Below are 288358 nucleotides of genomic sequence, written 5' to 3'. Positions count from 1 at the left end.
TGAAATAAAAACATCAAAAGGGTTAGAGGTGATTCAATTTAAAGCTTCAACCATCATCAACCTTAGATGTGTATTCATATATATATATATATATATATATATATATATATATATATGGACTTAAGTAAACATCTTGTAAAAATGCTGAAGTATAAATGCCTTTTAACTACATTTAATCACTAGTAATGGTTGTAAAGCGAAGGAATATGCAGGAATCAGTTGCTTTAGTATCATACATGTTCTATGTTAAACAGACGACTATAATGCCCAGATCCATTAAGGAGTTTCCATTCTGAGTTATGATTTGTTAAAATGTGGTTGTCATCTCGACTGTGCAATTAAGTGCAAGTGATTGGCTAGCTGCTGGAGATGAGAGTGTCTTGTTTAATCTATTTTCTTTTATCTTTATCTCATCTTGTTCTAAGAAAAGTTTCTTGAGCAAATGTTTCACAATATTACTGCTTTTGATCACATAAGTGCCGCTTTAGTAAAAAATAAAAGACAATATGTAAGGAAACTTATTGATTATGTCAACTAATAGACTTTTATCATGCTTCCTATACCCAGTAAGTGAAGCAGAGTGTCATCACTTCCGGTCTCAGTGCAATGCAATCAAAATTAATGGATGATTCCTCACTTTCTCCCTTTCCCGTGTTACTGTGGCAAACCCACTGCCATAGTTTTTACAATTTACTGACACAACAAAAATTAAGGAAAGCATGGATTAAACTGTTGTTGTGGGATGAAGGTCCTACTAAAGTATCATGCAGGAACACGTCCGTATTTAGTATGCATTTCAAAACTGAGGATGTTTAGGCCTACACTGCCCTACAATGGCAAAAGACCTTAACTAGCTAAAGTTTTTTACTTGTCCAGTGAAATTAATTATAGGTAGGACACTGGAAATTTAACAATTAGTTGTTTTAGTAATTTTTTACCCCTATTTTGAAGTTAAGGTACTCTGCATTGTCTGCAAAACGTGAGGCAGTTACTTCCACATTATCAGTATTTGGTTGCTGATCACTGTTTACAAAATTGTTATAGTAACACCTGTATAAAATCTAGTCATAATGGGCTGTCTCATGTCTATTGTATATAGTAATGAGTATATTATACTGTATTATTATTATTTATTTTTTTAACGGTAAAAAGCAGACTAGTTAACCATGAGTGGATATCATGGATAGGCTACCAATTTATTTGCTATTCTCTGTAACATAAAAAATGCTAGAAAATAGCATAATTGCTTTTATATTGAATTGTATGAAATAGCCTACCCTAAAATAACAACTTGTGGATTGATGTGAATGCCAAAAAGTGGGAATAATGCCCAGAATGCTTGAGGATTAAATATCTGTGATGACGTTCATCACCATGGATTGATTTTATCAGGTTACAAGAAAACGAAGGATATGGATTTAATTGCAAACTGTTAGGCTACTGATTTTATTATTGATCATGCTAGCTATGGCATTCAAGTCCACACACGTCCAACTAGAAGTGACAGCCTGGTAAATAGTCTGCATTACAACAAAAATACAAATCTTTTAAGTTTATTTACAATTACATATTGCTGCCAAGGTATCTAGTCTTAACAGTGCTTTGTAATATGAAGCTGTTTGGTAGATTGCAATCTATCTTCATTTAAATGTGGCAGGGGTCATACAATGCCCATTTTCCACAAGTTGATATGATTCTTTAGGGTCTTAATGAAAAGTCTGTAACATAGTTTGTTTACAATTTCTCAAGTGTAGTGTAAAAACAAATTTTTTACCCTGTCATAAACCGCTCTTTTCAAAACACGCTGGTTTGTAGAATTCTCCTTTAATGCTAATGAGCTATGCTGACCCCGCCCCTCTCTTCTGATCTGCTCTCTGAGAGACTGTTTACTTTAGCCACATTCATAGTGAAACTTGCTAATTAGCACATTATTAGAAAAGGTGATTTGCAATAATTCATAATAAAACCTTATACTCACTCCTTATGTAGGTGAGGCTGGATCATGAATGGTTTGCGCGAGCATAAAGGTATTTAGGTAGATCAAGGGCGCATTTCCTTCAGATCCAAACTTAAGTTTATCCTCTGCGATTTCAGTCGCTCTGATGTCGGGAGTAAATGACTACTGCTATGTTATTACATCCAACAACAAAACATCTCAATTACTAAGGAGTCATGCTTGTCTGCATCTCGGACTGATGACGGCTCACTCAATCAAACAGTCGTGGGAGGGGTCTCCGACCTTGTGACATCACATGGCACCGTGACTTCATACTGACATGCGGCTAAACAAAGAATGCCATAACTCAATTTGAGCATTCCAAACAAAATGAAGGAGCAGTAATTGGTGCTATACGTTGTTCTGCCTTGGTTTCTCCTGGGCTTTTCGAAGATACAGTTGAGACGACCCATTATTTTCTCGGAAAAACAACTAAATTGACTCAAGATATTTATGCACATGATAAATGATGTCTTTAATGTCCCAAAATAGCAGTAACAAATTTTCGACAAAAATCGAAGTTACGGTCTTTTGCCTTTGTACGGCAATACATCTCATATCACCTGCTGAAATGTTGCTATGAATATGTGCTTTCAAATGTGCATTCTGAATAATGCATTTCCCAACTAACCTGCTGCAATCAAGTTTGTCCTCTCATTAACAACGTTTTTTTTTTTTTTTTCTGATCCTAATTCACACCATTTTACAGTTTTTAAATGGATTTGACTGAAAACACCCTTACAAAATGTAACTATGGTTTTATTATAGTAAATATGTGCAACAAGGAGGCTGAGGCAGTATTAGAATCCATTTGCAGAAGTTTATTAGGGAAAGATCTTACAAACAGAGTCGTTAAACCAAGCAGGGAGTCAGTACTGTAATGGCAGTCTGATCTTTCAACATGCACAAGGGGAATCCAAAAGGCAGAGACAAGTAGGCAGTCGAAAAGGTCAAACACAAACATCAGTCCAATCAGGCAGTAAATCCAATGGGGCAATCCAAGAATCAAGAACGTGAAAACAGGCAGAATCATACACAAACAGGCAGTCAGAATAATCAATGGGAAAATGCTTGGGAAGGCAGGTAAACTGGCAGTTCTTCACAAAGTGGGAACACGCTGACTTGTGTTAAATAGTGTCAAACAGGAAGTGACTGTAGAAGCAGAGCGTGCTGGCGTGGCATTACAAAATCCCCCTCCTGATGAGTGCCTCCTTGTCACGTTCGGTTTTACAGGAACGAGGAGAGAGAACCAAGTGCAGGTATGAATCTTTTATTAAGGGATAATCCAAAAGGGTAAACAGTCCAGGCAGGGTCAAAACCAGAGAATCCAAATCCAACATAAACATGAAAGCAAGACAAGAAGACAAGGCAAGGCAAGGCAAGGCAAGAATGACGGACAATGAATGACACTCGACATTAAACAAGGACTCCGTGACACAGACTGAGGCAAACCGGGTATAAATACACAGAAGGATAATGAGGGAAGTGGAGACAGGTGGGGAACAATAAATTAACACAAAAAAGGAGGAAAGTGACCAAATAAGAGAAAGTGAGACCTCTAGTGGACACCCAGGGATACACAAACCAGACATTGTGACATTACCCCCCCCCCCTCAAAGGACCAGCTTCCAGATGCTCCTCAGACACAAAAAACAAACCAAAAAGACCAGGAGGGCGGCGGACAGGTGGAGGCTCAGGGGGAAGGACGGAGGGCCGGAAAAGAAAACTTGGGGAACAGACACCAGAAGTGTAAACACAAAACAGGGAGACCAGGAGGGAGGAGGACTGGAGGAGGTTCAGGGGGAGGGATGGAGGGTCAGACTTACTGAGGGGAACAGACAGAAACATAACAGAAACCAAAACACCAAACAGAAGTCCATGAAGGGCATGTTGAGGCGCCCACCAGGGCAGAGCAGAGGACCACCACAGCCGTGTGGTCAGGGCGGAAGCCCCCCAGCACAGAGCAGAAGACCCCCACAGCCATGTGGTCAAAGCCAGAGCCCTCCAGGGCGGAGCGGAAGACCACCACAACTGTGTGGTCAGGGCGGAAGCCCCCCAGGGCAGAGCAGAAGACCACCACGTTCTCGCTGCCCGAGTCCCCCATGGCTGAGCGGATGACCACCACGTCCTCGTGGTCGCCGCCAGAGTCCCCCAGGGCGGAGCCGATGACCACCACATCCTCGCGGTAGACGTCGGAGTCCCGCAGGGCAGAGCAGATGACCACCACACCTCGACTTGGCTCTGGAGGGTCATCGGTGACTGGCCCTGGCTCTGGGGGGTCCACTGGCACCTGACTCGACTCTGGAGTGTCCACTGGCACCTGACTCGACTCTGGAGTGTCCACTGGCACCTGACTCGACTCCGGAGGGTCCGCTGGAACCTGATTCGACTCTGGAGAGTCCACCGGAACCTGACTCGACTCCAGAGAGTCCACCGGAACCTGACTCGACTCCGGAGAGTCCACGGGAATCTGACTCGACTCCGGAGAGTCCACTGGTACCTGACTCGACTCCGGAGAGTCCACGTGAATCTGCCTTGACTCGGGAGAGTTCACAGGAACATGACTCGACTCTGAACTGTCTGTGGAGACCTGAGGCGCCTCGGCTTCGGGCACTGCATCGGGCACCACCTCGGCCTTCGGAACAGCATCGGGCATCACCTCAGCCTCTGAAACAGCATCGGGCATCGCCTCGACTTCCGGTTAAAGCATCGGGCACCGCATCGTGAATGACCTCGGGCACCACCTCGGCCATGGCATCGGGCACTGCCTCGGCATCGGCCACCACCTCGGCCTCTGGATCAGCATCGGGCACCGCCTCGACCTCCGGAACAGCATCGGGAACGGCCTCGGGCACCGCCTCGGGGATGGCAGCGGCCCGCTCAGGAACATCCCCCTGGATGGCAGCGGACCACTCTGGAATGTTCTCCAGGCTTTGAGGAATGATAGAAGCCTGTCTCCTCTTCCTCCGCCCTCTACGAGGGCGAGTCGGTGGCACCTTGACTGGCGACTCAGACGTTGAGTCGGCCCTCCTGTGCTGTAGCACTGGGCTGACAGTTATCTTGTGCGGTGGTGCTGGATTGGCGGCCAACTTGGTTTGTGACGCTGGCACAGCAGCTTTGACGTGAACAGTCTTGGGAACTTCTAGGATCTGTGATAGCATGGAAAAATACTCTAAGAATGAGTCAGCGGCCCTCTTGAACGTCGGCGCTGAGCTGGTGGCCATCTGGTACTGTGGTGTGAGGCTGGTTTCCATCTCGCCTCGTGGTGCGGGGTTGGTGGCCATGCACCGCAGCGGCACTGGGTTGGCGGCCATCTTGTGCTGTGGCGCAGGGCTGGCGGCCATCTTGTGTTGTGGTACTGGGCTGGCGACCACTTGGTTCTGTGGCGCTGGGCTGGCGGCCATCTTGTGCTGTGGCGCTGGGCTGGCGGCCACTTTGCTTCGTGGTGCTGGGTTGGTGGTCATGCACCGCAGCGGCGCTGGGTTGGTGGCCATCTTGGGCTTCTTCTCACCTCTCCGTCCGCCATGGTCAGACGGTGGCTCTGACCCATTCCACAGGAGCCCTGGGTCAAGGGGAGGCCATGGTTGAGAGCGATGCTGAATCTCCTCTCGACCACTCCCTCCTCGGCGAACTCCCCTGGTCCCCCGGAAAATCACCAGGGGAGTTCCCTCAAAACCGCCTCTCTCCCGTGACACTCCTGGCACTTGGCGCGGACATCCCCGTGGTCGTGGCACTGGTTGATCTGGTCTGGCACAGTGAAATTCCACTGTGAGAGAAGGATCCAGAATGTTGCTGGCAGGTACCCATGATAAAATAGTTAGCAAGAAGCTCTAGTTGGTATGTGACCTAATTTATTCTTCTTATAATTTTGATAGGACCAATATACCTTGGGCTGAGCTTCCTGCTTGGTAGCCATAATTTGAGATCCCCTGTGGAGAGCCAGACCCACTGTCCTGGTTGATAGGGAGTGTGTGACCGACGTTGCTTGTTGGCCTGGAGTTCCTGTCTTCATACAGCTCGGCATACATGTGCACTGTCCCACACCCTCTCACCATGTCAAATTCAGTCGTCCACTGCAGGGACCGATGAGAGTTCGCAAGACCATGGGAACATAGGGGTTGGTAGCCAAGGACACACTGGAAGGTAGTCAGACCTGTTGATGAGCGAGTCAGTGAGTTTTGCGCATATTCTGCCCATGGTAGGAATTCCAACCATCGATGCTTTTCTCGGCTGCAGTAGGATCTGAGATATTTGCCCAGTTCTTAGTTTAGCAATTCCACCTGTCCGTTTGCTTGTGGGTTGTAACCAGATGTTAGACGTTAATATCAAGGTGCTTGCAAAATGCCCTCCAAACTTGTGATGTAAACTGAGTACCTCTGTCACTGAAGATATCTTCTGGGATACCATAATTCCAGAACACATGATGAAACATAGCCTGTGCTTTTTCTATGGCTGTAGGGGGTCCTTTTAAGGGGACCAAACGACATGATTTCAGAAACCGGTCTAAAATTACTAATATGGCAGTGAAAACGGTTGGACATAAGTCTTTGACAAGTCAATGGAGAGATGGGACCAGGGAGGTTGTGAAATGGGCAGTGGTTGGAGGAGTCTTGAGGGCAATTCCTTGGGCATCTTGGATTGGGCATAGACTTGACAGCCTTTGAAAAAGTAGTGACATCTTTAGTCATTGAAGACCACCAGAATGTGTTGCGTAGCAGATGTAATGTTCGGGATATTTCAGGTTGGCCAGAGCTGACAGATGTGTGGACCCATTGCATTACCCGGTGCCGTTTTTTGTAGAACGTAGAGTTTATTAGGTGGGCAGTTAGCAGGGGCTGGTTCTTTGAGCTGTTCTCGCTATATCTCCTCCATGAAATCCTAGGTAATCGGGGCAATGATTACAGACGAGGGGAGTATACTTCCAGGGGTATGGCTGTTGAAGGAAAGGCCATACTGTCTAGAAAGGGCATCTGTTTTGCAGTTCTTACTGCCAGGACGATAGGAGAGGTCACTGTGAACTGGAATTGGCTGAAAAAGAGAGACCAGCGAGCTTGGCGTGGGTCGAGTCTTTTGGCACTTTTGATATTCTAGATTCTTGTGGTCAGTAATCACCTGGAAGGGATGGACTGCTCCCTCGAACCAGTGTCTCCATTGTTCTATGGCTGCTTTCATGGACAGGAGTTCTTTGTTTCTGACATCATTGTTTCTCAATGATGCTGTTAATTTTCTAGTAAAGAATGCCCAGCGATACAATTTACAGGGGTTGGCCATGGCAGTGTGAGAGCACGGCCCAGATTCCAGAGTCAGAAGCATCCACCTCCACTCTGAATGGAAGATCGGGGTGCAGATGTTTGAGGATGGGGCGGTGATAAACCTGGCCTTCAGAGTATTGAATGCTTCAGTGGCCTCCTCATTCCACTGAAGTTTTGAAGGTTTGCCTTTTAAAAGAGATTTCAAGGGTGAAGCAATCATACTGTAATTTCTGATAAATTGCCTGTAGAAATTGTAGCAAACCCCAGAAATCCTCGAAGGTCTTTGACAGTAGACGGCTGTGGCCATTCTGTTACTGCCTTGACCTTGGTTTTGACCATCCTGACACCTTCATGACTAATATTATAACCAAGAAATGAAGTCTGTCTGATGTGAAACTCACACTTCTCTGCCTTAACATAAAACTGATTCTTTAGTAGTCGAGTGAGAACAGTCCTGACATATGGTTAATATGTTCCTCTTCAAACTTCGAGTAGATCAAGATGTCATCAATGTAGGCTATGACATACTGGTTTAGGAGGTCTCAGAAAATCTCATTGATGAATGATTGGAAGACTGGAGCATTGGCAAGTCCATACAGCATGACCTGATATTCATAGTGCCCCCTAGTGTTGAGGAAGGCAGTTTTTGGATCAGGTTATATGCACTCCGTAAGTCGAGTTTGGTGTATGTAGGGCCTCTTGGAGTTGTTCGTGGGCTGAAGGAACCAGTGGCGGATGGTATCTTAATTTTGCGGTGACGTTATTAAGTCCTCTATAGTCAATACATGGCCTCAGTCCTCCATCCTATTTCTCCACAAAGACGAATCCTGCTGCAGCTGGTGACGTAGAGGGCCAAATGAATTCTGAACTCAAGGCTTCCTCAATATACTCCTCCATGGCTCGGGTCTCAGTTCGGTATAATTTTTAAATTCTACTTTTGGAAGCAATAGCATTGGAGAGTAACTCAATATAACAGTCCCAGGAGCATTAAGGTGCTAATTGTGTAGCCTTGGTTTTACTGAAGACTTCTGCCAAGTTGTCATAATATGGAGGAATATTAACTTGGTCTTGGTACTTGTGGGACTTTCTATACTAGTTGTATAACATGGTTGGGGAACTGTGGAAAAACAGTGATTCTCACAGAAAGCAGACCACTTGGTCAACTCACCCTGATGCCAGGAAATGATGGGGTCGTGAACTGACGGCCATGGAAATCCTAAGATGAATTCATGCTTGGGAGAGTTGATAACATAGAGAGATATGGATTCCTGGTGAAACAAACCAACTTGAAGGGTTAATGACTTGGTCTGTAGAACTATTCCATTACCAATTGAAGTGTCGTTGATGGATTTAATATTTATAGGTGGACTGCATGGTTGAGTGGGTATGTTATATTTCTTGATATATTTATGGACAAGATTTAATGTGGCTCCAGAGTCAATCATAGCTGTTAATGACAACAGTCTTTCCAGACAACAGTGACATCATGACGGCACATTTCTTATCGTCAGAAATAAACTTGTCTTCTTGGTTATAAAAATGTATTTTTACTTGTCGAACAGGCCTCTACATACGATCTTTCAACATGCACAAATGGAATACAAAAGACAGAGACGAGTTGGCAGGCACAAAGGTCAAACACAAACATCAGTCCAGTCAGGCAGTAAATCCAATGGGGCAATCCAAGAACCAAGAGCATGAAAACCGGCAGAATCACATGCAAAAGGCAGTCAGAATAATCAATGGAAAAACGCTTGGTAAGGCAAACTCGTGTTAAATAGTGTCAAACAGGAAGTGACTGTAGAAGCAGAGGGAGCAGTGAACAGTCAGTACTCAGGTGAGGGCTTCCTCTGCTGGTGTGGTGTTACAATATATAGTAACTATGTTTGTTTGTTTTTTTTCTTCGCAGACTTCTTTCCATTTGTATAACCACACCTTGGTATTTTTTGCACGCTATTTTTTGTACTTAATATACTAAAATGTATTATTTTGTACTTAAGATAAACTTAAGATCACTTGAACCCATCATTCATACACTAGTAAACGCAAGGGTACTTCTAGTGGTGACAAAGTCATATACACCTAGGACACCTTGAGGCATTATGGGATTATTATGCTGGATTAAAACTAAATTCCATTGAGTTTGCTAAATTCTGTACAAAATTATTATCAGAATATCTCTTCACATGTCTGATGCTTATTTTAACAGGTTTTTATTCAACTAGGTGACTACAGCACATAGAAAAATAAACATAACCAGAAGAATCAATATACTGCCTCGAAGGGGTCTTCCTGTAATTATTTCCGCTGTGATAAAGTCTATTGCCAGTGCATGAAAGTATTTGACAAAATGATTTTATATAAGATTTACAAATAGTGATTTTAAGCTTTGCCTCCAAATTCATGTTATTTATTTATTTATGTATTTATTTATTTTCAACCACTGTAATTTCCGATACCTTAAAGGGTTAAAGTATAATAATTTATTAACTTATAAACTAACTAATTAGCTGATCTATCTATCTATCTATCTATCTATCTATCTATCTATCTATCTATCTATCTATCTATCTATCTATCTATCTATCTATACATCCATCCATCCATCTATCATTCATTTATAATAAAAGCTGCAGTCAGTAACTTTTGACGCTCTAGCAGTTAATAAACAGAACTGCTTGAGTCTTGCGGAAGAACATTGTAGCGGGAACTAATTATCTCTGTTTATGTCTATGAATAATCAAAAGGTACTGGGTTACTCCGCCGCGGTACCCCCGAAGCAATCTAAAATAGTCAGAATATAAACACTTATTATAGGTGCACCCTAGTGATTCAGGACAAGCTAAAAACACAGTTTGGAAAATGGATTCATGGTGTACTCGCATTTTGGACACAAACAAAGTTACGGACCGCAGCTCTGATTGGTTGTTTCTTAACCGGGAGCGATGTATTTTCTGCAAATGGCAATAGGACCACTGGGAGGAGCCAGAGGAGCTTGATTATTTCACAGATTATCTGTCTCATATTCTACTGTCAGGACATAATGACAGGTTTAACAAATATGTAAAAAAATATATTTTTACAAAAGTTACCTACTGCAGCTTTAATTGCTGAATTTCTGGAACATACCTGAAAGATAAAGATCACCAGTGATGCAACAATGACAAATACATCTAAAATTACATTTTGTATTACGAGTAATTTGCAGTGTGCCATTTTCTTTCCTGGCAGGTGTTTAAATTAAAATGTCAAAACATCTTTTTGTAAGTAAAAGTATTGCTAGAGTTCAGGAAGAGGAAACAGATGATCAGACTAATGCAGTGGCACAGGTCGACAAGCAAAAAGCCGCTTCACAAGAGCTCTCAACAGGAAGCAGCATAACACGAGGCACCACAATAATTGGACTGAGACTATAAACCAGCACACACCTTCAATATCACTGTCATAAGAATATAAGACAACTTCTCTAGCCAGGTATTAAGAGCTAGTTACCTGCTGGGAAATACTGTTTTGATGTGCTCACTTGGGCTTATTTTCAAGGACAAGGTGAGGGAAAGACTTAATTTGGTGTGAGATTTTGTGGTCAGCAGAGTTTGCATAAAAGATGAAGAGCCAGGAACAGTAGCATTAAGTTAGTGCTATACACACAAACAAACAAGCACATTTACATCACACACTGATGGCTATATTGTTAATCTCTTTAATAGTCATTCCTTTCTCTTTCTCTTATCCAGGCCAAAACCAACACACTTTCATAATCTCTAGATCAATGCAGGAAATGTAGGCAATATTGAAAAGTGTCTTTAATTCATGCCACTTTGCCTCACTCTGCTTATACTGCAAGACAGCAGTTTCTGTATTCGGAGTGTGAACTCATGTGAACTCAGTATGTCCTTAATCTGCCTCTGTTTATGCAAGTTTATCAAGCTTTATATTGCCTCCCCTTTTATAGAAGTCTATCATAAAATTGTGCCATTTCTTGTTTCTGGTCATGTGGGTGAGGCATGTGGTAATGCAGTGAACATTCCACATGCTGATATTCTTACAAACCCCTTACAAACAAAAGGTCTCAGGCAATGCAAAGTGCAGATGACTGGGCATCTAATTGGACTGAGGATTTTCTCAAGTTTCTAAATCCTTGTCTCAGTACTTATTGTATAGTAGGTGTAAAGCAATCTAATGACTAAGTGTTGCACTGCCACTTGGAGCAATTCATTAAAATGGTCTGGTCTCACAGGACTCATTAAGGTTTTTATTTTTTATTTTTTATTTTTTTAACTACTGTACCTCCTTATATTCCTTGAAAATATGCAGCTCTTCCAGTCCAGTAGGTGATGTAAATGTTCTTCTCTGTATTCTGGTGTTAATACACACCAATATATATATATATATATATATATATATATATATATATATATATATATATATATATATATATATATATATATATATATATATATATATATATATATATATATATATATATATATATATACAGATGTGTCCACCTGGAGTATGATGCACCATGACAGAAGAGCAATGGTGTCAACAAATGATTGTAAAATATCTTTGATTTCGAGATGTTTGCATGGAAAATGATTCTAGCCACTTGGGTTCATTATTAAGCATTTCAATCAGTCAGAATGCACTGCAATTTTATTGAACCAAATTTCCATTAAATTATGTATTTTTGTGTTTCACAGGGGGAAGTAATTTGGATTATTTATTTTATTTTTTTTTGGGGGGGGGGGGGATTATCCATTCATTATTCATTCATAAATGAATAGTGAAGTAAAAATGCTGATCATAACAGCAGGCCTACCTATTTAAATAATAATAATAATAATAATAATACAATCAAAATAATTTGCAGGAGGACTGAAGAGCTGAGCCACATAAAATAGACAATGTAGTATGTTGAAACATATACATGTTTCTCTCTGCACAAAATTTTAATAGACGATACAACCCATCCAAGTGGGACTTATCAAGGACATGCAAAAATAGAGGCACTTAGTTGGTTTGGTGACTTCATAGCTCTAAGTACTAGAACTCAATGTTTTGGAAGGAAGACCTTTCTTCAGGAAGAAAACCTTGGAACACTTTTTTTTTTGTCTTAATGCCAAAAGAACCAAGATTAATGAAACCACACACACACACACCTACTGTACACATGCTGAGTTTTCACTTTAACCGTCTTGACAGTCCTTTCCAAAACTTCAAAGCTTCCCTGCCCTTTGCATGAAACTCATTTTAAAATGACATTCAGCAAGTATTTATTTATTTATTTATTTTGATGTTTTTATGAATCTCCGGAATCTCTTCTACCAGATCTATGGTGGGGACTTGCGACACTGGGCACTAACATAAATGTGGCAAAAATGATTTACTGTGCTGAATATTAAGCATTAGGCTTTGCTTCTGAACATGTAGCTCAGCAGTTTAGGAGGAGATTTATGCTGAAAGTAATGTAGATTGCTGAGAGTGAGGGAAGATCAGTATTTCAGCACTGACTCCTTTCCAATGAGCTCCAAGCCACCCACACTATATTTACAGCACTGGGCTCAGAAAACCGCACAACACACACACACAAACAGAGAGAGAGACAGAGAGAGAGAGAGAGATCCTGGTCTTCATATGGGCTTTAGTGTGAGAGGGTCACTGGCATTAGTCTCTCTTACAACACAAACCTTCTGCTATTGTTCTGATTTATGTAGTTTCTTATTTATCCCTAAAGTAGTCCATAAAATTCTGGGTAACACCTTGTTTCTGACAGTATACACACCCAAAAGCCCTCCATAAATGTCCAAATGGTTTCCAATTCTGTCAGGAACATTCATTTGGGGAGCAATTTTGACAGTAATTTTTTATTTAGCAGTACACTCAGCTTTACGCTTCTAACTATATATATATATATATATATATATATATTTTTTTTTTTTATTGACTTTTTTATTTATGTTGTGCCTCTAAACAATTTTAAAATTCAACACACTTAGCACAGATAAAGTCTAACCAACCTTATAAATCTCCATCTTTGTAACTTGCTTTTTCCCTAAGCCGTGTTTCTCCCCACCCCCCCAGCAAGCTTCAGTGCAACTAGAAGGTCAGTTGTAGGTGAAATGCCCGCCATTAATTAAATTCCTATCTGCATTACTATGCACCAAATACAGTAACTGCTGCGTATCTATTTACCAAACAACTCTATATTCTGTACCCCCGTGTAGGTCATATTTTAAAGATGCTATTAATCTTCTTTTTAATTATGAATATAATGTTGTAGTATAAATCCAGATTAGATGGAAAGATTGATCATCCTTCCTCAGCGCCCTGGCAAAGTGCTTGCCTGTATAATTAAAAGGAGAATATGAGAGAGTAGAATAGGAGGGGACAGGAAAACTGGCATCTCCCTCTGTCTCTGACCCACTCATTCTTTTTCTGTCTTTAAGGCAGCTGTCTTGCTCAATCTAATCAAATTTGACAGCCTACATAGGTTGTGCTGTCTATGTACAATTGTCCAGTGCTGAACTGAACCTATATATATATATATATATATATATATGAAAAGTGGGGACATCCCATAGGGGTAATGGTTTTTATACTGTACAAAATGTATAGCCTATGGGCCTAAACCAACTCTACACCTAACCCTAACCCTCACAGGAAACTTTGTGCATTTTTACTTTCTCAGAAAAAAAAAAACCTCATTCTGTATGGTTTATAAGCGTTTTGAAAAATGGTGACACGGGTTATGGATTAAAATCAGAAGACAAACAAATGCATACTTTGAAAATGTAAAAGAGCTGGGGTCAGTTACTGATGGCCCCATAGAACAAAATATCCTGAGCAGCAGGATCGCTTATGTTTGGAGATATAAACATTTAATAGACACTTCGGTTGCAGAGACTTTGCCTTAGAAATTGGTTCGGCCTGTGAAAAAGGACACAATGGCTGTTACCAGGGAAACAGAGAATCGTAGTACAACCATCTAACTTTTTGATTTAATTTTTTCATTGGCTGAGATGTATTATGTTCTCTAAACCATTTACCTTGTCCTGCTATATTGTAATCTATAGCTATATTCTCTCTCTCTTTTCTCTCTTTCTCCATATGCATAAGTAATATGTGACATACAGTATATTGCCCTATATCAACAGTTATATTGCCATATATGTCATGTGATGTATAGGCGATATATAATTTACACATTCATACATTCTCTGTTCAGATAAATATATAAGTGTATAACATATATAAAATCCCCACAGTAAAATGTGTATGTGTGCATATGTTGATAATATGTACACGTTTATTAAAACAACATACATTAAAAAAGTTTTTTTTTTTTTCAAACTTTAACTTGCTTGCCATGACACTTACTTAACAGCAGTAGCATTATCAATATGATCAGTGTTGTGCAAGTCATTACATCATATATATATATATATATATATATATATATATATATATATATATATATATATATATATATATATATATATATATACCTCAGGCTTGTCACCTGCCTCCTTGTACACCTAAGCTCTTGATTATTATTACACAGCACACATATATTTTGATCAAACAACCTAATCAAAAAGACAAATTACTGTAAATTACAGTAGCTGTTATATATTCCATTCCCCAACCCAAACACAATAAAACCCTGGATCTATTTAAAAGGTTTATGTTGTCATGTTCAGGTTGAACTACTGTGTGATTTGTGTGTATGTTTAGCAGTCTTACCCTTTACCTGTAACCTTTGTTTTTTATTTTTTTTTATTTTTTTATTTTATTTTTTTATACTATATATAGCAGAGCATCTGTTTTCCTCTGCAAAATTGCTTTTGTTTTTCTTTGCTATTCAATTTGTTTTTATAGATGGTTTATTCCTAGGGCAAAAACTGCTGCTTGCAAAACATGGAGCAGTTGTTGTTGAGAGTATAAAACCAGTGTTAGTAATTATGCCTGCATTCTGCCAGAACTAAACCTACACATTGTTGTTAGATTGTCTTCAGCTACCTTCCACCATAAATATTTGCATTACAGAGTGTAAAGCTTAATTTTCAGTTTCATAAAACTAAAAAAAATCTAAATCAAACAAATTAGTCAAATTATTCTGCGCTTCATTAAAAAGGAAGATAGTAATTGTCTTAGGATCATCACTTACTTGACATGCCGCTGTACTGTGTAATACACATTAATATGGATCTGTTTTTAAAGTTGTTTTGTCAAGTGATGCTAATCTGCAACTTTCACACGTTTCCATTTGAGGATTCCAATAAGCAAAAGCAATAAAAAATGAATGGAATAGGTCAATTTAACATTTAACAAATTCAGGCCGTGTAAGATGCAAATTTATTAGAAAACTAAATCATTTGAAAGCAGAAATGAACTTAATTTGAATGAAGAACAACACTTAATCCAGCATCATCAATAGCCGGAGGGAAATGAATGGCCGCTGGGACCTTGCGGTGCCCCCCACAATCAGCGAGTCTGCCGTGCATTATGTATGGGATCTCCGGAATGGAGCCATTATGGCAATCAGAGGATCAGAGTATCAATCTCAGGTGAGCCACAGGGAGTAAATGAACTGTAAAGAGGAGGAGGAAGAGAGCAATAGAGCGAGAGAAAACCTGAGGGAGAAAGTGAACCTCAGTTTATCATTTCAACTTTGAGTAGTCGCGCAGAGATCTCTCTGTATAATTACCCCCAAAGAGATAATCTATTTATCAGCAACTCTATCTGTCTATTACTCACTCCCTTTCTATCTTTTGTCTTCATCAAGATATTCATCGCTAAATCCCTTGGGGTGCACAGATCTGGGACCTGAATCAAACCAGAAAACGTGTTTGTTATTTATCAAAGCCACCATGTAATTTTCTGGAGCAATTTTCTGTTCCGAGCCTGGTGTCACTTTTGACCTAATACAGCACATAGTAATTGAGAAAAGATTCAGCCGGTAAATATTATGATTGACCGAGTTAGGGGGCCTTGTATCTTCTCCATTACTCCACTTTATCCAAAGGGGATGCACTGAAGAGAGCCCTCCCACGATGGATGACACTAATTAATCTCACAATTGCATGCTTGCTCATCAGGCCACGGTTTTAGCCCTACCTTAATCTCATCCATCAAGATGCTCAGCAGCCAGGCCAGTGGAGACAAATAGAATTTCACTCCCTCACGCGTTTTGGACAGCAAAGATCTGTATAAGCGTGTTTCAGCAACGGATAAATCTGCGGGATGAGGTGTTGAGTCACCAAATAATCTGGGCTGCTTTACATGGTGCTAGTTGTGAAATGTATGTTATGCAGAGGGATAGAATCAGTCAGCAAAAGAGAGAGGTTACTGGTATGAATATGCTGTAAGCAAGACCTCAGGCATTGTGAGAAACGTTAGATGGGGATTTTGGGGAACATGTTTTCTTCATGTAAAGTTCTACACTGCATTTATTACATTTACAGGCAAAAAAAAGAAGAAGTTGCAACTGTGTAAATAAAAGTTAATTAATTAAAAGTAACATCTGAACGTAAGTTCATAAATAACTATCAAATGTAAAATGCATTACTCATTTCAAACTGATTTTTACTTTCAAATGTAAAACTACCTAAATGAGAATCATACATGGCTTTAATAAATAGAATATTGATTACATTATTAATGTAAAACAATATTTATTTATTTGTTTATTTATTTATTTATTTATTTTTGGTGATAGTATCAGTGTCAGTCAAAATGTGACTGGGACATGAATTCACATTTGATAAAAGTAAAATACAATAATAATAATAATAATAATAATAATAATAATAATAATAATAACTATTATTATTATTATTATTATTATTATAAATAATGTATCTTATTACTATTATATATATATATATATATATATATATATATATATATATATATATATATATATATATGTATATATATATATATATGTATATATATATATATATATATATATATATATATATATATATATATATATATATATATATATGATCTAAAAACTGTATTTGTCCCTCTAACTATAGCACTCTCTGTTCTAATTTCTAATTCTATTCTTAAAAAAAAAAAAAAAAAAAAAAAAACCCTTGTCCCTTTTAGATTTGCACTCTATTAATTTGTTGCTTGTTTTCTTAAAAAAAAAAAAAAAAAAAAAAAAAAAAAAAAAAAACTATCTTTCTAATCGTTTTGTTTTCTTTCTGTTTTATTTTAATTTATTATACAATTAACAAAAGCAAAAAAGACCTCTAATGGGTGGTGGTGTAATGGTGTGGGTTATATTTTCTTGGCACAATTTTGGCCCCATTGAGCATCATTTAAATGTCACGGCCTAACTGAGTATAGTTGCTGACCATATCCATCCCCTTATGACTACAGTGTACCCATCTTCTGATGGCCTCTGCCAACAGGATAATGCACCATGTCAAAAAGCTCAAATCATCTCTGACTGGTTTCTTGAATATGACAATGAGTTCACTTTATTCAAATAGCCTCCACAGTCACCAGATCTCAATCCAATAGAGCAGCTTTAGAATATATATATAGAGAATATATATATATATATATATATATATATATATATATATATATATATATATATATATATATATATATATATATATATATATATATATATTGCATATAAAAAACAGTTGTTTTAAATTCTAATAATATTTCACAAAATTTATTTTACAGTATTTTTATTCAAAGCATAATAGCATAAGATACTTCTTTCAGAAACAAACATAATAATAATAATAATAATAATAATAATAATAATAATAATAATAATAATATGACCAATGGAAAACTTATTGTATTACAATGTTTAAAGCAACTATTTATAAATAAAGCAGTTCATATGCCATAAATATCAGTGGTTATTTAGGGACAAAAGGTAATAATGACACTCTTCATAAGAGACAATCTTCATAAACAACAGCAGAGCACAAGTAAAATAATGTCAGTGTATTGTCAGTAAATCTCATGGGTTTAGAATAATACACAGACTTTCTTTTTTCGTCTGCAAATCATCTGAGACCATGTTGCAATGCATTGTAACCATGCAAAACAAAACATCAAAGTAATACATTCTTGTGCTATGTTCAGAATGGGTGACTAAAAGCCTTTATTAGATTTCTACTAGAAATCTAATAAAATAATGCTCCCTTTAAGATGCCATGCAAGTGGAAGCTTCCATTTGAAGATTCCACTCCCCCAAACTTCACTTAGCAGAGGGGTCTGGAAACTTACAGTTTATGGTACATCAGAAGACGCTTCAATGGGAATAGTTGGGGCCTTAAGGGACAATGTGTAGTGTAGAGGCTGCTGGCTGAGAGGAAAGCGTGGGTGGAGGGGATGCTGGAACAGAAGCAGCATCACTGGGCCTCTTAACCTCCCAGAGGCCCAGAGGGTTTGAGCTTATTAAGAGCCTCCTTCAGACAGTTTCATAGGGAGGGGCAGACAAAAACACGTGTCCTTATTTGACCACTAAGCTTGCTGGGCTTCTTAAAAAGTTTATACACCTTTGAGGGTTTGACACATTTCCGAGTTTGAATATTGCTATTATATCTGCAGATTAATCCAAAAAATTTTTATTTTATTTTCTTTTTTTTTTCTTTTTTTTTTTTTTTTTTTTGCATTTGGACTTGGGTTCATGACTAAACGGTGCAGATTTTATGAATACAAACAGTTTGTTTAATGATTTATTGCATTAGAATTTATATTATCATTTTATAGTGTAAGAAGCTTGCCAATTTATTTGTGGCAGTGGCTATTTAGTGTAAATAGTCTAAATAACAATAGAGGCTATTTACACTAAGTACAAATAGCATGTTTTCTTAGTGATATATGCTATTTAGACTATGCGTGAAAAGAAGCTCAGATAGTTCAAATAGCTATAGATTCTATTTACACTGTTAAAATTTTACTACTGCAAATAGTGGCAATTATCTGTATTTTAGTACATTGTTAAACAGTATGCAATATTAATTTAGTGACTGTAAACACCACCCTATGGGGACAATAAAGTCCTCCCTATACCCATCCCAACCTTATCCAAAACTTTTTTTTAACATTTTGATTATATTATTCATTTTTCAAATCACTGATGTGATTTGAAATTTGAAAAGGGAGAAAAATGGTCGCTAAAAGGCAGATTCAAAGCCAGGTCCATTGCGTCATAATGGTGGCTGTCATTTAAAGTATTAACTAGCCAAATCACACGTTGGTGGACGGGGTTTGTGTAAATAGCTATATATATATATATATATATATATATATATATATATATATATATATATATATATATATACAGTACAGACCAAAAGTTTGGACACACCTTCTCATTCAAAGAGTTTTCTTTATTTTCATGACTATGAAAATTGTAGATTCACACTGAAGGCATCAAAACTATGAATTAACACATGTGGAATTATATATGGAATTATATACATAACAAAAAAGTGTGAAACAACTGAAAATATGTCATATTCTAGGTTCTTCAAAGTAGCCACCTTTTGCTTTGATTACTGCTTTGCACACTCTTGGCATTCTCTTGATGAGCTTCAAGAGGTAGTCACCTGAAATTGTCTTCCAGGAGTTCCTGGAGAAATGCTTAGCACTTGTTGGCCCTTTTGCCTTCTGTTTGCGCTCCAGCTCACCCCTAAACCATCTCGATTGGGTTCAGGTCCGGTGACTGGAGGCCAGGTCATCTGGCGCAGCTCCCCATCACTCTCCTTCTTGGTCAAATAGCCCTTGATGCCTTCAGTGTGACTCGACACTTTTTATAGTCATGAAAATAAAGAAAACTCTTTGAATGAGAAGGTGTGTCCAAACTTTTGGTCTGTATATATATGTACTGCATTTAGCAAGTCTTTCACAGCCATTCTGATATATATATATAGCCAATTGCTACCGTTACATTTTTGGTTACCTACATTCTTCAAAATATCTTCTTTTGTGGAAACTCATGTTTGGAATACTATTAGGGTGAGTAAATGATGAGAATGTAATTTTATTTTAGGTGAACTAGCCCTCTAAGTTTCCTTCTCTCATTTAAAGAGTAGATTCAAAGGCAATCTGGTCAAAGGCATATTTATGACATAAATCTCAAGCGCAATGAAATACCAACAGTATTTCAGAACGGGGGGCCATTTTCAGCACCTTACCAATGATGGCAACCATTTGCAACTGTAAGCTTAACTGCGTTTTTTGCGGTCGATCCACCTGTACTGCACTCAGCAAGTCTTTCACAGCCATTCTGAAGTCATCACTCAGATAATAAATCCATGCTTCCCACATCAAATGACCCTACAGCACAATGATTTTTTTTTTCTTTTTCATCAATCATAGCAAACTGCTTTTCATTCCTGTTACATGCAAATCTGTTTTTATTTATCAGGCTAATTTGCATGCCAAATCTGTGATTATACATCATCAGCAGTTATGAAAGGACAATAATTAGCAAATGCTAAGAAGTGGGTAATTACCACGGCAGTCACAGGATTGTTCTAAATTAACTCTTGTCTGCAGAGGTTCATATGCTGAATTAAGCATTTTATAAAATTCTTGTGGGATGACAAGATTGCTTACCTTGACAAATAGATGTTTGGGAATTGTGCACTGTGTTCTCTCTCAGCGTGCAATTATGGCAAATTCACAAAAATGACTATAATACAAAGCGGTAGAAACGTGAATTACCCTTCACTGCGCCTGTTGCGACAAAAACAAAATGTGGGAATCTGGATCAAAATGTGGTTAGATTTTGTTTTGTATAATTCTGCCTTTGTATTGGATTGTGGCTGAAAGCTGTACAACAATACTATATTTGTTTTTATAATATATTCCAATTACTGCTTCATGTTTTGTCTATAAAGCGAGAGAGAGAGAGAGATAGGAACAGAAAGAAGCAGAAGTTACTCTTTTATTGAATTAGGTCGTATCATCAAATAGCAGGACCAACAGAAATAGAAAGCAAACATGTACAATTAAAGCACTGTGCCCAGAAACTCAATGGAAGACTAATTTAGCACCCTGTGCTACGTGAATGTATCCACATGGCACTCATGTTTGGTCCCCTCCGATAAGTCCTTATTCCAAAAGCTTGTCTCGATACAACTGAATAGCAAAGGCATGTACAAATGTTGCATAAATAAGCCTAATCTTGAAGCCTGTGGGTAAACCAAATAGGTCACTTTTTGTTTTATTGTGTATTTGCTTATTTATGCATGATGCCTGTTGGTTTTCTCAACCTTTGGAGTCACAAACTATATTGGCAGGGGGAATTGTGCCCGCTTTTTGCAAAGTGATATGGGGACATTTGTGATATTTAGTAGGACCTTTTGGTCACAGTGATGCTCCAGTAAATTTCCATTCCTTGAAAACACTACTGTCCTTGAGGAAACGCAGAACTTGCTTGTCAATCTGTTGTGTTATGACCAAACTCCAGTGTCTTTAACAGAACAACCAGACTATCTGTCTCCTTACATAGAAAATTTAATAAAGATTTCATCCACTTTGTCTCTGCCTTGAGGGACAGAAAATGTAATTCCAGAAAAGCTATTCCGGATTATGATTCCGAAGTCATTACAAGGATATTTTCCAAATGGCAGTGAATAATAATGTGAAGGAATCCTGTATATGAAATGCTTCAGTCAATTATGAGAAATATCAACATGAAAGTGACCATCCCGCTCGATATACATGAACAGAAGGAAACATTCTGATTCAGTGGCATCTATTTTCTGCCTTTCTAGCATCCATTTGGGTTAAGTGTAAGTACAATACAATTGTACGTGCAGTACCGAGTATAATCAGCTTACACTGACCCTATTTTGAGGATTAAATTTCATTTCCCAGCTCAAGATGACTGTTTGTTGTGGAATTTTGCACAAAACTCAAAGCTTTCTGAGCATGTGGCAATGTTTCATCCAGAAACTTTAATGAGACCCGGCCATGGAACAGGGAAGAGTCTAACTTTAATAAAGTAATTAAATAAACTCAATGAAAAAAAAAAAAAAAAAACATCTTTTAAAGTTCAAAATCAAATATCATTCCAAAATGTCAGGTGATGTTTATCTCTAGTGAAAGAATGATCAAGAAACACATTACATTAATAATGCATCCCGACCTGTACAGAACACAATGCGGTCTTAGTTATTTTCTGTAGCTGGTATTTAATGTCCTGAATAGGCTGTGTTTGTGACATTTCACAAATGCTAAATGTATGGTGATTACTTGGATTTCTAATTCACACGTACTATTAATGTAATGACAAATAGAGGTGGTTATTGAGGACTTTATTGTACATTAAACTTCACATATGTCATAGTCACAAAGGCTTGAGCAACAGCAGCCCCTGGAGGCTAACTGCTTGAAAAAAGTCTCAAGCTCCCACTTCCGCTCCGTCTGTCTCCTTTGTCTTTCTCATTATACCCCATTCAACCACGAAAAAAAAGCAGAACGGATCAGTTGATGCGTAGTTAAGCACTGCTCTGACGATCTTTTAACAACGTAACGATAACTACTACATTTAACTCTAAGCTTCAAGACATGAGATGAGAAAAGGAGAGTACAATGAGACTAAGCTGTTGCCATGGAGTTTATCCCATCCCTCTTATATACTTGTACAATAGCTTCCCATTAACTTTCAGAAAAAGTTCCAACATGCATAATTGCTGGTCTCAGATAACACACATTCCACGCTAGGCTTAATTTGATTGAAAAGCCCACGTAGGATGAAACAGCATCATTTCTTCACAGTTCTAGTACAATGTAGGTGTGAAAGATTCGGATCTAATCAGTCTTTTGTTGTCAAGTAGCGGCTTGGAGTCAATTGCCGTCCCCCAGTGGTTCCTTCGCTCGCTGTGGAGCGCCTGTGAGGTTGTAGTGGTTAGTTGTTATTTAAAGTGACTACCCTACACAGTGACTTGTCTCTTCCACTCATCCGATATCTTTGCCGCGTTCATCTTTTCATTGTCCCCGTGGGGGGTAGGGGGAGATACTCCGTCCTCTGTCACTCTCACTTTTCCTCTACGTTTCCCACCATCCGTTACAGGAGATGCAACAATCTCCTGTTACTGTTGCACATACACACACACTCACACACTTGCAGTTTGCAACAAGTTGACAGGGTGTGAGCTCATTGAGATGCACATTGTGACAAGGGCAACCCAGTAACTCTCTAGAGTAAGCATGTCTCCAAAGACACCTCAAACAGCTAAGGGTCCTGGCACAGTCTCTCTATGCAGCAGCCGAGGAGAGCAGATGAAAATATTGACTGTCATATTTTTCGAAGACTTAGTCATTTAACTTTTTTACAGATTTTCTCACTGACTCAATGTTAAAGACCCAGGGGATATAGATGGAGGAGGTAGATGTGATTTGAAAGGACTCATTAGACCAATGAGAAAGACAGGGTTTGATGTTTTTTCTTTTTTTTTTTTCTTTGATGACAAAGTCCTCCTGAAGTCCAACAGAAGCCTCTGGACACCTCTAGAAATCTCTCTACCTAACTATACATCTCGAGCAAAAACATGTCAGCCATCAAATTGGTTGGCAGTAATGTGAACTCTAGGGTGGTTTTTATTGCCCATGATTTTCACATTTCCCGTTAGATTCTCTGATCTCACAATCGCTAGCTGTCCATCTGAGCACCAGGGTGAGTGACAATCCGTGCTCATTTTGGGATTCAGACTGCCCGTTGGAGCATGAAATGAGCTCATTTCGGTCAGAGAGTAACCAAATGACGAGAGCTGAAATAATGTCACACCCCATCGTTATCATTTATTCTTTCTGCAAAAAGGAAAATGCGTCCTTCTTCCAGTGCAGTGACTGTCAGCTGAGGAACTGTGCCTATCTCTTCCTGCTAAACAATCTGACGTGTTATTCCTGCTGTGATCAGAAGAATGGAAGGGATAAAGAGAGAAGGAAAAGACAGAAGGCTTCTATATTGGAAGTAGATTGTGGAAACGACGTTCAGGCTCACCATCAGCAATGTACTTTAAAAAATAGATTGCTTCCTTCATATTTAAAGATTAGAGAGTTTTTCCTACATGCTCTCCAGCTTTGAGCCAATTTGAAAATCTCTGCATTCAGGGCTGGATTTTGGATTCAGCCAGGGGGGCCAGTGGCCTGGGACCTCAAGCTATAAAGGTTCTCCTAAGCCGTTCTGGCAGAGAGTGGAAAAGAAACCTCCCCTAGACCCTTTTGTGCATAGTGTGTGCTGATCACTGGAACATCTACAGTAGTCTATAGCACAAGATGACCACTTGTGCAGACAGGTTCCCTAATGCACACACTGCCTATATTCTTACAAAAAAGGCAACATTTTTCTTACTGGGGTAGTATCTTTTCAAAAGGTAGTAAAATGTACCATGTAGGTACTAACAGTAATGCACATTTGTGACCATGGACCACAAAACCAGTCATAAGGGTAAATTTATTGAAACTGAGATTTATACATCATCTGAAAGCTGAATAAATAAGCTTTCCTTAGGTTTGTTAGGATGGGACAATATTTGGCCGAAATACATTGGAATATCTGGAATCTGAGGGTGCAAAAAAAATCTGAATATTGAGAAAATCACCTATAAGTTGTCCAAAATAAGTTCTTAGCAATACATTTTACTAATCAAAAATTAAGTTTTGGTATATTTATGGTAGGAAATGTAAAAATTATCTTAATAGAACATGATATTTACTTAATATCCTAATGATTTGTAGCATAAAAGAAAAAAATGATAATTTTGACCGCTACAATGTTTTTTTTTTTTTTTTTTTTTTTTTTTTTTGGCTTTTGGCTTTTGCTAAAAGTATACTCAAGATACTTAAGACTGGTCTTGTGGTCCAGGGTCAAATTTAAGGCACTAATATGGCCTTTTTTGGGACAGTTCACCCATAAAAATGAAAATGTTGTCATCATTTACTCATCCTTATGTCGTTCAATTCAATTCAATTAGATGATGTTTTTTTTTTTTTTTCTTTCTTTTTTTTTTTTCTTATGCTTAACATAAAAGAAGATACTTTGAAGAATGTTGGTAATCAATCAGTTGATGGTCCACACTGACTTCCACAGTATTTATTTTCCTACTATAGAATTCAATGGGCACCAACAGCTGTTTGATTATTCAAAAGTATTCAAAATATATTATTTTGTATTCAACATAAGAAAGAAACTCATACAGGTTTGGAATGACATGAGGTCAGTGAATGATGATAAAATGAAATATTGCTTTAAGGTACTAATATGCACTCTTTAGGGGTAAAAACAAAAACAAAAATTTGATTACAAAAAATTGTATAATACAATATAATTACTGCTAATTAAACAATATTTTGCCAAATGTGTTTTTGTGCTGGCACCTGTTTTCGTTTAATGACTGTCATGGATAAATAAAGATGACAAAATAAATAAATAAATAAAAAGTAAATTAATAATAATAATAATTTAATAATAATAATAATAATTAATAAAATAAATTTGCAAAGTCTGTGACATGCTCATCAGCTCTCCTATCATCTCTCATTCCCTCACATTCTGTACAGCACAATGACATTATGTCACGGGAATTTATTTAAATTCTAATTAAGGGAAAATCATACATTCTGTCTATATTAAAAGAACTTCAAAAGATCGCTTGAACCATTTTGTAGAAAAAAATGACAGAAACTTGCTTCAGCTTGTGGCACCTTGTTACAAAACTGAGTTCTGATTTGCCAATTGCCGTTTATTAGTTCGTGAATTATCATGAGTAGAGAATTTTTAATTTGCACAATTAATTCTACATGATACACAATGTTATTAATCTAAAAGGCATGGTTAGGGGGGATGGTTGCTTCACAGGTGGGATGCTTTTTTTTTCCACCAGGGAGATGCCATTCCCTATATTCCCCCTCAATTCGAGCTCTGACACCATTTTACCAAGATTAAAGGAGACAGGTTTGTTTGTTCACCCTGAGAGTCCCTGTCCACTAGTTTAATTTTAATTTAAGTTTAATTTTTAGTGTCTGTTGAGTTGATATTATAGAACATTCCAGGGTGTCATAGAGGGGAACAAGAAACCATAAGGGGACATATGAAGCCGACAAAGGAGAGTGAGGCACTGCTCTAAGGGATCCCTTTATATATTTTGTGGTTAAAAAAAAATATAATTAATTTTAATGAGAGGAGAGTATTACTTAGTTTCACTTAATTTAGACAGAAGTTGTTTTGACAAGATTGTCACTTAGAGTATATCTTGACAAGAATGCCTTATCTTAACTCGTCAATGAATTCTGAAAGCATTAATAATATTGAAAAATGAATTCATAATGGCTCTCACTTGTTATGACAGCCTTTCAAGCTCCAGTGTCATAAGATAATTACATACTTAGTCATAGGCTCTTGTTCATTTTTCATTTATAAGTTATCTTATGGCACTTCCCCAGCAATAGATCTCAATAAGTATTGCATTAGAAAACGAAATTTGAATTGGACATCAGGTGGCGACCCAGGACAGTGAAGAAAAAAAAAAAAAAGAAAAGAAAATCCTCAATACAATTGCAGTTCATGTGAATAATTGCATTTAATTTTCCAGTTGTTTTTGTGCTGACATGGCATACTTTACTTTTGTTAAACATGTGTTGCTTTTTCTGCTTCTTTGCTTTTGACAGATGCAGGTGCACTATTCATATTTGGTGTGAAACAGTCTTAAATTTTTCCACTTGGTCAATACTGTACCATGTCCACCTCAGAATTTGTTCAGCATGGACCAGACCTCATAGCATTCATGCATCATAAATCTACTAATAAATGCTGCATATTGCCATAACACCCTTGGGGGAACTATTCATATCCATAGAGTAACTCACCTGACAGAAGAAAAGACAAATGATGCTATATTGATTCAATGCCCATATAGATTTCAGGCCATGATTTGTTTTTGAGGGCCTGATATGTGCTGTAAATACACTCAATGAGGTCACATACAATTGGCTGAAAGGGCTGAATGACAGATTAAATCACTCTCAAAATTATGAGGGTATTAACTCTTTTTCATTTGAAAGGTTTTGGTAGTGAAAGGTTTGCAAAACTTGCTTTTTTTTTTTTTTTTTTTCTCTCTTCTACTGAACTGAAGCCTTTTTCAATAATGCAGTGTAACTGCATGGCCATTGGTTTGTGCAGTACACTTAAAATAATTAACCAATGGCTAAGCAGCAGTGCTGAATGAACCTATGGCCATGAATCATCTGGATCTATAAGTGGCCACTTCATCATAGGATTCAGATTTCTCGTCCTTCAGCAATGACAACGTTCTTCACTGATCTCCGCTGACTGAAGAGGCGGCTCACCATTGACACGACTCGCAAGGGAACAGCAACTTTTCTGCTCGGCTGATTCACCATTATTTCGGTACGTGCAGGACTCCCATGCATGCCGATGATGGTTCATGACTCATGTTCTCACAATGGAAACAATATTCCCCTAGGTGCCGAGGCTGTGCAAGTCTTCTGGAATGATCACCCAGGTTTGGCATGATCGCTGTGAGCTTAGCTAGTTTACCCGGGGAAGTGTTTGCTATTATTGTCCCCTTGAGCCCCGAGGTCCTAGAGAAAGGTTACACATGTAGTTGTTACTCTGCCATAGCATGGAGTGGTTTCACTGGTTCCTCAGCCCATTCTGGCAAGCTTTGGTGGGCTTCGTGGTCATAGGTTCTTTGAAACCAATGCTCATGCATTTACGCTGCAATATAAAAAAGGCTTCATTTCAGGAGAAAAACAGTTTTTTCCCCCTTAGAGTCTTATCAGACCCAGTACTCATTCCCGTATCTCAGGTAACCGAGGTTACAATTGTAACTGACTACATTTTACAGATATACTTTGCCCAAACCTGCCCAGTCTAGGTTTTATTTTATTTTTTTATTGTTTTCACACAACTTCTGTTAAAATTCTACGGCAAAATATCCATAAACTCTGTGGTCATCTGAGGAATCTAATCCTCTCTTAATATGAATATCTGGGTTTGCTTATGTTTTATATATTGTCCCAATGGTTTTCCTCATGTTTTTTAGCTGAGCTACTCCTGTATGAGTCCTGTATTTTTTGCATGCATCCCCTTATGGATAGCATCCAATTAAAAGCTAAATCATAAACTTTAAGACTCTCCATTTTAATATTTGCATCAGGTAAGATAGTATCACATGTTGCAAAAATTATTAGGCTGTTTTCAACACTGCTAAATCATCAAACTAGAATGGAGGATCAAGTTACACTGTAGACTGGAGTAGTAATGTTGAAAATTCACAATTGCATCACAGACATAAATTATATTGAATATTTTACTTATATTAAAATTGAAAAATCATTATTTTAAATTGTAAAAATATTTTTTCAGTGTTGTTTTATCTTTTTTTTTATCAGTTTCTTGATGAGCATAAGATATTTCTTCAGAAAAAAAAAAAAGAAGAAAAAAAAACTTGTATGAATGGCAGTGTTCCTAATATAAGGTTTATTATAAGCTAAAAATATTAACTTGTGTAAAGTTTGTGGTCACACTTTATTTTAAGGTCCGGTTCTTGTGATTAACAAACCATTAACCATGATTTTTGCCTTAATTAACTCATAGTTTGCTCACTTTGCTGTTTATTAATAGTAAGGTAGTTGTTAAGTTTGGGTATTAGGTATGTGGACATGCAGAATATGTGCTTTATAAGTACTATCTAAACAGCCACATTTTTAATAATAGGCATGCCAATAAGTAACTAGTTTATAATTCCAATTATTCTCTATAATAAAGTGTTACATAGTTTGTATAAAAGGACCTAATAAATCCAAATGAAGCCCATCTTTAGAAAACTAACCTCTATAATAAGCATGGTATTTTAGTCCTGTCTAAATGATTACATGAAATCATATACTTTGTGTGAAAAGAACCGTAACATTTGTTTTAGAAAATTAGTCCTAAAAGACAGAAGGAGGTAAAACAGTCATCCTAAACAGAAAAGCTTATCCTACCAGTTACATGATCAGCAAACAGCAGCTAACCTCAAACCTGTCAAAAATCCTTCATCATTTAAAATGTATTGTCTGTCTTTAATTATATTTAGAAGAACAGCATTCCCATACTCAGACCCAACCATTGTTGTCAAGCAAGCAAAACATGCTGACCCTGAAAGATTTACAAGAATTCAAATAATTTAATTAAAAAAATTAAATATTAAAGGGGGAGTGAAATGCTATTTCATGCATACTGAGTTTTTTACACTATTAAAGAGTTGGATTCCCATGCTAAACATGGACAAAGTTTCAAAAATTAATTTGTACGTTTGAAGGAGTATTTTCGTTCCAAAAATACTCCTTCCGGTTTGTCACAAGTTTCGGAAAGTTTTTTTCAAGTATGGCTCTGTCTGACGTTAGATGGAGCGGAATTTCCTTATATGGGTCTTAAGGACACTTCGTATAGCAGCACAGTGAGAGGCTGAGCACAGACTCACTGATCAGAGCGAGAGTGTCGCGAAATGTCACAGAAGTGTGTTTTTGGTTGCCAGGACAAGACAACCCTGCAAAGATTACCAAAAGAAAACAGCATTAAGGGACCAGTGGATGGAGTTTATTTTTACAGAGCATCAACAGAGTTGTGCAAGTGTTTGTGTTTGTTCCCTGCATTTCGAAGATGCTTGTTTTACAAACAAGGCCCAGTTTGATGACGGATTTGCACATCGTTTATTTCTTAAGGATAATGCAGTCCCAACGAAAAAGGGTCACGATCGTGTGTTGGAACCGCAGGCGGTGAGTAAAACTGCTTCAAATATCTCTGTGTTGTTAACTTAGCTATTGGCGCGTAAGCACATCAAGTAAACAACATGCGATGTTGTCATCAAACTGCACTTTCCACATGTACAGCTTAAAAAAAAAAAAAAAAAAAAAAAAGACGACATAAAGTGGAATTTAGTCATTTTCCAAAAACGCTAAGCAAATGTATACAGTTTTGGTACATACCACATAGAGACGTCGTTGCTGATGCTGCTCTTGTTAAATTTCAGCCTCTGGATCTGTGTCACAGCTTCCAGACGCTCTCAACGCAAAAGCCTACTCGCACTCGTGATTCTTTAGCTTTCTTTAGATATTGAGTGAAAACGAGCATTTCACCTCCCCTTTAAAGACAGAAAGAAAGAAAGATATGTGGACTTTTACAAAAGGCCTTTTTAACTCCCCAACAGTCTGCTGATATACTTTTTCTTAATGTATTTACAGATGCCACAAGAGACCTGGAGATGATGATCAAATATTTCACATTTCACTACGTATCTCATATTACAGTTATGACAAATTTTCTGGAATGTTGGAATATTTTGTGATTTGCCTTTATTTTCATATATCTCTATTTTTTTAATGTCCGTCCAGGAATGACTTTTTAGGTCATTTTCCCAAAAATAAAACATACTTATTTTGAATAATTTACCTGTTAAGTACATTTATGTTTTTGGGAACAGTTTCATTCATGTAACTTATTATGCAGTTCTCAAATCATCAGCCCAGCCTTATGGAAAAACAAATAATAATAATTGAAAAAAAATGTTTTTTTGAAAATCATATTTCATACCTATGCAGTATTGGTCTGATTAGAAAGCTGCAAACGAATTTGCATTTGAGGCAGTGTTTATTATAAACTGTTCTGGAATAAAGCTCTGTATGTACCTCAATGAGCAAGTAAAGCATGGCAAAAGGAATTCACCCATAAGATGCAAAAAAAAAAAAAAAAAAAAAAAAAAAAAATATATATATATATATATATATATATATATATATATATATATATATATACGCATAACAGTTTGGACACACCTTCTCATTCAGAGTTTTCTTTATTTTCATGACTATGAAAATTGTAGATTCACACTGAAGGCATCAAAACTATGAATTAACACAAGTGGAATTATTTATGGAATTATATAGATAACAAAAAAGTGTGAAACGACTGAAAATATGTCATATTCTAGGTTCTTCAAAGTAGCCACCTTTTGCTTTGATTACTGCTTTGCACACTCTTGGTATTCTCTTGATGAGCTTCAAGAGGTAGTCACCTGAAATGGTCTTCCAACAGTCTTGAAGGAGTTCCCCGAGAGATGCTTAGCACTTGTTGGCCCTTTTGCCTTCTGTCTGCGGTCCAGCTCACCCCTAAACCATCTCGATTGGGTTCAGGTCCGGTGACTGTGGAGGTCAGGTCATCTGGCGCAGCTCCCCATCACTCTCCTTCTTGGTCAAATAGCCCTTGATGCCTTCAGTGTGACTCGACACTTTTTATAGTCATGAAAATAAAGAAAACTCTTTGAATGAGAAGTTGTGTCTATATATATATATATATATATATATATATATATATATATATATATATATATATATATGACCATATGTGTGTTGTGTGATGGTAAAAAATAAAAATTGTCCAAAAATTTTCATATGTGTTTCATGTTTTCTATAATATTTAATACATCAGAAATTTTGAGCCATATTGTATAATATAGTAAGAATATTCAGCACCAGATTCGACCCGTCACCCGTGATAATATAAAAATTAAATCCGCACCCACCTAGACCCTTTAATATTTGGCCCATTACCCGATCCGCACCCGCAATAAATCACACACGCTAAAATAATTTCTATTAAAGTGCTTTATTTTTTTATCTCGCACCTCTCTCAACATCACGACAGTGTCATTAATTCGCTAATGAAACAAAAGTACGCTTTGTTTTGCGCCATTCAAGCAGCCTACAATCGGCACTTAAATAGGAACCTGACAAATAGACAAATTAATTAAAAAGAAAAAAAGAACAAGAACAAGAAAAGATACAACCTGAGCATGTCACTCACAAACTATGCATTTACTTTCCCTTAAGGTTAATGTGCAGGAAAAGGATATTGTCCACAGTCCCAGGTTTAAGTTGCGTTCTCCATTCTTGAATTACAAATCCAGCTGTGGAAACGTGTCTCTCGCATCGCTGTTGCACTGTCACAGTGGTGGTGATGTGATGGGTCAAAGGTCATATCGATGTTGTGTATGTGAAATGGCAATTTAGACATACAAATATTGCACATATTTTTCATCCGCGCTACTACCCACCCACAAGGAGTTAATTATCCGCCCGCATCCTCGCCCGTGAATTTTAGGAATGTCAAAATCCACCCGTTTCACCCTCGGGTGCCCAACCCATTGCAGGACTCTAGCTCAGAATAGAGGAATGAAAAACACCCCAGGCCCAAACTGTGCCAAATTGGAACTGAAAAAAAGCAATTTGGTGCAGTTGCTGAAATTTAAATGGCAAAAAAAAAAAAAAAAAAAGCTGAAATTCTTATATTTTCTCATATGCAGTGTTAAACAAAATTCACATGCACTGCAATATTTTTTGTTTTGTTTTGTTTTTCTTTTTATGTTTGGTTAAAAAAAAAAAAAAAAAAAAAAAACAGCAGCTGTGGTTGCCAGAATTTTACCATAAAAAAAATACAGTAGCAATGTATTAGTTTTTTTTTTTTTTTTTTTTTTTTTTTTTTTTACTTACATTTACATTTAAGTAAAAAAACGAGCTGTTGTTACTACTGTAATGTATATTCAGACAATTTAGGCTCCAATGCTGGTGGAAAAAACAAGAAAAGTGCTGAAATAAAGAGAGGTGATTAATTTGTAAAAGGAAGAAAATAAAAAAGAAAGAAAGGAAGTGACACGGGAATAGACCTTGTGAGAGAAATGCCAAGGGACAAAAGAGAGACCAGACATGCTGGGGTTTGGCTGGAGGACATGATGTCCTCTATGATGTAAGTGAGGTGCAGTTGTAAGGGATCTGGCGTCGCTAGCAGGCTCAGTTCCCTGGCGTAGCCTCACCAATGGCCAGCCGTTCAGGATGAGGAAATGCTTTGCCGCTAGATGAGCAGTAAATTGACAATCTCGGTGCTCTCAGAAATGTCAGAGAGAAGTTATTAGCCTGGCAGGCCGCCATCTTCTATAAATAGAAGCTGGCACATTTTCATAGGAGCATTATCATTTGCCAGCAGATGAGCTGGGGAGAGAGAGAAAAAGAAAGAGAGCGAATGAAACAGTCGATTTACTGCAAGAAATAAAACTATTTGTTTTTATCATTAAAGGAAGAGGGGTGGAAATTGAAATGAAAAACGAGCAGAGATAGATATAGCCCCAAATTACTCATTTCCGGTGAGATGCCTTTGTAAATCAGAAAGTCACGAAAAGGGCATCCATGAGAGATGTATGGCAACAAAAATAAGGCAATTCTGCATAGTCATTAAAAGCCTATGATGTGTGTATTTCTTTTATTATGCCTCATGCTGTAGTTAAGCAGGACTGAGACAGAAATGGAAGCCAATAGATAATGTCTGTGCGTGATAATGCGCAAGTCCTATCATGTAAAATTCAGCTTTCGCTCACAATCAGAATGATTTTCTAGCCATAAAATCTAAAGGACAACAGAGAACACAGATGTCATCTCTAATAGTTTTCTATCCAGATTAATGGTCTGTGAAATTTCCCACCGTGCAATACGAAGCGTATATTCAAGTCGGGATATCAAATATGTTTGGTACATTTGTATGGTGCTTCCAAAAGCACTTCAGCACAAACACCCATAGGTATTTTTATTTTTTACTGACTTCACATTCCTTCCTCTTACTCAGTTCAGTCAGCTTTTCACTCAATTGGTGTTATGTGATTTGGCCATTATCATGCACCTTCCAGAGCGTGACAGTGAAAGTGACTTCGAAAGAAATGCTACAGGAAATGCTGAGGGGCTACAGAACATTTCCTTCACTCAGACCTTAGGAGACACTTTAATGGTCTGAATGGCAAAAAATAGATATCTCATGAAATTGTGTACCCACTGACAGCATTCGCGCTAAAGCTGTACATAAGTTCCCCATGACCCCAAGAGAGTGATTCACAACATATATCTAAAGAATATTGCTGAATTGGCAGAGTTTTGTAAAGAGGAAGTTCCTCCTGACATTGTGCTGGACTGATATGCAATCACAGCATATGTTTGGTAGATGTTATACTGTACTACCAATGGAGGATCAACTTGTTATATTGTTATATTGGGGAAATTTCTGACTAATGTAATATATTCTTGGAATTTGTGTAAACCAATTTTGTGTGACTGTTGTTCTAAATATTAGAACAAAAGTTATGACAAATTTTCTAAGCAATCTAGCAAATCATTGCTTGCTACCTTACCTATATATTCACTGTCGCTGTCCATCCTACTGTATGTTTAGCGTAAGACCAGATTACATTATTACATTATACATGGCATTATTAATTTAATCTCTGCAAACACAGTTGTTATACTGCTTTATTCTATTGCAAACTGGTATTTGTTGCCATATAATTTTAATATATTATCATAATAATAATCACAGATTTTTATTTACCACATTGTTATTCTTATTTATGTATCTATGTTGCATAATAACTTGCATCACACATTCAAAGAAAATAGCATGCTTGTGATATTTTATATGCCATGAAATAGATGAAATTTTCAAGAAAGAAAGAAAGAAAGAAAGCATGTATAACAGTAAGCCTAAGATGCTTCAATCCAATAAATGTTTATGACAATATATAAATTATCTTCTATCGAAACCTGAATGTGAACATTTTTACTGTTATTCTAAAAGACAGACTTACAAAAAAAAGCATAAGATATCACTCAGACGACAGAAGGCATGTATGCATTGTGTATAATAGTTTTTTTTCAACATATAGCACTAACTGAGGACTGAAAGGTGACCTTTAGTTTAGAGAACATAGTTGTCTCTTGGGCCATGTTTGCTTTTGCCGCAACTCTAAATGCCCTGCTGTGAGTCTAGCCTATAACGCTTTAAGCATGTGATCAGCCATTACGACTTAAAAAACCCTGAACCCCTGGGAAATATATCCACGTTTGAGAAATGTCTTAAAGACCACATATCCAATACATATACAGACAACGTACCTTTTCTCAGTGTTGTTACCTTGACACTCAAGTATTTGCTATGGAGTTTTACATCCAACACGTGAGATTGTTTAACATGAAGAATAGGTTTGAACATAGACAGCTGATTCATATATACAAGAAAACACAAGGGCAAATATATTTTAATGCACACATTTGCAGACAGTTAAACATGTTAGATCACAGACTCTTGTTGGATTATATCACAGACAGCAGGCTACTGCTGTAATGAGCCCAGAGGGAACATGCTTACATTGAGGAGGCTGTTGATCGTCTTTGAGTTTCCGTTTCAGCATGGATATCTTCTGTTGCAGTGAGCGCATGAGTCACCACTTAATTTCCATCCGTCGGCGCGACGGACAGCTAAGCATCAATCTGTATGCAGTTTCCCTGACCAAACCCCTTCCAAAATGACAGCTATTATCCAGATTTACATTTTATCCCTGGGACGAATAATGACAATGAATCATTGCTGTGTCACTGGTGTCGATAATTACAGTATGAGTGGCCGGTGAGGAGTTTGTCTCGGAGAGCTTGTATGATGGTAACAGCCAAGTAAGGGAAAAAGTACGACAGTGAAGGATGGGTTTGATTCAAATACAAGGATGACCAGATATAAGATGCAGAGTATGAAAATTGTTTTCTTCTATCACTCGAACCTCTTGTCACCTTTTAGATGTCCTTCACTCCCATATCAACTTCCTCAGAAAAAATGTATCCTCAAAACCCAGTGCCAGAGTTGAATAAAAATGACAAAATTCAAATTCTGTAAGCATTTACTCACCCCATGCCATTCCAAAGTGGTATGATTGTCCTTATTCTTTAGAGCAAAAAAAAAAAAAAAAAAAAAACTATATATATATATATATATATATATATATATATATATATATATATATATATATATATATATATATATATATATATATATATATATATATATATATATATATATATTATATCTCAGGTGCTCTTATTTTTTTTAACTAATGTTAGAAATTGTAGCAAAAAAAAATTACAGTGCTCTAATGTTCTTGGTTTTACTGAAACTATAGTGATTGTGGTAATAAAGCTGTTTAGAATGGGAGCTATACCATTTCAGAAGCATCAAAAGACCACTTCATGTACATGATAATTATCTAATTTTCCAACTTTCACTTTATTAAGGCATTATCAGTGACTACCAATATAATCCACTTCAGTCAAGTGAGCTAGATTCAGTATGTTTTCTTTAATCTGAAATGAGTGGCACATGAAAACCTTGTCTTTAATCTTGTAGCGTGCGCATTGTGTCACTGAGGCATGTAATCAGATATCCTCTGTAATTTTTATCAGTTGTATCTTGTAATGACTACATATCACTCTGAGGGAGAAAAAAGTCTAATACAAGCATTTCACTGTTCTGGAGAAGTCCAAGGAAATCATTTTCGTCTCATGCTATATCAAATCAAATATGCATTGCCTGTGTTTTTCCTTCAAAAATATTCAGGATTCTATCCAATGTCATATCTGCAAATTCCTGGTGCAGAGAACTCTATTATTAGTCAAGCTACAGATCAGGTGCTTTAGTGTACTCTGAATTCACAAGGTTAATGAGAGGTTACTTCTAACCAGCAGAATTAAAACTGTGTTTTGTAAGTACATTATCTCTCAGTGCAATGGGGAAAGTCGTTAATGCGCGCCAGCAGTATGCAGTGATAAGTAAGCTGTCGGTAAAGATAGATTATGGATATAAGCAAAAATGTGTTTCGATGCGAATATAAAATGAGCTGGTAATGAGAAATAAATGTCCAAGTAATATGTGTTTGAATCTGTCATTTTTACCATCATTGCGAGGGGCAAAAACCTATTATTTTTATACAAACTGCCCTATTGCTATACTCTGAGTTTGCTCATTCCAGAAATGGCATGTTGGTTGCTGCTGATAGCTTTTGTGGGAGTGGGTTCACAAGTCGAATGTTGTAACCATGACATTCTTTCAGTTCCTTGAATTGTCCTGTTCTGAATACTTAATTCTCTGCCGGTGAGTTTTATGCTGAACAAAACAGCAACAGGCAAGGTTTTATAACCAGGCATTTCCCTTTAGCGTGATTGTGGCTGCCCTGTTAACATTTCCCTGTTTAATGGACTCATGCTTATGCAACCTGCATCTAACATCGTCTGTAAAGGAATATGCCTTTTTGTAATTAATGTAAATAGCAAAAGCAGATCTACAGAGAAGAGACTTTAGATGAGGAAAGAGTTTGGCAGAAAGGTCAGTTTGTGCTTTGTAAATACGTGCAAGTCATTAATAACAATGTCAGTGTTTATCGATATGCAGTAAGATGATTGTGAACACTACTTCCATAAACAGTTCAAAGAAACTGATGCAAGCTCAGCCAACAAACCATTGTACTTCATAACATATTGATTAGACTATAAATTCATTCATAATTCATAAAGTACAGTTCTGCTGTTATGCTGACATATCTGCAAGAGGCATTTCCTCCAAGAAAACAAGAGAGGTTTTCTTTGTTGGAGAACTTTCTACATTGGCAATAAAATAAAGTCGATATACAATAAAACATATTTGGGTATTCTGTGATAATTTACTATCATTATATTATGGTAGATGTTTCACCATTGATCATATTTGGAGGGCTCTTAACAGCAGAAAATAGACTCGAAATACACCAGCTGAACAACTGTCATTAAGATCAATGGGAATGCTAATAGTTAGCGCTCTTCAGATATAATAGAGCCCTTTAAAAAAAGTGTGTGTGTGTGTGTGTGTCGCATATATGTTCAAGGTTTTTCTTTTATGTAAAAGTGCAGTTAAAGTGCAATAAAAAGTAACTTAAAGTAATTTTACAGTGTCCTTTTCTCACATGTTGCACACGGCATATTCACATGCAAATAACTGTAATCATAACCCTTACTCTACTAAGTGTATGTTGTAAATTATAATATTGCATGCTCAGTATGTAAATGCGTAAGTGTAACAGAGACACCTTAAAATAAAAGACAACCAACCATTCAGTCAATAAATCAATCAATACAATTTTATTTATATCCCACTTACAAGCAAATGACACAAATGTTCAAATGAACAAATGAGACAAAAAGATTAAAAAATAACAAACTGAATGAGAAAAAAAAAAATATATATATATATATATATATATATATATATATATATATATATATATATATATATATATATATATATATATATATATATATAATAAAACATGGAATGGAGTGATGATGGGTAAAAAAAACTATTATATAATGATGTGGGGGAAAAAAATTACTAAAGTGCAATAACATAAAACATAAAATTTTATGTCAAATTGGCCCAGCTGAATCTTACAGTTAAAGGGTACATAACACACACAGTTTCACCTAATCTCATGTTAATCTTGAGTACCTATAGAGTAGTACTGCATCCTTCATTTATCCAAAAAGTCTTTAGTTTTATAATATTTATAAAAGAAAAATACAGCAGAGCTCCTGGAGGCATGCCATGGGCGGAGCTATAATACAGATTTTTCCTGTTGTTTTCGTTCACTTATGTGCTGATTTCCAAAAAATGACAGAAATCTGATTTAATTGTACTTACATGAATGGGGTCTTTTATCACAGGGACGGCTCCATGTTTTATGTTCATGTAACACTGGGTTCTTTGGGAAGCCGAACACGGTAAACTTTCCCTCACATCCAAAAGTGCACTTATTTGGAGACATTCTTTAACAAATCCTGTGCAGCGCTGCTGATGATTTCCAGATGAAGTGCGTTGATGTGCACGGTCTCGCTCTCCTCAGGTAAACGTGTGTTCTGGCGCGCTTTTCCGAGAGAAACGCTCATATAAGGAGTTCCACCATTGTCTACTGTAAAATAAAAAAAAAAAAAAAAATAGCAGAAACTTGTACCTACCCAGAAGTAAGATTTTTGCACAGAAATTATTTTTCTAAATTATTTTTTAAAACTTGCCATGTTTAGCATGAGAATCCATCTCTTCAACACTGTGAACAACTCTGAATACACGAAACATCATTGTACCATTGTAACTACTAGCCAACGATAGCACATGATTACATGATAAAGGTTTGCAACCTCATGATTTAATTTGCTGGCAAAAGGTGAAAACTGGAAGAGACTGACACTGTTATTTGCACACTAAATGTTCTGTGATTAAAATTACTTAAAATAGCACTACATTTAATCATTTAAATTAAAAAATGTGTAAAAATTATAGAAAATAAAATGGACTGCATATTGTACAATATGTAACAGAATGTTCTGGAATTGGCATTGGCTCATTTTGGGGAGTGAAAAGGCTCAGTGTGTTGGGTCAGCAGTGAGGGTCTTCCCCCTGGTGGACTGAGTCTTAAATGGGCTTCAGGTGGCATAGCAGAGATATTAGCAAACAGACAGAATAACACTCTCTGTATCTTTATACTGGTGCAAAAAAAAAAAAAAAAAAATGTGCTAAATACAAAAGGAAAATGATGCACATTTATGATTGACGTTCTGATTGTGTAATATGTCATGATATTGAAATATGCTGAAACTATAAGCTCGATGAGAATAAATCTCTGCGGATGCACACAGACACAAAATGAGAGGATATACAGAAAGAGAACAAGAGAGAAAGAGAGAGAGAGAGAGAGAGTGAGAGAGAGAGAGAGTGAGAGAGAGAGAGAGAGCGCAAAAATGCGCAAGGACAAATGGCTTTGAACCTCACTTGTTGCTAAGTGATGACGAACAGCAGCCCTGAACAGACCCATCATCCTCTGAATGTGCTGTTGTTTTTTTCTGAAGTGGCATCAACTCAAATACAAAGAGCAATTACAAAGGCTGGAATCTGTAAGATGTTTTTGTTGTTGTTGTTGTTGTTGTTGTTTTTTCTTGCATTCCTTCTTAGTAAATTAGCAGTCAGTCCTCAAATAAGCCCTTATTTAGTAGTTAATTGACAGGAAGAAAAACAAAGCTTTTCTTTATAGGTACTTGGAAATCCACATAGCTGCATAGGTTGTTATTTACTGTGGCTCAATCAAGCTGTTTAAAGAAAGGACACGGAGATTCTGACAGCTTGAAAAAAAATGCACATATCTCAAGGAGGAATTTCTTCTTTTTATTTTTATTTTATTTGTTAGTGTGATGATGTGCGAGCAGGACATTTAAAACAACATTACAATGATTTAAGCTTTAATTAAAGTCTTTTGTTATTTACTCGTTTCGTGAAGCTCAGTTTTCTGCGGTCACCGCTGCAAAAGAAAAGTGAGAAGAAAAGAAAATGCATTATTGATTTGGAAGAAATGACTTACTAAGACAGGTCCTGCTGCCCAGAAACAACAGCATCTGTCCAGTCAAATAGTACCGAAAAAGTATTTATGAGAGTTTTTAGATACAAGAAAATTTAGATACAAGCGGGACTTCCAAAGCCATAATACAGGTTTACAATTTTTAAATCTCAGTTTTAACATTTTCTGGACAATTTATCTTTTCAAAAACTAGATAGACTCACCAGGAAACAGAATTATTAACTAAAATACTGTCTGCAAACTCAGCAGCAGCGAGAGGTACTGTATTGATGTGCTGTATTAGGTATAAACATGAACTCTGCTGAAGCATCATATTAGTGATTTAATCAGAGATCTCTCTCGTTCCCTTTGTATTTTATTTTTCCCTGCCGCCAATTTATCTTACATTATTTTCATTTCCTACTACTACATGCCAGATCATTTTAGCCTTTTTTAAAAGCATACAAAGCGTCAAAACCTTATAAATGCTAAAATATGTCAAAGGCAAGTCAAGCATTTCCCTGAAATTATTAGAAGTATGCTGCCCAAACCTCACTGCTGCCTTTTGAATAAATGCAATTCACATCAAATGTTTTCTTTTTGCTGTCATTGAGCAAAGTGGAAATAATTATTATTTAAAAAAATATATATTCTCCTTAATAAGTGATATTAAAAAATAACCCAATAATGAATTAGTACCTGAAAGTTAATTAACTACAAGTCATATAAAACGGATTCACTTTTTTAGATCTCTGTGAAAACCCTAAGGGCACTATACTTTACCACTACCTCAGCTGCAATCCACTAACCACACTTTATAGCCAAAATAAAGAAATTTCAAACATAGTAACAATTTATGCATGTGTAAATTTAGCATATAATGTGAAGTGCATTTAATACTATCCCATTTGTAAACACTTTCCTTTATAACAGTAATAAACGTCACCGGTGATGCATCAACCCAGTCTCCACACTCTCGAGCAAATGCATGTGTGAATGTGTGTCAATGACTAAGCCCCTTTCCCAGCCTGTCAGGGTCACCTTTTTTTTCTTCCCATCACATCTTGAGTGTGGCCCGAAGCTGATGTCTCATGGTTAGGCAACTGTTAGGATCTAGTGTCTCATAAAGCAGTGTTATATAAACCCAGCTTCTGTGGGAGACATTGAGCCTTGGCTGTGAAAAAGAGCTTGACTAGATGCACAGGTTACCATTCAAAAAAGGCACAATAAGACAGAAGTTTCATTGGCAGATACTGCAGCTGTATAGTTCATGCTCTCACTTTTTCATGCCAGAGCGGCCAGAGTTGACGTGAAAAATTATGGAACTGTGGGACTCATTTGACAGAATTTGTACACAAAGAATACAGTTTACAAATCAATAAAAATTAAAAGGATAGTTAACCCAAAATGGACAGAAACAGTTAAAAAGATAGATTAGATGTATGCATCGGCTTACATTAATGCACTTTGTTCGCAAGTTGTTTCATACCGTTGTGTCCTCAGTGCTTTTCCATAATTCATTAGCACACTGAATTTGCATAGAAGCCAGTCACTGTATTGCTGTGATGCAATGGTTCAGTAGAGGATCCGTCATTGCTCTAGACAATTTAAGTCTGTGACAAAAAGATTTTCCTCAGTCTTCCGAAAATACTGTATCTCGAATCTGTGTGGGCTTATATCTATTCCTATCAAATAAATCCCTGAGGTTCTCCTGAGTGCATGAATTACATGTAAATTTATGTCGGTTTAGGAAAAAAAAGTACAAAAAAGCCCTTTAGCTGGCATTTTGACAGCAGCCATCTTTCTTATCTTAATTCTTTGAGGGTTATCTGTCAGTCATATTTGCTCAGGTGCTGAGGGTGGGACTAGTTCTCTTGTATTGGTTAAATGTCATTTTCATGTCCCAGTACTGCCTGAAGACAGACTTAACCTCTATACTTTCTGTTACTTAAATTGCAAGATTCCCCCTGTGATTCTACAGCAAAAAAAAAGGACTATTTTTGGATGCATACTAGCTTGCATGTCAAACACAAATCGGTGCCTTTTGATGGCCATTTATTTGATTTAGAATAAAACTGAATAGACTTATAGTATCACCGTGTACAACAGTTTCAAATCTATTTGATTTGGTTGGCAAAGAAGATTTTGCAATGAAGATTGCATATTTAATATAAGTTTGGCAAGTATATATTTGGATATTTCAATTAAAGCTGACTGAAGATATCTGCCAGAGTGTGTTTCCAGGATGACCCACAGAAAGAACTCTTCTTGGATTGTGTGGTGGAGTGTTTTTATATTGGATTTATTATTATTATTATTATTATTATTATTATTATTATTATTATTATTATTATTATTATTATTGTTGTTGTTGTTGTTGTTGTTGTTGTTGTTTTTGTTGTTGTTGTTGTTGTTGTTGTAATTTCTTTATTATATAAATATGACACAGTTTTACATGATTCAGCTATGACTTAACTCTCCAAATGTATCCCCTGCTCAGGAACACCATAGTTCATGAACCATTCCCGTAATAAAACCTATTGTCTGCTTTTTGATCACGGCTAGAATAGATTTAGTGAAGCACACTTTTGATCACTGAGATATTTTCCCACCCCTCTGCTGGAGCCTCTAGCAGCATAAAATCTATAACTACCACCTCAAAAGGCCTAGTTGCGAAAAATGATTCCATATGTGGAAGTATTCATCTTTGTGATCATCCCACATGCCCACCTGAAAACATTACTGTTTCAAAAACAAAAAATATGCTCAATATTTTGGATTCCCATGTCACGTGAATTCTTTAATTTCTGATTCTTAAATTATGCAACAAAACTGAATGCATTCTTGTCTCTCATCCTCAGTCACACAGTAAAATAATCTACAGTTCTCCTGTCCATATTTCCATTTCTTCATTACCCTAATAAAAATTTATACATTTATTTCATAATAAGTATAGTTCAAGTTAATTAAAATATTTCTGACATTTCGCTTGAGACAAACTAATATACAAATTGTACGTAATCTTTATTTGGAGTACTACTTGTGCACAATGCACATTTTTATCTCTATTGATGAGAATTATTTGATCTTTGAATAATACCATTTTCTTTATATAATAAATATTTGAAGGGATACTCCACCCCAAAATGAAAATTTTGACATTAATCACTTACCCACATGACGTTCCAAGCCTTGCTCCTTACGCTATTATGTGTCAGCCGTGCCACAAGGATGCTCTGTTTTGTTCCAGATCAATGTGTAAATACATGTAGAAAATGTATCCTTGTGATGCAGCTGACACAGAAGAGCATACGCAGCCTGCATCAGCTCATATTCTCCAAAATGGCACTATGGTGATGTGGGCAGAGACAGAGAAGATGCATTGTTGAATGAAGTCACTTAATTAAGTATGGTGCTTTTCATACTTTTCTGGACCTTGAAAGTGTACTTGGCAGTCTATGGACAGTCACAAGCCTCCCGGTTTTCATCCTAAATATTTTTAATTGTGTTCCGAAGATGAGCAAATCTTTTATGTGTTTGGAACGGCATGAAGTTAAGTGATTAATGTCAAAATGTTCATTTTGGGGTGGAGTATCCCTTTAAAGTGTACCTAAGTATACTTGCAATAAGTCCACTTCAGCACATTCAAAATACTTAAATTAAATTTTAATTAAATTTATGCATTTAGCAGATGCTTTTATTATCCCAAGTGATTTACAGTGCATTCAGGATACATTTTTTTACCCTTCATACTTAAGTATATCTTTAGTTGGACCAGTACTACTTCCCCACAGTTAAAGTGCATTAATCATAAAATTAGTTGTTCCAGTTTAGCAGACTTTAAGCATATATGTTTATTATACCAAAAGTACAAATGCAGTTTTATTTTTTTTGTTTGTTTGTTTGTTTGTTTGTTTGTTTGTTTTGCTGTTTTGTTGTTTTTTAGGCACATCGTATTAGGCAAGTGTATATTATATTATATTATATTATATTATATTATATTATATTATATTATATTATATTATATTATATTATATTATTATGCATTTATTCACGTATTTTTTTTTAATTAATATTTTATTTATTTATTTATTTTTACCAGGGTAGTGACAGTATAGGTTTAGTCTAACCTTAGTCAAACCTTTGCAAAATAAATAAATAAATAAACACATATCATTGTCATCATCATCATCATCTCTGAAATAACTTGAGAGAGTTCAGTGTTTGTTTGTTTTTGTTTATTTATTTATTTATTTATTTATTTATTTATTTATTTATTTATTTATTTATTTATTTATATATTTATTTATTTATTTTGACCAGGGTAGTGACGGTATAGGTTTAGTCTAACCTTAGTCAAACCTTTGGAAAATAAATAAATAAATAAACACATATCATTGTCATCATCATCATCATCTCTGAAATAACTTGAGAGAGTTCAGTGTTTTTTTTTTTGTTTTTTTTTTTACTTTTTATTTAATATATGAAATATTTATTTAGTTATTTGTTTGTTCGAGCTATTGAAGTTAATGGGGGACCATCAACTATATATTTTTTTATTATTATTTATTTATTTATATATATTTTTTTTTGTACCTTATTTTGGGTTCAACAAAATAAAATACTCATACCAGTTTGGAACAACTTTAAGGTGAGTAAATAATGACAGATTCTTGATTTTTGTGTGAACCATCCCTTTAAGTTCAAAATCAAGAAACATTCCTTTCCTTGACACCATTGCAAACAGCAACACCATCATTAAACTTCTTCTGAGCCTTCTGCAGACTCCCCTTATGATGGGTGCCAGGAGACAATAAATGCCGCTGTATTTCACCATACTGAACAACAGTGAACTTCAAAGCTAAACACAGCTTACTAGCTATACTGCCCACCTCTGTTCAATAGCTTCCAATTTTGCTGAATTAAGATGACACAATGCATCATTATCATTTACTGTTCAGAACTTTGAAGCCAATTTGTATCCCCCAAACTTTCCAAACACTAGAACGTCTAGATTCATACTACTATAATTATTTTCTTTAGTCATGTTGTCATACACAAACATTCACTTAACACATACTCATATCAACATTGCATCAGTTTCAAAAGGCAAGTAAAATCTGTAAAGCCAAGAATAGGAGCACTAGTCTGCCATTTAACTCAGTTTGACACAACAATGTGTTGCACATTTTACTGAGCTTGAATGAGCTTCCTGTAATATTAAAAGGATCGCAGCATAGAGTTTAGGCCACTGTTGGGCTGTTTTTACATTACATGTAATATCTCTCTTTTGGAATAAAACTTTCCCACAGATTATTATTCCAGGAGCAGATTATTGATTAATAAAGCCATTTTTCACATGGTTCCATGCTCAAAGCAAAGCTGCAGTAGGACCTTAGAACAATGTTACCATAATGTCGGATTTGTAAACTAATATATCACATAACCAGCTTTATATACTGTATTGTTTTTTTTTCTCATAGTATACTTGCTTAGTAGCTCACCTGGTTGCATTTGAAATGCACAGCACTAAATCCTGTGAATCTGTCCCATTCATCTATGACCTTTTGATAAACACAGTGTAAATTGATAGTAAAGTAAGAAAAACATGTGTCCATGCAAAACATCAACACTCTTGAACCCCTTGCCAGGTAGAGAAAAATAATAAAATTTGTCTTTTGATTTAGTCTACACAGTCCAGGCCTCATCTGTCTGTTTGACCAACACCACAGGTGAAGCATCGGAGCTTTTATTTTCTGAAATTATGCCTTTTCCCAACAGATTTGATCTGTGTTCTTCACTTCTCTATATTGGGTGGGGGCAATGGCTGAGTTTCAGGCACATCGTCTACTTTGACTGACTTTGTATAACCTTGGTCATCAAAGCACTGACTCCTGCATATTTAAGGTGAAAAATGCAGTCTTTCTTCTCGGTTTTCTTCTCATCAGAGCCAAAACTGTCCACTTTAAGACAGACTGATTGGAAAATGGGAGTATTTAGGTATTTGACTTCAGCTGTCTTCTGTTGGATGCTTGCTGAAATTTGTTGAGAAACTTAGAACAGTATTGCAAGTTAAGTTGACTATGACTAAACCACACATCCAGGTGTAATATGATGCAGGAATGTCAAAATCTAAATGTCACAATAATTTTATTTAAATTTTATTTAATTTCATGCAAACTACAAGCAAGTGTTCGCATTTCTCTGAAAATAATGGAACTATCAGACTTGCTTTGCAATTCATATTGCAATTCTTGGCAATATGACCTTGTAGATGATCATCAGTACTTAGCTCTAGACAAATTCTTATCAACATCTGTGGTACTCGTTGTCTGAATGAACATATCCTTCATTTTGATGTGTCAGTTCACTAATAGCTTTGCTTTGATCCACAAATAATATTTATACATCATCAAGAGTGACCAGTGTCTGCTCTCCAAACATAACAACAATATACTGGGTCTTTTCGGTACAATATTCAGTCAGTTTTCTTTTATAGACCATATACACCGTATACTTCTTAAGTAAAATGATTCTACACAGACATAATTGGTAAAAATTTGTAAAGGAAAATATAATTCATCATCGCTGAAGGCTTACTTAATCAACAAAACACAGGCCTCCCACTGAAAGCTACTGTACATAATAAAAAAAAATTTACTCCACCAAAACCTCTACACTGTGAGAAATGTAGTTAATCAAAAGGCTTTACAATTCGTAGTGATGCTAGCTGTCTAACGCTACCTAGTTGGATGCAGTCATTACCCTGTGATTTATCTTCAATGAATTACAAATATTGATGTAAAATGTACAGTGTCCCCGCTGCCCTTTTCCTTACAAACAGGCTCTTCAGGTTTCCATTTGTAGGTTCCCAATTCAGGTAGTGACCAGTCTTAACCCTGCTTAGCTTTAGTGGGCAACCAGGCAAGTGATGAGGGTTGATAGCAGGTAAATTCAGTTAATTACCAGCATGACTGTATTTAAAATGTTGTTCTTGGCCTTCAGCTGCTCATCACAGTAATTATGTGCAAAATGGACATCCTGCATTGAATGGACTGAACGATGACCTTATTTAATTGAAGTCAGTTAGGTTAATTTACTTGTCTTAAGTAGGATTAGTAATTACATTTTACAAGGAAACTGCACATGCTTTCTTATATGGAATATACCATATATACATACTTAACCAGTGCAGGCTATCGAGTTTTGGATGGATGGCAGCTCTGACAGAATGATCACTGAAGTTAATTAAGGAAAACCAGAGAACTGCTCCGTTTTCTTGTAAAGTGCATATTCATGTATATAAATGCTTAAATTGTGGTCTCTGCTTTTTAATTAAATTTTGTCTGTGGTTTCAATCATTTTAGAAAGAGCCTTTTTGTGTTGGTTGTACCCCGTCATTGAATCAGAGTCTGTATCAACCACTGCTTCAGATCTATAGACAAGTCAAGCCGCCTTTGTTTATATAGCGCTTTTAACAATATTGATTGTAACAAAGCAACTGAACAACCTAGGAAAATAGTGTGTAAATAAAGCAAAAAAGGCAGTTCATCATTGGATCCAATGATGCCATCATCCATCCCAGTTCAGTTTAAATTGTTTCTGTGCAATTAAGTCAACGAAAATGCTGGTAATTAAGTGTCCCCAACTAAGCAAGCCAAAGGCGAGACCAGCTAAGAACCAAAACTTATTTTACATAGATATTTGGATATGGATAGAACATCCTATGGCATGAAACCTAAGCCCTATCACATTGCAAAGATGTGTTACTTCTTTTATATGGTCAAATAACGCCTTTGCCAACACTGTCTTTTTTGGCAACTGTCATATTTATAATCCACAACTCAGTACAACCAACTCACATGCACTGCCTTATGCATTTTCTCTCCAAAGCTCACACCACAATAACCTGCATAATAAACACACACCATACCTTTAATTCATGTGACTTAAACACTTGTGTGGGCACATCACGTCACTGCACTGCAGCAGTCTCTGTAATTTCCCTGTCCACCTTCATATCCAATCCCCTCCACCCCCTTTTTTTTGAGAAAGGACCTGACAAAACCTCCATTACTATAAGTTGTCTATAATTATGATAAGTTTAAGTAACCATCAACTACATTTACTTTAGATAGATGGAAAAGGGAATCCAAATTGCCATTATTTTCTGGAAGCTGAACTCTGGTATATCCTTAATGGGTCAATATTAGCAGAAGATTGAACTCCAACCTCAGTTGACAGATTAAAAAATGTATTTAGAAGTTTTTTTGTTTCAAACTTTTAAAAAGCGGTGTAGGCATCTAAATCCCACAACTTCTAAAACACAAGAATATGAATACAACATCTAACAATATAAATTAACTTTAGATCAAAGTACGTCTAAAACCAGTGTGAGATATGACATAATGGACAAAAACATAAAAGTAGCAGGATCTGTATTAATAAATTGCATGCATTTTTTAGTATTAAAGTATTACACAAAGAGCATTGTTATATGTATTTAGAAGTTTTTGTTTCAAACTTTTAAAAAGTGGTGTAGGCATCTACATTCCACAACTTCTAAAACACAGGAATATGAAGAAAATAACAATATCAGTGTACTCAAGATGAAAAGTATTTCTAAAACCTGTGCGAGATATTACATAATGGACAATAAAAGTATACCATAAAAGTAGTAGGTTCTATATTAATAAATAATCATGTTATATGAGCACTGGAGTGAGTTATACACTTAAGAACAATGTTTAATACAATGCAATTACATTTCACTTGATTTCAATATTTATTTTACTATGCTTCACTCGTTGTGTCTTGAATACCATATCATGACTGCTCAATGCAAATGAAACTCACAATACACAGGGGGTCACCCTGTGAAGGTGATGCCTAATTGGGACTATTTATCAACATTGCTCTGGCCAGTCCTGACAAGTACATGCTTTTTTACCTGACTCTCATTAGCACTATCTGTAATGAGGGACACTCTGGAATCTGTTCATTTGCATACAGTACACCAAGCGAATAAAGAGTAGGTGCCTCTGGAGGTTTTGTGTAGCTTACATTGTACACATATCTGGAGCGAATCATTCACAATGATTTAAAGATGGTGAAAAATGCAGTGATATGGTCTTTAGACTCTCATTCAGAGTGAATATGACAGTGGACACACAAACTGCTCACTGTAGAAGAGGCTTTTAGGTGTTTTGATGAAAAAAAAAAAACTTAAAAGCCTACAAGTACTTTGAACATGAACTGTTTCTGAAAAGAAGACTTGGAAAAGCTATGGTGCACTTAAAGGCACCATTACTTTCAAGCGAACATGAATGCAGATCTCTAATGAAAAGCTATTGAGGCATCAAGGCCCAGAAAGCTTTTAATGTCAGTCATTCCACCTATTACCAGGCATTTAATGCAGACTGACTAGGGCTGCATGTTAGCATGACGAAGAGAGCGCAGGTTCAATAACAAGGTCAGTTTACACAGCACACTCCAGCTCTGATAATCCTGAGATATGCTGACGCTCTGTGTACGCTGTAAATTGTTTGGCCAATAAGCAGACATTTGCTCAGTGGGACTGTAAAAGAGTCAAAGGACAAATCTTTGAACCATTAAGGAGAACAAATATAGTACAGCTTTAATGATTTGCATTGCTATAGTCTATTGCCTTATCATGGACAACATTTTTTTTTCCCTGCAATATTCATTTGAACCCTCTGATCTGATTAAAAGGATGTATATATGAACACAAGTGAACATTCAAGTAAAGTTGTAAAGCTCTAATACAATTGCTTCCTTGAAAGCTCACCCTGAGCTGCAAGGATCTTAACCACCACTTTGCTTTCCTTAAAATCACTTTTGATAAGCAGAGAAATCTATAATGGCGGTGTATTTTATTTTATTTTTTTTACTTTATTTATTTTTTTTTACTCATGAGTCAATCATTAACTAATAAGATTGGTTGTTGTTGTTGTTTTCAGGGCTTTAGATTTGTATGCGTAAATAGCAGCACAGACAAAAGACCAGAAGGATTCACACATTGTTACAAAATGAAGTTAAGTATATAAAAGGAATAAAAGGAAGTAAATAACCGCATAAAATATATTTATCTTAAATAATGAACAGATTTAAAAAAAAATTCATCAAGTATAGGCTGCACTCATTTTATGACATAATGCTTTTTATTTGTTTTCTTTATGTCTTTATTTTCTCACGCGCACACACATCATATTAGTTCTAGTGCAGTCTCAAACTGCATTGGTTGAGTAAAGGGCTGTCACGTGATGAACGAACGACTCAAAAAACCTGAAGACTCAATAGATCAACTAATCAATTATCTTTGTGTTCTGTCGATTTGTCGATACCTCCCATTAAAACAGTTGGTAGTACAACTCGGCAATGAAAAATGCTACCTGTAAACTTATATGTCAACCAATAAACCAATGTCAACACTTACCACAACCCTAAACCAGTACTGCAAATACAGTAATTATGTGTTATATTCGCGGTTGTAACTTGAAGGGAAACAGCTACTGGAAACCAACAATAAATATTTTGTTATACCTGTTAAGTTCATTTAGGAATTGAGTGAGATGTATTCCTCATTAAGTAAGGAAGAGTCCATCTGATTAAATTAACCTTGATTAAAAGCAGTAAATCTATTGGTTGTGAACCCGCAGTATAACCTGGAGGAGTTCCGGAAGCTGATTGGCCATCACAACTTCACATGTTAAATAGAACCAGGTGTGCTTTGGTGATTAGTAGTGAGCAGAGGGATCTCTGTAGGCAAGGTTAATGTGCTTCTCCTACCCAAGTTGGTGGTGCTACTGATACTGGAGAAAGATTGCTAAAGCATGTTTGGAGTAAACCAAATGCTGAGACGGCGGTGAAAAGCCACAATGTGTTCATCAACTTTATAGAAGCTACTGGTAGGATAAAGACTCTTTTATTGACTGTTAAAGAGATCAATTGTGAATGTCTTGCAAGTTGTTTATTAATTCTAGCAGCTTTAGCATTTAAAATGCTATCTGGTCATGTGCAGTAAATGCATTTGATTTAGTGTTGTTAAACCAGTTTGCAATGTATTTCTGATTTGTGTGTATTCTAGTAACATTGGTTGTAATTTTAAATAAGTTAAAACCTCTTTAAATGACTGTATTACTGTGTGTAGTGACTCATATCTATATATTCTCTGTATAGGTTATTAAGCTAAGCATCTGAGCTAAGCATTTGAATTGAACTCTGAAAATAAGCAGAAGAAGACCAAGTTGCTGTTGAAAGATTTTAATAAAGTGCTTCAATGAAGAATCCGAATCCGATGTTTTGAGTTATTCCATGCATCCTATGAAGTTGATTGTTCAAGTAGCCTTGTTCAAGTTGGGGCAGACATTGAGGCTGAGAATCTCTAGATAACTTGACAATACCTATTAGATTGTGTTTATTAAAGTCTACAGCTACCCCAACCCTAAACCTACCCTTAAAGACACATTCAATGTTGTTCAGCGTGAGAAAAAGGACAAATATTGGGGTATGCATCCGCAGTAAACCCTGGTAGGAAAATATGATGGGTAGGATAAAATGTCAGGACATCATTAGCATTCCAGTATTTTAGTGGAAGCGAGCTATGCTCTGATTTTAAATCATAATTTTGTCAGCTCCTAAAATGGGTCATACCATTGATATTATAAATAATATATGAATAATCCAGTGCTAATTGACATAACATTTAATGCAGTATAGAAATATTCTGCCCTATTATGTGATTTTTATAAACCATTCCTTAAACTGTCATTAGAAAAATTATATATATATATATTTTTTTTTTTTTTGCAATAAGAGTTAGATTAACTGTCAATGATATCTAAGATTTTTCTTTCTTTCTTTCTTTCTGTATTTATTTATTTATTATCTTGTACCTTCCCTTACTATCAAAATTAGGAATTGACAAGAATCGTAATCACAACAATTCAAACGATACGCCGCCATTTTTTTTTTTTTACTGGCTTTAAACCCTTTCTTTTGTCTTTTAAACCCTTGCTTACCCTTCTTTGTCAACCACATAATCTTATATGTGAATGTACTTTTCAAAAGTAGTTATATAACAGTTGCTCCTGGCTACAAGCATAGGTAGTATGTTTACATAACAGTGTCAAACATGACAATTTATGGGACTAATATTAATGTTTTGCTCCAAAATCACTATAAAACAACAGTCGGGTTTCAAACAGTTAGCTTCTGTGGTTCTAAGTTGCTTCTTATCACAGTGAGACAGAAAATATTATTTATAATAAATTTTACTGTGATACAAGCCAATTAGCATTGTATTGCAATTGGGTGTTTATTGTCTTCCATGATTCATCAGTCAAAGCATCTCTATCTGCATGTGATAAGTGTGCAGTGATATCTGACATATTTGCCCATATAAGGAGTCTCACTTGTGAAACAGACATTACAGTACATAAGTGTTAGGGTTAGGGTTAACCCTGCTCCATAACTACTTTTTTACTCTTACTTGAGTCAAAGTATTTTTCAGTACTTGTACATGTACTCAAAGACACATTAAATATTGTTGTTCAGTGTGAGAAAGTAGCAATACGTTTACTTAAGTACAATTTCTTAGTACTCTTTCGACCAGCAGCTCTGAGTAACCATTAAATTTAAAGAGGTCATATGATGTGATTACATTTTTCCTTTCTCTTTGGAGTGTTACAAGCTCTTGGTGCATGAAGATGATCTGTAAAGTTGCAAAGACTAAAGTCTCAAATCCAAAGAGATGTTCTTTATAAAAGTAAAAACTCGTCCACATCCTCCTAAAACGGTTCGTTTAAACACGCCCCCACATGTTTACATCACTGTGTGGGAAGATTTGTAGATTTGTGATGTATATCAACACTTTCATCGTGGATGTAGCAGAGTCCAGGCCTGGGTCATCACATGGTTGCCACAAGCCCAATGGCCGGTCCTTTGTTGAATCTTCACTCAAACCTGCCAGCCGTTTCTCACTCAAGCCTGCTGTGTGTGATGCTGTGTGTTTTGTTGTGAAAGCGAAACTACATTGTTTTGCCTTCCAAAAGAGGACACAAGTCAGTTGTATTGACAATGCACACATTAAAGAATAAAGATAATTTCAATAATAACCAATGAAATCTACTACGCGCAGCACAAATTACTGCCTGCTTGAAGACATGCTTTTTGGGGGTGTTAAGTAATGGTGCAAATACTAATGACGCAAACGTAAGTAAAAGTTAGTAAATCCTGTTTTGTGATTCATTTTAATTATCTCCTCCCATAAATTTTGCATCTGAAAAGGAAACTACCAATGCATATTTAGTAAGGTCAGATTCAAAAATAACAGTCCATCCCTTTTCACCACTAATTCGTCACCGCGTGTCTTTAGTAGTTCATGAATTAAACTATTAGTAAGTTTGGCCCTAAATAGGCTATCAACCTTATTTTTAACATGGAAGCAAGCCTGTGGGTGAGACTGGTTTAAGTCAGTAATGTGTTGTCATCACCAATTGAGGTAAGTACTGTATGACATGGTGTGAATGCAGCTTTATCTCAATAAAGTTCAATAAAGTTTTCTTACATTATATTTTAAGTTAAAATAACGATTTACAATAATCATTTTCAATTCCCTGTATCCTTTTAAATGAACAGTTCAATCTTAAATTGAAAGGATATATTTTGAAATGTATTTATCAAATTTTTTCATTGCAATGGCACATTATAATGCCACATCTGTCAAGCTCCTAAAAAAAGCCTTCATGAAAATTACACATCATAGTCATAAAACTCATGCACTATATTTTAAGTCTTCTAAACATATTATTTCACTGTATGATCTTAGATTCAGGGTTCACCTAAAAAGTTAGAGGCTTAAACAACATTGTGAACCTTTAAATATCCTAAGATTTCAAGAATATATTACATTTTTATTGCAAAATACTGTTTTGGTTAAGGAATTATTAAGGTGATTTTTTTTTTTTTTGTTTGACCAAATAAAGAATATTGATCCAAAGATATGTGAAAATTCTCAAGATTACATTGTATAATTACAGTTCTCTGTACTTGTGAGACTGCTAAACACAGTTGTAAAAATAAGACTACATGAGAACCGTGCTAATAAAGACAAACAGATTGTGAAAGAAGGATTTCATTTTATTCTCAAGACTTCCCTCAAGTTGTTCTTCACCCCAAACTCATTGTAATAAAAAGCAGTTACTAATTTACACCTTTATAATAGACCAAGAGACACTGGTAAGTGTGAAGTTTCTATTAGCAGTCTAATGCCCAAGAAACTGATGTTTTTGCAGTTTAAAAACATTGTACACAATTCATTTTTCGGGCTTAATGCCAATATGTAGGCTTCCAAATTAGTGTTTGTATTTATCTGGTTACTTTAGGTCATTAATTTCACAGGATAATGAATGATGAGCTATTTGTCAACTAAATGAATTTATTGTTATTTGACGTATCATTCAAAGAAATACATACATACACTACAATGACTTTTTTATTATTGTTGTTGTTATTAATATTATCATTTATTACCTATGTCAACCCATCTTTTAAAGGCTTATGGAACTATAAAATACAGTTTGTTAAAGGTCAGTTTCACACATTTTACATTTTGGAAAGCAATAATATTAGACGTTATTGTAAACATTGCCTATAGGTGCCTATAGCATTTGATGTTTATGATTATCATATCTATCTTGCTTATCCTCAGATGATGTGGCAATTCTTAGTCTTCATGAAAAGTTTATTCTTTGTATGATTTTTTTATAAGGCCCTGTCAGTTTAAACTTCTGATATACAGATTTCCAAGTACATTGAGACAAAGCACATGCACAGAAAGCCAACTCTTTCACGTCAACTGTCAAACACGAATAAGGTTATGTCAAAACCCCACAGAGTTCAAATAAACACGGTCGGTTGTGTCTGCGAAAAGGAGCTGCATGTGTGTCAGTATAGTAGATCTGTAAAACAGCATCGGTCACGCTTTATTTTAAGGTCTAATTCTCACTATTAACAAACCATTAACTGTGACTTTTGCTTCAGTACAACTCTTAATTTGCTGCTTATTAATAATTAATACTTGTTAAGTTTAGGTTTTGGGTAGGTTTAGGGATGTAGAATATGGTCATGCAGAATATGTGCTTTATAAGTACTAATAAACATCCATTAACGTATTAATAGGCATGCAATAAACAACTAGTTAATAGAGAGAATTGGTCCCTATACTAAAGTGTTACCACAGCATCTTAGACAAGACAACAACACATTAATGCTACTCAACAAGGCCTCATTTCCTCTATTTTTTGTTTTATTATTATTATTATTTTATTTCATTTTTTATGGGGGGGGGAGTAATTATTTAAATGTGGGCACATTTGTTATTATAACCCTGTCTCTATTTAAATTTCCACAGTGAGAATCACAGTCAATAAAGGGCCAGTCCTCCAATGTATTCAGCACTGTTTTTTGAATCAATGATCAGCATTATCTGAGCTAATTACAGTTGCCGAGAGCTTGTCGCTGTGAGACCTTGGAATAGAATTACCTTGAGAAGTTATTTGTCCTGCAGCATTGGTATGCTGGTCGGAGTCATGTGGCTTCACTGCGTCTGACAAGCTCTTATCTCTCCCTCTTGTCCACAGGTGCTCCCTGTCACCACAGTGTGATCAAAATGCGGCGCAGAACCTGCGAACACCAAGCTCTGTTTACTCAGATAAATTACAGAGACGTGCAGGTTGCTCAAAGTAAAGTGCAACTTGTAACTTGCACTCACTTTTTTAAGCGTATGGACAGTGATGGTTGTTGGTGCTTGTGAAGCATGTGCATGGAGGCTTCAGTGCAAAGGAGCAGAACTGAGATGAGAACGTAACTTCCTTTCAAGTTATACCTCCTGGAAAACATAACCACAGGCATCTCAGTGCATCAAGTTCTGGATCTCATCATTAACACCAGTTAATCAACTCATTAGTAGCTGTATGACGTGAAAAATGAGTTTGAGGGCCTTGAGGAACAGCACTGAGAGACACTGCTTTGAAGGATAAAAAAAAATAAAAAATAAAAATAAAATTCCCCACAGACCACAACAAAATCTTCTTGTGGGTGACTTCAGACTCCTCAATCTTCCTAAAATTTTGTGTACAATCATTGTACGATCACTACAAACTCCAATTCATCTTAAATTAATTAGTGGAAGGACATGAGTGAAGGGTAATTGTAAGAAGATGTTCACCCCAAAAACTGTTTTGCAATGTGTGGGATGATACAGCATCCAAAATATTATAAGGAGATAAAAGTCAAATTTGGTCATTCATTTGGCTATAGCACAAAGTTTACATTAATTTAAAGTGGCAGTATTTCCACTACTAAGGCAGGATGAACCAGATTTTTGAAAATTTTAAACACTTATTACTACTTTCTATGTAATTCTGAAGTTATGCCTCCTTGAGAAAAAATAAATAAATAAATAATAGTGAATACTGAATATATAGGCTGAAGCATAGGAAGTATTTTCATAATATTAGTAATAAAAAAAAAACGACTCTACTCTGCTTTTGCCGATTTGTTATAGCAAATTTGGACAGTCAGATTTAACAGATATCAAAGAAATGTGTTGCATGATGGACAAATACTAAAATTAGTAGCTTCATGCTTTGATTATTGAGGACATCACACGTATATTTTAGAAGACATAATTTTCACTGTTGTGTGATCCTCAGTCGTTTAGTGTAAGATTCCCAGTTTTTCTTTGGAACCATTTTACAAATTCAGCAAGATGAGGACTAGTGTTTTGAAATAAATTCAGATTTGTAAAAAATGTGCAGTTCCAGTCTTAAATTGAAGAGGTCAGCAGCAAAAGCCTAAATGCCTTTATTAGAAAATAACCTATTCATTAGTGAAATTACTGAAGCTACTGTACCTGATAAAATGCATCTGAACTCTTCAATTATACTATTTAATTACATGAATTACCTACTGTATGCATATCTTTATTTTTAATTGAATAGATGTCAAAACAGCAAAAGATTATGAATTCAGATTGAATAATTTTAAGTTTTCAAGGAAAGCATTGACTGATTAACTGATTAATTGTTTCTTCTATTGTTTTAGCATCTGCAGTGATCCATTAATTTTACCAACTGGCAAAAAGTTATTTAAAGCGGTACTTGTTCTGCCATACTACATGTAGCACTTTCTCCCTTTTATAGTAATGTGAGTGAACCATTTTGGTATTTTGATAATATTCAGTTTGAAATATGAATCATTATTAAAACTAACTTTAAGAATTACAATTCTTGTTAATTCTTGTTAAAAAAAGCTAACACTAGATTTAGATTAAGGAACACATATTCACTACTAACAAGTTGTCTCTCAATAATCTCCTAATTTGCTACTTTAGGTATTGTGTAGGGTCAAGAGACCTGAATATGGTCATGCAGAATAAGGCATTAAGAAGTGCTTTATAAGTACCAATAAACAGCCAGTATGCTAGTTAAATGCATTCTAATTATAAGCAACTAGTTAATAATGAATAGTGTTCCCTAATCTTTAGTACTTTAAGGTACTTTAGGTTTAAGTAATTAAGTTTTGTTTTATTACCCAGACCACATCACTATCTACCTATGTTAATGAGCTAAAGGCCTGGCTAAATTCTAATTTTCTCAGTTTGAATTTGAAGAAAACAGAAATTTTAATAACTGGCCCTCCTTCGCTGACAAAACCTAAATGCTCCCAATTTCACCCTTGATGTCACAACAATTTTTCCATCTGCTACTGTCAGAAATGTAGGCAGTACTCTTGATCCTTCACTGACTCTGGATGTTTACATTAGGAAACTGTCCAAAGCTGGATTTTTCTAGCTTCGCCGTTTAGCCCAACGTTGATCTTATGCTTCCCAGAAAGATGCTGAATCATTAGGGCATGCTTTCATAACATCACGCCTTGACTACTCTTATGCTCTTTCTGCCAGATTACCAATGAACTATATATATATATATATATATATATATACAATATACAATATATTAAAAATTCTGCTGCAAGAATATTAACCCATATTAAACTATCTGCTCATGTTACCCCTATCTTATTTAAACTCCATTGGTTCACTGTACCATCACGCATTACTTACAAAATGCTTCTGCTTATTTTTTAATCACTCAGTTGCCTTGCTCCTCCTTTTCCCTCTGATCCTCTGTCTCCTTGCATTCCACCTTGACCACTTCAATCTGCAGTATGTGAACTTTTTACTGTACCTAGATTTTGTCTATCTTCGATGGGTGGCAGGTCATTTTCCATAATAAAAAAGGACAATAACCTCACTATCTGTATTTAAATCACAACTCAAACCCTACTGGTTTACCCAATACTATTAGTTATAACATGTTGTTTAGACACTCTCCTCATCCTACACTACAACCTGTATAATTATCTCTGGTTATTTCTGTTCTGTGTATTTTTGTTGCTTTTATTAATTTATCAATACTATCCTTTGACCGTTGTTACTATGTTGTGTATCTCTGTTTCCAGTAAAAAATTATCCCATGATATGCAACTGCAACCATGTCTATCCCTGGACTTGGCAAATGTCTACTGTCCACTTATTTTGATTGATTGATTGATTGTGAAATTACTGTTTATTATTATGTGAATTGACTGTCTATTGTGTTACTGTTTTTGTACAGTGTCCTTGAGCTATTATTATTATTATTATTATTATTATTATTATTATTATTATTATTATTATTATTATTATTATTAATCTAGTGTTACCAATTGAAATAATAAAAACATCTGCAGCAACATGTCTTTGGGCATGTCTTCCGCCCCATTTCAGATCTTATGCTTAAACTTTATACTTAAAACAATATTTTGTTACCATACAAATCCAAAAGAAATACTATCTTCCACATATTGACAAATATACATTTAAAGAGCTACTCCAGCTTACCCCATTAGAAGTAAGCTATTTAAGTGTTATGACTGTATGATCACATCATTATTTTGGGATGTGTGTATCTACCACGGTTCAGCCTATTTAGGTTTCATATAGAAATGTCCATAGCAATGTTCAAGGCATATGGATACTGTGAGCAGTTTTTAACTGAGGCCACAGGCCTTGCTGAAAAGGAATGGTGCCTTTGAATATATATATATATATATATATATATATATATATATATATATATATATATATATATATATATATATAGATGAAAGATGATCTATAGGGCAGTGTCTAATTATTCCCAGTCATTTCTTCTAGGCATTTCCACCAAGGCTGTGTCTTACTGTGAAGCATTTCCTGTATTGTTTATGAGATTAATGAGACATTAATGAAGAAATATTTTGCATATGGCACACTGAGGCCCTGTGAGTATTTAAGTTGCTGAATTGGTTTGATGTTAATAGTTTCCTCTAGCTTAGGGATGACACCTTGCCTTTCTGGGACCACAAACTACGTATGATTGAGGTATTTTTCTAACTCTGCAATTCTCTCAAGATCTCCTTGATTTATATCATGCGAGTGGCTGATGACTCCTTTGGGGCCACAAGCTGTATTATTCCTGATGCTATAATCTTCAAGAACTAACAGTTGTGTGGCTCAGTCATGCTAATTTATGGAAATGATCCTGAAAGGTTTGTGTTTACAAAGGTGTTGCACTGTTTAGTAATAAAATACTTTTGGGCCATAAGGTAATTTTCAAAGGATTTGTAAACAGCCTTGGTACAATGACACACTATTAGAAGTGTTTTTGTATTACTTTCATAGAAGCTCAAACCTGCTGATTACATTATTATAAAATCAATATCAGCTGCCACATGAGATCCTCGGGGCAGTATTAATTCAGTTTAAAACTATTTTTACCAATTTTCCTCACTCTCAGAACATTTGTTATCAGGAAGCACCAGAGAAGAACTTCATTCACTTCTGAAGAAATGAACATTTGAGTTTTCTTGTTAAGTCATTTGATGACATATCCAGCTAGGTGTTATCTGCCTTGTGTAGTTTAAATGATGAAAACAATTTAGTTTAAAACAATGTGTTCTGACGACAGTCAGATATTCTTCAGAATATTTTGCTATTTCTCAGTAAGGCAATAATTGATGCTTCAGCTTTTATGTGCCAAATTGGTTCATTTACTGAAGAAAAATGACTTGTGAGAAAGAGTGTTTCGGTGCATATTAGAGTGGTCTAGGTTGTCGCTGAAGGGGACATTTAAGAGCACTGTGACATTTTAGCTGTGTAACCTGAACGTGAAAGGTAAACAGAGCGGAGTAAACAAGGTTTGAGGAAGGGTATAAATATCGCTCACACTTCAATGATCACAAGCTCTATTCTAAGCAAACCTGAACTCTCTTCAGTCTGAAATTGTAATTCCAGAAATCTGCTAGACTGAAACACACCAATAATTTCACAATATAAAACCAGTCTTTATTTATACCTAATTTCATACATAACACTAGAAGACTGATTCAGCATTTACATATGATTTGAGAACAACACTCATTTTACGTCAAAGAATATTATTTTCACAGCTGAAAAAACTCAATTTGTTGTTATAAATCTACATTTTTATTTGTTTCAGTACTTTGACAGTAACAAGTGATAACATGCATTTCATAGGTGGCCCAAGGTGACACATTTAAACACTTTCAGTTGCTCCTCTTTATTGTAGCCAGTATCACTGCAGAGTGATTCTAAGTCTGCAGAGATAGACAGTCTGTATGTGAAATGGCTGAAATAGAGGTGTGAGTTCAAAACCATATGTGGTTGTGTGTTATATAGACGTGTGTATCTTCACATTTGTGTGATTGTTCCTGTAAAAGTATTGGTACATGTGAAGGTCAACAGCTGAGGGAGCTTTCTGAGTCACACAGATATGAACAATAGACATGATTTAGTGTGTCTCTAAAACAGACACACACACCACTCTTTTTTTTTTTTTGGTGCTGGGGATGATAGAAGGTCTCCTCAGATTCAGAAGTATTTATAAAGATCAGTAATCATTAGCGTTTTTATGTTGTTTTTTGGCCTTCAGATATATATATATATTCCATGCAACCAAAATGATTCCTAAAGCAATCAATAAATCAATAAATGTGATCAGTTTAATCCAAATCTTCTAAAAAGGCATACCCAAGCACTTTGAGTGTCCATTTACCATATCCAATGTGCTATTTTTTGTGTTGACTTTTACATGTGAATTTAAAAACTGAATTAAATCTGTCCATCATATAAAGTAATCATGTCTCTTCAGAAGATTCATATTTATTACTTTAACACTCAACTTTTCGATGCATCAAGGTTTCAGCTCTATAGACTTTAAATGGAGGAACAGAAATCTCTCAGGTTTCATTAAAAATGTAAATTTGTGTTTTGAAGATGAAAGAAAGTCTTATCGGTTTGGAACTTTTTGTGGTTAACAAACCCTCCCTTAATACAAGAAAAACCTTCTTTTTTTCTTTCTTTTGTTTCTATTAAAACAGTTTTAGGTTATAGATAATGCATTAATTTAGTAAGACCAAGAAAAGATTCAGTAAAATGCCTCAAGGTTACGTATGCAACCCTAGTTTCCTAGGGGAACGAGATGCTGTGTCAAAACACTATAGGAACGCCTCCAGTTTGTTAAGGAAGCAGACAGACAACCAGGTAAACAATTGTGAAGGTGGTTTATTATGGACAGCAGAGGAGCAGAATGAATGGACGTGCAGGAATGGGTGAGTATCAGAGTTCTGGTGTGAGGAATCCTTGAGTTCGATCCTTGAATGGATGACAGTACTTCCCTTAGTAGGAATAGCGGAAGGAGCTTTCCAGGATGGATTTAAACTTCGGTTGTGGTGGATGACAGAACGATGGCACACACACACGCACCACTGACAGAACTGAATGGATTAAGGCTTGCACACTCCTGGAGAGAGGATCTTGACAGACTGGGATCGTCAGCGAATACTGGCAAGTAAACACAAGAAGATTTGATTAGTGACATTCGCAGAGAGAAGCACTATGAGTCCGCTTCAAACAAACAAGCCCGGACAATGAGACGTGCGTGGTGTGTGCCTATGAAGCAGAGTGGCTGATGGAGTGCAGGTGTGTATCATCAGAACTCAGGTGACTGTGATCGCTGGGTGATCGTGGTGGAGTAACCGGGCCAATCCGTGACACAGTGTAACCACACTCTGAATCACGTGTGTTATCAGTCCAATGGATGGGCGAGACATCACCGACAGGGTGACGTAGCAACCAATGTAGCTACAAAAACACATGTGGTGGAAACAGCGGCAGCTTCTGGTAGATTGAGGGAATTGCTCACAGGATTGCCGGAAGTATGGCAGGAGATGCAGAGTTACATATATAACCTTGAGGTGTTTCACTACAGGAATTTGAGATGCATCAAAATGCTTTGGGAATGAAAAATGCCCACACCGCCAGATTTTCAAGTACTTGCAGAGTGTGTATGTACTTAGCACAACTATGGCAAGAGGACTGAGGAACCAGGAGCAGTACAAACATCGAAGTCATAGAACTGGACAAAGGTTTTTTGGTCTAATGGCATAGATTAACCTGCAGCATTACAAATATCCCGCATAGGCACCAGGGCATAGCAGAGGGCTCATAATATCTACCGATGGCATCAACGATCCACCTATTGGGGGTCTTCTTAGTAGCAGTTAGACCACTTTTGGAAGGACCATAACAAACAAGCAATTGGTCAGACTTCCTCCAAGACCAAAGAGGCCATAATGTGTTAGTGCTCACCAACAACACAGTGGTGGTCTCTTAAATCAACCACCAGGGTGGTCTTGCGTTCACACCCCCTTTGCACCAGATCCTTGCTGTTAGTAGCCCCAATCTGGTCAGGTCGAGTATGGTTCTCAGACCAGATTTCCCTTCTCAACAGCTCTCCATGGGAGAATCCTGTCAGGAGGGATCTCCTCTCACAGGCGGAGGGTATGATATTTCCACCATTTCACCATCATAGCTTCTGGTCTCTCAACTGAGTCTGTTGAGACAATAGCTGTGTTTCCACTATCGAGCTAAGACCGGGCGTGCTAGTGCGTGCCAGGGCCAGTCGCATTTCCACTGTCACTTCCAGGGCTTAATCGTGCCTCGCCGGGGCTTCCTTGGGGCCAACGGCCAGGTTTTTTCGGCCCGACAAAATCCTTGGGCCAAAGCGGGCCAGCTGGGGCTAGAGGAGGGGTTACGAACAAAGGCGGAGTTTCTCCGTGTCTAGAGAGCGTCAGCGCGGATCATTTCAGAAAGATAACAACTTTAACACCAGATTTAAATACTTTTTAAAATCAGTTGAGCTCAAAACTCACTCTTAGTCAGCAGCGAGTGTTTGAAATAACTTGATCCGATGTGGATTATAATCACTAAACAAGGCAGAAATATTTATAAGTAATGTAAAAGACTATGCACGATAAACATTAACATTACCATGGTAAATATGACCGCTTGGAGAAATCAGACATCAGCTTCTTATTCTCTATCACAATCGTGTATTTATTTAGTAACTTATATTATCTATCACAAGCCTCGTCTCGAGAGTTTAGCTCATGTTGCCTATTATAAAAATATAATAATGTTTTTGTTCGGGATCCTTTTTAAAAATAAAGATATAATTCATTCTTAATGTGATGTATAGGCCACTGTGACTACAAATAAACAGAAACAGACTCACTGAATAAGCAGGCTATTTTCATAAGCGTTAAAAATAAATAAATAAAATAGAAAGTGTATTTATGTGTGATTAATTTTGAGTCTTGATAAATTAAATCAATATGATCACTGTATCACTTATTCTATAGTTAAAACATCCATGCTTTTGAATTTGAATATATAACAAAGCATGCAAACAAACGGCCGCTTTTATCATGTTCATTTTGTGATCGCGCATGTTCCAGTGACTTATTTCTTCGTTTTCTGATAACTTCTCTAGTGAAATAATGAGGTTGCATGACGTTGTTCTGAGAGGCGTGTAAAGGGCGTGTTTTAGTGACGAGCAGCGGAGCTTCAAGCTCCCCTGTTGAAACCCTGCGCTACTCTGGCCTCGCTGCTACTGGCCCGAGGCTATGAGCCCCACCCAGCCCGCTTTAAGCCCTGGCTCGCACTGGCCCGACAGTGGAAATGCGCTATTCCTCCAATCCAGAGCTCCTTCAACAAGGAAACTGTATGGCCTGTGGAGACTCCTCACTTCTTGGTGTGGAGATCGCCAGCTTAACCCAGTCAACTGATCAGTTGGTTCAGTCCTGGAGTTCCTGCAGGCTCGTTTCTCCCACGTTTGACCCACTCCACCTTGAAGATGTACGTGGCAGCCATAGCTGCTTACCACATCCCTCTTATTTCATCCTAAAAGTGTACGTAGGCACAAAAAGCACAAAAGATTTCAGATTTATAAAATCATGCCAGATGCCAGAACCTGCGCAAAAATCCCTTTATAAATCCCAATCAGGGAAAGATTGTGTGTACGTGTACATCTGTGCATTTTATATATTTTTTTTACTAGGCATAACCTCATCTGCATAGAATCTCCATATTCCCATGCACAGGACACCATGTTTAACACTGAAACATTAAGGAAATATGAGATAGGGACTATAATGCCATTTGTGCCATACAAATTAATTTTTATTGTTAAGTATCTTTATGTTTTATGATAAATATATGGGAATATCCATTAAAACTAAATGGTTTAACATTTTAGAATAGAGTCGTTCTCATTCTTTTACATTGGCCAAATAGTATTTCCATTATTTTAAACAATTCAAATTGTATGTAGTCTTGCTGATGAACATCTTTTAGCAATTTTTAGTGTAAACTGATAGGCCCATATTTTTTGCAGTGTAAATACAATTGTCTGATTCAACACATCACTGAAAAAGTATTTTAAAAAGAAAACATGCAAATTTTACCATTTTCTCCTAGTTATATCCTTCATATATAGTGTTATGTACAGCTGCGGTTGTACAGTAAGATATTATCATTGGTCCTATGCCGTACAATGGACCGTTCCACCGAATCCAGCAGTGTCCACCACAATATCAAAGTAAGTTTGCATCATTAATTACTTTGCTCACTCGAATATTTCTCATAACGGGATCTGTTGTTTAGTTAAAAAGATTAATTATTGTGCACCAATAGCACTCCTCACTGTCATTAAAACATAGCATACCACGCCAAAATTATGTACTGTTAATAAAATTATGTAATTATGTTGTTTGTAAATGATGTAATTTCAGTGTTTATCACCTTTAATGAGTGTGGAGTATTTAATGTAAATGTATATATCAACATGAAAACTTTACTTTTCTCACTCCAGGTAAAAGAGTTTGTATGCATGGTCTGGAATGTATGTACGGTGCATACATAATTAAGCCTAGTTTATTTTTTTATTAATCACAACAAATGTGTGGAAAATTGCATATGCAACATTTATAAAAGACCCCTGGCCATTTTTATGCTTTATTTTACAGTGTAAGCTGTGTTTGCCAAGGAAGACCAAACTAGCAGCTTATAAAATCAACCATCCGCAAGCATGTAAAGGTAAGCTTAACACTTGCATAATTGCATTGTTGGTTAAAATTAAGCTTTAATAGTTTAGTAAAAGGTTGTACAGAAATTTGCCTAAAAGATAGTGGTGCAGGTTGTGTGATATATATCATATAATATCGTAACTGTTATTTTAACAATGTGCGATTTGACATTATTCAGATTAGAATAGTGTCCACACACATTTAAAAGGTGTTCTTTCACTGCGTGATTCAGGCTTTTAAAATGCATTTAGAATGAAAAAAAAAAAAAAAAAGATATAGGGGCAAAAAAATAATTTTGTATACTAAATAAATATCATATTGTATACCATATATATCATATCAAATGAGTGCCATTTTTTTCCTCCAAAGATTATTACATATAGATTTTTTACAACAGTTCAACAAACAAGAAGTTAATTAAGAGTCTTGTGTTGTAGACACCATATTGCCTGTTTTTGCTGTATTTCATCAACAAAAATTATTCCAAACACAACCACCAAAGCACAGTTTTGCACACAGTTTTGTTTTTTATTTCTGATGATTTGGTTCAATCGCAACAACTCACTTATAAATAGTGACTTGCTGCGACCTGTAACTTAAATTCACTTTTGATTATATAACCAAAAGATTAAAGGGAAAAAATCTGTATTTTCTGCAAGCTGTTTTCAAGATAAATTTTGATGCCTTTTTAAAAAAAGGACACTTACGAACTCCAAAAGGACACCAAAGGAGCCCATTTAAGCACATATGAAAGAAAGAAAAATCTGAAATGTATAGTATGTGTGTACTTTTAATTGTGTTGATTGTTAGACTGGTACTTTTACTTGTACTTAAGTAAAATTAAATTAATGTAATTGTACTTGAGTAGAATATTTTTGTACTCTTTCCACCTCTGGCCATCTCATCGCTGAAGAGAGACAGAGATTTGCAGGCCCTGTCAGTGGCCCCCTCCTTCCTAGTCTTTGAACCTGGTTTAGACAAAGCTTTTCTTTACCCCAGATAAACATCCCTAAAGTGCCCTCCTCTTGGCTATGGCCCGTTGTATTGTACGCCTTCTGTCTTTCTCCCTTCCCGGGATCCAGACCAGCAGAAATTTAACTGTATGTGTCCAGTACAAGCAGAGAAAACCCCTTGGTCAGCCACCACTGTAGGGGTCTCATGTACAGCAGGCTTAAAGGTATCACATTGGATGCAGCTGCAATCATTCCCAACAGTTTCTGAAACTGCTTGACAGTGAGTGAGCGGCCTTCTCTGACTCTCATGACTGCAGTGAAGATTGACTTGATCCGAGCAATGACAGCTGTGCCTGCATCATGGACGAATCCCACACCATGGCCAGATAATTGGTCCTCTTTAATAGAGAAAGCACACTTTTTTTGGAGTCCAGCCTCAACCCCAGCTTCTTCACGTGGACGAGAATGACATCTCGACTCAAACCACCGTCTGCTCCAATTGAGCTAAAAATCAACCAATCGTCAATAAAACTGAGTATGCTGAAGCCTTGGAATTGCATTGGTAGGCTTCGCCCCCAAAAGCAAACCTCATGAACTTCCTGTGTTGGGGAAGGAGGGAGACATAGAAGTATGCATCTTTCAGATTGTTTATGACAAACCAGTCCTCCCCTTGTTTGAGTAAGCATCCTGAAGATGGAGCTGCCCTCCATCCTTCTTTGGACCTAAAGTGCCTGCTGTAGAACCCGGACTCTGTGGAGGAGGGACCACCTCATTTGCCTCCTTCCTCAACAGAGTGTTTACTTCTTGTTCTAATACTGGAGCCAGCTCGGGACACACCAGGGTGGGAACGATCCAGTTGAAAAAAGGCTGGACAAAAAAAGGACAACCGAACTGAATTCTGCAACCTCTTTCTACAGTCTGCACAACCCAGTGTGATATATTTGACTGAAATTTCCATACTGCCAGAAAATCTATTATGGAAGTCTCTCAAGATTGACCTTTGGTGAAATAGAAGTGGCCCATTCAGTGCCCTGAAATGGAGGACAGGCAGGAGATGACCTAACTAGCCACTCTGGAGTCCTCCTCAGAGGCAGCGAGCCCCCCAGAGACACTATATTTCCGGGCGGACACTGAGATGTGTGCTCTTAGGGTTAACATCACGGCCTCCTGGGAGGAGTGACTGGCACCTTATTTAGAGGTGTACACCACTTTGCCCCAGCTGGGGCTGCCCTGGAGCATGACCATCAGGGCTTCTTGGCCGAAGAATTCTTAGCCAGAAGAACGGTCCTCTAGAGATCTGTGAGGGAGGAACTGCTGAAATGCTGCTGCTTGTTTACGGGCCTCCTGAAACATGTCGACGACGGAATAGATGGCGTCACCGAACAGACAAGAAGACGCAAGCAGTGCGTTTTAGGAGGAAAACCCTGTCTTTCTCATCAATCTAAGACAGGGTCAACCAAAGCTTTTTAATATCATTGGCTTTCACTTCCCTTTTCAGCAGGTCTTGGTAGGCCTAGTACTGCTATACTGTGATGTACCCTTTGTACCCTTTGTTCACCAGTGCCACTTTTGAACAAAGCGGTTTTGTGGGCAGTGCCAGGGCTTTAAAGGATGATTCTGATTCCTGGGAGGGGGCACTGGATCTGGAGGTTAAGAAAGAAGAAAGGGACTCGCCTGTCTCCAGATCCATTCGTGATCTCCACGACGGCCACAGCCATTCTGCCTTGGCAGAAGCAGGGCCTGAGCCACAAGGAACGCTAGCGAGGACTCCCTCCTCGAAAAGAGCCCTCTGAGAGTGAAGCGTTCACAGCAAGAAGCATTCACAGTGCGGAAAGTCTGCCCCCCTTGAAAGTTGACTCACATGCTTTATTCCCAACCAAACAACACAAAGGCTGTGTGTATCCCCACCTGTGACTTAATGAGGGCAGGGAGGAACACACAGCCTAGACTGAAGTTAGCTTTTTTTCATCACCCTTATTCTTAGTCTTATCTTTTGATTTTGGCATGTTTAGGCCAAAGGAGATCATGACAGACAATGGTAAATAAGACATACATGTACACACACAGAGTGTTTCATTGAATGACAAAAGCTGCTGTTGTTTCCACCGCACATGCATTTATAGCTTCCTGGTCGCTACATCACACCTTCTGTGATGTATTGCCCATTCACTGGACTGTTTACACAAGTGATTCAGAGCGTGGTTACACTGGATTCATTCCTAAAGCATTTTTACACAGCTCAAGTTCCTGATGGGGAACTAACAACAGTGATTTTTTTTTCTTTTTTTTTTCTTTTTTTTTATCTTCAAGGAGGTCAGGGACTGCAGATCCTTTGATAGCTTCTACTGGTCAAAAGGTTCTAAAGGTCAGCAGCTTAAACCTGGCTTAGATCGTCTCAGTCCACAGGCAGTGCTTTTCTCATTAATGACTTTTGACAGTTTGTCTAAAAAAACAAAACAAAATAAATAAATAAAAAACATTTAAAATGACATGTGGGTAAATAAATAATAGAACTTTGAGCAGTGTACTTCTTGTATCAAATGTAAAGGTTATGAATTATTTTAAGCTTGTACTCAAAGAAAACGCCATATATATATATATATATATATATATATATATATATATATATATATATATATATATTCTGAATGAACTGCTGGACCATAGAAGATGGGAATGGTGTTTTACATCCACCAATGAAAGTTTACACTGAAGATATAATGAGATTCGGTTACTGTGACAACCTTGGCCAAGAGGTGCACAAAGCGTTCTTGGCGTTTCAAGCCTTGAGTGTCCAGATTCACTATCAAAGTGTAGGTCCAAAGTCCCTGAAGTCATTAGCAGCCTGCCAGCACTCTGTGTGTATACACACTCTCCTCTAACACCAAGCTGGGAGTGGCAGTATGTCCATACAAGCGGTAACAACTGGAGAGAGTCCTCCACTTCTGAATTTAAAAGACGGATAGGTTGTGGCCTGGAGGGCAAACTAAGTGATCATTATTTGAATGACTGAGTGTTCGATGTTAGTTGTTCTTTCGGGTTTTACTGTTAAATCTATCTGTTTGGGGCTGAAAATTGCTTCAAATATACTTCAATTCCCACACAGCTATGTCCACACAAGTATGTTCTTTCCTGAAGACATACGCAGTACCACCTAGTGGACTATTCTGTCTCTCAACATTTACTTTCACACAGGTGAGTGGACGAAAAAAAATAAAAAAAATGACTGCACATGGATCCTTTACGTCAAAATTATAACACATGACTAGTTGTGGAACACAGATGGCGGAAGTGTTCATGTAGCAACTCCAAGGTTATGTGTTTGATTTCAAAGCTGTGCATAAAGTGATTAAATGGGTAACTCTAGATGGTGAGTAGAGTTTAAAATAGAATGTTCTACATATTTAAGCATGATGTTTATGATAAGGGTTGTTATTCTCAGTACGGATGGGAACGGAGCAGTAGTTTGATGCTAGGGAGAAAATAAATGGTTATTTAAAGCTAACATTGGAGGGTGGTTGAGGTTAAGATGGGATAGCTGTAGGTAAGCGGAAAGTAAAAGGAGTTGAGGCTACGATTTAAAAGATTTAGAATGAACTTGAAAGGGAGTGTGAGAATGTTTCCCCCTAAATCCTCTGACACTGTTAGTGTCTTGAAATACACAAAGGTTCATCCAAGGGAAAATGTCAAAATGCAGATTTAAGTTTGCTTGCTGTTTAGGAACTGAAAACTGACAAATGTGCATAAGTAGTATTCTAGGTAATTTTGGGTGCTATTGTTAAAGATTTGACGCATGCATATTGTTGAAGGTTGAATGCCTTTGTTTGTCAGGTAAAATAGGCTGCCACATAGAGATGACAACATGTGATGTGAATTTCGCTGGAAACTATTTGCTGTCTTCTGTATGCCATCATGCACAGTCTCTCACACACTAACAAGTTTATAACCAGAACAATAACAAAGCCATGGAAAGATTCTTAACAAAACACACAATTTCCATAAATAGCTCAAAAAATACCCTACATCTGTAGAGGAAACCCAGCATATACAATCTGTCATAGTTTTCACCATTGTTTAGCTTACGCTGTTTTCAAAAGTGTCACATTCGAAAAGAAAGGCAAAAACACATTACAGTGTCCATGTGACATGCATTAGAGATTGCTTTTACTGCAATAACCAATTAAGTAATTCCAAGTTCTTTTACAATAATCACTTTTAAAATATATGTTGTTCATACTCATTACTTAGTCATGTAATTAAACGTTAGCACAACCACTGCAATACAAAGCGTGGCCTACTAATCTATTAACCACTTCTTACCCACATCTTATCTAAAGGTTGCTTCCTCATCTTCACCCTCCCGTCTCTATCAGCTTCTGCCTATTTTTCAAGATCTCAAATCAGTGCATTAGGATCCGGAGGGAATCATCTGCATAGATTTCTCTCTCTGCTCCGGCTCCCTGTGGAGAGTTGTGCCACAGGCAGCCCTCTTCTTCTGTAGTCGACAAATCATCAAAAATATGCAGCATTACTCTGTCTCACCATCCCTCAAACACTCTCAACATCCTGTGATTCTGTTAGTGTGCTGGTTTATGTTGTATTGCATTTAATATTTTATTTTATTTATTTATTTTACTTTATTTTTTTATGCAGGAACTGTACATTTGACAAGTCCCATTTTCAGCATGATACCATGCACACATTGAGGTATGGTTTACACAAAAATGACAACTATGCCATTATTTACCCAGCCTGATGTTCCATATGCTGTTCCAACCCTGACTTTCAGTGTGCATTTACTACTAAATAGTAAGATTGTTGTATATATACAGTACAGACCAAAGTTTGGACACACCTTCTCATTCAAAGAGTTTTCTTAATTTTCATGACTATTAAAATTGTACATCAAAAATATGAATTAATACATGTGCAATTATATATGGAATTATATACATAACAAAAAAGTGTGAAACAACTGAAAATATGTCATATTCTAGGTTCTTCAAAGCAGCCACCTTTTGCTTTGATTACTGCTTTGCACACTCTTGGCATTCTCTTGATGAGCTTCAAGAGGTAGTCACCTGAAATGGTCTTCCAACAGTCTTGAAGGAGTTCCCCGAGAGATGCTTAGCACTTGTTGTCCCTTTTGCCTTCTGTTTGCGCCTTCAGTGTGACTCTACACTTTTTATAGTCATGAAAATAAAGAAAACTTTTTTGAATGAGAAGGTGTGTCCAAACTTTTGGTCTGTACTGTATATATATATATATATATATATATATATATATATATATATATATATATATATATATATATATATATATATATATAGACATACATGGGTATTACAAGGAGAGGGTGACTTATGAGGACATAACCATGTTAACCATGCTAACCATGAGGACATACAGAATTAGTTCTATTTGTTTTTTTTTTTTTTTTTTTTTTTTTTTTAAGAAAGTAAAAATGCACAAAGTTTCCTGTGAGGGTTAGGGTTAGGTCTAGGGTTGGTGTAGGGCCATAGAATATACAGTTTGTAAACTATAAAAACCATTACGCCTATGGGATGAACTCACTTTTCACAAAAACAAACGCGCGCGCGCGTGTGTGTGTGAGAGTGTGTATAGAATGTGTAACATGTAAAATTAAAAAAAAAATAATAATTTTAAAATTAATTTATTTTCTTCTTTAATTTATTTCTGCAAAAAACAAAATCAAATATGACTTTTATCAATGAAAACAGTATTCTTTCGTTCAAAGGGAAAAGTCTTCAGAGGGCATCTTATCCCTCATTCCTCAAAATTTCTTCTTTTGTTCCACAGAAAATAGAAAGTCATGCAGGTTTGGAAAAACATACTGGTGACTGAATGACTGGATTTTCATTTTTACATGGTATTTACTTACATTCAAATATGCATTTTATGAGTTCACATTTTCTGGAACTTTTATCTAAAGCAACTTAGATTGCATTCAAAATGCACACACTACTATTTAAAAGGGATAGTTTACCCCAAAAATGAAAATTCTGTCATAAATTACTCACCTTCATGTCGTTGCAAACCTGTAAAACCTTCGTTCATCTTCAGAACACAAAGATCATTTTGATTAAATCTGAGAGCTTTCTTACTCTGCATAGACAGAGATATTTTGATATTTGTGTTTTCTTTGCACACAAAAAGTATATTCATAGCTTCATAAAATTACGGTTTAACCACTGATGTCACATGGACTATTTTAACTATGTCCCTTATTATCCTTCTGGGCCTTGAACATGGTAGTTTGATTCCTGTCAGTGCAAAAATATGAAAAATATTTAAGTTTGTGTTCTGAAGATTAATGAAGGTCTTTTAAACAACATGAGGGTGAGTAATTCTGGGGTGAACTATCACTTAAATCTACAGGAATGCTAAAGTACCAAAAGAAAAGGTATGTGTTCTAGATTAACTACTACTTCTTTAAAGATGATAAACTGTAATGAACATTCATAAAGGAATGATTTACTAACTTGTTCATACAAATATTTACATTTATCACATTTAGTGTAGTTGCTAAAAAAAACTGCCTTTCCATACACAAAAAACTGTTTAATCAAAAAAACATACCAACACACACACAGCTACCTCAACACAAACATGCAGCCATCTAATAATTGTATTGGATGTGCTGCAGTTGGTCAAAAGTGTGTAAAAGTAGAAACTAGAGGAATTCACCATGTTTTCAGCATGTTCTCCCTTCCAAAATCTCAAAACAAAACCAACCAACCAAAAGGCAAACAAGGACTTTCCATGACACATTAACTATTCATACCCATTTGCATGGCAGTGCTGTCCATGGATGCCAGGATGCAGTCTCTGTTCAATGCTAATGAATGCCTGCAACATGGGGATAAGAGAACAGGGTGTTGTTCTCTTTGAGAAAGGGCCAACACTAATATGGATGACTCATTTGTAATGTAGAACAAGATCAATTAGAAATCTGGCATGGGAAAGTCTGCATATAAAACCTGTGCAATGTAAACCCAGGCCCCCCTCTAAAGAATCATAGAAAAGCAAGTCCTCATTTATGAGAATAGGAGTGTTTTGTCAGTAATGGGATTACAGGAGGCTGATATAATGTATGTTGGCAGCTGGTTTCAGCACTCCGCGTTCATTCTTGCCAGCACCAGCTTATTTTGTATGGTTTTAAAACAATAAATTTCAAAATTGTTTATGTTTTCATGCAGCTATCTTATGGAGGCAAGCTGTTAGTTGGCAATTCGTGCTGAGAATATGCAGCTACGTCAGATCTAGCCCCATCATACTACAAGGCTACAGACACGGCGGTTGGTTGATAATGTATTTTTGTGAAATGCCTAACCTAGTTTTTCACAGAATGTTTGTATACATTTGCAGAGATGCCATGAAATAAAAATAAGTGCTGTGAAGGTTCTTATTGTCAAATGTAATGAGCGCTGCTTATGGGAAAAGATGAGTTGTACTCTGCGGTAAGATCTAGCTTCACACAACCCTTTTTTCCCTTTGTAAGCAATAATCCCAGGCTGTCGCACTTTGTTTGCAGGTCTACTTCAGCACTAACTCTGTTTACTTTTGAGGTTCTGTGAGTGTTTTTGCCAGCATCATCTGTGACTGGTGCGAAATTGAACTTGTGTCAGACAGCAACAATGACAGCTGTAAGCTTCATTCCTGCTTGCCTGCTCACTGTGGCAGAGCTGCAGAATCGGCACTTGTGTTATACAGTATTTACAGCCCGCTCTAAGCCTGGGCTTTATTCTGAACGCCAATATGATAAATAAGCTGACTGCACTAGGTTTCTTACTGGTGCTCGCTGAAATCACCTTGTGCCGACTAAAACTGACCTTTAGTATGACTAATTCTATCTCATTTTAGTATCTAAGATTTACTTAAAAATGATCTTTATCTCTTAAACACACACTGAAAAGCCAAAGCATTATGACCACCTGCTAATATGACTGTTGGTCCTCTGTGTGCTGCCAAAAGGGGACACCTACATTGAACTGGAAGTGTACTTTAGCACTGGTGATTAAATGGGCAGGGTCTATTTTTAATAGCATTGAAATAAAAAATAAAAATGAATTTACATTGAAAACTTATTTTCTGATTAGTTTATTAATTTGGGACTTCAGAGGGTTTTGAAATGACAGCATTTCAATTCACAAAAAAAAAAAAAAAAAAATGTAATTAACTACTCATACTCATCCCGTTCCCAGCCCGTAGAACCTTTGTTCATCTTCAGAACACACATCAAGATATTTTTGATGAAATTCGAGAGCTTTCTGACCCTGCATGTTCAAGGGCAAGAAAAGGTAGTAAGGACACAAATAACTCTTTGAGTGATACGGTCCCACATATGGGATTTTTATCTCTGTCCCCCTTGCAGTATGGTCCCACATATAGGATTTAGAACGTTCAGTGACGTCACATAACTGCCAAATTCAAAGCTTTAGAGGGCGCTGAGCAAGAGAGAGACATGCACTACTCTTGTCATATAATCACAACTATGCAATGTTCTTAACCACATAATGCATATTTTAGGATTCAGACATTTAAATACACATAATACATTTAGAGTTTGAAAAATACACACATGTGTCAATGGAAGCAACAATAATAATCCATTCAAATTTAATTTGCCAATGTGTTTTATTCATATCGGAGACACACCGTGTAAGTAACTATAAAGTTCACTCTATTCTTCATCCAGTTCACCGGCAACTTATTACTTGTATTTCGAAAGAAACTGATGAATTATCTGAACTGCAGCACGAACAAGCATGGCGGCGCCCATCTCACATTACATATCACATTACGTTACATTTAGAAATATTTTTTAAATTAGAAAACACACTCATTTACACATATTTGTGAATTGGAATATCAGATTGTTCATGAAACGGTATGCAAGTTTGTGAATATTTTAAATAAAAAAACAGTGATACAGTCATACAGTGTTATTGTAGACGCGGTGTGTCACTTGACAAGCCTGATGCGTCGCCGTTGGAAACGGTAAGGGAAAACGTTCTAAAATATCTGTCACTATTTGCTGAAGAATTGATATAGGACTACATTTCTTGTCAAATAAAATACTTTATTTTAATTCATTTAGTTTTGACCAGCTCTCCTCACAACCCTCACTCTTTTCTAAGCTCTGTGAAAGAAGAGGAAGCCTTGAGCCTAGGAAGCACTGGAAGGACGATAAGGATATCTGGAGTAAAGTGGATTATTCTGTAAATCTTGCCCTCTGAGGACTGCACAGAGAAATGCTGACAACTTTATTTGGACAGCAAAAGAGAGAAGCCACATAAGAACTGATTTTTATATTTGCAGAGCACACAAGATTATTTTTATTCTCCAAATACAACTGGACAAGTATAATGTATAGTACTGACTGATCATGGCATTGCACAAACACATATTGGCTGATATCAATTGTGAATTGAATATATACTGAATTTATATTTTTACAGTGTCACTATATCAATACTTTTCCATATCAGGGAACCAGTATTTTTAATATGGTTTTAATATGTGAACATTATTCACATAATAGTAATTATTCATAGTAGCTCAAGCATGTGAAGTACGTCAGAAATGAAGCGTGTATATTATATCCAGAGTACAAAACATCAGTGATTACGAGGGGTTCTGTTTGCTTTTGATGGAATGCAACATGGCACTTGTGTCTGGTGTAAACTAATGTCAGCCACTAAGAGACTAAGCCACTGTTGTCAACTATTTTCATTTGAAAGTAGCTTAAGCCCCAGGGCCAGTTGAACCAGCTGGGCATACACCCAGTTGTTAGACTAGACTGCACGTAAAATATATTTTTAATTTGTGAATAGAATTAATACCTGTTGCACCATCTATGCATAGTTCTGTGTCTGAGATTAAATTGTATGCCTAGGCAAAGGTAGGTATAAAGTGAATTATTTGCTTTTTCTTTTTTTTTTCTTTTTTTTGATTAGTTATTATGATTCATGTCTGTTAATTATTACTGCAGACGTGAATTGTACTAATGTTTGCTATAAATGTTTGGTCATGAAAATCTTTAAATCCATTCATTAAGCTATTTAGCACGCTTTTAATCAGAAATGCAGTATCAGTTTTCAAATTCTGTTAATTTTATTACAAAATACTAACCATAAATATGTTTTTTTTTTTTTTTTTTGTTCAGCCACAAAAATATGTGAACAATGTCAAGGAAAGTATTTACGTCAGAAAAGACATTAATTTTACATAAATTCCATAGTCAGCTAAAAAAAAAAAAAAAAAAAAAAAATTCTTGGTGCAACAGGTGTAAATATTTATGATAAAACTAGAGCCCAGCATAGGACTTTCTAATCCCCGGATTTAGAAATTGCGATAGAAATTGCAAAAACACGTTTGTGGCCTGCAAACGTTAGACCCCTCCCCGACCCATGCATCGGGCCCTTGGAATCATCCTAACCTACACTTTGTAATTGTAACGGTATAACTTCATAATAATGGGAAGAAGGAGGCGGGAACCGGCAAACATTCAAATCAAACTTTAACAATAAAATAAACACAAAACAGTGTGACAGCCCGTCACGGACAACTACCGCGCACAAACAAAACCAAAACACAAAATAAAAGCCCAGGCCTGGTCCTCTCTCATCATTCACTGTCGTATCTCCTCTTTTGTATCCTTCTGATCTCCTCTGCGGGACTCGAGACCAGTGAGTGGCACAGGTGTCGCTCATTTCCAAATCACTCCACCGGCCTCGCACCGTTCCCACAGCTCGTCACATTAATGAATCTACATTTAGTTTGGGATTAGTTAGGTGTGTCAGTCTATTTCCTAAAATCATAACACTTTTTATACCCTTTCCATTCCAGAAGTAAAGGAATCACTTCTGAGATTATGTCTCTGGTCAATTGAATTAAGGAAGTCAAAGAAGGTGAGAGACAATTTCAGAGGGAGGAAGAGGGCAAAGGATTAAACAATAGTATTTGGTGCTTGAAGCATGAGAGGTAAATCAAACTTCTCTAACACTCTCATAACACATCAACGGTTAGAGGGTTCAAGAGTGCACAGCGGCAAGCCAATGAGGCATAGTGAGAATGTGATGGGTTTGTAATGTTCTGTGACGGTTTTTGTCATCACCTGCCACACACTACACTAGTATATGCTTCAGGACATTCACTGTGGGTTTAGACTTGCCATGAACACAATAATAAGCCAAAGCTTTGCCAGTGGGGGCAGGAGGTGCATTGTAGTGTGCACTTTGTGCTCTACTAGGCTTTGTTAAATGCTACCAGGGACACATAATCTTTAGTGGGTTAAAGTTTAATGAAATCCATTTTGTGACAGGTTATTAAATTCTCTAATCTTGCCATTTTTCTACCTTACTGGAATGTTTTTTTATTGTTGTTGTTTAGTTTTTTTTTTTTTTACAGTGCTACATAATGTTTGTGACTGCGAAAAGAGAAGATAAAGAAACATAATAGCAGGGTTAGTAGTTATTGATAATAATACATACGCTGATTTGGTTTTCAGTTATTATTCTGCTAGATTCATCTGCCACCTTAGATACTGTAAACCATCACTGGTAATCACGGGGATTCCACTTCGCTGGTTTGAATCCTATCTCACTGGTAGGTCTTTCAGGGTGGCCTGGGGTAGGGGAAGTATCCAAAGCACATCAGCTGGTCTCTGGGGTTCCTCTGGGATCAGTTCTTGGACCCCTCCTCTTCTCCATATACACTCTTGGAGGGCTTTGTCCTACAGAGTTTAGCTCCAACTTGTCTCAAAACACCTGCCTGGAAGTTTCAGATATACCTATTAAGACCTTGGTTAGCTGGTCCAGGTGTGTTTAATTAGGGTCGGAGCTAAACTCTGCAAGATACCAGCCCTCCAGGACCAAAAAAGTATTTTCTAACATTATAAATTCCTTTTTATCAATTTTTGCATCTTTGCTGAATAAAAAAATATAGTTTTAACATTGCATAGTGTATATTACTGAAAAAAGAAAACAATTCCCACACACTGTCGATTACTGCAAAATTATCAAAAAGGTTTAATGACAATGTTTAGGTCGCATGACCTTCAGGTGTGCAGAGATTGATTGTTCATAGTGTATATTATTAAAAGTGTATACTAAATGGTAAATAAATAAAATAAAATAAATTTGCACTGAAAAATGTATTGTTAAATATTTTCTTTTATAGTTGTTTTTCCTTTTATACAATTATTCAGGAAAGAACTGAGAGTAGACACCATGCTGTGCATATACAGCTGCTTATCAAGTGAACAATGCTGAAGCATTAAACCACTAAACATGGAAATGCTGTGACTGGGATGTCCTCAGCAATTTAACATTCCCATTGTATATCACTAGACCAACACCTTTAACTCTGTGTAAATATTTTAATGTCAAAAGAAAAAACAGTGTGCAGCAAGAAAACAACAACTATTATCATGTCTTAAAAAAAGGCATATTAAAGTTTTCTTATTTCTTAGCTGTGGAATTCAGCTGAAAAGTTAAAAGTACTGCTTAATGGTAGCTGAAAGCATAATCAAATTTTCCAAAATATTTAATAAACGAGCAAGCAAAGTGTAATTTTATGGAAATCTGCAGATCCTTCCGTAGAGTTCTGTGGGCACAGATTCAGAGTAAGCCTATTCAATACCCACAACATAGCGATGGGCACTCCAGGAGGTATGGAAAAACTAGTTGTCACACTAGACTATATTCTCTGTCTCATGGCAGCATGCCTACAACACTGGCATGTCCAGACAACACAAGCAGCCAAATAGCTAGGTTACAATCGGCACCATTAGTTGAGACCAAATGTGGGACAGAACAAATTGGACGTAATACTGGACATGTGTCAGTCCCTTTAGTGATTAGGTTTATCTCCTCTCTTTTATTTGTCCTCACTGATTAGGTCCCCCATTACTCTTCAGGCTTATAGCTTGTGCAGCCTCATCTATAATTCACAGTGTGGGCACTTCACGTCTTCTAAGACAAGATGGCAATTAATTAGTCTTTTTGTTCTTTAAAGGGACTTGCTTTTAAAAGACCATCATGTTTTATTTTTGCTTTAATCACCACGCTTTCTGGTAAGCCTTGATATTTTGACATATCAAGACAGAATACTTCCTTTATTCTGCATTTAATTTAAAGTGTACACTTTTTCAGATAAATAAAATTCACTGTCCTATTCCAGCCTAATGTGCAGAGACAGCAATAAAGAAGCCATTTGTAGGCTGATTCACCTAAAAAAAAGTCTAAATATTGAGGCTCTGTGGTGCCAAAAACATTATGTGTTAGACGTGACGTCTGTGTAGATGATACTGTAACATTTAAAAATAATTATCAGATTTGTACCTATAAAGATATAATTGGTACTTAATGTGAGAGATTAAATGTAATTAATGTTTAATACTAATGTGTGTGTGTGTGTGTGTGTGTGTGTGTGTGTGTGTGTGTGTGTGTGTGTGTGTGTGTGTGTGTGTGTGTGTGTGTGTGTGTTGATGTCATGTATTCATATGCATGCAGATTTTAGGCTATACTTTTTTCTGTTCAAATGTAATAAATTTTGTTGTATTACCTATGCATGTATTTTAATAGCTTTTCTTATATTTATGTCTATTTTTTATTTATTTATTTTTTTACTGTCCAGGTCTCTCTGGAAATCAAAGAGAATCACAGAAGAAAGCAAGCACATTTCTCCTCTGAATGTACATAAGCCTCAAAGTCAGTTTTGCCAAGAAGTGATGTGTAGTTAGGGCAAGATTTAGTATTCCCTACAAGGCAGAACAGAACCCATTTATCACAACTTATAAAAGCAAGGTCATATTTTGATGGAACAAGAGTTTGTTGATTTTTGAGTGCTTTGCAGTTTGCTCACTTTAACACGAAACAGGATTTGCCTCTCTCATTGTATTAACTTTGGTGTCCAGCTCGATGCCTGCACTATGACTACACTCAAATAGTGCTGAGAAACAGATCAAAGGCCCAGCAATCGCTCGTTTGAAGCTGGAAGAGAAGAAAGCAATTAAAAACACCAGTTGTCTTTAATTTTATTCATGTTAATGCTTTCATTTGAATAACTCATGCACTTTCACTTTATTTTTATTTGGTGCTTCTTTTTGTTGTGTAAAAGAGAATGACTGTGAGATCTGACATCACTTCCTATGCTATGACAAAGATGAAAGTTGTGACAACGACTGATCAACTGTTTCTATTCAAGGAATGTTTTATTAATTAATTTTTTAATCAAATAACTTTTTTAATAATCTCTTTCTGGACTGCTACACTCATGGGCACAGTTAGGAATAAAAGTGTCTTGGTGAAAATTTGTATTTTATTTTTATTTTTTTTAGCTTGTGGTATTTCTCCTGCATCTTATCCACAAAGTAATCCAACAAAATTAGTATAAAATGAAGCAGTCACTGCGTTCTTTCTTAAAGGGATAGTTCCCCTAAAAAAAATAATAATAATTTGTCATCATTTACTCATCCTCATGTTGTTCCAAAACCCAAACCCAAGACATTGGTTCATCTTCAAAACACAAAGGCATATATTTAATCAGGTAAGCACATTGCTTTATGTATGTGCATTGATCAATGTTTGTATGTGAAATTTCCAAGCAAAATCAGAAAATAACACTTTTGATTACACTTTGTAATTCTACATCTAAAATATGTGTCTATAAAGCGATGAGCAAGAAAATATTATACTTTCATCATTAAAGTGCATGCTGCCACTGTACACACCACACAACTCGAAATATCAGGCAGAATTGTAAAATGGATTGTCGGGAAAATGTACCCTTTAGCAGGCAGTTATTAGTGTGTGTCAGCAGTGTCAGCACCTTTATCACGAAGTGTACGTGGAATGAAGTGGAACTCATTCTGCGCCAACCCGCCAATTCTATGACCCACCTTTGGTGACCTCATCTGAGAGGGTCTTGCACGGTCATTTGGCCATAGACCTACGGCCACCATAAAGAATTGTCATGACAGAGACTTTGCACTTTCGTACACGTGTACCACAATCCCAGACAAATGACTTTCAGGAAGTTAGAGCAGAAAGTGGTGACAGAGAATGTTGACAAAAACCTGCTGAAGCAAAGTTTTCGGCACTTTGCTAGTTGAAAATTCCAAGCTCGGTAAGGGGAGTTCAATAGTCACTTAAACGGACCTTTACCTAGCTTCAGTGTTCATTGTGGTTAATCAATCTGCTTTGTCTTCACCATATTTTGGCACCCCGTAGGTAAGAAAGTTTATTTCTAATTTGGACGAGACAGGATGAACAAATTATGGTCAGCTTGAAGACAATGCTCCAGAACGTAAGCTTTGATTGCCTCCTGACCATCCTTTATTAAGGAGCAATAGCCTTTCGCTTCACCTGTGACAGGCAATAGAATTCTGTTTAGCAACAGGCTTTGTGAGAGAAGGCAGCACTGAAAGAGAAGAGTGACCCTTGGTTTTGCTGTGTGTACACGCATTTATGTTGCCATTAGACCATAAAGCAGCTGTGAGACTTTTTCAGATTTAAGTAGTACATTAAGCAGCTCTCGTAGCTTTGATTTATTAAAATAATTAAAAACTGTATTTTAAAAATGCATGCTCTGCAATATCTGCAAAAGGGTTCCCCCGCTTTATTACCTGCTGATCTTTCCAGTGTAATTCCCAGGTAGCCCATTTTATTCCAAGATACTCTTCAGGAAATTAACCTTTAAATGTGGGTGATGGACTCTCACTCCATTACACACTGTGTAATGGGAGCTTTGTTGCAGTGCAACTTTTGAGATATGTCTTAATGCGTTGGTGCAATTTTAGGATGTAGCCAAGAAGGTAATGATGAGATACCTGGAGATTTTGGGGTGAGCGAATCTGTGGCTTGTTTGAATTACCTTTCCATCTACAACAGTGAATACACATGGAAATGTGCAGCTAAACATAAAGGTGATAATTACCACGATTTGTCATATTTGTTTACTAGAATAACTGTTGGTTGATTTTCCCAGTAGGCAGTGGGGGGATTATGCTTCACAACTGGAAGATACAAATCCTTGATAAGAAGAAAATGATAATTTATTCTAGAAAGCTTGCCCGGCTTCTTAAATTGTTGAAAGTCCTTGTTCTTTGCTCACACATACTTTATTCCCAAGTATGTTTTGTTCCCTTCCGCTCATCTTATCTGTGCCAAAGTTTCAGGAACTTTTATTACAGAAACTGGGGCAGGTAAACTTACATTGTCCTGCCACTTAGCTCTCTTTATATAGCATCAGCCTGGCTGAGAATATAGATCATGTTGCAGTGAAGTGTTCGCAGTGGCCTTCTGTCCTTGAGAGACTGTTACAGAAATATCCTTAACAAAATTATTCGAAATTTACATACAGCAGAAAAGCTTTAAGACCTATTGTTCACTTCTGCATGTTTACTACTAAACTAATAAATCTCCACAGCAAAGAATAAAACATATACCCTTCAGTGAACAATGTGAATTATTTATGAATTATTATTGATGGGGGATTCAGAATTTTTCTTTCCATAAGTAATGAGTATTTCCAAAAACACTCAAATGATTATAGTCTTGTTAGTCCTTTCACGCCAAAAGTGAATAATGACATGCAAACTCTAGAAAGGGGGACGATTTATAATGTTTAATTCAATAATATTAGTTAATGAATCAGGTATGACTTATGTCATTTTAAATCTAATCTTAATTTATGGATATAATTCAGTTTGTTGGGACTGTGTTTGTTTGTTAATTTAAAAATACATGCAGTATATTGTCAACTGTTATTTTGCCAGCTATACTGCATTAACTGCTTTTGTTTTATTATTATAAAAAAAAAATATGCATTTTCTACATGTATAACCCCCATTAGCCAAAATAATAATAATAATTATAATAGGAAAATTAACATTAGAAAAGATTTAATAAAAAAACAAATTCATTTAAATTTGTACTGTTTAGCTACTGAGAAAAATTGAATATAATGGCCATGATGGTTTTACCTTCCATGTAGTCAAAAAACATTAACTAATGATAAGATTCAAAGAGGACCATATCTTGCAACTCAGGAATCTGGCTGTAAGGATTTTTTGGTAAGAAAAAAAAAAAATCTGCCTACATTATACATGTAAATTTTACATAAATGACCAAGACTCCAACTCTCAGTTTAGATCATTGCTAATTTACTTTCTCTGCCACATCCTCTGTTTCATATTTACGGAATATGCATTAACCTTGTGGAAGAAAAACATATATGGATGAGGGAAATGTAATCTGTTCATGCTGGAGTTTGTTTCCGAAGAGAGTTACGGATCTGCTCTAATTCACCTCTGCATAATATCATGATCTGTTGATTAACACTCGCCTCGTCCCTTGAGCCTGAGCTAACTCCACAAATAGAGAATGAAGCTTATGTTGCAGCCTGGCACAAGGTCATTCCACCCCTGGTTACTGAAAATGTAAGAGGGCCCCCTTGCGCAACACTGAGGTCTCATTTGCTGGCTGCATTATCTCTGTGTTAAAATCCCTTGCCTAGTTAGCATTTGCGATGATGGATGGCATTGCACTAACTGAAGCCTACATCGTTCTCACCGAACATCCAAGAGCCTCGGAGTCTGATGATAGATTACTATTGCTTTATCTTGTACTGATTATTCTTGGCCGCGACATGAAGAGAGGGTGAGATCGGTAAGTGGTCTAGAGTCATATTACGAGTACAAATGGCTTTATTATGCAAGGCTAGTTGTTTGTCATTGTTTGTATTGTTGGCTGCGTTCAGCTGTATGTGTTTAGGTTTTACACACTTTAAAATGAAATGTATTGTACATCATTGCTCTTGATAAAGAATGAGAGACGTATTCTCATTGTGCTTCCTAATGAGCATCGACTTTTTCTTCTTTTCAGGACAAAATGGCAAAGTGTTGAAAATGTTTACTATAATATGTGTCAAAGCTGCACAGACAGAGTGGGCATTTGATTACTCTATCAATAATTTATTTTTAAAAACCTTCATTCTTGGTGCACTGCCTGAAGCCTGATAGTCTTATTGATTAAAAAATGTACGCATGCCACAGATAATGTTGCACTTTTTTTTTTTTTTTTTTTTTTTTGTGGCCAGTATATGCATTCATAATTTAAACAAGTGTCACAATGAATATAATAATAATAATAATAATAATAATAATAATAATTTAAAAAATCAACTAAAAATGTAGAGTAACTAATTTTGTTTGATCAATCTATTTTCTATCTATCTTTTTTTAATGAAGTCTCTTATTCTCACAAAGGCTGCATTTATTTGATTAAAAATCAATAATATTGTGAAAAATTATGATTTTAAATAATATTTTTATGTATTGCAATGTATTTTACAATTAATAATCAATCAATTATTAAATAATAGCGTATCTTTCTTACCTCAAACCTTCGAACAGTTTCAACAAAATATGAAACAGCACCACTCTTTCCATCATTGATAATAATGAGACATGTTTCTTAAGCAGAAAATCATCATATTATCATTATTAAGGATCATGTGACACTGAAGACTGGAGTAATGGTTGCAGGATCAAAGGAGTACATACATTTCACAATATTACTGTAAATTTGCTGTATTTGTAATTAAATAGATGCAGGATATTTGTTCAAATATATACTGTAAAACGGTCTAAAACCATCTTCATGTTGGTCACCTTATATGCCATAAAAGGTCCTTGACTAAAATATAGCTAACAGAGGTTTGCAAGCTTTTTCCTTCTTTTTTATTATATTTTTATTATATTATAATCCAAGGCTCTTGTTATTTTAAAGTGTTTCTAGTGCTAGGGTTTTTTACACACAACTTTGTTAACAATTTCTCTGGGAAACATGCTATAGAGATTAATTACAATGTATGTGCCACTTAAGTTCCACTCGCTGCTTCTGCATCCCCGACACAGCGACACAGGGCCTCTGTTCCAGGACATGATTTTATGAAGCAACATAGGTGGGCTATGTGTTTACTGTGTGATAATTAACAGAATGGATCTAAAAAGTTGTCAAAAAACCATTGCATTTCACTCAAGTAAGCAAAAAAAAAAAAATGGTTAGCAAGTCCACAGACTATGAGACATTTGAATACACAGGTAAACAAATCTACTTGTGATTAATGCTAAAGCAAGATTTAAATTCTCTTTCAAACAGGCTTTTTATGCACACATTAGATTTAATGTTTACGTACATCAGACTATTGGAACCATCTGGTTTTATGATTGCAGTGTCACTAACATCATGCTTTCAATTTTTAGAGGGACGGTCGAGGTAAATGCAGCTGTGACTGTAATATTTGTTCTAGCATTCACAATGATAGCACACCATTCATATCTCTCTCTCTGGAGTCATTTTAAAAGAGTACATTGTGTCAGAAAGTATTTTCAATGCAAATGTGGCCTCAGTGAGATGAATAGCACAGATGCATGTATCAGACGCGCCGCTGTGATTGTCACATAGCTAAAGATTACTGTCTGCGTCATAAAAAAAATATCCACGGCCTTACAATCCGGCAAAACTTTATCTGTTGAAAACCCAAGACTGCTGATGTCTACTTCCTTTTTTCACCCACTGCCAGACCTTTATGCATAGCCATTGTTAACATCCCAGTACATGATGCAAATTCACAGTGGAGCTGCTAGCATGCATTTCATCTTTGCAATTGTAGGTTTTCACTCTGTCGCTGGAAATTCTAGCGTTTCAAACACTGGAAGGAGAGGAGGAAGAAAGAGAGGGAGGAAAGGGAATTCGGTGTGTGTTTGAATGTGAGTTATGATTGTTTTGTTGTAGTAGCTAAGAGGAATCCCCAGCAACCAAGCTTCTTGTTTCTCTAATCTACCAAAAGACATCAAGACTAGCATCTCTGATTCTGATAAGACCAGGTTTTTCAAGTATGTCAACCTGACCTGATAAGAATTCATAGGTTTTTGATGTAAAGTGTGGTTCTAGAATATGCATTTTAATTTGTATGCAGAGACATTGAAACATGCATTATTAGCACAGTGGCAGCATCTGAACTACACAGATATACAAATGATTAAAACCCATTTTAGATAATGAATATTGAAATAGACTTCATAGTATTTAAATAATATGATTTTAGTTTGTTTGTTTGTTTGTTAAAATGAATCCCATTTATTTAGCATTAATATATAATAGATAAAGTTCTTTATCAATTTAATATGCCCTTGTTGACATTAAGTTCTTAAAGAAAGAAAGAAAGAAAGAAAGAAAGAAGTCTTACCTAAAATGTTTGAATGGTAATGAATACAATTGTAAAATGCATCATAGAAATTAATTTATATTACATTCATGCTGCATATGCAGATATGACAGTGCTGCTATTCTGAAGCAGAACTGCTAAGCATTTAGTACTCTAGCAAATATCTGCCCAACCACAAGTTAAATACATTCAAGTTAAAATGGCTAAATTAATGTCTAAAATAAGCTCATTTGTTAATAATAGACAGCTGGTGCATTATTAAAGTTTCAGAATTGACTGTGCATATTAGTGTTGATCTAATATTAACATCCTGCCTTATTGTCAAGGGCAATATTTCTGTAATTACAGTAGAGTTGCAGCAAATATCTAGTTCGAAGTCACTGGCTGTTCTAAAGCAAATTGTTCAGTGCGCAAGGTATCAGCAGGGAAAAAAAACACAAAGATGTGACATTGGAACGGAACCCTAAGAGATCTACATCTCCTCATGTATTGCACAGCTAATGCAACTAAATTAGCTCATCTCATAGCAAATACATAAAAGGGGTGTTAATTACCGCTGAAATTAGATTGGTTCAGAAGAGGTGGGGGCTGAGGTCTCTTATTGGACGTGAAGGATGTTGGGTTTCCTTATTAGTGATCATGGTGGCAGTGGAAGCCATGCATCATCCTCCGAAGGATTTTATTTTTCACATTCATCCTGTCTGGAGAAATGACAGAGCTGCTGGGAGTCAGTGTGTATGTGTGTGTGCGTGAGTGTGTTGAAGGGGGATAGGTGCGCTTTGAGCGGTGTGATATAAAAACAATGGCTTCATTATTCTGTTATTATCTTAGGCCATGGAAATGTATGCGTATGTATGTGTGAGTGAAGAGATACTGTAATGGTGTCTACTTCCAAAGCCTAGCCTGACATTTCGATATCCGAGGCAGAGAGGGAAGCTGATAACTAGGCATTATGATGCGTGTGTTAGGCTTGAGCTGAAATCCTCCTGTAACAACACCTTATGAGAGACACAGGCGCTATGACAACAAGCCTGATAGAGCAGCCACTAAACCTTTTTTTTTCTTTTTATGGTGAATTTTATTGCAATGAATACAAATCACAGTGGGCCCTGAGTACAGCAGAGACAAGAATACAAATCTAACATGAACAAAAGGTACGTAAGTCTGCAAAGTGTGTAAAAAATGAAAGTCATTTTAGAGATTCAACTATGAACCCACACTACTTTTAATCTGAAGCTTAATGTCACCTATAGCTGCTACAAGAATGTCTTTGAGCATGTTGTAAATGTGTAGCTATAACCTTCAAAAATTATCTGTCCTGAAATTTAGAATGGAAGCAAAAATCTGTAAAATAGCGTCTATTTTTCTCTCTAGTAAGAACATTTTGTACAGTGAGAACCTTCTCAATAAAACACTGCAGTACACTTGGGAGAAAGTGGGTTGAGAGGGTAATTTAAAAATAGTAACATTTAAATTAACTGGATTTATTCAGGTCAAAAATACTATGTAATATCGCCCAAACAACCAAAACATATTTTATTCCAGCAAAACTACTTTTATAAGGGTTAAATTAGGTAGAATTATCTTTAAATTAGATTAAATTATAATGTGCAAGAAAAGACATTTCACAAAGCTCCTTTAATGAAAGTGCAAGGAGACCAGGGATTTCTCATGCGATGTAACTCACTGCTAAACTACTATTTCATTATGCATTATTGGAAAAACTGGCTGATCATTGACTATTTAGCAAAAACGCAGGAAATTTATCACATACATTGTTTGAACCATATTGAGTAGAACTGTTGTTTATAAAACATGTGGTGGAGTGATAACTTTTGCAAATTAGTCAGTATGATATCAAATGATTATAATTGCTGTAGGTATTTGAGCACTTCATTCTTTTGTTTTCTGCTATTTTGCCGGTATCCTTATATCGTTATCAATGTGAGGTTCCATTGTGGTTACAGAGCACATACAGTAAACACATTTGTTTGTTTGCTTGTTTGTTTTTTGGTGCTGTCAGATCAAACAAAGTTTCAGAAGGAAACTACCACAAATTCTTCTTCTTCAAAAAATAAAAAAATAAATAAGATAGATTTGTAAGTTTAGAATCATCATTTAACATTTTATGGGTCGGGGGCGAGATGATGTTTGGGTCGAGGTTGATCTAGAAGAGAAAAAGAATGGGATGATGTATTTATATTCAGTTATTTTACTCTTCACAATCTTTGGGTTTTACACCTGCGGCAACAATCAGTTTCAAACTGATTCACTTTGTTTTCTTTTTCTCTCAACTCCATATTCACATTAGTTAATTTTTGTGAATCACAACCCTATTTACTCAGAGGTGACTCTTGAAATATCCTGGCCGTAAAACTGTTCAAAATAGTAAAATGATTGAAAGCAAGCCTTTTTCATTTCTTACAGCAACTGTAAATAACACACAACCCACAGTCACAGTTATGAAACTGAAAATCAGAAATGACAACTTCCATGCCACCGGAACATTATATTTTCTCTTTGTATCTGCATTAGAAGTTTCTTCATATCATGGTGTTTAAGATGTATCAGTCTTGCTATAGTTTCTGTAACTGGTTAAGAATGTCTTGAAATCATTATCCATTATTGTGTGTCCATGTGTGTGTGTGTGTGTGTGTGTGTGTGTGTGTGTGTTTAATGGATCTAGGAAATCATTTTGTTCTCACAGAAGAAAATCAGTAGAAAAGAAAAAATGATTTTGTCCTATCTTCCCCTTCATTACCACAGTTATAACATCATCTTTCCTTTAGACTCATTTGATGACAGGTCAAACTGTGCAAGAAGACTAGTGTTTCAGATTAAAGAAATAATTCACTCAAAAAGAAAATTCTCGCCATTTGCTCTCCCTCATGTCATTTCAAACCAGCAAACATTTTTTTTTTTGAAGAACAAATTGGCTACACTTTACTATACAATGACAACAATGACAAGACAAAAAGCACAATTTAAAAGCATCGAGTGGCCTATAACAATATTATATCAAGAGTGTCCGTATGTACTTTTACTTAAAGTGTCATAAAATGTACATATAATGTACTTACATTCGCATAGAAACATAAGATTTTGACATATTTAAATAACCAAAAATGTCTCTAGGTTACGTATGTAACCTTAGTTCCTCAAGGGAATGAGGTGTTGTGTTGAATGCTTTGGGAATGCCTTCAACATGACCATGCTCTGAATTACGTGTGGAATCAGTCCAATGGATGGGCGAGACATCATGGGCGGGACTACAGTTTCCTCTTGGATGGAGCTCTGGACTTGAAAATGGTCTCAACAACCTAGGCTAAGAGACCAGAACATATAAGCTTTGTTGACTCAGAAGCCACATCCACAGAGATGGATAGATGGAGAGCTGTTGAAAAGGTAAATCATGTCTGTGGCGAGTGGGGCGAGGCCGAGAGGCGTGGGAACGAGGAGTGAGGCCAGGTGTAGTGATTGGAGATGAGCTGCACCTGCGCCCCACCGTCGGTATCGAGTCCCACGTAGGAGATGGAAGGATATAAAACTGGAGCGACTATAGTGAAGGACGAGAAAGGACCAGGCCTGGGACATTATTTTATGTTTGCTTTTTATTTTGTGCGCACCAGTCGTCCGTGAGGGGCTGGTGCGCTGTTTTGTGTTTGTTTTTCAATTACTAAAGTTTAATTGATTGTGCGCCGGTTCCCGCCTCCTTCTTCCCGACTACTATGGAGTTTTTATCATTACAATGTCCAAGAGGCATACTCAGCCCACCCAGACCGGGGCTGCCTGTCCGGCGCAGTCTCTCTAGAACTTACGGGAGTTGAGTTCCGTTCGGGGGAGGTGCACAGACAAATCCTCGGCCAAGTCTGCTTCTAGATTAGCTTTGGGGTAGAGCCGCCACCCCCCAGGGGCTCTGGCGAGCCAAGCCGAGACGAGACGAGGCCTAACTACATTCAACCAAGGAGGTTCACCTAGGGCCTACTACTCACAGATACTGTCCTAGTGGAGCTCTGGTGAGCAAAGACCTCAATAACTCTCTGTAGCAAAAGGGGATCTGACAACACTCACAGAAATGGTCAAGCTCTTGGAGCGGAGGCCTCAGCATGACAACTCCCCAACGAGGCCTCATAAACTCCATAGCGAGAGGAGACCTAACAATGCTTGCAGTGACTATAAGGAGGGCCCACACAAACCACACAGAGCCACTAATGACCCCACCCAACCGGTGAGGGAGGCATCCGTCGTTAGCATACACCACAACAAGGAGTCCCCAACACTCGACCCTGAGACAAGAACCAAGATTTTCTTCACATGTCTAAGAGTCTTAACCTCAGCTCTTTCATATTCGACATCTCGATGCCGAACCACTGTCTGCTCCAACTGAGCCAATACCAACAAATCGTTGATGCTAAGTATGCAGATGCTCTGAAGTTGCAGTCAAGCCAGAGCAGCATCCACATTCTAGGGGAAAGTGCAGGGTGAGGGTGCAATATATGGCTGTGAAAGGAAGAACCCGGTATTGGTTACAAATTATTTTTAGACAATAATCGCACAGCTTTTTCAATATTATATATTTAAATCAGCTAATCGAACATTCGAACATTCCTTAGAGGTAGTGAGCCTCCCATAGCTGGTACTGTACATTTCTGAGCAGATGCTGAGAGATATGCTCACTGGAGACCACTGTACCCTGAAACAGTGAATGTGGCTGGATTAACAATCTGGTCTCCTGAGGACACTGAGGAGAGACGGGCACGGTATGATGAGGTGTATACCATTCTTCCCCACAGGGGAATGGTACAGACCGTATCATAGTACTGAGGCTGCTCTCCTTAAGAGTTAAAAATGATCTTCTCTTATCATCTGATCGTGGTTGTATCTCTCTATTAGTTTTATTGGATCTTAGTGCTGCGTTTGACACAATTGACCACAACATTCTTTTGCATAGACTTGAACACTTTGTTGACATTAACGGGAGTGCATTAGCATGGTTTAAATCGTACTTATATGACAGCCATCAGTTCGTAGCAGTGACTGAAAATGTATCATATCGATCACAAGTGCAGAATGGAGTACCTCAAGGCTCAGTACTAGGGCCGCTACTCTTCACGCTTTATATGTTACCCTTGGGAGATATCATCAGGAAACATGGTGTTAGTTTTCACTGTTATGCTGATGATACTCAGCTCTATATTTCTTTGCGGCCCGGTGAAACACACCAATTTGAAAAACTAATGGAATGCATAGTCGATATAAAAAACTGGATGACGAGTAATTTCTTACTGCTAAATTCTGAAAATTTTAGGACATAAAAACTTGCATGTAATAACCTAGAACATTGTCTAAGACTTGGTGGTTGCTCTGTCAATTCTTTGTCATCTGTTAGGAACCTAGGTGTGCTATTTGATCGCAATCTTTCCTTAGAAAGCCACATTTCTAGCATTTGTAAAACTGCATTTTTTCCATCTCAAAAATATATCTAAATTACATCCTATGTTTTCAATGTCAAATGCAGAAATGCTTATCCATGCATTTATGACCTCAAGGTTAGATTATTGTAATGCTTTATTGGGTGGTTGTTCTGCACGCATAGTAAACAAGCTACAGCTAGTCAAAAATGCAGCAGCAAGAGTTCTTACTAAAACCAGGAAGTATGACCATATTAGCCCGGTCCTGTCAACACTGCACTGGCTCCCTATCAAATATCGTATGGATTTAAAAAAATATTGCTTATTACTTATAAAGCCCTGAATGGTTTAGCACCTCAATATTTGAATGAGCTCCTTTTACATTATAATCCTCTACGTCCACTACGTTCTCAAAACTCAAGCCATTTAATGATACCTAGAATATCAAAATCAACTGTGGGCGGCAGATCCTTTTCCTATTTGGTGACTAAACTCTGGCATAACCTACCTAACATTGTTCGGGAGGCAGACACACTCTTGCAGTTTAAATCTAGATTAAAGACCCATCTCTTTAACCTGGCTTACACATACCATACTAATATGCTTTTAATATCCAAATCCTTTAAAGGATTTTTAGACTGCATTAATTAGGCATACCGGAACCGGGAACACTTCCCATAACACGCAATATACTTGCTGCATCATTAGAAGAATGGCATCTACGCTAATATTAGTCTATTTCTCTCTTATTCCGAGGTCACCGTAGCCACCAGATCCAGTCTGTATCCAGATCAGAGGGTCACTGCAGTCACCCGGATCCAGTACGTATAAAGACCAGATGGTGGATCAGCAACTAGAAAAGACCTCTACAGCCCTAAAAGACAGCGGAGACCAGGACAACTAGAGCCCCAGATACAGATCCTCTGTAAAGACCTTGTCTCAGAGGACCACCAGGACAAGACCACAAGAAACAGATGATTCTTCTGCACAATCTGACTTTGCTGCAGCCTGGAATTGAACTACTGGTTTCGTCTGGTCAGAGGAGAACTGGCCCCCCAACTTTGCCTGGTTTCTCCCAAGGTTTTTTCTCCATTCTGTCACCGATGGAGTTTCGGTTCCTTGCCGTTGTCGCCTCTGGCTTGCTTAGTTGTGGTCACTTCATCTACAGCGATATCATGATTGCAAATAAATGCACAGACACTATTTAAACTGAACAGAGATGACATCACTGAATGCAATGATGAACTGCCTTTAACTATCATTTTGCATTATTGACACACTGTTTTCCTAATGAATGTTGTTCAGTTGCTTTGGCGCAATGTATTTTTTTTAAAGTGTTATATAAATAAAGGTGACTTGACTTGACTTGACAGGGGCCCGCTCTCAAAAGTCCTAGGCCATAGGCATGAGGAAATTTTAGTCAAAGACTATCCAGCAAGAATAACAGTCCGCAAATCCGCCTTGTGTTTAGAAGCCTTCGTTTTTGGGGTGCCATTCTGACACCCAATATTCTGAGGGAGTACAAGAAGTGACGCTCCACAAAAGAGGACCTGGACCATGGGTGGGGCTGCTCCCTGATCTCTAAGTCACCCCGTCCGTGACATCTCGCCCATCCTTTAAACTGATTACACTAGTGATTCAGAGCATGAAAACGCTGAAGGCGTTCCCAAACCTTTAGACGCAGCTCGAGTTCCTGAAGGGGAACAGAACAACTTTAAAGATGTGCAAAATTGTAATATTGAAATTGCATCATTAATAGTTTGATTAGATTATATTCAAATCCATTATCAGTGACACTGTTTTCAATCAAATGTATGAAACAGTTTGATATCTACTGTTATAGCAAAGTCACCAAAGTGTATGACCCTGATAGTTTAAGTGTCTTTGAGTCGCTCCACCTAAAGCTGTACGAAAATAAATCATTTTATCTTATAAGGTTCCTCACCCTGTTCCAAATCCAGCATTTAATCAATGAGATCTGTCAATAAGTGTTCTGTTACACCATGCAGTATTACAGCATTACTGTTCAGGTCAAATAATGAAGGTAGTCTCTCCAGCACAGGAATTTTTAGCTCTCCAGAAGGATGTTAATCTCTTATTCTCAAGTTCCCTTTATGATATGTTCTTGGTGTCACTGAAATCGATCAAGGCAATAGAGGAAATTCTGAAAATTATGTTTTCATCAAATAAACATTTTCTTCCCAGTATCATTAAGTTTCATGGCCCTTCATCATCAAATGATACAGTTATGAGAAAGCAAAGAAAAAGTCACTCTGAATATGATTCTGTGGTGCCAAAACTGGAGATGTGAGATGTTTAATTTTGCTTAATGTAGTCCAACCCTACACAGGCAATTCATCAGAAGGGCAGGCCATTGACCCCTTTCTTTGAAACAACATCAGTTCCTGCTTTTTTAGTGATGTGGCTCTTATCAATCATTTAGAGATGTAGAGAGCAGCATGCATGCCGCGGGCCAAAGACACCAAGGATTTGACCTTCTCTTCTTTGGGATGTAACTGAACTTTTCCGCAGTGTTCAGCTCTGATGTTAAGTTTGTGTGTCAGAGAGAGAGAAAGTGTGAACGAAAGGGAATCACAGTGTTTGAGAGAGGAAATAAGAAAGAACTGGAGGTGCGGGACCACTGCTGTGACAGAACCTGTAGAACACCTGTGCTAATTTCACCTTCGGTGTGAAGAAGTAGCTTCCGGCTTCCTGAGAAAAGAATATTCTATATGCAGATGACAGAGGCAACATTCCAGTCCTAAGTTTCCCAAAGCACTAACATTAATCATGAATAGCACTTAATCTCTACAGCATGCTTCCTAAAAGCACAGTATTCTAAGTAGCATGTAAAAATTTATTTAAATTAACTTGAGCCCCAGGTCACTCGTAAGTCCATTACATTTCTTGGAGCTTTCACATTTACTGTAATTATTTACTCCCCATCATATTGTCTCAAACTGTGTAACTTAATTTTTTTTAGTGAAACACAAAAAGTTAACCTTTGAAGAATACCATAGTTACTTGACAACCTCAAAAAACTAAGGCTTAAAATTGAAAAGTACTGTACCATACAATATACCACATATTTTAAAATCAGTCCACACAATTGTATTCTAAGTTTTCTGAAATCATATGATAGCTATGTGTGAGGAACATACTAAATTTGTAAGAATGAAGTGATAAAGAGCTATTTCTCATTTGAATCTTTTCATTGAATCAGTTAATGTAGTTCATAAAACCCATTCTGACTGTTCTTATTAAAAAAGAGTTAACAGCCGTCTGGACTGAAGTGAGGGGCTGCTGTTATGGTATTTTTTATGATACTTTTATGTTTGATTTTTTTTTTTTTTTTGTTGTGAATTCATGTAAAGGATCTACGGACATTATTCAGCCAGTCCATATCAAGTGGATGGATGGATGGATTTTATGATCAAGCACCCATTTTTACCACATGAAACAGTTGAGATAGATTGACCCTATATTCAAACTGATCATTTTAAATTCTATTGAGGAAAGGTTATAATGACTAGGAATTATGATGGGGTGAGTTAATAAATACACAATTGTCTATTTTGGCTGAACTACTGAGCATCACTTGTAACATTATTATGAAACTTCATGCTGAAGGGCATTTCCAATGCATCACTGAAACACTGGATTACACTGTTTTTAAGTCAGAAGAAGAATGATGGCAAACAATGCTGGTGGTGGTGAAAATGATTAAGATCAAATACTTGGCTTGGTTAAAATCTAATAGGATGTTACTGCACCCAACATTCTCCATAATAATATTAAATGCTGGAATTATGTCTCCATATATTAATGATAATAAGGATTGTCTCACTATATTTGTATCTAAATAGAATAGAGAACCAAAAATTACCAATATCACTGGGTAAGCTTCACCTATATTCATCCAAAACAATAAAACTTCATGAGCACAAACGTAAACACAATGAATACTAAAATTTTTTAGGTCTGATCTAAAAATCAAACTAATGCATATACAGTGAGCTAATAATAGCAAGTTTCCAATTCAATTCTCAGTAATAAATGGAGAGTGTACAATGTCTGGGTTACAAATAAAAACCTTGGTTCCCTGTGAAAGAAATGAAATGCTGCGTAATTTTTTATGATTTGATGGCGAGCTTCTGCATTATTTCACCAGAAGCATGTGTTGAATCACTTCAATTTCATTTTTGCAACATCTAAGAAGGCATGACAAAAACCATGCAGAACTACACAACATGCTATCTTCTAAGCCACACAACTTGGTCTAGGTTGAAGAATTGCAAATTCAAGGCAGGAGGAGGCAACAGACCCCTTAAGAGAGGTAATAGGGCACAATAAATCTGTCTTGATAGTCAGGAACTTCACTAATACTAATTTCATAGACTCAAGTGGTACCAAGGACAACTTAGAACGACTGCCAAAACCCAGGCCTGAACTAACATGAACAGCAGGCCTTAGCCTTATTGCACCACAAAGGAAGCTAGATACCAAAGTGTATCTCCCTAAAGATCCATCATCAAAAGGTCCAGGTATGGAGTAGTGGTGGTCACATAAACCTTTAGCATGGAGGGGGTCAATACAGCAGAAAAAATGAATATGAGGGAACTCCAGCACTGAACCAAATGAGCTGTTGACTGGGTCCAACTAGCACTCTCTGCACCATAAATTTACAGCTCTAAATTTTAGGGCATACTGGTTCTTTATCGAGGGAGCTCAAGAGATTAAAATGGTCTCAACAATCTCAGTTGAGAGACTATAGTTCAGGAGTGCCAAAACCCATTCTGGCGATTGGGGAAATGTATACACTTGGGCTGTCCTCGACTAAGGATTTTTCTGGTCGACTAGTATTCATACATTATAAGCATTAGTCAACTAATCACATGTGAGCCTTTATTTCCTACATAGCCTAATAAGTGATCAAGCACACGTATAAAACTTGACACAGCACACCGGAAGAAGTAATGATTATGAATGTGTCAGAGAAAAACAGTAAGGAGACTGCATTAACCTTTTAATGTTTTGACAAACTAGTGCTTTCTTGGTTCTCTGTTGAGAAATCAAAGAGATGAAGTCAGTGACACTGACTCATCTCCGCAGTAGTGATGCGCCTGTATGCCTGTTTCATACGGATTGCATAATCTGAGAATATATCTGTTTTACATTTGGATGATAAACCAATGAATGATCGGCGAGCGTTTGGATGTCCTGCCCAGTGTATATGGTAACAATCATATCATTCATATCAATGGGTTCAACTTGCATGTATGTTTGTCACATTGTTTTAACTGCTTGAGGTACTACTACTGTTAGTATCCTCTTAGTATGACTGCAAACATATTGCTGTTCTTTCTCTACTAATGTAGCATCTAGTTAACAAATTAAGTACTTTATTATGATATCAAAATATGGCAGTACATTATTTTGTAACACAGATCGTAGAATGGGAAGAAGGATGCAGGAACCGGCGAAAATTTAAACCATTTAATTACAGAATAAACAAACACACACAAAACAAAAAATAAAGTCCAGGCCTGATCCTCTCTTGTCTTCTTCTGTCATTGCTTCCTTCCGTAGCTCCTCTGTGGGACTTGAGATGGGTGAGTGGTGCAGGTGTCGCTCATTATCATTAAACTCCACTGGCCTCCACTCTCGGCCCCATCCCACTTGTCACACACATATAAATAAAATATATATAAACAAACTCAGTGATTTGGCTTCAAGAGGCCACTTTCATACTGCATAATGACAACAGACCTTTCTGAGCTGCTCCATCAAGAGATGCAAAAGTTAATAATAATTGTGTGTATTTTTAAATTATAAATGAATTTCCAGCAATTGGTTATTGGTGCTGATTAATTGGCAGAACAGGTCAATTGTCGACCTCTAATATGGGTGTCTATTAGTGAAAACACTGACCCAGTTTACACTCCTAGATAGGTGTTAACAGCATTTTTCAAAACACTCAAACTGAAGCATGTAATACCACAAGCACTTAAGTGAAGAATGTCAAGGCAAAACTGAAAAGGAGCTTCGCAGTCATCCATACCATGCAACAATGACATTTTTTTGGATGAGCAAATTATGTTTAATGATGTATTTTTATGAAAGACAGTATGCAGTAGATATTTGCAGACTTTTCCCTAAGACCACACAAGACATAAAAGCCCAAAGCTCAAATGTATTGCTTAAATCATCAGGATTGCAAGAGTATTGTCAAGTCTGTCACTACTGATAAAACTACAAACATCAAAGCATTGCAACTGAATGACTGGGCAAGGTTACAGGACATATATCTGTTTACTATTTATATAAACAGAGAGGTGTGTAAAATTGCCCCTAGTGAACTGTGCAGCTGGTGTCTGTATAAGTGGCGAGTGCCTTCTTCAATACTTAAGACAAAGTGTGAATTACTCATCAGCTCATGACTGAGACCCCAACTACATGAGGCCCTCAACAACAATTTGTTGAAAGGGCCACAGAGCAGTAGATATTTTTAAAAAGTCCTTCAAGCTGAAAGAAAATGACCAGACATACGGCTCCACAATTGATTTTCATTCTTAAAGGGTTAATTTTCCTCAATGACCAGTTTCTTAAGCAGCAATATGATGACCCCCAGCTTATCAAGGACACAAAAGTGAGTATTCTTGATCACCTGAGTAGAATATATGCTTACAAATCCACCCATGCTGCTTGATATAACTTCTCTTTCTGTTCCGCGCTTTAAAAATACATAGTTACCCACATGGAAAGAACCTATATGTGGATATATGCGCATATATGAAACCCATAGACAGTGTATATGCACATATATGCTGACATATATGCACTCTGGGACCCGGTTTCAAAACATCGGTTTCACTCTTCCAAAACGCCAGATCCGTCTGGACAAAAATGCCTATCCGTTAAAAAACGTGCAGGTTTTTTGTCTTATTTTTGTTCTTGTACTATATTTTTTGTTTTGTACTATTTGATTGATCTTGAGTAAATAAATAATGTACAGTTCTATTTTTTTGGACTTTTATTTATGTTGCCTAGCAGCTATGGATTTTAATTTTACTATTATAGGTGAACATATAGGTGCATATATTCGTGCAGATGTCACAAGGTGACGATCTTTAGGGGCGGAACCAAAATTCGGGAAGTTTGGTTCCGCCCGGAAGTGTTTCCGCCCGGAAAAACAGAACACCGGAACTTCCGGTAGCGCCGTAAGAGGGAAAATCAGGGAATTCGATGCACCTGTGCCTAGTTAGGGACAGCGGTTGGTGATTGGAGGATACGCTGGACAAGGCAGTACTTAAGGCCAAGTTATTTCACAGTCTGGTAGCTCTTTCTGGTGTGTGTGAAGCACTGTGTTGTGCCCGTCTTGGTGCGCTGCTGGTGGCTGTCTAACTCTCTCTCTCCCTCCCTCAGGCTGGAATTGTATGATTGTGAAGACATCGCGAACCTTAAAGGTTGAGAAGTGAACGGATTATACGGCGAATTGAGACGACGTGAAAAAGGGGATTGGAAGCGGCATTGATGTGAGTACTAAGAGCAAGCCGAAAGTGCCCTGTATATTGACCTGGCGTTGTGTAGATCTCTCCAGGAGGAGGAGGGCGGCCCTACCCCTAATATAGCGTGGTGGGAGAGCCGAAGGAATACTTATTGAAGTAGTCACAACGATGACATCACTAGCTAGGCCGCATATTCCATCGCCAGATCCGAACCAAGTGAAGGAAGACGGGTGTCCTTTTCGTACACTGAGTGTGGTGGGTGAGTCTTCGTGCTGTGAAAACTTATAATTTTGACGTGGTGCTGTATATTGCTGTGGGTTGCTGTGTATTGCCGTGTGTCCTGTCAGATAAACCCCCGCCTTCACGCACTTCGTCGCGGGAGGACAAGGAGACTGCTGGTCCTAGCCTAGTTCAGTACAGTATATGTTGTGAGCGTGCTTCAGATCTCCGGAGATAGCACGGTACGCTGTGTCCAGCCCAGAGGTGAGAGCCATCCAATGCAGAGTAACTGTGCTTTGTGTCCAAGTTGATACCTGTGGAGAGGAAAGGAAAGAGAGAGTGAGTAACACAAGGAGAAACAGAGGAAACCTGTACTTACAGTACGCTGTGTTCAGCCCATAGGTGAGAGTCATTCAAAGCAAACTAACTGTGCTATTGTGCCCAAGTTGATACCTGTGGAGAGAAAAGGAGAGAGAGTGAATAACACGAGGAGGAATAGAGCGAACCCTGTACTTACAGTACGTTGTGTCCAGCCCAGAGGTGAAAGCCATCCAAAGCAGAGTAACTGTGTTTTGTGTCCAAGTTGATACCTGTAGAGAGGAGGAGAGAGAGTGGATAACGCGAGGAGAAATAGAGCGAAACCTGTACTTACAGTACGCTGTGTCCAGCCCAGAGGTGAGAGCCATTCAAAGCAAACTAACTGTGCTATTGTGCCCAAGTTGATACCTGTGGAGAGAAAAGGAGAGCGAGTGGGTAACACGAGGAGAGACCGAGGAAACCTTTACTTACGCCGCTGCCTGTGGAGAAAGAGAAAGCGAGTGAGCACCCAAGGAACGAACCGTGTGAACCAGTACTTACCGTGAGTTGTATTCAACGAAGAGGAAGAAGGAGGGCGCTACGGATACCTAAGACTCTGGCCGGGCCCCGAGTCCCACGCCCCGGATCCCCGTGGCCCCCTTGCTCCCTGACCTCTTCCCGGCCATAGCCCATCTGGAGGGCCGAGTCAGAGTTTAGTTTTAATTGCCCTTTCCCTATTCCCCAAGCTATTTTTAAATATTTAAATAAAGATTGTTTTATCACTTACTTGTTCTCGTGTTGTTTGGCCATTGGGTTGGCTTTGGGGACCTCCTCGAGGTGGAAGTTGAGAAGGGGTGTGGCTTAGTCAAAGCATAGCCCGCCCCTGGGTGTGACACATATATGTACCCTTTATAGGTATGTGTGCATATATGTACATGTGTATATGTGTGTGTGCATATATGTACATATAATATAGGAAACCGGCCAATTTTATATATGTCACATATATTAATAACCTATATCAAAACCTATATTGAAACATATATGTTATATAGGTTTATTCCATGTGGGATAAAGCAGAGAGAGTGGATAATGTGAAGAGATGGAGAGTCTAATGGCATCACATCAACACCAAACTGAGTCTACAGAAAGGGAGCTTTCTATCAAAGGACAAGCTGAGGTTGATGAGACCAGCCCACTGCTGGATGTATTTTCTTTTCAACACAAATGTAAACATCCTGCAGATCAGCAATATATCCATAGAGAGTTCACCAGCTCCAGTTCCTTGCTCTTAATTTGTAGTTATTTTGACTGAAAGGCATTTCAATATGGTCTACCTTAATTTTATTTTAGAAATATTGATTCAAACACAGACGTTAATTTTTTGTTTGTCTGTTTGTTTGTTTGTTTTTTAAATGATTACCAAAAATCTTTACTTATCACACAATTTCTTAAACCTGACACTCAAACACCAGAAAGAACCACACACCAAATCCGTAAAACCATACACTAATTATTGGCCATACACTATGTATTTCATAAAATACTTTTGCAAAACATAAGACATGTAACAGGAATTAATATTATGGCAAAGGTGTTTGCAAATGTGGTCGTGGTTGTAGAAAAGGCACACTAAGGAGTAGAAGTAAATGAGTTTTTATTAAACATCAGCACACGTAGACCATTAAAATAAACATTAATTCAGCACCAAGGAATAAACAGAAAGTGAAGGCTTAAATGCATGGAAACAAAGGAGAAAACAAGATGATTAATCCACAGAGAACAGGAACTGAACCAAATAAGAGAAGAACAGAACTAAACAGAAAAAAACACGTGACAATGTCTTTGTGGTATTCTGAATTCAGTGTTTCATTTTGCAAGAGATGTGAGGCATTTGTGCAGTTCTTGGTTTTGTGTGTAAAGCTTTAAAAAAAAAAACCGTTTATTTAATTGACATACCAATTAAAAAAAAAAACATGATTAACTGATATAAAAATACTCCCATCAAAACAGACATTCCTTCACACACACACACACACACACACATATCTTCCAAAAAGTGCTACTAAACCCACCACAGAAATAGGACTTGATCATGTTTGCAAAGTTCTTTATTTTCATACAAACAGCTGCAGGGAAAATGAGAGGAGAAGCTCCATCCCACAAAGTTCAATGGACTACTTGCACAACTTCCACATTCTACTTATTATGGCTCAGGGATTTTGGGAAACAACATTCAGCACACTCACCTAGTTATTCATATGAATGTGCTAAATCTTATTCAGTTATTCAGACATAATATTCATAATATTCAGACATAATATTCATGCAGACATATATATATATATATATATATATATATATATATATATATATATATATATATATATATATATATATATATAAAGACAAAAAAAAAACATAACTAAATTAGCTGACAGCAAGTCTATTTTAGTGAGTCCGAATGAAATTAGTTTCAGGCGTACCTTCTTGCACAAACACTGGCGCTTGATAAGACAGCAAGAAATCAAATCAGCTGCCTAAAGTTTCATACACAGCCTTTATGATTGGGTCACTAAATAATTGGCTCAATCTATTCATTTAAAAACCTGCATTGCTTGGAGAAAAACTAAAGTTCTGCTGTGGATTTGCAAAATTGAGCAAAAACATTTTGACAAAAACATTAAATAACTTCTTGTTTACTGAACTCTAGTACAACTCCACTTACAACTGAGCTGAAATTCAGGAAATAAACATGTCAAGCCAGTCACATCGAAGTATGCCATAAAGTGAAATGATTCTGAACATTTAGTTGACTCGAGTGTCTCACATTCCTCACAAGCTATACACAATAACTGACCAGCTCAGGCACAACAGCCCAAGGTCTTCTTAAGTCTTTCTGCTGAGGTCAGTGTGTAGGCTAAGTAAACCTGTGCAGTGACCTGTATAGCAGCCTCTGTGATTCCTTGTCCTCTGAAAACAGGGACATTAGCTCCTCAATACACTTCAAGTCAAGTCTTATATGGCTAAGGCCAGTTGCCCTCCTAAAGCTATTAACCTGTTTGAAGTGGGTCTTGTCCAAGCAAGGCTGCCAAAATAACATCTCTCTCTCATTCTCTCACCCTCCTTCTCCATGTAGGCTGTTCAGTTTGCTGTCAGTTAAGTGCTTAACTCCAATTGACCAGTGAGCATTCAACTCTGTCCCGTGAGGACAGACTAGGTTCCCCAGTGTGGAACATTAGCATGGTGTGCAATCCCTAAAGACAAGACAATTCTAGGTAGATCTTCTCCGATACCACAGGGAAGAAAGTTAATTTTCCACTGTCAAAGTCAGCACAGGAGAGTTTTACAGCCCGAAATAGAGCTAGGCCAGAATTAAACAGCTACTGGAAAGAATCCAATGCAAGTGTGGAGGACGCGATCGAGGCTCAAAGTTTACATTTAATAGCTCTAAAAATGTGTGTAACAAAATAAAATCATTATTTTAAAAAAAACATTTTAAAAACATAAATTGTGATTTATTAATTCATAAATACTATGTGTTGGGGGGAGTTGTACCACATGACATTACAACATGAACTACAGTAATGCTGCTTTATCGAAAAAAAGATCTAATTGTATGATATTTTTAGGGATTGACCCAATTAATTCCTAGGTTAATTTCCTTTTTTTTTTTTTTTTTTTGGTTGCACCAAATGACATGTATAAGTTCATCAAATACAGGAAGCAGTGACGCATATTTGTTAACAGAGATGGAAATAAATAAATAAATAAATAAAAGATTATGCCGTATAAAACTACAAATTACTAGAAGATTATACTGTAGGTGTTCTGCTCTCCTTTTCTTTTTCTTTCTTTCTTTCTTTCTTTCTTTCTTTCACTCTGTCTTTCTTGCTTGCTTTCAGCAGAACAAAGCATCTACAGATCAACTGAAAGAGAAGGGAGAAGGAAATGAAGGGAGAGGAAAGAGAAGGAAATAGAAATAGATTAATGCCTCCTCCTGATTGCACCATATTTGGCACTAGTGAGCACACTAATTTGTTTTCGGTGGGTTGTGAGCATTGGCCCAACATCAGGTTGATGAAGTGGAGCCAAGCAATTAATCTCTGTTATGCCGGACGGGCTCTGATAAGGACTGATGGGTTCACCGTTTACGAACATCAAACTTTATGGAGTGGAGACGAAATCAAGAATCAGAGTTCACTGGAGCAAAGAGAGAGATATTAGGCACATTTTCACTCTAGGTCTCTATAAGGCTACCATCATCAAGAAAAACTAGCTGCATAAATCGCTTTGTTTGATATATACTCTCATTGGGTCACATTTAAACTTGCAAGTTTTTATGATTATATTTGTAAGTAAATCGTGTGCAAATGCTTTGACAGAAAAATGAATGATTCATCAAAAAGTCACACTCATGCAACACCGATAGTAAAAACATAAATATGCTGTCTGTTAAACAATTTTGCTCAAGTAAAATTCTTTCTAAAGTTGAGACAGGTGGATTTTATGAGCTTTGATGTATTAAAGGTGATGCATATAATTGTGAAGCATTCAGATGGAGAAAGACAGTGGAGCATATACATTGTTGACTGGCATAAACAAATCCAAATAAGAGGCAACCTTTTTCTCCTTCAGCATTGTGGTTTTCCTCAGGTAATGTTACTTAGTTATTTTAACAGCATATGCTGGTCAGGTATGTTTTGACACTGGGATGCTGGTTTATGCTCATCCTTTGCTGGTTTATGCTGGTCCTGCATAACCAGCATAAACCAGCATCCCAGAGTCAAAAAAAAAAAAAAAAAAATCGCCAGCAAACACAGACATCTAGAAACAACTAGAAATCAGTGGTTAAGGTGTATTTACAACACAGTTCCAGAACAGTTCAACCCAAATATTCACATGTGTGCTGCGCATTTTATGGAGGATGAGGACAGTTTCCTGAACCAGTAGCCTACAATGCATCTGTGGCACAAAGATTTATATTTCTATAAAGTTGGGCACAGTTACAACTTTGCAAGGACTGTCTGGTGCTTCTGACTTAGTAAATTACTAAGTTACTAGTTACTAAGTAATGTTACTTTTTATATTTAAATAATTAGGCAATGATGATTCAATTGCGAGTTTTGAGCAGTGTAGAGTAAGCTTGTTGTTTCTCTGATCACTAATGCAGGCATGGTTTTATGTTTACACAGCATGATATGCAACCCAACGGGTAAAAAGACAGTATAAGTCATTATAATCAGTAATCATGTCCCCACTGGATGCAACAAATGCCTCATTTGTAATGGGTTTTATTGGTTTTGTCTCATCTAGTGATGTCTGGATCATGAATGAATCATTCTATGTAACCAGATCTTCTTCGTGAACCAGTCAAACCAGTTCACCAAATCGAACTGAATAGTTTGAAATGATTCACATATTCAGTATGCACTTGTAGTGTATCAGACACAAACCAGACAAATTAAAGATTTGATCGAGAGCATGGTTGAAACACAAGGAGCCAAACTCCACAGAAAGGCAAATCAACAATTATGTTGTAAATCAATTCCTAGCTCCACAAGTCAGAAGTAAATCCACTAACTAACAGCTTGAACAGCTTTCAGCATTATGACAAAATAAAAATTGACAATTCCAATTCATAAAAGAGATTGTCAAATTTGAGGCAAGTAATCAAGATTGTTGGTCAAAGAGATGCACAGCATGACCATCAAATGTAAATCCATGATAGTAATCATAATCACAAGATCTTTGGATTGACCCCCCCCCCCCCCCCTCAAATTTATATTTAATATGTGTGTGTAAAAATGTGTGTGTAAAAATGTAAAAATGTTTTTGACCATCAATTATTTGTCAAATGTATCATATTCTTGTTAAAGGAATCATGTCAAAAATTATACCTTGCAAGAACTGGAAAATTTCGACCACGTGATTGATAAGATAACATATGATTTATGACACCCTGAGCAAAGACAATATCTAATTGGCCAAGACAACATTTGAGGTGTGGCCGAAAGGCCATTTTAAATACTCACGACACCATAAAATTTTTCTCTTAGGCCTGGTTCACACGGGACGATTTTAAAATTGTTGGCCGATTTTCCAAACCTGAGAGACCCCACACACAGCGATAAAAAATCATGGGTCTAACAGTTTTGGTCGTTCAGTGTGTGGTGTGCAGCCACACGGAAATATCAACACATCACACGAACCGATTTGACTCCCGAGCATTCCCAGGTCAGACGGGAAATCTCGCAAAATCCCTCGAGATCAAAATTGACTTTTGAGTAAACAATCATGGCGGACGAAGAAGATGCAGTGGCCATAGTTTGTGCTTTGTTTTTAACGGAAAAAAAAAACATAAGAAAAACAAGAAAATGCAATGGTCAAAGAGGTGGAGACAACGCGAGCATGGACTTTACTTGCTATATCATAATATGGAGATAAGTTGTTGTTTTATCTCATAGAAATGTTGTTACGTACTACACAGATTAATAACCGTTGAAATAAACGTTCATATATTCGTTTCCATGTACTCTGGTGGACTGCAGTTGTGGATGTAGTAATGCCCATCGACTTTATTTGTATTTGTTATATTTGTTATATTATATACGCCGGCTGTTTTGATTTTGTTTCCCGGTAACGTTACTTCCTCACCGCCTCGTCACCTCGCTTTCTGATTGGCTGCACGCCACAGTCCACAGGCTGCGTGATTGCTTGTCCTCGGGGGACACCACACACGAGAAGAAATCGTGCCAAATAAATCCAACATGTTGGATATCCCCGATTTGAGATCGGAGCGGTCCCGACATTCTTCAGAGCAGAGGAGAACAGTCTTAACACACCACACACGGCAGGAATATTTGATCAGATTATTTTACGATAATCGGAGCATCCTAAGATTGTCGGAAGGGGTGAATCGGGGCTAAAATCGGAGTAATTATCCTGCCGTGTGAACCAGCCTTTAGCTGCTGCTTTTAGTCATCACTTTTAGCCATGCTTTTAGTCATCACTTTTTGTGTTCTTTGAGCGCGGTTCCAGCGTGCTTCAACCTGCACAACTGCTGCTACTTAGCCACGATGAGAAGAAACACCACCAAGTCTCGTCAAACTTTACTTGTATTTTCTTTCTTTTCCATTTGAGAGTTTCGTGCTCTGAGTTAAGTTTTGTAATACTGTGTCTCCGAGTCTGACCTCAAGTGCTCGAGTGCCCCTGAAACTTTAACCAGCCCACAGCTCCACGTCTTCAACCAATGCCCAACCACGGGCTTCCCAAGACGTCACTTCATCGTCTACTGAACTTCCAGCCAATCAGCAACCTCGGGAAACCCCCTTTTCTACGACAACACAAGTAATGTACCTCCAGACTGAGCTAAATTGGTGTATCTAATATAATTTTAACCTCACTGAGGATCTCAATGAGAGAGTTAATTAAGTGATTGATGGTTGTTCATGTCTATGAGATTTCACATATTGCGGTACAGTAAACTTTGGATTTCACATTTTCATTCTCTTAAACTCATTCTTATGTGCTTATGTGTTAGATTAGTTTATATGTTTATTTGATTTATCTTATAAAGCCTGAAAAGGGAAGTATCTTGTGTTTCGTCCTTACAAGTTAATGTCTTAAACTGCTGATCTTGTTACTTGTTACTGATTAATAGTGTTTTCATTATCCTTTGGATATGAATATCCATTGCAGAGTTGGTGTTATACGGCTCGTTCAATGAATCACTGGCTGTCTAAGTGATCAGCCGTAAAACAGTGATTCTGTCCAAATTCCTGCTAAAAGAGAACCGATGATGGGATGGGATCAGAACAGCTGAGTCTTGTACTGTTGGGAGACGGTATTACAGTTTGTTAAGGGGTGTAACATTTTTGTTACAAACTTGAGTCATTCAGCCAATCACAATGCACTGGATAGCTGGCCAATCAGCATAAACCTCACTTTTTTAGAATGATAAGATTTGTAAAATCTACGTGTTTAAGAAATGCAGGGCACAGAGGAGAAAAAATAATGTTTTTTTATTTATTTTATTTTATTTATTTTTTACCTTTAACCACATAAACACATTGATTTACACCAAATACACAAAATAATGTTATTTTTAGCAATGTGTTGCATTCACCCGAAAAATTTCAAAATTTCTTCAGTGAACACATCTGTGGTGGGGTGTGTGTGTGTGTGTGTGTGTGTATGCAAAAGTACTCAGCCAGTCAGAAACTTCTCTGTATAGCAAGCGAAAAAAAAAAAACAATGTCAAAGTGTCAATTAAAATCTAATGTGGTGAGAAGACTGTGTGTCAATTAAAATCTAATGTGGTGAGAAGACTGTTTTTCAAGAAGATTTATTTGTTGTCTGTCTGGGAGAGGAGCATGCACATGTAGTCCTCGAGGGGGCTGCCTGCCATGACTGTGAGCTTTTCCCGTTTCGTGTGCTCCACTCCCGCCTGGCCGTCTTCCATGATAGCGGCCAGGTTTGTGATCCTGCAAGGTCCGGCCCTGCTGTTGCTGCCCTGCTTGGGCTGGATGCCATTGTACAGATGTGGCCGAGGCTTCGTCAAGTCACCTTTATTTATATAGCGCTTTAAATAAAACAGATTGACAAAATGACAGTTAAAGGCAGTTCATCATTGATGTCATCATCCAGCTCAGTTCAGTTTAAATAGTATCTATGCAATAATTTGCAATAAAGTCAACAATATCACTGTAAATGAAGTGTCCCCAACTAAACAAGTGAGAGGCAACAGCGGCAAGGAACCAAAACTCCATCGGTGACAGAATGGAGAAAAAACCTTGGGAGAAACCAGGCTCAGTCTGGGGACCAGATTTCCTCTGGCCAGACGAAACCAGCAGTTCAATTTCAGGCTGCAGCAAAGTCAGATTGTGCAGAAGAATCATCTGTTTCCTGTGGTCTAGTCCAGATGGTTATCTGAGGTCTTTACAGGAGATCTGTATCTTCTTCTGTATGCATTTCCCCCAATTGCTCTGCTTCCGGGAGTTCTGGAGAGAATACACCCGTGATAGGGTCCATCTGCTGCTAGTAAGCCCAAGTATGGTTCTCGGACCTTGTGTCCCTTCTCAACGACTCTCCGCGGGAGATTCTCAATTGCCCAGTTGATTAAGTTCTGGAGTTTCTACAGGAGCAATTCTCTGCAGGATTACCTCCCTCCACTCTGAAGGTTTACGTGGTGGCCATAGCTGCTTACCATGCCCTAAAGGTGGTCAGTCAGTGAGGAGACACCCGTTAGATTCCAGTTTGGAGATATATGGTGTTCTGTCTTTGTTTTACTGTCCATTAAAGTCAGCCGCATTTTTATTACAGTGTACACAAACGAAATAGGCTGCATTTACACATGGCATTAACATGTGACCTGTATACACATGTTGTCCGCAAACACATTGAATAGACAAGTGTAAACGTGCGTCTGATCGAAATGTTATCCGATCAGAGTGTCCTGGTTCTGTCAGGGTTGGGGTAGAGGGATGAGGCAAGGGCTCAATGATGCAGAGAGAAGGACTCTTTAATAGTAATAAAAAAAAAAACAACCCTGTGGGGGAAAACAGACAAACTTGACTGGCAAGGCAAGGCAAGGCACAATATACACAGACAAATATTCGACGACGAACTAGCAACCAGACTGGAAACACAAGGGCAATAAATAGGGAGCTAATGAGGAGGGTAACGAGGGAACACATGTGGGGAAAATTACATCAATAAACAGGTAACAGGATGGGTGGGGTCAAGACAATTGACGAGAGCACATGGCACAGAGGAACGAAGACAAAAGCCATGTGCTCACACAAAACAGAAACACAAGCACATGGCCAGCAAACCAATCGAAACCATGTGCTTGAATTGGACACAAACACGCAGCAAATGAGCAAGCTCATAAACCGCGTGTTCACACAAGACAGCACGCAGCCAGTAAAAACTAAGCTGCGTGCGACAGCACAAGACAAAATAGAACAAGAAAGCACACAGCTGATAATTCGAGCTGTGTGCAACAATACAAGACAACACATTGAGACCGCACGATACCACAACAAAACAGAACATGGAGCGTGAGTGTCCGGTCCCCGACACGAAACCGAAACTCAGCAAAACATGAGTGCCGGGATCCGAACACCACGCTCCAATAAGAAACAGGACACGCAGACAAGAGTGCATGGCTCGAGCAGTCTCGAAGCCGAGCGCTCACATGAAAACAATGACATGAGGAGAGTATCAGGGCTCAGTCACAAAACCTGAATAACCCTAGACTGAAGTGACAAAATCCCTGACAGGTTCAAAGGTAGTCGAGGACGCATTGTAATCGGATCTCAGTGTAATATAAATGCAATCCAGCCATCGTGTGGCATTCGCAGGTCAACATCACACAAAACGCCACCCCCTCTTTCACAAACTGTCAGAAGAACAGAGCGCTAGCGAGACTCGTACATTTATTTTGATTTGTTAAATGTCACATGACTGAAAATTGTTTACAAAATAAAACTCACCACTTCAGGCCGACTTTGCACCGGGCCATTCTCTGCAGACGTATTTAAATATTGTGCGGGGAATACATTGCATATAAACCAATTGTTTATCCAGATTGAGAAGTGAGCTGATGTTGTCAAGCATAAACGTGCCATGTCCTGATTGATCGATCATCCCATCTGCTTGATCAGGTCATGGTAATCGCATGTTGATGCCAAGTGTAAACGTAGCCTTAGATAGATCACGATCTACCAAACAGCTCCATATAACAAAGCACTATATAGACTACCTTGGCATCAATACGTAATCGTAAATAATATTTAAATATATATATTTTTTTTTTTCTTTTTGTAATGTAGATTATTCACCAGGCTGTCATTTATAGTTGGATATGTGTGGACAGTTTTATTGTTTACCTTTTATTGTAACCCAATATCATCAATCCATGGTGATGAACGTCATCAGAGATGTTTAATCCTCAAGCATTGTGAGCATTATTTCTGCTTGCTGGCATTCACGTCAATCCACAAATCAATCTTTTAATTCAACCTGTCCTCCAACCAATACACTCGTATAGGTCGTTTGTCCAAATCCCTGAAATACAACCCATCAGAGCGTATACTACAATTGCGCCCCTATCGGCAAAAGGTTGTTTTCATATTAATGTTTTGTACTCTTTTATTTGCACTCTGATATGCGTTTTGTGTAGCTCAGTTGGTAGATTATTGCGTTATACCTTGATATGTGATCATGCTATCATGGGTTCGATCCCAGACAATGCAAAGGCAGAGATTGTTTTGTAATTATTTTCTCAGGATCATGGAGCCGTTTTGTTTTGTTGTGTTGTCTGCTTATATGTTTCCACTAAAAGTATGTACTCTTTTTGTGAAGGAAAAGCACAAGAATGGGCAACAGTAGAGTGTGGCTTTTGACTGCACTGACAGGAAGTCAAACATGTTCATCCCAAGTTCTCCCTCCCAAACAACTGGTGGTTCCACTGGCTGTTCCACCAAGCCCCACTCCAGCACATCATAAAGTTGCTTCCTGGCAACATTCTTCTTTCCAGGATGCACCTTCCCAAAGCACTGATGATTGCAGTGTTGGTTCCTCCAATCATCACAATAACACCTGATTTTTTATTATTATTACTGTTGTTGTTTTTTTGTTGTTGTTGTTTTTTCTAGTGAAAATCTTCATCCCAAGTTCACCGTCTTTACTTTTTATTGGCTGTTTTTCCAAACCCCACTGTAGCACCCAATTAAGTTTTTCTCTGCAATGATTGTAATCCAAACTTCATCCTCTTACAGCTCTTCAAGGTCATAAAAGGCCAGAGAAGGGTAAAGAGCCAGTTGTTCTGTTCATCATTTCAGGGAATTTTTTAGAAAAGAAAACTAATCAAAGGATGAGAAACTGAAACATTTCCCTACTAATGCTTGGTGCTTGATAGCATACCTAATTTGTCCTGTGATGTTCACTGCATTGAAGGTCTTCATAAAGCCTCCAAGCTCCTCCACTTATGCTCTCTGCAAATTTATGTATGCAAATTAAAATAAATGTTTGAACAAAAAGCTGAAAGACTATATTAGTCTGTTATGTTTTTATTTGTGTTTGTTTTCGAAGCTTTGAAACTCATTTGAGTGAAGGGTAAGTTCCAGATATGTTTACAATTAAGTTCAGGTTACTGTCTCTGATGTGTAACTATTGGCTCTAAAGACTGTCTTGGGTCAAGCAGAGTTCACAGGAGGCTGTTGCCTGCCAGATGTCCTTCTTGATCCAACATGTCTCTTGTCGTATTCTTGTTTTTCACATGTATTACCCTACAGGTGCCTGTTATTGTAGAGTATTCACCAATTTTATGAAATCCTCTTAATTAATTGTGTGAACAGCTTGACAAATTGGTAAAACTCTTGCTAAGTGTAAAGCTGTTATTTCTTCATGAGCATTAAAATCTTAATTAAATGCACTGTTCATGATCTTAAGCCTACCTGATTAAAAAAAAAGAAGAAGAAGAAGAAGAAGAAGACAAAAAAAAGAATGGTGATGTATCAGCCAATATGTTTTTACAGGGATGGTACCCAAAATAAAAGTTGTCAAGTAATCAATATTTTTCTTCCTGATATACTTTTTTATTTTTTTTTATTTTTTTATCTACAGCGTGTTTGTGTAACCATTTATTCTGCTTTGACTCCTTTTCTGTTTTTTTTTTTTTTTTTTTTGGAAACTATTTCAACCATGTTGTGTTTTAAATGCAAGTTTCTACTGAATCACTGCCTGATACGCAGCACAACAGTTAGTGTGTGATATTGCTTAATTATAATAGCATGCTATTAGAAAGTACTGTAATTTCATGGTGTTTTACAATCTATTAAAATATTGCAGAGAAGAGTTAAGATTATTTAAGCTCAAAGAATAGTTTCTAATAGATTTTATTTTAGCAGATTATTGTCTATAAGTATGCAGTGTTTGTGTGTGTGTGTGTGTGTGTGTGTGTGTGTGTGTGTGTGTGTGTTTGTGTGTGTGTGTGTGTGTGTGTGTGTGTGTGTGTGTGTGTGTGTGTGTGTTTGCGCGCACTTCCGAAAAAAGCCACTTTAATTTATTTTTCTATTCTTAACACTCTTCATCACTGGCTCTCTCATTCTATATTTTAATCTCTCTTGTCTCTCATAATGATTACAACCAGAACAGCTATGATAATTGTTTAATAGGCCCAGTCTGCATGACTTCAAAGTGGAAATTTTTGCATAATTTTCCCCCATAAGTTCAAAGCTTTATTGTCATGCTTAACAAATGGCCTTGACTGTGGAGGCTGGCTTAAATACACTGTAAATGAGAGAGAAGGGGTCCCATAAGGTTATATTATTATACATTAATTAATTTGTTCTTAAGCATTGCATTTTCATCCATATGAAGATATTGCCTATAATATGATGGGCTCAGAATGCAAATCTTTCTTTGATAAGTTTGTAATAAAGTCTTCATATGTTCCGCATTACACCTCAGTGTAATTTTACACAAGAGTGGGTTGACAACTAAATACATCCTGTATATATATTGTAGACATTTGTATTCAATAAACCTTTCTGCATTTATGCTGCAGTTATCCCACTAACAAAGCAGTAACAATAAGCTAACAGCTTGTTCATATAAACCATTTGCCATTGTTTGGAGGTAATTCAGTTGGGGCTTGTGAACACATGACCAGTGTCTCACCTTAAAGACCTGAAATCTCGTAAGAGGCCTGTGAGAGAACTATTGAGCCTGCAAGGTTACAGGGGCAAAATAGGTAACATGCCTCCAAGCACAACAGCACCCCAATTCATCATTCCTGACATATAACCATCACAAAAAAAAAAAAAAATTATATATATATATATATATATATATATATATATATATATATATATATATATATATATATATATATATATATATATGTATGTATTCTCGTTTCTTTATTTTTATTTTAAGTTTTATTTTATTTCTGTGCTGAACCTCAACTCAAGGCCCAGCATTCGGGTTCATATCACCTGCCTGTGTTTGATTCCTCTCTGATATTTGGTAAGGTGACTTACAATTTATACATTTTTTCTGATAAATGTTTCAATGTGACCATTTCAAGCAGTCTGTGCCTATATTAATTTCTGGATTATTTTTTTCTAGATAGAATAAAAAAAAAAATACATGAGAATCAAGAAATAAAGCCAATTGACTGAAGAACTGAAGTTGCAAGCAAATGCTCAGGTTTGGAAAAATAAAATGTTTGCTTCTCTTTCTAAGGGTTCTGCTAACAAAAGAATGCAGTTGTGAAGCAGTTACAGTCTGCTACACAGCACACCATATAGACACAGATGAGCTGGCAGAAAACGTGTTGGCAATACAAAAATATGCTTTAATCCTGGTTACATATCAGTCAATACAACACCAGCAATGATCAAGATACACAATATAGGCCTATACTGTTCAGATTTTTGTTACCTGTATATCACTGTACAGCAGCCTTAGGGGGTTTTCACTCAGAACATGTTTTTGCATTCAACTCATTCATCTCTTGTCTTTTACTTTGTCTTGTACTGTCCAAAAAAGAGAACAGCTTGGCACAACACAACTTGTCACTCAAAAGTAAACTGTAGCACCTTCTTTATCCTGCACAGGGTGCATATTAGTACCTCAGGGTAGTTCCCCTGTCCTGCGTACCACATGTTAATGTAGAATTATGTGCTACATGAACATGTTTTACCATTTTCATTGCATCTTTTTCAGCATACAGTAAGTGCTAGATTTTAGAATACATTTTAACTAATAAAACCTGCATTATATAAACACGTTTGACCATTCCAGGCACATGTAGAGAAGGATGCTTTGGGGGCTCAGGTACTTGCCCTTTTCCCAAAGTTCCCATCTCTCAAAAGTTATCAACAATAATATTGCAGTCAATAAAACAAAATGCATTTGTATAATAATTATGACAATCAGTGTTAATTTCGTTGACTAAATATTTTCGTCATTATTTTCGTCACGAATATATTTTTGCGGACGAAAACAAAACGAAAACTAAAATAGAAGGCACTGATAGAGACTAAAACTATGACTAAATTGATTGACATTATCTTCAACGAATAAAGGACGAGACGAAAATAGACTGTGACGAAAATCAAATCAGCAGACGGGAGAGATGCGAGGAATGAACAAAAGAACCAGCAAAACATAACAGGTGAGACTGCATGAGAGAAGAGAACCAATCCGAGCCTGACTTATTGAGACGTGAAGCGAAGGTTTTCAGTTTTTAAATGAGCTCCCGGGAAGACAACATTCGAAGAGGTGATGTCTAAAAGAGCGACAAAATGTCAACAGCACACTTCACATTTGACGACGAACAAAACAAAACAGCTCATTCGTGGCAAGAACACAACCAATTTGAAAAGACACCCGGACATTTTCTCAAATGTAATTTCACAACGATGTTCTTTTGTTTATTGAGCTAAGCAAAATTGGAAGACTGCAGTGCGTAGATGTTGTAGCATTAAATATTACGAACTGAAAAGTACTTTAAAATAGCCCCTTCTTCAAGTTAGATGAGAGCACAATACTAATACGTAATATCATGATAAATACATTTGATTAATACTAATGTTAGTATATTTTATAATGTTCTACTTGTTGACAATATCACAAATATTTCTATATTAGTCATGTGAAACATGAATGTTCACATCCTATCATTATACATACAAATCTAGCAATATTGTAGTATTTAAAACATACAATATTGCTAGACAAATGAATACCTTATAAAATCTTGTTACTTTTTTTTTTATCCACCTAGCTGCCAACTTATTAAATATTTACTTTAAATGTAAGCACTTATTGTTCAGCTCAGCTGTAAGCTTTAAGGTCCTGGACCTAACGTTATTTTTCTTTTATTGATGGTCAATTGGCAGCTAGTTATTGTTTACATTATCATGACAGTGTTTGTTGCTGCATAAAAGCTTTTGAATCGAAATAAAGACACAGTTGTGTTGAAATAAAGTTGAATTTGTGTTTTATATATTTTGGTTAAGTTTGTTTCCTATACCAGCTGTAAAAAATTGTCTAGTAAATCTGTTATTGATTTTAGTCTTATTTTAGTCGACTAAAATACCAAGCAATTTTAGTCGACTAAAATAAGACTAAAATTAAAACAAATCAGATGACTAAAACTTGACTAAAACTAAAAAGAATTATAGTCAAAAGACTAAGACTAAAACTAAATTAAAATTTCGTGTCAAAATTAACACTGATGACAATGAGTACAAAGCACTAACGACTGACTCTGAAAATACCTGTTTATTTTTACTAATGTCAGTCTGAGACGTCTTTGCTATCGTGTTAAACAAGTCCAAAATCTATTTAACAATGTGAAATGGGGGATATCTTCCCGGTCTTCTTCATAAACTGATTGAAAACTACATGGCCTCTCTGTTTTCAGTTGTCCTTTTCTTTTTTTACAAACATAAAAGGGCTAACATGGAAGGCATTGCGTTTAGCACATGATGAAACTATAGCTGTTTAAAAGAAGCCCAGGTGCCACCAACAGGCATATTATTATGTGAAGTGTCAGTAGCATGTGAAGGACTTTATTTTTATAATTATTTGTCACGGAATGCTCCGAAAAAGAAGATACAAGTGCAGCATTTATTAAAGAGTCCAAAAACAAGCAGTGTAATCCAAATCAGAGCAAAACAGAGTAACAGAAACCAGTAACAGAAAACAATAAACCAGCAACCAAACACTAAGAAAACCGGGCCAACTAGACACTGCATATAATTTTACTGTAGTAATTGTTAAATTGGAATTGCCTTTTTTTTTTTTTTTTTTTTTTTACATTTGAGCTCCTGTCCCTGAGGAACTATCTGCATATCTTTTGCGGCATCTCATGCATGGTAAAAAGAAGTTAATCAGGTCTTTAGATTTTGCGTCATTCTACTGCCCTGCTTTTCACATTTTTAATGCAAAAACATCCACTAATCATGTCTGAACACATATGCTGTGTCAAGTTCACAAAAAAAAAAAAAGTTTCATTCCAGCGCCCTGCATTTCACATTTATAATGTTTACTATATTGTAGCCATTTCTAAAAGTAGTATAGCACTCAAGTCCATTGCTGTATTTACTCATTACCGTGCATGCAAATTATGGAAGACGAATGTACCCACCTTGCATGTTTACAATATAAAATTGTACATCATATGAACATATTTGTCATTTCCGTCCACTTTACTTAATTTCTAAATCAGTACTGCAGTGGCCATTGTGTTTGAGGGCCTGTGTCCAAGTAATTGATTCACTCATGTTTAGGGTCAGGGGGTAGAAGTAGACCAAAATTGTCAATAATAATGTTACAAACCACCCCATAATGCAGCAAAGCTCTGTGGATTAGTACAATATTGTAACACCTGATGAGTCCAAACAATGCCATCAAGCTTCTAACACACCAACAGCCGCTCTATTACGGATCATATGCAGCAATGCAGCATTCACTATGCCTCCTCTCCTGCTCACTGAAGGTTGCTGATTGATGTGAGCAGCCAGATTCTGAGTGGGTATCCCACTGCCACATAAGAGCTGAATGAATAAAAGATTATACCCAGTAAGCCAAATAGGCTGTAGGTGAAATCACATCACACTTTACTGCAGGCAAAGTGGCAGCCCCCCCATCACACACACAGCTTGAGCCTGCAGTCTGCTTCATGCAATTACTTGCATTACATACACTGGTCAAAAGCATTTATGCATCACAGATTATTTGCATACTGTCAGAATTAAATGATTTCTGTAGTGAATGCATTCTCTGTTGGTGCCTTTATTATGTGAGTGCGGTTGATTGCAGTAATTATATATGAAAACCCTGTGATCAGTGCTAATCAGAGGTTTTTTTTTTTTTTTTTTTTTTTTTGAAAATAAACAATTAATGCAGCATTCATTTTTTTTTTTTTGTTACTCCCTGAGGCTACACCAATGTCTTTTTCCCCCACTTCCTTTGGCTAACATTACATGATGAGGTGGTAGAAGAGACAGACATAACTTAGTTATTTCACACTAAACAAGCTAATTGTGACATTTAAAGGCTTTACAGTATGTGATGATTATTAGATATACAGTACCTTGCAAACATCTTGAAGAATCTTACTTGCAAAACTACAATTTGTGAAAATTTTAGGCACTTGTGTAAAAATGCTGTAAAGTGAAGAGAGCCTCCTTAAAAAAATAATGGCATAAATATTATTTTATTTATCCATTCACATCAAATAACTAAATCAAATCAACATTTGGTGTGACCACCCTTTGCATTTAAAACTGCTATTGTCTTTGGAACACCTGAGTGTAGTTTGTTTTAGCTTTTCAAGTAGGTTTCTCCAAGTGTCTTGGAGATGTTGCCACATTTCTTATGGATTTTACCCTGTCTCAGTTTTACTGTTTCTTAATGTAACCCTGGACAGAGGTGAGATCAGATCTCTGTGTGGAGCACTGGCAGTTTTCAGACTATATCGAAATAAGTGGCTTAAAACCATTTTCTTTTGGTCAAGATACTAATGGCTTAAGATTTTTGTACGGTACAGTATATACATTGTAAGACTGATTCCATAATAATTTCTGTAATTGTTAATCAATGATAAAAAAAAAAGTCCACGTTAGTTTAGCAGTGTAATTGCATTAGTTAATGAGAACTGATAATGAAAAATCCCTAAAGCACTCACAGTATTCTTAGTTAATGTTAATTTAATAATAAGAAAAGTGTTGCCAAAACATTTTATTTAATTTGATAATTTGCAATCCAGGCCTTTTAAATATAAAGCTGAATGACTAAATACTCATGTTATTATCAGAAATCTAAAATAATAATAATAAGTGTTTGATGCTATTACATAATTCAAAATACATCTACTGTATATAGACTGTACATTTGGAGTACATCTGATTCAACATGTAAATATAATTTCCATTGCAAATTCTAACCCTAGGTTGTTAATTACAGAAACCTGTGCAAATAATTAAAAATGACTAATTCTGTGTGCTTTACTAATTTTACATTAGAGTTATGATAAACAGAGAGTTACACAAGTTCATGCACAGACTACATACATGTCTAGATTGCACATATACAGCATATATATATATTTTTCCCCTCTTAAAACGCATCTGAATGCTTTTGCCTAAAGATAAGATCTGATGAGGTTTCAAACTAGTGTACTTAACTTGTACTTAAGTTTGCCGGTACAGATGTGAGACGTTCATGCACGATTACCATCAGATTTCTCCCCTTCTTTCTCTCTCTCTCTATGCTTTCTCATCTCTTTCATCTCTCTCCTCTACGTTTAACTGATCACTGCAGAGGAAACCTTAAAGGACATAAATGGCAAGCCAGTGATTTGTACAATCAGAGCAGAGCCACATCGCCCCCATCTGGCCATAAGAGTAACTGTTTCGTCACCTCACAATGGCTCCCTCATGGCCAGAGGGATTTCTATGTTTAGCTGCAATACAGTGGTGGTTATGAGAGGGCTAATTATGCGTGGCCACCCCCTTACACGGCTGCCCCTCTCATACAGCCAGAAGGAGCACATACTGTCAGAAACAGCTGTGGGGGGCGAGAGACTTGAGAGATAGTGAGAGGGAGTGAAAGCCGAGAGCAAGAAAGCCCAAGACATCATGTGATAACATTACAGACGAGAAGGAGAGAATGTAATAACAGAGAAGACTGCCTAAGACAGAGACAAAAATACACTATAAAGGGAAGGAGAGTTCAGTAGAATTTACCCTGGTGTAAGGGACAGATTAGAAATGGTTTGTTTTGGTTTGGTGCTGGTATAGCTGGTCATCAGTAACAAAACCCAGCTGGTTGACCAATAACATATTGATGGTTTTGTTTTATTCTTGCTAAAGAGTGATCATAGTGTCAGTAAGAGCATCCAAAAAGAAAGATACAGTGTCCTCCAAAAATTTGAAAATGGCTTTGGAAAACATACTGTTAGCATAATTTCATTTTGCACCAGCCAGGACACCTGAGAAACTGCACACACTGAAAAAAAATATATAGATTTTGCGGTAGTAAATAATGCAGAAAAACAAATTTAATTTCTACATTAATTAATTTAGTTCAGGCAAAAGAAAATAAAAAAGAGTAAATTCACTATTAGTATTACATTTAAACTTGTAGAATTTAAAGTGTGAATTTGTATTTTACTTGGAATTGTTTGTTATTTTTACAAAGATTGTTTAAGTAAATATCAAAGTTGTGATCCCGTTGTTCACATCATGTATTTGGGCATGAATAATTAGTATTGGGCGGGTGTTTTAGATTCTAGAGAGCATTTGATTGGTCAGAAGATTTGAAGCTGAAGTAGGTGACGTCAAAAAAACCACACTGGCTCATAGTTAACTTTAACATATTGATAATAACACCCAAATAAACTTAAATTTTGATTTCATGGGGACTTTAAATGTCATTCAGATGAAGCTTCTGTGTTTCTTTTGCGATAATGTACACTTCTATGAAAAAAAAAGATGAATAGCAATGGATGGAGAGACACTGAAGTGCAGGCACTTGTAGCAAATGTAGCACTGCTAGTTGTTGTTGGAGATTCTTAGTCCTCCTTTCCATTCTTTTGATCGTTTTACATATACATCAACATTCCATGTCCATTATTGTGAAACCCAAGAAGCACAACAAAAACACAGATCACAGTGTCCTCCATCCCCATTTTGTTAACATTATTCTTCTTTGTTAAAGGGGGGGTGAAATGCTCGTTTTCACTCAATCTCCTGTTAATCTTGAGTACCTATAGAGTAGTACTGTATCCTTCATAACTCCAAAAAGTCTTTAGTTTTATTATATTCATAAGCGAAACTCGAAGAACAACCCTTCGATTGGGAGTCGTGAGTTCTAGTCTCGGGCTGGAAGGAATTGTGGGTGGGGGGAGTGCATGTACAGTTCTCTCTCCACCCTCAATACCACGACTTAGGTGCCCTTGAGCAAGGCATCGAACCCCAACTGCTCCCCGGGCGCCGCAGCATAAATGGCTGCCCACTGCTCCGGGTGTGTGCTCACAGTGTGTGTGTGTGTGTGTGTTCACTGCTCTGTGTGTGTGCATTTCGGATGGGTTAAATGCAGAGCACAAATTCTGAGTATGGGTCACCATACTTGGCTGAATGTCACTTCACTTAAAAAAAAAGAAAAGAAAGATAGCCTGTACCTTTTTTTCCCGGAAAAACACGACAGGCTGGAGGCGTGACGTGTGGGCGGAGCTAAAGAATCATGAGCGCGAGTAGGCTTTTGCGTTGACAGCGTTTGGAAGCTGTGACACAGATCCAGAGGCTGAAATTTAACAAGAGCAGCATCAGCAGGAAGTCTCTATGTGGTATGTACTAAAACTATATATATTTGCTTAGCGGTTTTGGAAAATGACTAAGTTCCACTTTATGTCGTCTTTTTTCTTTTTCTTTTTTAAGCTGTACATGTGGAAAGTGCAGTTTGATGACAACATCACATGTTGTTTACTTGATGTGCTTACGCGCCGATAGCTAAGTTAACAACACAGAGATATTTGAAGCAGTTTTACTCACCGCCTGCGGTTCCAACACACGATCGTGACCCTTTTTCGTTGGGACTGCATTATCCTTAAGAAATAAACGATGTGCAAACCCGGCGTCAAACTGGGCCTTGTTTGTAAAACAAGCATCTTCGAAATGCAGGGAACAAACAAAAACACTTGCATAAGTCCGTTGATGCTCTGTAAAAATAAACTCCATCCACTGGTCCCTTAATGCTGTTTTTTTTTTTTTTTTTTTTTTTTGGTAATCTGTGCAGGGTTGTCTTGCCCTGGCAACCAAAAACACACTTCTTTTGTGACTTTTCGCGATGCTCTCGCTCTGATCAGTGATTGTCTGTGCTCAGCCTCTCAGTACTCTGCTATACGGGAGCGCGCGCTCTTCCGGCAGACGTGCCCTTAAGACCCATATAAGGAAATTCCGCTCCATCTAACGTCACACAGAGCCATACTCGAAAAAAAAACTTTCCGAAACTTGTGACAAACCGGAAGGAGTATTTTTGGGAAAAAATACTCCCTCTAACGTACAAATTAATTTTTGAAACTTTGTCCATGTTTAGCATGGGAATCCAACTCTTTAATAGTGTAAAAAACTCAGTATGCATGAAATAGCATTTCACCCCCCCTTTAACGTTGCTATTATATTATATATTATATATTATATATCTGATTGGTTTATTGCACCTTATGCCCAAAACACACCCATTACTTTTAGACCATGCGCCAGGAGCACAGACTAGTTTTCCAGTCATTATACTAGCAAAAGTGGATTCGGAAATGCTGTAAGTGCACCTGCACTGTGCGCTTTAGATCATTCACTTCGATTGTTAAAATAGGGCCCTTAGTGTCCTTCTAAGGACCCGCAAACAAACTTAGGACGTAAATAAGGTTTTTTATAATGGTAATGCCAGAGCTATTTATAAATCTAAACTCTAATTGGCAATCAGTCAGTCTGACCTAGTAATACCAAGGAATATAGAATACCCAAGGCATGTCACTCATATAGTTTTGAATGGGGAAAAATGCAACGCTCAATATGGCCGCTCAATCGCAGGAAGCCCCGCCTTCTGAATGAAAGAGCCAATCACTGCAGCTGCAGTTAGAAGTCCCAGTTGCTATAGAAACAGTCAGTGTTCTAAGACGTGCTTTCAGGACTGCGCATGCGCACTGGCTGATCTAGCCCAAAATAAATCAAGCTTTTAATAACACTATTTGAGTAAAACATAAGACATGTCATTTTATCACAGTAATCATTACACTGCTGCCAAATGAACATGTCTGACTGTGATATTTATGTATTGCCATTATTATGAATTCAAAAATGAAAACATTATTGCTGGGTTTCAGTGACAATAGCAAGTTAATTTAATGTATTTACATCAGGATGTATGCTTTGTCCAAACCCCAAGCTGATCAGCTGTACTTTTTTTCAGCAGTAGACAAATGGAATGGAAGGGTTGCTCTGACGTAAAAGAGCAAGATCTTTTATCTCAAAGTAGACTTGTTAGTTCATTGACAATTCAAGGTATAAAAAAGGTTCAACAGCAAACACAAACGCAGGAACAAGATATGCTTTCTTAAAATGTCAGCAACTGAAGGCTGAAGAAGAAAAAAAAAAAAAACAGCTCAGTGTACCTCAGTACATCCTCTCAGAAAGAAGTTCAGAGGCTCCATCAACATCAGTGTGTGAAAACTGTGTTTTCTTGCATCTTTTTTCAAGCTACACATAAGTTTTAGCATGGTCAGTGAGATGTTTATCAAGCTGTTATTGTCTTTACTGTGACAGGAGGAGCAAGGGTTGGGGAAGATCGCAATGCCGCATCTCCCCAGCTCCTCGTATCTCTTCTTCAACTCACCTTCAGTCTTTGACAGATTCCTGGTTTGAGTGCTCATGGATTATTGGTGTTCTTAGAAAGCTTGGATATTTCTATCTGCTCACTGATATCAGAAGGTTTTGTTTTATTTTTTATTTTTTTGGCCCTGGATAAGTTTACCAATGGGAAAAAAAAAACAGAGGGGCGGCACGAGCAAAATAATCGCATTATTACGCCAATGCAGCATCTCTGAAGAGCAATCGATGGTGTCATTTTGTGCTTTTAGAAAATGTAACTCAGCGGATAGGGAAAACATATAGCTGGAGAGATCTTAGCACTGATTGTGCTCTCTCCTAAATGGAGGGCTCATTACTTTAAAGGGAACCAGGGTTGTTTTCCCACAAAAACGTGGCTCTTGAGAAAGCTTTTTGTTCAGATAACATATGCTGTTGAGGTAAATGTTCTTTTTTCTCAGTATTCACTTTCATAATATTGATTGATATCATCATAAAACCGAACAGGTATGGCCTCTCTTCTTGTTCCTGGAATCAAAGCTGGTTAGCTGGTTATCTAACTGCACAGTAATCAATAATTGCATATTATGTAGTTTTTGTACATAATATCTGTCACAATTTGGTCTCCTACTCATAAAACACAAGGCACTTTGGTTCAATAATCACAAATGTTTCTGCATCTGTGAACACAAGGATCAGGCCACATATGGACATGTTTTGTTCGTTATGAGTATTAATCATTGAATCATCCCTTACCAATTATGCATGGTCAGTTGACAGATTGTAGTTTGTTCTGGCCGAGAAACACTTATAAGATATGAGAATTATACAAGAAATGATATTTGACATATACATTTGATAAGCAGTTTTGTAACCAGTTGTGTATTAATATATACAGTACAGACCAAAAGTTTGGAAACATTACAATTTTGTATGTTTTTGAAAGAAGTTTATTTTGCTCATCAAGCCTGCATTTATTTGATCAAAAATACAGAAAAAAATGTAATATTGTGATATATTATTACAATTTAAAATAATTGTTTTTAAATGTATTATACTTTATATAATTATATCTCTATAATTATAATTTATTTCTGTGATGCAAAGCTGAATTTTTAGGATCATTATCACATGATCCTTTAGAATTCATTCTAATATGAGGATTCATTATCAAAGTTGGAAACAGTTCTGCTGCTTAATATTTTTTCAGAACATGTGGTACTTTTTTAGGATACTTTGATGAATAAACAGTAAAAAAAAAAAAAAAAAAAAAAAAAAAAAGAAGAAGCTATGTTTTCAAAATATAAATATTTTGTAATAACAAAATACACTACTGGTCAGTAATTTGGGGTCAGTATTTTTTCTTTCTTACTTTTTTTTTAAAATAAAATCAATACTTTTATTCAGCAAGGATGAGTTAAATTGATAAAAAGTCATAGTAAAGAAAATATATTATTAGAATATATATTATTAGATTTTATTTATTTATTTATTTTTTGAATAAATGCAGTTCTTTTTAACCTTTTATTGATCAAATATATTAGACAGCAGAATTGTTTCCAACACTCATAATAAATCAGAATATTAGAATGATTTCTAAATGATCATGTGATAGACTGGATGTTACATGTGACACTGAAGGTTGGAGTAATGATGCTGAAAATTCAGCTTTGCATCACAGGAATAAATTATTTTTTTAAAGTATATTCAAATAGAAAACTATTATTTTAAATTGTAATAATATTTCACAATATTACTGTTTATATATATATATATATATATATATATATATATATATATATATATATATATATATATATATATATATATATATATATATATATATATATATATATATATATACAGTACAGACCAAAAGTTTGGACACACCTTCTCATTCAAAGAGTTTTCTTTATTTTCATGACTATGAAAATTGTATAGTCACACTGAAGGCATCAAGGGCTATTTGACCAAGAAGGAGAGTGATGGGGAGCTGCGCCAGATGACCTGGCCTCCACAGTCACCGGACCTGAACCCAATCGAGATGGTTTAGGGGTGAGCTGGACCGCAGACAGAAGGCAAAAGAGCCAACAAGTGCTAAGCATCTCTCGGGGAACTCCTTCAAGACTGTTGAAGACCATTTCAGGTGACTACCTCTTGAAGCTCATCAAGAGAATGCCAAGAGTGTGCAAAGCAGTAATCAAAGCAAAAGGTGGCTACTTTGAAGAACCTAGAATATGACATATTTTCAGTTGTTTCACACTTTTTTGTTATGTATATAATTCCACATGTGTTAATTCATAGTTTTGATGTCTTCAGTGTGACTCTACAATTTTCATAGTCATGAAAATAAAGAAAACTCTTTGAATGAGAAGGTGTGTCCAAACCAAACTTTTGGTCTATATCGGAACACAAGATAATACATTTCCATATCTGAAGAATGTAAGTTATGATGTAAGGCATATGCAACACTTTTTCACACTTGCTTGCAATCTACATATATTCACAGCATGCCTTTGGTGGTGTTTTGTGATGGCGAATTTTATTTTTATTTTTATATATTGTTATAGTATTTTCCTTATTCCATGCAATCATGATTCCAGCTTGCATCAGTTGACTCTCAGATGATCCACGTCTACCTTTAGAAATTTGACTCCTATCATGGCATTCCTATTTAAAGTGATAGCTCTATCATTAATTACTCACCTTCATGTTGTTCTAAACCCATAAGATTTATGTTCATCTTTAGAACACCAAAGTAAGATATTTTGGATGAAAACTGAGCACTTTCTGACCCTCCATAGACAGCAACGCAACTAACACATTCAAGGTCCAGAAATGTAGTAAAGACATTGTTAAAATAGTCCATGTGAACTTAATTTTATGAAGCTATGAGAATACTTTTTGTGCGCAAAGAAAACAAAAATAATGTCTTTATATAACAATTTCTTCTGTTCCATGTCAGACTTTGACACGCGTACACAAGAGTACCACAATGCATGTGTGTGAAGTTCTCTGCTTGTTTCTGATTTCTTTACTTAGCAATCATTATTGACTTGTGCCGACTTGAATTAAAACAAAATAACTGATTTATTGGAGTTTCAGGTTTTTACGGGGATTAATTCACTTTAGCAACGCACACACGTATTCAGTTCACTTCTTCTCAGCGTGCTCTTAATCTGAACATCTTGTTTTGTTTACATTCGACTTTAGACTGGAATGCTTTTAAAGTTTTATTTTGAGAAATACTGCTCACACATTCTCACCTTTATCTGGAATGCAGCATAAGCAGTGCGTCTTCTTCCTTTAATGATGTAATGTGGTCAGGGTAACAGTTACAATCATTTTTCATCATTTATTCTGTATGATGTTTTCTAAAGTAATCCAGACACATACATATCACTCTCTCTCTCACCCCTTTAACAACATTTACAAAAGCACTTGAACCTAATGATTATTATTTATTTACTCCCAGTGCATTTTCTGGCATATATGAACATTTTAACATGCTTTTATGAAATAAAATTGCAATTAAGCACATACAGAATATGAGAAAAATTAGTGAAATGACATTTAGACCACATCAATTTTAATGTACACTGCAGCTTTATTCTCCACCTTTTTTGTTAGTCCAGAACATTCGTCCTTTCCCTTCCAGAGGACACAGATGCCAGGTTCATCAGTGTGTGTTGCCTGATTGCTACTGCTTAATTAGAGTAATTAAAACTAAATGAATGAAAGGAGAAATGTATTTTTATTTTTTATTTTTTTGGTTTTTCCAGAATGCTACAAAAAAAAAAATTATCTTTTTTTTATGAATAAAGTGCATTTTTGTTAAATAGAATGCAATTTAGCTGTTGGCTCAGTTACTGGCTCAGTTACTGAAAATTTGCAAATTACTCAAATGTCAAACTTTCAAACTTTTTGAGATTTTGATTTTCAGTAAAGATTCATTAGTGGTGGAGATGCGTCATTCGTTTAATGATGTTGTATTTAATTAATGGCATAAATGAATGTATTTAGTTTTTAGAATTCATACGCATAATATATGAGTAACACAACAAAGCATAAATCAAGCTTTTGTAGCAAGATGCATCTGTGTTTTACAATAAGAGACTGCCAATATCTAGAATTGTTTTTTTTTTTTTTGTTTGCATGTATTAACTAAAAATATTAAATTAAATAATATATATCTAAAATTCCATATATTTAACAGTATTCAGGCTTATCTAAGCAAATCATTAGGCTATATTTTCAACTTGAAGGTCCAGTTCCAGTAACAGATATCTCTGTGCAGTTCTTTTTTATTTTTTTTCCTTCACCAAAAAATCTCTGTTTTCATTAACTGTTGTACATTTAAATTTTTGCAGCTCATGCTAGTTGCACTTATGGTACATATCGTTCTAACATCATCTATCGCTCATTGCCTGACCTCACTGGAGTGCCCCTGAGTTCATCAATGTTTTTTTCATGATGATGCAGGAAAGCTGTCGCTTATCTGCAGAGTTGAAAAGTTATGGAGCATAAAGTCCTCTGTCTGAAATTGATAAAGCCTGGAGGACTGTGTTTCCCATCAGGGCACAAAGCTTATCAGCACAACCAGCCTGGAGTGATGGCCTGCTATGCTGTGCTCTGAAGACCAAGGCCAACCCAGGAAGCCAGTCAAGGGAACATTCTCCCTGGAGACTCTGTTGATGTGACTGAACTGGAGGCTGTTCTTTATTAAATGTAGGAATCCTGCTGTGGTTTAGGAAGTTTTCAAAAGAGTTTACTTCCTAAGAGGCAAAACATGTCGAACTGTTGCTTCTGTAGAGTTAGCACTTTAAACTGACATTAAAAGGGGCTGAAGTTGGAGTTTGAGGTAGAGGTCTGCATTGGGATTGGGTCTCACAGGAGTGGGCGGGTTTACCTTTGCTGCAGGCAGGAGTAGACGGTCAAAAAGTATAGCGCAGGTCTCGGGAATCGTAATAAGAATGATGGAGTCAACAAATGAAGTTGAGAAGATAATAGAGGCCATTTTTCTTTAATAATAATGTAAAAAAATTGCAATGATTGAAAAACAAATTTCAGTTGATACTGAAAGAATGGAAAATAATTGACCTTTGTAAGTAGTGACAAATGTGGAAAGGTGTTAGTATACAATGGGCACAAAGCTGTAACCTCTGGGTTAAGGTGACATACCTGCTCCATTTGTTATTAGGCATATATTTAAATGTGTTTTTAGGCTCTATTAGTTTTGATACTTTGTTTTCAAATTGAATTTTATTAAAAATGGTCGAAGGTTTTTGTCATGTGTGGTGCTTTACATTAGCATTATTTTTTTTTTTTCTTATTGGCAGTTTAATTTGACAGTGTTTTATGTCGGTTATTATGAACGTTTAGCATAGCCCTAATGTTTGTGTACATTTTTCAGACTTACTATAAATAACAGTATGTTTGTGGATGCGGGCAGGAGTGGATTCAAACACAAATCATGCGTAACCATTTGTCCCCCAAAACATGTTTAAAAACGTCTCACAGCAAGAACTGGCAAATCTGTTGCAGTCTGTGAGGATAAGATGCACGCCATAGGATAAGATGTTGTTCACGCCAAATTCTGACTCTACAATACAGATATTGAAGCATAAATCAAAGCTCAACAGACCAGGCAACCATTTCAATTGTCCAGTTTTGGAGATCCCATGCATACCATGTGGTCTTTTGCCAACAAACCCATTTGCTTAAAGGTTCAACATGCTTTGGTTTTTCTGCATATCATACATATATATATATGTATGATTGGTCAAAAGGCAATATATATATTACTGAAAATTGTCCTTTTGACCAATCATGTACAGGTACTGTATATCATACAATATGTTATTGTCATAAAAATAACAGACCAATACACATTATTAACGAAGAAAGTTTGTCAAAAAGGCAGAAATAAAAACTAAATCTGTTTTAGCAAGAGAGATTTTGATTGCACAAAAACTGTTACAGAAATCTCATCCTTCACAGTTACAGAAAAAGCCCAGGTATTTTTTTCTCAGTCTGACAGTCTGTCTGTTTGACCAACCAAGCACTTTACTTGACATTCTATTTCACCATTAGTGTCCATCACAATCCTGACTACAGTCTGCTAAACAAAAAAAAAGGGTTTATATGTGTGTACATGTGAATGGGACTTCGCAAGCTGGAGGCCCATAGGGCAAACTGGTGTGACGTTTTTAAAATTGAGTTTCTCCTGGCAGTGAGACAGTCAAACCAGGACTGAATCCAGCTGTCCCTTTCTTATCAGTAGTGTAATGCAAAGAGCAGAGGTGCAGCCTTCCCACACACAGGCAGTATGAATTAGAGCAAACGAAACAAGGAGGGAGAGACAGACACACGCAGTGAGAAAGGGAGGCTTTCATAGAGGTGTTCTATGGGAGGGAAAGGAAAATGGCAGCTTTAATACAGTACAGAAAATAAAATGGTCACTGCAATCCCTGCACTATGGGAGGCACTGCTGCCTTGCACTTTACATCTATAGTGTGCTTCTAACAACAGCCTCTGTCCCTGATTGCCTCCACTCCATCAACAACAGAGTGACACAATCTGTAAGCTCATAAATCCTGCTCACTATCAGTGATGAAAGGGGGGTTATTTCTAATCATGCCTGTGAGAGATGTCTTTAATTTCTCTCTCTCTCTCTCTCTCTCTCTCTCTCTCTCTCTCTCTCTCTCTCTCTCTCTCTCTCTCTCTCTCAGGGTGGTGCTCCCTCTCTCTCCGGTTGGCATCTTGGTATTCCCATCGCTGACTGACAGAGTGAGTGCCTATAAAACATGCAGAATGCCATCTGTGACTTTTCCCTTTGGGCATGACTTCTAATCAACAGCAGTCACAGAGCTTTGTTCATTTCTTTTGTTCTGTTGATGCACACAGCATCACAACATCCAGGCCCTTCAGTTCAGTTCACCGCTGATAATTGGATTGTGTGAACAGTTTTGTGCTCGACTATGTTTTTGCAGATTTATAAATATCTTATTCTCTGGTTCACAATATGCAGTATGCCGTGTTTGCGTCAAGTGAAGTGAGTGGAGCTTTTACCGGTGTGACTGTTAATTTTTTATTTATTTATAAATTTTTCTGAAAACTGTCTCAGTTGGAGAGGACATTTTTAGTTGGCATCAAACATTTGTATGTTCAGATCTAAAAAAAATAAATAAATAAATAAATAAAACGTAAAAAGATAAGATGTCATCAATGAAGTCTAAATTACCTGGAGAAAATATCTGCCTTTCATCTCAAAGGCAGTTGGTAGGCTGGTGCATCTTTGCTTATGTTTTTGTTGTTGTTGTCATTTGTTTGTTTGTTTGTTTTTCTGAACCAAAAATTATATCAATAATGACTTTGATGTCACAAGAAAATGACGTCCTCTGACAATGCTTATTGGCTGTTTTTGAAAAGATAATCCTTTGAGCAATTTAATTGAGCAATTTCTTAATTATTATTACATTATATACTCTTGTGAAAAAAGTACACTATAGCATTCTTTAAAAAATAGCACTTCTTACAACAGTAATATATATTTTTAAAGAATATACTTAATTGCAAACCAGTTGCATGATAGTTGCAATTAACTCAAAATCTATTATAGTTTAAAATTGTACTGGACATTATCCAGTACAGTAGTATCATGGACATTTCCCTTAAGCCTAAAACAGAACAGAATGAGAACAAAATGTTAAAAAACTAATGTTCAAAATAAATATTCATCTTTATTTGAAAATTATAAGGCAAGGCAAGGCAAGTTTATTTTATTTAAATTGCACATTTCATACACAATGGTAATTCAAAGTGATTTACAAAAAAGGAAGTAAAACAATCATAAAAAATATCACAACAATAAAACAAGGAATTTAAAAATGAAAAAAATGAATTTAAAAATGAAAATGACTAAAAATATATATTTAAAACAGTTATGTTATTTAATGATTATATATAAAATAAAGTGCAATCAGTTTGCACATAGCACTGTGCTCATTCAATAAATGCACAGCTAAACAGATGAGTTTTGAGTCTAGATTTAAATGTGGCTAATGTTTTAGCACATCTGATCTCTTCTGGAAGCTGATTCCAACTGTGGGCAACATAATAACTAAAAGCGGACTCAAAAAAAAGCCTCTTTTTTTGTGAACCCTTGTGAACCCTTAGTATTTCTAATTGGCTCAATCATAATAATGTGAGTGGTTTTGTTAGGTTTATATTCAGTGAGTATATCTGCAATGTATTAAGGTCCTAGGCCACTGAGTGATTTATAAACAAGTAAAAGTACTTTAAAAACAATCCTAAATATAACTGGAAGCCAGTGTGAGAACTAGAGGATTGGTGTGAAATGCTAAGATTTTCTGGATCTATTTAAAATCCTTGCAGCAGCGTTCTGGATGAGCTGCAGCTGTCTAATGGTCTTTTTGGGAAGGCCGGTGAGGAGACCATTACAATAGTGCACACTGCTGGTGATAAAGGCATGAACTAGTTTCTCCAAGTCTTGACTGGAAACAAAACATCTGATTCTTGCAATGTTTTGGAAGGATAGTATGCTGAGCTTGTTACTGCTTTGACATGACTACTGAAACTAAGATCTGTCTCCAGAATCACACCAAGATTATTGACTTGATTTTTAGTTGTTTGACCAGAGTCAAGGTACGCATTCACTTTGAGAACTTCATTGTTGTTTCCAAATACAATGACTTCAGTTTTCTTCTTGTTTAACAGTATAGCTGTGTAGGCAGGTTTTTTTTTTTTCAATATTTGACTTAGTGGGAGCATATACAGGCTAAACAAGAGCGGTGCAATAATTGAGCCTTGTGGGACTCCATATATCAAGGATGGACACTTAGACTCATCCTATACTCACATAATAACCTCTCCCCTCATTATGACCTGAATCATTTGAGTACCATCCCAGAAAGCCCGACCCAGTTTTCCCATCTCTCTAAAAGTATGTTATGATCGACAGTGTCAAACGCAACACTAGTCTAGTAGTTACCAGCATTCATATTATTATTTTTTCACCTAGGGCCAGCTTTGGACAGCTTTTTCCCCTAATACATGAAATCATCATTTAAAAACTGCATTGTGCATTTATTTGCATTATCATTGTGTAATATAAAAAAAAAAAAATGTGTTTGATGATGTGAATATTTTAAGTGTGACAAATATGCAAAAAATAAAAAACAAGAAGGGGGCAAAAACCATTTCACAGCACTGTATACAAACACAATCTTTTTCTTCCTGTATGTTTATTTTATTCATTCTTATTTACTTTGTGTTAATATGGGATGACATGGAGCATAATCCTGTGCGACATCCAGTGTGACATCTGACATGATGATGTGAATTCACGCTTTTAAGGTATAAATAAATAAGTTATCAATGATGAAACATCTACAATATAATTTATATGTTGTATTTAAATGTAAAAACTATCTTTATTTAACTATCCGATTTTGCACTTTTTATTTTCACTTAGCAATTTATCCATTTCTACACTTACTTATTTCCTTCATACATCAGACTTACATTCTTCTCTTTTTCCCTCCTTTCACAGATTGAGGACAAAATGGAAAACATCTTACTGCAGTAACACAAACACAAGCTAGGGGGCAACAGTAACCACCTAACAGATGTTCAGGACAAGAGACACGTCAACACAGGGATATGTAAACACACTTCCACCCTTCTTGTAGCGGTCCCTAAATGAGAAATTACACACTCAGTGATTTGAGTGATGAGTAACCGAAGCAGATGTTTGAAGAATCTGGGCCATACGTATGAGCTGATGTTTTTGTATGTGGATTTACCACAGTCAATCATGATATGCAGGGGACTGGTGCAGAAAATAAACTTTTTATTGTTGTTGTACAGCATAGTACAATTTTCCCAGTTCTAGTTGACTTTGATTCCTACAACTGCAAAATCCCCTATGAATAAATTAATGAATCAATTACTCAGTCAATGCACAGCCATCTTTTTAACATGTCGCCTATAACTCCTGATGTGCTGCCTGCCACTTGCGTTTTTGATTTATTAAGAGCAGTAAACACAGAATCTGAGTGGTTACTCTATAAAAAGCAAGCAAAGTCTCTGAATCACCTGCTCCTACAGATGGGAACCAGCTGCGCGGAGCTGGAGAATGAAGTCTGGCTGTGGATCTCTCCAATGGGATGACAGCCGTGGGATTTTTTCCATATGGATGGTGATTACAAATATATATATGTATATATATATATATATATATATACACACACATACACACATCTAAAGCAAACATTTCTGTCTGAAAATAGAAATGTCTGACAGTGAACGAGAGCATGCTTTAAAATGGTGCATTTAGAAATTAGGGGTGAACAAATGTAATGAAATTTTCCCAGAAACTTCTACATATAATCTCCTTCTTCCCACTGGAGTAGGAGCAGCTGGTCATCTTCAGCAAATGTTGTCCTGCTATAAATGGCAATCCAGACAGCTGAATTATGGCCTAACCCACTTCTTTTTCTGCAATATAGTCTTTTTATAAGACTAGCGATCATAGCCTTTTAGAGACGCTGGTTCACAAACAGGAAATGCATACAGGGTTTTTGTCTCGCTCTGCTTATCAATTTCACTAATGAATGTTTGTCCTCTTTATGAACTAACAACGTATTTTGCAATACACTGTAAAATGCAGTCGATTTATTCAAAGGACTTCTCATTTGTCTCCATAACCGAATTCAGCTTTTGTACGTGATTACATAAAAATGAAAAGTAGTCTTGGAATTATATGAATGTTCTGGGTTCAGCCTTCTTATCATTTCCAGTTCACTGTTGCAGAAAAGAATGCATCAAATTTGCATTCTTTAACATTTCTTCAAGGGTGAGCGAATCACCATACCAGCTGTTTTGACTTGTGTTAGTGACCTTGTGACCTTTTTGACTTAAAGTCGCTTCATTGACCACAACAATATCCAATATTTAAAGTATTTTTTAACTCACCATTTCTACCCAAATAAGTATTTAAAGCTGCAGTAGGTAACTTTTGTAAAAATGTATTTTTTTTTTTTTTTTTTACATATTTGTTAAACCTGTCATTATGTCCTGACAGTAGAATATGAGACAGATAATCTGTGAAAAAATCAAGCTCCTCTGGCTCCTCCCAGTGCTCCTATTGCCATTTGCAGAAATTTGCCGCTCCCTGTAAGAAACAACCAATCAGAGTTAAGGTTCGTAACTTTTTTTGTGTTCAAAATTTACAAAATGTATATAATAAGCGAGTACACCATGAATCCATTTTCCAAACCGTGTTTTTAGCTTGTCATGAATCACTAGGGTACACCTATAATAAGTGTTTATATCCGGACTATTTTCGATTGCTTCGGGGGTACCGCAGCGGAGTAACCCAGTACCTTTGTGATTCTTCATAGACATAAACAGAGAAGTAGCTCTGGCTATAATGTTCTTCCGCAAGACGCTAGCAGTTATGTTTATTAACCGCTAGAGCGTCAAAAGTTACTGACTGCAGCTTCAAGAGCTAGGCATAACTAAAACATATATTCATTATAAAAATACCAATGGGGTTTCTAAAATGTGATCTTATTCTAAAGATTAATTTGTCTTATATTCATTTTATGTCCCCTTGAGGCACCCTTGGAAGTTCCTATGGTTCAGAACCTCTCTATACCATCTCTGGCGCTGCATGATTGGTGCTGCTCAGCCAATGATATGAGGGAATAACGACATCCTGCCTCATCCACATCACCCATTGATTATATAATTCCTCTGATACACTATGGCCATGCTAAATAAGATGTTCTAGACCCTTTGCTCCAGAGCAGTTTGTTTCTGTCAGACTAAAACGATTAGGTGGTGTAGAATTGATTCATGTTCAACAAAGGCTGTGCTAGTTTCTGTCAGCATGACCATGTCAGATTACCAGCCATACATGTTGCAGCAGTGTTTCAGAATGCTACACAATCTAAATGTTAGAGCTGACATTGTGCATGCACTGTTGCTGACTCCAACACTCAGAAACGCAGTGTTCCAAGGGCATTGGTGGTGGCAGCGGCTGTTACCCTGTCAGTGAATATGATATGTACTCAGACTGACAGCCTCTGAAAGGCTTAATGGAGTTCTGCAAGCTAACCATGCAAGCCAACAGTCTATTTCCTCCCCCAATGACGGCTGAATGATATGACATTGCATTACTTGCTACACGAAAAAGACTCAATCATCGTTAGGTTACAAAATACGTACATCAGAAAGACTGAGAAATACTCTTAGTAGCTTATGAGCCTAAGCTGAAGACGTGCTTCACTTTGATCTGGAGAGGAATGGTGTAAAAGCTTTCACAGGAACCATCTATAATAAAAACACACTGAGCTGGTTGGAGCTTCTCTGCTTGAGAGAGAATAAAAGACACTTTCCATAGAGTGATATTATGTAAGATCTGTTGTATGTACTATATTTTTTTTTTCTTCACATATTTCAAAGAAATGATGTGTTTGAACTTGTTGAAGGTTAACCTGAACACATCAGAACAATTTATGTAAGATTATTTGAGTAATTATTTAAGATTATTTTTGTAAGATTGTAAAAGGCTCACATAATGTTATTTGTTTAGTGCCAAGATTTTAAGGAATTTTATTTAAATTAAATGTATTCAATTAAGATGCTTCAACAAACCTACATGTAGAGCTACAGTACTGTTTGAAGATCTAGTCACTTCAGTAAAAAAAAAAAAAAAAATGCTTTAAAATGAGGATGCTGTCAAAAATAGTTATAAATAGATTTTTTTCCTTAAAGCAGCTTTTGCCCAAGGTGCACTTGTACATTATTTTCAGCTTTTCAGGTAGGCATCTTGAAGCATCTTGGAGATGTTGCCACAGTGCTTCTGGATTTAGTCTGTCGTTCTTCGTGTCATTCCAGACAGACTGGATGATGGTAGGATCAGATATCTGCGTGAAGCACTGGCTGTTGTCAGACTCCTTGAAAATTTCACTATTACACTTAATGGCAAAATGAATGTTTGGATATGTTTTGGATTTCCTATTGACACACCAAAGCAAAAGATAGAAATAATACTTTTTTTTTATCTAAAACTATTTTATCTGGTGAAAATACTAATATTACTAATATTAATACTTATATTAATATTAATACTATAATTAATACTAATATTTTTGACCACCTCTGTAAATATTATTGTGTTATTTTAACTTAAAGCTTTAAATTTTTGGTTAATTTTATATCAGGAAATAGTTTATCAAACACTTTTGATTCTCTTACATTTGTATCTCTAACACAAAAGGGATAAAAGACGAAAAAAAGGTGAGCAAGATGCCTGCTTCATGTAACAGAATAAAAACTGGCATTTTTAAAGAGCCAGTAAGATGAAAATTCTAAGCTTCCTATCACTGTTAATAAGTCCTGTACAATAGGTTTAAATCCATCCAAGGTTAAAAAACATTGTCATTTTGTCAAAATATCATTTTAAAATTACCTCAATTCTCAGAGATCCCCAAACGGTTCGCGCGAAGCTGTTCAAAAGATTCAGTTTCCTTAAACCCCACCTTTCGGTAACATACTGTGTTCTGATTGGTCAACTGACATAGTCAGTTTTGATTGGTTGTTCCCCACACAACTTCATGGTAAACAATGCGTTAGCATCTTTTTGGGGTGAATTATGTCTTATTCCTCTCACCGCGAAGCAAACAGTAAAATAAAAAACTTGAACAGTCTCGCTGCTTTTTCTTCTGTGTGGGTGTATTCAAGCCGCGCGCTTCAGTTTGAATCTGAATAGCGCATTCAGCGCGGGGGCGTGGTCACATTAGATATAATGAAGGGAGATGTGAAAAGCGGACATCGCGTTGTTTTCATATGGATTACTTTATCAAAAAATATCTGTTAGCAGCACTTGTTACACTTCATTTTAATGACGTGTTTGTAAATGAAGATCAGCGCAGACAAAGGCTGCAGACAGCACACATACTGATAAGACGCTCGGGAGAAAACAAACACATAACTTCATAATCATACTTTGCGTTGTGATTCGGAGATGCTTGTTGGTCTAAATAAAGTTGGTAATGAACCCTCTTTTATGGCCAAACGCTTTGAAAATCCCGCCTTGTACTCACAGAGATTAGAAAAGCAGTCATCAGTGAAATGTTGTGAACACAACAAAAGGGATTTGTTGTACTGCTCTGGTGTTGTGGTAAAAATGAATTTTAGCCATTGGTTCTTCTGATCTTCATTCTTTGGCAGTGAAAATAAAACAATTAAAAACACACCATCTCCTCGACATGATGCTATCACACCAACCAGCGTCTGTGTTTGGGGGGGGGGCAGGTCAGAGTTCCGTTTCTCCCAAGACGGTAGGCGGAGATTATTATGCAAAGTGTTCCTAGTGACGTACATAGAGATGGGCAAAAGATTTGAAATCTATAACGACTCGTTTCAGCGTTTCAGAGTCTACTCCTTACTTTAGAAGCCAATAACTTTATAAATCGTGTACCTTTTGGTTTAATTACTTTGCACATTGTTTACACTGATGGACAGCTACATCATACACTGTAATACAGGTAATTTTTGATTTCCCATCTGTGTGGCTCTTTAAGTTTATTAAAACGCTTTGAATTTTGAGTAGCCTATTAATAAAAGTTTAAGAAGAAAGTCGTTAATGGCACCTGCACTATCAGAAAAAAATCTGTAAAATATAAAAATGGCAGCTGTGGCTGCCAGAATTATACCGTAAAAAATACGGTAATACCATTTTAGGTTTAATGGTTTTACCTTAAATGTGCAGTTTAATACTGTAATATAACTGATATAATGTTAATACACCAACTTAATGAATATTGAAATCTGATTGTACCTTTGTAATACACTGGTAACCAGCAAAAGCATGTGATGAAATAAAGCCCATCACAAGCAGCTTTGTAAACAAAAATAAGATACATGGAAGGTGTACAGTGTCATTCACACAGGCACTAAACACCATCATGGTGAGGCTCATTAAACTGAAATATGCAATAAAAACATTAATTTACCAACATTATATGTAACATACAATTCCTAATAAACATAACAGATAAGAAAAAAATAAGAAGAAACAGTTTTTTCAAAGAAAAAACATCACAAACAAAATTTGAAAGGCAATGCAGAGAATTCTGGGAACGTAAATTACCATTAACCATTTAACAGGCTTGTACTGTAGCATTGTACTGTAACATTTTTTTACCGTTAAAATCACAATCATTTTTTTCCAGTGTATAAACTAGTTTAGGTTTAGATCACTTCCCCTTGGCCGGTCAGAGAGTACAGTCCATAAATAGACTGACACTTAAGTTTTACACATGGGTCAGTGAGTCCATAACAGTTAGTGTGTGAGCCAGTCTGGCCATGTGTGTGGGTTGCAAATTTTGTCTACATGGGGTCCTGAGCAGCTGTCCTAAATGAGTATTTTAAAAGAGTGTGCTTTAGAAATTCACATATAAAAATCCAATTCACATTCCCTCCATTTTCAATGAAAAATTGTGCCCATGTAGTTAGACTGCAGATATACGACCATGTGCAGAACCTGCAAAATCATCAATAAATAAAAATAATAATAATAATAAATATATTTTATTTAGTATATGAATAAGTCATGAATTTAGCCATGAATAATTTCCACAAAACAGATATTCATAGTCCACATGACAAAATGATAACTACTGTAAATGAACATAACCCATTCATAAGTATAGATAGATAGATAGATAGATAGATAGATAGATAGATAGATAGATAGATAGATAGATAGATAGATAGATAGATAGATAGATAGATAGATAGATAGATAGATAGACTACTATGCTCCAAAGGGCATGCCTTCTGCAAGTTTTCGTTTTTAATAATTTATGAACTTTCCATTACTGCTTTACACAAAAAAACTCCAGCAGAGGACTGTACCCATCTGTTCTCTAACTCTGTATTGTATAATTTTGTTCAGTATTATGTTAAGTATTATTTGGTCACATTCACCTAGATGACTATGTATTCTATGATAATTATAGTGCTATTATATATACAACATAGTAGGCCTATATTTGATGTGTGCTGTGATGAAATGATCGAGATAATAATTATTTAGAAATAGCCTATATCTTGTCTGAAATGTGAAAATTCTCCTGTCAGAAAGACTCATGCTACAACGTGTCTTCCTCCCCCGAAATAGTATCCAGCACCCAAGGCGTGGTGATGTCTACGCTGTCTACATGTGCTACAGACCACAGGGAAAATACGTACACTCATGCTGTCAGACAGGGCAGGTTCCGCCTTTTCAAATGTTCGATTGGACATTGCAGATAGCGCGCTGCATATGATTGGTCGACGCAGCTGTCTGTCCATTTTCAAGCGTTTCTCTGCTTCCTTGCCGCTGAGCGATGTTTTGAAGGGGAAATGGGTTCAGAATTCTTTGATGGGGACGGAAGGGGGAAGTAAATAATTGAAAACTCTCTTATACCTGGCAATATACATTAAGCGACTATCAACCAACGTCCATGCTGTTTCCTTGCTACTGAGGAAATTCGACTGGATAACCTCCTGGATTCGTAAGACTGAAGTTTGAATCCTGTCCACTCCTGTCTTTGTTAACGTACAGTAACGTTAGTCGCACAGGGGACGTCCGTAAAAAAAGTAACAGAATAAATGACAGCACCATTGACATGAATAGCTTAAAAATTCTTAAGTCTTTACTGTTCTGATAAATTTCTGGCTAACGTTACCAGGCGATGGAAAGCAGAGGGTCACAGTCGGGTTTGTGCGAACAAAGGATATGTTAACCTGATCGAAGTGGATCAATGTTTATATTTTCATCAATATCGTGTTTTCCAAAAGCGGAAATACTGGACTTGATATCTAGAAGTGGCCATTAATGTGGCTAGAGTTAGAAAATCACACGGAAGAAGATGGCAGCAACTAAAGGCAAAACTGGACTAAATAATGAAAGCAGTTCTGGTCGGGATAGTGGCAGGACAGACACAGGCAGTCCCACGGTATCCGCAGGGGCCGCTTCCCTGACCACCAACAGGACCTACACACTAGATGACCTGGACACCATCGCCACTGTTGGTGAGTTAGCCCTTATGCATCAAATTAAAACACATTTCAGTTAACAAATATTTCCTAAAACGTTTTCATATTCTCAGTTGTGTACAGTTTGACCTACCAAGTGGCTTTTTAAGTAAATGATTTCAAGGTTCAGTTTTATTTTATTTTATTTATTTTTTTTTAAATTACTAATTAGACTACCCAACTATACAAAGAGACAAGCTAGAGCTGTATAGCAGGATATTCAGTTCCCCTGGGAATTCCCTTGGGGATGACTGCAGTAATGGGCTGTCAAGTACACCTGCATGTTTGCTTTACCAGACCAAAACCTAAATATAGTTCAAAGTAATGCTTTGTTTGCTGGTTACCTGTAGAATTTAGTCCCACTTACACTTGCTTCATATTTAATTGAGGCCATTCATGGAAACTAAGATTTCAACTGGCATTTTGAAAGTAAGGCTCAGGTGGGGAACCTCGGAAGTAAAGGTAAACAAAATGAACAAACTGTTGAGCAAACTATGAAATGTATCAGGAGTGTCTCCCTTCATATATATTTTGAAAGGGTGAATGGTGTTAACTTTTCACAAATGATAATTACTGTGAGGAAGGGTCTAGTGTTCAGAACACCAGGAAGTTTCTTTAGAAAAAATCTTTTCACAGTTGCATCAGTTGCAACACCCAGGTACACAACAGAACAACATATTGAACAGTTTTCAGTCACAATGACAATGTCTTCAATACAGCTCTTTTATGATCTGCATCTGCTCTGTATTCAGTTTCAAATAGTTTTTTTTTTTGGTCATGGTCACAAATATCATAATTAAACAATTGTGATGATACAGTATCATAATGAAGAAAAAAAAGCCTAACTGAAACATAAAGCAAATAACTTTTTATTAAGAACACATTGAAGTAAAAGGTGACAGTGAACTTTTATATTCATCATAAAATCCTGTATCGTGGTTTCCACAAAATTTGACTGTAATCAACACAGATAATAATGTTTCTGAGCAGAAAATCATCAAATCAGAATAATTTTCATGGAGTACTGCAGTGATGGCTGCTGGAAAATGACATTTTAAAATATATCGAATTAGAAAACAATTATTTTAAATCCTAATAATATTTCACAGTATTACTATTTTTGACGTGCTTCTGAAAGTCCACCCACTCAGCCACTGAGATCCTCTTCAACCCATAATGTTTTTTCTCCTCTACATTTAATAGATCAGTATGCAGAACTGCTAATGCAAATTTCCTTTGCGATTTACTACTTCTAATGTATGGTGGTTCTTTTCTTGTCTTTAAAACGAAAGCCAATAAGAAAACTCAATATCATTTATTTCTGTTCTTCCCCTTCCTTACGCCCCTGAAGACTTCACTATCTTAGTTCACACACACCTCTAACACATTTTAATTAGTTTCATTACACACCTTCTTTTCCGCTCCCACATTTGGCAGTGAAAAGTTATTTAAATACATATGTTCCGTGCAAACATAGAACAAGGCCCATCTGACAAGGAGTAAATCTCATGTGGTTGAATTGTATCTGTTAATAGAATGCTCAATTTCTAAACAAGCCCATCTATTTATATAGAAATACAACAACACGCTACCTCCTTTCTGAGCACCAAGTGCTTCCTGGTTCTCATTTGCACCACGTGATTTCAGGCAAATCTGACAAGATTATTATTACTCAAACCATAGAACAAACATCATGACTAAGAGGACATCCTGCATCATGCTAGTCTACACTAGCTTGACCATTCATGACAGCCATGTCACATAGATCTTGAACACTGCTAATATTAGTCATGCCATTCTATTTAAAGTCTCCTGTTTCGAGCAGTTTTGGTGATAGCTGCATCTTTTAGCTGGACTGTATAAAACTGAAAGGACAGCTCATTGTTTAAGGGCCTCAGGGTGAGGAGGAGAGCAGTTCATGTCTGGGGGAAAAAAAATGTGAACATGTACACAGGCATTTTGCACGTGTCAGCATGTTTCGTTTTTCTGGTGTTAGTTTTTGTCACACTGTATTTTGATTAGAGTTTGTTTAGATTCCCCTTGTTCCTTTTTTACTCTCATCAACACTTAGTTGCACATCAACACTTACTGTAGTTGCACAGGCACAGTCGAAAAACAGTTACAACAGTTAAACATGGACTTCAACAGAAACAACGGACTTCAACGTGACCAAAGCTGATGCTAGATTAGCAGTAAATTTGTTCAGCAGAAATATATAGAAACATTTCAGTGCATCTCCCATTTTTGCTTCTGAGTAAAAAAAATAAATGAAAATGAGCTAATTGCAACTTTGAATCTCACTGTTTCTCACAAATTTCTTGTAATTACATATTTTGTCTAGTATTTGCAAAATTGTCACACTGTCTCTTTGTCATATTTTAAACTCACACCTTACATTTACCTTTTCATTTATTTGTTTTATTCTAAAGCAGAAACTGTCTTCCATACTCTACTCTGTAAATGGTATGTGGAAACTCCATCTGTGTAGCTCAACCTTGTGGGGTTTCAGTTTCTCGAGAATAAGCCTGTCATGCTGGATTCCTGTTGGAAACCTATCGCAAGCTAGTGCAGGCTAGCAACAGTGACGGTTAACCGGGCTCTGTATGTGGCATCGAAGCCTTTCTTGCTTTAGTTTTACACTGTAAAACAATCAGAAAGTTAGAGAACTAAAGAAATGTGAGACAAGCAGATTCAACTTTTAAGTATGCGTAACGTAAACTTAAATATACACTTTTAAAGTGTACACAAAATACAAAGAAATAGATACATATTTAATCAGTCTAATTTTTAAAGTTTAGCTACGCTTTCATCAAACATAAATAAACACAAAAACAGTAATGGATCAAAGTTCAAAGTAGGGATGCAACGATACCATTTTTTCACCATCGAGTCAGTGTAGTGTTTGAGTACATTAATTACTCCGGGATATTAGTTTATTTTGAGTCAGAGGGAGTGTCAGCCATGTAAAAAAAGTGAATAACTTAAGTAATTTGTTGATTAATTATTACTGGAGACGTGAACCGATTCTAACGATTTAGTCAGATTTGGTGAACTGGTTCAACCGGTACACTAAGAAGAACCGGTTAAATCAAACGATTCGTTCACGAACCAGACATCACTTCTACAAAAGGGAAGTGATATTGATACATAGTGTATTAAATCTGTGAGTTCGTTTATTGAGCCTTCTCTTTGAACAGTTTTTCAGTTACTGTGCGCTCTTGAAGAGAGTTTCATCGCTGCGACTGTCATAACCGAACGCAACACGCAATTTGATTGCTGAATGAAGGATGACAGACAGCCGCAGTGGAAAGAAGAGTTTATGTGAACTAGAATTGAATAACTTCAATATTAATCTGTACTAGTGTTGTGGGGCGACATGGTCATTTTTCAAATCGTCATATCGTCAGCCCATGAGATTGATGATACACGATATTATTGTGCATGGGAACAGCAAGAGAGAGACTGTTCTTGTCATATCATAACTATTTGCTGTTTTTCTGTACAAATCCTTGATTCTCACATAATTATCAGAGCAGCCTCACAGGTTTTTTTTTTTTTTTTTGGACTGGATACATAAGTGCTATTTCCAAGAATCAACCATCTTTGTCATATCAGTGATTTAATGTACAAGAAAATTGCTTTGTGGTCTAAGGGAAAATGAATCTCATAGCATTCTGAAGGGTGATCTCCTGTATAAAAACGGATTTGAAATGTATATTATAGCATTAGGCCCAGCATACATAATCCAATTTGTAGAGCTTTTTGTTGGATGGTAGGGATTTACTGTCCATGACAAATGATTTAATCTCCTATCTGAATGTTCTTATCGTTAGATTGTCATTCAAATAATGAAGAAATCATTGTCCAAACTCAAGTTTTTGGGGGTTTTGCTCGGATTTGATTCATGGCAGAGCAGAGGAGAGAATGAATGTGGATAATATATGGCACAAGTGTTCTTTTGTTAACTTAGGGAAAAATTTAAGGCTTTTGATATCACAGCAAGCCTAAATGCAGCTTAGTGAAGGTTATCCCTACCCAGCAGTATAAAGTCCGATGGAATGGCAAATTATTACTAAAACAAGGGTTTCCTAGTAAAAGGCTGAAAATGTGCTTTACTGAGACTCGCTATTTAAAAGAAACATTAAAGCCTTTATAAAGACCAGTTTTAGGAAATAGTTTACCAAGAAGATTGAGTTGTTATATACATATATATATATATATATATATATATATATATATATATATATATATATATTCGATAATGAACCATTAAAGCTGCTGGAAAATGTATATTTTCCACATGACTAAATATTGTAATCCTAAAACTTATCTCACTCATTTGTTTTGTCTCAAAATGACATTGAACAAGTCTTATAACAAGCCTCTTAAATGTTCACTATTTAAAAAAACTAGTTTATCTTGCCAATGTATTTGATTATGGCATTACATTTCCACAACAGTTTCCAAGCAATATTTACTCCACTTAAATGATCCAAAACACAGTCTAGATGATTAACCAATGTTCTATTTGCTAGGACATAACTATGAACGTTCAACAGCTAAATCTTTTGCCTTATGCAATTTATAATTTGAATCTAAAAGAATGGATTCTGATTTACCTAAATGTAATAAATCTTATTTTCATTCATATATTCCTTCAACCCAACAAGCTCTAATTTCTCCAGATTTTTTTCAATCTCCATATCTGCAACTAAAAGAGCTGCATAATCAGCATATCAAAACATATTTACCTCACGTGCAGCCTGGATATCACTTATAGGCTTATATAATAAAAAATAATAGCAGACCCTTAGGAACCCCATTATTCACAATTTCATCCTCAGAAAGTATCCCTCCCACTTCTATCTTCTGAACTCTCCCTGTTAGAGAGAAAGCTAACCAAGATTTTCCTGTACATGAAAAACCCATAGCACTTACTTTATAATGATATTAAATGGTTAAAGCTGCAGTAGGTAACTTTTGTAAAAATATATTTTTTACATATTTGTTAAACCTGTCATTATGTCCTGACAGTAGAATATGAGACAGATAATCTGTGAAAAAATCAAGCTCCTCTGGCTCCTCCCAGTGGTCCTATTGCCATTTGCAGAAAGTCATGCGCTCCCGGTAAAAAACAACCAATCAGAGCTGCGGTCTGTAACTTTGTTTGTGTTCAAAATTTAGAAAAATGTATATAATAAGCGAGTACACCATGAATCCATTTTCCAAACCATGTTTTTAGCTTGTCCTGAATCACTAGGGTGCACCTATAATAAGTGTTTATATTCGGATTATTTTAGATTGCTTCGGGGGTACCGCAGCGGAGTAACCCAGTACCTTTGTGATTCTTCATAGACATAAACAAAGAAGTAGTTCCGGCTACGATGTTCTTCCGCAAGATGCAAGCAGTTCTGTTTATTAACCGCTAGAGCGTCAAAAGTTGCCTACTGCAGCTTTAACTTAACAGTATCATAAACTTTCTGCAGATCCACCAGAACCTTTCCGCATGTTTCCTCTATCAGCTTCTTTCCTAATAAAATCTTTCAAATATAATAAGCAAGTGTCAGTTGAATAAGACTTCTAAAACCTGACTGAAATTCATAAATTAATTTATTTCTACTTAAATACTCATAATATTCATCTGCTTGAACACCAAGAAACAAAACTCAATATAGAACTGGTTGATATTTTACTGGATCTTGTCTGATTACTGGGGAAGTCGTGGCCTTGTGTGGTTAGAGAGTATGACTCCTAACCCTAAGGTTGTGGGTTCGAGTCTCAGGCCGGCAATACCATGACTTAGGTGCCCCTGAGCAAGGCACCGGACCCCCAACTGCTCCCCGGGCACCGCTGCATAAATGGCTGCCCACTGCTCTGGGTGTGTGTTCATGGTGTGTGTATGTTCACTGCTGTGTACGTGTGCACTTTGGATAGGTTAAATGCAGAGCACAAATTCTGAGTATGGTTCACCATACTTGGCTCAATGTCTCGTCACTTTTTTTTTAAACTACTGTCCTTTTTTTCAATGAAAGATTGATTATGTGAAAGTAGGTGCAATATTGCTAGCTCCATTACTGGATTTTCATGGAACCAAGTTGCTTTAAACATGTAATTGCTCTAGAATGACCTTAATGTGAACTGAAAATGTGACACTAAAAAGTTTACCAAATAAAAAAAATAATTTAGCAACACATCTTTTCTTTGATAAAAACAACAAAAATAAATAAATAAATCCCACAGTTTTCTTTATTTACTGGTAGGGTTGGACGATGTCTACCAAATTTACATCAGACGATGTCTACAGTGAAACGATGGCGATGACATTGGGGGCTGAGGTTAGGGGGTGTGCCCGATGCGTGAATCCGTATACGTAATGAGTTCTACGGAGCCACTAAAGGGACATAGTTAGCCGCTTGCTTACATTACATTACAGTACAGTACATGGAAGTTCACTTACCACATAGAGTACACAGAGTAAGGAAAGATGACTGATAGGACGTTGGCGAATGAATTGCAGATACTGAGCACCCCTGACAAATATCTAATCTTGTAAAATGTGTGGTAGGTAGGTACTGCTGCTTCATAGTATAGAGTCCATGGGTCATGAATCTGGAAAGTTAAATTGAAATGAAAGCCCTGCAAATAAGTAGCGTATCCATTATGGATGCAATTTATATACAGTATAATTAACTACCCAACGATATGATTGCGAGAGATTAATTTTTTTTAATTTTTTTTATCATCCAATCTCATAAGCTATTTATTTCCTTTAGGGGTTCCGTAGTACACTTAATTTCCTTTCCAAACATGGAGTTGGGATGTGGTGGGTTATGGGGGTGGGGGTGGGGGGTGAGATCACGATGGGGGTGAGATCACGATGGGGATGGATGACGGCATCGTCTATCGGCCAAACCCTATTCACTGGTAGTTTTTGCACTAAACTTGTAGCAACAGACATGAAGAAATGTTTTTAATTATTTGCAACTTCTGTCAAATTATATCATGCCTTCAACATCTAACCCTAAAAATTTGCTACCTCTATCTTTTTCTGTGCTAAATTTCGAAATCTAAATCATCTAGATCCTTTGTCCTCTTATATTTAGAGAATGCTTTATTGCTTTATTTTCTTTTTATTAAATCAATTATCGTTTGATTCATCTAAGGACTGGATTTTTTTTTTTTTTTTTTTTTTTTTTTTTTTGCATGTTGAAAAAATATCAAGCTATTAAAAAATTTTTAATTGAAATTTGTACACAGATGCCCAGCAGTGCACAATATTAAATGCTTAGCAACAGCTTCCAAACCTGGAAATATTTGAGTATTTTTTAACTTACAGTTCCATAGCCCTGAAATCAATCTGATCAAGATATTTTCACTTTTTCAAATTTCAAAAAGGTTAAAGAAAGGATGCTCAAAGTAGGTGCAACCAAAAATCAATAGTTCTTCTTTTTTTTTTTTGAAGAAAAAGGTGCAACATTCACTTCTAATAAAATAAAATAAATTTTATTGGGTAAATGTATGAGGAATGTTTCTGCCATATTCAGGTGTGATGATTTTATTCTAATTCTTTGACATAAAATACATGTTTAACACCCCAATTGTGGTGTTTTGTTTTCCTTAAAGGGTTCATATGACGTTGCTAAAAATAACATTATTTGGTGTAATGCAAGGTGTTTATGTAATTTAGGGTTTAAAAAACACATTAGTTTCCACATACTGTACATTATTGTTGTCCTCTGTGGCCCTCCTTTTTAAAACGTGTTGATTTTTACAAAGCTCATCGGTCTGAAAAGCGAGGTGTATGTTGATTGGCCGAATTCCTCAAGCGTGTGGCAACAAGACAAAAACAATAAAACCCATTACAAACAAGGCATTTGTTGCATTCAGTGGGGACATAATTACTGATTATATTGACTTATACTGTCTTTTTACGCATTGCGTTGTGTATGGCGCTGCGTAAACACAATCTGCGTTTGTGATCGGAGAGACGACAAATAACAAGTGCTGCTCTACATTTCTCAAAACTCACGTTTGAATTGTCAGTGGCAAATTCTTTAAATATGTACATGTACCTGCAAAAATCCTTGCGAAGATGGAATTGCACCACTTTATAGATAGAGACACCGGCACTATAGTCTACTCTTCAAAGAAACAGTCCTTGTCCTCCGTAAAATGTGCTGCACACATCTGAATATTTGGGTTGAACTGTTCTGGAACGGTTGTAGATGCTACTTAACCACTGATTTCTAGTTGTGTCCTATTTTAGAAGGCCAAACAACTTAGTTTCACTTTCACAAGGAAACATACAGCGTTTCCACAACATTGCGGCGGTGTCAACAGCAAGAATAAAAGTTATGCCTTTCTTTACGTGAACATTTGGGTGGCGTTGTGCAAATCTTCCCACATCGTGACGTACAGTAGACATGTGGGGGCGTGTTAGAATGAGCTGTTTTTGGAGGGTGTGGTTGACTTGAAATCACATCACATGACCCCTTAAAGCATTTATGTGGTTACTAGCAGATGACTAAATGCATACACACCAAAAGCCTACTAAATGCCTAATCATCTGCTCATTTTACAGCTTTTTTTGTATTCATGATCTTGCAAACTATTTGAATCCAATCTTTCTTCCTTGTAGATAAAAAAAAAGAAAAGAGTTGTCTGAAGCTTAGCTATGTGGCTTTATAATCATGCGTATGTGAAGTAGTTCATTTAGCCTAACTTTTGCGTTTTACATCTTGCGATTTGTAATTTAGTCTTCAGAATTAATGAAAATTGTTTAAACATGCATCTTGGGTGACATATCCGGCGAGTATGCTGGCAATGCAGGAACTGGGATGTTTTCAGCTTCCAGGAATTGTGTACATATCCTTGCAACATGGGGCCATGCATTTACATGCTGCAACATGAGGTGATGGTCGTGGATGAATGCCACAACAATTGGCCTCAGGATCTTTTCACGGTATCTCTGTGCATTCAAAATGCCATCAATAAAATGCATCTGTGTTCGTTGTCTATAACATATGCCTGCCCATACCATAACCCCATCACCACAATGGGCCACTTTATCCACATTGTTGACATCAGCTAACCGCTCACCCACATGATGCCATACACACTGTCTGCCATCTGCCCTGTACAGTGAAAACCAGGATTCATTCGTGAAGAGAACACCTATCCAAAGTGCCAGATGCCATCGGATGTGAGCATTTGCCCACTCAAGTCAGTTAGGATGACGAACTGCAGTCAGGTCGAGACCCCGGTGAGGACAATGAGCATGCAGATGAGCTTCCATGAGATGGTTTCTGACAGTTTGTGCAGAAATTCTTTGGTGATGCAAACCGATTGTTGCAGCAGCTGTCCGGGTGGCTGGTCTCAGTTGATCTTGGAGGTGAAGATGCTTGATGTGGAGCTCCTGGGCTGGTGTGGTTACATGTGGTCTGCGTTTATAAGGCCGCTTGAGTGTACTGCCGAATTCTCTGAAACACCTTTGGAGACTGCTTATGGTAGCGAAATGAACATTCAATTCACAACAGCTCTAGTGGACATTCCTGCAGTCATCATGCCAATTGCCAATCTGTGGCATTGTGCTGTGTGATAAACTGCACATTTTAGAGTGGCCTTTTATTATGGCCAGCATAAGGCACTCCTGTTCAATAATCATACTAATCAGCATTTTGATATGCCACACCTGTGAGTAGGGTTGGGTACCGAAACCCGGTGCCAACATGGATACCAATACCTATGGAACCGGTATGCACAGAACCGAATCAGAACGCAGATTTCGGTGCCTCTTTTCGGTGTCTCTTAAATGCCTGAGCAATCAATTAAAATATTTGTCCTGGTTCTCCGAAATGTACACAAAAAGCACGGGCGTCGCTAGGCTTTTTTAGCGGCGCTATAGCATTTAGCTTCATAAACTACTAAAATTCGCGATCGCCTCAGTGTCAGCCTCCTCCCCGTCTTTCAGCGCGCTCTTCAATCCGCAGACCGCGGCGGAGCAGCGTGAGCAGACTCAAACACAAACAGAGGGAGGACACAAGGTGTGTGTTTATCGATAGATTGTTAGAATATCTGTATGTGCAGTTCCTTTTCATAAATACAGTTTACAAAAGGTAATGGGGGAGGAATCAGTTTCTCATCTACTGTAAAGTTTTCGCTCTGTTGACCACTCATCACACCACAGCTGTTTCCTCCAGTGAAAATCTAGCCCTTAAAACATATGAGCGCATACTTTAATTACACTTATTTATACTTAATCTAATTATACATATTTTATACATACACTACTGTGCAAAAGTCTCAGGCAAATTAGTATTTTCACCCAAAAGAATGGTGTTCGGACAGTTATTTACATCTTTTGCTGTAGTGTGTCAGTAGAAAATATCAGTTTACATTTCCAAACATTAATTTTGCCATTATTTTAATAATCATCTAGTGATATTTTTGAATGCACAAGCAGTCTGACAACAGCCGGTGCACCACACAGAGATCTGCTTGTGCGTTCAAAAATATCAGTAGACGATTATTAAAATTAATGGCAAAATGAATGTTTGGAAATGTAAACTGATATTTTCTACTGACACACTACAGCAAAATATAGAAATAACTGGTTTAAAAACCTTGTTTGCGGTGAAAATTAGGGGTGTGCCGGTTTCAGAATTGGTGATGACGGTTATGACGTGAGTCAAATGTGACGGTTCATAACATAACCGTCGGGGGGGGGGGGGGGGTGGATAGCGTGTTTCATTTTGTTTCATATTGTCTCGCCACCATGCTAGTGGATCTGCCGTAGAGTCAATTGGTTGATCTTGGAGATAGCGGGTTAACTCCGTTTCAGCGCGCGCTTTGATCGGTAAAGGGGCAGAGATTTCAGACCTCCGTTTATTAAGGAGATCTGTCACAAAACTCATCATCCGCGCCAAAGTTTTTTGAGCAAATTTCAAAGCCGCACCCGCCCGCCATCCGCTGATTGTTTTGCCGTCTATGCTTTGCTGATGCGAGCCGCAAAAAAAAAAAAAAAAAAGCCATTGTCTGTTCTGGAAAGGATGCAGCAAAAATATTTAATGCTAGAGTATGAGGCATAGGCCTACGCTGAGTTTCATTTACGATGAGATGCGCTCTAGTTCACAGTGCAGTGCAAGTGAACGCGGCACGCTGGTGCTTCCATGTCACGGTTATCATTGTCTGCTATATTTGCTTTTTATTTATTAAAATACATGCAATTGGTTGATGAAACATCTATTAAAATTAAGATAAAATTTGTTAAAAACGAAATTCGTTTTTAAGAAAGGTTTTCTACAAAGCAAAATTTAATGAAGTGGTAAATATCATGTCTGACGATTTATAAAACTTCATTAAGTGGTAAAAACCATGTCTCCCGATATATTGCGCATCTGATGATCCTATCTAAAAAATGAAAATAATTTTTGATAAAAAATGTTTGTAAAAAATATTTTAGTGACACGGTTTTGGCGGTTATAAAGTTCTAATGACGGTGTTCAACTATAACCGCTGGTCTCACGGTTATATACTAACCGTCACACCCCTAGTGAAAATACTAATGTGCCTAAGACTTTTGCACAGAACTGTACTTTACAATCAACATTGTTTCTACTTTATAAAGAATGACCATACAGTCATACACAAAACTGATTAAAGACGGTGACCGACAGCACTGATTTTAACTAAACATCATAGTGATTGACAGAGATACAGTAAAAACATTATGTGTGGTTTTGTATTAAACAATGACACAGATCATGAAATACATTTATTAGCCTTAGAGTAAGGGAAGCTTGGGAAATGAGAGCATCCAAGTAGTGTGTGAAAGCTATGCATTTATTTTTAATTTTTTGTTCTTTAATGTTATCCATAGTTTTTTGTAGCTTTTTTTTCTAAGTATCGGTTATGGCACCGTTTAAGCACCGGTACCGTTTTAAAAGTATCAAAATGGCACCGGTATCGTAAAAAACCCAATCGATACCCAACCCTACCTGTGAGGTGGATGGATTATCTCGGCAAAGGAGAAGTGCTCACCAACACAGATTTAGACTGATTTGTGAACAATATTTGAAATAGGCATTTTGTGTACATAGAAAAAGTCTTAGATTTTTGAGTTCAGCTCATAAAAAATGGGAGCAAAAACAAAAGTGTAGCAATGAGATATTACTTAGAAATGTTTGTGATTACCATTTCAAATAAATTTGATCTGCTTCTTACTTTGTGTTCCCATGAGCTGTGATTTTTAAATCACTAACAAACAACCTCTCAAGCTGTGAATGAAGATAATTTAGACTTTGAGCAACGAAGGCTATGCTCCAAGATTGTATTGTGTGAGATGCATATGAATTGTATGCTGAGAATGTAAAATATCCACTAAGCTGTGGGGTGGGTTTACCACATTATTTAGTTACAGCAGGAAGTGAATTCTATTAAATACTTCCACAAAGTAATTTACTCTAAAGCCATGTTTGGTTTATTCTAAAAGAAATGAGTTGAGGGAAAGCTCATATTCCTTGTTTTATTATTGTTTCAGAGTTGCATTATCACTGTATCAGTCCTTCAAAGACCCAAAGTGTTGAACAGCCTATACAACAAAAATATAGACCTTGATGGAAATTTCCAACTTTAGCTATGCATAATCTTTTTTTTGCTATGTAATGCATTTATTTATGTTTATGTTATGTTTTTCTTGGTTGATGCACATGTATGGTTGTTGTTGGCTGGTCAGGTAAACCAGTTATTTCCATGCATATGGCTTATATATATATATACATGCATACATACATACATACTGGATAAATATATATTTAAAATGGCACTGCTTTTTGAATATCTGAAAGTATACTCTTAACATCAGTTAGTGAAGCATTATAATATGATAATCAAGTATTATTTAATAATATAAGGCAAGGCAAGAGAAGTTTATTTATATAGCACATTTCGTACACAATGGTAATTCAAAGTGCTTTACATAAAAGAAAGTAAAATAATCATGAAGAAAAATAATAACAAAAATAAAACAAGCAATTTTAAAACTTTTAAAATGATTAAAACATTTAGAAAATGATTTTACATTAAAAAATAAAATAAAATAAAACAGTGAAAATATAGTGCAATCAGTTCGGACATTGCACAGTGCTCATTCAATAAATGCACAGCTAAAAAGATGCGTTTTGGGTCTAGATTTAAAAGTGGCTAATGTTTTAGCACATCTGATCTCTTCTGGAAGCTGATTGCAACTGCGGGTGGCATAGTAACTAAAGGTGGACTCCCCTTGTTTTGTGTGAACCCTTGGTATTTCTAACTGACTTTATCCTAGTGATCTGAGTGCCCTGTTAGGTTTATATTCAGTGAACATATCTGCATTATATTTCGGTCCTAGGTCATTTAGTGACTTATATACGAGTAAAAGTACTTTAAAATCAATCCTAAATGTAACTGGAAGCCAGTGTAAGGACCTGAGGACTGGTGTGATATGCTCAGATTTTCTGGTTCTAGTCAGAATCCTGGCAGCAGCGTTCTGGTTGAGCTGCAGCTGTCTAATGGTCTTTTTGGGAAGGCCAGTGAGGAGCCCATTACAATAGTCAACACTGCTGGTGATAAAAGCATGGACAAGTTTCTCCAATTCTTGACTGTAAACAAAACATCTAATTCTTGCAATGTTTTTTAGATGATAGTATGCTGATTTAGTTACTGCTTTGACATGATTACTGAAACTAAGATCTGTCTCCAGAATCACACCAAGATTCCTGACTTGATTTTTAGTTTTTTGACCCCTAGAGTCAAGGTATGCATTCACCTTGAACACTTCATCTTTGTTTCCAAATGCAATGACTTCAGTTTTTTCCTTATTTAACTGAAGATAGTTCTGGCACATCCAACTATTAATTTCATCAATGCATTGGCAGAGGGAGTCAATGGGGCTGTAGTCATTTGGAGATAAGGTTAGGTAAATCTGGGTATCATCAGCATAGCTGTGGTAGGCAATTTGGTTCTTTCTCATTATTTGACTTAGTGGAAGCATATACAGGCTAAACAAGAGCGGTGCAAGAATTGAGCCTTGTGGGACTCCGCATGTCATGGACGTCCACTTCGACTTATGCTCTCCTAGACTCATATAATAGCCTCTCCCTTCTAAGTATGATCTGAACCATTTGAGTACCATCCCAGAAAGCCCGACCCAGTTTTCCAGTCTCTCTAGTAGTATGTTATGATTGACAGTGTCAAACGCAGCACTGAGATCTAGCAATACCAGCACCGATATTTTGCCGGAGACACAATTTAAGCGAATATCATTTATTATCTTAATGAGTGCTGTCTCTGTGCTGTGATGCGGTCGGAAACCAGACAATACAACAAAGTATATCATTTACATGTAGTGCGTCAATTCTGCATGCATGTAAGACTCTCTCGCTCTTTCTGCGCTCACCAAAGCGACAGCGAGTGGTGCACCTTTACAGTAGAGTTTACGGTACATCAAACACAGGTATGCTGTGCATCCATTGAGATGAACTGAACAATATCACAGATAGCTTAATGGAGAGAGAGAAACTCTGAAGCGCTCAGTCAGAGAGTGAAAATATCAGAGTTAAACTTATACTTAGCCTCCAACTCACATACTGGTGAGTAAAATCTGAGAATTTTTAGCCATTGTCTAATATTAGACATCATTTAGTCGCCCAGAGTGAAGATTCAGTCGCATGTGCAAGTGATTTACTCGCAATGTAGAGGGTTGATTACTGAGCCTTAAACAAAATGTTTCATTCTTATAGATGCGGAGAATAAACCTTGCACATAAAACACAAAACATGCATCACAGTAGTAATAGAACTCGTTCTAGGAAATCCCTAATATTATTTTAAACTTGATGTGCATTTTAGTCTGGCCTTAAATGTAATTTCAAGCTGTAGTTCTGTACACAATAAAATACATCAATAAATCCATCTCTTTAACTTAATAAGATGGAACAAACATCTGTCCTCCACAAGCAGACTGATTTATTAAGTAAACTGTCCTTGCTTATAAATTTACTGTTGCATTGGAGTTTTTACATCTTTTGTTGATTTGTAGAATTTTTTTTGTTTGTTTTGAGATGCAAAGATTTGTACTCTTGAAAGTAAAACTATTTCCCATGACTGTTTGAAATGTTTATTTAAAATGTTTGACTCTCAAGAATTAATAATAAATATTGTTCCATGGTCTGTATTCATTTTCATTTCATTTATAAAATGAACTGTAAATTAAAAAAAAAAAAAAAAAAAAAAAAACCTCTACAAAAATGCTCAGTTAAATATAATCCAACGCTGCATGGGTAAAATATTGGCAAACCCAGCGATTGGGTTGTTTTGACCCAGCGGTTGGGTTACTAGCCAGTTTAACCCAATTTAACCTGGCAGTTTAACCCAACTGTTGGCTAAAAACAACCCAAATGCTGGGTTTGTCCATATTTAACTAGAATGCAGTGGTTTGTCTGCACCACCACTTTCAATTCGATCAAAATTTCAGTTCAGATCTAACTCATTCAGGTCAATTGATGTTCACATGAAGCTTTTCAGTCCGATCGAGGCCTCGGTACAATCACTAACTTTTTATTTGTGTGCATGTAAACATAGCTATTGAATGCATCTGTCCCATAAGAAGATGAAAGAGTGAAGCATTGTGACTGTCATACTGTTGCATTCTGTGACTTTGATTTCTTCACTTATAAGTTCACAATAACATCTCCTTTGTTGTTTTGAATGTGTTGCTAGCTAAATAAGACTTCCCTGTAACAGGCAGGAAACATGATCTAATAATGTGTCATCAAGTGTCTTGCTTCACATGTACCAGTTGCGTCCCCTCCCTTCTGACAGCTAAGGCATTTGTTTTCTTCCATGCGTGTGTAACCATGTCAACTCAGTGGTCTCTGAACAAAGATTCCTTGTGTGAGGTAAACGTGTTAAATGCCAACATTCCATGTCAGTTATTCCACCAGTATCGTTGCTCATAACTCATCACAATGCAGCTACGAGGAAATGTAGGTCATCTAAAACTACCCCATTACAAAAAGAGTAGAGCTTAGTTTGGTGTTATTAATCATTTTGTTTCTAATTCTGTTTCTTGACTTGTTTCTTGAAATTGAACTCTGTCTTATGACATTTACACTTAAATTTTTACTGTATGGAAAAAGAGCCATGAGCCTCAGTACTGGATTGTCTTTTTAGATAATGGTTTTCATTAATAAATATTTTTGAAAATGGTAAAAAAAATTTTTTATCAAAGATCAAACTGAAAGACAATTGTTTTGAGACATTTAAAGGGATCCAGTGTTTCCCACAGCCTTACACTCTATTTGTGGCGGCACTCCCCTGCCCCAATATAGAGATATGCAAATTATTTTTTTCTGCCAGCAGGAGGCACTCCGGTAACAGCTGCTTTATCAGGCATTACATGCAAGATGGAATTAACATTTTGAAAACAGTTGGTTCTTCTTCTGGAATACAGTGATATAAAAACACCTGCGCCAGTTTTTGATTTTGAAACTTGCAGTGCTCATGTTTATTCAACAAAGTCAAAGCCTTCTGGAAAATCTATTTGTGGCGGACCGTTTTGATATTGTGGCAGACCGCCACAAATAAATCAATGTCTGGGAAACCCTGGGATCTTTCACACAAAAATGAAAAATGTGTCATCCTTTACTCACCCTCATGTCGTTCCAAAACGTTCTCATGTTGAAGAATGCTCGAAATCAAACATAAGGTCCCCATTGACTTCCATAGTGTTTATTTTCCTGCTATGGAAGTTAATGGAGACCAACATCCCTTTGGTATCTTCTTTTTTGTTCAACCTAAGAAAGAAACTCATACATGTTTGGAACAACATGAGTGTGAGTATATGACAGAATGTTAAACTATTATTTTAATTGTATTACGTGATGGTGTTTTTTATGTCATGAATATATGCCTAGCATTTAAAAACGTGAAACTATCATAAAAAAATTCAATAAAAATAAATTGATCAATTTAATACATCTTCCTGAATAAAAGTATCAAGCAAGATTAATTCAAAGTATTAAAAAATAAAGGTAAAATATCTTACTGCCCTCAAACTTTTGAACACTAGTGTCAATCAAAAACCATGATATCGTTTTCTCTTTTATGTATGTATGTATTTATTTATTATGATGACATCCATCAAAATGTCATGAGTGTTTGTTCTGTCTCAGGTGTCTAGGTAAAAAGTCTTTCTCAAGCCAAAGCTAGGTTACACAAATAAAACACAAGCCTCTCTGTGGTATCTCAGCTCCTTGATCTACTTCATGGCCCTTAAACCCAAATAACTGCCACTAATTCAAGACTGTTGTTTTCCGTCCCTTGACCCGAGTGCTACCCGCAGTGTACACCAACTCCTCACGTATTCTGGGCATGCCTGTTCTTTTTTCCCATGATGCTGTAAAGTTGTTTAGTTTATCATCAGGGATTAGTTAAGCATTAAGTGTAAGGCTCAGGTCTAAGAGCATATAATGGTTGTATTGTCCAAATAGCCTGTCAAGTTGGCTCCTGTAGGTATTGACCTCTTGGGCTTGTAACTGCACTCTGGTGAGACTGAGTAGCCTGTAATTTGGTGGGTGGTTCAAGGTGCCCTGCTCTCTCAGCTTGAGAGCTCTCCCTGTCGCCATTGATCATAGGTGTGTAACCTAAGATCTATTACCCACTGAAACCCATGTCCCCGTACAGTAGAATCAAAGACTTCTTTGAGACGGGTCGTCTTTGAGAGTTTTACTCTCCCAGCTCCGAGTGCTATTCATCTGTGGACAACAAATCTCTGTGGAGAGACCAAACACAAACATGCTTCTATTCTCTCAGATTATATTTAAGAAGTGGGTTAAAGTGGTCATCACAAAAGAATTTATAGATTTGATGGTTCCCTTTGGATAATGGAAAGAAAAACTGAGCAAAGATGATTAAACTCACTTCAGTTTTTTATGTATGGCTTAGGTGTTTATATATTTTGGGTCCACTGTGGGTGAAGGAAATATTTTAACATTGATTTTGGTTCTCTTTAAGTCAATATTCCCCATTGTTTCAGGTACAGGAACCTTTGGAAGGGTTTTTCTGGTGAAGGATAAAAAGACAAGAGGTTTTTTTGCTCTGAAAGCGATGAAAATCCCAGATGTAATTCGTCTGAAACAGGAGCAACACGTGCATAATGAGAAAGAGGTTCTGACGGAGGTCAACCATCCTTTCCTTGTCAGACTGTAAGTCAACACTAAGCAACCTTAACATTTATGCTGCAACACAAATGAGAACACTGTTAATAGTTATCTCATAAAAATACAATAGGTTATTATGATCTGTTTAAACATTTCAGCTTTTTGGCTTAAATATCCATGTCAAATGTTGTTTAACCTTCTACAGTCGCTTCAGTCAATTTTAAACGTTGATTTTCTATTTATCTTTGAATATATTTATTTCTTCATTATAGATACTAATCTTTAGTAAACAAATAGTTCTTAACTAGGGGGTGTCAAAAATAATGTTTTTTTTTTTTTTTTGACTAATATAAACTTATCATGGGAATTTTTTTAATAAATATAAATTTTTTGATTTATGCAAAGCTTTAAAATATTTTATCAGGTAAAAACTATTCAAAAGGATTGAGAACCACTGTACTATATCATGTTTATTGCCATTATGATATGACCTCCGCTTGCTATAGTCTTCCTACTGTAATTATTGGTAGTTTTTTATGCTTTTGTAATGCAAGTCTTTTAATGTGTAGCCTATTTGTCACAAGCATATAGCAAGTATACATATGTATATGTATTCTGTGACCAAATCACATGTAACGCATATAATGTGGAACTTTTTCAGGTTCTGGACGCACCATGATGATCGTTTTCTGTACATGTTGATGGAATATGTGAACGGCGGTGAACTTTTCAGCTATTTACGCAGCCGAGGACGTTTCAGCAACAACACAGGAATGTTTTATTCAGCTGAAATCGTCTGTGCCATTGAATACCTTCACTCCAAAGAAATTGTCTACAGAGACCTAAAACCAGAGAATATACTGCTGGACAGTGAGGGGCATATTCGATTGACAGATTTCGGCTTCGCTAAAAAGCTCTCTGAAAGGTATGTTGGCCTCTGGTTGTCTACAAAAAGAACAATGTAGTTGTCAAAATGTTGTGCATACACACAAACACACACAAAAGTCTCTTGTAGTCAGCAAAACTGCATTTATTTGATAAAAATTTCAGTTTTTGATTTGTTTTCCATAGCCATTACTCAAGTCTTCGGTGTCACATGATCATGTAACCATTTGTGGGTTGACCAGTTTATTACATTTTTTATTGGACCGTCATCCAAACAATAATTTATTTATTAATGTATTTCTTTATTTTTATTTTTATTCATTCATTCATTATCTATTAGCCTAATCTTAATCTTAATTACATTGCATTAACTTGTGTGCTTATGTACTTAATCTAAAACCAAAAAGCCAATATAGCGGAGCATTAGAGCTGCAGACAAGTGGGTCCTCATATCTGGTCTCTAAAAATGGCACTGGTGCATAGCTACCTGAAACAGTCAAAATATGATGCAATTTAACTGCAGATATCACACTGTTTGTCTGTTTGTTGTTGATGTTTTCTTAGCTGATGTACTATTACATTGAAATCTAGTCATTTTCATTTAATACACTCCTATATAGATCTGTTGATATTGTGAAACCTTTTTGAAGTTATTTTTAAGTACATAAACCAGGGAGAGAGAGAGAGAGAGAGAGAGAGAGAGAGAGAGAGAGAGAGCTTAGCAGCAGTTATCTGAAGTGTGCGCCCTTGAAGATTAAAGTTGATTTTAAGATTGGATTAGGCATGCTGCAGATTTTTACCTTCATTCCATGGCATTTTAACATTCCTAGTTTTCGCATTGTCAAATTAAATGTAAACCGTTAAACCCGCTTTGAAATTCTGAAGGGGATCAAATTCGGTTGTGGGCTTTTTCACAATCTTAACTGTGATGTTATAATGCAGTAACGAACCAACTGATGCCTTCATTCACTCATACTGTGTGAATCCCTCTACAAAAGACATATACGATTGCTTCACTGCGGGTTATTAAAGCTGTCCTAATATGAGTGTCTTTTTAAAAAAAAGGCTTAGTTTGGCCCCCTAGAGCATCCATCAGCCCACCGTTATTAATTCTGAATGAGTGCAAGCAATGGACCATGGAACAATTTACGAGTAACCTTGCTGAAATTGAAAATCCCTCTGGTTGTGCCCCCTGATAGTATCATTCTAATACAATAAAAGAACAAGAGATTGTGTGTTTGTATGTGTGTGTGTATATCCATCTGCAGTGCAGAATATTGCAGTGCTTTCTCAGAGCAAGCCTTAACCCCTGATGTGTAAGGGTAGATCGTGTTTCTGTTTCTCTGTGCATGAGGAAGGACCCCAGAACTTCGGGGGTCTGACTCTGATGTGCAAGTGACCCACATATAGAAACTGAAAGCAGTGCCTCTGGTTCAATCGAGAAGACAACTGTCCCTGCAAGCAACAGCTTTGACTTTTCCAGTCTGAATAGATAGCTTCTGCACAGACTGCCATGTGGCAACAATGCCACCTGGTGGCTATATTTCCATTTGGTTTTATATTCAGAGATGGTTGCTGTTTACTTTGATCAATGGTCATTTGAAGCACCCTTATTGTTAAAATGAGGACAGGATAAGGACTTTGGAAAGATAGATCAGGCATTTTTTTTATTTTTTTTTATCATTATTCTAGGCGGCATTAGGGCATTTTTCATGTTATCATCTTGTCAGAATGTCTGCTCGAGATGAGGGCTTATTATTGTGTCAGAGTTACTGATGAATTGCAGGGCTCTTATTGTGGTCATGTTTGAGGGCGAAGGAGGGAACTTGTCAAACGCTAGCTGCACAGCTTCAAGTGGCCAATCAAAAATAAAATAAAAAAATAACTAAAGAGGAATTCAGAGAAAAGTCACCTTCATCTCTACAGCTTTGATGTCCTAAAAATCCTTTTTGAAAATTCAACTGTGAATTTCGAGATGTTTACACGCTTGTTACAGCAATGACTTAAACTAGTCAGCCGTTACAGCAAAGAGTAATGGTGAAATACAACACAGACAGGCCTACCTTTTCTAGCCAGACATGCAAATACAGCCATGCAGACAAACATATTGTTAAGGGAGTCATCATTTGTGCTTATATTAATAACAGAATCTGATCTTGATAACCGGATTAGTTTCTTTGCTGCTCCTATTAGTATGCAGTCTGATATAATTGGAATAAACATAAATCATCAGAGCCAATCGAAAATCACATCACCCCAAACCTCTCTCACAGTTCATAGGAATGCTGTTGTGAGCTGACACTGAGAGGCTTCAGTTAACACAAGGGAGACTAATCCTCTCTATTACAGAGAGAAGAACTAAAACCAGACAGCTGAGCACAGAAAGATAAAGAAAGAGACTGAAATAGAGAGCAAGAAAAGAAGGAATATAAATACTCTGAGAGACATGCATGCAAGCTATTCCAGACCCCCTTTTGTGTAGGTTTTCATGGCAGTATTATGATAGTCTCAGCAGTAATATGGCAAGTGAGGTTATATTGAGAATAGAAGAGGGCCAAGCACAGAACCCTGAGGTACCTCAGTTATGTGATGTCATTTAGACACCCCTTGAAAAACAAAATGCATATTATGTTAATGTTGAATAAAATATGAAATAAAATTAATCAATTTTGTTGCATCCATATAAAAAATATTTTAACTAAAATGTAAATATAATGTTCATGTCAAACAATGTATCAATCATTTCATAACTCTGGACTTAGCATCAAGTTAGAAAATCAATATTGTTTTATGTTATTATTGGCCCAGTTAAAAAGTGATATACTCTTGTACTTCTATAATGTACTTTGTAAAAAAAAATAAGGTTGAATAATCAGAATGTCGAGCTAAAGACCTGCTAAAACTGCTAAATGTTTCTGTGAGAATTCTCCAGTATAGTGTTTATTTCAAACATATATTTCTTCTCCTTTCATTATTGACATTCTGGTATCAACAGCTACAATCTTATAATTCTGTTACAAAACCATATCTAGACAGAGAAGCAAAGGGCAGCCATTTGCTGAAGGACAGGTCAACAGACTCATTTATTGACCGGCCCCAGGGGCCCAAACAAACACAGATTTGTCATTTCACCCCATGGAGCTGCAGCTACTCTGTGTAATCAGAAACCCTCTACTACAGTGTAGTGGGCATTCACCCTAGCTTCTAGCTCAATATACAGTTACGCTTATAGTTTACTTGGCTTGAACTGGATATGTCTCTACCTTACACCAGCCAATACAATCCGGTCCAGATAGCCAGCTGTCATAAGGTGTACTGTAATTACACCCCTCTGTGTGCTATCTAAACAGTCACTGTAGTAGATGGGCTATGTTACACTGGTTATATATCTATTTTTACTGTGTTAAATATATAGCCAACACAAATCAATATTTCATGTCCATTTTCTTTTTTTTCTTTTTTCTTTTTTCTTTTTTTTGTTATGTAATGGTAATTGGGTTTGGCTTCCAACAATTTTCAAAATATATTCCCATTTGTGTTCTGCAGACATTAAGTATGTGTGAATTAGGAACATTTTCTTTTTTGGGTGAACTGTCACTTTAAGGCTTAACTTGGAAAGCTTCAAAAAAGCTTTATTAATTTACTGGCTGAGGAAAAAGTAAATTAACATTCACGTTTGTTCTTTATGTCACCATAGCATTTATTTTCCTCATCTTAAAATATTCCATTTATTTCCAGTTATAAATCTGATTTTGATCCCAGTTATCTAAGAATTTGGGACCCTGTGGGATTTCCGTCTCTTTCTGTCCATCACTATTTAATTATCTCTTTCTTTTCAGGACATGGACTCTATGTGGTACTCCTGAGTATTTGGCTCCAGAAGTGATCCAAAGTAAAGGTCATGGGCGAGCCGTGGACTGGTGGGCTTTGGGTGTTCTCATCTTTGAAATGCTTGCAGGGTAAGACGGCACTATGATCACCTCCTAAACATTCTACACCAGGGTTTTCAACCAGGAATCTATGTAGCCCTGGTAGTTTGTAATTTACTTCAGGGAATCCACGGAGATCTATAAAGCAGACAAAATTTTCTTGAATTCAATTTTATGACTTATTTTAATAGTTATTTTAAAGAAAATTTGTTAAGGATCTGATAAAACATTGTATATTGTAATAATGTTATTACAAAGTATTACCAATAAGACCTATATTTGGTTACACTTTATTTTAAGGTGTAAAATATGTCACCGTGTAATTACTAATTGAAAGGGATAGTTAACCCAAAAATGAAAATTCTGTCATTAATTTCTCACCCTCATGTTTGTTCCAAATTCCATACGACCATCGTTCATCTTCGGAACACAAATTAAGATATTTTTGATGTAATCTGAGAGCTCTCTGACCCTCCATAGACAGCAATAACATTACCACAATCAACGCAAAGAAACGTAGCAAGGACATCGGTAAAACATTCCATGTGACATCATGGGTTCAGCTGTAATTTTCCAAAGCTATGTGAATGCTTTTTGTGCACAAAGAAAACAATAATAACATAATTTATTCAGCAATTAGAGAAGTACTGCTGGATAAATTATGTTATTATTGTTTTCTTTGCACACAAAAAAGTATTCACATAGCTTTGGAAAATTACGGCTGAACCCCTGATGTTCTGATAACTATTTTACCGATTGTACCGATATTTCTGTGCGTTGATCATGGTAATATCATTGCTTTCTATGGAGGGTCAGAGAGCTCTCAGATTCCATCAAAAATATCTCCATTGGTGTTCCAAAAATGAACGACGGTCTCACGAGATTGAAATGACATGAAGGTGAGTAATTAATGTCAGAATTTAGATTTTTGGGTGAACCATCCCTTGAAGTACTGAGTAATGTTAATTAACTACATGTACTTACTATATAGTTAGGGTTCGTATTAGTGTCTGGTTTAGGGTTACTTGCATGCAATTATGCATCATTTATTGCTATTATAATAGCAAGGACATGTGAAGTGTAACAAGGACACCTTAAAATAAAGTGTCTATGAGTGTCTAGATTTGTTGGAAAACCCCCGATTTACAGGAAAACAACTCAGTAATTGAATTTCCATCTTTTAAAAATGCATCACGTGCGTGACTTTCATGTGTTTGTGAGAGGGAAAAAAAAAATTATACTGTTTTGTGACAACTTTTTCCATGTATAATTTAACTGCCCTTAAGGTAATGGCTACTTGACCAAAACCAGTCATGAATAAATACATGATGAAAAATAACACTTGCCATTTCATCCTGTATGTCTCAGACTGTATTATTTGTACTGGCTTGTAGTCAGGAAAAATCAGATATCGTCAAAGGTACAACAGTAGAGGGCAGCAGTGGAATATTAGACACCAAGTTCTTCCAAACAGGCAAACCTCTGTGTGCATGTCTCAAAGCAGATGGCCTCTTTCAGTGCTGCCTTCATATTTATCCTTATTATCATATTTATCCTTATTTGCCTAGATTTTTATCCCTGCAGCCTACATTTGTCCACAAACTGCTATATTTAATATGCACACAGATAATCTGCTCACGTGCATTTCCTGGAATATATCTTGTTTACAAAAAGATCACATCTAGATTAAATTCTTATTACCAACACGTGTGGGCTAAATGTGTGGTAGAACAGCATGCAACATTTTTAGATACTTTTTGGACAAATTATACATGATATTTTTATTTCTTTTGACATGATATATGTCCTGCAAAAGTAAATGTGTTCAGTTTGTCAAAGCCGGTGTGAAACTAAACTTCTTGTATAGTTTTGGATGCTGTAGTGTGTGTCCCATCCAAACTGCTCCATTCTCCCACCTTTAAATCGGCCCTAGAGCATTCTCAGGCTCTCGTGTGGAGGAAAAAGTGACCCACCCTCTTCATTCATCCCAGACTTCTTTAGAAGTGTTGGCTCCTGCATGTGAGTGAGAGAAAATGACCTGGTCCCTCATTTTTTTCAAGAGAAAGGCACATGGACAAAGGCACAGCTTGCCCAGGCTCCCTTCAGTCGTCTCTGAGACTGTGAGTGTGCTTGTCAGTGTATGTCAAAGGTCGTTTGAGACTCCTTCGTGGAAAATGTAGCAAGAGTTGAAATGCTTCCTTCTGGAATGAGCCATGAAAAGGTTCCCAACCTCAACGCCGTGACGGGATATGTGGATGTGAGCAAATGTCTTTTTTGTGCTATTCTGTTTCAGACCTAACTACATCTAGGTGCAAAATTCATGAAAATGTCAAAAACTTATCTTACAAATCTTACAAATGGGCTCTCTAGAGAGATCACCTCCTTGATTAGCTTCAGAGTTCATGTAAATTTGACATACATTTTTTTTTTTCACTGGCTTTAATGTAAATGGCAACTCGGTAAAAAAAGAAGAAGCTTTTTTTGCTTAAGATTTCCTTCTCTGGCCATGCAACATGTTGATTAATCTAAAAATATACACTTTTTTTTTTTTTTTATTAAAGTAAATCTGATTTAATGGGAGAGGGGTGGGATATCACAAACATTTATTATCAGAAATTCCAAAGTAAGATTAAGGAGGCATTGAATTGATCAAAACTGAAGAAAAAAAATGATAACTTATAAAAAATCATTAATCCAAAAATAGCATGAGCATAAGATACTTTCAAAAAATATTACAAAAGGTCTTACCAACCTCAAACTTATGAACAGTAGAGTGGAGTGGATATACTGTTATAAAGTTGAAAACGGCAGTTTTTTATAATTCAATTCCTCCAGTCATTTAACTGATGTTGATTAATCCCGAAAAAAAAAAAAAAAAAAAAAAAACGGTCTTTCTTATTGTTGAAGCCATTACCTGAAAAGATCTTTCAAACTGTGTTTGGAATCTTGTTAAGAGGAAGTACGTACAAATCAAGAGAGGGGTACAAAGTATTTCCAAAAGTGTGTGTGTGTATGTGTGTGTGTGTGTATATATATATATATATATATATATATATATATATATATATATATATATATATATATGGCTGTGGGGTAGTTTGTCTAGTCAGGGTGGAATTCAATACTGTATCCTGTGTGAAACAGACAGATTGACTGATTGAATAAGCCTAGGCCTGAATTTCAATGATAAAGTAATAAAAACAAACAACATATTGATTTGAAACACAACTTGTCTACAACAATAATAGACTTTCTTATAAAATATCGATAAATTGATTGATAATTGATTGACTAAAATAAATTGTTTTGATTAATCTGCAGATCATGTATTTTTTTTTTTATTTTTTTTTTATCAGTTTACAGTCTTATGATACAACAGTTATGTTATGATACACTTACTTCAAGAGTTTATGAGCACACTTTTTTATAAATATATTTCTCAGTGGAATCTTGGCAACACCTGTGCTGTTATGTAAAAGCTTCAGTTTCATAATTCTCCTTTTTTTTACCCTGTCACCAGCCACTGCTTACAGTAACACTATAGAGACTAATGTCTCTTCTGCTCACTTTCTCCTTCTCTCCATATCTATTTTCCATCACCTACAAAAAGGAATAGCTGCAAGTTCTGCTCTCCTGGCTTCTCTCTCTGTTTATGGTTTCCACACTCAGTCAGTACTGTCAGTCCTGGTCAATCCATTATGTGGAACCACCTTATTTGACTTCTTTCAGAAGGCTGCAGCCTTAATGTCATTCTAAACCATTCTTTATACAGTCAAACACAAAAGTAGATGTTTATAATGTTCTTTTCCATTCAGTGAAAGTTTATGGTGACCAGACACTCCGAGTCTCAATCACTGCAGGCTCTTTCACTCTATATTTTGCTGCTGATGTATGTCTCGTCATCTCATCTTCACTGTTGACACTTGAGTCCCGTCATTGTCAGTGATCTGTGCCCTCATGAGACTTCAGGTGGTCGCCTAGTAACAGGCTCATTAGCATGTCTCACCTCGTCTATCCCTCATATTCAGCGGCTCTTTTGGGTGCCAGCTGGATGCAGGCATTAAACACAAGCTCATTGAGACTGCAAGGATGTTTGATGGCATGTTGGTGGAGGCTGGAAGTCTGTAATGGAGGAGTAATGGATTACACCGTATGGACTGGAGAATCGCTCTACCAGACATTAGAGAACACATCACATGGACAGAAAGCATTATACTGAGACAGTAAACAGAAGTCATTTAGAGGCCTAAATGGCACCTTCATCCCTTGCAGTCCTCCTCCAGTGGTGCAGACCAGGGATGCATCTGTGAAATGGACACATGAAATTGGTGCTAAATACTAAATTATCTGTTGTTATTGAATTATTATGAGTCTGTATTAAATTTGCATTTATGTATATTGAGTCGAATATTGATATATTAATAATTTCAGAGGTTTTTATTAGACTAAACTAACAGGACTAGACTAAGCCAGAGAAAAAGTCTGTGGATTAGTTTCTTGCATTTCATCAGAATTTATTATTGAATTCAGATAAAGACACTGGTAAATATCTTTAAGGCTTTCTCTGTTCAGTGTCAATCTGATACATTAATATTTGAACATCTTTTTTTTATTTTTTTTATTAGACATCCACCATTTTTTGATGATAATCCCTTTGGCATCTACCAGAAGATCCTGTCCGGAAAGCTGGAGTTTCCACGGCATCTGGATTTCTATGTAAAGTGAGTTTGATAAAGAAAACACAACCCAATGACACATGTCATATTTATAGCATACATAAAACACAATGTCTCGTGAAATCATGGCAGCATCAACATGAAATATCGTTTGATCTCAAACTTGTGTGTGTGTGGGGGGGGGGGGGACACACATGTCTGTTTATTGCTAGCTAAAAGTAATAAAAGTCATTGTTTTTTAATTCAAATTAATTTGGTGGGAAAACAAGACATTTGAGTTTTGTTTTTAGATTAAAAAATATTAAGTGAAAAACTATTTGACAAAAACTTGAAAAGATTAAATGAAAATGAGAAATCTTATTGAAATAATATAAGTTGAAGTTCTAAAATTGCTCGAATCCAAATAATAAACTAAACTGAAATATTTAAGAAGATCTAATGATCTAAATGACAAAAGCCTATAATACTTCCTAAAACTAACTGAAAACATAACAATAATAGATCACTCAAATTATTAATAAATACTATGAAATTATGTAAATAATTCTTACATAACACTGTTCAAAACAAAATACAGTAAGTTTAGGCTACTATTTATCATTTTTATCATCCCTCCTGCAAAAATACATTAAATATACAGAAACATATGTCCCTGAACATCAGTAATTGTTATTTTAATGAAAAGCATTATAAATACAGTAAAAACATTTGTTAATATGGTACTCCATATATAGTGCTAAAACTTTTACGTACTTTTTTAGTTTCAGTTAATAGCAGGGTAAATAAGTTGCTGCATGTCTATAACCAGAAAGAGGTCTTTGATGAACAATTTGAAGACCCCTGTTTTAGAGAGTTTATAGTTAGAAGAGCGATGCTCTCACAGATATACATGCATTTACATGTCCACACAGTTTCAAAGTAACTGGTGTCCTCTAATGAACTGGTCTAAACATGTTAGCTAAGCAGATTGGAGTGGAGGCATCCTCCAGATTACAGACTGTCTATTTACTCTACACTAGTCCGCATGGTGCTTTTGATCTAAGGAAGCTCAGGAGTCAGCGAACGACCCACTGTCCCCTCTTGATGTTCAAAAAAAAGTAATCCTTTAGTTTATCCCTCTTAGTAAAACACAACAATATCCTCTCTTAGTTTTAACATCTAAAAAATCATTGCAGCTGTACAAGCACATACAAAAAATGAAATCACCACTGCATTTCCTGATATGGCTTTTGTCAACTAGGGGCTAAACTGGCGTTCGCTCCTTCAAACGATCTGTACTCCAGAGACAAAGACAAATTGAGGAAGCTCTCGGAAATAGAGACAGACAGTCACCTCAGGCAAAGCGAATCCGTGTTTCCTTTCGACTGGCATGTTTACTCTAGTTACAATTATAAAAAGCAGCCAAAGCTCCGACTTATGTCAATAGGGATTTACCAGGCTTGATAAGATAATGGTATCCTGAAGTCAAACACACATGATCATTGAAGAATGAATAACATCTGCAAGGGAGGCTAGAGTGAATGGTAAGGTCATCTGTAGCACGATCGCTCCAGGCGTCTCTCGTGTTAGGTTGAGTGAGAACATCAACGGCGCAGCAGTAAACATGCTAATGCACTCGTGTTCACAGCTTCAAGTCTGTTTAATGGATACAGATTGATTTTAATACCTAATACATAAGGGTTATGTGAAAAGCTTAATGTAAGTAGATTTTTATGTGTGCAGAAATAGTTTTTTTGTTAATAAACTGCAATATGTATAATCGGTTACACTTTATTTTAGTGCTGTCAAATGATTAATCGCGATTAATCGCATCCAAAAAATAAAAGTTTTTGTTTACACAATATATATGTGTGCTCTTTGTATATTTATTATATGTATATATAAATACACATGTATGTATATATTTAAGAAAAATATGTTATGTTTGTATATTAAATATATATAATATAAATTATATAAACATATACATGTAAATATTTTTGCATTTATATATACATTATAAATATACACAGTACATTCACATATGTTACATAAACAAAAAACTTTTATTTTGGATGTGATTAACTAACTGTTAACTAACATTAATAAATACTATTGAAGCCTCTTTTATTGTAGAACCCTTACCAAAAGTGTTACCATAAATATCATGAAAAAAATTCAATCGCACACACCAATATTTTTTTTGACAAAGGCCTAAAGTATATCCCCTGACAAAGTAGAACTACTCTCTTAAAGAGATGATTATACTTTATTTTAAGGTGCCTCGTTACATGTTACATGTACTTACAATTATAATAACAATAAATGATGCATAATTACATGCAAGTAACCCTAAACCAAACCCTAATCCTAACCATATAGTAAGTACATGTGGTTAATTAATATTACTCAGTACTTAAATTTATAATTACACTGTAACAAGGACACCTTAAAATTAAGATGTGCTTAAGTAAAATGATTAATCGTGAAAATTTGTAACTGTAAGTATTATTTAATGGACCCAATTGGACTCCATTTTGTATGGTTATTAACAATTATTATTATTTATATGAACCATATTATCTAAGATTAATTAATACTGTAACTGTAAAGGTTTTATTTTTATCTCTTTTTTGTTAATTTTAGTTAAGTAATATTAACTTGTGGACCTAAGATTTTAGATTTCCGTTTATCATCATCTATCACGAAAATTGTGGACATCTATCCTTTAAAGTGAAGATTTAACCTTCACTTTTTATTATTTATGTATTCGCTGTGTTAACTATGTTATGTTTCAGGACTTGTTTTAACGTATTTGTATAACTATTTTAAAGAGCGGATTGCAGATATTGTAAATGAATAATGCTGTGATGCCTAAATTCACTTGCAGCATACAAACAAAAATATTTGTGTAATTTAACTTAAATTGAACGAAGCCATGGAGATTTTTAGGATCAGCTATTTATCGGTTATTAACCATAACATAAAAAATATATTAATTTATTTGACTCAGCCAGAATTTCAATATTGGTCCATCCCCACTCTCAATGCCTTCCTTCCTGAAATTGAGTGACTTAATTGTCATGTTTTTATTAAATTGATTTAGTGTCTAAATCAGGTATGTTTCAGCGCAGCGGTTCTCATCTTCTCTTTGTTTATCTAGGGACCTCATCAAGAAGTTTCTGGTGAATGATCGGGCAAGAAGGCTTGGAAACATGAAGGTAAGCAAGATGCTGGTGACAGATATTTATTATAAGGTTCTTGTATGGTTTAGCAGGAATCAGCATCTGGGATATTTCCTCGGATTTATAGTCATATCACATTCAAGGCCATCTATGAATCATCAAACAGAATGAACTCTGTTTCTAGTCCAGCTTTGCATCTTAATAAAGCTGCACGTGGCAAATAATAAGACCTTGATTGAGTCTTTTCTCCCAAAGGCCAGAGTATGCCACATATGTTTCCAGTTACGATAAGAAGTCTTCCCATCTGCCTTGAGAGGATGAGATGAGGCTCTGGAGAAACTCCCTGGACATTCAGAGAGTGATTCTGACACCAGGCAACTCTCCCACTATACCTCCTTCCAACCCCCATCAGACGAGGCGGGTACTGGGGAGAGAACTACAGACAGAGTTCTTCTGCAAAATCATATAGTAATTCAAACAGTTGCGGTTTAATGGCATTTACTTTTCTAAATTGTCCTTTCAGAGGAAATAATTCAGTAACTGGCGCCAGATGAAGTGGCAGCAGAGCGCTAGGCCTGTCATGCTTAATGTGATGCATATTGTGACGGTGATGTCATGGGAAGTTTGCGAACGGTTGCGTCATTTTCCCATTAGCTCCAGTTAATGCCATCATAATTCTCCATCACTGAGGAGTGAGTTCTGCTGAAATATGTATCTGGCTGTTCTGTTTTGTTTGGGGTTTATTCCTTTTTGTCATCAAGTCAGATTCAGAGTAAGAGCCTTTTCAAAAGAAATGTCACTTTGGGTGGACTTCCAAAGGCTAGATGCTCCTGTTGTTAATTTAGCACTTTCTTTCTTTTGCTTTTTCTCCTCTGACTAAATACAGTGAGAGTTTAAGACCCAGGCAGCCTGATCACAGCTGTGTTTGCACTGTTTCCACAGCAAGGCCAGGTCCTGCTGGCAGCGCTCATTCACAAGTGCTGATATCTGTTATTCCACTTTAGTGAATGTGTGTCTGTCATGGTCCCACAGTGCAATGCATGGCCCAAATTCAGAGGTTTCTAGAAGACCTCAATAGGTTTGCATAGTTGTCCCAATTTAGTTTTCCCTCTCTAAGAAACCAAAAAGACAGTACAGTGGCTCAAAGGACTATTTGGGGTCAAATGAGAAGTGTCAGGTACAAGGTTTCAATCTAAAAGCCATGATAGATATTTTAGGTTTTTATGGTTTGTCTCAAAAAGTAAGCCATCGTTCTACTTTAATGTTCAGTTAGTATCATAATCTTGTTTATTATTTTTGTCGTCTTCCAGAACGGAGCTGATGATGTGAAGAAGCACAGATGGTTTAAGTCAGTAGACTGGGATTCTGTGCCCTGTAAAAAACTCAAGGTAAGCTTCATATCAAGCTTTAGAATATCTCCTGTTATTAAATATTCATGTTGTGCCACTATTCATTTTCATTCATTTTTGACTACTTGGCCACATGACTGTGACAACACCTTATTAAAAAGTGATCATCTTTTACTTTATTTACTGGTAGAATTTTATAGCCAGAATATTTCGCAGTTTCCCAGAAATACTTGGTAGCAGATAGTGGAAAGCAAATATACATGCCCATTCAGTTTGGGGTCAGTCGATTGAAAACACTGTAAAAAAAACCAAGGTTAACATTTTAGTACAGTGACCAATTGTTCCTATTAACTAGTTGCTTTTTAGCATGCCCGTTATTAACATATCGGTTGTTTATTAGTATTTATAAAGCTCATATTCTGCATGACCATATTTTTGGCAGCCATTACTCCAGTCTTTAGTTGGATAATGCTTATTTATTATTATTATTAATGTTGAGGAGGAAAAGTAATAAATTTAGAAACTGTGGTAATTTTTTTGAAAGACTTTTTGATGAATACGATCACTTTTGATCAATTCAATGATTCATTTCTTTACTGAATGCACACTTTTGAATGATAAAGTCTCTTAAATTAGTTTTTTTTTTTTCATTGCTGTGACAGCCACCCATAGTTCCCAAGGTATCTCACGAGGGTGACACGTCTAACTTTGACACCTATCCAGAGGATGAGTGGAAGAAGGACACACCAGTACCAGCTAAGGATCTGGAAATTTTCAAGAACTTCTGAAAAACATATTCATTTTTTACGAATAAAAAGAAAAGGACTGGTCGAAGATAATGATTTAGAGTTTTAACCTAAACATTCAGGGGACATTCAAAGGTCATCGTTGCATTATTATAGGCATGTCCTGCACACTTGAGAAACCGAAACCGAATTCTTCTCATCATCATTATTGTCAACATAATCATGGTCAAACATTTACAGAGGAAACAGTTCAACACTTCAGCATCATCTGTTAAGTGATGAGCAACTTGATTCAACACCCTCTTGTATTATGCAAAATGTATGTTTTTAAAGAGTTTAAATAAGCAATATCGAGGTTCTTTTTGCTGGATGAAAACAATGGCTTTGCTTATGCCTAAACATGCCTGGTGATGGTTGTGTTATGGCTTTATATCTTAAAAGCTTGCTGAATTAGAGCTTAAGCCTGACAAATTTAGTTTCTGGTTATCTGAACTTACTGTGTTGATCCTTTCCTCCCACCATTGTATTGCTATATTCATTTCGTTACATTGGGCCTGTTTCACACGGCACTCTCGAGCAGGCATGTAAACGAAGCAGGAGCGTACCTGCAACATTATGCTTTTATACTGGCAGCTTTTTTTCCGGCTTAACAACATAGCCAGTCTATAAAAAAAAATGCATAGTCAATCTAAATGACAATAATGCATTATAAATGTTTTTTTGTTTTGTTTTTTTATTATAATTAAGCCTAAAAAAAATATTTCCATTTGGTTGTAAGCCATATTTAAATCCAAAATGTCATTAATCTACAGAACCCTAATTTCAAACTATAGCTATGACTTGGATTCAGTCATATTTACTAAACGGAAAGCGCTGCTGTGTGCGTGCGTGCGTGTGCGTGTGTGTGTGTGTGAGATAAGTCTATATTTCACTCCTGTTTTTAATTGGTATGCTGTTACCTTTTCATGTTGTGCGTAAACCCATCAGAAGAAGAAAAATGCTTTGGCAAATTAATTATTACGTTAAGTCATAATTATGAGGTGGAAAGGGAGAAATGATGAGTTAAAAAGCTAGAATTATGAGATAAGTTGTAAAATTTTGATTCTCATTATGATTATATCTCAGTTTTGACTGATGACGAAAGTGATTATAATTGGAAATTGAGATTAAAAAGTCATGACTGTTTCAATTTGTGTCATGACATTTTGTCTCATAATATGAGATTTTTTACTTTTTGTCATTATTGAAAACTTTTTGTCATTTGTATTTTTATTTCTACCTTTATCTCATAATAGTTTACTTGTCATAATTTCAACCTTTTGTTTGAGAACTATGACTTGCTCGAGTACCGTATTTTCCGGACTATAAGTCGCTCTTTTTTTCATAGTTTGGCTGATCCTACGACTTATAGTCAGGTGGGACTTATTTATCAAATTTAATTTGACGTGAACCAAGAGAAATGAACCAAGAGAAAACATTACCGTCTACAGCCGCGAGAGGGCACTCTATGCTGCTCAGTGCTCCTGTAGTATACACTGAAGACATATAGCGCCCTCTCGCAGCTGGAGATGGTAATGTTTTCTCTTGGTTCTAAATAAATTACACTTATAGTCCAGTGCGACTTATATATGTTTTTTTACTCATCATGAAGTATTTTTGGACTGATGTGACTTATACTCAGGTGCGACTTATAGTCCGAATAATACGGTAATAATTTTGACACTTTGTCATGATTTTTTTTACCAAAGCTTTCATACAAGAGTCTAGTGGTCGACCGATAGAAGATATAAAGTTGATATTATTTTTTTTTTAATTATAATAGTTAATATTTAAGAAATTTGAAATAATTTGACAATAATAAAAAAAAAAGAAAGTAAACACTAACCAAGGGGGCACTCAGTATTCTGGGAAGTTTGTGTGCACTGGGAATCATATTTTTCAAATAAAGCCAGGGTAACCCTCATTTTACATATTGCACACAGTGAAGATGACATGAATATGAAAGTGGGCAAATGCATAAAGCGCAGCACGAGTTTAAAGTTTAAAGCATTTAATTTAGACTGACTGACCATCACACAGAGAACACGCGATCATGCTGGATAAAAATGCACACTTCACAAGATCTCACAGCTGGATTCGACTAAGTTTGCAAGGTTTAGGAAATTAAATGTTCATTAGTCAAGATTTGTATAAATTATATAAATGCGTATTTGCCTAATGCTGACGGCAAATAATAAAGTATTATAATATTTGCCTTCCTATTACTATTAGGCCAAATATAAAATAAATCATTATAATACTTTTTGTATACATTAATTATTTTGTTTAACCATTCTATCTGATTATTAGACAGACTTCTATCCGTATTGGACAGAACTGTCAACAAAGATGAGGAACAAGAGAGAGTGTGTGATCAGTTTGCGCTCAGGCACTGCCGCTCTGAGTGCTGTCAAAATAAAAAGTCTGGCACGCCGTCGAAATAAAAGTCAAACTCATCAGCCAAGCAGACAAACGTATCAGCTGATGCCGATATTTGAAAAATGCCAAATATCGGCAGATATATCGGCCTTGGTGATATATCGGTCGACCACTATATGCACAGGAGTCGTCTACATTGTGAAACTACTTTGCTGCTTTTTAGTTATTTTTCTAAGTATACATGTATTAGAGAGCTTTTTTTTTTCGTGTTTTTTTTTTGTTTGTTTTTTTTTTTTGCATCAGCACTGCATTAAGGCAAGTAAAAAAAAAAAAAAAAAAAAAACCCTTTCCATTCATTATTGTCATGGCTCTGCAGTTAGATACTATTGTGCAGCATCTTAAGTTGGCCACAGAAGTACGGTTTGTGTGAACGGCCCCAAGAATCCAAAGAGCTTTTCAACACATTCCTGCCAGGATGTCAGACTAAGAATAGCAGGTGAAGTAGAGGCACAGTAGCACTTGACTAATCATGACCTCACAGACCTGTAGGTAACTAATAAATTAACATTATGAGATGTCGCTTCACATACTTTGGCTATTGTGCTTGATGTTCTATATGTGTTTACTAATTGGTTAAATGCATAAACAATTTACTAGCCAGGTGTTTTCTAAAGTTGCCTTTCATAGTTACGGGGGTGAATTTAGCAAACACAGTTTACATTGTTTGTAATGCTACTTAATATATGCTTGGCTTTTAAAAGCCTTGCATAATGAGAAGAGAACTGACTACGGTGTGAAATGCTTTAGAAATGTAGCTACTGTGTGTATGTTCAACAATTCTTCCTGTCTCTGGACTTCCATAGTTTTTCTCAACTGCTTTTGTCTGAAGCAGTAATATATCATTGTAAAGTGTCTACTGAATATCATTTCTTGAAATGACTGTTCTTTTTAAATTGCAAATGCAGTTTTATACTAAGGAATCCAACTTGCAGATTTCATATGGATTTGACAGCTGTTACCATCTTGTGGATTTTTATTTTTATTTTATTATTATTTTATTTTTTATGTTTGCTTGTTATTGTTTCCTGTGTGAATAATTTTGCTGTATTCTATTTTCTCTTTTACACTTGTTTGGAGTGGGGGGGGTGTAATTTATATTGTTTGCAACAGCAAAAACTAAAATGAAGTTCTATGAACTTATAAATTGACACAAGCCAAGCATAGGATTTTATACTGGTTTTTAATCACACCTTTGTTCAAGTTTATCTGTACTGTCATTGTATTGCCTTCTGAACATCTATGGTGTATTCTAGATGGTACAAGTGCAATATTACCTGCAACCGAGCTGTTATAAAAACTTCTGCAAATTCTATATCCATGAAAATAAACTGAACTTTTCATGTGGGCAAAACTATTTGACTATTAGTACCTTTTCAGTGTACTCTGACCAAACTTGTTGAAGTCTTATTGAGATGGGTTGGACTCTCAGTTTGATGGCACCAAGCCATACGCTCATTCGCACCACCCTCAGGAACCTTTTAAACTACAAGCTTAGTGGAAATTATTAGACCATTTACTGTAAGTCTTAATATATTCTCATTTTCCTATATACCCACGATTAAGAGCTTGCCACAGTTTCATATGCTAGTATTTCCCTCAGTTGGTCCCTTCAAAGTTTATTTTCCTTAAGTATCCATGTAAAATGTATATATGTAGTTAACAGGACGAATTAGCATCACTCTTTTCCTGCAAAAGCAGATGAATGATCTCATCCATTAAGGTGCCTTGAGACGGTTGCATTTTTAAGAGGTTATTTCACTCTCTAACCCCTGTGGTTAGACTTCACCCGTAGAGAAATGTACAAACATAACTTTCTTTCTTCGCTCTGCTCCTTGTAAAATCTGACTACAGTTTAAACATTTTAAAGACGTTTAGTCCTTTCAGACACACCGCTGGGACAGACTAATTTTGCTTAATAGGTCCCTTATGCTCTTCCAACCTGATAGGAAATGGTTTTTAATGTATGGTATATGTACCCACCGCACTTTGGCAGCTCCTCGTAATATATCTCCACTTGTGACAGGACAGCAGAAAAACACATTTCCATTTACAACACGATTATGGCGTATTCATCTTTGTGTACACTCATCTGTTTGTGTTTGGGCTGCTCAGATCCAACAAATTTGAGATCCATCACCATTTGAAAGATGTTCTCTGAAGCCGTGATGTGAAAAGTTGCAGCTGCTGTTTTAATTCTTGGTACTGTCAACGCAGCTCTTACCTGATGACACTTTTTTGGCTGAGCCAGTGGCACTAAATTTCTTTTTGTCCTGTAGAAGACCGATTTTGTTCGTTTATTGCATCAGAGTTACTTTATTTATTAGCGAAAGAAATTACAGTGTCAGTGCTGCTGTGTTGGAAATAAACCTGATGTGAATTTGCAGCTTGGAGCAAGGAAGCTTGAAGTTGCTGAGTGTGGTGGAGTCTGCTTCTATAAACCCAACAAACCTCCCATTACTCCATCGTTCACCTACATGGCTCTCACTTAACCCCTCACCTCCCGGAGTTAACGGGTCAAAACATCCCCAAAACACCTCCATTTAGAAACAGAACTACGGGACGACACCTTGTTATGACTGGTAACAACAGTGATGAGTGCAATTAAACAGCTTTAGGTTCTGATCTCATCAAAGAGTCCTGTCATCACACCTGCAATGAGAAGAAACTCCACCCATCTACCAGTTACACCCCATGCTGCCATCAGACATGAACGGCCTCTCAACTTGTATTTACAACTAGGAACCTTTGAGGTTATTTTGATTCCTGTGTTTCAGAGTTGTGTGGGCCATAAACTAAACATGGTAGATTACTGTAGTGAATGCTGAGTTTAACTAAAAACTGAAGTTTATTTATTGCTGTCCATATACACAGTTTGTTTTGGGGGGCTTAAAAATGGGGGTTCAGAAGGGTAAGTTGTTGAAAACGATACCATTATTGTTTCTATGTAAACTACAAATATGCAAATTTGTAAAAGCAGTCACATTGTGTCTATTATGTGTATTTACCGCTCTCCGGTTCTGTAGATGAATGCATAATATGAGCAAAAGCATAGTCTTTCTTTACAAAGTCACAGCGCCAACTACTGGCCTGGCATGCATCATACAGTATTTTAGTTGTTTTGGCAGTTCTGTGTGAGTAACATTTTGACAACGTTGTCATCTGTACGCAAAACTTCTTAAAAACTGCGAAAGAAAAACTTTTCTGTGATTAGTATATCGTTGTTGTGTAAACATACCGTAAGTCTGCTAATTAATTTTTCTCACATTTTTCTCTTGCTAATACAGTCATATACAGTATATTTTATTTAACACAAGAAAAAAAATAGGCATTTATTTTCCCAAGACTTCTAGCGCAGTCAATGTATACAGTCGCGTGAGTGATGGTTGGTAACAAATAAGACACTACATTGTATCTGTTGAAATCTATATTATATATTCAACTTATTGTAGTAAAAATCTTTGATCATTTTAATAAGATATATATATATATTTTTTTTTTTTTTTTACAGTAAATGTGTTGCACATTGTGCACACATCAGAAAGCTGTTAGTGGGCTACACCAAGCAATGTCCTTCTGTTGAAAGGAGGACTGTGTCTGTGAATGTGGTCAAGCTGCCTTCAGATACTTAACTTGGTTTGCATTTGGCTCTGATTTGGACTTTTTCTGTGTAGAATTATCATATGAAGTTCTTTCACTGATACACACCTGTTAGTACTTAGGAAGTGAAGCTCACCGTCTGAGAGTATGTGTCTCGGTCAATAGAAAAACAGTGATGTTTATCCCAGATTTGGCTCACAGTCAGTCTCCTGGAGAAGCTTTGCATTGTTGAGATCCAGCATTATCAGCACTGAGTCGTGCAACTCTTTATTGTCCGCTATATTTAATAACAAAAAAATACATTAGATTGAAGTACATTACATAGTACCCAACATATATAATAATATTAAAAAACAGTAATTTTAAACAGGCTGAGATTCTCTATCTCTCTCTCTCTTATTTATTTATTTATTTATGTATTGGTGTCTGTATAATGACCGCATTTTTTCTGGACATTCAGGAAGTTCCTGTCAAGGTATTAACTAAGTTCAAAACTAAATATCCTTTTAGGTTTTAAAGAGATACTTTACTATTCCTTTAAGTGCACTCACCATGAGCAGCTTCTTGGTAATTAAAGGAGCTGTAAGCGATTGCAGGCATTTTCCTAGTTTCCACCGTTGTGCTAACTTCCATTACCAAACTCCACCCTCTCTCCAAAGACATGTCAGCAAATCAGCAAACTGAGTCACTGAATTTCAACTTAAAGCAACTTTAAGACTAGTGTCTAATACCATTCTGATGTTCATTCAGATTCAGATATACATTGTATTGTAAGCTTTGGGCTTTGATTTAAAAAAAAAAAAAAAAGCCAAGAACATCAATGAAATGCGATAAAGCAGACGAAAAGCGAATCATCAGTAGATAGTTGTATGGCTTACTTCATTTCAAGCATGGTTTGGAACATACTTAGAGATTTCTTTCAAGTAAACAAAGAAAGCAGGCAGCTGGATATTGTAACAGGAATAACTCAAAATGCATCTGTTTCTAAGTTATGCACTAATTGCATTTCTCTGCTCATAATTTCCATATCCCTGTGCCCTTAAGCCGATCAAGGTAAACACATAATCTTATCTAACTGCTTTTGCAGACTTGGAGAAGGTTATTGATCAAAAGGGAATCCACACACTGATGAATGAAGCCAGGTCTGGGGCATTTATAATCAAAAACTGGTAAAAGCATACTGTTTCATAACAGTTCCAACTATCATTAGAGGAACAGTACAACCAGAAATGTAAATTATCGTCATTTACTTCACACTCGTGATATTATTCAGAAAAAAAAGTGTTTAACTGTTTTTAATCAATGCAGTGAATGTCAGTGGGATTTAATGTTGTTTATACCACAGATTAAAGAAAGTCATACAGGTTTGGAACAACATAAGTGAGGAATGATAAAACAAAAAAGCGTAATTATTGATAAACTAAGGCATCAGTTAAAGCATTGTAAACATCATGCACAAAACTCTGCAGTTCTGGGGACAGTTGAGGTCAGCAGATATAAGAGCCATAAAGACCATATCTAGGTCAGCCTAGAGTCCCCATTTTACCACCGGCAATGCTGTAATATTTCTTGATTAACCAGCTGTGGAGTGTAACAGCAGCTGAATTTAGAGCAGGCCTCTCTGGTGATGGTCATTGCACAAATATGCTTACTCAGATCTAAACGTCCATCTGCAGAGCCTCTGGGAAAGGAGTGAACTGTAGCTCTCATGATTACAGTCTAACGGTCTGATTAGAGGGGATGTCGCTGCACGGAAATGAGAATGAAATTAGAGGGGATCTTCTTGCATGGAGAAGTAGAAGATCTCATTTAAATAATATTACTTTTGATCTCTGTCTTATCCGAGTGGTGGATAAGAGCAATAGAGGAGACTTTTATATTAACATAGTTATGATTTATGGCTGTAACTGTCAGAATGCATCAGTAATATCATGATTTGGACTCGTACAAAAGAATGATCCGAAACACTCGACGCTTCTATTTAATTAACTGTAATGCTTTTCTTGGGGCCTTATGGGCACCAGATTCCTTGACTGTTCATCCAGGGTTGTCTTGAGTGAATAGTTAATGGAATTCGATCTGACTTTATTCAGACTTTTACAGAAAAGCAGATGCACATGCATGACACAAATAAATCATTTTAACAGTTGTTTTCCACAACGTCTTCAAATAACGGCAAGGCTCTTTGTAAATGAATCGCTTGGTGGTCAGTCCGCATCATCAGACTGGTTTTTATTCATAATGGGGAACTGACTGATTTGTTGTGTCTCGTCTTTGTTCTTGTTTGTGAGTAATGGCGTCAAATTGTTTTGCTTATGAAAACAAGTTTAAGATCTATGTACAAAAAATATTATCAAAGATGTCTCTCGGCATCGTGCCTGGCTATTATTTAATGCAATGAGTGCCACGTTTTTAAGATATCAAGATGTCAGTGAAAAATTGTTTGTAAAATGTGTAGCAGATCTGTCCATTCTGTTCCATTATACGTCTTGTGCAAGTGTGGTTAGATGACGAACGCTGCTTTTTGTAGCTGCATATGAAGGTAGCAGTTCAAGCTTGAATTGCTCCAATGGAAAGACAATCTTGTTAGAAATCTAGTTTATTTTAAGGTGTATTTTATTGTAATAAATTAGATATATAGGCTACACTGTATATATAACTCAGCTGGGTCCTTAGCAGAAGCATTTTGTGGTGCAGTTGTATCTGCTGTGTTTTCATGCTTGCCATTTGAGGTTCTGGCATTTGTCATGGCTTTGTTTGTTTCATCGCTCCAAGCACTGCTTGTTTGGACATTTTAATTCTGCACTTAGACTCATTATGTTTGGACTGGTGAGTCACTGCATGCTGATCCATACATACCATTACCGTGAACTACTCTGCTGACTCAGATTATAACATTGGCCTTTGACAAAACAAAACAAAAAGAGAATCTTTTTTTTTTTTTTTTTTGCACACATTTTATCAACATTTATTAACTTTTCTTCTCGCTGTTGACAAATTCAAGGACACATTGCAGTTCAGCCAATCACATTCAGATCTGCTTCCAATATTGTATGCAACACTAGCTTTTTACAGTCAAATCCACAACCAATTAATAACATCAAGTCTTGCACTGGGTTTTTTCCATCTCAATAAATCGTGTCACTGTCACGACAAAGAAATAAAGTCGGTCACAACTTCTATTTCATGCAAACTATAAGAAACGGAGCAGAACTGCATTTGAATCGTTTTTTTTTTTTTAAAGAGCAAACTTCTATGTCAAGTACTGGTCTGGTCAGGCAGTAGATTATACAGAAATCCGGTGTGATGTCATTATACTCTTTGTTCCTTCAAGAAGAGTTTGTTGATAATGGAATTAATCATGTATTTTCCATGTGTTCTAAAATGGACGAGTAGGCAACATATTTCGTATGTGAATATTATATGCAAATAGAGAATAATTTGAATGCTGTACTATAAAGTGTGATACAATATAATTCGATTTGATCACGGTAAATTCAGTGTCCCACATCCCAGCTGTCATTCCTTTTCCTAAGCCCCTATAAAAGCCCCTCAGTCCTTGACACACTGACATACTCAATAGGCACCAGTAGACAAGTGAGTCATGCCCTGGCAGAAGTAAAGTGTATTCTGGAATAGTTTCCAGGAGATGTCTTAGCTTTGAGAGAGGAAACATAAAACTAAAGCTTATGGCTGAAAGACAGTCCAAAGATTTATCATACCAACAGCACACTGCAAGTTTAAGCACTGCCTGAGGCCTTCCTATCAACCCAAAGCAGTTTCCTTTCAAATCGGTTAAGACATTTCCAGGTCAATGATAACAGGCTGATTTCATTTCTTAACAAGTATATGTGTGTATGACGACTGGTTTCACATTTGCTACAAACACTATAAGGATTGTGGAATTAAGACTTCGGTTTTACCATACTAAAAAAACTGCTGTGCTGTGTTGAGGAAATAAAGTGAAATTGAGAAGAGCTAATCATTTCCATGAACTGCTCTCTAATCCTTTGACACCGAGTTATGATGTAAACATGGTCACCCATAAAGGTCGACCCCGTCATCACCCTGTTATTACTGTCATGCAGGTAAACTGACATTAATTCACCATCTTTTCCCCTTTGAAGTGTGACCAAAGACATCGTATCAAAGGCTTTGCTGTCGTAGCTTTAAACATCAAGATTTCCTAGAAGAAGCATCAAAAGGTTAGAAATAACAAGCTGTCTGGCCATAATCTTCCTCAAACATCTAATAAAAGCGACAGAAGTGTTTTTTGTTTGTTGGTTCGTTTGATTTGAGAAAGATTGGTTCGTCCCATGAATGAAATAAAAAAATAAATCACCAAGTACAAGGTCTATTGACACCAAACAGAATACTGGGTGCAACATTTTTTTATATAAATGAACGGCTTTAATGTGTCATGAATATTCGCATAACATAAATGCGTCACAATTTTTAATGGTGAGTTGTTCTTTTGGCTGTCACATAAAACTATAATTTTGCTATACCTCAGTGAATAGCAGATAAGGAATCAGGAACCAACGCTTTTGTTTATGTATTCTTGTATTTGATTGTTTGATAAACATTACAGCAAATTATATTGTTCAACTTTCTTTTTTCCGTTTTACAATTGAAGAGGTGTTCTGCACTTTGTGTATCCTGGTCGTGTATTTCTGCTTTTCGGTAAGCGCCAGCTATGGTCAAAGAATGAAACTGCATTTTCAATTTGTGAACAGACCTTTTTTAAAGACCTTTTAAGAGTTTGATAGCATGTCAATCAGACAACAATCAACCTTTCTGTTTCTGTCAAAATATTTGCTTGCAGATAGATGATTATGGATGAAAAAAACTCACGGTAACACTTTAGTATAGGGTCCAATTCACACCAATAACTAGTTGCTTATTAGCATGTCTATTATTAACATATTGGCTGTTTATTAGTGCTTATAAAGTACATATAATGCATGACATCCCTAATCCTAACCAATACCCTAAACTTAACAACTACCTTATAAACTATTAAAAAGCAGCAAATAAGGAGTTAATTGAGGCAAAAGTCATAGTAAATGGTTAGTTAATAGTGAGAATTGGACCCTAAAATAAAGTGTGACCAAACTCACTTTAAATGCATTTGTAAATGCACAAATAATTGTTAATTATTTTAAATTACAATAAGGTTATTCTCTTGTCTTTTGGGGTCTTTTCTTGTGATCATTCTGCGCTGCTGTTGACTGACATGCAGATGTCTTCTCACTCATGAAACAGACATCAAGTTTATCTCATTCCAGATGCAAAAGGCCAGTACCGTATACAACTTTAATTTGATAATGGTTCTTGGTGTATTGATATGGCAGCCTCATTAATGTCTGCCACAAGGGGAGATAAAACTAATTGAATGTATGCTTCCAGATCTTATCGTTTAATATCGTCACACAGATGTTCTTCTACACTAATGAGCACTTTATTAATCTCACATCTCAAACTGTGTAAATTAATTACTCTCCCATAGGAGTCCCTTGCTGGATCCTGCCAGAGTCTCTTCCTCTGGGGGTCAAAACCTTTTTTCCACATTCTAGCCATTTCACTAAATTCCTCCAAAGGAGTCCATGTGGCTTTCCTTAGAGTTGCATCTGTTAAAGCCCCAAATGCTCTCAGTTACTAAGTGAGAAGAGCTTATCCTTTCCTTTTCAACATTTTGCACTTTGTCATATCAATCTTTAAAGTGAGCGCTCCAAGTGCTGCAGGCTCAAACCTATTCTTCTGTAAACAGTTGCTGTAAAAGCAATAATGTATTAGTAGATCATATCTGGTGCAACCCGAGCATGTTTAACAAGTTTCAGAAATATTTCAATCATAAAGTTTAAAACAACTGTTCTGGAAGCACAGCTGAATAAATTTCAGTTTATCACCCTTTGGTGGATAGGCTGCTCTACAGCAGATGTTACATTATAATAGGTCTGTTACACCATTTAGTGATTCATTGGTAAGTTTACATCCAATTTGATGTCCAAGGAACATCTCACGCCTCTTACTGATTTCACAGGGAAGAACGCTGGAATGAAGTGTCCATTGTTTTTAGGAGGAATTCTTTGAATGTGTTGTACAGCTGTTGAGTTAATTATGTGAGCAGGTTTGTGTTTTAGTCATTACTGTTGCTACAGGTAGTTGTTATATAATCCTGCATTTACAGTAGAGGGTATGTGCTTAGCATCTGTTTGCGATCTGAGCCAGACATGTTGAAAATATGCTACACAGTGTAATCTGGGGTTTCTTGGATAATCCTGATTTATATTCTCTCTTTGACCTGAGAGGTTTTCCAGTCACTGGGGTTCAACATTTGCATCAATTACATTTTTGTTAACTCAAAAAGTCAAAGCTGTAAAAAGATCTTATTCTTTCCAGCTCAATTTGTATTGTCTTTTAGTTTTTAAAGTTGCCTTGCTCAGTCAGAATCACTTCCATTCTGGTTTCCCATTTCTTCTTTCTCTTTTTATTCCAGGGATTTTATTAATGAACATTCTAAGATATTATCTTACACATGCGACAGCCTGGAAAGAAAGGTATTAATTTTAGTGCCATTCCACAGATGGTCTTCATTAGCGTCTTAATCAGAATACTAAGGTTCTGCTTCCATCTCTAGAGACTGGATTTGTGAGAAAGGAAACCCCAGTAGAGGACGCAGACTAATGTAAGACCTGGATAAGGTTGAAGAGATCTCCATAATTTTTCGATGCCTGTACAACCTGTAAAAAATTAAGAATGTGCCAGGGCATGTTTGGTTTAGTGTGCAATCACATCTAGTAGTTTCCACATACCTCTGCCATGATTTCTGTAGTACACGCAGTTCTGTGATTTACAGTCATCTTATATCACAATAATCAAGACCAGGTGTTATGTTGAAAATAACATGTTATTTAGCTATTGCAGGAAGCAGTTCATTAACAAAAGTGGGGCAAAATGTGTTTGCGAGTAAACTCAAGTTTGGCCTCCTCCTATGTTGCCAAATCGAACAATAAAGTCTCATATAAAGATTCAAAGACTGTTATGAAGGGCTAGTTCAGCACAGAAGTTCTTTCCTGCCTGCTGCAGACTGATGTGTCAGTGAAGAGATCATTTTACCTTGTTTGTGGAAAGACTGCATGTGCTCGGCCCATTTCAGATTGATTCCTTTTTTTTATTGTGGGCGAGATTAACAGTATTAATGTGTGTGATTAATATTTCTTAAATCAGCTCTGTTTAACAGATAAATGTGCACACTAAAGGAGTGCTGAGAATTTGTTGGTGAATCATTTGTTTAAAGCTTGATTCCGCGACTTAGATACGCAGTGTTTTCAAGCTGTTTCCTAGAGTTTAGCTGGATAAATATTGACTCAGCTGAAATGCATTATAAGAGCATTTGAGGAACATCAGACCAGTTTAGTCTTTGTCTTACTTTAGACTGTAGAATACATTGTCAATACAACAAGAATTGCTTAATGTGTAATTCTTTGCCATTTTTAAATGCCTTGTCTCTGCTTTTACTGGATAAACAAGTAATATTAGTGAAATTTCAGGTGGATTTCCAAAAAGAAATGAGTAGCTCTGTGGCACTTGTTTGAGTGTTCTGACCAGCCAACACAGCAACTGACTCAACCAATGGTGTAAGTGGAGGAAATGTTCAAGTAACCAGCACTTACAAGTCCAATAGCGTACATTTTGCACTTTTGGTATGCCTAAAAAGGGTACTTTTTATATCACATGTCTGACTTTTTTCCATTTGCAATTGCAAGTATATGCTATAACTTAAAATGTGGGCTATTCTTCTTAGATTTGCAGGTAATCTTACAATTTTGACTTATTGAAAAAAAAAAAAAAAAAAAAAAACGGTCTGAATTGTGAGATGTTGCAACACAAGACCCAAACAGAAAATAAGTGTTGAACCCAGAGCAGTTTACTGACAAATGTTTAGTGCCAATGGCAATATCTAAAGAGGTGAGTATGCAGCACTAAAAGTCAATGCCGAAATGGTGATCAGACAATAAGTGAACCAGTAAATGGCTCTTTTGTAGCGATGCAATGACAAGGCAAGTGTTCTCAAGTGCATGATTGCTGATGTGGAGCATGAAGGATTCTGGGTTCTAGTTAGTGATCCTGAAATTAGAATTCAGGGGGTTGTGATCACTGAAGGAGAGTGGAGGTGGAGCCTGGCGTATCTGTGACGGATACATCTCAGAATTATGAGGTGAAAAAAAAAAGATTTATCCCATGGTAAAAATATACTACTGGTGTAGAAATCTTACTGTATCTTTAATGTGTTTGTTTTTTGTTTGTTTGTTTGTTTTTTTACTATTTCTTTATAGGCTGTAGTATAAAGTAACTGTATGTAGGTTGAGGTGTCTATGGTTTTCCACGCTTTGTCTGGATTTTAGCAATAGTCCAGCTGCACACAGCAGGTTGGGAGGCTGTTTATTATCCAGCCCCGTCCATGTGGAGGCCCTGGAGATCTAGGCCAAAACGGCAAGACAAAAAGCTTTCTGAGAATTCAGGGAAATGGCCTATTAACCTGAATGCTACAGTTTAATAGTGTCACAATGAAAACCACATATTCTGCTCTACAGAAAGATTGACAGAATGGCACATCTTTATATGTCTTGTCAGTGCTTGCCTTCCAACTCTTTTCTTTCTCAAATATGCCCTTTAAATGTCCATCAACTGCCTGTTTTCTTTTTTCTTCTTTTCTTTTTTTCAGTTTTTTTCTTTTCTAATTAAAGCTGAGATAAGGTTAGAAATATTTCTAGAGTCATGGTGATAACAGATGTGATTAGCTATTCATTTCAGGACATTTTTTTTTTATTTGACAAAAATGTATGTAATAACATATTCCTTCATTAGAAATATGACAATGTAAATAAAAGCTACTTCACCCATTATATGACCATTTTAACATGTGGTCAGACCACCAGTGAAAATAACAGAACTACATTGTCTAGGGAATGTTGTTTATTACTAGTTGTATTCTAGTCAGTCTTTGGCCAGATGGTCAGACATGGATGTCTGGTTAGTACAGATCATTTACTGATCCAAGATCTGATTTACTGTTTCATTTTCAATGAATAAAGCAAGGAAACTGATTTGAAAGCAGCATAAATGTGCGACTGACACTTTTTGATTAATGCAGGGGGAAATGAAAAGCACATTTCAGTGTCTAAAGATGACAAAAAAAAAAAGGAAATGTAGAAGCTGGTAAAATATAGTAAATACTGTAAAACAGGTGTTAGTATTTTTTTTTTTTTTACATCTGCCACAGGTGCTGTGGGTAATACTTGAGAAAATGTATTTAAAATATATGTTGCCTTATAACAAAAACTGTTATGCAATGTTATACTGACTAATAATTAATGATTTTGTATTTATTGTTGTTTGATTTTAAATTTACAAAAATTGATATGCTTTAGAATAGATATTTAAAGTAAAATGTATATGCTACATGAACATCAGTGTTTTCCTACAAGTATCATGAAGATCTCAGTTGCCTGAAACAAAGCTTTTTACAACACCTGAAAGGTATTTGCAAGGATATCATGCATATACTAGGTCTTTAGGTCACTTGCATGTGAGAGGAACTACCGCTCAGGGACCACTGGTAACATGTGCTAACCAGGTGGACTGGCCTGGATTGTATAGTGTAGATTCATTGTTGAATGGTAGCTACATTCCCTTTCAAAACAGTGTCTGGAAAAACAGGTGCAAGCTTTGATGCTTCCCACTACACCAAAATATTATTAATCCAATATGAGGTTGTTGCTAAAGTGTTTGCACACCCTTCAAAGTTCATTTTAAATTATACCAACAAAGTTCTTTGATAATAATCTTATCAAAGCACCTTTGACCTCACAACCTGTAAACATGTTATGTCTTCAGGCTCCCTGTTATTAAATTTAATCATGTCTCAGACATAACTAATTTACATGCTTAAAAGTAACAATTATATCGTTATTGTCTTATTGGGCCCTAATTTACATTTTTTTTAAATGTATTAAACCTTCGATTTAAATGCAAACTTTGCAAACTCATCGTTATACACTAAGGGGGGAAATGGTGTATGATTTACTTTAGAACTATTTCCAGTCAATTTCACACACACACACACACACACACACAAAAAAAAATTCCAAAGAAATATCAAATAACAAACTGAATTAAACTTACATATTTAAGTACAATATTTTTAAATACATCTTGTATATTAACTTTTATAATATGAACACCTACTGACGTATTATAAGATGGATATAAATGTTTGCCCATATGATATACATTTACAAAAATGTTTTACACATGCATAAACATACACATTTGTATGGGTTAAATACATGCATTAATATATGAAATCTTTCCAGTTTCTAAAAGGTGTTATATGTTTTACTTCATATGATAGTAGTTCTAGGGTTTTATTATAAACTACTTTTTTTTCCTAGTATACTTAGGATTCCACCTTTGGTATTTCTCCAATAAAATGTGCACATTATGCTACCCAAAGGCCCTAGAAATTTGTCATACTGGAGTTTTGGAAAATTGAGGTTGACTCATGCTTAATGAGAGCCTGGTCATATACAGTGTGTATCTAAGGTGTTGGAGGATGAACTCCCAAGTCTGTTACAGTTGCACTATTTCATCTCACAGCAGAAGTATATTAAAAGACCATTCAGCATGACTGTGGTGTATGACTGGTCTGTGGCAAAGCATGAGACATTTTTAAGAGAGTCCTGTTTTTTTAACTACTCAGTCAGTTGTTGTTAAAGGGGGGGTGAAATGCTCGTTTTCACTCAATATCCTGTTAATCTTGAGTACCTATAGAGTAGTACTGCATCCTTCATAACTCCAAAAAGTCTTTAGTTTTATTATATTCATAAGAGAAAGATAGTCTGTACCGATTTTTCCCGGAAAAACACGACCGGCTGGAGGCGTGACGTGTGGGCGGAGCTAAAGAATCACGAGCGCGAGTAGGATTTTGTGTTGAGCGAGTCTGGAAGCTGTGACACAGATCCAGAGGCTGAAATTTAACAAGAGCAGCATCAGCAACGACGTCGCTATGTGGTATGTATTAAAACTGTATATATTTGCTTAGCGTTTTTGTAAAATGACTAAGTTCCACTTTATGTCGTCTTTTTTTTTTTTTTTTTTTTTTTAAGCTGTACATAGGGAAAGTGCAGTTTAATGACAACATCACATGATGTTTACTTGATGTGCTGACGCGCCGATAGCTAAGTTAACAACACAGAGATATTTGAAGCAGTTTTACTCACCACCTGTGGTTCCAACACACGATCGTGACCCTTTTTCGTTGGGACTGCATTATCCTTAAGAAATATACGATCTGCAAATCTGGCGTCAAACTGGGCCTTGTTTGTAAAACAAGCATCTTCGAAATGCAGGGAACAAACAAAAACACTTGCACAACTCCATTGATGCAAAAAAAAATATTATTTCTGTAAAAATAAACTCCATCCACTGGTAATCTGTGCAGGGTTGTCTTGCCCTGGCAACCAAAAACACACTTCTGTGACATTTCGCGATGCTCTCGCTCTGATCATTGAATGTCTGTTGTGCTCTCAGTGCTCTGCTATACGGGAGCGCGCGCTCTTCCAGAAGAAGTGTCCTTAGGACCCATATAAGGAAATTCCGCTCCATCTAACGTCACACAGAGCCATACTCGAAAAACACTTTCCGAAATTTGTGACAAACCGGAAGGAGTATTTTTGGAACAGAAATACTCCTTCAAACGAACAAATTAATTTTTGAAACTTTGTTCATGTTTAGCATGGGAATCCAGCTCTTTAACAGTGTAAAAAAATCAGTATGCATGAAATAGCATTTCACCCCCCCCTTTAAAAGATTCTGACATCAGGTTCTTTCCCTCAGTTTCGAAGTTATTCTGCCATTAAATGAATGACATGTGGAGGTCGCAAAACATTCACTGAAAATTAGTTGAGCATGTTGTTTGAAGAATGTGTAAATGTGCTCTCTGAGAAAACCAGTCACTGTGGAACATTTTCAATCTCGTTCCATTTTACACACACACAAAGTGTGAAAAGTGGGGACATCCCATAGGCGTAATGGTTTTTATATTGTACAAACTGTATATTTTATCGCCCTTCACCAACCCTACCCCTAAACCTAACCCTCACAGGAAACTTTGTGCATTTTTACTTTCTCAAAAAAACTCATTCTGTATGATTTATAAGCGTTTTGAAAAATGGGGACATGGGTTATGTCCTCATAAGTCACCCTCTCCTTGTAATACCTGTGTCATACCCATGTCATTACACAGAGTTGTGTCCTGATATGTCACAAAAACATGCCCACACATTTAATTATTATTTCCAAAATGCACACTAATGTGGGTTGGTAAGATCTTATAGCCAATAATTGCAGTACAAATTTATTCTTGTTGAATAAAAAATATGAATTTACTTCATTTTAGTCATTCATTAGTATAAGATTTTAAAATCATTTATTTTACTACTAAAAATATATTTTTTAAATTGTCGATAAAACCTCCAATAAACAAACGAATGAGAATTAAAGTGTTTAAATTGGATGATCTCCCTAGCAAAGAAGGTTCCTTACTTGAAGATGGTGATTATATTTTGTTTTTGGATTTTTGTCTTATCATGATCACAATCTGTGTATGCTCAATAACTTTATTTCCATCACTGAAGATGACTGCATGTACTGACATATCATTTTCAAACAGGTGTGCTTTCTGCTTGAAATGACATTACGTGATGTATGGAATCTCCCAAGTGGTCAATAACATGGACGGAAGCTTGTGACCTTTGCCCTTGCCAGCCCTCTGCATTTTCTTCTCTAAATGCTTTAGGGTGCCTTGTGAACTCAGGGGACTTCATGCATCAGTTTAGAGTACAAATGTATGTGTATGTGTGTGTTTGTCTGTGAATGGCATGGAGGACCAGGGTCTAGAAAGAAAATAACAAGGCTTTGAACTCTGTGTAACCTTTACTTACACAGAGCCAGAACCTTTAAGAGTCAAAACAGCATGGAAAAATCACAGTGGGGAGATGCGGTAATTTCAAAGCTACCATAAACAACATGTTCTTGTTTGTAGACACTGGCCAGGTTTTAACACAGAATTGGCATTAACCCTTAAACCGTGCTGAGAATCCTGTACCTAATTCGGTGTTCCTGGTCAGAAATCACTGCCCTTTTAAAATGTGTTTGTAAATCTCTCATTGTGCAATATTACCACTATCTTTTCAATAGCACACGTTTTGCATTTCTTTTCTTAAGCTTAGGCCTCAATTATATATAAAAAATATATATAGAGAATTTTGGCAATTTTCGCTCCAAAACTGAGATTGCATCTAACTTTTGACAATAATATAGTGTAATGAGAAATGCAATATGGGAAATATATATATATATATATATATATATATATATATATATATATATATATATATATATATATATATATATATATATATATATATGTATATATATATATATATGTATATATATATATATATATATATATATATATATATATATATATATATATATATATATATATATGTATATATATATATATATATGTATATATATATATATATATATATATATATATATATATATATATATATATATATATATATATATATATATATATATATATATATATATATATATATATTTTATTTTTTTTTTTTTTTTTATTTTTTTTTTTTTTTTTTTTTTAGATTATGAACAACCCAAGTGTAAATTGGTGGAAAGACAAAACAAAACAAAAAGTCAGTGATTTTAAGTCCAATAAGGTATAATTAACAAGCATTTTTCTCTCCCCTCTCAGAAGGGGTTAATGCACTACCTTTTGCCTGGGCGGTGTGCTCCTCGTGTCGTCCAAAACATTACCTCCAGGAACGCGTGTAAAAGGCTCACAGTCGGTCACTCCCCCGAGCCCTGCGTTCTTTGCGCAGACGCCTCCACGCGCGCCACCGCCAGCTGAAAGTTCCATTCTCACGTTTCCAACAGAACGCGCAGCTTCACAGCTGGGTTGAGCTTCTCTTTCTTTCGTTAAGATTTTAGTGATTTATACTGTTTTTGTGTTTCCCCTCATCAGAAAAAAAAACTATTGGATTTCGGATTAGGAAGAGAAACGACAAGAAATAAAAACTTGGAACCTGTATGAAAACATTTTCAGCTTTTCATCATCAGTGGAGAATTTGCTGTCTCTAGTAAATGGACTATCACATGATCCTTGGAAATGCAGTTTTGAAGGGTTCTGTGGACCAAAACCATGCCGGATTGTAAATGGAATGATCTCCTGTTAACAAAGTTAACATAAAGGTTTGCTCTTTCCCTTTTCTTGAATGAAATCGGAGTTCAGTATTTTAGCTGAACTCCCATACTTATTTTTAAGCAAATGTCCAATTGTTAGCATACTAAAATTAACCATGGTTTTATTATAGTAAATGTGTTAACGGTGATTTTTTTTTTTTTTACAATTATAAATATTATATTATAATATAAAACAGTTTTACTAAAAATACCATGGTTAAACTAGTGTAGCAAAACCATTGTTAATTTATGGTTAGCTACTATAGTTTAACTAGGCTGGTTATAGTTTAACTATAGTAAACAAGGTTGTTGTTGTTTTTGTTCTTGTTGATTTCAGTCATGGTTCATTTTTGTAAGGAATATTAAAAATGGATGTGACATTTAACACTGATTTATTTATTTCAAGTTTCAATAAATAGGGGGAAATATTTTGACAGGCTGTTTTGTGTCTTTCTGCAGTTTAAGGTGTTGTGGAGATGAAGATGGATCGCTTTCATGCTCAGGTTTTGTTGATGCTGGTGATGGTAGCATTGCCTGTAGTGGTACAGTGTTGCCCACGGCCATGTGCCTGCCAGCAGCCTGTGGAGGTTCACTGCACGTTCCGCTCTTTAATCACGGTGCCTGCTGGCGTGCCTAAACACGTGGAGCGGATGAATTTGGGGTAAGAATGACTGTGTCATCAGATTTTTCTTCTTGGATATTGCTTTTTTTCTTCTTCTTCGTTTTCTGATATCACCTTCTTTAAAAGAACACTTTAGCACACCCACTTCCAAAAGTGATTTATCTTGTAGAGATTATCATACAGGTCATCGAAACATGCTGAAACTGGGTTTCATTTCTTGTTGTTTGAAGACATTTAATCCAAGAGGGTTCATTTGTAGGTTAGAGGGAATTTCCCTTGATGATGTTAAATGCCAGGGATATTTCGACCATTTAACAGGTGACCTTCAAATATTCAGGATTTGAGATGGTACTTTGGGTTGACAGAATTGTCACACTTGTCTTTCCATTTCTACATAAAAAACTTAATTTGGCTAAAAAGGTACATTTCTACTGTTACTGCACAAGAAATTTAAGATGCAGTTCAGTTAATTGTTGTCACAATTCAATACCTGTCACCAGTCTATTTGTAAATCAAATTGAATAAAAACAGCAAAATAATTGTTGACCAAATTCATTTATTAAGCAACAATTTAAAATGTAATGAAAAAATAACAAACTATAGTTTTAAACAAGAAGTATTGAAAATAACAAATTGTATATGTCTTCAAAATAAAAATACATAGGACAACTTGCCCTGACAAAAATAAATAAATATATAAATAAAACCCTTTTTGTTCCTATGAACAAAGTTTAAACTTTAAGTTACAATCAGCTTAGTTGATCCATGTATGTAAGTGTGGGTTTTATTGTGTTCACTTGTTTACCCAACAGCAATTACAAAAATGTTATATTCACCAGGGCATGGCAGAATTCACTTTTAAATTATTTATAACAACTAGGCATTTGAAACAAATCTCCCTGGTGAAAAAAAAAAACAAAACATATTTATGCCATTAGACTTTTAATTCAAAACTGTATAGCCTTCTGAAAACAAGCTCTGGTCTCCCCCATTGAAACCCCTTTTTGTTTTTTTTTAGTAAATCTGCAACATCATTGCATAATTAACCTTAATCTTATTGACCCCTTCCTTCTCATGTCCCTCCTTCATTCAGGTTTAATACTATACATAGAATAACTTACAGCTCTTTCGCTGGGTTACGAAAACTGGAGCTTCTTTTAATGCATGGGAATGATGTGCATCAAATTCCTGATGGAACATTCCGTGACCTCATATCCCTTCAGGTACTGTCAACTTTTACGCTGAAAATGTATTTTTTCTGTACCTTTTTTGTACTCATATTTGCAGTAAGACAACATATTTATGGAACAACTGTTGCAATAAAATGACACTGAGTTAAAATGCCTTTCTTTGCAGATGCTGAAACTAAGCTATAATAAACTGAAGGTAATTAGCAGACATACCCTTGTTGGTCTCTGGAGTCTCACTAGGTTGTACCTGGATAACAACAGACTTGAGTTCATCCACCCCAATACATTCCAAGGCCTCACGTCTCTTCGCCTTCTCCAACTGGAGGGCAATCAACTTCAGCAGCTCCACCCAGCCACCTTCTCCACTTTCTCTATTCTTGGACATTTCCCAGTTTCCACCCTGAAACACCTGTACCTGTCTGATAATTTACTGACCACTTTGTCACAGAGGATGCTAGCAGGCATGCCCTACCTGGAGAATCTCTCCCTGCATGGAAACCCTTGGACCTGTGACTGTCGCATGAGGTGGTTCAAAGACTGGAATAAAAATTCACCAGGTAATGATCATAATTATTGACGATCATGTTTCCGTTAATATAAACATTAAGATGTTATATCAGTTCAGATTCAGTTATATTGTATCAGTTCAGTTATATTGAACTCATATTAGTAAAATTAGTTGCAGACCTGTTTCCAATGCTTATCACTTTATTTTATCTTGATGAATATCCACTTACTGTACTGTGACCACGTCCCTTTTTTTTCCAGGAGTGCTGAAATGTAAGAAGGACAAAGCCTATCCAGATGGCCAGCTATGCCCTATGTGTTTTTCTTCAAAACAACTAAAGAAGAAACAGCTCCAGGAGTTGGAGAACCCCACTTGCAATAGTCCCATTATCAGCACGGCTCACAAAGCCATTTCCCCAGAGGACACAGAAAGTGACCTCTTGACGATTGATGAATTTCGTCAGCCCCTTGGCAACATTTCCCTGGGCCTGTCAGATGAACATGGACATCAAGTAGACTTGGAATGCCTTGTCACTGAGCCAAGAGAGCTGACTAGCATAGGCTGGGACTATGTTAACCAGTATCAAATATCAGCAAATGTAACTCTGACGTTAGATTTAAAGTGTACAATTGACAGGTCCAGTTATGAGAGGTTGTGGAGACTGATTGCATATTACAGTGATGTTCCAGCCCACCTTCGAAGAGAAATTATGTTGAGTAAGGAACCTTACACAAGCTTCAGATATCGGCAAGATGTTGAAAGGGATGCTCTTTACTATACAGGAGTAAAAGCTAACATAGTAGCTGCACCACCCTGGATAATGCAGTCATCAATGGACCTTCAGCTAAACAGACTTCAGTCTACAAGTAAAAGTGTTAGACTAATTCTAAGTACCCATATAACTGAGGTTATGGAAAATGAATCTATAAGACAGCAGAGTAGGGGCTGGGTTGTAATTGAGTCCAAGAACGACACTAAAACGATGCAGGCTGTTGTCGTGGGAAGTCCTGCTGAGATAAACTGTTCCATACAAAGCTCAGGGAACAAATCAGTTACATGGATGCTACCTGATGGCTCTACTTTAAAAACACCTTATAGCAATGTTGATAATAGGCTTTCAGCATCAAATGCTGGTCTTCTTAAAATCAAGTCTGTGGATCATTCTGATTCAGGAGTATTCTATTGTATTGCACAGGTTTCAGATGACCTAACTATCCTCCCTTTTCGCCTAACAGTGGAGGAATCCTCCAGTCCACCTCCTGGAGGTGAAGGAGTAACAGAGCCAGTTACAGGATTCACAGGTGGACATTTTTTCCTTCCATGTGTTGCCACTGGATCCCCTGATGCTGAAATACACTGGATTCTCCCTGATGGTAGCATTATAAACAAGTGGGTAAACATTTCCAGGATATCTGTTGCTTCAAATGGATCTCTGATTATTCGACACAGTCAGCTTTCAGACAATGGATACTATAAGTGTGTAGCAGGAAATCAACATGGGATGGATACTTTGGCCACAAAAGTAATAATATCAAGGCCACCAGGTTTACTCCCATTAAAGAAGTACTCTAGTAGCCCTCAACCTGCTGAGGGAGTTTCAACCCAAGTCCTTGTGACAAATGACATGGAGTCTTCTGGGGATAATGAACCTGAAGACTTTTTAGGGAAAGTGCTTCCTAGGAAAGTGGATTTACCCAATCGTCCACGGGTCCCAAGTGTGGGAATAAGGAGAGGCCATCCATTTAGGAACTCTTGGAGACGCCCTACCACACCAAGGAGGAGAATAAGTAGCACAGTAGTGGATAGGGTTAACACTGTAGAGTCAAGAAGAAAAATTAGTGTGTCAAACAACCAAATAGACCCAAAGCGCTGGGCTAGCATTTTGGCAAAAGTTCGCAGTGGTGGAACTAGTTTAAAAACAACTACTCCAAACTATTTTCAGACCAGTTCAAACAAAATACAGGAGTCAGAAACTGTCTACACAAAGCAGTCAGAAATTGCTAACAAGATTGAAGGATCATCTGCAGAAGGTACACCAATAGAGGGCACCAGGGCACCAGTGAAGGATGTGTTGTACTCAGTCACAATGTCACAGATGCCCACTGAGGCTACGGAGTACAACTTAGATATAAATGCTCTGGATTCTGAGGAATCAAGACACTTAACATACCAGATAGCTGCTCCTGAAACAGATCCAAATTTGTTTACAGTGAGCAAATATATCACACAACCCACTGTTAGACCACAGATGACCCATTTTACTTTGGGAGATTTAGAGGTTGCAGAAGGAGTTGCAGTGAGCACTGTGTGGAGCACAGCATCATATGGAACCCATTTACAGGAAAACCGAAGCCACACAATGGATGGTGGCAGGGTAACTGAAGCAATACAAAAGTCTGATGTCGAAGCAGATGAAGAACACAGGGTTTTGCAAAACCCTGAGCTTGTGGGAGAAGTTTATCAGGGAAGGATGGATCACAGCTTAGCATCGACAACAGCAAAAACCTTCACAGAACCAAGTACAGAAACTGCTGTGTACTCTTTTACTAAAATGCTTACTACAATTAAGCAAGGACCACAGACCCTACGAAAGCACATAACTCAGAAGAAACATAATGTCTCAAAAATTCCACTGCTTTTTACTGTGACACCAACCACCAAACCCACTTCAGGACATAAAGCAACCTTCACTAATTCATTTAATTCTTCTTCCTCACGTGCTAGGAACTCATCCAGTTTGAGACGGAGGAATGGTGGAAGACGAAGAAAGCCTAATCGAATTAGAACTAAGACAAACAGTTCTAAATCATCAGTATATGTCACAAATGTCACCCCACAGCCCACTTCAGCTTCAACTGTGGAGGTTACAAATGGGTTTTCAGTCATTACTAAGACAACTGCCTCCACTCAAACTAAAATAGAAACATCTTCATTGGCCAAAAGTTCAGGAGCCAAGATGAATATTACTGTTCCATCAACTGACAGCCAACCACCGTCACTAAGCAAAATGAATCATGAAGAGAACACAGATCCATTATACAGTGGCAGGAATAACAAAATCCATGCATCCAAATCCCAAGAAAACGTATCTATGACAAAGGATAGACTCTCTTCTAATTCCAATCCAGCCAAAGAACTTAAAAACATTGCAATTGTACCAGTGTCTCCATCAACGTTCAATAATTTTGAAAGAGAGCAAGAAACGGCAACTGTACAGGAAGAAAACAAATCCAACTTGTCCCCCCATATTACAAATCCTCCTGTGAAGGCAGACGTTCATGAGTGGTTTACAAGCATTCCTACCTCTGGAGCTAAAAAGTTTGAACAGACTCAAAAGGGAAAAATTACAAGAGACCCCAGCTTGATCCCAACATCAGACAGCTCTCATTCACAATTAGAGAAACTTCCAGGTGTAGGTCCAGATAAAACAAACAACCAATATAACCCCACAGAGACTGAAAACATTCTGTCCTACAAAGAGCTTGAAGGAAGGTTTCCTGTGAGGCCATTCACTTCATTTTCCCCAAGCACCCAGAATGAAATTCTTAAAAATAATTTGGAAATCCAACATGGTTCAGCAACATCTGCCAGTACAATTTTTGAGGGGGCACAACAGAGTTCACAGGTTCCAACAGGCAGCCCCAAAATCTCTCCAGTGTTAGTGCTTGCAACAACAAACCCAAGCAGGCTTCCAACTGGCAGCATACACAACAGAGAAGATTCTTCTTCATCCATGAATGCTGCTCTACCTCCAGTTACAAAAGAAAACATTATTGCCACAACAACTACAACAGTAAATACTCATATGTTTTACCCAAATACACCCACGTCTGCAAGCAAGCTAGGTGAACTAGACATTGCTAATCACATTCTTGACAGTGACAAAGATATATTTGTAACCCAAGGCAAAGAAACTGTTAGTAAGATAGAACTTAGAAGAACAAATAGCAGGCTAGGACCCCCAGTCACACAATTTCCTTATCAATTAGCCAGTGTTTCAAAGGAAACAGTATCTCAAGAATTAGAGGAAGACATCCACAAAAGGACCACTACAGAAACACCCAGGACTCAACCACTTCACTCAACTTCAAAAGTATCTTCACCCAAGCAAAAACTTCCTGATAGGCCAGGTGTTCAGGGTAGAGGAAGCTCTTTGATACATTATACCACATCAGGAGGACCTGAACAAAGACCAACAGCAGTGCCCGAGGGTAGTGACAAACCTCGGATCATCAGCACAGACATTAGATCAGTAACAGCACATGCTGAGACTGATGCCTTTTTGCCTTGTGTGGCTGTGGGAAAACCCAGTCCCTTCCTTTCATGGACTAAAGTATCCACAGGTAGGAAAGATATGGTTTATCATTATTTAACAATATTACAACTATGTTTTCGATACTTTGTTGAAAGTGCATGTTGAAATATATTCAGTTGATTCTGTACTAGCATTGTCACTGTTTTCCTGCAGGGGCAAGTATAACACAGAATACCAAGGTTCAAAGATTTGAGGTCTCCTCTAATGGTACACTTATAATCCACAATGTACTTCCTCTGGACCGTGGCCAGTACCTCTGCAGTGTCCAAAACCAGTATGGAGAGGATAAAATTGTGGTTAATTTAATTGTTCTGGCTGAACACCCCAGAGTGCTGCAGCCTCGCTATAGTGAAGTCACAGCATACCTTGGAGAAACTGTTCGGTTTGAGTGTCAGTCCCAAGGGCTTCCTCAGCCTCGGATCACCTGGATCCTACCAGATAGGGAAATGGTACATTCTAGTGGATTTACTCATGCCAATCCTGAAAACAAGATCTCTGTCTCACCTAATGGCACGCTTCACATGAAATCGGTCAGTCACATGGATCGAGGAATTTACAAATGCATTGCAAGCAATGCAGCGGGTGCTGATAACATATCTGTTCGGCTGACTATTGTAGCCTTGCCCCCCATCATTCAGCAACCAAGACATGAGAATGTCACTCTTCCAGAGGGAAGCACTGCTTACTTGAATTGCACTGCCAGGGGTGCCTCTCTGCCTTCCATTGGCTGGATTACCCCTGATGGAATGCAGCTCCGTCCATCACAGTTCATCAATGGACGTAACTTGTTTGTATTCCCAAATGGGACACTCTATATTCGTAGTCTCTTTCCGACAGACGCAGGGAGGTATGAATGCTCAGTAACCAATGTGGTTGGCACTGCACAGAGGACCATTATTTTGACTGTAAGGAAGTCCATAATATACTCAAGAGCCAAGATTACATTCTCTTCGCCTCAAAAAACAGATGTGGTCTATGGAGGCAGGTTGCACCTGGACTGTATTGCATCAGGGAATCCAGAACCCAGGCTCATCTGGAGGACTCCATTGAAAAAACTTGTAGATGCTCACTACAGGTAAACTAAACACTTCACTGAAGCACATCTCCTTTGCATTCTTGGTTTAGAAAAATACACACATAGCTACTGTCTTTATTTCTTTTTCCTTTCTCAGCTTTTCTCTTACTCCTTAAAAGCATGTGCTGTTTTCATAACTTTGCATCTTGTTTTGACTGATGAGACATGTTACTCTTTGCATGCAAACCAAAAACTCTAACTGCTCTTCTAAAAAAAAAGCATCAATAGTGCAACATTACATAAAAAGTGAAAATCCTCTGTTAGTAACGTTTTACATTACAGTGCTCAAATTACACATTAAAAATTAATAATAATAATGTATTTTTGTATATTTCAGTTATGATCAAAGGATAAAAGTGTCTGCCAATGGTACACTATCCATCGTATCTGTGACAGAGAAAGATGATGGTGAATACCTCTGTGTTGTCCGCAACAAAGTCGGGGATGATTTTGTGCCCTTTAAGGTAATTGTCCAGGCGAAACCTGCTAAAATTGAGCAGAAGACAGAGTCTGATAAGAAGGTGAGGTATGGAGGAAACCTAAAAGTTGACTGTGTTGCCTCTGGACTTCCCAACCCTAAAATCCAGTGGGCACTGCCTGATGGCACCATGATCAACAATTTCATGAAGACTGAACGTAATGTTGGCAGTCGAAGTCGCAGGTATGTTGTCTTCGACAATGGAACCCTCTTCTTCAATGAAGTGGGGATGCGTGAAGAGGGTGACTATACTTGTTATGCTGAGAACCAGGTTGGAAAAGATGAGATGAAAGTGCATGTAAAAGTAGTTGCAGATGTTCCTGTTATTGCTAATAAGGCAAATGATGTACTCAGGGTCCTGTACGGAGAATCTGTCTCTCTGCAATGCAGTGCCAAGGGTGAGCCAACACCTCTTATATTGTGGTTTTCACCCGCTAATAGAGCCATAACTTCAGGTTCAGACAAATATTTTATACATGATAATGGGACTCTAGTCATTCAGAAAGTTCAGCGATTCGATGGTGGGAACTATGTATGTCTTGCCAGGAACAGTGCAGGACAGGATCGCAAAGTGACCAGAGTAGAAATCCTTGTCTCTCCACCTACGATTAATGGCCTCATAGGTACCACACACTCAATGAGGGTTTCAAGTGTGAGAGATAAGCGTAAACTGTTTGACTGTGAAACCACTGGTACCCCTGTTCCACGTGTCATGTGGGTTCTTCCAGAAAATGTTGTACTCCCCGCACCATATTATGGTAGTCGAATGACAGTACATCGCAATGGCACTTTGGATATCCGTTCAGTGAGAATGACAGATGCAGGCCAGTTAATATGTGTTGCTCGTAATGAGGGAGGTGAAACAAGGCTAGTTGTTCAGCTTGATGTAACAGATATTTTAGAGAAGCCAAGACTTAAGAGTCCTAAAATGGAGTCCCTCTTACTAACTGTAGGCAGGACCATTAATCTTAATTGTTCATTTGATGGGTCACCAACCCCACAGCTGACTTGGATCCTTCTAAATGGCTCTCCACTACAGAGTGGTGGACAGTTCAAAAAATTCCTCCACAAGTCTGATGGAACTTTGGTCATTAGTAATCCTGCTCTCTCAGAGGCAGGCACATATCGTTGTTTGGGACGCAATGCTGCTGGAATGGTTGAAAGAACTGTTACATTAATGCCAGGACAAAAGCCAGAAATCAATAACATGCATAACTCACCTGTTAGTATCATGAATGGGCAGAGTTTACACCTGCACTGCTTGACAAACACTGACTCTGTCCGCCTCGCCTGGACCCTGCCGAGTGGGATGGTCTTAAACCGACCTCAAAGAGCAGGTCGTTATGCTGTTCTTTCCAATGGAACCCTCTCAATCCAACAAGCCTCTGTCCATGACAGGGGCTCATACACCTGCAGGGCCTCAAATGAATACGGAAGCTCCCTACTAACTGTCCCAGTCATCATCATTGCATATCCACCGCGCATCACAAGTGGTCCAGCTCCTGCCACCTATGCTAAAAGAGGAGTAGCAGTACAACTCAACTGTGGGGCCATGGGTATTCCCAAAGCAGAAGTTGCATGGGAGACCCCAGACCGAACACGGCTTATTGTCAGCCCCCAGCCACGGCTGATTGGGAACAAGTACCTCCATCCTCAGGGTTCCTTAATCATTCAGAATCCTACAATAAAAGATACTGGATTATACAGATGCACAGCCAGAAATGTGGTAGGGGTTGACACAAAAAGCACATATCTTTATGTATACTAAGAAACACAAGAAATCTACTCTTCATATGCCCAAGGAACTGCGACGTTGAGTTGTAACACAGCTTAATAGCAATAGCATTTGTCAATGTGAAATATAGAAAGGAATCAGACCAAAGCAAAAACATTACACATTTTATTAAAGTCCGCAAGTTAAACATTGTGAAATGTAAAAAGGTACTACCATTCAAATGCTTGGTATGGATTTCATGTATTGTAACCAACCTACTGATATTATAAGGCATCTTTCTGCTTTTACTGTTTGACAATGACAGTTTATGTCTAAATGTATAGTTGAAATAAAAGTATATATATATGTATTTGTAGTCAAAAAGAAAAATATTAATGATATATTCTGACTTTCAATCATTCAGAATATTTTACAAATCAGGGATACAATTATTTTAATACTGCATCAAGTAATGAAAAAAATCTAATTATTCAAATCATTCATACATATTTTTTTAATGAATCATGATCCAAAAAAACAAACAATTTCCCAGTATTAAATACACAGATTCTCAGCTTTCAAGAATTACTGTCAATTTAGATACAAAGTTGCCTACAAAAGCTTTCTCAAATATATATATATATATATATATATATATATATATATATATATATATATATATATATATATATATATATATATATATATTATCTGCATAGATCTGTTTTGTTTTTCTATTTTCATACCTTTCAGTTTTTTTCAGTTATAAATTATTTGTTCTTTGAAAACTAATGTATTTCTATTTGCATATTTTTAATAAAGATGAGTTAAAAAAAAAAAAATTGATGCCAGCCATTCTTGTACAGATAACACGGATGCTACACATGAAGAACAATGCCCTTCTGTGCCTCAGACAAATGGGTCAGAAATGTTTTGTCAGGAGAGTTATTGCACAGGATGTCAAGAGAATGTGTTAGAGAGAAATAAAACATCAGGGATTCAAGGGGGTGATTCCTTTTTAGATTGTTTGTTTACAACAAGCAGCATCTTGGTCCATTATCCTGCCTTTGGGTGGACGTCCCATAAAAATATGATGATCTTAACAATCTGCATAAACAAAGACCATCAAGCATACTGCACAACTATCTGCTATTAAATATGAATATGTATATGCATATTCTTTAAATACAACATTTGTGGATAACAATATATATATATATATATACATGTTGCTTCATATTGTTAGGCACAAACGTGGTATTTAAAGAATATATATATATATATATATATATATATATATATATATATATATATATATATATATATATATATATATATATATATATTCTCACTATCAAGCCTCTGCTAATGACTATATAAACATGCTCTAAATAAGAGCAGCTCATTAAAAATAGACATTTTTAAAACTGTTGTATGACTACAGATTTCTAAGACATGATGAAAGCACATAAATCAGATGAGCCCTCATGTGATTTATGTTTTTTTTTTTAAACAACATACATATTTTGAGAAGCTAGTCACTACATGTCTTCTATATATTCTCTAAAAATCTGGGAAAACATTTGTAACTGAAAACTCACTATATGGTACACCTATGTTTGCTACCATGCATATCTTTCATCAAATTCACACTTACTACAGCAGAATTATTAATATCGAAGTAACACAAAACTGGGGAAAGCATGAAGAACTGTTGATCTCAACAACAAAACCACAGAACGTGAAAGAGGGCAAATAATCCTTATTGGATTCACTGATGACTCTGTCTGGTGGTACATGTCTGTACCAGACCATGAGACACAGCACAGGTAGTCTTTCAGAATGCTAAAAAAAGGGTCATACTGAAAGAGTTTTTGCCCAGTGCCATATGTTGATGGACCTAAAAGTATGCTTAAAATACACATTCAGAGTTCAATTAGATGATTCTTCAATTAGAACAAGGCAGAGCCAGAGGGTAATAAATTGATCTAATATTAAACTTGTGGAACAAGGGTTTAAAAACAAGGTTCCATCATAGAACTGGCTTTGACTTTGTCTGGCCACTAGGTTTGCTTACTATAAAAGTTTGTGGTGCCAAACAGGATTGTGTTAAGCATCTCTGGAGAGAGACACATATGTATTATAAAACTCGGGGGTATAATACCTTTATGATTGTATTTCACCGTCTTTTGAAACATTTTGAACTCACACTGTTCTGCTCTGCCACTGGAGTTTGTGAAGGTGTTAAAGCTAGAGAGTGTTTACAGACTGACCTCTAGTGACAAAGAATGGCAATTTTACTGTTGGACACTGCAAAGAAAGACACTGAAGACAATTGTTTGTTAAGACACATTTCCTCTTGATTTAAGGATTTGCTATTTAATATTTAAACAATTTATTTTAAACAGTAATCCAAAATGTCTCCCTTAACAGCTATTAGAGAATATTAAGAGTAAATTATTTATAAAAACTGAAAAACAAAAAATCACGGCAAAGGCTAAATCATACAGATCTGATCATGTGTAGGTTCATAATACACAAACTGAAATACTAGATTTGTACATCAAGATGTTTATGTTTATATATGATATATGTTTCTGGATATGATGGGCAAAAACACAAGAGAGGTAGAAAAACAGCTGTATCTGAGGAGGGGGAAATATAACAGTTGTGATGATGACGGATAAACAGTACTAACAAAACTATATAGAGATAGCTTTTTAATATAATCTCATAAACACACATCAAGTAGATGCACACTTATTTAATCAAGGAACTGGTCAAGTTTCCTCATGATGTTATCAAAGGCGTCTTTACCCATATAATCAGCGCGACCTTCCTCCCACATGCGGCGATGCTCCAGGTCATCCATCTCTGCCTCAGCAGCAGCCTGCAATTTATGGGACCATATGTAAAAAAATCTAACTTTAATGACAATATTGCTACCAAAAAACATAATTATATGCAGTTATTGGGGGTGAGGGGTATAATAATGGATTTATGAAAACTGTTAATGCGCCACCAGTAGATGGCAGTATTTACACACAGAACAATCGCACTTTATTTTGTGAAGCAGTGTTATTTTAGTATCATTACTATTTTAATATTATTTATTTTTATTTATTTTTTTTAAATAGTTTTATTTTCACATTTTCTATTTCTATTTAGTTTAACTTCACAAGCTGAAATAAAATAATTCTAAGTATTTTTATCTTTTGTTTCAGTTAAAGTTTATTTTATTTCAAATATATATGTATTATATATAAAATATATATTTATATATATATGCAAAAGCCTCTAAGTGCCATCTGAAATTGTCATCTAAGATTAGGATTTTTATGGGGCTCCAATATTTATGTTCAGTTATTTCATTTTATTTCAAATAATGTACACCTTGTTTTATATATATATATATATATATATATATATATATATATATATATATATATATATATATATATATATATATATGCAAAAGCCTCTAAGTGCCATCTGAAATTGTCATCTAAGATTAGGATTTTTATGGGGCTCCAATATTTATGTTTAGTTATTTCACTTTAATAGCCTGGAAAAGGACCTGCACATTGCCATTAAAGTAAAATGACTCAACCTAATCATAGAAGCTTGATAAAAATCCTAATTTTAGATGAAATTTTATATATATATATATTCTTTGAATACCACGTTTGTGCCTAACAATATGAAGGAACAAATTGTAACTTTCTGAACAAAACTTAGATACTAAAGTATCTTGGAAAGATGTAATAATAATTAAAAGAACTACAACAACAAAATCAGCTATATTGGCCATAAGCAGGTAAATCAGCATATGTTTCTACATACAGCTTCTCCAGCGGCTGAGGCAGAATCATCAGTAGTCTCTGGTTCTGTGTGCTCAGATGGAGGACTGACTACAGGGGTCTCTTCAGTCTCCCCACCAGACAGGACATCATAGAGAATATTCTAAGATGACAGGATAAATAAGTAAATGCATATTTTAAAATAGTTTCATTTTCACATTTTCTATTTAGTTTTTTGAAATAGTTTCATTTTCACATTTTCTATTTAGTTTTTTATTAATATTTGTAATTTTTGTATTTTCTCTTAAATATGTCTAGTTTTTATTGAATTTTACTTCAGTTTATTTTAGTAAATTAAGTTAAACAAGCTAAATGAAAATGTCAAATGTTGCCTTGCTAACAAGTTGAAATATAATAATTGTTAGTATTTTTATCTTTTGTTTCAGTTAAAGTTTATTTAATTTCAAATAATGTTCACTTTGTTATACACACACACACACACAACTAATTTTAACTTTTCGAACAAAGCTCAGTAACTAAAGTATCTTGGAAAGATGTAATAAGTATCAATAGAACTACAACAACAAAATCAGCGGTAAATCAGTAAATCAGCGGTAAATCAGCATATGTTTCTACATACAGCTTCTCCAGCGGCTGAGGCAGTATCATCAGTAGTCTCTGGTTCTGTGTGCTCAGATGGAGGACTGACTACAGGGGTCTCTTCAGTCTCCCCACCAGACAGGACATCATAGAGAATATTCTAAGATGACAGGATAAATAAGTAAATAAATATGTAGGCTTTCTCCTAAAACACTTTTTGCATGACAAAATATATTCAATATATGCAATAAATTATAAATACAAAAGCAGAATTTGGAGGTGGAGGAGGAGACTAAGATGTGGTGGGCACTGGGCTTCAGATATTTTTGTTTAATGCATGTGTTCATTTATTCATAAAAAAAAAATAGTTTGAAATCAAACAATATGCATGCAGCATAAATGCTTAATATAATGAATTGTAATTTCATAAAGCATGTACACTCTTGTGAGGTAATGTAATGTGTATACTTATTCAAACAATATCTGCGCTGGATTATTCAGGGAATAAATTGAATGGATGGACAGCAAACTGACAACAGTTTTCTCCTTCACTTAAATCAAAGGTTCTGGCTCAGGTTCATCGCTAGGCCTTTGCATTGGATGTAAACTGAACTCTTCACATTATTGTGTTTTTGCAACCATTCCGATCTAGTTTATGTTCTCTTTGTGTTGTGGTGAGTCACTGTTGGGTGTGTCACCGGATTTGTCTAAAAGCCCAGAGGGCACAATACTTTTAAAGGAGGCGGAGTTGATTTAGAGAAAGACTCATAAAGCGAGAGGCGTATCAAAACTGCATGGTGTCATTTTTCAAGTTCTTCATTTTTAGTTTTTCAAACCTTCATTTCTCTTGCAGAACCACTTTCAGATTGCTCTGACTTTTGAGATGAGCTAGAGCTGATTGGTAGTGAGTCCACAGCCAGAGGAAGAGAGGGCATCATCATGACTCTGTGGTGGGCTTCAGTGCTGCTCTTTTGGCTTTGTGATGGAGTCTGATGTGTCTGTGGAGAAACCAACTGCTGCACTGACTGCTAAACAAAGAGAAAGAGCAGAGATGACTGACAGTTTAAATACAATTTAATATTAGCTCCATTAAATAGTATAATTATGCTAATGGTGTGTTAAAATGAGAGTTCACCCAAAAATGAAAATTCAGTCATCGTTTACTCAGCCTCATGTGATTTCAAACCCATTTACTGCTTTATTCAATGGAACATAAAAATACAAATAAAATGATTTTGAAGAAGGTCGGCAAATATTGGTTTCCCATTGACTTCCATTGTAAAGTCATACATGTTTGGACCGACATGACGGTGACTAAATGATGACTATTTTCATTTTTGGGGGTGTTGGACAATCCCTTTCTAAGTGTTGTAAGTGATTTGGTTTGGAACTTAGGTTTGCATTCCTTGAATGCAAAGTCGCTTTGGATAAAAGTGTCCGCAAAATGCATAAATCTAAGTCATAAGGACAGCTAAATGGGCCATGTAGGTATTATTAATACGTACAACATAAAAACATTAGAAAAAAAAAAAAAATCTGATATGAGAGTTTCTTACATAGTCTTCATTCTTGTCATCCTTCTTAAATTGTAGCTGTCTTTGACTGTAGTACTCCACCCACCATAAATTCATAAACTGCTGAAAGTTCTTGCTGGAATCCCTTAAAGATGACTCACTGGCAGCCTGGGGATCATATGGAAGCTGCCAGGGCTTAGTCCCACCCAGGAAGTGGACAATTTTTGCATGGTGGCCATACCTACACAAAACCAGAAAGCGTATTTGTCATACTTGTGTATGTGTCAAAAGTCATATATGATAGGTTACTAAACAGTTCACAAATACCTAACATCATGAATTATTGGTATACTTAATAAGAGCTTGTTTGAAAACGTACTGCTGAAATGCTGGTAGATACGTGTAAATGGCAGCGGCTGTGAGGTTGTACACAAATGGTAAATGCTTTCTGATATCTTTCACTGCCCAGTCGCTGAAGAAAGTGTTTAATATGCCCTGGTCTCCTCCTATACATGACACAACATGGCATAATAATGTCATTAATACATGTTTTGGTAGTGCTGAAAAATTGTGTAATGAAAGAAGTAATCAATCAATGCTGCATACACTACAATGTAAAAATTGTGGTCAGTATGAATTTATTTCATTTTATTTTTTATTTTTTTTTAAGGAAACATTTGAATTTTTGGAGAACTATCATTTTAATATTACACGATAAAACAGTAATATATATATATATATATATATATATATATATATATATATATATATATATATATATATATAAATGTAAGTAATATATTTTAAATATATTTTAAAATGTCATTCATTCCTTTGATGCAAAGCTGGATATTAAGCAGCCATTACTCCAGTCTTCAACATCACATGATTCTTCAGAAATCATTCCAACATGCTGATTTGCTGCTTGAGAAACATTTCTGAATGAAAGTATTCATTTCTTTCCAATATAATCTAACTTAAAACTTTGAATGGTAATGTATATGTGCTTCTCTTGATGTTTTTAAAGAAAAAAAAATACAAATGTGACAAAACTGCATTTGAGGCTGATTAAAGTTCCAACAGGCTTTGAGTGCATCCAATTTAGACTGAACTTAAAAGATCTGAATATAATATCAGCTAAATATAACCGCGTGATTCACCATCAAAGCTGCCGTGCTGTGCAGCGTGTTCCAGTATTTGGGTATGGGTCTTCAGGGAGGGCCTAAACACGAATACCCCAGAGTTGAAACAATCCGGCCAGCCTGGATCAGGTGCAGCAGACAGTTCTTCATATTCAAACAGCTCATCAACATTACACAGTACCTGCAGAACACAGTTATATTACAGCCACATTTTGGGACCAACACCTCTTGCATTATTCTCTAAAAGTTTACTTGCACTTTAATATAAGTTAATTTTATTATTGTCTATTGTGAATACAAGTATATTAATAAAAAGCCTATAACCTTGCTTTTGGATATATATGTTCCTAAAGCAATAGCTTTGAAAACCTTGGTGTTCAGTTAGCCATCTTTAATGTCAAGTACTCACAAGTGTGTCTGCATCCAAGAACACACACTTCGTGTACTGTGTAAGAGTCCAGCAGTGGAGTTTGGTGAAGGTGACCCCTAGTTCAGGACGTTGCAGCCAGGTGAGATGAGTCTCGTCTCTACTGTCCAACACATCTACCAGTACAACTTCATCAAACACATGCTCCAGCGCCAATCTGGGCAAATGCATAAAAATCAATGAGCTAAAAAAGTCAAAGACAATCTAATATAGATGGGAAGCAACCAAAAATTAAATGAATGTTGCACTGAAAACTATTACACACCTAAAAGTAGGGTACAGAAAGAGATCTACATTGATGTTGTTTCAAAATGAATGGTGGAGGATAGTTACACTATCACCTTGATGTTCTGGAAACATTGGGGGAAACCATAGCCACTAATTTCCTTGATGTTCCATGCCTGCGCAAACTTTTGCCTACCACTAAACATCCCATGCTATAGGCGTCTGTGGTGGCCAGGGTCACAAAGGCCTGAGTCTCTGAGGGACAGAGACAGATAATACATCCGATAGAAATGGTGAAAACAGAGGACAAACATGCAGTAAACACTTTATTTATAAAGTCCAGTTCTCACTATTAACTAACTATCAACTGCAATTTTTGCCTCAATAAACTCCTAACTTGCTGCTTATTAATAGTTAGGTATTTGTTAAATTTGGGTATTGGGTAGAATATGGTCACGCAGATTATGTGCTTTATAATAAACGGTTACACTTTATTTCAGTGGTCCACTTAAGACATTCTACTAAATATATTAAAGGGATAGTTCACCCAAAAATCAAAATTATGTCATTAATAACTCACCCTCATGTCGCTCCAAACCAGTAAGACCTACATTCATCTTCAGAACAGTTTAAGATATTTTAGATTTAGTCCGAGAGCTCTCAGTCCCTCCATTGAAACTGTGTGTACGGTCTACTGTCCATGTACAGAAAGGTAAGAAAAACATCATAAAAGTAGTCCATGTGACATCAGGGTCCGTTGGAATTTTTTGAAGCATCGAAAATACATTTTGGTCCAAAAATAGCAAAAACTATGACTTTATTCAGCATTGTCTTCTCTTCGGTGTCTGTTGTAAGACAGTTCAAAACAAAGCAGCTTGTGATATCCGGTTCGCGAACGAATCATTCGATTTAACCGGATCTCCTTGAACCAGTTCACCAAATCAAACTGAATCGTTTTAAACGGTTTGCGTCTCCAATACGCATTAATCCACAAATGGCTTAAGCTGTTGACTTGTTTAATGTGGCTGACATTCCCTCTGAGTTCAAACAAACCAATATCCTGGAGTAATTAATTTACTCAAACAGTACACTGACTGAACTGCTGTGAAGAGAGAACTGAAGATGAACACCGATCTGAGCCAGATAATGAATGAAAGACTGACTCGTTCTCAAGTTCAGTTCAGTTCGACAATGCTAAATAAAGTCATAGTTTTTGTTATTTTTGGACCTAAATGTATTTTTGATGCTTCAACCAATTCTAACTGATCCTCTGATGCCACATGGACTTCTTTGATGATGTTTTTCTTACCTTTCTGGACATGGACAGTATACCGTACACACAGCTTCAAAGGAGGGACTGAGAGCTCTCAGACTAAATCTAAAATATCTTAAACTGTGTTCCAAAGATAAACAGAGGTCTCACAGGTTTGGAACAACATGAGGGTGAGTCATAAATGACATAATTTTGATTTTTGGGTGAACTATCCCTTTAAGTAACTTTGTAAATACATGTACACTACATGTCAACTAATTCTCAGAGTAGACTGTTATGGGTAGGTTTAGGGTTAGTATACGTTGACAAAAAAAAAGTGTTAGATTTAGCAGACAATCTACTAATACTCTCCTAACGTCTAGTTGACATGTTGTTGCAAAGTAACTTTCTGTTTTTAGAATGTCTAAAGTGGACTATCAAAATAAAGTGTTAGGCTACCTAAAACACAGACAATATGTTATTAAAAGGCATGCTAATAAGCAACTAGTTAATAAACTGGTCGCTATAATAAAGTGTTTCCGTTCCATATAACATTTGAAGCATTTAGATATCTTAGTAATTAATTTCAACATTTACTAAGACATTATTCAAACCTGTTAAAATTATTTAATATGCCTGAGCTAACTTGAAATAACAATTAATGCTTTTTTTTATTACTTGTATTAACCAGGATTAATGAATACTATAACAAATGCATGTATTAAAAAGTGTGTACAACTTTTGACTCCCGTTAACAAGGAAGGTTTCCAAATCCATGGCACCCGAGGTCTCAAGTTTAACTCAATGACCCATCGCAGTCAGATATCACCACTGCACAGTTATCTTCCTGACCCACTTTTCATTGGCAGACAACAGAAGCAGATGGCACAAAAACACCTTACTGTATGGCCAGTGCTTGAACTTCGAAAAAAACAACAGGTCTGAAATGCAAATCTAGCCTGGTGACAGCACATGCAATAAACTATTTCTTTCAAACGCCAATTTCATTTAAATAACTAAATTTGCTTGAATAGGTCAAAACACATCATCCTACCCAGTCTATGATTTAAGGGTGCTCACTTTGGCTATTTTTTACCGTCTAGTGTATGACATTTGGACGAAAACGGTATAAGATGGGTGAACTTACCCGCCATCTCAGCTTTTATATCGGTCTTCTGAGTTATATATATATATGGAACAAGTAAATATCAGCGTTTAAAATAAACGGCAAGCCGTGCTAGCTTCAGACAGGAGCGCGCCTCAGTCCAAGCTCAATGACAAGTGAAAACTGTTAGTAGTGTAACGGTCACGCGACAGGGGTCATTCAACCCCCGCTACTACTGAGCATGGATATACAAACCGATATCGATTATAGACTCATTTCAATTATTTTACTGAAAGAATGAAAACATGCGCGGCGCTGAATGAAAGAACACAATATTTCGTTACATTTCAGCAACAAAAACTAACAACATTCTTAATCCATAAATGGACACAAGACTTTATTTGGTTAAGAAACAGCAAATTTATATTTTAGACAGACACTTTGTTATACATACAATAAATCATCAATCATAATTCCTCTGGATGGTAAAAGAGGTGCATCACACACACACATTCAATGCAAGTTACTTGTGATTTTAAACTCATCTATCTTCAGCAGTAGGAAATAGGAGTCTTTTTTACCTTGTCTATTTATTCCATTCAAATGTACATTTATTTAAATATAAAAAATGCAAATGACGCAGAAATTACCTTGAAATCCCATCATTTTAATCTCATTCCGTTTTATTTTAGTTGACATTTTGCCACCGTAACTCAGTTTCTCATCAGCAACCTCATCCTCCTTTTGCTCATAGTCTTCTGTTTGACTGGGAAAGAAGGCATTTTCTAATTCAGGGCAATGCAAGAATGAACACAAGCCTAACTGATGCATTCGCCTGTGTATAGACACCTTGCACTTTACAAAAGCAAGTCCCTGGCTCATGCATCTTGCTGTACGTCTACAAAAATAGCGAACATTTGTCATTTTAAAGTGCAGTATCTTACATTGGCACTATTTAAAATACTAAACGAAGACTAAAAGCCATTTAGTGACTCTACCTCCTCTAAAGATGAACAGTCAGTTACAAAAAAGATTGAATACAGAACAAAAAAATTCTTAAAATAAAGATTAGAGTCAATACAACTTAGATAATCCAATAAAAACAGAAAGAAAAAAAAAAAACTTACACTAACATTCTTAAAACATTAGTTTTAAACAAGCCTTTCATGTAACATTTCCCACAGGGTTCGGCTCCCCTATAACTGTACATGCTCAGTGTGCATATATACTTTCAGTGTGCTGATCCAACGCAGTTATGATGAACGGAGCAGGTTGCTGAGAACTTTGGGAGAGAAAATAGCAAATTATGTTATCTACTAGGTGTGACTTGTATCAGAAAACAAGAAATTCCTATAAAATAAAACGGGTCAAAGAAACAACTTATCTCCATGTTATGAGAAAAGGTTTAAAAAAAAAAAAACTTTAACTTTGTATAGGACATGGTGTCCGAACTGCATTCATAAATTCACATTAAGCTTAAAACATAAAATAAAGGAAATTTTTAATATATAATAATAATAAAAAACATCTTACCTTGAGGCTCAGACTGAGTACCACGGTTTTTGCCACTCTCTGGATCCTCCCCTATCAGAAAAGGTACTTTTTAGTTTATCCCATGATTTAATTTTGTTAAAGCCATTTTCAAAAAATCCTGTTACTAAAGTTTTATGTTCACATAACTCACACTTGGACATCACCTTACTAATTTAGCCTCTTTTAACACTCTCAAAAAATGCGACTCTGGTGGGACTCGAACCCACAACCTTTGAATCACTTCACCAAGTGTCGCTTAGAAGTCCAATGCGCTATCCATTGCGCCACAGAGCCACCTGTTGAGGGCCCAAGGGCTTTTCTAATACAAGCAAAGCAGTAAAACTGCCTGCCACGTCATACGCCCAACCCCCAGTTCCTCTACAAGAGCTGCTGCTCTAGCCGAGCTACTTCAAAATAAGCCAAGTACTGTGGCTCCCCAAGTGTTAATACACAGTTGTGAAGCAAAGGATTAAAAGGTTTTAAGAGTAAAAAGGTCTGAAGTCTAAAGAGTTGTTTTGTTTTTGCAATCAGAACTGGTCAAAAAAAGTAAGCAACTGTTATAAATCCAAACCAAGGTAGTGCTTATATGCAGATTCTGATTCTTTTACTGAATAAAAGTGCCAAACTCACCTCCCTGTACTTTGAAACACAGTTTCTTTTTTTGGTAAGCAAAGTAACTTGAGGCGGCACCCAGGATGGCAACACCCACAGAACTGATGATGGCAGCCATGGCTCCGCCTGTGGGATACATTTAAAGGGACAGAACACACAATAAAATACAACGGTTGCTGGTTTTAAAATGCTTTAAGAGTGTGCAATTTGTTTTATTTTTATAAATGATTTCATCAGTTACTAACAAAACTACAGTAACATGGGAATATAACAAGAGGACAAGCAAACGGAAATAGTTTTGAACACTAGGGGGTGCAACAGCTGTTTCCTATTTTCCACAGAGAACTTGGCAAACATTACCGTACATATTGTTCTTCAAGGAGACCTGTTTTTAATTGAACAGATATAGCAACTAGTACAGTGTACAGCACGCATGCAGACTTACTTAGGGTTTTTCCTCATTTAAAATCATAAAGTCACTAAATGGAATTATTTAATTGTACTATAGATCGTAAAGAGAGAGATTTATAATACTAAAACTGAGTCACTACATCTTTAAAATTATGCAGGTTACTAATCTAGAAATTTAGTTGTTGAGTTGCTGTGATACGAGTGGGGCATGTTATCCAGTGTAAACATGCTGGGCGTTGCCTGCTAGACTTATTTTTACGTACACACACACACACACACACACACACACACACACACACACGCACACACGCACACACACACACACCCACACACATACACACACACGCATGCAGAAGGAGATCAGCTGACTAAGCAAACTGATATAAACTAATGACTACAAAATAATTTCAGATCTGAAACTATGCAGATTTGTTTCCCTAAACTTCAGGCGGCTAGATAAGAGGCAACTGCTAATTAGGTAGCAGGCCAGTGTTCTTCACACATGTTCAGTACATTCTCACTGTGCCATTGTTGATGGTGTTTACACAGCAAGATGTGCTGACAGTTAAAAAACAGGTCACAGCCATGGGGCCAAACAGAAGGAGTTCTCATATTTCACTTTATTAAAAAGAGTCACAGATACAAAAAAGCTGCTAAAATGCTTCAAGAAATGAAAGTGTGACAGAAAATAGCTACTTCTTTTGGAAAAGAAACCAGACGTGAGCTTGAACAAAAACTGAGAATGAAGAACAAACACCATGGAACGCCAATGTTAAAAGGAGTCTTTCATGAAAACAAAACCAGCCAACATGGATATATGCAAAAGATTAACCTCAGTGCATGCAAACTACCTTGTGCTTCAAAGTACATGCCTGCCATGTGTGGTACTTTTTTTTTTTTTCAAAAAGCTCCAAAAGAGGGTTTTCCAACAATCCCATAGAGCAAAATAACCATTTTGTATTCCGCAGTAAACAATATTGTGAAGAAAATATAAAAGAATATTGCGTTACTAGAACATTTTGATTGACAAAAGGTTATATGGCCTTATTCAGACTGTCCGATAATTTTATTTATTCATTTTATTTTTGGGGGGGATATTCAGATGACTTTTGAATGTCTAAACCACAGCCTAACCCCCCCCCCCCCCCCCCCCAAAAAAAAAAGCTATACGGAGGTGGTTTTAAATGCGATTCCAAGCATACGTTTACAGATGTGTCTCAGACTGGATGCTCTGGCTGCTCAAATAGGATTTCAAATTGTCTTTTGCTACATGCTGCATAATATATACACTATACATACTAGTCTCCATTGCAGAGTTTTTTCTTTTGCGACAGAGCAGCAGTTCGCAAACAGCGACTTTAAAGACGCTTATTTAGAGAAGGAGATTGAATGAAAACCTCATTTAAAACGTGGCTACGTCTGCGTCATGAACAGAGCAACCCATGCAGATAAGTGGGTTACGTCTGGACACACAAATCTGATTTGAGGAAATAACAAATTCTGATTTGACTGCAGCCTGAACATAGTCTATGTTAAAGGTTTCTCATCAAACCACTGATGGCATAATGGGGATTTATTTTCAAGATTGTCTGTGAAATGAATCGGCCTCTTTTAACCTTAAACATCAAAGCGTCTGAGGTTAAAAACATCCCTATAGCGCCTCTACTCTCTTTGAGATTTGGGACAGCGTAATCCCTGCATGCGCTAAGCTTTCGGTTGAGACCCACACACAGACAAACATTTGCCAATCTTCTGGTACATTTTCGAGGTCGAGTAAGTCTAAAACCAAGTTTTAGCCAAAAGAGAACTGTGTGACAAAGTTTCAGCCACAAACATTCATTCCTTTTCAAAAAATAGGAAATAAAATGGCAGCCATGAGCAGAGAAGGAGCACATGAATGGAATGCTCAACATGGCCTTAAGGTGAATTCACTGTACTGTAAAACCGGCTGAGATGAGAAACTCCTCATTTGAGACATGCCATTAAAAAAAACAGTCAATCTGTTATGTATATTGGCAAAAATTCAGAGTGTGTCTTTCACATCTGCATTCCCACATCTACAAACACAAGAAGGAAGTAGGAAGGGGGTGACCGGAAGTCATAATGGTGTCTTGTGAAAAGATGTAGTGGAAATCCTTTTGAAAACAAATGCTTTGAAAGGGATTTCCCAGCCAGAATCATCATTCATGTGTATACTTTGGCTTCCACCTACCGCTTTTTTTTTTTTTTTTTTTTTTACAAATATAACATGCAGTAAGTTGCTAAAGTTGGTAAAGTTTTTAAAGAGGTTTTTAATTGTTTTATGAAAGAAATCTCGGTAACACTTTAGAATAAGGTTCCATTAGTTAATGTTAGTTAATGTATTAATTAACATGAACAAACAATGAATAATACATTACTGTATTTATTAATCTTCGTTAATGTTAGTTAATGAAAATACAGTTATTCATTGTTAGTTCATGGTAATTCACAGTGCATTAACTAATGTTAACAAGCACAACTTTTGATTTAAATAATGCATTAGTAAATGTTGAAATTAACATGAACTAAGACTTATAAATGCTGTAGAAGGATTGTTCTTGCTTAGTTCATGTTAACGAAAGTAGTTAACTAACATTAACTAATGGAACCTTATTCTAAAGTGTTACCGAAATCTCTTATTCTTTCCATGTCTGCATTTATTTGCTCAAAAGCTCAGTAAAAACAGCATTTTGTTATGAAATATTATTGTGAAATAATACAATTTAAAATTATTTTTAACTTAAAATTATTCAGTAATATATACTTTTAACAGATTATTTCATGGGAAGGAGGATGCGGGAATCTGCGGACAATCAAATGAAGCTTTTAATAATAAAATAAAGACAAAACAGCGCAACAGCCCCTCACGGACGACTGCCTGCACACAAACAAAACCAAAACACAAAATAAATCCCAGGCCTGGTCCTCCCTCGTCCTTCACTGTCGTCGCTCCGGTTTTATATCCTTCCAATCTCCTCCGTGGGACTCGAGACCGGTGAGTGGCACAGGTGTCGCTCATTTCCAAATCACTCCACCGGCCTCGCCCCATTCCCATGGCTCTCGGCCCCGCCCCACTCGTCACAATACTGGATCAATTTAGCTGAAGAATACATTTATTTATTTAGCAAAATGCTCTTTAAAAACCTTACCAACTCCAAAAGTTTTATAACCCAAAAGAAACCAAGTAAAACCAGTCAGGAATACAATAAGATGAATTCCTCGTTACCAAATGTCTAAATCAATACAATCACTTGATCATTACCAAACATGCATTTCATCCTTAAAAGACCATAAGCACCAGCAGTCCCAGCCTTACAACCAATAACTTGCAAACCATGTAAACAATGTGTGAAACCATTTAAAAACCCAACACAAGCAAAACAGGTTGCTATCCATCATAGTTAAAGCTCAGTTTTTTCCTCTGTTATATTCAAAAATTCCCGCAACTGCTCTAGCATGGGCTTTACAGCTTGATTAAACTGGGCAATCCAAGAACTGAGGCCTTCTGGTATATTATCGACTAGCATCTTGATAATCTGGAGCCAATGCTGGTTAAGATCTGCAACGACAGGCAATCGAAGCAGAGATTTAGGACACAACCACTGGCAGAATGAACAAAACAATCAGTCTTCAAATATACTAAAAGTACAGCATATGACTGTTCTCCAACCAACACAGAAAACATCTGCTAGTGGAAAACCTCAACATGTACTGCCCACAATATTTTTTTTTTCTGTTGAACCGCCCTGTCCTTATATAAGAACTGTGTGACAGTTAGTCATCAGACTAGTTCAGTTTTCATGGTCTTGCTCTGTAGGCTAAAATATTTTCTCATGAACCGTCTCATTCTTGATTAAAGAAATAATCTGAAGCAGGGGACATCAGGCTAACTCCACTGGGAAAGACAACAACACTGGCAAGTAAACCAAGCTTCGGAAAGGACAAACAGCTTGAAGTGAAGTGAGGAACAGAGAGTGAGTGAGACCTAAACAAAGACACTTCCCAGAGGCACTTATTTTCATATATTTCGGTGGACTTCTTAGGTAAAATCCATAACAACCTTCACTTTGTGGCTGACAGTTTTTCCAAAACAATTGGGCTTAAAATCTTAAGTAAAATTTGAATAAAATGAATGAATGTTTAATATTTACCTTGAGGCTGATCAGAGGCTCCACCTAAGGAGGAAAAAAAAAAATCTTACTATTCAAGATTATGAAATAAAAATGAAAGCTTATCACAACAAATTGCAAGTATTTGCCATGAATGTAAGGAAATAAATACCATCTCCATTATCCTGAGGAATATTTGCTCCACGACCTTAAAACAAAACCAAAAACCGCAGTCAGATTCATTCAAAGCACTGTTGTTCTTCATAGAAAACATTTTTAATAACAAATGCTTTCGGGTTATGTATAATTGTGAATGCATTTGGTGCAAGTGATTGGGCCGGACTTGAAACTTGGCTAAATCTGAGTCATAGAAACTTAAGAAAACCCAAAACTACGAAAAATAATGATGCAAACCTCCACTTCGGCCTCCATCGGGCTTGTATTCACCATCTTCATTCAAGTCAAAGAGGTCTTTGTCATCAAAACTTCCACCTCCTTGAAAACAAATGCAAAGTTTCATGAGAACAGTCAGACACCGACACAAACACTTAAAGGAATCATGGTGTTCATGGTTTTCTTTTAATGACAGTTAATATAACAACTGAACAATCATTTGAACTGTACATTGAACTAAACACTGGAACAATTATCTACTAAGTGTGCAGCTGATATTTTTGTCTGCTTTTCAGGTGGTTGATGAAACATTTTCTGATGTGCGCTCTCTGTCCACTGGTGGGAGTGTGCTCATCTGTGTGTGTGTGTGTGTGTGTGTGTGTGTGGGCATGATTTTGTGTCATATCAGGACACAACTCTGTATAATGATATGGGTATGACACAGGTATTACAAGGAGAGCGTGACTTATGAGGACATAACCCATGTCCCCATTTTTCAAAACGCTTATAAATCATACAGAATGAGTTTTTTTTTGAGAAAGTAAAAATGCACAAAGTTTCCTGTGAGGGTTAGGGGTAGGGTTGGTGAAGGGCCATAGAATATACAGTTTCTACATTATAAAAACCATTACGCATATGGGATGTCCCCTCTTTTCACAAAAACAAACGTGTGTGTGTGTGTGTGTTTGCGCACAGAGGGGCAGAACTCTGCCGTGTGCCATACAGAGAGCAGTGGAGAATTGTGAATGCATGACCATGTAGAGACAGAAATAACATGCCGACTTGTAGATAAGATAAATAACATAAGGCTATTGCGTTTGTTTACATTGCAATAAATTAATTCTTTATGTAACTGTAGTCATGAATTATTATTAAAAATAGACTGTGCACTCCAGTTTTTTTTTTCTTTCATAAACATAGTAAAAAAATAACCCTAAAATTACACCATTAGAAGACCCTAACAAACAGACGTTGGCAGACACATACCAGTTCCTCTCTCTTTGGGTGGAACCACAGGCTTTTTGGTCACACTATCTGGAAAGAGTGTGGAAAAATATGAAGAAAACATTGCACAAACATTTGGCAAAAACATTTGGTTAGTCTTTCAAATCATTCTAAATAGCATTTAAAACTAGAAAAACAGGAAAACTAATAGCACTGGTAATAGTCATGAATAACAGCTAAATGTAGCTTTACATGTCTAGTTAATGAAACACATTAATACCCAATATCTATTTGCAAGAAAGAAATTGTACACAAAACTAAATTGCACACTACACACAGCCTGAAAGGTCCAGAGAAATTGCAAAAACACTAATTTTTACCTGGACCGAATGCATCCAACAGATTTAAGTCACCTGAGAATGAAAACATCATTATTATTTTTTTAATTAATTACTGTGCAAAAAATGAACACCTGATTTGAAGTAGAAACTAATTGACTTACAGTGACGTGTATGCAGAGGTGGAAAGAGTATGAAAATATTCCACTCAAGTAAAAGTACCATTACATTAATGAAATTGTACTTACAAGTAAAAGTACAAGTCTAAAAATCTAATCAAGTAAAAGTAAAAAGTACAGAACACAGTTTAAGATATTTTAGATTTAGTCCGAGAGCTCACAACAGACACGGGAGAGTAGACAATGCTGAATAATGTCGCAATTTTTGTTACTTTTGGACCAAAATGTATTTTCGTTGCTTCAAAAAATGGACTACTTTGAAGATGTTTTTCTTACCTTTCTGGACATGGACAGTATACCGTACACACAGTTTCAATGGAGGGACTGAGAGCTCTCAGACTAAATCTAAAATATCTTAAACTGTGTTCTGAAGATAAATGGAGGTCTTACTGGTTTGGAACAACATGAGGGTGAGTTATTAATGACATAATTTTAATATTTGGCTGAACTAACCCTTTAAACAAGCTCAATAAAACATCTAAATAAATGCACTTTGGATCACTTAAACATTACTGTTCAATCAGGTAGCATTTCATTTAACAGTGTCCTTGTTACATATACTTTCAACTGCCCTAAACTTTAACACTAACCCATGTTGCTAATTACTATTACTTTAATGAATATACGATAACACTACAATAAGGGCACCTTAAAATAAAAGTGTAACCCATAAACTTTATACATAATTACATAATCACCACAATATAATGTTCTCTTACCATCGTCTGTTTTCGGGGGAACCACTGCAGGTTTTTTAGTCTCTGTGTATAACAAACAATGGTCATAATTATAATTATTTTTATTAAATTGTTTTCATTCTGAATTTAGGGTAATTCAAGTTTAGTTATTAAACTGAAAACCAATGCATAATGTTAAAGGTTACCTGAATCTGGGATTTTCGGTGGGGCTGGTTTCTCTGTTGGCTTCGCAGGGGCTTAAGATCATAATAAGACTGTTAATTGTTTGAAACTACAGTATAAATAATGATATACTAAAACAGTTTGCACAGAAACCAGGCTGGGAGCATGTTGTTCCACCCAACTTGCTTGAAAACTAATTTATATTTAATATTTATGTATTTATATTTAAATACATAACATTAAATATCAAAAAGTAGACCATCAACATAAAGAGAGGACCATACAAATTTAATAGAAAGTCTTCTTTACTTACACTCGTCATCGAAAGCATCAGCGAGGTCAAAGTCTGCAAGAAAACATTTTTTTAATATATATATTTCACATTTCTCTATTAATTTTATGGCCTGTTTAGTCCTAATCAAAACTCAAGCTTAAATCTAATCATATTTAACTAAATCAAAACATGTAGTAAATCTGGTTCTGTGATTAGCACTAAATCACCGTCACCTGCTTTCAAATGGAGCGGCATTTAATAGACAAAGCCGTAGATAACTAACAAGCTACGCAATATCGCGTTCATATTGCGTATTCATTGAAGGTGATAATGAACGTGATATTGCGTAGCTTGTCAGTGATCTACAGCTTTGTCTATTAAATGCCGCTCCATTTGAAAGCAGGTGATGGCGATTTAGTGCTAATCACGGAACCAGATTTACTGACTAGAAGCGCATGATCATATCGTTAGATATATCGCACAGCCCTAGCATATACACATTTTCAGTCTGTGCACTATAAAAACTGTAAAAAAGAGAATGCATCCAACCCCTTCAAAAGCACTCATAGGATTTACTAAGGCCAATATTTCTATTTCTATTGTAAGGATTAACTTTATGCATATCTAAGCAATACACAGTCACACTCCAAATACAGCCGATATGTAAAATATCCATTAAAACTCATAAATGCCTAATGGAATTTGAATAATTAACTCATGAACTAGTTCATTAGAAACCCAAATTGTTTATTTGATCCAAAAGAAACCAATTAGCATGATTTGAGTTGCATTATGCCATTTACATGGGGCTCCATTCTACTACAGTACAAAACCCAAATAAAGGATGCAAATTGAACTCAAGTGAAGCGACTCAAATGACACTGAAAGTAATTGTTTTCTTGAAATCATTTCCAAATATAAAAGCTATTGGCATTGCAGCTAATTTTAAAGTGTTCTAAGTTAGTAACAAGACAGCATCTAGTGCATTTGCTTTTGCATAGTTTCTACTGCACGATCATCCCCGAATAGGAAGACTCAAAAAATGAAAACCAACTCAAAACAAACCAGTCCAGTTCTAAGAGGGTAAAAGTCTTGACTAGAATAAATAATTGGAATTTGACAGTTCGTTTTCACATGAGAACCCCACCCAGCTATACACTGTACGTATCTATTGTGTATTGTATTAAAGTCGCATTGTGACCAAAGCCTCCCAATCCTTGAAGTGACATAAAGTAAAACTGTATATAAAATTATTTTTACCATAAAATATGAAACAAAACGTTTTCAGATGTACACTACACGCGACACACGCGATGTTAACCGTGTGGCTGTGTGCCTGCCACACGAAACATCCTGACAGAGGCCGCATCCTGTGGCTTTACGTTGCCAGGGCAATGGACTGTTTTTATTATGGTCTACGTAAAACCCATGATGATGACTGGTGATTGAGTCACAACTGAAACCAGAGCGGTCCTTTATCTGGGTGCATGTGTGTGCAATCATATTGCACTGCATCAAAAAAAATTATAATCATTTTTGAGGAACTACATTTAGAGTTTGGGGAAAACAATGATTCAGGCAAACTTGAGTTATGCAAGTATTACTTATTCAAAATTAAAATATTATGTCATTTGAATAAGTAAAATAATCCAATTAAAATTGGGGTGTGTCTGATTTTTCTTGTGGTGAAATCTGCTCTGGCCTGTACACTACGTCTGTCGTGCTGCTCTCTGAGCATTTCTCACCATCAAAACCCCAAGCCATCAAGCAGAAACTAGTCTCAGATCATGCCAAAACATTAATGAACCATTATGTTAAAAAAAAAAAAAAAAGAGTAGTTGTGGTTTACTTTAGAGACATAAAGCAGGAATACAGGAAGTCACGTGATCAAGTTTTTGTAGCACACTGTTCAAGGCAACTTAACAGTGTATAATGCAGATCAAAAATTGATGTTTTTGAAAAAACTATTTTTCTGTGACCTTCAAAAGTCTAATGTGAGATTTGAGTTGATTCCCAAGCTAGCAAATAATACCAAACAATGAGAAAGTTGTTATCATTGATTCATTAACAATGTCGCGTTAGCGTTCACCAAAATTATTTATTGTCACTCACTAATATACCTGCAAAAAACTTTACAAATGGAACGGTGCAACGTTATAACATGCCACCCGTGCAACTGCTTGCTTCATGCATTGTTAATATTAGATTACAATATTTCAACTTGAACAAAAGCCTAAAACAACAGGCAAAGACGGTGTACTGTTTATGGTTTGTTTTAGAATTATAATTGGGGGTTAAACTGCTGTGTGAGGCAAAGAGGACCCAATAACAGCTAAATTATGCATATTAACATGTAAAGTTCGTATTTTAAATTGGGAATAAAAGCAATGGGAGCTGGGAATATGTGGAAAGATCACTAATCTCAGTTTCAACTCTGATTTATGTGTGTGTCATATATTTTCGTTATGCTTAAAAAATATCCCTCATGAAAATGAACCATGGTTTTATTGTAATAAAAGTGTAGTAAGGTTTTTTTTTTATTGGTTACTATTTTAGTTTTACTAAATACCGTGGTTAAACTATTTTTGTGTATCAGAACCATGGTTAATCTGTATTTACAATGGTTTTATTTGTGGTAAAAGAATGGCTAATTTTCGTAAGGAATTACGTAATGTTATAAAGACCATGTTACAGAAACAGACAGGCTTGGTGCTACAGTTCTCTTGCCATTCTTCTCATGAGTTGGTGAGTCATGCCGCTTATATGTGGAAAATTTTCATTCCAAAGAGTCAAACCAATGCACCAAACCACATTTTTTTGGTCTTTCAAACATTAAACTTTTTCCGTAATAAAACTGTAAATAACCAGCATAGTAGGCAGACATTTTTTTTATTCATCGCTTCAATAACAGCTTATTTACGAACGGTGAGCAGTGGCACCCGTCAAAAAGTGACTCCTGCGTCTTTGTTGGCCACGATACTTCATAGCTCTACAAATAAAAAGCGCTGTTACCAAAACAAAACGTCAATAGTTTATAATGGAAACCCTACCTTGCGCTCTTGTTGCCAAAAGACTTGCCAGAAGTAGTAAAATCCACGTGTGTGAAGTCATCTTGCTGTGAAATATATAAGGTTAGAACAAACTTAGAGCAATTTCAATAATTCGCAAAGAAATCGTGACTTTATGAGCCCTGAAGCCAACAACTACGAGTATCTCGAAGGTAAAGTTGAGCAGTAACTAACTGGAGCTACCCACCCCCACTAAGTGATCCAAGCGTGGCCCAGTGCTGCTCCTCAGTTCGGCTGTCTGTAGAGTCTAATTCCAGTGATGATTCAAAACACTGTGCAGGAAAAAGACGCGCCTTGCCACGCCCTACCTGCGTGCGCTTTTCTGAGCGCGTGAGTACTAGAACTTAGTGGCTTAGTGGTTTATGTGGGTGGATGAATTATTTAACACATTCTCCACATAGGCTATTCAACTGAAAATATATAACTCTTATATTTGATTCACGGTGGAGAGGAGATGTCTTAATCTTTAGATAAAACAAATAATATGCTGAAGGTGACACTGTAACAAATCCAGTCAAAGAGCGCGTTTACTTCTAATAGAATAACAGAGCCATCGTGTTTTAAGATTAAGGTTTAAGTAGTTGTTTGTCTGCTTTTTTTTTTTTTTTTTTTTTTTTAAAGTTGTTTGGGTTTTTTTCTGATTAAAAATCACTGAACATGCGCGTGCCACCGTTTTGGATGCGTTTCTAATTTTAACTTTTTCTTTTTTGTTTTGTTTTTGCATGAGCGTTGGCATGGCAATAGCGCCCCCTAGCAGACAGCAAATAGACTGGTTTCTTACGCCATCTAGTGTTAAATGAACGCGTTGCAACTATGGTACATATTTCTGATCTGACTCACCGAGAACCACAATCGTCGGATACATGAATTGACTTGCACAGTTGGGATTAAAGTTTAATAAAACACAACCCATTGTCATCTTTGTCAAAGGATCTGGTTTACAATATAATTCAAGCACACCTCATTTGTTGGACAAAACCCCCAATACTAAGAGCATGTACTCATTTCAAAACCTAAGGTTTGTTTTTTAAAATGCACTTTGTAACGCAACCTAATTATGAAGTCTATTTCATTTTTTCCCCTTTTTTTATTTATTTATTATTATTTTGAAGATCTTTCACATTTCACATTCTTATCATTTAAGATTTAATTGATTTAATCTATCTTTTGAACAAGCAGTATTGGACGATGGGTATCCTGAAGGGACCTCAGAGTATCGTGCCCCCTTGCGTAAATGGTGTGAGAGATCACCAGTGGATGGCAGCGCTCTTTCGCGTGTCATGTTTTGAAGAGCCCACGCGTTTCACTCTAGGTTCCCCACTCGGCACGCACCAATGCAGATACGGACCGGATCGGACGCTACTGGCGCCTGAACGTGTATCCATCTTCACTGCGCTCACGGTGTCTGCTTTCTCCAGCTCGCCGGTGTCATGCAGTCTTTAATATCCCCAGTCACCAAAGCAATACTGGTTGCACTGTTTATTTTTGCGATCCTGCTCATTTTGTACGTGATATTATGGTATATATGTCGAGATGTGGATTGTGATCACGGAATTTGATTGACATTGTTGGATGCGTCTTTAAGGACATGCACCGGGTCTCCCAGCTTTGGCACTGATCAACAAGGGAGCAAAGGTTGACTCTGGTAAGTGCCCTGTTACTAGCCTGATCAACTCCTGGAATGAGAATTAAGAATGGACAGCACTGAGTCGGTATTTACTGACATTAACTGAGGTTTCCTTTTCCACTAACGTGTTGCGCTTCACTGGCTGTCAGTAACCATTGAAAAGATCTGTTTTCCTTTAACGCATACCATTTCAAATCATTCCATATGTCCAAATCTGAGCTTTTTAAACTAATTTGAAATTCAAATCGGAGAAAACAAAAAAGGAATAATTTCGTTAAAATTAAATTCAGTGGACTTTTTTGCTGCCATTAATGATAAAATAACTAGTTTGCTTAAGTCTATATGTAAGTACTGTATCACATTTCATAAATTCAATTATTACCTTCCCAAATAGAAGACTGAGCGCAAAAACGTCATATGAGCGAAAATGAACAATAAAAGTTGAGATATTATATCAAAGGCTGTCAGTGATTTTTGAGCATGGCATCATTTTTGTGCCGCCTTCTTAGGGTGTACAGTTTATGGATGTCTCAAATTTTCTGCTGTCAGATACATTAAAGCAAATATCTTATACCAGTTAATCGCACTATAAATGTATGGAAGACTATGGCAAGCCTTTTTTACATTTATCCATTTAAATTAAAATCTAAAATATTTTATTATTATTATTTGCAGGCTGTATGTATAATTACTAACGAGAAATCCAATACTAACAAGTGCATTTTTCAATTTCCACTTGTAACTATTCAATGCCTAGTATTTTTATTCCATATTAGTCACTATGGGGCTGTCTATATTATTACTTATTTATGTACTAGTACTTATCCCATTGCAACAGTTACAGTGACTATTCCATTTTTAGTGGCAACAAACTGAATGCACTATGAATAAACTATTCACAGATTGTTGTATTTCAGTTATTTCAGATAGAACAGGATTGTCCAATCATGCAGTCCCACCGTCCCGCAGAGTTTAGCTCAAGCTTGTCCCAGTTTTGGATGATTTTACTAATCCTGAAGACAGTGATTACTTTAGTTCAGGTGAGTTCGATTGGAATTAGAACTAAACTTAAATCCCTCCAAACCCAGGATTACTGGAACTATAAACTCTCCGTTGTTAATTGTTATCCTTTTCAGTTATATTAGATCTTTTTAAATGGATACTCATACGTATGACACCAAGTAACATTTATCTCAAGCTAGAATTCATCTTATATATGTAACTAGCCAGAAAAGCCCATTTTAGTTAAGTTATTATTAATATTTAATATATATGACGAAAATACAGAGACGTAAAAATAGATAGGCTACTAGTTGGGTTTAAGCGATAAACTGCTTGCCATAGAAACCTGTGGTTCGCCTATTGTGCGCTTAAGATGTGAGAGCGTTTGGAATTTGGTTCATTCTTTCAGCCATTTATTATGTAGAGATCCGGTGAGAACTCATTGCTACAGCTTCATTTCTTTATATTTGTTCTTTTTGTTTTCATTAACCAATCTCTAGCCTATATATGTTCCATAGTCGACAAAGCTTTGATTATGTATTATCGTTTCCATTGTTTAGAGTTTATATGCTATATTTATCTATTTCTTCTTTTGCAAGACAACTACAATTTCAAGCCACGAGCATTGTGACTCACCGACTAAATACTCCGCTCTGAACGTGAGAGGAATCTCAAGTGTCAGTACAGTCACCATAGCGCATCATGAGCGCGACCAGCTGCCAAATTGCCCTCGAACTTGGGCCACCTATGCAAGTGAGCTTGAGAAAGGACCGCTAGACCCAGATCACTGACAATGAAGTGCTATGACGACAGAACCCACTGAAGCGCTTACATTACCTATCTGAAGGACAAATAGAGGGCAGATGGGTTGTAGCTAACACAGAATTCATTGTGCTTGTTGAAGATGTCTTATTCCTCAGCTGAGTATAAAATCATTAGCTATGATAATAAAAACAGTAATGTTTCTAGGTGTAGCTATATTATTTGTGTGTTTGTTCGAGAGAGAGAGAGATAATAGAATGATGTAAAGTCTTTAACTAAACTTTTATGCATGCATATTGATGTGTGTGTGTGTGTGTGTGTGTGTGTGTGTGTATATAACAAAATGGTTCTTGTATCATTGTATTCTTTATAAAAGAACCACAGCTACATTCATATAACTCTTTTAAACAAATAAATACAATACAGACATATAGTACATATTTTGTAAAGACTGTGTTGAGGACAGAAAAAAATAAATATTATTCAATTGTAACATTTATATATTCATGGCTTAAAATCCCCTATCATTTACAGTATGAACCTGAGAGGTGACATTAAATAACTCCTAATGCCATGTTGATTTATTACATTATAAATGTAAGTAAAATCTGGAAATTCTGTCATTAAAATATTTGAACTTAAACCTGATAGGTTCCTGTCCCTCCATTAAAAGCCCATATAACCAAAATTTAGAAGATCCAAAATTATCATAAAGGTATTGTAAAATGAATCCATATGAATAATTTGCGCTTCCGTGTTTACCCTATGTGATGTTTTTGATCATTGCTTAGATTTAAATAAAAGCCTAAATGTATTTAAGTCATCAAAGCAATCATAGATCTTCACAAAACATAAACTCCCTGATTCACGTGGATTCATTTTGTGTTACCTTTTTGATCTTTTTGGATCTTATAAGTTTTGTTTACTAGGACTTTCCAATGAGGTATAGAAATCTCTCAGGTTTCGTTAAAAATGTCTTAATTTGTGTTTGAAAGAGGATGAATGAAAGTACTGTGTTTGGATGACATGAGGATGCTTTTCCCTCATGCTCTGAATGCCAACTACACTTCTTGTGCGCATATGTAACAAATTACACAACTGTTCTTGGAACAGTGGAACTGGAGAGAGAGAGAAAATAAGAAGTGGTAGAGTGAGAGATGGGGGAGGGTTGGAGCGCCCAGGTTAAATGTGCTGTTGTTCTGAATGCATTCTGACAAGGAGTCTGTAGATACAAACAAACTCTGAAGGAGAAAATACAACAGCTGTTTTGCTATCCAGCATTCAGAGTAAGAGGAAAAGATGGAGAGAGAAGATCGAGTTTATGCGTGAGTGCTTGTTTGTCTGAAGGCTTAGCTCTTCTGGAAAGAACGAGTGTGAGTAGGGATTCAGGTCAGTGTTAGAACATGCTCAGCGGAAGCAACCTCCCTGGCCCGGAAAGGATAAAGCAACATGCCTGCTAAAAGAGATGACGACAAGAAGAGGAAGCAAGGCAGAAGCCCCTCAGGTCACAATGGCACGCAATGATTAGTTTTTGAAGTGGCATTGATTTAAGCTTTGAGGACAAATCCTGAGAGCCGATGTAGAAAACCAAGTTGTCATTTTGTCACACCTCAGCCTCTTTGACCCATGTCCAGCATTTTCCTCCCCCCCCCCCCTGAATTCTCAAATATTATAGAAATTCAGTAACAGGTCCATGTTTAAATGTTAAGCAAAATTAGAAAGAACTGTCTGGTGCTCAGTTTCCACAATCTAAGACATTCAGGCTCTTTTCTCAGACAAAATCCCTACTTATAAGGCCTGAGAGCACTTCCAGTAGAAAATGTCTGTTTACATAGTGCTAGTCAAACATCAAGGATTCTCCACAACCTGCTGTCACTGCACCAAAGCTGAGCTCCAGGTTTGCGTTTCTCTCTCTTGAGGGGTTTTCATGGCACACATCCCCCTTGTATGACAGCATAAATGTCTGTTCCCCCCCCCCCCCCCCACACACACACACGAAAAAAACTGCTTGTGTCAAGAATATAAACAGCCTGAGATTATATGTATAGAGAGAGAGAGAGAGAGAGAGAGAGTAGGGAAGACCAATAAGGGAAATGCTTCTATCTTGCATTTCTCTAATACAACTATTTTCCTTTATATTATTATCAGCATAACAATTCAAGTGACAATTTTAACTGAAAAATTAACATGAATTTCATGATGTCTTGGTAATTTAGAGCAGAACTTAAGCTGGTGATCTGGCATCTCCACGAGTAAAACCTGATGATCCATGTTATCCAGCTAGATTTGAGGATGTTCCGGAAGCACATCTTGTGTTGTGTAATTCAGTGGCGTAAGAACATCTGACGCATCTATGTCCCAGCTCCAGTTTTCCCAGAATGTTTTAGAGGTCTTGTTAACTAATTCAAAAGCCGATGAGTTGAATCCGGTGTTTTAATTAGTGAGACATTTAAAACATTCAGGTAGGTGGGTCCTCAGTTTTACTTATTTTGAGAAGAATCTAAAGTAAACTATTAAATTTTAGGGTCTCCCTAGTTTACAAAATGTAGAGGGAGGTGGGGGTGATTAATAATAAATGAATAATAAATAAAATAAAATTTACAGGAGAGAATTTGCTGGAAGGTGATCAAAAGCATACTCATACAGAATAGCCTATTTCACCCATTTGCATCATACATCATAAAATAACACTGCATTATAAGAGATTTTGATTTATCAGTCTGTCAATATTAAATTTGCATCGGCTGATAACTGTACCCAACTGGCCGATTAAGGTCATCATAAAATCATGGAAGGTTATTCCACCTAGTGACATTGAGTAAATGTTATATATATATATATATATATATATATATATATATATATATATATATATATATATAAAAATCATGAAATGTTACTAGGTTATCTATCTGCATTATGTTGGCTAATGCTTTAGTCATTAGATCTGCACTGGACACTAAAATCTCTCTTTTTATTCAGGATATCTCTTAAAGCGATAGTTCACCTAAAAATTGATATTTTTGTTATTGTTCACTCACTCTCAAGTTGTGAATTTCTTCACAATATTTTGAAGAATCTGAGTAACCACACAGTGTATTGTACCCATTGTGTGTCATAGTATTTATTTATTTATTTATTGATGCTATACTATGTAATGCTTGAGTCGGACTTGTATCCCGAAGGTCACAGGTTCGAGTCTCAGGTCCGGCAGGGATTGTTTCTGGGGGTAGTGTGAATAACCAGAGCTCTCTTCCACCTTCAATACAAAGACTGAGGTAAGACCCTTGAGCAAGGCACCGAACCTCCAACTGTTCCCCGGGTGCCGCAGCAATAAGGCTGCCCACTGCTCCGGGTGTGTGTTCACAGTGTGTGTGTGTTCACTTGGATGGGTGAAATGCAGAGCATAATTTCCAAGTATGGGTCACCACATGTCACTTTGCTTTCTTTTCACTTTCCCTTTCTACACAATGTAAGTCAATGGGGACCAGCAAGTGTTTACCCATATTCATCACCGTTTAGTTTCCCACTTTAATAAAAAAAAAAAAAAAAAAACATTTTATGTTCAACAGAAAAAAGGAAACTTCTATGTCATACTCAATATTTTGCAATATTGTCGACCTTGACGTCATTGAATCCATGATTTTTAACTGGAATTTAAATTTATTTATTTATTTTGGGCCATTTTCTGCCACATAATTAAAAAATAAAAAGGCAGTTTGGAACTTTTTTAAAACAATTCGGCCTTAATTTGAGAAAAAAAAGACAGCGATCAAACTTGCCTGTACCTTTTTCTCAGAACTGCGAAGAAAAAAGACAGAATACTGAGAGGCGGAAATGTGCTTTCATATACTGCGACATTTACTTTTTTTTTTTTTTTTTTTTTTTTTTTTTGAGTAATCTTCACCAGCTACCTTTTTCCCCTTTCTTGGTAGTGTTTACTCCCCGTAAATCTGCATCCAGACTCTCTGGTGTGTCTACAGTCATTGACGTAGAAGGCGGAACTATCGAACAAACAGCTGATAACATCCTGCTGTACTTCAGCACGGAGCGTAAATACTGAGACACTCGCTGTCATCTTCAAACATGTGGTGGCTCTTAACTTGTGTACTCGGCTTCGTCAGGCTCTACTTAGACGGCGTCAGAGTTCTTCTATACCAGCTTTTCAACAGATCCTTCACCCTGCCAGGTTAGAGGTTTTTATGGTCACGGATTTGTAGTGATCTGACGGGCTTTTGTTTTATTGTCGAACAGGTGTCAAACAGTTATTGGGGATTTAGGAGCTGCAAGGCATAGATTGGGAACGTTTAGAATCGCTCTGTGAGAAGTGCGCTTAAAGGGGCAGTTCACGCGAAATCAAAAATTCTGCATTTATTTGCTCACGTTCGTGTTCTTTTAGAGCCAGATAACCCACGATAAACACAGTTACACGGAAGAGCAACATATCTCTGTCCCTGTTCACTTCTATTGTCTGGTGAAAGTTGTAATGAAAGGATAGTTAGACTCTTATGTATGTTCCACTGAGTAAAAAAAAAAAAAAAAAAAAAAAAACTAACCGTAAAATATATGAGAGGTTAGAGATTTATTATTAGTATTATTATTTGAGTTGACTTTCTTTTAACATTTTCTTATACTTTATGATATTGAAACAAATATTGTTGTTTTGTAACTAACTTGCTAACTTGGCTGTGATTATGCTTAAACCTAAAATAAAGTTTAAACATGTTTCTCATTTGTTATCTAAACATAGTCGACTGTAACCTTTGACCGATTTACTCCAAAGCTGAGGTATTTTTATAAAGACACTTTATAATACATTTAATTACAAGTGATTACATAATTGATGTTAATGTTCATTTAAATAGTTAGAAATGTCCTGTGTTTTATAATGTATTTGTTTTAAATATTTTATACGTTTATTAGCCTCTGGCTGAAATGCTGACTTTATAATTAAATTATAACAATGTGTAATTTAATTTATAGGCGACTCCGGGTAATTTAGAGTGTTGCCAGAGATTCAGTGATTCATGCATTATCATGAGCTAATCAGATGTTTCTACTTCAGATTGTTCCATTGCAATTATAGACGGCTCTTTATTTAAATTTGAATCCGTGTTAAAGGGCAGTGTCCCAGCGCAAAGCAAAAGGATTAGACTCAAATCCATCCACACAATGGTCTTTTGTATCAGAAATATTTAAATCTTCTGAAGCCTGACCAGATTAGCTACAGACAAAGAAAAAAAGATGATTAAGAAACACTGATTTTAAGACTTTTCTTGCATTATTGGCTAGCCTATGTTCTGAAAAACTAATTTTAACTGGACATTTTAACATGGAAATGGCAGCAAAAAGAAGCATTGCTTATCACTGATTATTGTCTTGAATTGTCTGCTTAAATACACAAGTGTACTTGTTTTTCATTATTATTGAAAATAATATGTACCCATAAAGCAAAAGAGTGAAGTAATCGCATCATTAGTAGGCTTAATCACAAAAGCAGGTCATGCTGTTCTCAGTTCATCAGTGTAGGTTGCACTTTCTACATTTAATGATCCCTGAGACCACAGTACATCCATGAACACTCAAATGAGGGACGACAGGATATGTCCCAAACAAATACAGTCTGTGTCAGTGTAAAATATATTTTTATACATATTATAAAAAATAAAAAAAAATCTTAATTTTCATTTTTTTTTTTTTTTTTTTTATAATTTCCTGCCAGATTTTCCCAGGCAGAATGGAAAGGTTGCCATAGTTACAGGGGGAGCCAGAGGAATGGGATATGAGGTTTCCAGACATCTAGCGAGCCTGGACATGCATGTGGTCATTGGTATAGTATCATCTCAAACCTTAATTACAAATCATTGAACCAAATCCATTTCACTGGTGTCTTGACTCCAACTTACAGATCAGTTATTGTAGTTATGCAGCCTTTTATTTGGTTTTCTGCTATTTGTGATTGATGTGTAATATTTTCTGTACCACGTGCAGTCAGTAATAAGTATGACTTGTGCTAACAGAGCACCGACCCAATGTTTCCCCCCTTTTTTTCTCCCTGTCAGTCTGCATTATCAATAAGAGCTCTCTCCTGAAGTATGGTGTCACATAAAAGGCAATAAGAAGGGCTTATGCAAGAGTAACTCTCCTCACATGTTCATTCAAATGCAGGACAGGTTTCTTAGGGTACTGTATGTGTAAGAAGAGAACACATACAATTTTCTTTTGGTTAAAGCCTGTTGGTAAAAGTTTGTGTGCTAAAATTGTTATGCAAAATCTGCTTGAAACCTGAGGTAAATCTTTGCCTCTTTGTTGTAAACTGTCAAAAATAAATAAATAATTTTTCACCGGGGAAGGAGCCTATCCTCAAAGTTACATATTTGTACATCAGCTACTCCTAAATGTTGCTCAGTATGTTACTTATATTAAAATACTGTAATACCTTAAAAATACCTTATTTTTCTGATAAAGTGCCCTGAAACATCCATGTTATATATGAATATCTTTTTCCTTGAAATAAATTTTTGATGCATTTGATTGAAGGTGCATTTCAGTTGAAATGACATTGATACTTGAGTTTCAGAGAGCAGTCTATAGAATAATTAATTCCCTTAGCTGTCCAACAAAAAAAAGAAGCAACTTTGCCATCATTACTTCAGGATTTTCATCTTTCATCCTTCATCTTATCTTTCCACCTTGTTGTAGCACTGCGTTTAACGTCATTTCAACATGTTGAAATACAAGGAGTAAAATCTTCATCTCATGTGACATTAAACCATTCAGATGATTCTTCACAAAAACACAATTTATTTCTTAAAGGTATATTCAACCTTAAAATGAAATTGTCATTAATTTCTCACCCTCCCTCATGTTTTTCCAAAGCCATAAGACCGTTGTTCATCTTCAGAACACAAATTAATATATTTTAATGAAATCCGAGAGCTTTCTGACCCTGCAGCAACTGAAACATTTTATGGCCCAGAAAAGTAGTAAAGACAGTGTTAAAGTAGTCCAATAAAATCATGACATCAGTGGTTCAATTGCAACACTGTGAAGCTACAAGGATACTTTTTGTACACAAAGAAAAAAAAATCAAAAATCAACTTTTTTCTCTTAAATGTCAGTCTTCGATGCACGTTCACAAGAGTACCACATCAAATCCGAGTGGAGCGACTGACGCAGGAGCCAGCTTTCTGAAGTAGAACCAAAATGCACTGTACTTTGTTTACACGCTGTACACAAAAAAAAAAAAAATCTTTGTAAACATGTTTGAAGATTTCGACAGATGGGATCACTTCAAATTTTTTGCCCAGCATTCCTTATTTGAACCAGAATATACAGACGTTGAACTAAAGGCCAGGACATACCAAGCCGACTTAAAAGATCTAGAGGTGACGAAAGCCGACGGTGTTGTTGCCTCGCATTGGCAGTGGCTGAACCAAAATCTGCACTTTGAACATACCACACAGACTACAGCCAAATGCGAACTAACAGATGTTTTTTTTGCACCTGCGTGAAGGGAAATTGCTGTCTAGATTAGCAGCTGTCAATATACAAGATATACGCAGATATACAAAACGGAAATAAAGCAGCTAGTATTTTGAATATTAGTTATGCTGACAACTTTCTTCATTTTAAGTGGCTCATGTTATGAAAATATTTGCATATCGGAATGTTTGGGTAAGATCACATACAGTAACATTAGAACAGCGTTCTATCTGTGCTGCATGCATTTACTCGTGATGCGTTTCATCACTTTCACTTTAATTCTCGGTCACTGACTCATTCGCTAAACTGAACATCCAATCAGAGTTCTCACTCACGCCGACGGCTCCGATGCCAGTTCAACATGTTGATGCGAGCCCGATGACAGCTGACGTGGGGAACACACCAATCAAACCCAACAGACGCTCACTTATGGCCGACCATGGGCTTAAAGGGTTAGTTCACCCAAAAAATGAAAACTGAGCCCAAATTACTCACCCTCAAGGCATGTCAGGTGTATATGACTTTCTTCTTTCAGACGAATCCAGTTGGAGTTATATTAAAAATTGTCTTTGATCTTTCGAGCTGTTTAATGGCAGTCAGTGGGTGTTGCAGTGATTCAGTCCAAAAGAAGAGAAATAAAACAAAGGCCTCCTGTGGTGAATCGATGTGTTTTTGTAAGAAAGAATATCCATATTCAAAAAGTAATAATCACTTTAATGTAGCTTGCAGCAACAGTTGTACATGGAAGCAGTTCTGGGGGGATGAAGTATGAGGTCATTGCTATTTTTGGGTGAACTAACCCAAGAGAGAAGGATGTTCTACATCAGAATGTTGGCTCCTGTGTCAGCAGCATCACGTGAATGCGTCGTGGTACTCTTGTGAACACATCTCAAAGACTGACACGGAAGTAAAAGAAATAGTTGAAGTCATTATTTTTGTTTTCTTTGTGCACAAAAAGTATCCTCGTAGCTTCATGACATTAGGGTTGAACCATTGATGTCACACGGATTATTCTAACATTGTCCTGATTACCTTTCTGGGCCTTGAATGTGTCTGACTCATTGCTGTCTATACAGGGTTAGAAAGCTCTTTTATTGCATTAAAAAAAATCTTAATTTGTGTTCTGAAGGTGAACAAAGGTCATAAGGGTTTGGAACGACTTGAGGGTGCATAATTAATGACAGAATTTTAGTTTTTGGGTGAACTAACCCTTTACTGTTTCAGACTTCTTAAAGTAGCACAAAACTACTAAATTTGCCTTGAGCAAATAAACAGGAATCCACTTAGTAAGCAGATTAATCTTGATATTTATGTTTTTACTGATTCTGTTATATATGTGTATAAATATAAGAGCATGATTTTAGTATGCTGAACATGGTCCTTTTCTATAAATTATTTTCTCTTCTCCAGCTGGGAATGAAGAACAGGAAGGTCTGGCAGCAGTGAAGAAGATTCAAGAAGAGTTCAATCAGGGGAAAGGTAAAATTAATTCAATGAATGTTAAATGTGTTTGAAGAGCCTGGGGGTTTTAAGTGGTCGGTTGTATAGGAAAGGCTCTGTAAGTTCCCAAGCATCGTGTACCCTCCTCCATCGGTGGTTCTGACCTTTACGGTCTCCTGGAGGTGATGATTTACTCCACAATGACCTGATGCTACTTAATTTGCAACTAAACAGGATCATTTTTCTTGCGACGTTTGGATTTGTGTGTTTACTGGAAGAATGTGTGTGTGAGAGCAAGCAAAGAATACCAAGAGAGACATGTTTGATGATCGTGTTCGCTGAAGAACCATAACCTCATTGTAATGCAGATGGGATATTGAGAGCCACAGTTTGGATGAAGGCACGCTCACTTCCCTGCGGTATCCACCCCTCCCCCACGTGGATTTTTAACTGCTAGGCGAGAACAGGCCCTGGTTTTCACTTCTAGCTTACATCATAGGGCTATTGAAGTTGAGAAATGATGCACTGGAGGGAAGCTGTCCTTCTGCCCTTATCTAGGGTCAGTTTGTCTAAAACCATAACCTTAAATACCAGTTTTGAAATTGGTATTGGTTCAGAGGGGGAAAAAAAATGATGCTGCAAAAATGACGGATGTGCTAACAAGAAATGAGTCTTTCAAAAACAAGCAAAGGCCTGGCTGGAGGTCTGTTTGTGTGCGTGTATGTATGTGAGGCTCTTTGCTCAGCATGATCTGTCTCTATACTTCTCTAAGCTGGTCTAGTAATGACACATCATCGCTCTTTATACAGCTACAATCACCTAATGAGGGTTAGACATCACATCCGGTTCAACAGAAGAGGTGTTTTAGGAAGACGAGATAGACTGAGCTGACAAATGGACTCAGACTGCTGTAAAGGAACTTTAAAGTCAAGCAGCCATCTTATTCAAGATGTTTAATGGTGTGAAATTGGACAGTCTAAATGTTGCCGCGGCTGGTTAATAAAAAAGAACGCTGTTCCTGGATGATGCTGGTTTAAAGACAATTGGTGTGGTAAAAGTTCACACTTGAAAATGTTAACTTAAATGTTTAGGTTTTTCATATAATCGCTTAGTTCACTTTTGAATAACAGTAAATTACACTAAGGTTGCTAGAGGCAAGTTGCTTCAACACAACAAAGAACACCCAAGATGTGTCACTCTTATAGTTTTGAATGGGGAAAACGCAAAGCTTAATATGGCCGCTCAATCGCAGGAAAAGCCCCACCTTCTGAATGAAAGCGTGAATCGCTTAAAGTAAAAAAAGTAGCACAGTTGCACCACTGAGGGAGGTTTTATATAACGTTTTCCTTTAACACTATCAGGTAGGTTTCGTTTGGTTTAGGGCGTATTTCCGACACTGTTAGTGACACTCTCTGGACATTTCAACCAAAATATCAACAAAATAAAAATGTGGCCACGGTCATGTATTGAACATGCATTTCACTTTGAAACTGCTGTGCAGTAAGGTGCGTAATATCAGTGTCGCAGAAACATCGCCACAAGTACATATTTCCAGTGAGAATGACTTGTGATAGAATCATTATGTAGAACAGGTTTAATATTATAAACATGCCTAATGCTTTTCATAACGTGCCACATAAAATACTACAAATTATATACTCCTGTTCATAAAATGTTTTTCTTTTAAAGATTTTAAGTACTTTTGTTCAACAAGGATGCAGTTAATTGGTTAAAAGTGTCAATTTTCTATTTCAAATAAATGCTTTGTATTCATCAAAGATTCCTGTGGGGAATAATATGAAGCTGCTCAACTGTTTTCAACAGTGAGGATAAAAAGAAATGTCTTGAGTTAGCAAACCTGTAGGCTGTATTAGAATGATTAAGGATCCTTTGAAACTGAGGACTGGACAGTTATTTATATCAAATCGAGTAAATGTAGCCTAAGTGTGAGCATCAAATACCTTTCTTACTGACCCCAAACTTTTGAACGGCAGTATACCAATCTCAGCTCGGGTGCCCAGGGGAAAAAAAATGTTTACTTTGTAGCCCAGAAATGAATTTAATTTCGGGTAGCTTTGAATGTATCCAAGCTCAGTTGAACTGAACCACCCAAAATGGCACTGGCCAAGCTCATCATGGGGTCACATTGACCCTTTACTCTGCAGCTCCAGAGATAGTGTCCGTCTTAGACAGATAGTGCTGAGTGACTGATTCAGGGCAGAGCACTGCTGGCAGACACACTCGTCCCACACTGATCCGCTCTCCTCTCTCTTGCCCTGACAACACGAGGCAGACGTGCAGAGCTGAGCCGTGGCAGGCGGCAATACACCCTGTCAATGCCTTATGGATTCATTCACTCTGGATGGGCGGACAGTTATGTTCCCAAGGCTGTTTTCCACCCATCCTCTGCTTGTCTTATTTCTCAGCACAGCTGCCGCAGCTCCGGATCTGTGGTGCGATTTGTGAGTGATGAGGCCTTTGTAGCGGTTTTCAGAAAGCGTTTGTGTCAGATGTTAGATGTGGTCATGGAGTCTGCCATAATGACACACACTTTCCAGGTTTAATGGATCTGTTGAAATGTGACCTACATATTGTATGGCCATCAAATGTCTGTTTAAATAACCGTTTCTCTGCTTTGCATAGGCTGCGTCTCAATTTTAAATAGTATGCAAGATTATAATTAGTGCTGTCTCAATCCTAGTGCTTTAGAAAGTATTCCAAAGGTGCTTGGATAGTATACTTTACCCAGTGGATTGTGTTATGTGGAATGCGATTTAGATTTTTCCAGTTCTTGAAATTTGTGAAGGAATGTGGTTCTTATGAAATACAAGTTTTCTCCAGACATAACAGGGCCCAAAGTTTTGAACTTTTGATTGATCTGTCTGTAATAATAACCTATTTCAGAGTTCTTGAGGATCATCCAAGTGCTTCTTAGCAAACATGAGGCAAGCTTTCATGTATGTCTTGGTGAGAGAATGTTTTTGCCTTGCTGCTCTACCATGGATCTATTTTTGGCCAGTGTCTTCTGATGTGAGTCATGCTGAGCACTCATTGGATGTTGTTCTGGTTTTCTTTGTGACTTTTTGGATTGGGTTTGTTGATCTGATCACTTGTGGTGGGAATTTTGATTCCGCCAGTGACTCAGATCTTTTGAGTGTTTCTTTCAGACTCATTCACTTATTCGATTCTTGTCGCCAGATTCTATTCCGTCCTTGTTGGCAGTGACTTGCATTTTGAATTGAGCAATCAATATATGTCCCTTTGTGCATTTGTCCAGCAAATTGTTCTTCAAGAATGAGATGCCTGATTCATCTGTTTTTGTTCATGAAAAAAAAATCTCATTCAGATTAAAAGTGAAAGTGCACACTTGTTCATTGGATAATTTCTATACTTTTCACTAGAAATAAAGTAGTAGTTGTGTTCTTTTATAGATAGAAAATTCAAAAGAATAGCATTTATTAGATTTTTTTTTTTAATTATAAATAGCTTTACCATAACTTCTGATCAATTGATGTGACCTTACTGAATAAAAATATGAATAAAAAAATAAAAATAAATAAATAATAGAATTTAAACAATGTTGTAAACAAGTTAAAATAACTGTTATAGCCAAAAAGTTATAATTTAGAACATTAAAAAGGAACTGTGGTATCAACATTTTGTGACTATATTGGTTTATGACCAGGGTTATTATAGGTAACAAAAACAAAAAATCATAAAATAAAAATAAAAGATATTTGTTGGCCAAAATTATTGGAACAGCTAAAAAAATGGGTTTAAGTCAGTTATTTCTATATTTTGCTGTAGTGTGTCAGTAGGAATATATCAGTATAATTTCCAAACATTCATTCTGCCATTAAGTTTAATAATCCAGTGAGATTTTTCTGACAGCAGCCAGTGCTCCACACAGAGATATGATTTTAGCATAATCCAGTCTGTCTGGAATGACATGAAGAAACAGAACAAGCTGAGACAGACTCAATGCATAAGAACTGTCGCAATGTCTCCAATGTGCTTTTAATATTATGTTATTATTACAATTAATGGCAAAATGAATGTTAAGAAATGTCAACTGATATTTTCTACTTAAACACTGCAGCAAAAGATAGAAATAACGGACTTAAACCCATTTTTTTTAGATGGTGAAAATACTAGGGTTCTAAACATTTTGGCCACCACTATATAGAAATAATATATTTTAGAAAACTTAAGCTAATTTTATTTAAGTTATTTAAACACATAACATAAAAAATACAAATAATTACTATAGTTGAAGCAGATACTAAATTGAAATGGAAAATTCAAACTATAATAGTATATCAGTTATACTAAAATAACACTGTTTATGGTCTCATTATGTACTCAAACTGAATTGTTAATTGTAAACTTCCTATTAACCTGTATGTAATTCTCAGTAGGTCATGTTGAGAGTTTATTGTGGTACCTGTTGACAGCCAGCTGGCAGCTGATGTGAACAGCAGACGTCTACACAGTCAGAACCTGAACAGAACCTTCTGGATCCTCACCAGTGGAGTCAGTGTTTGGGAAAAACGTCTGCTTGTTGCAGGGGTGATGGTGCTCCGAGAGACATGCACGGCACCCTACTGCCTGATGTAATTAAACAGATGCCCCAACATATGCCCAGAACACACACTGTGTGTCAAAGGTTCAGAACAGTTGTTTTCAACATGCAAAAAACTATTTTATTACAGAGATACAGGTGCATATGCACCAAACAGGAGGCACATACATCTGTGTGGTGTAAAAGACCGAGCACTTGATCACGTTTGTGCATATCACTGTGTGTTATCATCTGTTTTACATTTTTATTATATACCAGTCATACATTTTTATCTTCTGCTGCATCATTATAATAGTGACACTGCAACTATGACATCAGTGGGGAAAAACAGCCTGCTCCATTCTTTGTCTCTGTCCTTTATTGATCTACTCTGTCTCTTCCTGACTTGATACAAAGAGATAAATCTTATCATCCATTCTAAGATTTACTGTCCAATCCCTATCTTCCATCTACATTTCGTAGTCCTGTTGGAGACCAAACCGGCTGACAGAACCCTGCATCACTGCCAGAGCTGTCACCTACCCAGGAGTTATTCCCTATCAATCTTCCTCTCTCAGGAGTGCATGTTTGATATACTGGCAGCCTTTGAAGATGGAGAAGGGGGGAAATGTCTTTGTTGGTACTTGAAAATGGCGGGATGCCAGTCACTGTGTCTTCCAGCTGGCACTGTACCTCTGGTGCCAAGATTACCTCATTACCACACTCTTTGGCACATCCAAACTGAAAATTATGAGAAGAAGAGCAAATAAGGATGAGACGGGTATATTCCGTGGCGGGCCGTATCCTCAGATGTACTTACTTCTTATAAAGCAGACCTGGGTGTCTGGTGCCATCAGGAAACAGCACTCATGAGTTGTGCATGGGCTCTTTTGCTCATTACTGTGGCTCGGATTCTTAATCAATCAATCAATCACCTTTATTTATATAGTGCTTTAAACAAAATACATTGCGCCAAAGCACTGAACAACATTCATTTGGAAAACAGTGTCTCAATAATGCAAAATGATAGTTAAAGGCAGTTCATCATTGAATTCATTGATGTCATCTCTGTTCAGTTGAAATAGTGTCTGTTTTAATTTGCAATCAAGTCAACGATATCGCTGTAGATGAAGTGACCCCAACTAAGCAAGCCAGAGGCGACAGCGGCAAGGAACCGAAACTCCATCGGTGACAGAATGGAGAAAAAAACCTTGGGAGAAACCAGGCTCAGTTGGGGGGCCAGTTCTCCTCTGACCAGACGAAACCAGTAGTTCAATTCCAGACAGCAGCAAAGTCAGATTGTGCAGAAGAATCATCTGTTTCCTGTGGTCTTGTCCTGGTGGTCCTCTGAGACAAGGTCTTTACAGGGGATCTGTATCTGGGGCTCTAGTTGTCCTGGTCTCCGCTGTCTTTCAGGGCAGTAGAGGTCCTTTCTAGGTGCTGATCCACCATCTGGTCTGGATACGTACTGGATCCGGGTGACTGCAGTGACCCTCTGATCTGGACACAGACTCGATCTGGTGGCCACGGTTACCTCGGAACAAGAGAGAAACAGACAAATATTAGCGTAGATGCCATTCTTCTAATGATGTAGAAAGTACGGTGTTATGTGAAGTGTTCCGGTTCCAGTTTACCTAATTAATGCAGCCTAAAAATCCTTTAACGGATTTGGATATTAAAAGCATATTAGTATGTTATGTGTATGCCAGGTTAAAGAGATGGGTCTTTAATCTAGATTTAAACTGCAAGAGTGTGTCTGCCTCCCGAACAATGTTAGGTAGGTTATTCCAGAGTTTAGGCGCCAAATAGGAAAAGGATCTGCCGCCCGCAGTTGATTTTGATATTCTAGGTATTATCAAATTGCCTGAGTTTTGAGAACGTAGCGGACGTAGAGGAGTATAATGTAAAAGGAGCTCATTCAAATACTGAGGTGCTAAACCATTCAGGGCTTTATAAGTAATAAGCAATATTTTAAAATCTATACGATGTTTGATAGGGAGCCAGTGCAGTGTGGACAGGACCGGGCTAATATGGTCATACTTCCTGGTTCTAGTAAGAACTCTTGCTGCTGCATTTTGGACTAGCTGTAGTTTGTTTACCAAGCGTGCAGAACAACCACCCAATAAAGCATTACAGTAGTCTAACCTTGAAGTCATAAATGCATGGATTAACATTTCTGCATTTGACATTGAGAGCATAGGCCGTAATTTAGATATATTTTTGAGATGGAAAAATGCAGTTTTACAAATGCTAGAAACGTGGCTTTCTAAGGAAAGATTGCGATCAAGTAGCACACCTAGGTTCCTAACTGATGACGAAGAATTGACAGAGCAACCATCAAGTCTTAGACAGTGTTCTAGGTTATTACAAGTAGAGTTTTTAGGCCCTATGATTAACACCTCTGTTTTTTCTGAATTTAGCAGTAAGAAATTACTCGTCATCCAATTTTTTATATCGACTATGCATTCCATTAGTTTTTCAAATTGGTGTGTTTCACCGGGCTGCGAGGAAATATAGAGCTGCGTATCATCAGCGTAACAGTGAAAGCTAACACCATGTTTCCTGATGATATCTCCCAAGGGTAACATATAAAGCGTGAAGAGTAGCGGCCCTAGAACTGAGCCTTGAGGTACTCCATACTGCACTTGTGATCGATATGATACATCTTCATTCACTGCTACGAACTGATGGCGGTCATATAAGTACGATTTAAACCATGCTAATGCACTTCCACTGATGCCAACAAAGTGTTCAAGTCTATGCAAAAGAATGTTGTGGTCAATTGTGTCAAACGCAGCACTAAGATCCAATAAAACTAATAGAGAGATACACCCACGATCAGATGATAAGAGCAGATCATTTGTAACTCTAAGGAGAGCAGTTTCAGTACTATGATACGGTCTAAATCCTGACTGGAAATCCTCACATATACCATTTTTCTCTAAGAAGGAATATAATTGTGAGGATACCACCTTTTCTAGTATCTTGGACAGAAAAGGGAGATTCGAGATTGGTCTATAATTAACTAGTTCTCTGGGGTCAAGTTGTGGCTTTTTTATGAGAGGCTTAATAACAGCCAGTTTGAAGGTTTTGGGGACATGTCCTAATAACAATGAGGAATTAATAATAGTCAGAATAGGACCTATGACTTCTGGAAGCACCTCTTTTAAGAGCTTAGATGGTATAGGGTCTAACATACATGTTGTAAGTTTAGATGATTTAACAAGTTTATACAATTCTTCCTCTCCTATAGTAGAGAATGAGTGGAACTGTTCCTCAGGGGGTCTATGGTGCACTGTCTGATGCGAAACTGTAGCTGACGGCTGAATGGTTGCAATTTTATCTCTAATAGTATCGATTTTAGAAGTAAAGTAGTTCATAAAGTCATTACTGCTGTGGTGTTGGGAAATGTCAACACTTGTTGAGGCTTTATTTTTCGCTAATTTAGCCACTGTATTGAATAAATACCTGGGGTTATGTTTGTTTTCTTCTAAAAGAGAAGAAAAGTAATCAGATCTAGCAGTTTTTAATGCTTTTCGGTAGGATATGCTACTTTCCCGCCAAGCAATACGAAATACCTCTAGTTTTGTTTTCCTCCAGCTGCGCTCCATTTTTCGGGCTGCTCTCTTTAGGGTGCGAGTATGCTCATTATACCATGGTGTCAAACTGTTTTCCTTAACCTTTCTTAAGCGTAAAGGAGCAACTGTATTTAAAGTGCTAGAAAAGAGAGAGTCCATAGTTTCTGTTACATCATCAAGTTGTTCTGAGGTTTTGGATATGCTAAGGAATTCGGATACATCAGGAAGATAACTTAAAAAGCTGTCTTTTGTGGTAGAAGTGATGGTTCTTCGATACTTGTAACAAGAAGTAGAATTTACAATTTTGGCTATATGGAGTTTACACAGAACTAAATAATGATCTGAGATATCATCACTTGGCTGAATAATTTCAACACTATCAACATCAATTCCATGTGACAGTATTAAATCTAGAGTATGATTTCGACAATGAGTAGGTCCTGAAACGTGTTGTCTAACACCAATAGAGTTCAGAATGTCTATAAATGCTGATCCCAATACATCTTTTTCATTATCGACATGGATATTAAAATCACCAACTATTAAGACTTTATCTGCAGCCAGAACTAACTCGGATGTAAAATCACCAAACTCTTTAATAAAGTCTGTATGGTGCCCTGGTGGCCTGTATACAGTAGCCAGTACAAACATAACAGGGGATTTATCATTAACATTGGTTTCTCTGGATAATGTTATATGAAGCACCATTACTTCAAACGAGTTATACTTGAAGCCTGCCCTCTGAGAAATCCTGAAAACGTTATTATAAATTGAAGCAACACCTCCCCCTTTGCCTTTTAGACGCGGCTCGTGTTTATAACAATAATCTTGGGGGGTGGACTCATTTAAAATAATGTAATCATCAGGTTTTAGCCAGGTTTCTGTCAAGCAGAGCACATCTATATTATGATCAGTTATCATATTATTTACAAAAAGTGTTTTCGTAGAAATGGATCTGATATTCAATAAGCCAATCTTTATCATTTGTTTATCCATATTGCATTTGTTTTTTATTTGTTGAACCTCAATTAAATTGTTAATCTTAACTTGGTTTGGACGTTTTTTTGTATTTTCTAGTTCGGTGAACAGACACAGTCTCTATAGTGTGATATCTAGGTGAAAGAGTCTCTATGTGCTGAGAATTAACTGACCTCTGTGACGGGAGGCAGCTAGCAGACGGTCGGTTTAGCCAGTCTGTCTGCTTCCTGACCTGGGCCCCAGTTAGTCAAGTATAAACACTAAGACTATTTGCCATATTTCTAGACAGAAGAGTGGCGCCACCCCAGGAGGGATGAAGACCATCTCTTTTAAACAGGTCAGGTCTGCCCCAAAAGCTCGTCCAATGGTCTATATAACCTATGTTATTCTGTGGGCACCACTTAGACATCCAGCCATTGAGTGATGACAATCTGCTATGCATCTCATCACCACGGTAAGCAGGGAGGGGACCAGAGCATATTACAGTGTCTGACATCGTGCTTGCAAGTTCACACACCTCTTTAAAGTTATTTTTAGTGATCTCCGACTGGCGAAGTCGAACATCATTAGCGCCGGCATGAATAACAATCTTACTGTATTTACGTTTAGCATTAGCCAGCACTTTTAAATTTGCCAAGATGTCAGGCGCTCTGGCTCCCGGTAAACATTTGACTATGGTGGCTGGTGTCTCTATATTCACGTTCCGTACAATAGAATCGCCAATAACTAGAGCACTTTCATCAGGTTTCTCAGTGGGTGCATCACTGAGTGGGGAGAACCTGTTTAATGTTTTGATCGGAACAGAAGAGCGGTGTTTTGACCCACGACTACGCTGCCTCACCGTCACCCAGTTGCCCTGCTGCAGGGGCTCTGCTGGAACCGGACAATGTACAGGAATCCCTGAGCTAGACGCATCCAAAGCCATATCTAGAGCCCTAACATTCTTACTGTCCTCAATTAAAGTTTGGATGCGTGTCTCTAATTCTGAAATCTTCTCTGTCAGCCTAACTGTTTCCCTGCATTTATCACATGTGAATCCCTCATCAGCGACAGAGATAGATAAACTGTACATGTGGCAAGAGGTGCAAATAACAATTGTAGGAGAAGCCATTACTCACCGTGCTTGATGAAATATTCTTACTGCGGTTGTTTGATGAACTTGTGGAAAACTGCAGCGTGAGAGAGGAGAGGAGAGGAGAGGAGAAAAGAAAACGCTAATGACAAGCTAACGAGTGCTAACGCTTAAGTGCTAACGCTGTTCTTAATCAGAACAGAACATCTGCAGGCTTCCCTGTCCAGCAGTGCTCCGAGAGACATGCCAGCGATCAATCATGCCAGAACCGCCACCGACTGAAGGGCTTTGAGGAAGTCTGGAATGAAAAACACAGAGCAGAAAAACTAAGACAGAACGTAGAGTTTTTGTAGGTAGTGGTTTTGGGAGAACAGCATGGTTGTTGGCTGTGATTTCTTGTCAAGCACAATAAAAAATAGGGTGTATTTATATGTAGTCATCTCTACAAGAACCAAAAAAAAAGACTTCTGAATTGCAGTGTATGTATTTTTTAAAAGGCAAATTTCAGCATATTTCTGTCAGGACAACTGATTGACATGGTATGTTAATAACAGTGTTAATGTGTTTGGCATTGGCGGAATAGATCTGCTACCCCAGAGGAAGCACAGAGACATGCTACTGCCAATACATCCACAACATGCTGCTGTGAGCATTTAAGAAATACTGCTGCTTCACATATATGAAATAACCCCTATATAGTATACATTAATGGACCTGTAGCAGATCTATAAAGGTGGAGCTAGGGAAGGTGGGGGGTTTCTGGAACGCACTGCAACTGCTACAGCAAGCACTATCCAAGTATTTGAATGTTGAGCAGCAAGCTCATTGGCTACCTATACAGGGAAAAAAACAGCTGTGCCATGTGATTATGATGTCATTATGTCAGATTGATTTTCGGACTGCACCATCTAGAGTTTCATGCTCATGGGTGTTGCAGTGCATCAGTCCAAAAGAAGTGAAATAAAGTGCATCCATTCAGGGCTGTGGACAAATAAAAAAACCTATCACGATTTTTTGATCAATTTTGCGATTTCGATTTTAATTACGATTTTGACACACACAGAACTTCAATGTCTCTAGAACAGATATAAGTCAAAATAATCACTAAGTAAAGATGTCAAACAATATGTCTAGACATATGGAAAAAATAAATAAAATAAAACCATGTTCAGGAATATTATTTTTCTTCTTTTCTTCTTTTCTTTTTTTTTTTTTTGGCTTGCATTGGTCATAGAGCTCACTGTAGCGATACCTCAGCTGTTATATGTTTTGCCCAATATATTTATTGACCAAGGGTCACATGTCTGCAGTGCGTATACAGTAAATTATTTGTACGCGGTTCAAAAGCAGCAACGAGAGCGCATTATTGTAACGCTAAAGCACATTAAAATAATGCGCGAGCGCAAATCTATCCACTCACACCAGTGATGCACGGGTCAATGTATTAATAACCCGCACCCAACCGACGTTTTCAACTAACCCACCCGCAACTCAAACCGCAAAAAAATAAAAATAAAATATTGTACCCGACCCGCATTTTTAAAAAACAGTAAATGCTCATCGTAGTGTCATTGGACCATAGGAACGTAGCCATAAATAACTAGGCAAAAAAAAACGTAATAGGCTATATTATAATTTCGTCCAGAATTACTAAAAATCATCAGTAAGCTCATAATTTGTACTAAAGTAGTCTAGTCTGGCTATGTCTATTTTGATGTTTCTGTTCAGCAGACAGTGAGGCTCGGGTTTGGTCCGATCAGAGCTCGTGAGCAGAGAGGCATTTCTGAATATCCTGATCCGCTCGCTCATTCTGTGGGGTCTCGCTCAACCCAGAATGGCCTGCTGGTTTGCAAATATGCAAGGAGTCATTTTATTGTTTAGTAATAAACTAGTGTTTTCTGTGTCGCTTCAAAGATGAAGTTGACAATGCAGACTCGCCATGAACGCTGGAGAGAAATGCACATTTCATATGGATTACATCATCAGAGAGTAGCCCATTTATTTTGGTTTTAATATTTTCGTTTAAAAGAAGACATTTCAAGCTGTCTGTAATATATAACCTATATTTCTCAAATCTGTGAAGCACACGCTGAGTTTAGTTCACATGCAATGCAAGTGATCGTGCCGGAGCCTTATTACATTGTCTGCTAGGCTATATATTTGCTTCTTATTTATTAAATACGGGCAACTGATTGATAAAACATTGATAAAAATTAAGATACAATTTATACAAAACGAAAATCTTTTAAAAATAGTTTTCTATAAACAAAACTTAATGAAGTCGTCAAAATCATGTTTTACCAAAAACAGCGCCGTTGCTCCCCATGCAGTCTTCTTCTCAACCAACACCAGTGTGCAGCATTAGGATTGTGCGATGGCAACCACAGTACAATGGCGCCAGTACGCTCACCACACACCAGCTACAGGTGGAGAGGAGAGTGAGTCAAAGAGCCAGTCAAGTGGATGGGGATTATTAGGAGGCCTCGATTGACAAGGGCCAGTGGCAGCAATTTGGCCAAGACACCAGGGTTACACTCCTATGTGCCATGGGATTTTTAATGACCACAGAGGGTCAGGACTTCAGTTGAACATATCATCCGAAAGATGGTGCTTTTTGACAGTATAGTGTCCGTGGCACTGTACTAAGGCATTAGGACCCACACAGACCACAGGGTAAGCACCTCCTGCTGGCCTCACTAACACCTCTTCTAACAGCAGCCTTTTTTCCCCATGAGGTCTCCCGTACATCCACTGACCAGGCTCAACCCTGCTTTCCTTCAGTGGGCAACCAGTCTTGGGCTGCAGGGTGATATGGCTGTGGCCACTGTAGTTTTATGCACAACCATAATATTTCACAAGTTCGTTTGCTCCTTTTTTTTGTACTTGAGAGTTGTAACTATTCATGAGCTTTGGGAAAAATGCAATGTTCATCAGTGTCCGTTTAACCCAGCAGTTTAATCAATGGAGGGGAGGTGGGACAAATAATACACCACCCATCCTACCTGTACAACAACCGGACAACATTGGAGAAGTTGATATTGCTGGTTACTGCATTTTTATATTCAATAATATTCTTCAAAATAAGACACTAGCAACACTTTTTTTTTGTTTATTTTTAGCTAGTTAAACTGAAGCCAAACCTGAAAAGGGAGTCCGAAAGACTATCCTATCAAAACAGAACTCTTACCAAGAGTTCCTGGACACGTATCTTAGTTGTAATTCATTAGTGGGGATTATGCTAATTGTGAATGAGCATGCACATGTGCCCTATTTTCAATTGATTGGCATTTATTAACACAAGTTTATAACAATCAAATCTAATGTTTACGACACGTTTGTGAATCCCGAGGAGACTTTTCAGGAATGTCTGTTTAACGGGCAAATGGCTTATGTATTTACACAAGTTTCTTGAATGATGCCCAATGTGCGTTTTGCGTTGGGAATGCACATACTTTACATATCAATTCAGACCAACTGTTCCTTAGACCTCTGAAACTAACCGGATGTAAAAACACCCTGGGAAGTGCATGCTTAATAGATCCTTGTTGACAATAAGTAGAAATGGCCTGAAGCCTGAAAAACAAACAGTAGCTTTTTCAAGACAATATAAAACTGTCACAGACAGGACTGCTATGCAAGCTTTAGTCATCTCTTTTGCCTCGCACCATAAACTGCCTCTTATATATGCACAAAACAGAGAAGGAAAACCTGAGGGAGGGCACGATACATCATTAGGGTTCTGCCCCATGAGCATGTATCACAGATATATCACACTCACACACACTCAGCTGTATCTCACCCCTGCCCTTTCATTTCTATGAGTCATGATACACAATGCCACCACAGAGAGACATCACTCTTCCTGTTTATAGCCCCTCTGTTTAATACTCTTTTCATAAATTCAAATCATTTAATGTGCGTTAAGGGTGAAACTAGGAGGGTCGATGTCTTTTATAGCATTCTCATGTTTCTAAGTGGTACAAAGTGACATTTTATGAGTTGGTAAGGCTATAATGACTACACATTTCATTAAAATGTAATATTTAAAGCAATATTTCAACAAAGCAATATTTTGAAAAAAAGATTATCACAAAAAACTTGGAGGGGCAGTCGTTTCAGTTTGCCTTTGTTGATTGAATGGAGGCAGATCAGTTGGGAAAAAAATCATTGTGATGCACATACAATGATTGGAGAATTGTGTAATTTCACAATATTGCTATGATCTTTTGATTAAAAATTATGCAAAAACATGGTACAAAAATATATACATGAACGAGCCATTTAAGTCCTTTAAAGTCAATAACTTCGAAAAGATAGAGGGGAGAACTTTAACCTTGTCACGATTGAAACTGTGTCACTTTTGCACTTGACAAGCTTTGTAAGAACATTCTGTTATTTGGGAATGAATGATTGTTTTTTGTAATGAAGGGTCAGAATGACATTTCACACTCTAAACTGGGGTAGCGTTGGACGATTAATGTAATGTAGTGGGTAATTGCTGTAATTGTGTAACTATAATTAGTTTAATTTTGCGGTTGAGTACTCAGCACTGGAAAGGTGCACGCTGTGCCAAAGAGTTGAAAGGAATAGACACACACATTTTATGACTGGTATGAGAGCTTTGATTCTAAGTCACCATTGAAATAGTATGTTATTGTAAATCTTAATGGGAGAGCCAGACAGACAATATTTTTCCTGTTTGCATGATAAATAGATCTGATACGACAAGGGCCTATTATCAGCCATTTCCATTCACCTCTGCTGCCATTGCACCTGGTTTTCTCATCCTTCCTGCCATCCCCTTCTCCCCCTTTCCTTCATTATTTTATTCTAGGCTGATCTCTTGGAATGATAGCATTCAGGTCAAGAGCACTGTAAGGGGCCCAAAGGTCTTTCTGTCCATATAAACAATTTCAATCAGCCAGAGATGTGCTATAAACCTTAAGGGAGTGGTGGTGTTTATCACACTAAATCTCAGAAATGAGGACGCCTTGAGGATCAGAGAGATATTCATAAAGCAATTAAGTGCATTGCTTTGTTAAATTGAATAATACCATCCATCTAAGGTTTCTATTAACTAACTTGGTTATTTTATATAGATGTATTTTGTTTGCAATAAATGGATATACATTGATAAAACTGAAACAGAGAAATTAGAAATTGATTGATTTTTCAGTTTTAATGGTCTAATTTTAATAATCAAAAAGTGCAGCTAATATTTACAGAGATTTACTGTTTAAATTAAAAGCAGAACTGGTTTTTGTAAATTTTTTACAAACTAATTACATCATAAATGGATGATCTTGAATGTAATAAGGAGCTAATTGAGGTAATAGTCATTTTAAGACCATCACCATATTTTTACTATTCTTGCACACATCTGCTAAACTCTAGCGACTCTGTTTTGATGGGATAGTAAAGGTGAACGGTTTGTCATATTGACCTTGCCTCACCTCACTATTATGCAGGGATGGGGAAAAAATGAACCAAATACCAGGATTTGCATAACATGACAACTAAAACTGATTGAAGCAATGATGTGCATATGACTGGAATATTTTAATGTAGTGTCTCATTTTCATAAGCTGAAAGCCCAAAGGGCTTATTGAGGTAAACACAACTGCATTCTGATTCACAAATGCTGCAGTTTTAAATGATTGGGTTGGGCTTATAGGTTTACCATCTCCACACACAAATGAGAAACAAAACGCTGAGTTTGGCATGTCAAATTTCTACCCATACTTGGGCATGTTCTGACAAGCTCATCAACAATTCCGCTAAACATTGATTTAAAAAGGCATCCTTGAAGTATCACTGCTCTTTTTTTAGGGCCTCCTGTGTACATTTCTTGCCGTCCACCCCGGCAGGCGTGTAATGGTCTAATTCTCTCTTGGGAGCCATTATTAGCTCGAAGGTTAGTGCCGTCAGACTGAATGAATGGTAAGCCTAATTAAAGTTGATGGAGAACAAGAACAGGAAGGATGATCTGGCAAAACTCCAGCTTCTGTTTCCACGATTGGGACTGTGACCCCCGTTAAACAGAGTCATATAGACCCATAATATTATTCAGATTAGGTTTTAGAGACCAATTGAAAACCATATATGGCCTATTAATTAAAAATGAGGCAGATATCAAATTTAAAGTACGTTTGTTAGTGTTACATACAGGTACATCAAAGAAAAATGACCGACTGATCATTTGACACTTTACAAGATTATTAACTTATGCATAAAATAAAATGGAAAAACTTCAAATTACGTTTTTCGGATGTACAGTATATTGAGCTGCATTGTCAAGAGTCAAGACTTAACAATAAAATTCAAATTCAGCTATACTACCTGGTAAACATTATTGTTTTTTTGGTAGTTGTGTATCTCTTGGAACAAATTTTTAGGGGTGATTGTGTTGGTTTCAGAAGTGCAAGAAGTGATCATTGAAACAGTGATAGGCCATTTGGGATGCTGCAAGAAATGTCCTTTTGACCTTACGTTAGCATTAGCGAGTGGAATAACGCTTTGAAATAATGCTTTGAAATCAGACTAATTGGACACGTGCTTTGAAGTACAGACCAACAGAATAAGGTTATTAAATGAACTACGGCATGAGAACGCTGGATGAATCAACAGACATTTAGCCTGCAACCACTGTTTAAAACCAAGCCCTGTAAAACAAGCTGACAAGCTGAGTTTACTTGTTTTATTTGAGGAGGGCAAATGCTTTGACTGTTATGAGCTGCATAGGAAAATATACTGTGCATTCAGTATGTCAACTTTATTGTGGAATAATTCTGCTGCTACATTGAATATTTATTGCTGTGATCATGCAAGTGTGTGAACCAATTTGAATCCTGAAAACAGTTGTTCATCTGATCAAAGGAAGTCCTTTCGACAAGACCTCCCATTATTGGATGATTCAGTATTACTGCCATTCACATGCTTGTGTCGTCCTTGAGCAATTCATTATGTGTTATTACCAGGGTTGTGTGCCATTCGGAAATGCTTTTTAAATTCTAATTCAGTTCCTGATTTTGCATTGGTAGCAAACAGGATGCACAAGTGCAATTCATATTTTAATGTAAGGCAGCAGAATTGAAGTGAATTGAAAGTTTGAATGAATTCTGCCATCATTTACTCACTCTCATGCCATTCCAAACCTTTCAGTATTCTGTGGAACAAGAAGATATTTTGAGCAATGTCTCTTCTTTCATGTTCCACAGAAGAAAGACAACGTGAGGGTGAATAAATTATGTAGTTTTAATTCTTGATTGTTGTTTTGCTTTCATTTTCAGCATGTGATCTTATAGATGCTGCTTGTAGTACTGATTTTGTAATCTCTTTGCTTTTAGTGGAGTTCATGTACCTGGATTTGGCCTCTTTGACATCCGTACGAAACTTTGTCCAGAGATATAAAGCCAAAGGTTTGCCACTACACGTCCTTGTCAATAATGGTATGTGAATTCCTCAATTTCTCTACTCTAACTAGTTCTAAAAATGCAGTTTTTGTTAAAGCATTCATTCTTTTAGGTCCATATTCATTTATCCATAGACATTTTAACATTTCACATTGCATTTATAAATATGGACAATGAACAAACATGAAATTTCAATAATAATAGAATATTTTTTTACTATAACCTAACACAATTGCTGTTCATTGTTAGTTTGTAATACTTAATCTGTTCATGTTAACAAATTGAACCTTACTGTGAAGTGTTAGCTATTTATCACATTTAAGGGCTGTACACCCTGTCTCTCAACCTGAAATCTCTTGCGTCCTCCTAACCTCGCTCTGTTGGACATGTCTGGTCTGTGTCCTGAGGGCCTTAGGGGTTGTTTGTTTTAACTGAGTGACTTTTATTTAGAAGCCTGCCCCAGGGAATGTCCCAAAATGACAGGAGCAGTCACACACTGTCCTCTCCCTAACAGAGAGAATAAATAATTCACGCTCCCCTTTTCCTGTTTGTTCACTGTGGCACGCACCCCTCCCCTGATGCCGGTTGATGGGCAAATGCATTTGTGCCACCCCACTGAGGATCTAATGATGTAGAAAGGTCAACTCTTGACCTCTCTAGTGCCCTGACTGGACAGGGCACTGCATGTGTCTGAGGGTATAGTCGAGGGACATCGATTGTCTTTTCAGAGATCCTTCAATCACGGATCAGTAACATTAGGATGCATTGGGTTTAACTTTCCAGTAGGGTTGGACAATAAACCATAATGGGTTGAACCAAAATGTATGTTGATAAAGATAAGCTTTTGATATTTCTAGTAAACACATCAGAAATAAACATAATTTATAGCAAGAAAAAACTGCCATCCAATATTAACCAAAACTCAAAGATCTTTATCACAACCCGCCAAAAGAGTGGGGTTTAACTTGAAGAAATTATAACAGAAATATGTTACCTTAAGGATAATTTACAGTCTTGCATCGCCCTGAAGGGATTTATTCTGCAATAACAACTGGCTGGATTTACATTACACTGCTTATTACATTGCTACTTGCTAATTAAGTAAATAATTAGATACAAAATATTGATTTGAAATGAAATATTTTATTAGCTCTTTAAATCTTTAAAGCAGTTGCTATCAAATGCCTTTAAAGCTAGACAAAGTTTAATCAAGACTGACGTTTAAGGCATAATGTACATTGGTATCATTCCCTAGAGAGAGAGCGCAGCAGTGTGCTTTGAGAGATGTGAAAGAAGCAGTGGTCTCAAACACCTGGATGAATGTATGTTAATTAGCATTGCTAATGCCAACAGTTGTTATCTGGTAATAAACACTGGGACACACCAAGTGACCGTTGACCAACATTGGGCCACCGTCGAGTGTCTGTCAGACAAGTTTGGCACACATTGGCTCTCGTCAGGCTCATGTTGATGGCATTTTGCCCAATTAAACATGTTGAATCAGCTGTGGGGCCATCGGTGAGTGAGAACTCTGATTGGATATTCAGCTTATTGAATAAATCTAGAATTAAAGCAAAAGTGATGAAAGCATTTCAATACGCAAATATTTTCATAACATGAGCCACTTAAAATGAAGAAAGATATCAACATAACTGTTATTCAAAATGGTAAGCAAGAGCTGCTTTGTTTGTATTTTGTAAATCTTCGTATATCTTTGTTTCCATTTCTCCTTTATAATGATGAATATATACTATTGATAACACCGTCAACACCATTGTCAACACAAGTATTCTGGAGAGCTGTGTAATAATATTCTAAATATTATTTTTAAGGAATATCATGCTAAGATGTTTTTTTTTTCACTCATTTTAATTTATGCAGATCTGCAGAACTGAAAAAACTGTACTTTGTTGTAAATTAATTGTTATTTTTAATTAGATTTTATTTTTAAAAGATTTAATAAATTAAGATATCAGTTTATTTCGAAACGAAATTTGTATTAAATAATAAAACACAGAATCCAGAATCCAAAATAAAATGTAAAACATAAAATGGGTTTCACGAGGCCCTAAATTAAAAGGTATCTTGGATGAATATCAGTATGATGTGGAAAGAAATATCATGTTAATATCTTTGGCATATTGCCCAGCCCTACTTTCCAGCATGAGATAAATGAAAGAAAAACATATTGTTGATTTAATGTGCTAAGGACATTTTTATAATCCTGATTACTGTTTTCTCCTGCGAACTGAGCTGTAATTCTGTTAAGAGCAAAATAATGATGAAACAGGTTTTCGAGAGCACAAGCTTATTCCCGCATGAATGCTGGTGCTCTGTCTTGGTCAGGGTTTTAAACTAGATTACATCCATTTAATATTGGCATCCACCAACTTTAATTATCTTGTGCCGCTCCTTTTAAAGACATAGAAATGCATTTCTGCAGAGGGATATTTTTATGTGTGAATGTGATGCATGATGTTCTTCACATCTTTTTATCGGAAACATTACTTCTTAGCGAGACCATGAATTAAGCAGAAAGAGACACGTTAGACATTAGTTTAGGAAATGGTTATTTGCTAGTTCAGTTTCATGTAAAGACATCTCCGATATCCTTCTGTGTGTGTTAAAAGCCATTTAAAAAGACTGAAATCAATAAACCAGCAATACATAATCCACAGTATTCAGAGAGCTGAGTGTAGTGCAATGTTCTCTGAGTGTGTGAAGTTCATCGCTTTTCAAACCAGAGGTAAGAGTGACTCACGAGTCATTTTCAAGGTTTGAATACTTGATCAAGCCGAGTAGGATTATTCCTGGTGGCCTACATATTCTGTCTGTTCATAATATATCAGCAATGATGTTCCTTTATGTCTGCAGCTGGCGTTATGCTTGTTCCGGAGAGGAGAACAGAGGATGGATTTGAGCTACACTTTGGGCTAAACTACCTGGGCCATTTCCTGTTAACCAACCTGTTGCTGGATGTGCTGAAGAAGTCAGGCAAACCTGGGAAATGTTCCCGGATAGTCGTTATGTCTTCAGCTACACACTATGGAGGAAGATTAACTCTGGATGACTTGCAGGGAAGGTTAGAAGCTTTTTTTGAATTATAATTGAGATTCTCTTCTTGCCTCAAGCCTTTTTTGAATGGAAAGGACAAGCTGAATCTTAAATATAAGATTTAATCTTCCTACTTCTATTTAAAATTTAAATATATTCGATTGAGCCCTTGCCTATTGCTGAATGTATAGTGTAAAGATGTACAATTTAGTTTTCTGTGATTGCATTTATTTTTATATTTTTGTAATTTTATTTTGTACTCTTTTCAGATATCCATTTATAATCTTATCAATATTTTTAAATAGAAAAAAAAAAAAAAAACGTAATTTGGAAGTAATAGGCTCTTTTCTTCCCGGTTTTGACCGCCCTCATCAGAACGCTCTGTTTGAATAGGCATGGCAGATTGTAGACTCGGAAGTAAATGCCCACTGCTATCACGTAATAAAAACTTGTGTGATGTGACATTACCGTCAGATCCAATATAGTCATCACAGCATTGTCTCAAACGAGTTGGGCCTTGTTTGTAAATGAATCTGAATATGTGAATTCCAGTGTAGCATTTGAAATTATTGCCTTTTTAGTCATTTTGACAAAAAAAAAAAAAAAAAATTGATTTTAATATTAGTCATTTATCAGCTGAAAATAATGAAAATCATGAAAATTATATAAAATAAACAGCATTAGCCAGAATTGTAATATTCCCATGAAACAATCAGAAAAGGAATAAACCCCTAATATTCTTAAAGGAGAAAATGTCTCCCTCTTTCATCATAAACACAGATCTTCTTGTAGTGCAGATTTGTCCATCCTGTTTGCATTTGCTTTATTCCTCCAAATATTGCCACTATTCTATTTTTCCTCGGGTCTACTTTTATTGCTTTTCAATCTTGAGAGTCCTCATCCGTTACTGCAGCAATGTACTGCAGAGACCCAACGGCTCAAGGACACTGTCGCTATAACATGCAGCGTGATTCAGAGCACCATGTGTCTGTTGATTGACTGAATGCAGCAAAGCCTCCTGGGAGGCAGAAAGGGGTGGTTATGAGTGTTACAATAAATACTGACAACCAAGAAATTTAATACAGCAAACAAGGTGCCCGTCTCCAACTGGCGATGACTTCTTGTCACGCAGTATGTTAAATTGGGGTGGGGGTGGGGGGTGTCATGCTGTGGGTTGGCACAGAACATTCCTAATAAATATGTACTTCAAGGTGAGAGAGAGGGAGTGAGGCAGGGGTGGGCACAAAGACATCTGCTAGTATAAATAACGGATAAATGAGTCAGCTGAAAGATTAGACATGGATTCTTGATTCTAGGGCATTCTAGGACTTCGAAACTTAAAGGGGGCGTGAAATACTCGTTTTCACTCAATATCCTGTTAATCTTGAGTACCCTTTAGAGTAGTACTGCATCCTTCATAACTCCAAAAAGTCTTTAGTTTTATTATATTTATAAGAGAAAGATAGTCTGTACCGTTTTTTCCCTGAAAAACATGAGTGGCTGGAGGCGTGACGTGTGGGCGGAGCTAAAGAATCACGAGCGCCAGTAGGCTTTTGCGTTGAGAGCGCTAGAAACTGTGACATTACCGTGAGGAAAAAACCATCATCCAAAACAAACCATGGCTAACAGTCAGATTCAGCGTATATTTATGATCCAGAATCAGATCCAGAGGCTGAAATTGAACAAGAGCAGCATCAGCAACGACGTCTCTATGTGGTATGTATTGAAACTGTATACATTTGCTTAGCGGTTTTGGAAAATGACTAAGTTCCACTTTATGTCGTCTTTTTTTTTTTTTTTTTTTTTTTAAATGACAACATCGTATGTTGTTTACTTGATGTGCTGACGCGCCGATAGCTAAGTTAACAATACAGAGATATCTGAAGCAGTTTTACTCACCGCCTGTGGTTCCAACACACGATCGTGACCCTTTTTCGTTGGGACTGCATTATCCTTAAGAAATAAACGATATGCAAATCCGACATCAAACTGGGCCTTGTTTGTAAAACAAGCATCTTCGAAATGCAGGGAACAAACAAAAACACTTGCACAGCTCCGTTGATGCTCTTTAAAGATAAACTGCATCCACTGGTCCCTTAATGCTGTTTTTTTTTTTTTTTGGGGGGGGGGGGGGGTAATCTGTGCAGGGTTGTCTTGCCCTGGCAACCAAAAACACACTTCTTTTGTGACATTTCGCTCTCGCTCTGATCAGTGAATGTCTCTGCTCTGCTCTACGGGACCTCTAATCCTGTCAGGTTTAAGTTCAATATATTTGAATATTTGCAGAATCATTCATAACGATGTAAAAATGTTGAAACAAATTTCCTTTTCACCTGACGTCACCAAGCCTTCTCATTTTCCAGCTCTCTTTCAACTGTCTGTTGTACAGAGATCACGTCCTCTGATCCCATTCTATTATGTAAAGCTCATTTTTAATGATCCAATCAATTCCTGGTGCATAAAATCAAGTTCCGCCCATTTTTTTTCTTTTTTTCATTGAATATCCTATTTCATTCAGAAAATGAAGGTGAAAATTATGTTTATTATTGTTAACTAAAACGGCAATTATTCAAATGAAATGTATATACTTAAATATTCTAGTTGCCATAAACTTGAAATAACAGAAATGTTACATGAAAAACCTAAATGGAAAGCTATATAGAAAAATATTTAAGCTATAAAGTAATATAAGTGAATGATCAGACTTGAAGCATCAGCACATCAGCATGCACAGTCTTGTCATAATGGGTTTACAAATGCAAATTACAGTAAACAACACATTAATGATCATTGCAACCAAAATAGCTGTTTGACTACACTCAATGTCTCTTTTTTTATTCTCTCTCTTGATCAGGATGTGTTATAGTGCTCATGGTGCATACGCCCAGAGTAAGCTGGCCCTGCTGCTGTTCTCCTACCACCTGCAGGACCAGCTGTGGGTCAGAGGTGACTCTGTAACCATTAACGCAGTGGACCCAGGCATGGTGGACACAGCCCTGTATGACAATCTGTCTAGCCCTGCCCAGCTGGCCAAGAAACCTTTCGCAAAACTGCTCTTCAGGGTAAGGCAAATCATATTGCCCTCTATAAAACATCATTAGTCAAGTTTACTGGAGGATAATAATAATTGCCTGGACATGTTTGGAATGCCTTATTTCACTTAAATAACTTGCCAAACTTTGGAAAGTCAGCCAAACTAGGCCTGAGTCACTGGCGTGATGATTTAATAAGACATCTGTCTGTGTAGAGCTTCAGTTTCACTCATGTTTAGGTTCATTTTTTGCAGGCTTTTACTGAAAGGACAGATAGAGGACAGGAAATGAGGTGGAATTGGACTAGACTAGACACTAGAATGAATGTACCGCTTTTAATTGGTTGTAAACAAAAATGAAAATTTTAATAACAATAGGACAATGATTATTTTCATATTATAGACCAGGGGTGCCCAACCCTGCTCCTGGCGATTGACTGTGTTTATGTTTGATTAGGACTGGAGCTGAACTTTCCAGGACAGTCATTCACCAGGAGCAGGGTTGGGAACCCTGTTATAGATGATAACCGTTAAATGAAAAATAGTTCAAAGCTGTTCTTTTTATGATAAATAAATTAAGGAATGAATGGATGGATGGATGGATGGATGGATGGATGGATGGATAGATGGATGGATGGATGAATAAATAAGTAGAAAATATATAAATTAATACATTTTGTGACACTTGCATGATAATGCAAAATATAAACTATAGGTAACTATTATTTAGAAATTAGTAGTTGAGAAAGTTTGGTCACACTTTACTTTAAGGTCCAATTCTCGCTACTAGCAGACCATTAACTGTTATTTTGCTGTTATTAATAGTTAGTAAGGTAGATGTTAAGTTTATGTATTAGTAACTATTAGGGGTGTAGAATACTATAAGTACTAATAAACACCCAAGATGTTAAAGGGGTCATATGATGCGATTAAATTTTTCCTTTCTCCTTGGAGTGTTATAAGCTCTTGGTGCATAAAGAAGAACTGTAAATTTGCAGAGACTAAAGTCTCAAATCAAAAGAGATATTCTTTATCAAAGTTAAGACTCTGCCACACCCCCATATGTCTACATCACTATGTGGAAATATTTGCGTAATGCCTCCCAAATGTTCACGCAAAGAAAGAAGGTGTGGTTTCAGTAACAGCAGTTAGTATTGAAGCAGTCATGTCAGGGAGATGCTGTATGTTTCTAGGCGAAAGCAAAAGCACTTTATTTGGCCTTCCAAAAGTACTATATTTTTCGGACTATAAGTCGCACCTGAGTATAAGTCGCATCAGTCCAAAAATACTTCATGATGAGGAAAAAAACGTATATAAGTCGCACTGGACTATTAGTCGCATTTATTTAGAACCAAGAACCCAGAGAAAACATTACCGTCTCCAGCCGCGAGAGGGCGCTCTATGTTTTCAGTATAGACTACAGGAGCACTGAGCAGCATAGAGCGCCCTCTATGAAAAAAAGAGCCAAACTATGAAAAAAAACTGTGACTTATAGTCCGGAAAATACGGTAGATGCTTTTAGGAATCTTTAAGATTATTTACAACAGAACAGCAACACATTTTATGGACGACCATTTCATGAACGTAGGAGAGGAGGTAATTCTGACTTTGCTACGACAATCTGGTGCTTCTGAATCAGCTACTGGATGTATGTTTTGTTATTAGTTTTAAGTATTTGCTATTGAATGTTCAAATGGAATGTTCAAACACATGCAAGCTTCATCACTGTGTCTGTCACGCGACTCTGTTCCCTTTTTGAACTGATCGTAAAACTAAGGACATTATTAACCGTCTTTACATTCATTTTGAAGAATGAAGCTCTCCATAATGGAAAGTGCTTTTGGTGTTCGGCCAATCACAATGCACTGGGTCAGTTGGCCAATCAGAGCAGACTGCACTTGTCAGAAGGAAGGGGAATAAAACGACCTACAATAATGTACAGTATTTGAAAAATAATGTGTTTCTTGAACATTAAAACATGTCAACATATTCTGTTACACAAATAAACAAAACAATGATCTTTAATAAAGCATCATATGACCCCTTTAATAATAGGGTTGCTAATAAGCAACTAGTTAATAGTGAGAATTGGTCCTTATACTTAAATTGTTACATAAAGTTTTGTCTGAAATAAAATAAGTTTAAGATTTTAATATTGTATATGTATTTTTATATTTGTATTTGTTTAATAACCCGTGTTGGGACCCTTACTGTTTAAAAGCTCTCTTAAATATTTAGTTAATTTTGTAGTTAAATTTGTAATAAAAAATTAACTAATATCACTGATAACTGTCATTACTTATCAGTCCAATATATAATTCCCAGCATTCATATCTAAAACACAATAAATGTAGGGAGTTCATGAATATTGTCCCTCAGAAACATTGCGTCTGTGTGAAACACGCTTCAGAGTTACTGACAGAGGCCGTTGTGAAAGGTGCACTGTTAAATGTCAACACTTTATGACAAACCCATCTGCCCCAATATGTTGCAATAAGGCATCGTGACAGTGTGGTGTGTCCCGGGAGACACTGTTTTCACTCTTTCTGTTCTTCTTCTCCATCTGTCTGTCTTTCCCAATCTCTTAGAATTCCGTCTTGAAATCTAAAGGTTTGGCGCTTCTGTGTCAGGGTGAACAATAATTGGATTTAGCTTGTCTCTTTCCTTCAAAGCTTTGTGTGTGTTTGTGTGTGTGTGTTAATCAGACATGATTCTTTCATCTTCCTTGAGTATTTGTTAAATCTTGTATTTCAAATCAGTGTTAGAAAATGAATACAAAAATGAGAAATGAAAAATAAAATCTACAATACACATAAATATATATATATATCATATTTTGAAATGTGATTTTAGACTTTTGGATCTCACTGTTTACAATATATGTTGCATGCCACCTATAAAGTAAGTACCGTCTATGAGCTCACTGATGTGATGGCTCCAAATTACCAAAATTGCTATCATTTTGGCAGGTTGTTTTACTGTCATCCCTCAGCCAGTCATTGGTTTTCTTCCTGCTCCATTAAATCCAGCTGAGTATGTGCTAAAAGAGCTTCAGAGATGATCAGAATAGCAAACAGCAGCACATGATAGTGTTAAACAGTATATAATTCATTTTCATGTGTGAACAACTCTCTTTGGTTATGCACAATAGACAGGGTAAAGTAACATACGAAATCCGCCACAATGGGCAGTGACCTTCGCCTCTTCTCAAGGGGAATTTTCTGTACTACAAAAGATAATTCATTGTGTAATCTTTTGAATACTAATGTAATTTCCGTGAAACTCGTACCCTTGTTGAGGTGAGATGTGTTGATATTGATTTATTGTGATTGTTATCAGCACGGCAATATCCTTTTGCAGGGGGCTTATTTACGAGTCGGGTTAAGTCACGGTTCACGGCGTCCGTTATGTATGCGGCACAGGAATGGCTGTTGAAAACCCAGAAATTACGGGGCTCAGCGAGGACACGGTGCTGTACATGTTGAAAAGAAAAGATGACAAATTCTGAATGTCTTGAGGGAAAAATATTGTTATTACTAAACAGGCAAAGGCATTTAAAATAGAAAAGCACACCCACTCTAGAGAATACTAATTTCCAGCACTTGGCAGAAAGAAAAAAACTTGGTTTATCCAAGAGCAAAAAATCTTTTTGAGGAAAAAATGTCAAAAATAATGATGCGTTTTAATAGGTTTTTTGTTTCCTGAAAAAGAGTTCTGCTGCTGTGCATGATGTGAATACTGAATGCGTGTACAATTTCTGAAGTTTATTTCTGGAACCGTTTGTGTTTAGAGAAAGAGAATGATCCTATAAATCAAATGCGCTCCAAAACTGAAGTATACCCGCTTTTAAACACTTATTTTACATTCACGCTGCTTTTATTTCTCACCTGGCAGCTTTTCCAGTTGTCAGAATCCAAACTGAGGAATAAAATGTAAAGATATAAAACATTAGGGTAGGGTGGTATGGCTGAAACCTTCGCGATGGGTCAATGTAAACCTTCGCATCTCAATGTAATCTTCACTTAACATTCAAAAAACAATAGTCACGGGTTGTTAATTCAGTATGTACAAATACGAAAAAATATGTTTCTTCATCTCTTTTGACTTCTCTCTTTTTATTTGGAACATGAAGGATAAAACATGCTTAACTCTTACTTACTAAGAAACAATTAAGTTTATTAAGTTAAGTTTAACTAAGAGTGAACAAAATTTTCGGTTACACTTTATTTTAAGATGTCCTTGTTACAGTGTAATTATACATTTACTGAATAATATTAATTAACTAAATGTACTTACTATAAGGTTAGGGTTTGGAATAAGGTTTGGCTTAGGGTTACTTTCATGTAATTTATTGTTATTATAATACTTAGTACATGCAACATGTAACAAGGGCACCTTAATATAAAGTGTTACCAAAATTAGAAATTTTGTGTATGTATATATATTAGTGCTGTCAATCGATTAAAAAAAATTAACTAATTAATCGCACAATTTTTTAAAATTAATCGCGATTAATCGCGATTAATCACAATTAAAAGACTGAAACTTTTTGGATATGTAAATGTAAAATGTAAATAATTAATGTAAACTCAAGACAAAGAAACTATTTAAATTCAAAATATGATTGTTTATTGGAATTTTTGTTTAACTTGTAACACAGATTTTCTCATGTAAACAACATACCTGCAATAAACCATCAATATCCTCCAAATTAACTGTTGGCTTGAAAGCCATATTTATTACAGAAATAAAAACACAGGCATGTAAGTACCATTTGAATTTCAAAACAATCAATGCCAATAAAAAACAAAAATGATTTCCATGTTGAATTCTAAGTGGACTGCAAAAAAATTCCAAAGTATAGTCATTGCCAGTGCTTTAAGTGGGCCGGTATGCACTGGTACTCAGTACCGCCACTTCCAAATATAGCTCTTGAGCGTACGGCCACCTCTCCGTATGCCCAGAACGTGCTTGTAGCGTACCGGTACGCTCATTTGGACATCTGTTTTAATAGAGGTTTTAATCTTTTACCTGCACTGCCGATTTTCAGAGCGCCCTTCACAATGCAAGCTTCCTAATTCATCCCACCCAGAGCAGAAACTACATTACCCATTCACCCTTAAGTTCAGGCCCGGCGCCACGAGGGGGCAAAAGGGGGCAATGCCCCCTCAGATCTGACTTGTGCCCCCTCTGTTTCATTTTTGTATCCATGGTTAAAAATAAATGGCCAACCTTTTGAGTTAAATAATAATTTAACCTTATCCCCATGGGATTTAGAATGTTCAGTGTTGTGACTCGTGACATTACTGCCAGATTCAAACGTCTTTCGCGTTGGTTGGCGCTGAGCCAGAAACGGACGAGCTCAACGCTGTCATATATCACAACTATGCAGTGTTTTCAACCTCATAATGTTTATTTTAGATTTCAGACATTTAAATAGGCTACACATAAGCACTGGTAAAACAATAGGCTACATTTGGAGTCTGTGAAAGCAGCAAAAACAATATATTCAAATATAATTTGACGACGTGTGTTTTTCATATCAGATAAACACAGTGGAAGAATGCTAACTATAAAGTTTACTCTGTTGTTATAAAGATTTTTAAACGACCAAACACACTCACTTACACATATTTGAGAATCGGAATATAAGATAGTTGATGACATGGTAAGAAAGTTTGTGAATATTTCGAATAAAAAAGGAAAAACGAAATGAAGGATAGACTACATCTGTTATACAGTGTTATTATTGTGACTGCGGTGTTTCACGTGACAAATATGACGCGTTGCCATGGAAACATTAAGGGGGAACGTTCTAAAATAACTGTCGCCTTGAAAAATTTTACTCTCGGGAGTCAGTTAGAATATTTTAAACTTAAGTGTGAAAGGGTTATTTATTAATAATAAATGACGCTGGCTTATCTTTTGTTGACTGTGTGATTTCCTGATGTGGGTATTAAGGCACATATGGAAAATACAGTTGTTTAAATTTAAAGCAAGGGGTGGTTTTATCCAACCCCGCGCCATTCGGTGTCCGTCGAGCAAATATATGAACGTGTGATATTATCAGCAATTCAAAAAAAAAATTAAAAAAAATCAGCAATTAAGTTTCAGCTAAAATGTGAATTATCATTAATATTCAAAAATGGACATAAGAAAGTATATGCAACGTATTTCAGACCACAAAAAGGACACTGAAAGTGTGATTGAGAGTACAGCTGATGAACATGACAGCCATCATTTGGCATTTTGATGGTGTAATAAAGTTAAGCCCCCTTAACAATTTCACATGCCCCCTCAGTCATTTCATCCTGCAGCCGGGCCTGCTTAAGTTATACAAGTGAATAGCGCATGTGTCGCTTTTCCCACTGTTAAGTGTCAACAACTCAACGTGGCCGGAGAAGGTGTGTGAAACTCGTTGTGAGTTATACTAAAGCAAAATCTTGAGTATTTATTGTCTGATAAACATTAAAAACTGTCCGCGGAGGTTGAGTCGTCCTGCAGCCCCCGCTGGCTGTTCATTGGCTGCAGCATCTTTTTTCTAAGTTCTAAACAAATACCGTAGACGGCAAGGCACAAATTTAGATATTAATTTATCTAATTAATCAATAGCCTATGCACAAAGACAATATGATCTTTTTGTCCCCTTTTTGTTTTAAAGCTTGAAGAAGAGAGAGAGCGCAAGTTGCTGCAGCTGAGGAGGACAGTGATGCACGCGCACAGGAGTGATTGACAGTTCGCGGCACTGTGTACAAAAAATACTCCGCTACACAATTATTTCGTTATTTTTGTTTAAGCTTATTAACGTTAGCGTTACAGAAAGGTCTGATTTGCGCACTGTTACAGTCACTGTTTTTTTTTTTTTTTAAACAATGACATTAGAGTTCATGATTTTAATGTTGCTGTTTCTTGTGGCAGACTGAAGAGTAATCCGGCAGAGTTTTATACTGAAACTTTCCGTCTAAAAGTCCTTCCTTGGTCTTATCCATATTTCTTTGCACGTTGAACACACATAGGCCACAACTGGAAATAAAAAAAAACTGCAACCGCGTTAATTGCGTTATTTTTTTTTAACGCGTTAAATATTTCAAATTAATCGAATGCGTTAACGCGCTAATTTTGACAGCACTAATATATATATATATATATATATATATATATATATATATATATATATATATATATATATATATATATATATATTATTTATGTGTATATGACCCAGCAAAATCTCTACTGTTTGATGTATTTCTACCATTGCACGGTATATGGTGTCTGTAAATGTTGTGCTCAGCCTTATACAACTGTATATAAAGGTGTTTAGTCTTTCTGAACCACAGCTGTTGCTCCATTTCCCCTCAAGCACACAGTAAAGCAAAATACTAACAGCTTTAAGAGAGAAGCTTTTCTCACACTCTTTGTGCTGTATTGATTCAGCTCAGTATAGAGAAACCTTGTGGCCCCTGTAGCTTAAATCCAAATTCCCTCAGACGAAAGAGATCTAGAAAAGAGAAAAACAGTGCTCGGCCCCAATTGCCGGGCCTCAAAGAGAGCCGTTTGAAGTGCAGAATCTGGCAGCGGTTTTAGAGAAGATCGGCTGTCCTGTGTAATTGATCCGTCTGGAGGTCATAGTCCAACTGACCGTCTGCATAGCAATCTCCCCAACTGTGCTGCCCAACTTTGAGATCTTCTGATGTGGAAGCCAGCCATAACATTTGCAATTAGAAGGATAATTTGAATAATTAACCACGGCAGCTGGAAAGCATCATGTGTAAACATGAGGCAAGAGTCACATGAGAAAGTGTATGAATTAGGACTGACGATAAAATAAATTGAATAACGTAAGCAAAAGCCACAAAATAAAGATAATATAATACATTACAGTGTTGTGGCAGATAAGTAATGAATTCAGTGGACATTACAAAGAAGCAGAGCTTTTCATTTGAGCTGCATTTTCCATGAAGAGCACAGGATTTTGAGATGTCATGGCAAAAGGGATTCATATGTATATAAGCTAAGAATGTTTTTTGTTTTTTTTTGCGCAAAGAAAACTCCGCGTCACCTTATAGTGCCATTCTGGAGAGTATCGCATATGTAAATATCGTATGCAACGTGTGTACACGCATGCGCTGTTTACATTCAGATCAAAGCATAAACCACGTAAACCATGTATTCGCATCCGGTGCTGCTGACACAGCACAGCATACATTGTTTACAGGTTTATTTACCAAAGCAACTTACAAGAAAGTCCACGTGTAAGTGGCAATTACTAGTGCTAGCAGCTAAGGATATATGTCAAGTACTAGGGTTAGACTTCAAGTGCTAAGAAGAACACTACAGCGCGAAAGCACTGTAACATTGCGATGGCTGTCACCTACAAAGATCAAAAAGTCATTGACATTGGCAGAAACGACAAATTTATATTTTACTCCATGAATCAGGATCATCTTTCCTGTCCTTTTTAGATATTCAGTATCCATCCCTGGTGAAATATACTTAAAATGCCTATACCTGTGTTGACTTGATCTCTGATTCCTGTCCGATCCACAGACACCTGCAGAAGGAGCATCCACGGCCATCTACGCTGCAGCTGCCTCCGAGCTGGAGGGGATCGGAGGACTGTATCTGTACAACGGACGCAAGACGGAGTCTTCAGCACTTTCTCGTGACCAACGGCTGCAAAGCAAGTTGTGGAAAGTAAGCTGCACTCTAGTGGGTCTCCAGTAAACCTGAGAGAACATCAGCACTGAGCTCCTGATCTCTGAGACATGGGCCCTCATCTTACACTCCATATTACATCCACCTTAAAAAAAAAATTCAACCTCATGCCTTAAGTTAGTATCCCAATTTGCCAAATTATCCCTTGGTCTTTAAATCATCTCATTACCTATGTAGTGTCCACACAAGCCATCTTAGACAACATCTTGAGAACGTGTACCTCAACGAAACGTGACAAGTGTGCTGTTTTCCGTCCTGGAACTGCTCTCGTCCTCTTCACTTGGGAACTTTCTGAACACTTTTCCCCTGAACTAAGCAAATAAAACAGTGATTTTGACTAATAATCTAGTACCTTGTTCTCTGCTAAGCCTTTTTTGGTGCTTAATGAATCTCAATGGCTGTTCTACTGATGTTCCTTTGGCAACAGACCATAAAGACAATCGAAGGATAAAAGGATTATATGTGAAATCTCCTGCTCTCTTAACCGGAGCAAATACCAGCCTGTGTCTGTTGATTCTCTTTGTTTCCGTGCTAGGTATTGCATCTTTCTTTGTTAGTATAGTTGTATATCTTCAGCGGCGCCTACGTTGGATTATTCTGCCCATCAGTCAGTGTCATTTCTCCCTCTGCCTACCGCATCTAATTGTCTAAACACAAACTGCAGAAGGGCTAAGGGGGAAAAAACATTTGTCTGGCTAAGCCCTTCATTTTTCTTTCCCTCACTGTGCAATTTGCAATGCTGTGTTTTGAACTTAACCACAAAAGAGACGGCTGCCCTCATGCCAGGTGCCTCATCTTCATTCACCTTCGTTCTCCCAGAGGGGCAAATTCTGTCCAACTGTTCTGTTCGTGACTGTGACATCCTCAGAATCTGTGATTCCAATGTGTAATAATGTAGAGTTTTTTTTTTTTTTTTTAACTGATTTTCCTTTGAGATGTTGAGACGTACTGTAACTTTTAAATATATTCAGGCATCCTATTCTGTTGTGTATATATATATATATATATATATATATATATATATATATATATATATATATATATATATATATATAAATATAAAACGACTTCCTTTCTACCCGCTGGTGTCTGTGACAACTTGGAGGTGTCGTCTCAAGTTTGGTTGCTTTGGTAAAGTGCTACTTTGACCTGTTAAATTCTAATTTAAATGTACTAGTGTCATAATGTGCCTGTTATTTGTGTGTTTTATGTGGCATCAGACATGCAGTTGACCAAATGTGTTCACATTTAAACCTCTCTAATTGAGTTCATTTTCTGTATGGTACAGTAAATGGTATATGAAGCTTTTGGGTAAAAGAGAGATGAAGATATTCCCCCATTTGCATTGCTTTTGAGAAGTAGTTTTATCATTGCCTAGTCTTGCTTATTGTACTCTAATTATGCACTAATGGAAGTGCTTCTGTATTTTAATGTATCTAGCGTTATAGGAAGGGTAAGTAAAGTCCATGCACAGATAATAATGATCTAATAGATTATCATCATATGGTTGTGATAATGAGAAATAAATTAATAACAGTGTTTGAAGGCACCAAATGGCTGATGATAAATGAATCGAGAAACCGTCTCAGTACAAAATGTGCAAAGAGGAGTTTGCGTACTTGGCTCCTCAGCCACATGCACTGTGAAAGAGCCCAATGTTTCTGTCATTTGTGTGTGTGAAAGAGAGGGATGGAGACGGAGAAAAGAGTGCAGCATTATCTTGCCAGGAGACTCTGAAGTGTCTCATCTTCAGCTCTTGTAGAAAACTGAGTGTATGAGTTTCTCTTCTAAGGCTCTTGTCTAAATAAAAACACTGATTTTGCTGTTGCAGTAGCTGTTTTTTTTTCTTTTCCCTGCTAAGTGTAAATTAAAATATGGGATGTAAATGCCAATTTATGTCGTTTTGTTTTAAGTGCAGGGCTGGTCGTTTGCCGTTTCAAAGACACCAAGCAGAAGTCATATGATCAACATGCGCTGTTAAATTGAATCGAATAAAAAGGCGTCATTCATCCTTGGTTGCAGATGGACTTTTCATTTGAAAATGATTTGGTTCTCACGAATACTTCACAACAAGTTCAGTCACGCATAGTCACATGTAACATTTTTGTTCACTGTTTTGAAGTAATAGTTGTACATTTTGCTTTAAGCAGATGGTACGTTTCAAGAGATGGCTGTTGCACGGTGTATGTGTGTGTGAGAGAGAGAGAGATGTGACCTGAAATCCTACAGGAGCAGATGACTCATTTTAGGTTTTTTTTCTTTCTTTTTTTTTCTGTCCTGAAAGCCTTTGGCAGTTTGTGGGACATCCATCTCAAGCACATCCTAGCACCCATTCTCAAACACATGCAATGCCATGCAAGACTCCTTTCCCTCACATATTTAAACACGAACACATTTGTTTGCTTTTCAAGTGATACTCTTGGTCGGAAATACTTGCTGATCAGATGTGGCCTTCTAAATGTGCTCCTGTTTTTGCAGCTGTCTTCAGACACTGATGATTCGGTGGATTCATGGCACTTGTAAACTGTTGCTCTCTCATTCGTCTGATTGCTTCTATTGTTCTCCTCATTTGTAAGTCACTTTGGATGAAAGCACCTGCTAAATTATTAAATGCAAATGTTTACTGTTGGCTATCATTCTATTGACAAAAAAACAAAACAAAAAAATAGGAATGTCACACAGTTTCAGTGTCATTTTTTTCAGGCTGAATTATTAACATTTTTATAACAGGACCTCTGTCCTTGTTATGAGATGACTGGGTTTGTGTTATATGCAGCTTGACAAAGCTTAGTATTAAACTTGAATGCACACATCTCATCTCTGATGTTATATTCTGTTTGGATTTGGAAATCAAGAGCACTGAATATTAACTGAATATTCATAGAATTATATTTCTAAGAATATTTTAAGCAAAAGTGCAAGCTGCATATTTAATGGATAGCCTATAGTCATAACAACTAGGCTCTTGAAAATAAAGGAAAACATTTAAAAAATGTAAGAAGATTCCTAGAAATCTCCTAAAGCCCTATATGCATATAATGTGTCCCCATGTAGGGTTATTAGATATTTTTGATGAAATCCCTCCATAAATAGAAATGGACCTACCATGTTCAAGGTCCAGAAAGTTAGTAAGAAAATCTATAAAATAGCCCATGGGACATCAGTGGTTCAACCTTATTTTAAAATCTTAAAAGTCCACATGTGTGACTTTTGTGATATAGTAAACTTGTTCTGTAGCCCACCTAGTACAGCACTGCACTTATGATGCAGAGTGTTCAGGTTCCAATTTCATGAAACACAAGTCACAAATCATTCCACAAAAGAACTCAAAGTCTTGCAGAAATAACTGTTGGTTAGGTTAAGCGTATGTTTTAGTGTAGAGGGCATATTATTTTCAAATGGGATAGAGCTTTAACCTTCCCCTCACTGGACATCTCGTTTGTGATTTGCCGTGATTCGTACAACAAACAACATAATAGAATGTTGCCACAGTCAGAGGAAATTAACAAGCTATTTAGCCACTGGATATTTTATTTATTTTTCATGACACTGCTTTTTAATAATCCTATAGACTGTGACTGAGAAATATTGACCAGAATCTGGACTCAAAATGTATGGAGGAAGATATTAAAGCTTTTGCAGAAACATTTTCAATGAATTGTTTGTAGAGGTGACCAGCAGGCTCATCGGCATGCCTTTCACTCTATCAGTCATCTATCAGATTTGCCCAGGATCCGTCCTCCATCTCTCAACGGGGTGGGAATGAAGGTTTGTGCAGAGAGCTGTTGTCTTATCCATAAATCTCTGATTAGTGTCCACGGGCCACATTAGTGTGTGAAGGAGTGTGTGTCTGTATATGCGCTTGACTTGATCCATGATCCCCTGTAGTTTATTTTGCTGGAAAGGATGGCTATCACCTAATTTATCACTGTCACAGGCTTCCCAGGGCTTGTCACACTTTGCCCATCACTCTATGGCCTCTGTGGCGCTCCGGTTGGTCCACCACCGTGTCTGGAATCCAGCTTTTTAGATCCTTATCTGACTCTAATTTGTGCATCAGACTTGTTCGCTTTCTCTGCTCGATAAAAGACATACACGTGGCAATGTAACTGGCTGCTGCTGAATCGAATCAATCGGTGGATCGTCGTCAACATGTGATCAACTGGTTTATAGACCTCTGTCCACTGAAAGAATTAACTGTCTTCGGGCGTTTTACAGACAAACACCAGTTTTAAACAGTTTTTTTCCACAATAACCCAATGGTTTCACTGCCTGGTCTCTCTATACATTAAAAAATATGATTTGTAAAATAAGATACGTGGACTCCTGAACCAATAGGGGCCACTTGCTGTCCAAGGTGTCATAAGCAGCCTAACACTGCTAACATTTCTTGTCATGCAAACAATGATAAAAATGGTGTAAATCGTATACTAAAGTATACATGTTAACTGGGTAACACTTAAGTATTTTAAGTACTTTAATTCTCACTATTAACTAGTTGCTTAATAGCATGACTGTCATTAACATATTGGCTGTTTATTATTACTTATAAAGCACATATTCTGTATGACCATATTCTACATCCCTAATAAGCTAAGATATAAGGTAACTACGTGGGGTAGGGGTAGGTTCAAGGTTAGTACCCAGTTATTACCTAGTTATTGCGATCACTATAATAAGTACATAGTATGTACATGAGTTACAGGACTTTAAAATAAAGTGCTACTGGAAATTTAATTTTTGTAGTTAATGGTTTGTTAATAGCAAGATCAGGACTGTAAAATAAAGTGTCAGCAGAAATTAACACCAGAACGGTTTAAAAGTGGGACATCCCTAAATACTACAATCCTCAAAATTGACTCACAATATATTATAATGTTTTTTTTATAGTGTTACTGTTCTGAGGCCTCAGGGTGGTGTTTTGCGGGTTAAACACACTGACAGGGGGTTTGCTTAGGGCTCCTAAAATGCTAGAAGCTAGGATAATTTGTAGTTAAAAATAGCAATTTGGCCTGTCAAGACAGATCGGCCTCTAATGGGCTCTCTAAATTGGTCTTTTTGATTATGTCCTCAAGAAAGCTTTCTGTGCACCAGCCGCTGAACTTTGTGTGGGTAATCATACAAATTCTCTGTCAGCTACTCCACTAGCCTGAGAGACTCACTGACCGAGTGTGTTGCCAGAAATGCCCCTTTTCACCCCTGATCTAAGATCTGCTTTTCCTAGTATCTGGTTAGAATTGAGGTAAGGGGGGTTGGCCCTAGATCCATATAAAAGAGCAAATTTAGGTGTTGTAAGCTGATTGCTAATAGCTCTGGTGCCACCTTAGCAGGCTCGGTGGAAAGGCCTTATCTCCACAAACCAGCAGGCCTGCTTAAACCTGGGTAATGCTGTCTCGATAAGCCTCTACATTTAGACTTGCACTCTTTCCCTCAACCATCCCAACGAAATCACAGCCATCATCCATATTTAAAAACTCTTAAGAGTCTGACTCTGATCTCACAAGTGGAGATACAGTGACAGAACCAGTTTTTCTCTCATTTCAATGAAGAACAAATCCCATACTGACCTTTTTTCTCTCAGTGATATTTTTAGCACAAAGCACTTAAACTAATCATTTTTCTAATATGACACCGTCATATTCAGCAGTTCTAAATATCATTTATTAAAATGAGATAACTGCACTGTACATGCAAATATTCGCCTTATTTTAAATATATAAGAGTGTGCGACCAATTGTAACTTGAATGTGTGAAGCTTCGAGTGTTATTAGCTATTATTTTACCTGGACAAAAACAGTCCGTTATGCTGATTTTTATTGCAAACTGGTATTCGTTACCATCTTATTTTAATTTAGTATCATAATGATAAATACACTGGTTTGTATTGAAAATAGTTTTGCTTTTATTTGAACTTCTTCAAATTATACTTCATCTTATTGTTCTTCAGATTATTCTTCCTGTAGTGTCTAATGAATCAGAACTCTGGCACATTCACAGAAAATAGCTTACTTAATTGAAAAACAGCTAATGTTAAAACTATGGTGGCTGAGAGGGCTCAACGTGCCTCAAATGTAAAAAAAAATAAAAATAAAATAAACAATCAATAATCAGGGGGAACCACAGAGTCCAGATTCGTTACAGAAACACACTACAAAAACAGAAAATACTTACAACACAAACGCAGAAACTGTAAATACTACACAAACAAATAAAAAAAATTGCAAAGACTCACAACACAAACAAATACAAAATGTGCTGCAAAAACAGAAAAGTGCTGCAACTCACAACACAAACAAATAAACAAACAAGCCACACTACAAATACAAAACAAAAAAACAGAAATGCGTTGCAAATCCTCACAACAAACACAAATACAGAAGAGCTGCAAATACTCACAACACAAACAAATACAGAAACTAGCTGCAAAAAAGAAAAGCACTGCAAATACTCACAACACAAACTTATACAGATATGCTGCAAATACTCACAGCACAAAACAAAAACATAAACGCCCTGCAAATACTCACAACACAAATAAATACAGAATGTGCTGCAAAAACAGAAAAGCGCTGCAAATACTCACAGCACAAACAAATACAGAAAACGCACTGCAAATATACACAGACCACAGTGGAAATGTTTAATGGAACACCAACAAGTGATGAACATGGTCTTGCTTATTACTATACTTATTCTGAAAGTGTCACGATACGCTGGCAGAAGGAATGAAGGAGCCATGGATAAATGAAACTGCCATTTATTAAATCCAACACACAGGGCAAATCCACACTTGGAATTTACTGTAGGCCTCCAAGGTGGGTCAGGGAACTCGGGAAGCCATGGTGGAGTAGAGAGTTCAGGGAGTAATGGCGGAATAGGCAAAGGAAGGAGCCAGGGCGACAACATGAGGAACCAGAGCGGACCAGACGGAGGGAGGAGCCAGGGAGACGGTAGGTGGGACTTGGAGCATGTGGTGCCAAGTCGAATCCTGGCCATAGCCATAATGTGGACCCAAGATGGAGCCAATGGAGGGAAGAAGAAGGGCTGATGACTCCAGGGGTCCGACCAATGGTAGCAGAGTAGCCCAAGGCAGAGATGGCAGCCATAGTGGAGCCCGACGGGTCAATGGGCCGAGGCAGAGTCTGGGTCTCAGAGGCTTGAGACAGAGACCGGGGATTCTGCAGCCACTGTGATGATGGAGGATGGCTGACCCATGGAGCTCGCAATGTATTGATGGTGGGCTAAGGGCAAGCAGAGGGACTGCCAGATGACAGCGGTGGAGGAGGCAGAAGAGGGTGGGTGGGCAGGCATTTGTGAGCCTCTGGGCTTAACTTGACCAGGAGCTCTCTCAGGGCGGGATGTGGGACCAGGAGCTTTCTCTTGGCAAGGCATGGGAACAGGAACTTTCTCTGGACCAATCTCAGGAATGAGTGCCCTATCTGAGCTGGACATGGAAACCAGAACCCTCTCTCCTTCAGAGTTGCACAGTCCCTGGTCCATAATTAGCTCACCCTCAGTGTAGGGGGGCGGAGCTTCTCACCGCACTCTCACTGTCTTCATTGTCCCTCGCCTAAGGCATTGTAGTTATCTCTTGCACCTGGTCTGACAATGCGAGAGACTCTGGCTCCATGGCAATCCTGAGCTCTGTCGCACTCCTTGGCGATGGCTCATTGGTCGTGATGGGCTCGGGCTCTCTGCCATCGGTGGGCTAGGGCTTACACTCTGTGCAATTGCGTGACACATGCACACAATTGGTAGACCCGACAGTGACAGACTGCTAGGACTAGGACTTAAATAATAGACAAAAGAAGAGAATAACGAGGAACACAGGTGCTAATTAGACAAAACGTGACCAGGAACAGGAAAACCATATGTGGGCAGGAAATGCAGGAGAAACTGTGTTACGAGCAAACGTGGAGGGAAAACACAACATAAAAAAGTCCGTAATCCTGACATTACATGCCCCGCACTGTAACAACTTCACTGGGGAGGGGGGTGGGTGCCTTGAGGCTGGTGCAGGACCAAGACAAGGAAGACCTCTAAGGCGGATCAAGGAACTTGGGAAGCCATGGCGGAGTAGAGAGTTCAGGGAACCATGGCGGAATAGGCAGAAGAAGGAGCCAGGGAGACAACATGATGAACCAGGGTGGACTAGACGGAGGGAGGAGCCAGGGAGAAAATTGGAGGGACTTGGAGCATGCGGTGCCAAGTGGGACCCAGACCATAGCCATAATATATACACAGGGGGGAGCCAAGGGAGGGATGAACCATGGAGAAGGAAGGGCTGACGACTCCAGGTGTCCAACCAATGGCGGCAGAGTAGCCTGAGGCAGAGATGGAGAGCCAATGAACTAGGGCAATGGGGAGGATCCGGAGGACTGAGGCGGAGCAGATGGTATCGACAACTGACACAGAGGTATAGATCCGAGAAGCCGTGGTAGAGCAGGAGCAAGAAAGGACTGAGGTGGAGCTGGAGGGAGGAGGGAGCCTGGAGGAGCTAGTGGACTGCCGGGACACACTCACTGTCCACGGCTTTCTCCATCACCTCAGGGATTGTAGCTCTCTCTCTCACACCTGGTCTGACAAACCAAGAGTCTCTGGCTCTATGGCAATCCTCAGCTCTTTCACACTCCTTGACGATGGCTCGCCGATCGTGACAGGCTCGGGCTTCGCGCCGTGCAGCGGGGAGATGGTAGGCTTGGCTCTGGGTCTGACTGTGCTCTGGATCGGGGATAGACGCTCTCCAGAGTGGATAATGGTTTCTCTCCAGCTCAGTCCAGAGGTGACTGGGAGGTAGACGGTACGATAGTAAATTGTCCCCATCCAGAACATTCAACAGTTCAGAACAGTTCAGCGCAGCTTAATCGAACGTCATTAAAATGGCAAGCTGGGTGAACTCAACCACATACTCCAATAGGTAAAGGTCCCTGCGGGCAAGGGAGGTGAATTTTGTGGCAAGGGGAATCAACGTGGAGGGAACACTGCAAAAACAAAAAAACTGAACAGAAAACGGAAAACAAATAGAGGGTAAAATACGCAGAATTATCTGTCTCGGTCAGGTCTTTTGTCACGATACGCTGCTGGAAGGAACGAATGAGCCATGGATATACAAAACTGTCATAAATTAAATCTAATACTCAATGACTGTAACTGTGAAATGTTATGTAAGCTGGCTAGTTTTAATTAGATATTAGTTAATTCATAAAAAAAAAATAGTCACTACAGTTAAAAATCTGATACCATTTGTTACCCACTGGGGTTATTTTGACCATCCCCCCCCCTCCCCACCCCTCATAAATCCAGAATACCCATTGCACGACTATGGACACATTTACAAATCACCATAAAAACCTACTGATTGACCTTACATTTGAAAAGTATATATATATATTTGGTGTTTTATTTGTTTTATAATATTTCTAAGTATAGATTTTTGTAATCTATAACATTTGAAAAGAAAAGAAATATTTATTTTATCAAGAATAGTAACATGAGTTATGTTTGGGGTCAATTTGACCCCAGGAAAAACAAACACAATTTCAAACATTTAGAAGGATTTTATTTTTAAACAGAACATCATCACAATCAAAACATCAGTGAGGAACACATAACAGTCCTTTTTGTTATCAAGGATTGCAACATACATAATGTGTGGGGTCAATTTGACCCCAAGAAAAACGTCCTATGTTACGTATATAACCATGGTTCCCCGAAGGGAACGAGATGCTGCGTCCGAAACACTATGGTATTGCCCTTCAGTGTGACCAGCTCTGAATAATATGTGAAATCAGTCTCATGAATGGGCGTGACGTCATAGGCGTCATTCTAGGAGTGAAGCGAACTCTGGCAGGGTTTCTGGAAGAATGGCTTTGAGACGCAGCGTCTCGTTCCCTTCGGGGAACCATTAAAGCAATGGTTATTTTTTTTAAAGCATTGTTGGGGTTCACCGTTGTGGTCTGTGCTACTTGCAGCGCATTTTTTTATTTATGTGTTGTGAGTATTCACAAAACATGTGCTTTCAAACTGTACTACATTTTAAGGTTTACTATGTTTTCTTAATGCATGTTATTGATCTTATTGTGATTGTTTCACCTATTTTTCTCTTTTTGTTTCACTGTACCTATATCCACAATACCGAAGAAAATAGTTGTTGCTTTAACTTTAATGACATTTATTTCCCTAAATATAGTAAATACTTGCTCTGTGGTGCTTTTTTTGTTTGTTTAAGGTGTCAAGAATTTCATTTGTTAGCATGGTTTGGCTAGACTATTTGCTAAGAGTTCAGAACTCACAAGAGTTCATAAAGTTCACAAGCAATTAGCTTTTCAATCTTTACCCTTTGCTTGAACATATTTGACAGGTGTCCAACCACTAGATCAGGCAGAAGACATCTGGTCCAAGATTGGCTTCTACAAACCCATTGCTTTATTAGAGAACAGGCAACACTGGTTACAGATGAATGGCTAATGACAGAGCAGGTAAGTGACCTTCTGGTATAATCAGTTACATTTCTGGAGCTAAGGCAGAGGGATCTTTCAAAAAAATATATTTTGCCTCCACTAATGGAAAAACTCTATCTTTCACTCTCATTGGAACAAAACAATATTTTTCATTCAATTCAAAGTAACCACATGTTAATCTCCAAAAACAAAGCATAATTTAAGTCAATTTGACATTGACTACTGTGTACTGAGTTGTTGTTTTTTTAAACTGTGAAAAATGTAATTAAACCTTTACTCTTATTTTTTTAGAACTTGTAGATTTTAATAACTTTAATAGCTTCACAATTCAATGTTGTCAGAGGAGCTGAAGTAATGGAGAGGCAGACATTTTATTCTGTTGCCAGCTTTGAAAATAATAATAATAATAATAATAATAAACTATCTGTGCTTTGCATTTTTCAATTTAAATGTGTTAATTAATTTACTCTATCAAGATAGTTTATGGTGAAAGAATGAAGAAAGAGTTTTTAAAAGATCTTTGGTAAGCTTTGGGGCATAAGTCATACCGACTGCTCCAATGGTTGTTTACCCTTTGTGTGAGAATTCAGATTAGGGATATTGTACTAATAAGCAGTTTTGATAATGGAAATGCAAGGAAGCTAGCCTCAGAGGAATAGTATCTTGCCCCACCTGGGCTTTGTTTTCTATATATATATATATATATATATATATATATATATATATATATATATATATATATATATATATATATATATATATATATATATATATATATATATATATATATATATAATGAGGGGGAGACACAACAAGAGACACATGCTATGAATTTTTATTAGCAGACTTACATTTCTTCAGGTGTGTAGCACTCCATGTCAGAAGTCAAATACATACTACAGTTCTTAGATAAAATTACTTCCATTTCCTATAGTTAGTCTTAAAACATAATGGTATATTTGGTAACACTTTACAGTAAGGTTTCATTTGCTAGCAAGACTTTACTACATTAGCTAATAAAAAAATACATAATTTAGTTAGTCATTATGAAAATCAAAAGTTTTATCTGTTAATGTTATTTAATAGACTTGTACTAACATGAACTACACTGTAAAAAATAAGTGTAATTTTAACTGTAAAATTTTGTAAAAACGCTACGGAAAAAAACTGATAATAGGTTAACAGTAAGTTCCCGTACTATATACAGGGAAAAACTGTACAAGATCTAACAAAGCATTTAATGTAAATTTACAGTAAAATTCTGTTAATTATACAGCTTTTAGAAGTAAAAAAAAGAACAAATCAATGTATAATTTACAGTCTAAAACTGTAAACTGATATTCCCAGAATTCCCTGCGTGACACTCCACGTTTGAAAGTATTTTGTTTAAATAATCATGTTTTTAAATAGTTCTTGTTATCAGTTATGTACATTTGAGCTTTATGTTACATCTTCTGTTGCTTAATGAAAGTTTTTTGCATTATTTAAGTATCACGTGTGTTACCATGATGGTGTTTTGTGTTTCCAGAAATGTGCACCTTCTATATGTTAATATATACTTCTGCTTGTGGTGAAGCTACTTGTGATGAGCTTTGATACTTCATGTGGCTTTCTCTTATACAGTACCATCTTTATTATTATGGTGGTTGTCAGTATTTTCAAGGTACAAAACAGATTTAATTTTGTGTGTTGTTGAATTTACTGGTTTATATTCACATTTTCTTTATTTGTAAATTACAGCTTTATATTGTAAAATTAACAGTTTTTGACGTAAATGTGTTTACAGTTTTCTGTATTTTTACAAAATTATTCTGGCAACCACAGCTGCCAAAAAGTTTTTGTAAAAACAACAAGAAATTTTTTACAGTGTAACAATAAACTGGTGTTTTTATTTTTTCTCAACTGCTCTGACAACAAAATCAATACTATTTGCAGAATATTTTAAAAATCATATGTGACTTTCTGATTTCAAAACTACTTAGATCTACCCTAGATAATCTAGAAATGCTTCTTAATCATGTATGTTATATTATTTTAGAAAGTGGAAGCTTCAAGATAATATGCTGGTAAAATTCTTAAACAATTCCATTTCTTACCAATAGGCTATTTCATGACTATGCACGCCATTTATGTATTTGGCAAGTAATAAGCAGGACAGAGTACTGGTCATTATGGCTAAATAATGAGTGATATGATCATATTGTTTTCAATGGACTTTTAATAAAGTGTTTACTGCGTTGTATTTTATGGTTTTGTAATGCCAGTTGTGAAAGTGAGTGTGTAAGTTTCTGCTTAATTTGAGAAACATGTTACAGAGATATTGTTTTGGAATTGTCTTAGCAAATAATGAAAAAACAGTAAAACTCTTGAGACACCACTGTGATGCTTTCAGGTTTGGCTGCTTGCCAAGAGCATTATTAAGAATATAACAAGAAAATAACACGGTTACATAGTTACATCTCTGTCAAATTAACTAATGCATTATGTCAGTACTCATAAATCCCAGACAAGCATTGAGAACAGATGCCACAACAAACACGAAAAGGCTTTTTGTTGCCACTTTGCTAATATCTTTTCCAGATTATTCTCATTTTTTTGCATTTGTTAGGTAAACGCTATTAGCCTAAGGCTGAATAAAACATTATATTTTTCTACATTCCTGATGAGGTTGTGATCACTTAAGTGCCTCTCTCCACAAATTAACAATTTTAATCACATTTTTTGAGCACTAATATTTCACATGCATATGTATGACTGAAAATTATAACAGGCTGCTAAGGGATTATTGGAGAAATTTTGTGCATTGGGATTGAAATTAGGTGAGTGGAGGGCACACATCTGAACATCTCCAGCTTCAGGGTATTGGTAGATCAAACATCTAACCATTCAAGCAGGAAGTACTCTCATTAGTTACACTGTGAACATCTCCTTCAGCTGTTTGTGTATATCTGCTGGATACTTAAGACCTTAAAGGGATAGTTCACCCCAAAATTACAAATTGTCATCATTCTGGTATCAAATCTTTCATCATTAAACTCAAACCTGTATGAGTTTTTGTCTTCTGCTGAGCACCAAAAAGAATTTGAAGAATGTTGATAACCAGAGCTGACGGTACCCATTGACGGTATACTATGGAAGTCAATGGCTACCGTCAACTGTCCCTTGGAATTCACTTTTTTAGGTACTGTAGTAACAAATACGATTTTCAGGTTGAAACTAATAGAAGTATGCAGATAACTCTGGATGTTTGTATGGAATTTATACTTCTTCATTTTCTCATGACACATTTATGGGCTGAGGTTTTAATTTGATAGACACTAAATTTCATGGTTTCACCATTCATTTTCATCAAAGTCTTGCAACGATTGCATACATAGCCAGTTTTTGCCTCAGCAATATATCGTCGTCATGCTTCTTTCAGCCTTCTGACAAATCTAAATGTACTGAATTTATCCATTAATGGCATCAACAAATCCCTGCTCAGAGATATGTTTGTAGCTGAATGACAGGTGACAGAAGGAGCTCTGAATTTAATCAATATGGCCCCTTTTGTGGTAAGACTGTTTTCAATTACGTCCCAGATGAGATCTGTCAGGGTCTGACAGCATTTGTTTAGGCTGAGAGAGCGCTGCGTTGTGCTAAACGAGATTCAGAAGAGAAGGTCACAGAGCTCCACCTAGATATTCCCTGCAGTATATATTTCCACTTAGACCCACTCTTTACAGTTCATTTATGCTGGGGACATTTTTTTAAGCCTAACTGTAAAGAAATCCCAGATAAGCAATTGTTTATTACAGCTATCAGCCTTAATTACTGTACATGTCAGACCAAAATTCAGCAGTTTGTTCTTGTAGGAAGAAAATGCAAAGATTTTTTGATGTTTTTGAAATGGGTTGCTTACATTCGTTAAGGCTGCATTTAATTGATTAAAAAAATATACTGTGAACCATAATTACAAAACTCACCTCTTGCCATGAGAATTGCTTAACAAAAATTCAAACTGAGCACTCAACAAGCCAACTATGCTGAGAAATATCACTTTCATCTTTAATTTAAACGAATAGTTCATTCAACTGTTTGTAAACCGTGCTTGATCTCTGCATATTTCTCTCCTGGTTCCACTTTTTCACTGGAGAAAGCTTTATTATAGATAGAGGACTTCTATGTTTTGTGGAAGCAACAGTTTGAAGTGTAAACATCTTGATGGATTTGATTCTGACAAACACACAACTTTTCTCTTGTGGATTATTATTGTAATGTCTTTATCAGCAGTTTGAACTCACAGTTTGACGGCACCCATTCACCACAGAGGATTGAGCAAGTGATGTAATGCTAAATTTGTTGTGATGAAAAAACAAACTCATTTACATCTGAATGCATTTTCAATATATTAGAATTTTTAGGTCATCAATTTCTTTATCATTAGATCCACCATAAACCAGCTTTTTTGATCTATGCTTATTCACATTTCATGCTTTGTGATAAATTACCGTATTTAATGTAAAATTGCGGTGTGTTGGTAAAGAGATATCTGGATTGATGTATGACTGGCACTCTGGTGTTAATATAGACGTGTTCCCATAACTCCTGCTCCATCCTCAGAGCACTGGAGAACAGATGAGTCGGTGTGTGTGAGCACGCATGTCTTTGTGCACGAGCATACACAAACAAGCGTTCAGCAGACAGAGCAGAAGGAGGCTGGGTTACTCTCCATAATAACCAGGCTTTGATTTGCATTTCAAATGGAGTTTGCAGTGCAGGAGATGGGAGAGGAATGCAGGGCCAGCAAGTCTCTGCATAAAACCTGGATAAGAGACTGTGCAGCTAAATGTGTGACTTTGTTGAGGCTGCAACTGATCTGAAGTTTAAACATATCTTTGGGAGCAGTGAGGTGGTAAATAAACAGCTATGATGATTACAGTAAACATTATCATCTGAATTAAACAAGATTGTCAAAATGTGCATTATACACATCCTGTTTTTATTTTTATTTATTTTTTTATTTTTTTACAGATTTAAGTAATTAACTTAGAAGCACATGATCATATATTTTCAGTAATACTTCAGTGTAGGGACCAATTCTCACTATAGTTGCTTATTAGCATGCCTTTTGTTAACATATTGGTTGTTTATTATTACTTCTTAAAGCACATTCTCCATGAAAATATTCTAAATCCCTAATCCTGCCCAATACCTTCCACAACTTCCTTACTAACTAATTATAAGCAGCAAATTGGGAGCAAAATCATAGTTAAAGGTTTGTTAATAGCAAGAATTGGACCTTAAAATAGAGTGTGACCTATGTTTCTTTCTTGTTGAATTATTACCACAAAGAAAATACAATACTAATATAATAATACATATACTAATATATACTAATACGTAAAAAAAAAAAAAAAAATTCACAGTATAAAAGGGTCTTTATAAATATATGACCTAAATACCTATATACTCTACTGTTCAAGAGGTTGTGGCAGTAAGATTTTTATGTTTTTGAAATAATTTGTATTTATTTAAGACATTACAATTTATTTATTAAGAATATGTTTAAAAATTTATTTTATTTCCTTTATGGCAAAGCTGAATTTTTCAGCATCATTAATCCAGCCTTCATCTAGTCTAATTTTATGATTTGCTGCTCAATTTATTATTATTATTATTATTATTATCAATATATTTAATATTCAATATATTATTGAAAATATCAATGCCAATCACACAGTTTCGGGTAGTTATGCATTATAAGTACTTTATAAGCACTAATAAACAGTCAATATGTTAATAATAGACATGCTAATAAGCAACTAGTTGTTAGTGTGAATTGGACCCTATACTAAAGTGTTACCGAACAAATCATTGAAAAACAAATATTAGATATT

At 36.7% G+C, this 288358-nt stretch overlaps 5 protein-coding genes and 1 non-coding gene across 12 annotated transcripts; 3 read left to right on the top strand and 3 right to left on the bottom strand.

Annotated features, from left to right (window-relative positions):
* Window positions 1-140516: 140516 nt before the first annotated feature.
* prkx (protein kinase X-linked) lies at window positions 140517-174992 on the top strand. The gene is made up of 8 exons (XM_026204125.1): window positions 140517-141229; window positions 159305-159473; window positions 160090-160353; window positions 164153-164272; window positions 168868-168963; window positions 172061-172118; window positions 173393-173470; window positions 174094-174992. Exons 1-8 carry the CDS (start codon window positions 141067-141069, stop codon window positions 174217-174219), a joined length of 1074 nt encoding a protein of 357 aa, XP_026059910.1. The 5' UTR covers window positions 140517-141066; the 3' UTR covers window positions 174220-174992.
* A 19189-nt stretch (window positions 174993-194181) lies between these two features.
* On the top strand, window positions 194182-205147 carry mxra5a (matrix-remodelling associated 5a). Its single transcript, XM_026204123.1, has 7 exons — window positions 194182-194598; window positions 195049-195250; window positions 196305-196434; window positions 196568-196958; window positions 197170-201252; window positions 201378-202299; window positions 202637-205147. The coding sequence occupies exons 2-7, from the start codon at window positions 195066-195068 to the stop codon at window positions 204543-204545; spliced, it is 7620 nt and encodes a 2539-aa protein (XP_026059908.1). The 5' UTR covers window positions 194182-194598; window positions 195049-195065; the 3' UTR covers window positions 204546-205147.
* A 1682-nt stretch (window positions 205148-206829) lies between these two features.
* Window positions 206830-214831, bottom strand: gyg2 (glycogenin 2). Of its 3 annotated transcripts, none has more exons than XM_026204118.1 (10): window positions 214599-214831; window positions 212316-212454; window positions 211957-212131; window positions 211566-211728; window positions 210785-210911; window positions 210448-210646; window positions 209728-209919; window positions 208932-209051; window positions 208335-208454; window positions 206830-207381 (listed from the first exon to the last, which is right to left on the bottom strand). In XM_026204118.1, exons 1-10 carry the CDS (start codon window positions 214603-214605, stop codon window positions 207256-207258), a joined length of 1368 nt encoding a protein of 455 aa, XP_026059903.1. In that variant the 5' UTR covers window positions 214606-214831; the 3' UTR covers window positions 206830-207255. The 3 variants fall into 3 exon arrangements, with proteins under 3 accessions (XP_026059903.1, XP_026059904.1, XP_026059905.1); XM_026204119.1 differs by having other exon boundaries at window positions 209728-209916; XM_026204120.1 differs by lacking the exon at window positions 208335-208454.
* A 121-nt stretch (window positions 214832-214952) lies between these two features.
* On the bottom strand, window positions 214953-227645 carry cd99 (CD99 molecule). 2 transcript variants are annotated; one of them, XM_026204121.1, is made up of 13 exons: window positions 227487-227643; window positions 227282-227346; window positions 224271-224303; window positions 223981-224031; window positions 223817-223858; window positions 222961-222993; window positions 222623-222670; window positions 221657-221737; window positions 221415-221450; window positions 221285-221308; window positions 216720-216827; window positions 216090-216140; window positions 214953-215838 (listed from the first exon to the last, which is right to left on the bottom strand). In XM_026204121.1, exons 2-13 carry the CDS (start codon window positions 227340-227342, stop codon window positions 215810-215812), a joined length of 597 nt encoding a protein of 198 aa, XP_026059906.1. In that variant the 5' UTR covers window positions 227343-227346; window positions 227487-227643; the 3' UTR covers window positions 214953-215809. The 2 variants fall into 2 exon arrangements, with proteins under 2 accessions (XP_026059906.1, XP_026059907.1); XM_026204122.1 differs by lacking the exons at window positions 214953-215838; window positions 216090-216140; window positions 216720-216827 and adding an exon at window positions 220141-220692 and having other exon boundaries at window positions 227487-227645.
* On the bottom strand, window positions 216292-216383 carry trnar-ucu (transfer RNA arginine (anticodon UCU)). Its single transcript is given in 2 exon segments — window positions 216292-216327; window positions 216347-216383. It is a non-coding gene; the product is annotated as a tRNA-Arg (tRNA).
* An 863-nt stretch (window positions 227646-228508) lies between the features above and the next one.
* dhrsx (dehydrogenase/reductase (SDR family) X-linked) lies at window positions 228509-272117 on the top strand. Of its 4 annotated transcripts, none has more exons than XM_026204117.1 (7): window positions 228509-228944; window positions 236413-236520; window positions 239586-239654; window positions 257151-257252; window positions 260091-260298; window positions 263125-263332; window positions 271852-272117. In XM_026204117.1, exons 2-7 carry the CDS (start codon window positions 236466-236468, stop codon window positions 272026-272028), a joined length of 819 nt encoding a protein of 272 aa, XP_026059902.1. In that variant the 5' UTR covers window positions 228509-228944; window positions 236413-236465; the 3' UTR covers window positions 272029-272117. The 4 variants fall into 4 exon arrangements, with proteins under 4 accessions (XP_026059902.1, XP_026059899.1, XP_026059900.1 ...); XM_026204114.1 differs by lacking the exon at window positions 228509-228944 and adding an exon at window positions 234620-234879; XM_026204115.1 differs by lacking the exons at window positions 228509-228944; window positions 257151-257252 and adding an exon at window positions 234639-234879.
* Window positions 272118-288358: the final 16241 nt, after the last annotated feature.

This window comes from Carassius auratus, chromosome 26 (genome assembly GCF_003368295.1).
Source record: "Carassius auratus strain Wakin chromosome 26, ASM336829v1, whole genome shotgun sequence".
In the NCBI taxonomy this organism is placed as follows: Eukaryota; Metazoa; Chordata; class Actinopteri; order Cypriniformes; family Cyprinidae; genus Carassius; species Carassius auratus.
This window is presented reverse-complemented; position numbering and strand designations above follow the sequence as displayed.

What these genes read in the sequence shown, in the direction of transcription:
- dhrsx (XM_026204114.1), top strand. Translation starts at nt 234,777, where the DNA reads ATGTGGTGGCTCTTAACTTGTGTACTCGGCTTCGTCAGGCTCTACTTA. An exon ending in CTGGATGACTTGCAGGGAAG is followed by an intron (nt 260,299 to 263,124) that starts GTTAGAAGCTTT and finishes TCTCTTGATCAG; the next exon opens with GATGTGTTATAGTGCTCATG. An exon ending in TCGCAAAACTGCTCTTCAGG is followed by an intron (nt 263,333 to 271,851) that starts GTAAGGCAAATC and finishes TCCGATCCACAG; the next exon opens with ACACCTGCAGAAGGAGCATC.
- gyg2 (XM_026204118.1), bottom strand. An exon ending in AATGTTTCCAGAACATCAAG is followed by an intron (nt 212,132 to 212,315) that starts GTGATAGTGTAA and finishes GCATTTGCCCAG; the next exon opens with ATTGGCGCTGGAGCATGTGT. An exon ending in CCTCAGCCGCTGGAGAAGCT is followed by an intron (nt 207,382 to 208,334) that starts GTATGTAGAAAC and finishes CATAAATTGCAG; the next exon opens with GCTGCTGCTGAGGCAGAGAT.
- mxra5a (XM_026204123.1), top strand. Translation starts at nt 195,066, where the DNA reads ATGAAGATGGATCGCTTTCATGCTCAGGTTTTGTTGATGCTGGTGATG. An exon ending in GTGGAGCGGATGAATTTGGG is followed by an intron (nt 195,251 to 196,304) that starts GTAAGAATGACT and finishes TCCTTCATTCAG; the next exon opens with GTTTAATACTATACATAGAA. An exon ending in CTGGAATAAAAATTCACCAG is followed by an intron (nt 196,959 to 197,169) that starts GTAATGATCATA and finishes TTTTTTTTCCAG; the next exon opens with GAGTGCTGAAATGTAAGAAG.
- prkx (XM_026204125.1), top strand. Translation starts at nt 141,067, where the DNA reads ATGGCAGCAACTAAAGGCAAAACTGGACTAAATAATGAAAGCAGTTCT. An exon ending in CATCTGGATTTCTATGTAAA is followed by an intron (nt 168,964 to 172,060) that starts GTGAGTTTGATA and finishes TTGTTTATCTAG; the next exon opens with GGACCTCATCAAGAAGTTTC. An exon ending in TGCCCTGTAAAAAACTCAAG is followed by an intron (nt 173,471 to 174,093) that starts GTAAGCTTCATA and finishes TTGCTGTGACAG; the next exon opens with CCACCCATAGTTCCCAAGGT.
- cd99 (XM_026204121.1), bottom strand. Translation starts at nt 227,342, where the DNA reads ATGACTTCACACACGTGGATTTTACTACTTCTGGCAAGTCTTTTGGCA. An exon ending in CGATGGAGGCCGAAGTGGAG is followed by an intron (nt 221,451 to 221,656) that starts GTTTGCATCATT and finishes TTTTGTTTTAAG; the next exon opens with GTCGTGGAGCAAATATTCCT. An exon ending in AGCCTCTGATCAGCCTCAAG is followed by an intron (nt 216,828 to 221,284) that starts GTAAATATTAAA and finishes TGTATCCCACAG; the next exon opens with GCGGAGCCATGGCTGCCATC.